At 40.6% G+C, this 218,251-nt stretch overlaps 2 protein-coding genes, 2 long non-coding RNA genes and 1 pseudogene across 8 annotated transcripts; 4 read left to right on the top strand and 1 right to left on the bottom strand.

The window, feature by feature from the left end:
• Nucleotides 1–6,570: 6,570 nt before the first annotated feature.
• On the bottom strand, nt 6,571–25,210 carry LOC308617924 (annotated as a pseudogene). The gene is made up of 5 exons: nt 25,120–25,210; nt 19,574–19,978; nt 17,884–18,172; nt 7,866–8,027; nt 6,571–6,862 (listed from the first exon to the last, which is right to left on the bottom strand). The product of its transcript is annotated as an uncharacterized misc_RNA (transcript).
• An 11,748-nt stretch (nt 25,211–36,958) lies between these two features.
• On the top strand, nt 36,959–59,637 carry LRRC58 (leucine rich repeat containing 58). Its single transcript, XM_081235248.1, has 4 exons — nt 36,959–37,541; nt 48,350–48,478; nt 50,073–50,350; nt 53,645–59,637. The coding sequence occupies exons 1-4, from the start codon at nt 37,042–37,044 to the stop codon at nt 53,851–53,853; spliced, it is 1,116 nt and encodes a 371-aa protein (XP_081091374.1). The 5' UTR covers nt 36,959–37,041; the 3' UTR covers nt 53,854–59,637.
• A 1,110-nt stretch (nt 59,638–60,747) lies between these two features.
• Nucleotides 60,748–74,027, top strand: LOC308618073. 2 transcript variants are annotated; one of them, XR_014015964.1, is made up of 4 exons: nt 60,748–62,083; nt 63,089–63,303; nt 69,165–69,402; nt 73,647–74,027. It is a non-coding gene; the product is annotated as an uncharacterized lncRNA (long non-coding RNA). The 2 variants fall into 2 exon arrangements; XR_014015963.1 differs by lacking the exon at nt 69,165–69,402.
• A 10,808-nt stretch (nt 74,028–84,835) lies between these two features.
• Nucleotides 84,836–178,065, top strand: GPR156 (G protein-coupled receptor 156). Of its 2 annotated transcripts, XM_081235246.1 has the most exons (10): nt 84,836–85,149; nt 118,338–118,815; nt 119,031–119,167; nt 154,867–155,002; nt 155,222–155,332; nt 160,167–160,292; nt 161,293–161,388; nt 164,730–164,966; nt 170,282–170,440; nt 175,034–178,065. In XM_081235246.1, the coding sequence occupies exons 2-10, from the start codon at nt 118,720–118,722 to the stop codon at nt 176,381–176,383; spliced, it is 2,448 nt and encodes an 815-aa protein (XP_081091372.1). In that variant the 5' UTR covers nt 84,836–85,149; nt 118,338–118,719; the 3' UTR covers nt 176,384–178,065. The 2 variants fall into 2 exon arrangements, with proteins under 2 accessions (XP_081091372.1, XP_081091373.1); XM_081235247.1 differs by lacking the exons at nt 84,836–85,149; nt 118,338–118,815; nt 119,031–119,167 and adding an exon at nt 138,741–138,887.
• A 9,777-nt stretch (nt 178,066–187,842) lies between these two features.
• LOC308617279 lies at nt 187,843–207,769 on the top strand. Of its 2 annotated transcripts, none has more exons than XR_014015851.1 (3): nt 187,843–187,981; nt 192,053–192,112; nt 207,658–207,769. It is a non-coding gene; the product is annotated as an uncharacterized lncRNA (long non-coding RNA). The 2 variants fall into 2 exon arrangements; XR_014015852.1 differs by lacking the exon at nt 207,658–207,769 and adding an exon at nt 196,258–196,388.
• Nucleotides 207,770–218,251: the final 10,482 nt, after the last annotated feature.

Genomic DNA, 218,251 nt, shown 5'->3' with positions numbered 1-218,251 from the left:
AGTTGCAAGAACGTTAACCATTTACCTCATAAAAGTAGATTTGAGTTTCAGGAGGCTTAAAAGAGGCCTGAAAAGTTTCTCCTAATTTTGGGACTAGAGCTGCAGGGGGAAAGGTTTACTCAAGGACTGATAGAACAAGTTTATTTAAAAGAATCACCAGGGCTTCCCTGGTGGTGCAGTGGTTGAGAGTCCGCCTGCCGATGCAGGGGACACGGGTTCGTGCCCTGGTCCGGGAAGATCCCACATGCCGCGGAGTGGCTGGGTCCGTGAGCCATGGCCGCTGAGCCTGCGCATCCGGAGCCTGTGCTCTGCAACGGGAGAGGCCACAACAGTGAGAGGCCCGCGTACCACAAAAAAAATTAAAAAAAAAAAAAAAAAAAGAATCACCAATGGTGGGTCTGGGTAGGAAGTAATGAGAAGTCAGGGAACAGTATTGGGTAGAGGTTAAACTAAATGACTCCTAAAACTGCCATGGATCTTATGAGACTGAATGGCATCGGGTGAGGCTGGCTGCAGGTAAACCTGTATGAGAAGCCAAACAAACCTGGGAAGGTGGCACAGGGAGCATGCGAAGATCTGGTAGGGTAATCGTAGTGGCTGTTTACCAGATACATGTGTATACCATAGGGATAAACATTTCCAAGTGGACTGAATGTTGGCTAGTTAAGACCCTCTGTTTTGCTCTATCTTGGAGACACATGACCAATACTAGTTCTCCATCTCCCTGTCCAAGTGATTCTTACAGATACCATGTACTCTCCACCAGCAATAATTAATTCTGTCTTCCAAGAGAGCTCATTACAGTTGGTTTAAGCCTTCTTAATTTTAGTCATAATGTGTAGAAGTCTTGCTTCTCTAAAATTATAGCCAGGTCACCTTGATTGGATTTGGAGTATTATTCAAATGCTAATCAGATATTAAAATGTCATCTCTGGTTGTGTTATTGCTACAAATTACTGATCTCATTAATCACCGTTTGATTCTTTAAACTTTCATTCTCAGAATTCTTAAACCCAATTTGAAGGGTACCTTGTCCACAACCACTTTTAAACGCTGGCTGGCCTCTCCCAACCTTCTACCATGCTCTGGGAGCACTTCTCCTGCTATTACAGTATGCGTGTGTTCAGGAAATGAAATGAATTAAAATAGCCTGAAAGAAGCATAATTTAGAAGGTAAGTTTCCTATAATCAAAATGTAACATTATGAGCTCTGTAAATTAGAACAAATTACTGTGATTAACTTTAGTTTTGGAGTGCCTGTGTCAAGTCCCCATCAGTCCTCTTAAATTACTTCTGAAATAAGGGGGAGGAGGGAGTAAAAAAAGTCCATTGAGCGAGTAGACCTAAGCAGATACCCTCAGAGCCCTGGAGTAAATGTAGCATAGGTCGAAGACATGAAGAAAGTAAACCCTGGGCTGCTGCTGCTGAAGGCTGATTCATGAAGTAACTAGGAAGTATCATGTTGCTGTCTGAATGAGAGATCTTCCTATCAATAGGAGTTCACTTTTAAAACTTATTTAACACACTTCTTATTGATAAACTAATACATGCACATGGTAAAAGAAAAAATTCAAATTGTATCAAAGAAAATACAGTGAAAAAAATTCATCCTCTTAGAGGGTGTGTACACTTATAAATTTGCTTATAATTGCCACTTGTCCTTCAAAGAGGTTGCATGCATTTACTTACAGTTGCACCAAAAATACATACACTGAGCATGTCTATTTTTCCAAATTTTTGCAAGCACTGTGTCTTCAAACTTTGGGGTTTCTAACAGAGGAAAAATGGTAACTCATTGCCTTATTTTTAATTAATTTATTTTATTATTCCTTATATGAGATTGAGCATCTTTTCATGAATTATTGGTCCTTGTTCTTTTCTTTCATTCCCTTTGTTCATTTTCTGTTGGTTGTTGGCCTTTTCTTACTGGTTTATAATAGTTCTTCATATATTATTATTAGCCCTTTGTCATGAGGGTGGCAAGATCTGGCAGTAGTGGACCAGATAGAAGGCTACTTCAGGAATGAGGTGAGAAATAATGGGGACTTGAATTTTAAGATAATGGCAGTGGGGATTAATAGAAGGTTAACAAGGTAACATTGACAAGAGCTGGCTAATGACTAGCTCTGGGAGTTAAGGAGGAGGTAATGGTCATAAATGACCCTAAGGTTCCAGCTTGGATGACTTGGTAGATAATGGTGCCATTTTCTAGGGTTGGTAAGAGAGCAGGAGAAACCAGTTGGCTGGGGAAAGGAGGAAGGAATGGGAGATGATGAATTCAGTTTTTCATAGGTTGAATCTGAGTTTGGAGATATCTTATGAGTAGTTGGATAGGAAGGTTTTGGAAGAGATCTGGGCTGGAGATAAAGATCTTGGAATAGACAGTATGGAGAGTGTTCCTTTGTGTAGACAAGATGGCCTATGGAGAATATATCAAGTGAGAAAAAAAAGAAAAGAAAATGTTGAGTTGGGAAGGTCCATAATAAAGACAGAGAACCCTTTTGAGGAAATCTGGGTATGTGTATCTCTCCTGCTTCCTTGTGGCATCGTTAACAAAAAGTGTACACAGTTAGAAAAATGGTACAATGGGTTGGATTCATAGATGAAAACATAGCATGTAGAGAGTTCAGATGGGAAATGGTACCATGGATTCTACAGAGAGGTCAAAACTGAGAAGGAAACACCATGAATGTATGGAATGGAGTAACACAAATTGCTGGAAAACTGGTTAAATGAATTTAGGAGAAAGGAACAGGAAATGCACCCTGATCATGATCACTGGAATGCACAGGTCTTAACTGACCTGATGTGGTCAGATAAGAAACTTAGGAAACATGACAGTGTTAGGGTCTGTAAAAATAATATATTGCCAGGAAAATAAGAGGCAAGATTGTTAATGGATAAGAATAAAATATTTAACCAGGAAACCTGTATAAAATTGTCAAGAGGATGATGAAAGGAAATTTCTGCCGCCAAAAGAGAAGGGACTTTATCCTTCTAGTGCCTTGCCTCATTTTAAATTATATAAGTTAGCAGAATTTGTCATTTTCCAAGGAGCAGTGACAACTCAAAACAAAATGCTTGCTCCAAAATCCTTCCACTAGACTCCATAGTTAAAGCTGGCAGCCAGTAATATTTATAACTTTATATATTCTTTGTCTTTCATAAATGCCATTCTTAGTTTCATGTCTCAACTTCTTTCTAATTTATCTGTATCATAACATTGTTCTTATTGTGACTGATAACTTACTGAGAGACGATATAATGTAATGTTTAACAACCAGGCTTCCTGAGTTTATATCCTGGTTCTGCTCCTGCCCTTTATATTCCAGGAGTTATTTAATCTCTCTGTGTCTCAGTTTCCTATTTATTTATTTATTTATTTATTTATTTATTATATTTTTTTAATTCTTTGGCTGCGTCGGGTCTTAGTTGCGGCACATGGGGTATTCGTTGAGGCATGCAGGATCTTTTGTTGCGGCACACAGGTTCTTAATTGCGGCACACACTCTTCTCTCGAGTTGTGGCGTGTGGGTTTTCTCTCTCGAGTTGTGGCATGCGGGTTTTCTCTCTCTAGTTGTGGCGTGCGGGTTTTCTCTCTCTAGTTGTGGCGTGCGGGCTTCAGAATGCGTGGGCTCTGTAGTTTGCGGCACGCGGGCTCTCTAGTTGAGGAGCGTGGGCTCAGTAGTTGTGGCGCACGGGCTTAGTTGCCCCGTGGCACGTGGGATCTTAGTTCCCTGACCAGGGATCAAACCCACCTCCCCTGCACTGGAAGGCAGATTCTTTACCACTGGACAACCAGGGAAGTCCCTCAGTTTCCTCTTTAAAGTGGCATAACAATAGTACCTACCTCATTTTGTTCTTTTTTCGAGGATTCAGTGAGCTAATGTATATAATTTTTTTCAAATAGTCTCTGGCACATAGAAAGTGCTGTGTAAATGTCAAATTACCACCAATTATTTTCTATTATACATTCTTATAATTCTCACAATGACTTTGTGAAAAAGATATTTTACAGATAAGGAACAGACAGTTTGTAAAGTTTAAGGAATTTATGTAATACCACACAATTTGCAAAAACAGAGTCAGGATTCAAACCCGGGTTCCTCTCATACTCATTCTACTTTGCCACCGTCTTTCCCTTTATTTTAAAAATTATTACATCCACATGAGCCATTAATTCCTCATTCGTGTTCTCTAATTATGTAACTGCTGAGCACGTATAAGCAATTAATAAGTTTTTTCATTTAGTTCTAATAACTGTCTGCACATCTTCTCACTCTTAAGTGAGTGTGGATCAGGCCGGGCCTCTGAAGTTCCCCGAGGCATGATCCACAATCCAACTTGGTTTCCCCAGAAACGATGCATCCAGGAGTCATGCCAGCCAGTGAGGGACCCCAGCAACCTCCAGCACACACCTCAGAGGTCTGGCCCAGTAAAGCTCTCTGAGGTGCCTTCTTTTTGTGACATTCTACGTGGACGTTTTAGAAGCAGATATATGTCTTATCTCCATCAAAATTATTTTATCACCTGAGTCCAGTAATTCAAAAAATTTGGGTTTTAAGCCAATTAAAATCTCTGGTTCTTGGATGATTTTCTGAATTCCCTTTTCTCTTACATGCCTTTTTCTCCTCTCTCCCATAACCTAAGCTTGATTCCTACAAGGCCTGGGACAGATATCACCCCCACCCCCTTCCAAAAGGAACAAAGGAGGAGATTCTGTACAGAGAGCATAGAGATAGGAGAGATTTGGAAGGTGAGTTTTAGGAATAATAAAGACTGAAACCGGTTGGGCAAATCAGAAACGTTCAAGAGTTAGTCTCACCTTCTTTGACTTTCCAAGATTTCCATAGCCTTTGCTCAGTTATGCTATGTAAAAGAAGGCTTTTACAGATATAGTGATTCCCATTCATAATCAGTTTTAGGAAGATGTCTCTCTCTCAACTTCGTATCAGCAAAGTGTCCATGTAATAATATCGATACCAAAACCCAAAAAATCTGGCTTAGAGAAATCCTGCTCTGCCCTGAAGTCTCCAACAAATCGTCTGTCACTGAAGCACCACATCAATGAAACATACACAGAGTAGAAAGTTTGTCAGGTTTTTGGTCATCTTTCATCTCACAGTAAAGATTTTAAAATTTTATTCAGAGAACTTGACATGTGAGAGGCATGAAGTCAAATAAAAGTAAATCTTATAGGGCTTCTCTGGTGGCGCAGTGGTTGAGAGTCCGCCTGCTGATGCAGGGGACGTGGGTTCGTGCCCCGGTCCGGGAAGATCCCACATGCTGCGGAGTGGCTGGGCCCGTGAGCCATGGCCGCTGAGCCTGCGTGTCCGGAGCCTGTGCTCCGCAACGGGAGAGGCCGCGACAGTGAGAGGCCCGCGTACCGCAAAAAAAAAAAAAAAAAAAGTAAATCTTATAAATAAGAGAATTAGAGATAAAGAAACAAGACTTTATAAATATACAGACCTAAGAGAGACAAAATAGGGGAGCTCCTGTAGTTTTAGTCAACATCCAGTACACTGGACCTGTTACCTCCTTATTTTTTAGGTTTATGACAGGTAGGTGCCTAAGACAAAGAATATAGTCCACAAGAGAAAACCAGGAGCTCCAGTGGCTAAAGGCAAGACAGTTTGGTCCTTGGGAAGATGTTATTCAAATCTCTTAATAGTAGTCATATGTACGGGGATACTTTCTTCCTGTAAAAAAAGCAAGCAAGCATGGAAGGCTGGAGATTTATATTAGAGGCAAACCCTGCATTCAGCTACAATGCATTCCTGAAAGTCACACAGGAAGGAACAGTCGTGAAAAATGAGTTCTCTCTGTTCCTCCTAAAAGCAGTAGCCGTCAAATAACTCATTCACCATTAGCAACTCTCCTTCATTTTTAAGGCAAAATCCTGTTTTACTCATTCATTAATTCAACACTATTGTTAGGGGAACAATGACAGAAGCAAACAGAGAAAAGGCAAGTGAATGGGATATTTCCCACCATCTTTCAGAGAGAGGGGGGATATAGAAGCAAAATAGGCCCAGGGCTTTGGAATATACTATACTACTGTGTCTGTTAGGTTTGTGGGACTGAGCTACATGTCACAGGAACTGATAGCATCAGCCACCAGATCCCACCGCATTCCAGAACACGCCAGAAAGAATACATCCCAGGCCAAGGAATGGCTGCAGAGTCTGCTTATTGGACCTGAGCCTGCAGGGGGAGGAGGGAGGAAGATGCTCCTGATGTGTCATGAGAAAAGGAACAACAGAGTTGTGCGTTTCCGTTTCAAGATTCAAGGTTATTTCGCATCTCTGGGGCCATGACGATGAGACTCAAAAACTAAGAGCTAACAACACCTATTCCAAGAGCCTACTATGTATCAGGAGCCAGAAAAGAGGGATAGAGGAACATGGCTCCTGCTTGTGAGGGATTCGCAGTCTTGGGACAAGATGAATAATAATGAGTTTCAGCAATGCAGTAAGTTTGCTCATACAATGTGTTTGAGGTGCTATGAAGAGCGTGTTCTTCCAGGGTGGTCACGCTGCCCTTCTCCAGGGGCGCCAGGCACATCAGAGTCTATGTCAGTGGAGCACTCTTGAGTTGTAACATGCACAACTTGAGCCACCTTTCTTCTCCTTCTCCAGCTTCCACATCATCACCCACAAGAATCAAAAGGGAGTCCCAGAGTGCCATGTGCTCCAGGTAAGGCTGCTCCATCCTGGCCTCCACACCTCTGTCGTGGAAAATGAAGAGGGACCTCAGAACTCTCTGTGCTCCTGACAATAACCACACCCTCTTCCCCGCCACGACATTCACAGTTTTGCCGTCAGAGTCTGCCTTGAGACCACCATATCCAATCTCATCAGGTCTGTTTCCCAATTCACGTTTACCACCACAAGAAGCCCAAGACCCTCAGTGCATCCTTCACCACATGGACTCTGAGCCCCATATGGCTCTGTACTCTCCCTTTATTGATCCCCTTTCCAACCTATTCCCAACTTCTGAAACCCTTCTACTGTGCCCTCTGGACTTGCTACCAGTCATCAGCAAACCCCTTCTATTCTCAAGTTCTTCTGTTAACATTTCCCTCACCTCCTGAAATTCGACTCTCCACTGAGGACATTTCTTCCCATATAGTCCTTTCAGGTGGTGCTGGTTTCTTTCCAACATTCGCCATACACTTGGGTAAGTGAATTCCTTTATTCTCATTATGGCTTCCACAGCATTCTCCTGTCCTCCTCTCAGCTTAAAGTCTCGTCCCCACCCTTCCTTGTTACAGTCTTCTATTGCTCCCCACCACCATTCCTTGATTTTAGCTTCTGCCTTTGTCAAGCTGCCAACATTACTTCTGTCATAATTCTTGGTGTCACCATCTCAGGTATGATAACTCCATTGACCTCCTGTGGACTGGAACCTCCTTTCCTCCAAGGACCCTTTTTTTCCATCTTATCTTAGCCACCCTCCCCATGGTTAGAACTTAGATTTTGTTACTAGCAATAACCAAAACCACTTCATTACCTCAGTTTCAAGCACTGAAACTCCCCAGCCACTGCCTCTGTGCTTCCAGCTCACTCACTATCTGTAGCACCCAACTCTAAAATTCTTTGGCAGCCATCAAGACCTAAAACCTAATTATCCTACCACATTTTCACTGTCCTTCCCATGCTTCACATTCTTCAGGCTCTAATCCAGCTTAGATCCCATAATTGATTTTTATCCTCATTTTCTAGCACTCATCTGTCTTCCTTTGTCATACTTGCATGGCCAAATCCCAACATCTGGTTAACCTGACTCTCCTCCCATTCTGCGTCCACACACAAGCAACTGAATGTGGCTGGAGAAAAATACACAACCATGCTGGGTGTTCTCACTTTAAACTTACAACCACAAACTTCAAAAGTGCTTTTAGTACTGCCCAGGAAGCCTGTTCTGTTTCTTCAGTTATTCTCTCCTGCTCTCCATTCTTTCTCCTTAAACCTTCAACACCACCACCTCCAGCCTCACACTCAGCTGATGATTTGGCCCCTGTTTCACTGAGAAAATTAGAAGAAAGCAGAAGATAAACAAGCTCCCACTACCTCTCCACTTACCTTTCAGCATCTTGCCCACATACTCTGTTTACCCTTTTACATGATCCTACCTAAGGCAAACCCTTCTACCTGTGCATTAGACCCCATCCCCGCTGCCTACTGAGAGGCATTATTCAGTAATTCTTCCCCCTCTCCTGCATCATCAACTTTACCCTCCCCATTTGTTCATTATCAACATATAAACACACTGTTACTTCTCTCATCTGAAAAAAGGAAAATGAGACCCTATAACTTTCTCAGTTAATACATTTCTCTGCTGCTCCCCTTTGAAGCAAACTGTCCTCCAGGTTACCTCTCCAGTGATCTATTCTCAGTCCCCCAAAGTTGCCCATGCTCCTTCTCTCAAACAATCTATTCTCAGTCCCCATCTTACTTGACCCATCAGCAGCTTTTTTTTTTTTTTTTTTTTTTTTTTTTTGCGGTACGCGGACCTCTCACTGCTGCGGCCTCTCCCATTGCGGAGCACAGGCTCTGGACGCTCAGGCTCAGCGGCCATGGCTCACGGGCCCAGCCGCTCCGCGGCATGTGGGATCTTCCCGGACCGGGCACGAACCCGTGTCCCCTGCATCGGCAGGCGGACTCTCAACCACTGCGCCACCAGAGAAGCCCCATCAGCAGCTGTTGATACAGGTGATCACTCCTTCCTCCCTGAAACATTTTCTTCATTTGGCTTCCAGGCCATGACACTTTTGTAGTTTCCCTTCTACTTTACTGTCCACTTTTTCTCATTTTCCTTTGTTGGTCTCTTTTCACCTTCCTGACCTATAAATGCTGGAGGGTCCCAGGATTCAGTCCCTGGACCTCTAGTCATCTCTGTGACTACTCTCTTGGTGAGACCATCTAATCTCATAATTTGAAATACCATCTATATGTTGACAGCTCCCAGGTTTATGTTTCAAGCCTGGACTTCTCTCCTAAATCCAAATTTCATATCTAATCACCTACACAACCTGGCACCTCAAATGTCTGAAATGGGCATCTCTAACTTAACACATCCCAAACCAAACTCCAGACTTCCTGATTATCATAAATGGCAACACCACTCTTTCAGTTGCTCAGGGCAAAAACCTTAGTCATCACTGACTCCCCTCTTTCCCTCACACCCATCGTCTAACCTGTCAACAAATCCTATCTGCTCTAACTTCAAAAATATATACTTAATTCACTCTCTTCTCACCACTTCCACTACTGTCACCTTGGACCAAGCCATCATCTTCCCTCACCTGGATTATTACAACAATCTCCCAAGTGGTCACCCTGCTCCCATGCTTGCCTCTCTTGGGTCTTTTCTCAAAAGCAGCCAGAAAGATACTTTTAAAATATGTCAGACCATTTCATTCCTCTGCTCAAAACCCTCCAATAGCTTTCCATCTAGTCCCATAGTATGAGCAAAAGCTAAAACCCTTACAATGGCCTATAAAGCACCACACAATCCAGCCTCCTGTTAACTTTCTGATATTATCTCTTACACTTTCCCTTGTATTCTCTCTATTCCAACCACTGGCCTCCTTGCTGCCCCTCAAATCCACCAGCCCTCACCCACCGCAAGGCCTGGCTCCCTCACCTCCTAAAATCTTTGTTAAAATTTAACCTGTCAGTGAGACTTTCTCTGGATTGCCTATTTTATTTTTTTATAAATTTATTTATTTATTTTTGGCTGCATTGGGTCTCCGTTTCTGTGCACGGGCTTTCTCTAGTTGCAGCAAGCGGGGGATACTCTTTGTTGTGGTGCACAGGCTGCTTATTGCAGTGGCTTCTCTTGTTGTGGAGCATGGGCTCTAGGTGCCCGGACTTCAGTAGTTGTGGCACACGGGCTCAGTAGTTGTGGCACATGGGCTCTAGAGCGCAGGCTCAGTAGTTGTGGCGCACGTGCTTAGTTGCTCCACAGCATGTGGGATCTTCCCAGACCGGGGTTCAAACCCGTGTCCCCTGCATTGGCTGGCAGATTCTTAACCACTGTGCCACCAGGGAAGCCCCTGGATTGCCTATTTTAAATTGCAACCTTCCTTCTCCACCTTCCTTCCCTCTTCCCAATCTTCCTTCCCTGCTTTATTTTTCTCTATATGACTCTTCACTGTCTGATATACTACACAAATATTTACTTTATATTGAAATATAATATGCACACAGAAAAGGGCATGTAAGCATCCAGCTCAATTAATTTTCACAAACTGAATACAATCATGTAACCAGCACCCAGATACAAGAAACAGAACATGACTAACACCTCCAGATTCTCCCATGCTCTCTTCTAGCTACCATCCCCCTTTCACACTCCAGCATAAAATCTATGCTGACTTCTAACAGCATAGAGTTTAATTTTGCTTGCTTTTGTATTTCATATAAATGGACTCATATAGCGACATACTACATATTTTAATGATCTGTTTATTTACTGCCTATTTTGCCCCACTACTAGCATGTAAGCTCCATGAGGGCAGGGATTTGTTTCCTTCATTGCTGCATCCCCAAAGCCTAAAAGAGTATCTGACACAGAGTTGTAGCCCAGCACATATTAGATAAATGAATGAAATATTGAACAAATGGAAATGGGAGTAGGAGAGTTAAGAAGGGCTTAAAGTCTGAACGAAGTCTTAAAGGATGAGCAGAGTCCATGAGACAGTCCAAGAAAGGCATTCCAAGCACAGGCAGAGTCTCTATAAAGGCTTGGAAGAATGAAAAAATAAACAAGTAGAAACCACAAGGAGTCAGTAAGCTGAGAGCAATGAGCAATAGCCATGTGTTGAAAAACTGAGACCTAGGAGACTGGAAAAATAGGCAGACACCAGATCTCAGAGGGCTGTATACAAATAAGTCCATGAAAGGAGATGAAGAAAAGTAAACTATAGGGGTCTCTAAGGCATTTCCAGGATTTTTTTTTTTTTTTTTTTTTTTTTTTGCGGTACGCAGGCCTCTCACTGTTGTGGCCTCTCCTGCTGTGGAGCACAGGCTCCGGACGCGCAGGCTCAGTGGCCGTGGCTCATGGGCCCAACCGCTCCGTGGCATGTGGGATCTTCCCGGACCGGGGCACGAACCCGTGTCCCCTGTAGCGGCAGGCAGACTCTCAACCACTGCGCCACAAGGGAAGCTCCTCCAGGACCATTTTTAAGTGTTGAAATTTAAGGGGATATAAAACAAGGATTTCCTTAAAGTCAGCTCATTAATAACATCCTAGTGTCTCAGAAGAGCATCTGTGGCCACTGTAATGATCAAAGACCTCTAACTACTGAACACGTGAGAAAGGCTTAATAGTCTGGGGAATAAGCAACTGCAGCTTTTCTTTCTTTTAAAGGAAAGGACAGCTCAAAACAGGACATTTAAATCACTGTATCTGTCTAGTTTGTCTTGTTTTACTGGAATGGGGCAAGGATCTGGGAGCCCTGGCTTTGAGGGGATGGCACCCCATCCTCACAGGAGAAGATAGGCCAGAGATGCTCTGGGCATCTTCACCTCCCCTAATGACCAATGCTCTACATCTGTGGTCCATGAGTGAGTTAAAATCACCTGGAGCCCTTATTAAAACACAAATTGTTAGGCCCCAGATCAGGAGGTCATGAGTGGGGCTTGAAAATTTGCATTTCCATCAAGCTCCCAGGTGGTGCCAATGTTGCTGGGTGTGGGGCGCTGCTTGGAGAACCACTACTCTACCCAACACTAGTCCCCTAAGCCAGGAGAGGAGGCCTTCTGCATGTCCCTGCTGCCCCCAATTCCCTCCATCACAACTCCCCTCACTCTGCAGTGTACACTCATTTAACCTGTGTCTTCTCCACTAACGTGTCCACTGCACGAGGGCAGGAGCTACATCGATCTTGTTTAGGCTCATGGTGCAGTTCCAATGTCTGGACCTGACTAAGCATTCTACCGATATTTGTTGAATTAATAGATGAATGACTCCAAATGGCTTCCCAAAGACAAAGAACAGTAGTAAAGATGGGGCCTCCAAAAACCATGGTTCCAGCCCCCTGTCTTCTACAGAGAAGCACGGAGAGCATGAAAGAATGGAAGTTCTGTAGTTTCTTCTTTCTGTTCTTCCAGTGAGGTTTGGATGCTCCCTTCCCACCATGTCTGAGTTTCAGCTTCCCCATCTATTAAACGTAGGGCTGCCAGATAAAATATAGGACACCCAGTTAAATTTGAATTTCAGGTAAATAATGAATCTCTTTCTGGCATATACGTGTGGCAATATTTATTGTTTATCTGAAATTCAAATTTAACTGGGCATCCTCTATTTTTATTTACTAAACCTGGCAAACCTACTTATATGTGGATAAAAATATTTATTACCTCATAGGATTCCCATGAGGATAAATAGGTAATTAAAATGGGAAAAAAAGCCGCCTGTAAAGCCTTAGAACAGCAACTGAGGACAAGAGCTCTATTTAAGTATTTGCTATTATTTTTATCGTACCCATACAACACAGACACATAGACACACACACACACAGACATACACACACACTTGGCTATACAGTAACACTCTTCTTCAGTTGCCTAGTTCAGTTTTGACAAACTTTTAAATGATATTCTGAAATCTTCATGTTTTAATTTATAACTTCCATTTTGTTGTCTCCACAAATCTCACAAACAGCAAATCAGCAGTTTTATAAAGGTCCTATAAATATTTAAGGCCAAAATAACAATCTCCTAATATTTTCTTCTTGAGATTAGGTTCTAGTTATTTGACCTTTTACTATATGAACCTGTTCCTCTTCTGTAAAGCCTGTCTAGTTCCTCCACATTTTATTTTTTCTTTAGTTAGAAAAATATATGTTTGTTGTAATAAACTTATAGGGAGGAAAAAGATTATTCTTTTCTCTTGCAATATTGTCTGAATGTTCCATAATCTGTACATATATAAAGTAAAATAAGCATCTGTTTTTTTTTAATTTGGAATTTCCTTTTCTTATTTTTGTCTTTTTATACTCAGACAATTATTCCTGGTCTGCTTATTTAAATGAATTTCATGATTTTTATTTTAAATTTTGCCCACTATTAGTCAGTGATTTTATGACTCAGAAGGAGTGCATAAAGGGCACAACCTATAATCCTATTCTCTTAAATACAAGCACTTTAAATAATAAATAATATTGAATAATATTATTTGATAAATAATAATATTGAAATAATAAAAATAATAACAAGAACATTCTTAATAACACCTAACATGTATTGTTAGTGTATGATGTTCCAGCAACTATGCTAGGAACTTTTAACTTCATTAAATCTTTTCATTCTCATAGTAATGCCATGAGAAAAATACTATCATTATCAATCCCCAATCTTTTCTGCTCTGGTGCTGAACAATTGCTCCACTGAGCAACTCTTGCTAAGGTCACAAAAGACCTGAAAGGCACTAAATGAAATAAACATTTTCTGTCTTTATCTAACTTGCCAGTGCATGTTGCATTCTCTCCCTCCCTCTATACCTTTGTCTCTCTCTCGCCTTCCCTCCTTTCCTTTTTCTCTCTTCCTCATTTATCCCCTTCTCTTTATTTTTTTGCAGTAGGATAGATTTGAGTCATTATACCCTTCAACAATGTAACAGTAGCAAAATTAATATTAAAGTTGATTTCACTTCTCTAGTGTGTCACAAACCAGTCTTTTTTCTCTCCAAATTCACTTAACCTCAGGGCTTCCACATTTTATTTTCTATTTTTAAAAAAGTATACCTTTAAATAAATGGAAAGATATCACATATTCATGGGTCAAAAGACAATATTGTTAAGATAACAATGCTATCCAAATTGATCTACAGATCCAACATTATCCCTATCAAAACCCCAGCTTTCTTTTTGTCAGAAGTTGACATGCTGATCATAAAATTTTAATGGAAATGCAAGGGATACAGGACAGCCAAAACAATTTTGAAAAAGAAGAATAAAGTTGGAGAACTCACACTTTACATTTTCAAAGCTTATTAAAATGGGATGAAATTAGAACACAGTAACAGAATTAAATTTAGGAAATAAAAAAATGTAGAAATTAAACAACACAATCCTAAATAACCAATGGGGTCAGAGAAGAAATCTCAAGGGAAATTAGAAAATACTTTGAGATGAATGAAAATAAAAACATAACATACCCAAACTTATGGGATGCAGCTAAATTAGTGCTCAGAGGGAAATTTACTGCTGTAAATGTCTATACTTGAAAAGAAGAAAGATCTCAAATCAATACTCTAACCTTCTGCCTTAAGTTACAAGAAAGAGAAAATCAGACTAAACCCAAAGCAAGCAGACGGAAGGAGATAATAAAGACTAAAGTGGAAGTAAATGAATTAGAGAATAGACAAAAAAATAGAGAAAATAAACAAAACTAAAAGTTGAAGAATTGGGCTTCCCTGGTAGTGCAGTGGTTGAGAGTCCGCCTGCCGATGCAGGGGACACAGGTTCGTGCCCCGGTCCGGGAAGATCCCACATGCCACGGAGCGGCTGGGCCCGTGGGCCATGTCCACTGAGCCTGCGCGTCCGGAGCCTGTGCTCCGCAATGGGAGAGGCCACAGCAGTGAGAGGCCCGCGTACCGCAAAAAGAAAAAAAAAAAAAGTTGAAGAATTAAGGAACAATTAACACCAATCCTTCACAAACCCTTCCAAAAAAACAGAAGATAAGGGAACACATTCAGCTAATTCTATGACACCAGTATTATCCTGATACCAAAATCAAAGAAATCATGAGAAGAGAAGACTACAGGCCAACATGTCTTAAGAATATAGATGCAAAAATCTTCAACAAAATACCTGTAAATGGTATCCAGCAACATATAAAAAGGATTAGATGCCATGACCAAGTGTGATATATCCCAGGAATACAAGGTCAGTTCAATACACAAAAGTTAATCAGTGTAATATACCATATTAATAGAATAAAGGACAAAGACCACAGGATCATCTCAACAGATACAGAAAAAACATTTGACAAAATCTTAAATTCATTCATGAGGAAAAGCATTCAGCAAATTAGCAATAGAAGACAACATTCTCAACCTGATAAAGTCCATGTATAGCAAACCCACAGCTAACACTATACTTAAAAATGAAAGATTGGGGACTTCCCTGGTGGCGCAGTGGTTGAGAATCCGCCTGCCGATGCAGGGGACACGGGTTCGTGCCCCGGTCTGGGAAGATCCCACATGCTGCGGAGCGGCTGGGTCCGTGAGCCATGGCCTCTGAGCCTGCGCGTCCGAAGCCTGTGCTCCACAACGGGAGAGGCCACAACAGTGAGAGGCCCGCATACCACACACACACAAAAAAAAAACCCACAGTGGTATATCACTCACACCCATTAGGAAGACTGAAATCAAAAAGACAGATAGTAATGAGTGCTGACAAGGATGCTGAGAAATTGGAACCCTCATAGACTGTTGGTGGGAATGTAAAATGGTGCAGCCACTTTGGGAAACAGTCTGGCAATTCCTCAAGGAGTTAAAAAACAGTTACCATATGATCCAGCAATTCCACTCCCAGTATGTATCAAGATAAATGAAAACATATATCCACACAAAAACTTGTACACAAATGTTCACAGCAGCATCAATCACTGTAACCAAAAAGTGGAAACAACCCAACTTCCGTCAACTGATGAATAAGTAAAATGTGGTATATCCATACAAAGGAATATCATTCAGCAATAAAAATAAATGAAGTGCTGAGACATGCTACAACACGTTGCACCTTGAAAACATTATCCTGAGTGAAAGAATCCAGTGACCACACATCGTATGATTCCATTTTTATGAAAGGTTCAAATAGGCAAACTATGTAATCAGAAAGTAGATTAATGTTTTCCTAGTTCTGGAGGACACAGCGGGAGGAATGAAGAGTGACTGCAAAGAGGTATGAGGTTTCTTTTCAGGGTAATAAAAATGTTCTAAAATTAGATAGTGGTGATAGTTGCACAACTCTGTGAATATACTAAAACAACTGAATTGTACACTTCAAATGGATGGATTTTATGGCATATGAATTATGTTTCACAAAGATGTTAAAAAAGATTTTTTAAAGTATAGCTTTTTTGGACTATAAAAATAATACATGTTCATTGTAGAATGTTGCATAAGACAGAGAAGTACAAAGAAGAAAACAAAAATCACCTATAACCCCATCATGCAGAGGTAACCAGTAATTGTTGTTAATAATAATTATTATTATTATACTTCCTATCTTTTTAATCTGTATACAGCTAAACAACTTGGGCTCATGCTTCACATGCAAGCTTACATCTTGCTTTTTAAAATTTAACAGTATACTGTGAACCCTTCTCCATGTCATTAAAATTTTTACTGAATAATTTTAACAGTTGTATAATAGTCACAGCTAGTTACTGATAGATCCAGGATTACAAGTGTCTTGAATGCTTTGATTAATTGCTAGACCCATACAGACTAGACCTGAAAGGTGACCGAGCAATCTTTCCATGAAGCCAGGTTCCCTTATTACTTCCTGTATAGAGGCTGTACACCCTTGGACAAGTACCCCAACTCTTTGGACTGCTGTTTCCTCACTCCCGCATGCTGTGGTTAGTAGAAGATGATGGCTAAAGTCCCTGGCAGATCTAACCCTCCAAAGAAGACTAAGTCAGAGACACAGGAAAGTAGAAAGAATTAGCTTACGTGCAAGTGTCCTCATCACCATAACCTTCCTTTTTAAAAGAGAGGCAGGTGGGGCCACACATGGTAGCACAGATCAATCACTCTGCTTGAGGCTCTGGATGTTATAACACAAAGAGCTTAATGCCCCTGAGCCAACCATGGTAGAGTGGGAAGTTCCTAGGCCTTGTTAATAGTTAAGCCTGTGTTCAAATCCTAGGTTCTAACACTTTCAGCTGTGTAGCCTTCAGTAATTTACCTTCTCTCAGCCTCAGTTTCCTCTTCTGCCAAATGGGGTAATATTAGTATCTACCTCAGAGGTCGCTATGGTATTAAATACGGTATGAGAGGGTACCTAGGTCCACCCTAACACACAGTACGTGTTTGATGAATACATGTTCCTTTTCTTATATGCATTTTCAAGTCCTTGAACACTTCCTTGAAGAAGGCAGGCACAGTTTAGAAGTAATAGAACCGACACACAAAAAACTATCCGTCAAATTTTCTCTCAAGAAGCTGCAGGGCTCTGCAGAGCATAGTTAAAGAGCAATGTTAAGACTTTCCAGGATTCATGAGTGGAGCAGCGACTTCATCTCTAGTCTCATTACTTATCGCACAGGGGCTCCCCTTCTCCAGACTTAGATGATTTAAATCTGTTCATGGAGTGTATAATCTTAGATACATAAATACTGGGTGGTGTAAGAAAATAAAGTATATGAGCTTTGGATTCAGAAAGACTGGATTTGAATTCTAACTCACGTGCTTATTAGCCTTGTCCTTGGTCAAATTCTTTGCCATCTTGCTTCCCTCACACAGGAGGGGGACAACAATAACAACTACCTTGCAGGGTTGAGGCAAGGACTTAAAATGACGTATGTAAAGTGCCAGGCACATGGTAAGAGACTGATAAAGGGCAGCTATGCTTATTCAGCCTGTCACATCATAAAGCTGATGCCCTTAGCAGAGGGAGAGAAGCCTTACCAATAGGAACAGACACAGATCGGGATGAAAGCTGTAAGTTCCTGAAGTGTGGTCTTTTTTCAAACACAGAGAGACTCCCACCTCCTCACCTTCTCTTGCCCCAAGCTACAACCTTCACTTCCTGAGTTTCTTTAAATCTCCAAAGTGCCCAGAAGTGCCTGATACATTTGGCATTTGGTAAATATTACTGAATAATGACTTCTTTGTGGGGAAATACACCCTGCTTTAACTCACTTACTTGGGTACTTGCAGATGATTCTGAAGGGCTGGTTGTTCACATCTGTCTCTGTTATGTGGAAGACATATTTCTCATTTAACTTGACTGGGTATTTCAGGACAGAGAACACCGGTAGAAGCCATTCATCTGCTCCTCCAGGACCTCCACAGTACCGTGGTTGCTCAGGTCCCTCTCTGCCCGGTCCAGCCAGGTCACACTGGGTGTGAGGTACCAGCCCCCTGGAGATGCAGGTGGCCACATCCTCATCATTAATCTTATCAAACCGCACCTGGGGCGTTTCAGAGTCTGGTTGGAAAAAATAACAAAACAATTAGTTCCTTTTTTAATTTCAGCCCCAAGAGGATCAGGCTAGCAGAAATCTTGCCCTGAGTTTTTGCATTAACCCTTATGTAGGCAACACATCTTGAGGTTCACCATAGTTAAAAGTTTTGATCCAGGCACAGCGAGAGAATATCAGGATAGACACATATGCCTGCCCTCCAGGTCTCATCTACCACTGCTGTCTTTATTTTTGGAACCTTCCTCTACATGAGGGGGTTCATTTCAGACTCTCTGCTGCACTCAGATAGCCCTGCTGAGGACCATAGAAGATAAATGACTCTCAGCACCACCCTGGCATCTCTTCCAACTCCTACCCAGAGGAATTCTGCCATGCCTCCCTCCACCTTTGTGAGATCTCTGATGAGGAAAAGACCACTCTCCATGTAATCCTGAAAAGGGTGAGGATCCTTGGGGCACTATGGAGATCCACTGGTCCAGTCCAATCTTACTTTTTTTTTTTTTTTTTGTGCAGTACGCGGGCCTCTTACTGTTGGGGCCTCTCCCGTTGCGGAGCGCAGGTTCAACGGCCATGACTCACGGGCCCAGCCGCTCCGCGGCATGTGGGATCTTCCTGGACCGGGACACGAACCCGTGTCCCCTGCATCGGCAGGCGGAGTCTCAACCACTGTGCCACCGGGCAAGCCCCCAATCTTACATTTTAATAATGAGAAAACGAAGCCTGGAAAATCTAAATGATTTGTCCAGAGTCACACAATTACATCCTGGGCCTCCTGACTCCCAGCACAGGGCTCTTCTCACCAAACCACACATCGTATCTCAGAGTTTTCATGTAGGAGTCTTTTGCAACATTTTGGTTTTTCAGTCTTATATTTGTTTAGTAAGTTTGGGATAGGACCAGGGTTTTGGGTTTTGGGTTTTTTTGTTTGTTTGTTTTGGGTTTTTTTTTTGCGGTATGCGGGCCTCTCACTGTTGTGGCCCCTCCCGTTGCGGAGCACAGGCTCCGGACGCACAGGCTCAGCGGCCATGGCTCACGGGCCCAGCCGCTCCGCGGCATGTGGGATCCTCCCGGACCGGGGCACGAACCCGCGTCCCCTGCATCGGCAGGCAGACTCTCAACCACTGCGCCACCAGGGAAGCCCTTGGGGTTTTTTTATGTTTTGTTTGCTTGTTTGAACGAATGAATGATGTAGTCAGGTACAGATTAACACCTTTGGTTCAGAGCAATATTTTTAGCTAAGATGAATTGACATTCCAAATACCTGACTCTCATAATGGGAATAAGAAGTACCTATAATGATTTGAGTAGAAGAGAAAAAGTGAGAACACTGGAAGAGAAAACTTGTAGTTTATCTTTGTGAACAGAAACAGAGCTTGAAAACAAGTTGATCCAATAAATTCCCTTACCTTCTTCTATTAGCTTAATTGTACTTTTGCCTCTTGCATTTGGTGTGATGGCTGAGCATTTGTAGATAGCTTCATCCATGAAATCCACATTTCTTAATAAGAGTGATAGAGTCCACTCAGAAATTTCCTCCCGATCCACGGAGACTTTTCCCTCATACAAGGAGTTTTGGTCCTCTAGTTGCTCTGTGTTACTGCTAAACTGGTAAACCAGCTTCGAGAAAACTTCCAAAAAATCATAGTACCTAAAAAATCAGTAATATTCTTTATCATCCTCTACCTCATATTCCTGTCTTATGTCTTCTCTCTTCCAAGAAAACTCAAGATTTTCTGTGCCCTCCACAAAGGAGAAATGACAGGAAAGGGTAGCATCAGTGAAAGGATGGGCCCGCAACTCTTCTATAGACACTGAGGATGTCAAAGAAGAAATGAAGTCAGCAAAGTATTTGTAAAGACCGGTGAACACTGCATCAGGTAGGGTTTAATAACAGATAAAATAAATCACTCTAGCTATGTCAAACAGAAAGAGGTTTAGTATAGGGAATTAGACATTTACAAAGTCATTGGAAGGCTAGAGGAATGAGCCCAAAGAAGGTCACGGAACGTAAGACACACAATGTCTTATGTGTTAAGTCCTTCCCTGAATTATGCTCAGAACAACAGGCTGAGCTGGTCTGCCAGTGGAACTGCTGCCTCTACCATATCAGGAAGCTGGTAAATCAGGAAGTTGTCACTGCAGGTATTGGCTCCAGAGTCAAACTGCACCTGCTAGATTCACACTGGGAACAGAAAGGATGCCTCATGCACTATCACCATTCTCCTCACTTAAATCAGTTGCTAACTTGGTCCTTTAGCAAATATATCTGATTGGCAGAGCCTACATTTCCAGAACCCAAAATACAAAGGAATCTTGGAAATATAGTTTTTTACTCTGTAGTCTCAGCAGTTCAGGAAGGCACGTTAAAAAGGCAAAAATAGGGCTTCCCTGGTGGCGCAGTGGTTGAGAGTCCGCCTGCCGATGCAGGGGACACGGGTTCGTGCCCCGGTCTGGGAAGATCCCACATGCCGCGGAGCGGCTGGGCCCGTGAGCCATGGCCGCTGAGTCTGCGCGTCCGGAGCCTGTGCTCCGCAACGGGAGAGGCCACAACAGTGAGAGGCCCACATACCGCAAAAAAAAAAAAAAAAAAAAAGGCAAAAATAGAATTTCAGTAAGTCAGTCTATTCTACCTGCCACACATATCTACTGGTCTGGGCAGAGTTATCAACAGAAGGGGCTGAAGGCTATGGGGAATATAGCCATGTACTATGTACCATTCATAGAATCACGACCTAGAATAGAATCCTGATATGTTAGAGCTGAAAGAAAGCTTAGAGGTTATCTGATTCAATCTTTCCAAACTATTTTCCCCAAAGCCCACCTCATTGACAGCCAGGTGAAAGACTAAATCAGTGAGATCTGCATTCCTTTATCACTTCAATCAGAAAAATCCCACTCTAATTTAATTTATAAATGGGGCTTCCAAGTAAGAATTTTTCCGTCAAGTGTCTCTGCTACTAAAAGACAAAATTGAAACCCAGGGAGCAAAGTTGCTTGGGGTCACAAAGTAAGATACTGTTAGCACAACAGAAAGAAACAATACATCTCAGAATTTAAAAAGAACCTTTTGGGTCATAGTTATCGAGCTTTTGAGCCTAAAAGACTTATTAAATTCCCAACTTGAGTAAGACAGAATAATGAAACTTCTGCATTATGAAAGTAGGGACTCCATTTTTTTTTCTCCTAGAGACACTACGCAAGTAAGAAGCATCATAAAGGAAGAACTTGTCATATAAGCCTAAGTAAGGATATTGTTTGATATAATGAAGTGAGATCAAATAGGAGAAAGAAATACGTGAGGCACCAAGGAAAACCCAAATGGTGAAAGTTAATAGGCAAGGAAGCTTCTAAGCCATCAGCCCAGCAAAGAGCAGCCAGAGAGACATCTGGTAGGGGACATTCCAGCTGAATAATAGATGCAATCTGCTCATTTCAGCAGTGGCAACCACATGGCTAATGATGGCGCTGGGTATAGACTGTACATAGAGCGCAGAGACCATATCTTAACCACCCTGTTTCACCAGTGCCTAGCACAGGACTTGACACAGTAAAAAAACATCAGGTGTAATGGTAAATTTTATGTCAACTTGACTGGGTCACAGGGTACCCAGATATTTGGTCAAACATTATTCTGGGCATGTCTGTGAGGGTGTTTTTAGATGAGATTAACATTTGAATCAGTAGACTGAGTAAAGTTGACTGTTCTCTCCAATGTGGGGGGCCCTCATCCAACCAGTTGAAGGTCTGCAAAGAACAAAAAGACCAGCCCTCCCTTGAGTAATAGGGAACTCTTCCTGCCCAGCTGTTTGAACTGAGACTTTTTGGTCCTTTCCTGCTCAGACTTGAACTGAAACATAGGCTCTTCTTGGGTCGTGAGCCTTCGGACTTGCACCGGAAATATACCATGGGCTTTGCTGGGTCTCCAGCTTGACCACTGTAGTTCTGGGGACTTCTCACCTCCATAATCACTTGATCTCTTTATATAGATTTTATTTGTTCTGTTTCTCTGGAGAACTCTAACTAATACATTGGGTAACATTTATTAAGTTTTTCAATGTCCTAGGCGTATTCAAAGAACTAATTCATTTAATCTGTATACTAACACCGAGGTAGGTACTGCTATTATTCTCAATGTACTATTGGGAAAACCAAGGCACAGTGAGTGAGGTGAAGTAAGTTGTTCAGGGACACATAGCTAGTGAGAAATAGGTCTATGATTCAAACCTAGGCAGTTTGGCTCCAGAGCCCTCCGTCTGAACTGGGTTCTGTCTTCTAAGAGTAAGCACTTGTTCTAAGTTTGATGAATGAAAAAATGACTGATGAAATAAATGACTGAATGAATATAAAGAAAGACAGATGACAATGGTAAAAAAGGAGGCAGGGAGAAACAACTTGTCTACCCTTTGGAAGGATGGATTTGCATACCAAAAAAACTAAGTGCTTTCCTGCTCAGATTGTTATTTGTCTGATGTGGTTATAATCAAGAAGCAGTGGATTACAGGTACAAAAAAATCTTGGTAGATTTGTAAATCCAAGTTCTAGTTTTAAGTTTTCTTTATTAGTCATTTGGAATTGGGCAAGTCACTTAATCTCTCTTATGTTACAGTTTCCTTATGTATAATTAGGGTAAGAACACCTGCCTCAGGGCTGTTATGAAATACCTTGGGATCTTAGGGATTGTTTTTATATGACATGGTTCAGTCATTTTCCAGAGGGACAGAAGGAGTGGACCAGATGGGTGGATACCTTAGTAAACTGCCCCTCTTCCCAAACTCTCATAAAAATATGAGAGGTCCTTGATTCTAGCTTTTCAGTTTATATCCAGGAGGTCTTGCTACAGCTGTATACTTTCTGTCCCAAAGGGAAAGGGTCTCAGACTCAGGAATCCAAAGGCTCTAGCCAATGAATCATGAAACAGGATCTGCCAATGATGTAATTGTTAATATAAAAGCCAGCTTCTGAGTGATGTGTCTGCAGATGGTCCTACTTGAATCTGAATAGCTCTTTTGTCTATTTCAATCTGTATTACTTCTAGGCCTTTGTACCTTTAGCTTCCCAAGGCCTAAGAAGCTGAGGCAAAAGCTCAGCAAAAAGTTAATACAGGAAAACATTTTGAAAACTGTAGAAAGATACTACATCTAAAGCACCTAATATAGTACCTAACACCTAGTATTAGATTGTCATTATTGCTATAAAATATAAGATATTATTAGAATTAACACAGCTTTCTCTTTCTCACTTACATATATACCCATTCCTTTAATCTGTTTGGTTGGGTTTTTCCTAAGAGTGGATTACCATCTCACTTTGCCTTACTGCTCCCTTCTACACACACACACACACACACACACACACACACACACACACACACAGAGGAACCAAGCATCAAAAGAAAAGAGCCAGTAAATATAATCTGGGTGGACCAGGCCTTGCACTAACTCCTAAGTAGATCTCTGGATGCATCTCCTGAGGATGCCTTCCAGCTTCTGCCAGCTTTAAGAGACTGGCAGAACTGCCATAGGTCCCTGAGACACTGCATATACCTAAAACCTATTAATGTGTTTGACCACTTTTTGAGTAGTTATATTGCAGGTTTGGGATATATTTTTTTTTTAAAGAAATTTTTCATATATATTTTTGGCTAGCTGAATTACGTTAACATTATCAACATCTATATACTATTCATCTCAACATTTTTGAAGAAATGAGTATAAAAATTATACATACTCTATGTTGACTGCCCATCCAGATTTTTCAGGACAGACCTGATCTCAAATATTCTGTGATGCTATACTCTGAACCAGCACTTATCAGGCACTTGAAGTGAGGAGGACTGTCTAGATTTTTTTTAATTGGGGGAGTTCAAATTATAGATGTGAATAGGTGTAGTTATCCAGATGTGGCCTCAAATGGGCAATTCAAATTGGCAGTAGGGGTGGGAAGGCTTTTCTCATTTAAAAACATGAAAATAGAATAAACAAGAATGCTTTACAATTTGGGTCTGTTATATTTGCCCATCTGTCTTCACCATTTCCTGTTAAACAAATATAACATTGTTACTCCCATCTAAAAAAAAATGAAAAGACTGAGGTTCAGAGAGATAAGTAATTTGCTTGTTTTTTTTTTAATCTCAAAATTACTATTTCCCTCACTATCCCCAAAGTTTTCTCAGAAATCCCCACAAAGATTTTTTGAAAAGTGACTCATCTACATTATGAATAAGTAGAAGTATGTTGACAGTCACCAAAAAGGAAGACATTCTGTAAGGAACAAAAAGAAAGGGAGAAAATTTGCTTCAGCTGAGAAACAGTGTGAACCAGCACAACCCTGCTGGGTCCAAGGAAGGCCCCCCCAACAAGCACCACCACCAGACTCCACGCCCACCAGATGCACTCTTAGCAGACAGAGGCTTCCAACACTTCAACATTCTGTGTGGGATTGTCCACTGAGTCAAGTTCACCCAGGCTGATTCTATGCAGATTTGTTTGACTTGCTATATGAACCTGGAGCTCTATTTCTGTAATATGCAAATCTATCTCTAGAGATGAGTCACATTTGAATTCATCTGGATCAGAGTTAGCCCTGAAATGATGTTTGAGGGATCAGTGACAGCTTCCCAAACAATTGTCATTGGTCTTTCTGGATGTTGCTTGGGGAAAGTCAGCAGTGGGGGAGATATAACTAGTAGATATACAGATGTATCTGGGAAGTTATGGAGTGATGCTTCCCCAAACAGAGAAAAATAACCAAGAGACAGTACTAAACACGTCTGCCCTGCCAGGGCTGCACATTAATGGGAATGGTACTAACAAGCCTGGGACATCTCTGGAGGCGGTGGGAGAAAGGTCTCGGGGAACACTCAGCCCCTTTAAGAAGCTCTGACATAAATGTACATCTACAGAAGGTAAAGGCAGTCTTACGGTCTGGATGCTGCCTCCCTCTCTGGTCTCACCTCTCACTACTCCCCCACACCTCAAGTTCCACCAGTGCCATCCCTGAGTCATGATGCTGTTCAAAGCCTCCTCGCCTGGCACATCCCCCATCACGACCGCCCTCATCTGCACTCCACTACTCATTTATCATTCAAAATTCTGCCTCTTCCTATAATCGGTTAAGGAGAAAAATAAAACTCCACAATCTCCCAGGTCTGTGATACATTATAATAATAGCTACTATATATCAAATGTTAACAAATGCCAAATTTAATCTTCAAAATAAGTCTATAAAATGGGCACTATTATTATCTCCATTTTTTCTCTTTTTTACTATCTCCATTTTATAAGTGAGGAAAATAAGGCATAGAGAGGGTAAATAATTCATCAGGGTCACACAGAACAAAGACGCTCATCTTTCAGGTTAGCCAAAGCCTGTCACGTCACCTAAATTCTGTCTTGACAAACCCCTGCACTGTTGCCACATACCATGGGAAGTCCCATCACCCAGGGTGTCCACCAAAAGAACAGAAAGCTCCTGGTCGATGAAGCAGTTGGCTTGTGGAATATTACAATAAGTCTCTTTCCTAGAGGCCTATTGGACCCTGGAGAATATGTGCTCTGTGGGTTGAATATTAACAGATACAGAGGTCTTCAGAAGAACAAGAGGATAAAGGAAGAGCCCGTGCCAGCAGATGTCCAAGTAAAGCATTTCTGGGGTCAGTGGGACAAGTGGAAAGATTCTTTGCCAAAAATATATACTCTGACTAGGAATATGACTAGTGATTGACAACAACTACTGATTTAGAAAATATCTCTCTGTGGTATATGTAGGAAAAAATTTTAAAGACATATCTAAAATAATAAAAAATATAAAAGATAATATGCCAGATAGCAGCTACTAGAGCTACAGATAGTCAATAGAGAGAGACTGTAGTCAAATGTCATAGAGATAAAAAGTTGTAGGAATATAAAATGCCTTTTCAACTCAATGAAATTTCATTATCTATTTCCAAGATTGAAAGTTTTGCATCATTATTAAAGACATAAATCCTAAAGCCTTCCCAATTCCCCCACCCCAGTGAGATATAATCTTTGCTCCTCCATAATTCCACCGTATTTTGTACTTTTATGCAGTACACTCACACATTTAATAGAGCATATTTTTTAATGATTCTAATATTAACACATATGCATTGTTTTAAAATGTTAGAAAAATGGAAAAGCATAAAGAAGAATATTACAACCACTTTTTTTTTTTTTTTAAATCAACTTTATTGAAGTATTATTTATGTACGATAAAATGCACCTACTTTGATCATCTAGTTTGATGAATTTTGGTAAATGCTGCCCCGTTGATTTTTTGTGTGTGTGTGGTACGCGGGCCTCTCACTGTTGTGGCCTCTCCCGTTGCGGAGCACAGGCTCCGGACGCGCAGGCTCAGCGCCCATGGCTCACGGGCCTAACCGCTCCGCGGCATGTGGGATCTTCCCAGACCGGGGCCCGAACTTGTGTCCCCTGCATCGGCAGGCGGACTCTCAACCACTGCGCCACCAGGGAAGCCCTACAACCACTTTTAAGTCCATCCAGACAACCACTGCTACCATTTTGGTAGTATGTACACATACTCAGTATATGTACTTTCTTTTTTTTTTGTTTGTTTGCGGTACGCGGGCCTCTCACTGTTGTGGCCTCTCCCGTTGTGGAGCACAGGCTCCGGATGCGCAGGCTCAGCGGCCATGGCTCTCGGGCCTAGCCGCTCCGCGGCATATGGGATCTTCCTGGACAGGGGCACGAGCCCGCGTCCCCTGCATCGGCAGGCGGACTCTCAACCACTGCACCATCAGGGAAGCCCAGTATGTGTACTTTTTAAGAGAACGAAATTTGTATACAGTTTAGTGTCCAGTTTAATTTTCTTCTTGACACTGTTTTGTGAGCATTTCTTCATCATTAAAAATATCCCTATAATCTGGTCTACTCTGTCTTATAGTTATGTGTGTGCATATCTTATCATGCCTACTAGACTGTAAGTTCCCTAAGGGCCTGCCTAGGTCCTCTTTGTCTTTCATATGTCCATCATTGTGTTCCATATGTCGTAGAGGCCCAATACGTATTTATTGCATTAACTAAATTAAATTTAATTTGGTGTAACATTCTTACAAATTTTCACTCTATAACAGAAAAATGAAAAAAAAAAGAAGAAAGAAATTCATACACTACTAAAGATGAGCATCAACTATGCCAAAGCAGAAAATTCCAGCAGTGCACCCCGGTATTGTCTCCAGGGCTTGTACCCTTTTCACCTCTCATCTACAGAAAAACTATGAGAAGACTATGAACTAGCTTGATATAGAGGCATATGTGTAAAGGGACCACATACAGTTGGAGTAGATACCTAAATACTTCAGTCACATTATCCATCATTTGACTCTCCAGTTCACAATCAAGGCCAACACTTTCTCCCAAATAAATAGTCTATTTATTGAAAGAGCTTACCTGTATCACAGCTGGTCCCTCTGATCAGCCAGATGAGAAGCAAGTGAGGTGGAGTCAGCATGTCTTTCAGAGGGATGGTTGTGTGGCAGTCCCCAGAGAGAAGGCTTGGTGATTCTGTTATTACCAAGCTGTTGCAGCAAAAGCTCAGCAAAGAACTTTGTGAGATTTAATATTTCTAATGGCTATATTTGTTGGCTAAAACGTGCTTGCAAGGCATTATGGCTGAAGAGCGGAACTAGTAGAACACCATAATGTCCAATATTGGAGAATCATTCTACACGCAGTTTTTTAATATCACATTTTTGAAGAATAATAACATGGAAAATGCTCACTATACAATTTTTAGTGAAAAAAATCAAAATACAAAACTTAATATATGTTTATACACATGCATAATTTCAACTTTGTAGGAAAAAATATGTGCATATAGAAAAGGGAGGAAATACACCAAAACGTCAGCAATGGCTACTTCTGAATGGTCAGATTATGTGTGATTTTAGTTGTTTTCATTACACAGCTCTGAATTTTCTGTAATGACCTTTTACATTTACATTACAATAAATACTTTATAACTGGAAAAATAATGAAATGGACAGACAGAACTTACACACATAATGTGGTTCAGAGCGTGAGGGTACAGGAAGGAGAGCAAATGAGATTTATTCTCTATTCTCTTCCTCTTAGGGATGAGTACGGCTTGTGTCTCCTGTTTAAAGCCTTTCTGATTAACCTTTAAACTCAAGTTCAGTGGTGGCCAGCTCTTTATTAGGGTGCCTTTCCCTCTCCCATCACCACAGCAAATGAATTACTGGGTCTGGGTCTCAACTGGATTGCCCTAGTTCTTACACTCAGCATGCAACCCAGGTGAACTACAGACAAGGGTTTGAGGGAACACTTGGCAAGTAAGATAAAGACATAAACAGGATGTCTCCTGCTGGGGATCAGTGCCAGAGGCATCTTTACCCCGGATCCCTGACCTCTTCTGACGGCTAATGAAGCAGTTAGTTCCTCCCTTTGCATCTCCAGAACCTCTCAGTTCTAATCATCTTTAGTTGAGTGAAGGCAACACCCATGAAATGTCAAAGTGGACTTAAACCTACACCCACAAACATGAACTGTTGAAGAATGTCGTGTTTTTTTTTTTGAAAGCTCCTACAACATCTAACATAGATTTTTTATGCAGTTGCTCAATAAAATAACTGTAGAATGGAACGTAATGGAATGAAATAATTGTTATCAGTTCATATCACTTCTCTAATTCCTGTTATGGGGCTTGAGGCTTGGCCTATTGGGTTGGCCAAAAAGTGCCTTTGGTTTTTAAGTAAAAATAAAAGACACATTTTTCATTTTCACCAAGAACTTTATTGAACAACATATTCACCATTTTGTTTCACTACCTTCTGCCATTTTTCAGGCAACTTCATAATTCCATCTCCCCAAAACTTTTTACCTTTTTGAGCAAAGAACTGTCCCAGGTGCCTTTTACAGTCTTCCAGGGAATTGAAAATTTTCCATTAACAAAATTTTGTAAAGACTGAAATAAATGGAAATCCGAAGGTGCAATGTCTGGTGAATACGGCAGATGAATCAGAACTTCCCAGCCAAGCTGTAACAGTTTTTGCCTGATCATCAAAGAAACATGCGGTCTTGTGTTATGCTGATGGAAGATTATGTGTTTTTTGTTGACTAATTGTGGGTGCTTTTTGTCGAGTGCTGCTTTCAGTTGGTCTAATTGGGAGCAGTACTTGTTGGAATTAATCATTTGGTTTTCTGGAAGGAGCTCATAATAGAGGACTCCCTTCCAATCCCACCACTTACACAACATCACCTTCTTTGGATGAAGAGTGGCCTTTGGTGTGGTTGGTAGTGGTTCATTTCGCTTGCCCCACGATCTCTTCTGTTGCACATTATTGTACAGTATCCACTTTTCATTGCCCATCACACATTTATTTTTAAAATGGAACGTTTTGGGCTTCCCTGGTGGCGCAGTGGTTGAGAGTCCGCCTGCCGATGCAGGGGACGCGGGTTCGTGCCCCGGTCCGGGAAGATCCCACATGCCGCGGAGTGGCTGGGCCCGTGAGCCATGGCCGCTGAGCCTGCGCGTCCGGAGCCTGTGCTCCGCAGCAGGAGAGGCCACAACAGTGAGAGGCCTGCGTACCGCAAAAAAATAAATAAATAAAATAAATAAAATGGAACGTTTTCTTTACATTTCAGTAGAGAATCTCCCTCGGAAGTACAATCAAGTAGGTTTTTTTCACTTAACTTATGTGGAACCCAAACATCAAAGCAATTAACATAATCAAGCTGGTGCAAATGATTTTCAGCGCTTGATTTGGATAGGATATTTTGAGTATGTCAGCTATCTCCCACATGGTATAACATTGATTGTTCTCAATGTCTTGATTTGATCACTATCAACTTCAACTGGTCTACCCTAAATCTCCAGCATGAAACTTCACAAACCACTTTTGACACATTCAATCAGTCACAGCACCTTCTCCATAAACTGCACAAATCTCTTTTTGCATTTTGGTTTCATTTTTACCTTTGTTGAAATAATAAAGCATGATATCCTGAAATTGTTGCTTTTTATCTTCCATTTTCAAAATGAAAATGGCTACACAAAAATTCACCAACTTTGATGTCTTTTTTTAAATGCACGCTGATATGACAGCTGTCACATACAATCTAACAAAATTGTTTTGAATGAAGTTAAAGACAACTAAGTGCTACTAGAGCCATCTTACGGAAAAAACTGAATGAACTTTTCGGCCAACCCAATACATTTGATTTCCCCTCTGAGGCAGAGGAGAAACATCCTGATGTTACTACAGTCTTGAGAAATGGGGAAGAATACTTTGTCTTCATATATAAAGCTCTTTCTACAGGTGCCACACTCCATAGACTCCCCCAAGCCTGGGAGTTTTTCATGCATGTCTACACAAGCTAATAAGGAAATGGGATTTCAAGCTTCCAGTAAGGAAAGAACTAGAGATGCTCTCTTCACCTGGTATTCATACCTCTCCCACCATGATCTAGACCAGCTTATCATTTCAAGCATTACCCTTCCTTTATACGAAATAATAACAGTACACCTTAGATTTGGGGGGCAAAGTTACAATTTAAAATATTTTCTCCCATTATTCTCCAAAGTGCACCAATACCAGGCTATTGTAACTACCAGCACCAAGCACATCAGCCATCAGACCCTTCACCGTTTCCCAGACATAAGCTTTCCTTCTTGTTTTTGCCATTCTTTCTCAAGAAATACCTTCTTCGTTTCTTTCTCTCCAATTTCGTATGCTTCATCCCATCTCTACCAAAACCCCACCACCCAATGAAGGCTTTCCTAAATGCAGGAGCCTGAAATGGTCTCTTTCCTCTGAATTTTCATAGTATTTGTTTATGCCTCTATTCGACAGTTACCAAATGCTACTTAATATTTTAATTGCTTTGGGTTTATAACAGCTTTATTGAGATAAAATACACATATCATACAATTCTAGTTAAAGTGTAGAATTCAATGGTTTTAGTATATTTACAGAGTTGTACAACCACCATCACAATCAACTTTAGAATATTTTTATCACCCCAGAAAGAAACTCTGTACCAGTCATTCCCCATTCCCCCCTCTCTCCAGCCCCTGACAACCATTCATCTATTTTTTGTTTCTATAGATTTGCTTATTTTGGACATTTCATTTAAATGGAATCATACATCATGTGGTCTTTTGTGACTGGTTTCTTCCACTTATGTGTTCTCTCATAATGTTTTCAAGATTTACCCACGTTGTAACACATATCAGTACTTCATGTTTATTGCTAAATAATATTCTATTTTATGGATAAACACGTTTTTTAATCCATTCATCAGTTGATAGAAATTTGGGTTGTTTCCACTTTTTGGCTATGATGAATAATGCTGCTATGAACATTTGTGCACAAGTTTTTGTTGGATATATTTTTTCAGTTCTCTTGGATACATACCTAAGAGTGGGATTGCTGGGTCATACAGTAATTCTATTTTCTTAACCTTTTGAGGAACTATCAGACTGTTTTCCAAAGTGGCTGCACCATTTTACATCCCCACCAGCAGTGTATGAGGGTTCCAATTTCTCCACATCCTTGTGAGCACTCATTATCTATCTTTTGGTTTTAGCCATCCTAATAACTGTGAGTGGTACTTCTTTGTAGTTTTGAAACAGTGCACCTCAGATTGGGACTTGAACCCATGTGCTGGGACTCGAACCCAGCCTAAACCCAGATTGGGACTTGAACCCATGCAGCCAGGACTTGAACCCGGCCAAAACCCACAGTCTTCCAATTGAGATCACACACCTGGTTTCAGGACTTAATGAAGCTCAGGCTCTTGATGTCTCATCGCAGAAAGAATTTGGTGAGAGACAAAGTGATAGGTAAGAAGTGGATTTATTTAGATAGAAACACACTCCACAGACAGAGTGTGGGCCACCTCAGAAGGCGAGAAAGGCACCGCGGTATGGGGTTGTCAGTTTTCATAGGGGTGGGTGATCTCATAGGCTAATGAGTGAGAAGAGTATTCCAGCTATTTTGGGAATAGGTGGGCATTTCCAGGAATTGGGCCACTACCCACTCTTTGATCAAGGTTGGTCTTGGAACTGTCATGGTGCCTGTGAGTGTGTCATTTAGTGTGCTGATGTGTTACAGTGAGGTATACTGAGGCTCAAGGTCTAGTGGAAGTTGACTTGTCTGCCATCTTGGACCCATCTGGTTCTAATCAGTTTATGTCATGTCCTTGGGCTGTGTCATTCTTTCAATGCCCTGCCCGCTTCCCTCCTGTTTCAGTTTTGATTTGCATTTGCTAATGATATTGAGCATCTTTTCATGTACTTACTGGCTATCTGCAGATCTTCTTTGGAGAAATATCTATAGATTTTTTTGCCCAATTTTAAATTGGATTATTTGGGATTTTATGGGTTCATGTTTACTCTGTTACTACACTATAAATCCCTTGAAGGCAGTGATTGTATTTCAACAAAATCATAAACTTTGGAGTCATATTCTACTATGCTGTTATCCAGCCCCTTCATAACTGTGACGTGGCAAGTTACTTAATTTTTCCACACCTCAGTTTTCTTGTCTGTAAAATGGGGATAATACCTTACAGAATGAGTATGAGAATTAACTAAAATAAAGACTACAAAGCCTCTGGGACAGTGCCTGGCACTGAGAAAACACTCAATAAATGTTAGCCATTATTTTTGGTTATACATCTTCAATGCATAGTTCAGCTTCTTACACACAAGACGTGCTCAATAAGTATTTACAAATGAATAAATTGGGGACTAGAAGTATTTTAGCTTCTGTATAGTTGTTGTTATGACTAGCTATCTATGAAAAGGTAAAACAACCCAATTATGGAACATAGGCTGAACAAGTGGATAAAATTTAAAAGATGTATATACACTACCAAATGTAAAATAGATAGCCAGTGGGAAGCAGCTGCATAGCACAGGGAGATCAGCTCGGTGCTTTGTGACCACCTAGAGGGGTGGGATAGGGAGGATGGGACGGAGACGCAAGAGAGAGGAGATATGGGGATATATGTATATGTATAGCTGATTCACTTTGTTATATAGCAGAAACTAACACACCATTGTAAAGCAATTATACTCCAATAAAGATGTTAAAAATAAATAAATAAAAGATGCATAGCTACTCAAATTCCCAAAACAATCACCAAGGAAAACACCTCAACTGGTGTGAGAAAACCCCTACATGAAGTGAATTCAATGGAAGTAGTCATGAGGATACTTGAGGAAGTAGTCATGAAAGACACCCAGATCCAAAAATGTCATGTCATTATTTGAATCTTCAAAATAAAGAGAGCCCATACTTCAGTAAAGACTCATTTGGGGAAAGGTATTGAGGAAAGCTTAATCTACCAATTAATATTGATCTATCAATTCTATAGCAAGAATACACTGAGGCAGAGGAAGGAACCTGCCAATAACCAAACTGTAGACCTTAAATTACAAAACTGTCTGCAGATTCACTCTAGGCTCCTGTAAACATAGAGGTGGACTCCTCCTCATGATGGATTGAAAGATTACAGCTCCCTCTGCCTTCAATGCTGCCTGGAACAGAGAGTAACTGTTGTTTGATATTTGGACTACAGCTGTTAGGAAGATGGCAGAACTTTAAACCATCCCAGGCCAGACTGGATAAGCCACTCTGAGAGTGACTCAGCAATGGAAATAATCCAAAACCCTGCATGCCAGGCTAAGCAATTGACCTTCATCTGATAATGAAGAGACATGGGGTTAGGAGAGGTAGGAGAAAGCTTGAAATAATAAAAGCAGTGCTTCATCAGAGGTAGCTGGAATGGAGGTAGGAGTCCAGTTTAGGAGGGATGAGGTCTTGATATAACTTGAAGATAGGGTAATAGGCATAAATCTTGGATGTCAAGACCAAGGGAAAGGAGAGTTCACACCAACCTCTCAAATTCTAATCCCCCAAACATTGCCTGGCCCAGAACAGAAAACCACGGTTTATGCAGTAAGTTGTGCCATCATAGTAAAGATTGTTCTCAACCTTGTTAATCTTTACCCTGATCATGATCTAAAAAGGGGGAGAGGGTAATAGTTATAACAATAACTTCTATTACTATTATTGCTAATAATAATTGTCAATACTTATGGATTATTTACTTCATGCTACATACATACTAAGCTAAACTCTTTAGATTTAACCCATATAATGACCCCACAAAACAGACAATAATCAGATAATGAGATCAAGGCTTAAAGAGATTAAGTAACAAGATCAAGATTAAATAAGAGAAATTTGATTTCTAGAGGTGGGATTTGAAACCTATATCTGATAAAAGCCAAAGCCCACACTTTATATACTTAGTGCACTGCCTCCTGGCTAGTATGGTTTATGAAAGGATTCTTCACTCAGCTTATTCTTGTTTCTTCTGCAGTCAATTGGGCAACAGTGGCCATCCTAGTCAGGTATACCAAAGCCTATTCATGCATTTATTTCCTTCACTTACTATTTACTGAGTGCCTACTATGCCTCAGGGGCGGTGCCAAGGTAAATAGACATAGTTCCTGCCCTCAGGAAACCTGGACAGGGTGGCTGAAGGAGGACCTGCTCTTCATTTGGTCTCCCTTTTTTTTCATTAACACTCTAGTCCGGAGACTTACCCTGAAACAGTCAATTTGACCCAAAAGTGACTCAATGGTGAAGTTTTGATAAGTGTGCAAGTATGCCATGTTTATTCCCAACTCCCTGTTATCCATCTCCCTTTCCCTAGATAACTCATTATGTCTCCTTTTCCCTTTACACTTTCTGGTGCCCCAACTGCATCCATCACTGTGAAGGTTCACAAGCCACCAAAGCTCCTTCACTTCCCAGGGAGTTTTCAAAACTCTCCAAGCTCACTGGACAGTTTCAAGGCCCACTGTAGTGTTGAGGGATGCTGCTTTATTTAGACCCACCTGGCTTCAACAAAGAGATGCACCCATGGTAGCTGAGATAGAGAGGGTTCTTATAATGAGCAATGGTGGGGGGGAGGAATTCTCCCATCACTCTCAACGTATCTCCAAAACTTTCTACCGGGTACCTTCATTCTCTAATACTGAGACTATTTCTATCTCTTCCCCCTTAATTTCACCAATTTGTGACCTTAACTCTATTTCTGAATCATATTTGAATTATGTTTTCTCATTTTACATTACATTCCCGTCAGTTTATTTTTATCACAGACATACACATTTTTAAAAGCATAAAACTGTATTACTTTACACATTTGCAATTTTCACATATTAGGTTCCTGGCAGAATGTAATCTTGATCCAAAATAAGTAAGGTCTCGGGCTTCCCTGGTGGCGCAGTGGTTGAGAGTCCGCCTGCTGGTGCAGGGAACGCGGGTTCGTGCCCCGATCCGGGAGGATGCCACATGCCGCGGAGCGGCTGGGCCCGTGAGCCATGGCCGCTGAGCCTGCGCGTCCGGAGCCTGTGCTCCGCAGCGGGAGAGGCCGCAACAGTGAGAGGCCCGCGTACCGAAAAAAAAAACCAAAACAAAGCAAAATAAGTAAGGTCTCATTTTTAAAAGGGCCCTTTCAAAACAGGCTTCAAATTCAGGACACTCCAGCGGTTTTAAAAACATTCCATCCCTGGTTTAAACTCACAATGTGTAACCTCCCACAGCTATAACTCAATCAGAAATTAGGTAAAGTTTGGCGGGGGGCGGGGGGGTAAGAAGCATAAGTTTCTCACACTAACTGGAAAGAAAAAAGTTACTTTATCCTCCTTTTTAGGAAGAAAGCAATTTAATGGCATCGGTTATACAAAATCTTTTAACGTTTTTGTGCATGACTTTGTAAAAAATACGCTGAATATTTTCATTTCTATTAATGACTTTTCAAAATTATAAAAAGTAATTTCAGAAAAGACTGAATTTAGGGCAAGGCAGAAAATATGTTAATTAGAAGTACTGAGTTAAAGCCAGAGTGTGGATTTTCCCAGTTAAATTGTAGTTTTAACCTGAACTAAAATCTCAATGCTTTCTGCGTTCTTAAACTGATCAATTAATCTGAGCTATCTCAAATTAACGAAAACTTCTCCATGGCTCCCAAATTCATTTCTAGCCACTAAAACTTAAACCAAAAAACCACAGAAGTGCTTCTACAGCTAAAATGGCGAAACGTCCTTATCTGACACACTCCTTTTAAAACGCTTTTTTTAAAAAAATGCTGTAGGACAAGCAGGGCAACGATTATCCATATTTTATGGATGGAGAAAGTGAAATCAAATCCCATATCAGAGGAAACAAGGCTATTTAACAGCTGAAGCCGAGGTAAGATCCAAGAGTTCTGATTTCTAGTCCAGCTGCCTTCGCACTTCAAAGTCGGCTTAGTTAATCCCGGGATTTGAAATTCCTGGGGCTTGCTGTCATGGGGCTGAATCACCACTAAATTCCTGTGTTCTTGCTTAATCCCGCAGACCAGGGGCCCCACTCCTAAACTGGAAACCAAGAGGGCGGGGCACCGTGACGCGCGAATCCTCAAAGCCAAATAACAAGACTGTCCTCGGGCTGTTTACGGAGGCGGTCCTGGACTCCGGGGACAGGTCACCAGACTCCAGGGACCATAAACAGCGGCTGCCCAAACCCAGCCGCGTTCAGAGGGTAACTGGGGGCCGCCGGGTCTCCGCCCCCGCCGGCACGCCCGGTCCGCGCCGCGGGCCGCGTGACGCGGAGCCCGGCCCCCGAGCGGCGCAGCCCGGCCCCCGAGCGGCGCGCGCACCCCGCCGCCTCGCGTCCCGAGACTCAGCGGGGGCGCGCGGGCTTGGCGCGCGCCCGCCCACCCGCGCCACTTCCGACGCAGCGCTTGGTTCAGGTTCCGGGGCGCCGCGGAGCTCCCGGCCTGTGGGTCGCGCGCGGCGCTCTGCGGCGGCCGGGATGGAGGAGGCCGGAGCGGTGGTGGCCACGGCCGGGGAGGCCGAACTGAACTTGTCCCGCCTCAGCGTGTCCCCCGAGACCCTGGAGTCGGAGCTGGAGGCGCGGGGCGAGGAGCGGCGCGGCGCGCGGGAGGCGCTGCTGCGGCTGCTGCTGCCTCACAACCGTCTGGTGTCGTTGCCGCGGGCGCTGGGCAGCGGCTTTCCGCACCTCCAGCTGTTGGACGTGAGCGGCAACGCGTTGACCGCGTTGGGGCCGGAGCTACTGGCGCTGCGCGGCCTGCGCACGCTGCTGGCCAAGAACAACCGGCTCGGCGGGCCCGGCGCGCTGCCCAAGGGCCTGGCCCAGTCGCCGCTCTGCCGCAGCCTCCAGGTGCTCAACCTTAGCGGGAACTGCTTCCAAGAGGTTCCAGCCTCGCTGCTGGACCTGCGCGCACTGCAGACCCTCAGCCTCGGCGGCAACCAGCTTCAAAACATCCCAGCCGAGATCGAGAACTTGAGGAGGTGAGCGGGTGTCTGCCTGAGAGTAGGGAGGCCCGGGGCGGTGTCCGGGAGCCCCGGGGCCCCGCGCCTGGTCTTGGGGCGTCGTTCGGTTGTCACGTACCTGTCTTAGTCTAGGCTCTTCTTCAACTCTTTGGCTGTGAGTATTGCCCTGCCAACTCAGTGAGTTGTAGTGAAGATCTAATAAGATCGTGGTCGTGACAGCATTTGGTTTGTTGTGTTTGCCCTGTGCAGATCTTCGAGGCAGTTTTCCTGTCGTCTTCTGGGGTCTGGGGGAGTGATCCAAAAAGAGTACATACTCAAACAAATGTAAATCTGAGGTTGCTCCTTGCAACGTTGCTCCGAAGGTTCCTTCCTTGCTCCGAAGTCTTGGGTGGTTTTCCATGCCTGTAGATCAAATTTATGTCTTGTAGCCTGACAGACAAGGTACTCCGATCTGATCCTTGCTTTGCACTACATTTCCTGCTCCATCTTCTCTGTAGCGATACCAGCAAAACTATTTGTGGAATTCACTGAGCTGTGCACTTTACCAGCACCTTGTAGGCACTGACTAAATATGTGTTGAATGGATACAATACCTCTGTGTTGCTGTTCCCTTTGTCTGGAATGTTGCTTGCATCTGGCAAACTCGTGTTGATCCTTCAAAACCTGTTTTGAGGGTCATTTCTTTGTTTCCTTTCTTTACTGCTTCTTGGACAACAGTTAATTATTGCCTAAACTGTACTTCTTCTGTACCTCATTCACCCTGCCATTGCACTTATTGATTATAATTCCTTGCCTACAGATCTGCCTCATCTACTAGATTGTTCGGTAAATATATGTTGAATTAAATGGAAGAAGGAAGCAGAGAAGCAGGGTAACAAAAGTCCCCTAAAGGTGCCCTGCAGGGGAATGAGAAATAAAGTAAGAGCAAGTGTATTGTCCAAAGTGAAAAAAAAGAATCTTCCATCTGTAAAATATTTTCACATCCTTTATTGAATTTTCTGAGATAACAGAATATTAGAGCTGAAAGGGACCTCAGAGTTAAGTGTAGTGAAAAGAACAGTGACCTGAGAATAAGAGCAAAGGAAACCATAAACAAGGTGAAAAGACAACCTTCAGAATGGGAGAAAATATTTGCAAATGAAGCAACTGACAAAGGATTAATCTCCAAAATTTACAAGCAGCTTATGCAGCTCAATATCAAAAAAAACAACTCAATCCAACAATGGGCAGAAGACCTTAATAGACATTTCTCCAAAGAAGATATGCAGATTGCCAATAAACACATGAAAGAATGCTCAGCATCATTAATCATTAGAGAAATGCAGATCAAAACTACAATGAGATATCATCTCACACCAGTCAGAATGGCCATCATCAAAAAATCTACAAACAATAAATGCTGGAGAGGGTGTGGAGAAAAGGGAACCCTCTGGCACTGTTGGTGGGAATGTAAATTGATACAGCCACTATGGAGAACAGTATGGAGGTTCCTTAAAAAACTAAAAATAGAACTACCATACGACCCAGCAATCCCACTACTGGGCATATACCCTGAGAAAACCATAATTCAAAAAGAGTCATGTACCAAAATGTTCATTGCAGCTCTATTTACAATAGCCAGGAGATGGAAGCAACCTAAGTGTCCATCAGCATATGAATGGATAAAGAAGATGTGGTACATATATACAATGGAATATTACTCAGCCATAAAAAGAAACGAAACTGAGTTATTTGTAATGAGGTGGATGGACCTAGAGTCTGTCATACAGAGTGAAGTAAGTCAGAAAGAGAAAAACAAATACTGTATGCTAACACATATAGATGGAATCAAAAAAAAAAAGATCTTGAAGAACCTAGGGGCAAGACGGGAATAAAGACACAGACCTACTAGAGAATGGACTTGAGGATATGGGGAGGGGGAAGGGTAAGCTGTGACAAAGTGAGAGAGCGGCATGGACATATATACACTACCAAACGTAAAATAGATAGCAAGTGGGAAGCAGCCGCATAGCACAGGGAGATCAGCTCGGTGCTTTGTGACCACCTAGAGGGGTGGGATAGGGAGGGTGGGAGGAAGGGAGACGCAAGAGGGAAGAGATATGGGAACATATGTATATGTATAACTGATTCACTTTGTTATAAAGCAGAAACTAACACACCACTGTAAAACAATTATACTCCAATAAAAATGTTAAAAAAAGTAATGAGCCTAAATCTATGCTTGACATGTAATAAGCACTAAATAAATGTTTATTATTGTTAAAAAAAAAAAAAAGAACTCTTGGTGTCCCAGCCTTATGCAAGTCACTTTAACATATCCTTACTACAGCTTCCTAATCAGCTAAATGAGGCATTTGGACAAGATGTCCCTTTGTTTACTCACCAACAGATTTTTATTGAGTACCTACCCAGTGTCAGGCACTGTCCTAGGTGCTGGGGATACAGTGGTGAACGGGATCCTGCCCTCATGGAGCATTCTAACAGAGGAGACATTAAACACCTGTTAACTTCATTATTTAATTACAGTTGTTGTAAGTTCTGTGAAGAAGTACAGAGTACCTTGAAACGAAGTAACTTAGTTTGGTCTTTGAGCAAGTAACATTTGAATTGAGCCTTTAAAAGAAGAGTAAGAATTAACCAGGAGAGGGTGGGATGGGATCAGTCCAGACTGAAGGAACAGCACGCATGAAAACCCAGAGACAAGAAAGACTGAAGGCCAAAATTTTGAAAGGAGGACGTTGTACTAGAGCATAGTGAGGAAGTGACCAAGAGGGAAAGTGGCAAATATAAATTTGGACCAGATCCCAGGCCATGTCATATCTTGAAGGCCATGGTAAAGCTTGAATTTTATTCTAAGTACACATGGAAGAGTTTTCAAAAAGCACATCTGTCTTGTTGCTGTGCAAGAATGGAAGGGGTAGCAGGTGGAGAGATGAGAAGACATTTTGAAGGCTGGATGGAAGGAGGCTATTCTAGTAGAATGAGAGATGATGGTAGCTTATACCAGGGTGATGCTGGGAGAGATAGTAAGAAATATTGATAGAAGGGTTGGAGAGAGATTTAGATGTAAAATTGTCAAGCCTTAGTTCCTTCTAATATTGATGTTAATTCCAACATTCTCATTTGAATTTTTTTAATATACTAAGAAAAACTTAGAGCAAATATTACCATCACATGGGGAGAAAGGTAGGGAAAAATCCCATTTGTTGAATCCTTACAATGCAGTAGGCCCTGTGGTAGGTCCTCTAAATATGCTTTTTAATTTTCACAATGACTCTGTGACATGAGAAGAAAAAACTGAGGCCCTGAGAAGTAAAGTCTTAAGATCACAAAGCCAGTGAGTGGTAGAACTGGATTTGACCTTTGGATCAAACTGGATCTCTGACATCAAACCCGTGAATTTTCCACAGTGACAGAGTAAGGGCTAGAACCTAATTCTTCTGACTGCTGTTCTGTTGAATATGTGATCAGGAGGATTGGCTAAAGCCATTTTCCTGATTGACCTGATTTTCTGGGCTGTTTACTGTGGATTTTGGTCATTGTACCTTTGTCTCCAATTGTATGTAGACTCTTTTATGTCACTGTTTTCATTCTTCAGTTGTCTGCTCTATTTCTCTTTCCTGGTAAGAATCAGTAAAGGTTTAGGTTATATGCTCCAAATATAAACTCTAGTTGAATGTAGGCTGAAAGGGTCATGTAGAAATATACTCTTAGAAGTAGAGACAGCCTAGGCAATTGGCCTGAGTCACCCCCTTCTTTTTACAGATGAAGAAACTGAGATTTAGTATCAGTGACTTGCTTGAGGCCAGATAGCGACAGGGAGATTCACGTGCTTCAACCCTCAAAGGCTGCTTACTACTTACTACTAAAATAATACATTAAAGCTTCAAAAATGTAGAGGTAGAGGTTCAGTTACCCAAACCCTAAGGTACCTGCCCAAGAACACCATCTTCTCTTAGAATACAAGTGGACTCCCTAGACCTCATTGGTAACACTGATGTGTATTGTTTACTATGCCATGTTGCTTTTAAAACCAAGTGAGGTGTTTCTGGGCATTTGGAATCTATCTACCCTCTTTAACGGCAGTTTAAAAAATAATGCAGAGTATATAATCCATATAGAGGTCCCCTTTCTCCCCACCCTCCATCCTTCCAGGAGGGAATAACAAATAAATACTCCTAGCTTAATTGGTGTATTTGATCCTCCAGATTTAGCAGGGTATTTTCATGTACATTTTCTGTATTCTGTTGATCCTTTTCCCTGGTGATAAAATTTTTGAAAAGTGGTTTTTGAAAGATGATTTTAAAGTATAACAAATAAATAGATGGTGAAAATCTTATTTTTATGATTAACTTCATTCCCCTGGAGTAAATTAGGCTCAGTGTGAATCATGAGGTTGTGGGTGTAGATTCTTTACATCAAAATATGAGGTTGTTCAACAAGTAGGTATAATAACTGGCTAGTAGATGGACAAACTTGGTTTTGTTCTTACGGTGTTGGAAAAGTAGGTGTAATTCATATTTTGACCTGTTTCTTTTTCTGAACTCTTAACTTTTATTCCTCTCAACTAGCTCAGACATTAACTGAGGAAGAGCTTAATAACTTATCACCCAACAGGTAATAGACTTTGTTAAAGAAAACAAAAGCTTCAGGCTTCTTTGGCATCCAGGATGCTAGACATTGGGAGAGTAGGTTTGAGCACAAGTGAGTTTCTTTGGTTCCATTCCCCACAATCTTTTCTTCTCAAGTAAGAAAAGATTTCCTTCCTTTTTCTGTTCATGACGCCTCTTTCACTGTCTGCCTGATGTGGTTTTAGAAATTAAAGATATGAGAATTGTGATGGAAATAAAAGCTAAATATTAGTGTCCTGGACTGTTTTGAGGCTAGTGTGCAATAGGTTGATAGCTTACAAAAGAGACGACTCAGCCGGATGATAAATAGAATGCAGCAGTAAAGTTTAAAAACTCTTTTCCCCATTTAGAGTCACATATTGCGTTTTTCTCTGGCTCTGAATTCTTCCTTCTGACTTCTTTCAATGCCTTAGTCTGGGGCAAGAACCAAGAGATGATCCCTCCATTTGTGCTTCTACTTTTGAATGTATAACAGACTTTAAAATCCTGTAGTGCGTATATTTGAAAATGATTTAGTATGGGGATGCTGTCTCAAGAAAACTACTTTCTTCATCCACAAATGTATGGTTCTTATCTTTCTGTGTTTCTCTTATTTTCTATTTTCTGCCTCTTTAGGTACAAACCTGTCTCACTTTAATTCCGTCTCCCTTTAACCAATCATAACATGGGACTAATGTATATTTTTGTTATATTTAATGTCATTTTTGTTTGGGTGGAGGAGCAAAACATTTCCTCCTTACACCTGTGGTTAAGTTGTTTGGCACTAAGTGGACCCTAGTGTATTTTTCCAGTGGGTCAGTGGCCCTTCCTATAGGAAAGGTACCCACTTCAGTATCCCTAAGGATTGGAGAGGTGAGATACTTTTCAGGAAACAAGTTGAAGGTTGATCTGTTAACCTTAAACAAAAAAGAAAGGAAGAATTCTTCTCTAAATTTTGTGAATGATTTTCATGTTTTTTGTAATTGTCAAACATCAAAAGAATAGAATTGTTTCACGGCTGATTAACAGAGGTGCAATTTTGACAAACACAAGAACTTTTAAACACTACAGTCTTGCTTTAAATTCAACAATAGTTTCATTTCTCCTTATAGAAAAGCATGTTTGGAAACAGTAGAGTGTGTTTTAGAAATTTAATTCCCACAAATCACTGAAAGGCTTTAAGTCCAAGAACTTTGGAAATTATTTGAGTTTCAAAGTGGCACATAAGCCTGAAAATGTAAATTTAATATGCTGGTTGTATACTCTGATTAATGATACCCATCAGCTGCAAAAGAGATTTATATGGTTTTGAAGTCATGAACTTGGTTATATTTTAGAACATCAGATCTTTCTCTGCCAAAGTCACAGTAACAACTAAGGTTTGGCATCCTTTCTGTCTGTTTACCTCCCCACCAACTCCAAAACACTGAGAGAAGACATTGAGTAGTGACTGACCACCAGACACTAGTTTCTCTTGGTTCCTGACTTAACCATATAGAAAGGGCAATATTTATATTTGCTCTCAGACTCACTCTTCCCTTTCATCACTTTCTTTTCTTTTCTCCTTCACTAGACTAAATTGCAAGTTGTTATGTAACTATTGAATCCTTTATAAAAGAACTTCCAAGTTTGCTAAAAATTTTTCCCAACTGTCTCATTAAAATTGTTCTTTTTCCAGAGAAGTTTCTGTTTTGGACTCCAAATATTCTTTTCTACTCTATTCTATTCTATTGTAGTAGCTCTCATCATTGAAAAATATAAATTTCTCAGTAACTGAGCAGTAACTTATACCATAATCTGTACGATCAAAAAATCCTGCCTAGGAACCTTTTTCACCAGTGTTTAAACACTTATATGTAGGGGAATTCAGTTTTGTATCCAGACCATTGATTTTTGCCACAAGGTAATCCTTAAAGGAGAAGAAAATAGCCTATCAGGGTTAAGTGTTCTGCTTACTTTTATTGAGCATTGTAAATCTAAAGAGAGAAATGCAGTCTTGAAAAGATTTACACAATAAGAATAGAAAGGAGAGTATCATTAATATATTTTTAGAATGACAAAACTTCAGATTCAAATTGGCTTTTTGAATCACCACACATCAAGGAAGGCTGAGATTATGAAATACAGATAAGAAAGTCAACAAATGGAAGAAATTGTATCTGAGAAAATATGTATAAAGGCCATCTGTAAAGGACTTCAAAATAAGTTTGTTTCCTAACTTCAGAGAGATAAAGGAGGGAACTTCATCAGTGAAACAAGAATAAGAAGTTTTAAAACTGACAACTATGAAAACCCCAATTGGAGTTTCTAGAAATAAAAATATATAATTAGGAACTCAGTGGGCTGAATGGTAGACTGGAGTCAGCTGATGCGTAGTGAATCAGTAAGCTAAAAGATCTTACTGTGGGCTTCCCTGGTGGTGCAGTGGTTGAGAGTCCGCCTGCCGATGCAGGGGACGCAGGTTCGTGCCCTGGTCCGGGAAGATCCCACATGCTGCAGAGCAGCTGGGCCCGTGAGCCATGGCCGCTGAGCCTGCGCATCCGGAGCCTGTGCTCCGCAACGGGAGAAGCCACAGCAGTGAGAGGCCCGCGTACTGCCAAAAAAAAAAAAAAAAAAAGATCTTACTGAGGCATTCTGGAATGCAGCACAAAAAAATAAAGAAATGGAACGTATGAAAGAAATGTTAAGAGAAATGGAAAATAGACCCTGAAGTTCAAAGTGCTGTTTGCTAGGAATTCCAGAAAGAGCATAGAGAGAATGTAGGAAAGGCAATGCCAGCTGAGAATTTCCCACGATTAAAGAAATAGAGCACTCTGAACTGGTATCTTGACACATCATAATAAAACCGTAGAACAAGAAGGAGAAAGAAAAAAGACCCTAAAAACTCCTAATAAGAAAAAAAGCAGATTACCTACAAAGGACTATGGGCTATAATAAGATAGTAGAACAGTATCTTCCTCCTGGTAAGGAAAAGTAACTGTCAACCTAGAATTTTATGCCCAGCCAAGCTATTATTCAGGTGTGAAGGGAAAAAATAAGAACATCAGAGACAAAGGACTCAAAGATTAACAACTGTGAGTCCTTACTGAAAGAACTTCCACAAGATGTACTCCAAGAAAAATGAACTTTAAAAGAAATAACAAGTGCCCAAAACAGTGGTGAACAGAGAAATTGGTAAAACATATTGATGACTGAGTAATTATTGATTGGGAATAAATAAATTTCAATTTATTTTCAAATCAAGGTAGAACTAATCCTAGATGATATGAAGATGACAGAGAAGTGAGCATGGTTGTGTATTTGGGAGTGAGAGGGAGAGCAAAGGAAATTGAAGGGGTAACTACTAGCCAAATAGATGTAGCATGTGCAGTTCAAAATAATGGAGTGGGACAAAAGGAAACTTGATGAATACAACAGAAGGCAGACAGAAGAGAAAATGATATTGAGATACACCATGGTAAAGAAAACACAAGTGCAAATATATCAACAATCAGGTTGTGCACTGCTTACAAGAGTTACAATTAAAATAGAAATACCCCAATATATTTAAGGTGTAGAAAAAGATGTACAAAGCAAATCTCTATCATTTCATATCTGGACTCAACTGCCTTAGGCTCCAGTCTGGTCTTCCTGTTTCCACTTCTCCCATTGCACTCGCCTGTCCCTGCCACTTCTCCTGCTGTTTTCCAAACAATAACCGAAGTGATCCTTCTAAAGTGTAAGTCAAGTTACACAACTGGCCTTTGTTCAGACCCCTTCTACCTAGGATAAATTCAGAATCCTTGCTAAGACCTGAAGGGCCCTCTGTGATCTGGCTTTCCCAGGCTACCTTTCTGACTTCTCTGACCACCACTCTCCCCACCTCTGTCACCCTGATGTACCCACACTGGCTGTGTTGCTCTTTCACCGCACACCAAGCTTTTTTCCACTGCAGGGATTTGTACTCGGTCATTCCATTCAGATCTCTGTTCAAGTGTCATCTCCTAAGAGAAACCTTTTCTGACCACCCTATCTACAGTATCACTTCCATCAACATCTGATTACCTCTCTTTTCCTTTGTAGCGCTTAAAGCTATCTGGCATAATATATATACATCCATTGATTTACTGTCTCTCTCACTAAAATGTAGGCTTCTTAAGGTCAAGAACTTGGTCTTATTTACATTATATTCCCTGGAATAGTGCCTGGCACATGGTCGGTGCCTAGTTCATATTTATTGACTATATGATATATAGTAATGTTATTCAATTTTAAAGAAGAGGAAACTGGGGCATAATGAGATTTAGTAACGGGCCCAAGTTCTCATACTGGTAAATGGTGGAACTAGGATTAAATAAATACTAACAAAAACAGGTGGGCAGTATTGATAATCAGAGGCAATAGATTTTACGGCAAAATGGATTAGAAGGAAGAATGAGAAATGCTTCATGTGAATAAGGAACGATGCAACAAGAAGTTTTAACCATCATGAACCTGAATGTATCTTCAATATAGCTTCCATATTTTGAGGAGAAAGAGAGCAAAAATTGACAGAACTATAAAGGGAAAACCATGGTTCTGGTAGGAAACTAACCACCAGAGTAAGAAGGTGAAATAATGAGATGCTATAAAAAATTTGAATTGCACAGCTAACAAGCTCAATCCTAATAACTGCACATTCTTTTTACACATATAAAATGTGAACAAAAATAGACCATGCTCTAGACCACAGAGGAACAAGGTTATGCAGAACATATGTTTAACAACAACAAAGCTCTCAACAAACTAAGAGAAAGCCATATAACCCATGAGAAAAATGGGTAAAGGAAAGAAACGCAATTCTCTAAAGATGTACAAATGGTCAAAACATAAAAAGATGCTAAACGTCACTAATAATTAGAGATTACTAGTACAGAATGGTATCATTTTTCACACCAGCTAAATAGTAAAAAGTAGAATAATAACGTTAAAGCAGGTGATGATATTAAGTGTTGGCAGGGCTGTAGGGTAAAGAGTGCTCTTAAATGCTAATTGTGGATTGTAATTGTAATAACTCTGCAGGGTAATTTGGCTTTTTCTTTTAACATTACAGCTTGTACCCTAAAATCTGCCACTTCTCAGGCCCTTCCCCTGGAACTCTGATTTACTGGATCTGAGCAGGGCCTAGATTTTGTAGCTTTAAAAGTATCCCAGTTAATTCTTATCCTGGAAGTTTGGGTAACAGTTTAGTAGGCTGTTTTTCCCTACATTTAAAGGTGTTTTAAAAGAATGATAATGTCTACTGAGCAGATTTAACAGGAAGACAAAAGTAACATAGTTATGGAAAAGATCTGTATGTATACATTTCATTGATATTTATATAGTAAGAACTGATTCTGCCACCCCCCCACCACCTGAAAAAATCTTTTGGAGAGAGCCTTTCTACAGTCATCACCACAAAGGGTAGCAGTACATTTTGGTGCAATATATGCTATGTCTAAAATGTTGTTAACTTATTATTAGAAAACAGGATAATTATCTAGAACTTTAATTTCATAATAGTGGTCAGTTTTACATAATTTATTTAGTTAGCCTCTGAAGACTGCATTTGCCATAATAAGAGCAAAGAAGAAACATAGACTTCAGCTGTGTTTTTCCACTCTTCAAAAAAAAGCTAGTGGTTTTCCCCTTTCCATTGCCTAGTAATGCATTGAATCCAAACCCACCAGCGCGAATACAGGGCTCCTGTAATTTGGCTGTATCTCTGGGTTCCTCAACATGAATTCTCTTCTTATGTGTTAAAAGGTATACTTATTATCCCATAAAAACCCTTCCGACCTGAAGGTCCTCTTTCCTCCTACCCTAAATGGGCTAAATTCATAGTCCAGCTGAAGTCACAACACTTTTGGGAGCCTTTCCAATCAGAACTAATGTCTTTTTTTAAATTTCTCTACTTTTTAAACTCCTATATCATTTATGGATTGTTTTGCTTATTTTGGTATTTTAATCATGTTATGCTTATTTGGGACCTTGTTTTGCATTTAATTATAATATTGTCTAACATTGGTGTATCTTGTCTGCTTACCTATAATATAAGCTCCCTGAAGATTGCATTATTCCTCCAGAGACTGTATAGCACATAGAAAGCCTGAGTAAAACATTTGCTGAATGAATAAACGATATGTGTTCATTGTAATAAAAGATAATGGGGTACTTGTTCAAATTTTGGTGTTTTTGTTTTTTCATTTATTTTTGCAGTTTAGAGTGTTTATATCTTGGAGGAAACTTCATCAAAGAAATCCCGCCAGAATTAGGAAATTTGCCTTCTCTAAATTACTTGGTATTATGTGACAACAAAATCCAAAGTGTGCCTCCTCAGCTTTCACAGTGAGTATTTTCAGGCAGTTTATGTACACACAGAGATACATGCTTAGGAATTATCATCCTGCATTAACCCACATGATTTGTATGTGGAAAAGAATTAAGTGTTCTCAAAGTAAATGATACATGAGAATGAAAGTTCTGAGGTGTGTTATGAATTGGGTGGCTTATTTTTAATTTTATTTTGAAATGCTCTGATATATTCCTCAAAATCGTTGAGCCTCTTTTCTTTTTTTTATTTATTATCTTTTAAAAATTTTATTGATGTATAGTTGATTTACAATGTTGTATTAATTTCTACTGTACAGTAAAGTGATTCAGTTATACATACATTTTTTTCATATTCTATTCTGTTATGGTTTATCACAGAATATTGAATATAGCTCCCTGTGCTATGCAGTATGACTTTATTGCTTATCCATCCTATATATAATAGTTTGCATTTGCTAATCCCAAACTCCCAATCCTTCCCTCCCTTACCCCTCCTTCCCCTTGGCAACCAGAAGTCTGTTCTCTGTCTGTGAGTCTGTTTCTGTTTTGTAGATAGGTTCATTTGTGTCGTATTTTAGATTCCACATATAAGTGATATCATAATGGTGTTTATCTTTCTGTTTGTTTTACTTCACTTTGTATGATAATCTCCAGGTCCATCCATGTTGCTGCAAATGGCATTATTTCATTCTTTTATATGGCTGAGTAGTATTCCATTGTGTATATATACCACATCTTCTTTATCCAGTCATCTGTTGATGGACATTTAGGTTGTTTCCATGTCTTGGCTATTGCAAATAGTGCTGCTATGAACATAGGGGTGCATGTATCTTTTTGAATCATAGTTTTGTCTGAATATATGTTCAGGAGTGTGATGGTTGGATCATGTGGCAACTCTATTTTTAGTTTTTTGAGGAACCTCCATACTGTTTTCCATAGTTGAGCCTCTTTTCTGTAATCAAAAATAGAGTATTACTTTGGCATAGATTCCCCAAGGTTTTATGGGATTTTACTGATTTATATTTGATATGAAGCATTCCTATCCTAATGAGATAATGTGAAAGATCTTGATTCATGTTGCATTTGAAATCTTTCCTTTTTTAGGTATCTGAATGATAAAGCATGCCAAAAAAACCACCTTTAAATCTAGCATTTATATCAGCTAACACATCAGAATACTCTCTATTTTAAGCTCTCTAAGATTCCATGGGCAAAAGTCCTTCATGACGTATGCAAGTATGGGCTCTAATTTGGTTTCAGTACCTTTTTTTTTTTTTTTTTTTGGCGGTACGCGGGCCTCTCACTGCTGTGGCCTCTCCCGTTGCGGAGCACAGGCTCCGGACACGCAGGCTCAGTGGCCATGGCTCACGGGCCCGGCGGCTCCGCAGCATGTGGGATCTTCCCAGACCGGGGCACGAACCTGCGTCCCCTGCATCAGCAGGTGGACTCTCAACCACTGCGCCACCAGGGAAGCCCGCACCTTTTAATTTTACTTCCATTGACCTTAATCTTAATTGCTCATTCTTACGGGGAAATTGAGTCTTTCCCTTAACTTTCTGAGTAGTTTTCTTGGTTATGGCGGTTGATTTTTGTTTTGCATTCATTCTAGGTTGCATTCACTTCGTTCCCTCAGTCTTCACAATAACTTGCTGACATACCTGCCTCGAGAGATCCTCAACCTTATTCATTTGGAAGAATTGAGTTTGCGAGGAAATCCATTGGTTGTTCGTTTTGTTAGAGATTTAACCTATGATCCTCCAACTCTCCTGGAGTTAGCTGCACGGACCATTAAAATTCGAAATATTTCCTATACTCCCTATGATCTTCCTGGGAATCTTCTTAGATACTTGAGTTTAGCCAGCAATTGCCCAAACCCAAAGTGTGGAGGTAAGTTAATTCATTGTCCTTGTTTCCCATTCATTTAGTTACTTTTAAATTAATGATCTAAATGTTGTTTTAATTAGCTGTCTTCTTTCAGAGAAAGGCAGTTTGTTTGTTTGCCTTATTCTTTCACCCTTTTACCAGAAAGCAAGATATTTCACCCTCTCTGGATTCCTTCCTTCCTCCCTTCCTTCCTTCCTCCCTCCCTCCCTCCTTCCTTCCTTCCTTCCCTCCCTCCTTTTCTTCCTTCTTTCCTTATTTCTTCTTTTCATGGTACTTAAGGATTCATACACAGGGAAAATACCCAGAAAGTCTCATCTTTCTTGGAACTGTCATAGGATAAGGTAAATTGGTAACATGAGAGGAAACAGAAAGCATAAACAGTTCTGATTGCTTTAGAAGAGTCTCTAAAATGTTTGGCCACCTTTCATATTTATTTGAAGGACATTTTCTTAGACTCACCATCCTGAGTATCAGGTACCTTTATAGAGTACAATTCAAGGTGTACGAGAATAGGCTGAATGTGTGCCAGTTTCAGAATGTACCCTGGAATTTTATATTCTTTTAAATCCATGCTTCAAAATTTCTTGAGTTTAGAGCATTTAGAGAGAACTAAACAAATAATATAATGTAAGACAGTGTAAAATAGGAATCCAAAATACTGTTGGAAATCAAAGGAGGGAGAGAGCACATTTATTAGATCTGGAAAAGATGAGACAATTCTTGAAGTATGAATTGAATTTTGATATGGTTTGATTGAGGATAGAAAGCTTTTCAGATGGAGAGAGTAAAATTGGAGACAAAACAATATGGGGCAGAATGTTGGATGAGTAATAATTTGGCTCAAATGTACAGTTAAGGGAGTAATGAGAGAAGAGTAAAAGATACATTGAGGCCAGATTATGAAGGGCCTGAAGTGCCAGAGTGTGTGGAGGGGAGTTGGTGAGTGAATGATATCATTTTATTTTGGCTCCCTCATAAAAGACTACTTTTTTAAAAATCCAATTTAATGGGGGTACAGAAAGGTTTTTATTATTGTAGGATAATTGTAGCTACCAGGGAAATGCTGCATAAATATGATCAGAGGCAGCTGAAGTTTTCCCCAGATGTCCCGTCAGGCCTTGAAAACTGTTATAATGTTAAACAGAGAGAAAGTGATTTAAGTTTCTCAAAGAATATTAAAAGGTAAAAAAGATACTACTAGTTTAAAAAAGAAAAATGACACTACTCTGAGCCATTTCTGGCCACTTACTTTTAGAAGTAGAGACTGCCGTGCCAAGTTAGAAGTACTTAGATTTTCTCTGTGACTCTCCTTCTGAAGTTGGCTTTAACAGTGGCAAGAGACAACTCTCACACCAGACCTTCAGGCTTCATAGTCTGTATCTGATTTCTTGGAATCTATCCTTTTCTAGAAACAGACCTCTACAAGAAGTCTCTTTTCTCTCTTAAATGGTTTCTTAATGAGTTCTTTAGTATACTGCTGTGTTATTTGTCTTAGGAACAAAAATACTTTCTAAATTATTAGCTTAAAATTTTGAGATAATATCTGAAGTGAACCATTGACATTTTCCCCCTCAGATTCCCTAGTTACTGAACTCTAAGTTAAACAAAAGTAATTTTCTATTTTGTGAGATATTGCCTTTGTATAGTCTGAGATCTTACAGATGACAAGATAGTATTATATTATTTTAGCTCTTGGTAACTATAATTATTTTATTACTTCCATTTGTTTCAGAAAGCCAACTCTTTTGGGGGGATTTATTGTTAATGATTGATCAGTTTACTGAATCTACTTTTCTGAATTGTTCAAAGTAACATACCATGAATTTCCCTTTTTAAACTATGAGTTATACGTACTACAGGATCAAAAAATTAGAAAGTTAATGGAGAAGTAACAGAAAAATAAATAAATAGGAGAAAAATTGTTTCTCCTTTGCTTGGACCACATCTTTTTATTTTGGTCCCTTATGTGATATACAGATAGTTGGTGCCAGAGGAATCCTAGGTAGAGTATAAAGGTTGAGATTCTTCTCCAGAGAGGTGATGGGACGCAGGGTTCTAAGGGTTCCTGTTATACTGCAACCATTGTGACAGCCTTCATGGGTTAGAGATGTGTAATATCTAGTAGGAGGAGCAGCTAGAAGCCCACGAAACAGCAACCTCTGCTTTCCTGTCATCTCTAGCTGTATTTTTACTTAGCTGAAGGGCCACAGTTCAGGAGCACTAAATTAGGACTCAAAAGAGCTGAATACTAGTTTCAGTTTACTTAGCAATATATAATTGCATGAAAGTCAAGTGAGATCAGTAGTGAAACAGCTTTGAAGCTGTAGATTTAGACCCTGTGGAAATAGGATGGCATTTTGTTACTTTTAATTTTTCCTTCCCAATACATAAGGACAGGGGTACTAAAAGTCGTCTCCTTTCTGCAAATTTTGGGTATAACAACTAATTCTTTAAGATCATTATCAAAGGAGTTTTTTTTTTTTGCGGTACGTGGGCCTCTCACTGTTGTGGCCTCTCCTGTTGCGGAGCACAGGCTCCGGACGCGCAGGCTCAGCGGCCATGGCTCACGGGCCCAGCCGCTCCGTGGCATGTGGGATCTTCCCGGTCCGGGGCACGAACCTGTGTCCCCTGCATCGGCAGGCGGACTCTCAACCACTGCGCCACCAGGGAAGCCCTTGGTTTTTTTTTTTTTAGGTTTCTTGACTATAGGGTAGTACCAAGGAGGGGCTTGGGGGATGGAGAAAGGGCACTTTAGGTATCCTGTAATCTCCATCAACCACTGTCCACCAAGTCACCCAGAGAAAACAAGCTAAGTAAATAGTGTCCTCTTTTTTTTTTTTTTTTTTTTTGCGGTACGTGGGCCTCTCACTGTTGTGGCCTCTCCCGTTGCGGAGCACAGGCTCCGGATGCGCAGGCTCAGCGGCCATGGCTCACGGGCCCAGCCGCTCCACGGCATGTGGGACCTTCCCAGACTGGGGCACGAACCAGTGTCCTCTGCATCGGCAGGCGGACTCTCAACCACTGTGCCTGCCACCAGGGAAGCCCAATAGTGTCCTTTTAACGCCAGCTCCCTTTAAGATAAATCTCCTGGCCTTCTCTTTGTAGTCAAATTGCCATCCCGAAGACCTTCCAGTATTTCTATAAACAATTATGGGAGCAGCCACTACCTCTGCTTAAGATTCTCTAAAGAGAAGACTGTAAGGCATTTCTTCAGAATGCTGGAGATAGGGTTGAAAAAGAAAATGTGGGTCTTTGCTTTGTAATGATTACTTTGTCCTTATTCCTTCTTCTCTCCAGGAGTCTACTTTGATTGCTGCGTCAGACAAATTAAATTTGTGGACTTCTGTGGGAAATACCGTCTCCCCCTGATGCACTACCTGTGTTCACCAGAATGCTCTTCCCCCTGCAGCTCTGCCTCTCACAGCTCCACATCCCAGAGTGAATCTGACTCAGAAGATGAAGCCAGTGTGGCTGCACACAGAATGCAGAAAGTTCTTCTTGGTTGAAAAGGGAAGCAGGGCGGTATGAAACACTAAAAGACTGAGCAGAGGTGGTTAGAAAAGAGAATAGACTTGGAGGTTCACTAGAAACCGTACCTTCATCTTTTTTTTTTTTTTTCCCATACCTTCATCTTAAATGTCCGCGACGGAGTTGGAGATGGTGTAAAAGATTTTGTGTTTCTAGCCATTCAGCAGGAATGAGTCCAGTTCCATGTTTGGATTCTTTTAATATAATTCACTCTGAATGGCAGTTTCAGATTTAGCTGATTGTTTTCAGTTTTCACTCAAGTTTTGCATGAATCACACAGCAGAATGGAACATCCTAAAGAGCAATGCTATAATAAACCATGAGTGGTGTAACTTGTGACAGTTGATATGAAGATAGAAATGATCAAAGATGTAATTTTTACCAGAGTTGTCCTTGAGTTTAGGTTGAACACTATACCGTAACAGGATTAGCCCTCTATTCTTGTATTGCCCATATGTCTAGATTACAGAGTTATTCAGATAGGCTCACAGATGGTTACATAGGACCTAAACGTTTCTCAGCTACTGACTGGTAAAGTAAGGGATATAACTTTCATGTGGGGTTTTAAAACTCTTCACTTCTGCTCCTTTGTTCTGTGATTGTTGTTACCCTTGTATAATCCAGCAATGACTGTAATAGTGCCTTAATCATAACAAGGATTTAGAAATTTATTCAAGAAATGATACCAGAGCAGCCTATAACCTGACATACTATGCAGAACACTTATGCTTTAACAGAACTAGGTAAACAGCTGTATATCTGACATCTGAGCTCATAGCCACCTTAACTTCATTTTTTGTTTAAACAAATCACTTTTGTAATTAATGGGAGGCCACGATCTTGATCAGTCTGTTCATCATAAGGCAGAATAATAGTTTTGTTTTGTTTTGTTTTTTTGCGGTATGCGGGCCTCTCACTGTTGTGGCCTCTCCTGTTGCGGAGCACAGGCTCCGGACGCGCAGGCTCAGCGGCCATGGCTCACGGGCCCAGCCGCTCCGTGGCATGTGGGATCTTCCCGGTCCGGGGCACGAACCCGTGTCCCCTGCATCAGCAGGTGGACTCTCAACCACTGCGCCACCAGGGAAGCCCAGAATAATAGTTTTTAATGGAAAAATCTGTCAGATTTCTTTTAACAGAAGAGAGATGTAAGATAGGAAACTTCTTTATGTCTTGCATTAAAGGAGTGGGAAAACGATTTTAAAGGTTTTAGCAGTCCAGTATGACTCCTTTGCCTGTGTGTACTGAACTGTAACTTCCTCTAATTTTAAAGAAAAACTAGAGAAACATTACAAGTGAAATAAAATTGGGCACAGCAGTCATTGTGTTTTTACACAATAGAACAGTTTCCTAAACAAGTTTAACCATGGAGTACTTTTTGAAAATAATATATTGATAAAATATTTTAAATGTATTAAATATACCCTTAAAGTACAGCAGAAAAATGGTTTCACAAATTGCCAGTAGAAATGACAAATTTTTATTAAGTAGTATGCAGTAAAAATTGAGTAATAGTACAACTGTAAGTTGACATTGTAAAATAAAATACATAGCACACATCAGCAATCGTTAGCTAACTAATCTGTAATAACATAATGATTTGTTGGTAAATACTACCTGTAGAGTAATACAAAGGTCAGAAACACATTGGAACATCAGATGATCTCCCTTCTGATTTCTGGCATTCATGACTGGGGCACACCATTTCCTAAAAGCAAGTTGTATAATAATGATATGTACATATGTTAGGTTTTTGTCACGTATTTTTTATTTTAGAAGAAAATATACTTTAGGATTGTTTGTTTGTTTATTATATGTTAATTCATGAAACATCATGAGAGTTTCATGACTGCAGTTGTGAAACGCTGCTATAGAGTGAATCCCTTCACTCTGTTGTGATAAGATTCTTTTTTCCTTTTGATCCAGGAATTTTCTGACTATGTCTGTAGAAGTAATGTAGTATCTTTCTACTGCCTAGCAAAGTAGTACATGGGTGATTATATCATAAAATGGAAGTAATAAGAAGTCTTCGTTTACTTCTCCATTTGAACCACAGCAGGCTGCATATTACAAAATTATAAAAGATAAAAGATGATTTAGGCAGTGCCTAAATGGCAAGCCCAAAGTGTTTTGTAAGTAAGTGATTTAGGTAAGATACATAAAATATTTTCATAGAAAATAAATAATGTATTCATAGTTAAATACTCAAAATGATAGGACCAAATTTTCTGGCTTAAATTCCTCGGTTTACTTCCTAATTAATTACCAGTTTGATCTAAGTAACAGCTTGGGTAATCTTCTAAGAGTTAGTCTTTGTGAAATAAACAGGTAGGTATGTAAATAGATGCTTAACCTTGCCAGAAGATACACTGATTGATCTTTTACAGATGTAAATAGGTCCAACCAGAAACAGTTTCTAGTCTTTGCTGTGTAATATAGATATATACATTGTATACAGCAAAATGTCATTCAACAAAATGTTTGTTACACTTCTCTCTATGTACATTTGAAAATCTCTGATCAGTATGCAGCTCTCTTTGGTGACTTTTACTGAAATCTACATTTTAGCTGTTAGTTTTATCTTTTTTTTATCTTTGACCTAACCTTTAATAAGAGCTGCTAATAATTTCTAAGCTTTTCCTGAGCTGCTAATAATTTCTAAGCTTTCCTTTGTTTCTTTTCTCTACCTTCCCTGTTTTCATAGCTGGTGACTGTAGAAATTAACCAGAAGTGAGTTACAGCTCCAGAGTCATATAGCTGACTATGTATTTAAATTGAAAGTCTCTCTAGTTGCTGAGTCACTTGTTTGTGTGTAAGTTTTTGATACTGCTCTACTTGGACAATTTTAGTGACCAAAACTTCGGTGGATAAAACTACTTAACCAAAGCATAAATGTGTTTAGAATGGAATTCTTCAGTGCTAATATTTGGAATTGAAATGGATACATTGAACATTCTTAGTAATCTTTATTCCTAGAATCCAATTCTCTCAGTGTCACCAAACTGAGTCCGTGAAATGGTCCTAGGATTTTAGGAAATAGGAAGATTAGCTACTATAACGTTTTGCTTCCATGGTGCCAGGGATTGGCTGACCTGAGAACAAGCTAGTCAGGGTTCTCAGCATTCTCTGTATTTGTGTAGTAGAGGTAGATCTGAGGGTTACTGTTCATATTTTACTTCTAAATGCTTCCTGGGGGAGTCTCTTACTCTAAAATTCTTGATATTTGGAACTTTAAGTTAACAAATTTAAAAGTAAAGACTTGTATTATAAACTGTATCTCAAACTTGAGAAATTATTGTACTAATGTAAAGTTAAAAGCAGTCCACACCAGTGCAGGGTAATACTGCAGACCAGTTCTACCAAACATTGTAAATACCAATTTAAACAAAAGAAGACAAGGGAAAGGCTGATTGCTGGAGTGTTAAATGAAAGAAATCTTTAAAAACCACAAAAGGCAGGGAAAGAGAAGTCACCAGACACCCAAGGAGATCCCTGAGCCAAGAAAGTTGTTTAAAGTAATACTGAATTGTTTTGAAATTAAGTGGCCCACTAACTACCATCTGAAAGCCTGTTTATCACTAAATTTCTTCAGTTTCTGGTAGTGGGAGATTGTCCACATCCCTTCGTAATGAAGGGCCAGCAAATAATTGGATTTTCTTACACCCAACCTTGCTCTTTCCAAAGGGAGAAAGTAATACCTCATTAACCTGGAATTTGTAGTAGACCTTTGGTTAATGTTTACCTTTTCACTATGTAAAAGAGAAAAAATACTAAGCAAATGATTACTGCAAATTAAGTTTGATCTTATAAAGCATTTTAGCAGTAGCTATTTATAAAAAAAAGTTATTCTAAATAAGATCTTTTGTGGGCAGAACTTTTTATCAGTTATAATATGTATATATAATATATAAAATTAGTTAAGCTGCATTTATTTAGAAATACCTAATTTTTACCTAAATGACTCCCTTTCTTCTCATCCAAAGTAGAGATTTTATTATGACAGTATAACTATCACTCCCCATTTAGTCCAAAATAGTCAGTTTTGAAGTTGTGTTGAGCATTTAACAACAGTAAAGGCTGCTGTATAGGTTTTAGGCAACGTGACCTGGAATTCATAGTTCTGATTCCCACTGTACAGAAAAGAAGTATTTGACCTTCACTGTTCCTCTATTAAGCACTATACTCTATAATATTAATCTGACGAATTTAATAGCATCCAATTTTGTATTTTATAGTCATGATCTTTTTAAAGGTAGCAGTGCCTTCAGTTGTGCTTTGAAAGTATGTGCCTTAAATCTTCCTTGCTGGAGCCAAAGTTTGGGGAACTATGTCATTTAATTAGTTGTGTGTGACAGCCTCATGACGCTTTGCTTTGAGTTGAAGGAGAATTACTGTGATCCTGAAGGACTCCTTCCACTAAAACTAGACCTAATGTCTCTGAGTCTAGGGCTTTTGGAGAAGGAATCCCAGTCATACATACTCATAGAAGGATTAGAGTCCCTGAAATACAGTCAGTGAAAAAGTATATTCTCTTTCATATAAAGAAAATATATCTGCTACCACTAAGGGATGACAAGTTCCTAACGAATTCATATTAATAGCATCATATAAAGATATTATTGCCATGAAGCCTAGCATGTTTTGTGCTTTCTTTGTAATACCAGCTTAAAAAGGGGGTATGGTTTAATATTTTTGCATGTAAATATCCCCATTTTTATGTCTCTACTTGGTTCATATATGCTAAGAATTGATGTAGAAAATAACAGTTCACTAACAACAAACATGACACATTATTGAACACTCACAGGGTAATATTGATATGGGTGCTACTAGACTTTTACCTAGCACTTGCTTGTCAGTCTCAGTTTATCGAAAGGGACAGTATTCAATCTAGTTAATATTAAAATTTGTTAGTATAAAGAAGGTTATTTATATACCATTATACTAGAAAGCCATGGTTGGAGAGACTTATCTGCATTCAACAGAAGTTACTTTCTTCCTTTTGCTGTGAATAAATTGGGTAAAACTCTTCTATTTTCAATTCCAGTTATGGGAAGAAACTGGGGATAAGCTTGACATGACTATTGGTACTACAAAAGCATTACTAAATTGGTTAATTCTTCTGTGTACAACTGGAATTTTAAGAGAATCCTTTCACTAACTTAAATGGTTGACAATGATGTGTTACTGAGAAGGATTATTAACCTCAACAATCACTTTACAACAATTATGGAGCAAACTGTGTGCCTACAATTGGTGTCTGTTGCATTTCTGAGCCCACTTTGTATTCATGAGAGACAAAAATATAATGGGAGAAATATTTTAAATAACCAGTATTTTAACTTTTTATAAAGTTTGGGACTTTAAAGTATCAACAAAGGATATCAAAAATATATGTACTTTTACTTTAGTCAAATTATTTTTTATTACCTGATTTAATTTTCTGTATTTGCATTCTTGTGACTTAAGAATATCTATATCTGTAGGTATATACATATTTAAAACAATGGTAACAATGTAATTCAGCAGTTTGACTCAATTACATTTTATTTTTGGGACAAGATATAGTTTATTGCATCAGATTTATGTATTACCTTGTAATGGTAAATGCTCTAAAAAGAGTATTTAAGCTACTTCAATTCTATACCTCCTTTTTTTCCCCCAGGACACACAAAAGAATGTGATCTAATATTAACCCTCTGTGTGAATTTTGCCTTATCAAACATTGTGCCTTATTTTATTAAAAGTGTTTTGTTGGAATCTAATTCTGTATTCTGGAAAAGCAAAAGTATTTTAGTTTTAGTTGACAAGCATTTACTGAAAATATCTAAAATCCTTATGCTGTTGGTTTTTGCCTGATTACTTGCTATACCATTTCTCATCTATTCACTGAATTTTTTCAGTACATGAATAATACATTAAGTGTGTATTAGTATTTATACTCTCTGTGCTAGATGCAAAGGTTGAAAGATGAACTAGACCAGATCCTTTCTACCAGAGTTCCTTCTGCTTCCACAGTCTTAACAGACTTACGATGCATACTCTTAAAACAAAATTGGTGAGGTCATGTTGCTACTGAAGGTCAGTTACTTCTTGCATTTAGTCCAGAATCATACAATCTTGATGCAAAGTAGTATACTATTAACTGAGCACATTGATATTGCAGTACTTATTTAGCGCCATTATTGTGGTGACCCTAGAACACCTGACATATTTCTAGATTCCAGAATTTGGAAGAATATCATGGTTGGTTATGAGTTGAGGTAAACAGAGTGGGTAGGGAAGACACACTCTGCAAAACAGCCGATGTTTCAGAATTGCTGAAATGGAAAAAGCTCAGCACTTCCCTGGTTGGTATATAGGAAGTCCTCTTGGTGAAGATGGGCTCAGAAATTTGAGGGCACAAGAGAAGCATTGGGTGTAACTGATCTTTCCTGAGGATAAAACTGCTCCCTAACATGCCCTGTTGTGGATGTTCTCCTTAGAACAAGTGTTGGAAGAAACTTCTTCTTTAATGGCTTGTCTAACTCTGTAGATACTGCATGGGAAGCCAGAACATTTCAGGGGCTATGTAAGACTTGGATGTGTCCCATTCATAACATCAGTCATTGCCAGCTTCGTGAGCAGTTCCATCAGCATGCCCTAGAATGTTAGAGCTTAAGGAAACCTCAAAGGCCTGAAGGTGACTCATGTTTGAGAGATGAAAAAATTTAAGCCCAGAGAGATGTGTTCAGGACTTCACATGGTGGACTAGAGGCGTGGGATAGGGAGGGTGGGAGGAAGACGTAAGAGGGAGGAGATATGGGGATATATGTATACGTATAACTGGTTCACTTTGTCACAGAGCAGAAATTAACACACCATTAGCAATTATACTCCAATAAAGATGTTAAAAAGAAAAGACTTCACATGGTGGAATCTTGAATCCAAGCCTCTGGATTCCCAGGTCGGTGCTGTCTCCACTACAGTATGCTGCTTTCTTTAATACTCTATTGTGTGACAGGAAATCAGTAACAGCATTGGTACTGCATTGTAATCTGCCAGCGGGCATCAAAGTGATGCTATCTGCACCATCTCTTCAGAACTTTACATCTAGTGGGAAACCTTAGATAAGAGTAAATACCTGGGTAGCTCGTTATGTTTACAAAGCATACTCAAGAGTCTACCTTATTTAATCGTCATGACACGGAGGTAGGAGTAGGTGAAATTTGTTGGTGTGGTTTTGTCACACCCTTTCCCCTCCTCTGAGTTTGAAGTCAATTAAGAAATTGACATAGATTTGAGAAAGGGATATAAATATCAGCTTTATCAAATCTGAATTGAACTTCTATGTAAATTGAGTATTACCAACCAAAATCAGACTCCCTCTACTCCCAGATAGCATTTCACAAGACTGACCCTAACACCACAGATCCAAAGGGAGGTCAAGTCAAATCTTAAGCCTTGTAGTGCTGCCCAGTTAGTATTTCTCCCACAGGCGGAAAAAGATCTAAAAAGATTTCTGGGCAGCTGTTCTCAACCCTGTTGCACTTTAGAATCACTATGGGAGCTTTCAAAATATACAAAAGTATGGGCCCATCCCCAGACCAATTGAAACCTGATCTCTAGAGGTGGAGTCTGGGCATCAATAATTATTGATGCCCACTGAGCTCTTCTCTGTGACTCAGTTACCCAGCAAGGATGATGATTCTTTTGTGAAAATCCCTTCATGATAACTTGAGGTCAGTGAAGTAGGATTTTTACAGATGAAGAAATGGGCCCAAAGTGATGAAGTGACTTGCCCGGGTTCTCTTAAAGTAAGTCGTGACAGAGCTGGAGCTAGAATCCATTCATATATTTAAAAAAAATTTTTTTTTAATTGAATGCCTACTTCAGACCAGGCGCTGATTACTAATCCAATGTTCTTTGCTTCTCCCTGTCAGTTACCTTTCTTGAACTGAAATGTAAGATGGATGTACATTTGCTGGACATAAGATGGTATATTCACGTGGAATACTGAATTGGCTGTATTGAAGCCAGCTTCAACTAAGTCGGAGTACCTGCCGAATCATGGAGCACAAAAGCAGCAAAACAGATCAACGTGACTAGAAACATTCGTAAAAGGATGGCTTGGTCAAATATTTCGGGATAAAGCCACAAGGCAGGAGACAGCCTTTCCATGGGCGAGGAAAACCTCATCAAGTCACTATACACTGCTTCTTTTGACCACAGGTAAACAAATGGCTAACATCCTAAGCAGCGGTGATGAACAAGTTGACATTACCACGAAAGATAACAAAATGTAGACATCTGTCTAGAAGAAAACACTATAGTTCATCCATAAACATAGATTCTCTTGCTAAGAAACAGTAAGAAAAGTTCAACTCAACTACACATTTTTATAAGCACTATGCATAATTTCTACCCCAGTTTCTTTTAGGTCTAGCTATAAGATTACATGATTATTTTATTGCTTAAATCTGAATAGTAATCTTAAGACCTCTGTAAATATGTGGAAGACTTAAATGGAAAAGTAAACTTGCTCATGATGACATGGAAACTCAAAGAAAAAATATTCTTAAAATGTTACTGTGGGTATTTTCTTTCTATGAATAAAGACAGGATTTAATGTTGCTTTGGGGTTTTTTTAAGCTGAATTAAATAAAGATTTGTGAAATAAGTTTAACTTCTTGGAAATTAAGCTTATGTAACAGCTAGAAAGCTTCTACAATTTTAGAATTTTATCATTATTTGTAATTTTAACCTGTGTGTAAACTCAACAATGATCTCTGAGTTTTTTCCTTAGTTTGAGTCTACAGTTATCTGTGTTCAAAACTCCTTTCCATTTTTGTAGCTCTCAAATATTTGTAAGTTCTTGCTTCACTCACCCTACCCTTTTTAATCACCTCTATTTGGGTCTTTTAATCTTTCCTCCTAAACCAGTGCACAAGCAGCCAGAGGCAGTGTTAGTGGAATAATGAGAACTTTGCCCCTGAATCTGCAATTAAAATTCTACCCTTTAAATTACTTCCAGGGGTTTGTTGTAGTGGATAAGTCAATAGGCAGCTTTGAAACAAACTATCTGTTTTTTATTTCTGCTGAGGGCAGCATCTCATAAAAGAAACACGTGTGTAAATGACCAATGGATAAAAACGAATCAGATGATTACTAGATCCCTATGACTTAAGCTTTGGCATGACTGTAATTACATTTTTAACCCTGGCTGAAATTGAACAGTACCGCCTGCAGAGGGAGAAGGAGTTCAAGGCCAGGGAAGCTGCAGCTCTGGGATCCCACGGCAGTTGCAGCACTGAAGTGGAGAAGGACACCCAGGAGAAGATGACCATCCTTCAGACCTACTTCCGGCCTAACAAGGATGAAGTCCTGGATAACCTCTTGGTCTTTGTCTGTGACATCCAGCCAGAAATCCAAGAGAATTACCGCATGAATGGGTAGGGGAACAACAAAAACGCTGTTCCGTGGATTGGCATTTTAGATGCCTTCATGGAATCTTTAGCAATATTGGGTTATATTCTTGTGAAAAGGCATTAAATTATTTCTGTATATTATATAATAGGTCCCTTAACTTTTTGCAGAATAGCAAACGTAACTTCTTTGTACAAACTTAGAGCCTATCCAAAGATTTTATCTTTTTACCTCATATTTCTTAGAAACTTAACGGGTATATGTTGTCTGTTTTCCTATCCCTTTCGCTCAAGTGGCATATTATGAACACTGACTTTTTCTTTCTTAGATATAGTTTTTAAAAAAAACAATTTTCTTAAGAAAGAAAGGGATTAAATTTTTTTTTCCCCTAAATCTTTCTTGAAGGTCAGGGGCTTTAGCTATGAAAAAGTAGCAAATAGTTATTTGTAACCTATGTGAACAGCCAGCCTTAAAATAGTCCTTTCCAGCTAAGAGTTAGAACAATGGGTACTAGTATTGGGCTGCTTTTGGTTTTTCTTATTCAAAATTACTAGATGATAGAATTTAAGAACTTGTTACATGTCACTACTTAGTATACTGATATTGTACTAATAACCATTTAAAAGTCCAAAATAAAAATATAAATAAATAAATAGAACATTTAGCACAGAAAAGCTTTAAATGTACTTAAAAACCTTGCATTGGAAAGACCCCAGGATTACGTGGGTTCATAGTTGAGCCTTAGTTGACCTTTAGTTAATTCTCATGTTATTTTAAATGGTCAAAGCCTAGAGCAAAAAGTGGGACTCTCTTCAGTTCATTTTAAGGTTTAATATCAAAGCTTGATATAGTTGATATATTTCATCTAATCTAAGATGCTGACGATGGCAAAATTCACATTATGTACTACGACAAAAATACTTTCTTAGCACTTGGAATTTTTATTTTAAGTTTACTCAGATTTAGGCGTATTTTAAAAGATTATCTTCTATCACTCTTGTGCATCATAAAAAAAGGTCTTCATACTCAGAGTCAAGCTCTTCTGAATCACTGTTCAATCCAAAGCTGCTGATGTCTGTGTTTTTCCACAAAATATTGTTCTCCACACCACCAAAGCATTGGTAATACTGCCTTTCCCAAAGGAAGGGTCCATTGCTGTCTCTGGATTGTTTTTTTATTTTTCTCAAACTGCTGACGTTGGCCAGTTTTGATGCCACATCTTTCTTACTCTTGCTGCAAGTGTCAATGGAAGGTTTCAGACAAGTTCACACAGGCACCAGCAACAACAGCTACTGCACAACTTAGGCCTGGCCTATGGCAGTTGTCAGTGGCACCTTGATTTCAGAGATACTAAAGCATGAAACAATATGCATCACAAAACTGGTGAAAAGTAATAGTGCAAAACCATAATCTCACATATGGAATACAGGTGCAAACATTCTAGGGTATCAGGCAACCAGAATCCTGCAATGCATCACAGGAATAATGACCAAACACCAGACATTCAAATCTGAGGAGCAGTTGGGTAATTAACAGGAAGAGAAATTGAGTGAAGACAGTCAAGCCATGACTAGAACAGTGCTGGTATCACTTTTTTAGAAAAACAGTACTTGACCAGGGGTCCAGAGACCCAAGTTATAATCTTAATTCAGTCACTGAGCTTCTGTGTGACTTGGACCAGGACATGTCACTCCCTGGTCTTAGTATCCTCAAGTAAAAGAAGGGTCTACCCGAGGCCCTTTCCAGCTCTGATATTCTGGGACCCCATGAGTCTAGGCCAGTGTCTCATCCATGAAGAATCCAGCCCAGGTTTTGTACAGAACTTTGTGTAAGTCAAACCCTTGGTTACTCAGGTAGAAAACTGGTCATGCTGCCCAGTAAATCCTCCTGCTCTTTAATTTCACACAACAGTGCAGAGTGTAACCACAGCTCCAGTGAAAATAAAAAATTACCAGGTTCCCTTCCCAGCTTATTCCAGACAAATATTCATGTCCTGACTCCTTTCTGAACCACCCCCGTAAAAGCCCCAGGAGGCCTCCTGTGCAATAGCCTTCAATGAGAGTCCAAGGCAAGGCACTGAACTTATTTTTATTGCCACCTCAGAGCTTTCTTACATACTCACTCTCTCTTCCTGCACCTCCTTATTATCCTCTTGATACTTCTTTTATTTAAAATGAATTTACACATATTTATTTACATTTTTATTGTGGAAAAATAGACATAACATAAAACGTACCATTTTAACCATTTTAAGTGTGCGGTTCATTAGCATTAAGTACATTCACATTGTTGTACAAACTTTATTTAATTTTTACATTAAAAAAACCCACATGTCCTTAGTAATAACTTCAAATAGCACCTGAAGGTATCAAATGAAAAATTAAAGTCTCTTAATCGTTTGTTCCAAAAGAAATCACTCTTACGTTTCTTGTGGATACTTCCAGAATTATTTTTAATTTATATATCAGTATATACAGTATGTACAGTACCTATTTTTAAAATATTTATATAAGCAGGTTTTTCTTATTTTTAAACATTTATACACATTGTGCTGCCTTTGCTTTTTCATTTAACAAAATATCTTGGAGCTGTTTCTGTGTCAACACATACACCTCTACCTGAATCCTTTTGTTGTTTTTAAATGTATGATTATAAGATAATTGATTTAACCAGTATCCAATTTTTAAAATTTTATTTATTTTTTTATACAGCAGGTCCTTATTAGTCATCAATTTTATACATATCAGTGTATACATGTCAATCCCAATCTCCCAATTCATCACACCACCCCCACACACCCCCGCCGCTTTCCCCCCTTGGTGTCCATACGTTTGTCCTCTACATGTATCTCCATTTCTGCACTGCAAACCGGTTCATCTGTACCATCTTTCTAGGTTCCACATATATGCGTTAATATATGATATTTGTTTTTCTTGTTCTGACTTACTTCACTCTGTATGACAGTCTCTACTCTGTATGACAGTCTCTAGATCCATCTATGTCTCTACAAATGACCCAATTTTGTTCCTTTTTATGGCTGAGTAACATTCCATTGTATATACGTACCACATCTTCTTTATCCATTTGGCTGTTGATGGGCATTTAGGTTGCTTCCATGACCTGGCTATTGCAAATAGTGCTGCAATGAACATTGGGGTGCATGTGTCTTTTTGAATTATGATTTTCTCTGGGTATATGCCCAGTAGTGGGATTGCTGGGTCATGGTAATTCTATTTTAGTTTTTTAAGGAACCTCCATACTGTTATCCATAGTGGCTGTATCAATTTACATTCCCACCAACAGTGTAAGAGGGTTCCCTTTTCTCCACACCCTCTCCAGCATTTGTGGTTTGTAGATTTTCTGATGATGCCCATTCTAACCGGTGTGAGGTGATACCTCATTGTAGTTTTGATTTGCATTTCTCTAATAATTAGTGATGTTGAACAGCTTTTCATGTGCTTTTTGGCCATCTGTATGTCCTCTTTGAGGAAATGTCTATTTAGGTATTCTGCCCATTTTTGGATTGAGTTGTTTGTTTTTTTAATATTGAGCTGCATGAGCTGTTTATATATTTTGAGATTAATCCTTTGTCTGTTGATTTGTTTGCAAATATTTTCTCCCATTCTGAGGGCTGTCTTTTCGTCTTGTTTATGGTTTCCTTTGCTTTGCAAAAGCTTTTAAGTTTCATTAGGTCCCATTTGTTTATTTTTGTTTTTATTTCTATTACTCTAGGAGGTGGATCAAAAAAGATCTTGCTGTGATTTATGTCAAAGAGTGTTCTTCCTATGTTTTCCTCTAAGAGTTTTATAGTGTCCTGTCTTACATTTAGGTCTCTCATCCATTTTGAGTTTATTTTTGTGTATGGTGTTAAGGAGTGTTTTAATTTCATTCTTTTACATGCAGCTGTCCAGTTTTCCCAGTACCACTTATTGAAGAGACTGTCTTTTCTCCATTGTATATCCTTGCCTCCTTTGTCATAGATTAGTTGACCATAGGTGCATGGGTTTATCTCTGGGCTTTCTATCCTGCTCCATTGATCTATAGTTATGTTTCTGTGCCAGTAACATATTGTCTTGATTACTGTAGCTTTGTAGAATAGTCTGAAGTCAGGGAGTCTGATTCCTCCAGCTCCGTTTTCTTCCCTCAAGACTGGTTTGGCTATTCGGGGTCTTTTGTGTCTCCATACAAATTTTAAGATTTTCTGTTCTAGGTCTGTAAAAAATGCCATTGGAAATTTAATAGGGATTGCATTGAATCTGTGGATTGCTTTGGGTACTATAGTCATTTCCACAGTATTGATTCTTCCAGCCCAAGAACTTGGTATATCTCTCCATCTGTTGGTATCATCTTTAATTTCTTTCCACAGTATCTTATAGTTTTCTGAATAGGTCTTTTGTCTCCCTAGGTAGGTTTATTCCTAGGTATTTTATTGTTTTTGTTGCAATGGTAAATGGGAGTGTTTCCTTAATTTCTCTTTCAGATTTTTCATCATTAGTGTATAGGAATGCAAGAGATTTCTGTGCATTAATTTTGTATCCTGCAGCATTACCAGATTCATTGATTAGCTCTAGTAGTTTTCTGGTGACATCTTTAGGATTCTCTATGTATAGTATCACGTCATCTGCAAACAGTGACAGTTTTACTTCCTCTTTTCCAATTTATATTCCTTTTATTTCTTTTTCTTCTCTGATTGCCGTGGCTAGGACTTCCAAAACTATGTTGAATAATAGTGGTGAGAGTGGACATCCTTGTCTTGTTCCTGATCTTAGAGGAAATGCTTTCAGTTTTTCACCATTGAGAATGATGTTTGCTGTGGGTTTGTCGTATATGACCTTTATTATGTTGAGGTAGGTTCCCTCTATGCCCACTTTCTGGAGAGTTTTTATCATAAACGGGTGTTGAATTTTGTCAAAAGCTTTTCCTACATCTGTTGAAATGATCATATGGTTTTTCTCCTTCAGTTTGTTAAAATGGTTTATCACATTGATTGATTTGCGTATATTGAAGAATCCTTGCATCGCTGGGATAAATCCCACTTGATCATGGTGTATGATCCTTTTAATGTGTTGTTGCATTCTGTTTGCTGGTATTTTGTTGAGGATTTTTGTATCTATATTCATCAGTGATATTGGTCTATAATTTTCTTTTTTTGTGATACATTTTTCTGGTTTTGGTATCAGGGTGATGGTGGCCTCATAGAATAAGTTTGGGAGTGTTCCTTCTGCAATTTTTTGGAAGAGTTTGAGAAGGATGGGTGTTAGCTCTTCTCTAAATGTTTGATAGAATTCACCTGTGAAGCCATCTGGTCCTGGACTATTGTTTGTTGGAAGATTTTAAATCATAGTTTCAATTTCATTACTTCTGATTGATCTGTTCATATTTTCTATTTCTTCCTGGTTCAGTCTTGGAAGGTTATACCTTTCTAAGAATTTTTCCATTTCTTCCAACTTGTCCATTTTATTGGCATAGAGTTGTTTGTAGTAGTCTCTTAGGATGCTTTGTATTTCTGCAGTGTCTGTTGTAACTTCTCCTTTTTCATTTCTAATTTTATTGATTTGAGTCCTCTCTCTCTTTTTCTTGATCAGTCTGGCTAATGGTTTATCAATTTTGTTATCTTCTCAAAGAACCAGCTTTTAGTTTTATTGATCTTTGCTACTGTTTTCTTTGTTTCTATTTCATTTATTTCTGCTCTGATCTTTATGATTTCTTTCCTTCTGCTAACTTTGGGTTTTGTTTGTTCTTCTTTCTCTAGTTCCTTTAGGTGTGAGGTTAGATTGTTTATTTGAGATTTTTCTTGTTTCTTGAGGTAAGCTTGTATAGCTATAAACTTCCCTCTTAGAACTGCTTTTGCTGCATCCCATAGGTTTTGTCTTTTTTTTTTTTGCAGAACGCAGGCCTGTCACTGTTGTGGCCTCTCCCGTTGTGGAGCACAGGCTCCAGACGTGTAGGCTCAGCGGCCATGGCTCACGGGCCCAGCCACTCCGCAGCATGTGGGATCTTCCCAGACCGGGGCACAAACCCATGTCCCCTGCATCGGCAGGCGGACTCTCAACCACTGCGCCACCAGGGAAGCCCCTATACCATAGGTTTTGGATCATCGTGTTTTCACTGTCATTTGTCTCCAGGTATTTTTTTATTTCCTCTTTGATTTCTTCATTGATCTCTTGTTTATTTACTAACGTATTGTTTAGCCTTCATGTGTTTGTGTTTTTTACGGTTTTTTTCCCTATAATTGATTTCTAATCTCATAGCATTGTGGTCAGAAAAGATGCTTGGTATGATTTCAATTTTGCTAACTTTACTGAGGCTTGATTTGTGACCCAAGATGTGATCTGTCCTGGAGAATGTTCCATGTGCACTTGAGAAGAAAGTGTAATCTGCTGTTTTGGGATGGAATGTCCTATAAATATCAATTAAATCTGTGTGGTGTGTTGTGTCATTTAAAGCTTGTGTTTCCTTATTTATTTTCTGCTTGGATGATATGTCCATTGGTGTAAGTGAGGTGTTAAAGTCCCCCAGTATTATTGTGTTACTGTTGATTTCCTCTATTATAGTTGTTAGCAGTTGCCTTATGTATTGAGGTGCTCGTACGTTGGATGCATATATATTTATAATTGTTATATCTTCTTCTTGGATTGATCCCTTGATCATTATGTAGTGTCCTTCCTTGTCTCTTGTAACATTCTTTACTTTAAAGTATATTTTATCTGATATGAGTATTGCTACTCCAGCTTTCTTTTGATTTCCATTTGCATGGAATATCTTTTTCCATCCCCTCACTTTCAGTCTGTATGTGTCCCTAGGTCTGAAGTGGGTCTCTTGTAGACAGCATATATATGGGTCTTGTTTTTGTATCCATTCACCAAGCCTGTGTGTTTTGGTTGGAGCATTTAATCCAGTCACGTTTAAGGTAATTATCGATATGTATGTTCCTGTGACCATTTTCTTAATTGTTATGGGTTTGTTTTTGTAGGTCCTTTTCTTCTCTAGTGTTTCCCACTTAGAGAAGGTCCTTTTAGCATTTGTTGTAGAGTTGGTTTGGTGGTGCTGAATTCTCTTAGCTTTTACTTGTTTGTAAAGCTTTTGATTTCTCCGTCATATCTGAGTGAGATCCTCGCTGGGTAGAGTAATCTTGGTTGTAGGTTCTTCCCTTTCATCACTTTAAGTATATCATGCCACTCCCTTCTGGCTTGTAGAGTTTCTCCTGGGAAATCAGCTGTTCACCTTATGGGAGTTCCCTTGTATGTTATTTGTCATTTTTCCCTTGCTGCTTTCAGTAATTTATCTTTGTCTTTAATTTTTGCCAATTTGATTACTATGTGTCTCGGTCTGTTTCTCCTTGTGTTTGTCCTGTATGGGAGTCTCTACACTCCGTGGACTTGGGTGGCTATTTCCTTTCCCATGTTAGGGAAGTTTTGACTATAATCTCTTCAAATATTTTCTCCAGTCCTTTCTCTCTCTCTTCTCCTTCTGGGACCCCTAAATGCGAATGTTGTTGCGTTTAATGTTGTCTCAGAGGTCTCTTAGGCTGTCTTCATTTCTTTTCATTCTTTTTTCTTTATTCCATTCTGCAGCAGTGAATTCCACCATTCTGTCTTCCAGGTCACTTATCTACTCTTCTGCCTCAGTTATTCTGCTATTGATTCCTTCTAGTCTATTTTTCATTTAAGTTATTGTGTTGTTTATCTCTGTTTGTTTGTTCTTTAATTCTTCTAGATCTTTGTTAAACATTTCTTGCAACTCCTCGACCTTTGCCTCCATTCTTTTTCCAATGTCCTGGATCATCTTCATTATCATTATTCTGAATTCTTTTTCCTGAAGGTTGCCTATCTCCACTTCAGTTAGTTGTTTTTCGGGGGTTTTATCTTGTTCCTTCATCTCGTACATAGCGCTCTGCCTTTTCATCTCGTCTGTCTTTCTGTGAATGTGGTTTTTGTTCCACAGGCTGCAGGATTGTAGTTCTTCTTGCTTCTGCTGTCTGTCCTCTGGTGGATGAGGCTATCTGAGAGGCTTATGCAAGTTTCCTGATGGGAGGGACTGTTGGTGGGTAGAGCTGGCTGTTGCTTTGGTGGGCAGTGCTCAGTAAAACTTTAATCTGCTTGTCTGCTGATGGGTGGGGCTCGGTTCCCTCCCTGTTGGTTGTTTGGCCTGAGGTGACCCAACACTGGAGCCTACCTAGGCTCCCTGTTGGGGCCAATGGTGGACTCTGGGAGGGCCCCCGCCAAGGAGTACCTCCCAGTACCTCTGCTGCCAGTGCCCTCATCCCCACAGTGAGACACAGCCACCCCCTGCCTCTGCAGGAGACCCTCCAACACCAGCAGGTAGGTCTGGTTCAGTCTCCTATGGGGTCACTGCTCCTTCCCCTGGGTCCTGATGCGCACACTATTTTGTGTGTCCCCTCCAAGAATGGAGTCTCTGTTTCCCCCAGTCCTGTCGAAGTCCTGCAGTCAAGTCCCGCTAGCCTTCAAAGTCTGATTCTGTAGGAATTCCTACTCCCACTGCCGGACCCTCAGATTGGGATGCCTGACGTGTGGCTCAGAACCTTCACTCCAGTGGGTGGACTTCTATGGTATAAATGTTCTCCAGTTTGTGAGTCACCCGCCCAGCAGTCATGGGATTTGATTTTATTGTGATTGCACCCCTCCTACCATCTCATTGTGGCTTCTCCTTTGTCTTTGGATGTGGGGTATCTTTTTTGGTGAATTCCAATGTCTTCCTGTCAATGATTGTTCAGCAGTTAGTTGTGATTCTGGTGTTCTCACAAAAAGGGGTGAGAGCACATCCTTCTACTCCGCCATCTTGAACCAATCTTGGTAGGGTTTTTTTTCACTAATTTATTATTTTAATGTCTGGATGTCAGAACGTGAGACAAGGTTGGCAGGGCTGGAATCTCCAGGGGAGAGTCCATTCCCTTGCCTTTTCCCACTTCTAGAGGTTGCCTGCATTCTTTGCCTTGTGATGCCACATCACTCTGACCTCTCCTTTCATCCTCACATTGTCTTCTCTCACCAGTATCCAATTGATAGCATCATATTGTTTCTAGTTTTTTGTTGCTATTGTTTTTTTTCTTTTTGTTACTGCTGTCTTTGCTATTACAAATAATGCTGCAGTGACCATCCTTGTATATATAATGTGTCATACATTAGCTACTATATCTTTAGTCTCAATTCCTAACTGTGGAATTCCAGAATCAAAGAGCATATGCATGTAACTGGCTTATTTAAAAGACTCTCTTCTTTGTAGAGTCTAAACATGAAATGGTTTTGTTCCTCAAACCATCATTTTCAACTGTGTTATTTTGAATACCCTTCAGCCTTTTAAGGGCATCTTGAGCAGATTCCATAACTTTCCAGTCCATTTAAAACTTCAGAGTTGATTCAAAGCTCTCCGTTTCCCTTGAGATACTTGGAAGGGCTCCTTCAATGATAGAAACAGAGGAGGAATGGTGGTGGGAAAAAAGCAAACACTTCTTGACTTAAATTTTATCTTGTTGGCTGTGCTGTTTCTCTGGCTGACCAGGCAGATAGTTGATGTTATTTGTATGGCAGGCATCAAGATTTTCGATCTTTGGAGGTGTCTTGTGAGGCCTCCTTCTCTGTTGCACAGTCCCCAGTGTGGGCGACATTACTCTAGCTCAGCTTCTTCCTGAGCTTCCACCACTGGACCACTAGGGCCCACTTCAGGGAGCTGTTGCTCCCTGAATGGGTAACCTTCTTGGATGCAGTACTGGCAAGATAATTCAAGCCCAGAAACCTTGTGTAGGGTCCTCTCCTCTCAATCCATAGAACAAGAAAGTCCCCTTGCCACCCTTGGGGTCCACACTTATTTGGATTCAGGGAGGGGAAAACATCCCTCCTTTCCTCTCACAAAGAAGGGAAAAGACTCTCACGGTGATTATGGTAGTCTTTTCTCACAAGACCACCACTCGTCATTAATCTCACTCTTTTCCAGCCTTCTTAACTTGACTCAGCATGGTTGTTGAGGTGTGTTGATGATAGTATTGCCAGTTTTGCTTCCTACCAGAAACCCTAGGGAGGTATTTGACCCCATCTTAAGGTGATCAGTTGATGGCTGTCTTGAAACAAAAAAAATATATATATATATATAGTTTTTCTTACTTAGTGTCTAATAGTGTAAGCTTTCGGTTTTAAATGCAATTTAGGAAGAGAAAAAGTCCCTCGCAATTTCTTGTTACATGCATTTAGCTAGTTACAAATTATTCTCCAAAAAGGCTATATTGGTGTACACTACCATCAACAGCAAATGGGAATGCCTGTTTACCAAACCCTCCCTAATACTCCCTTCAACATATTTGAAGACCAAAACTACTGGTAGAACCAAACTTCTCAGTTTACTTTGTCTTCTGCAGGAGCAGGAAGAAAAAGAAATCAGAGTGGGAATACACAGCCCCGATTCCCCTGCTATCATATGAGTATTTGCTGTGTAGATGTTGGACTATTTTATGTGGATATACTTGACCTCTAATAATTAGCTACAGAGTAATGTCTTGCCTCTGTCAGCCCTGAGAACAGGTACTACCAGAAAGCAGTGGATCTGTTGTGAATACTGAGCCTGGAGGGTAGAGGAGAAGCTAGCATACCTTGAGGCTAATGTTTCGGTGCCTTAGGGAGAGACCCCAAGGGGGTTGTATTTTAAAAATTTTAACTGGCCTTTTCCCCCAGGTCCTGGGAATCCACCTCCAAATCCTTGAAATTTTCAGAGTGATAAAAGTGTCTTTGTTATTTGTGGTTGGCTCCCCAGATCATACCTGATAGTTTATGCTAATGAACACCAACTTGCAGCTGGTGTTTGCAGTAAAGACAGTCTTATGGAGGACTGTGCCCTTAACCTGTGAAGTTTGCACTAACTCTAGGTAGTTGGTGTCAGAACTCCTTACACCGAGGGAGAATCTCTAGGCAAAACTAGAACTGTGAGGTCCAATAACCCTCACCTTTGCGGAGAATCTACTGCCATGACAGAAAGAGTTAAGAAAATTAATTTCTATTTATGTTCATTACTAAAGAGTCGAACAGCCCTGTGGCCTAGCAAAGAGATTATCCACCTAGAATGTCTTCTTTTATCTCTGCTCTAAACACTTGGCCCAGGGGGCTACTTCTACAGGCCAAGCAAAGAGAATAGTAGGTTCATCAGGGATCATAAGTTATTCAACTATGTGTCCCTCTCTGAGAACCTACAATGGTGCTTCCCTTTGATAGATACTTAAAATAATAATAGTGTTGGTAATAATCACAATAATAATTTAGTGAAACAGGAAGGTCCACCTCTGGTAGCCAAAATGCTTGAGAATCATCCATCTAATGGGTTAAAAAGAAATAGACCAGGGGCTTCCCTGGTGGTCCATTGGCTAGACTCCACACTTGTACTGCAGGTGGCACAGGTTCGATCCCTGGTCGGGGAACTAAGATCCCACATGCCACACAGCTTGGCCAAAAGATAAAAAATAAATTAAAAAAAAAAAAAGGAATAGACCAGGCCAAAACAATGAAGACTGAAAGGAGATGTGATAAAATGTTTATGAAATCATGAAGGGTGTGGATGAGATAACCAGACAATGCTTACTCTCCATTATAACCAGACAATGCTTACTCTCCATTACATTTCAAAGTTTTTAAATCTTGAAGCAGAAAAATTGAAAACATGAAGTATGCACAGTGGGAAATGGAATGAGAGAATCCACTACTCAGTGAAATAGTGCAAGCTAAAAATATCTATAAGGTTTAGAGGAAACTCAAGAGGGACAAACCAAAATAGATTATTTCTTTTATTTTTTATTTTTTAACTTAATTTTTATTTTATATTGGGGTATAGTTGATTTACAATGCTGTGTTAGTTTCAGGTGTACAGCAAAGTGATTCAGTTATACATATACATATATCCATTCTTTTTCAGATTCTTTTCCCATATTGGTTATTACAGAATACTGAATAGAGTTCCTCCCTATGCTATACAGTAGATACTTGTTGATTATCTATTTTATTTATTTTTTTTAAAACATCTTTATTGGAGTATAATTGTTCTACTATGGTGTGTTAGTTTCTGCTTTATAACAAAGTGAATCAGCTATACATATACATATATCCCCATATCTCCTCCTTCTTCCATCTCCCTCCAACCCTCCCTATCCCACCCCTCTAGGTGGTCACAAAGCACCGAGCTGATCTCCCTGTGCTATGTGGCTGCTTCCCACTAGCTATCTGTTTTACATTTGGTGGTGTATATATGTCAGTGCCACTCTCTCACTTCGTCCCAGCTTACCCTTCCCCCTCCCCGTGTCCTCAAGTCCATTCTGTACGTCTGCATCTTTATTCCTGTCCTGCCCCTACATTCTTCTTAAGAAAAAATAAAAATTTAGGAGATTTATCATAACTTTCTGAGGTCACGGAGCAGAGCCAAGCATTCACACAACATGTGCTTAGAATTCACTCCAAAGGAGAGCCCTCGGCTGAGTGGACAATGGAGATGACTCAGTCTCATCTCCCAAAAGGAGGGGACCCATTACATCAGATCCTGGTTCAGCCTGTTTAGGATTCTTGGGCTCATTCCATTGCCCAGTCGTGCTGGAACTCTTTGTCCTGCCCTCAGATGTCAGTTTATACACCCCAAAAGAAATCATTTCAGTCTTCTCTACTGGTTCCCTGACAAACTACCATTTCTACTGGCACTCTCGCATACTCTGGTGGGAAGGGATACTGGACAAGTTTCGGCAGTTTGTCATTATTTATTGAAGAGTCCAGTTCCAGGCCAAAATCATATGTGTGATAGTTTAGAACTGATCATTGAAAATTACAGGGCTTTGCCTGGCAGGCCTCACGGGGAGAAGCTGCCCTCTCCACACCAGACCTGATGCACTGCCAATCCATTGCAATTTTCTGGAGGGGTTGTGGTCAAGGACTCAGCCTTCCTTCTCCCTAATCCAACCAGCCATGCTCATACACATATCTACATTCCTAACCCAGATGTCTCCATTCAGAGTCCTCCTTGTTGGGGGCCTCGGCTGAAGCACCTTTCTCTACTTCGAGTCAGTACCTTTGCACTACTAGCCCTTCTCTCTCTCTCCTTCCCCCTGGCTCACAGATCCACAAAAAGGCAGGAACCTTTTGTTCATGGCTTCTTGACAGTGAGATGATTGCCCCTGTATGTACTGCATTCACCTGAAAAGTTTTCAAAATATGTACATTAAGAACCTAAATGCCCAGCAGTAAGGACTGTGCAAATACATTTTGGCCCATTTATAAGCTAGAATACTGTGCAGATGTTAAAAGTGATAATGGATATAAATGAAAGCATGCTTATCATAGGTAGTTCAAAGCAGCATATACTCTCTATTTGCATTTGTGTAAAGAAAAAGTATGCAGACAAAATAGTTACCAATGGTTACCTCCACATCGTTACCAATGGTTACCTCTGGGTGATGAGGTTATGCATGTTTGATTTACTTGCTTATGTATATTTTTCTAATCTAGAATGACTATGTATTATTTCTGTAATGTACATACTCCTTGAATGAGCAATTGTATACCTAGGGATTCATCTTAAGAGCATAATTTTAAGCTGCGTGCAAAGATTTAGCTAAAGTAATGTTTAAAGTAAAGTTTTTTTTTTTTTTTTTTTTTTTTTTTTGTGGTACGTGGGCCTCTCACTGTTGTGGCCTCTCCCGTTGCGGAGCACAGGCTCCGGACGCGCAGGCTCAGCAGCCATAGCCCACAGGCCCAGCTGCTTCGTGGCATGGGGGATCTTCCCGGACCGGGGCACGAACCCGTGTCCCCTGCATTGGCAGGAGGACTCTCAACCACTGCGCCACCAGGGAAGCCCCTAAAGCAAAGTTTTTTATAATCAAACAATCTAGTGAAGATCTAGAAATAACTCAATTTCTAATGTTAGGAGATTGGAAAAATAAAATTTAATAATCCATAAATTATATTGGGCAGCTAAATTAAATATTTAATGACCTGAAAAGAGGATCATAATATATTAATAGGTTTTTTTAAAAAACAGGTTACACAACACTGTATTTCCATAACCTTTGACTCAGAAATCCCACTTCCAGGAAACACTAGCACAAAGAAACAGTGTAAATATTTTGATGGTGTCATTTCAGTGAAAAAGTAGAAGCTACACAAATTTTTTCAATGGAGAATGCTAAAACAAATAATGGCACATTCATATAATGGACTACAGTACTGAGCAACTGTTAAAAACAATGAAATTCTTGTGAGCTAACATGAAAAAATGTCATGATATATTCTTAAGTGAAGATATATCTGTATGGAGGAATTATGAAATACATTCTAAATTTTTTATTTCCATACTGTTTCAGTAACCTTACCACAGGCACCTATCATCATTCTACTTCTGTCTCTATGAACTTGACTATGCTAGATCCTGCATATAAGTAAAATCACACAATATTTGTCATTTTGTAACTGGCTTATTTCCCTTAGCATAACATTTTCATCCATGTTGTAGCATGTATCAGACTTTTATAAGGCTGAATAATATTCTGTTGTATGTGTATACAATATTTTGTTTATCCATTCATCTGCTGATGGACATTTAGGTTGCTTCCACCTTTTGCCTCATGTGAATAATGCTACTATGAACATGAATATACAAATATCTGTTTGAGTTCCTGCTTTCAATTCATTTGGGCATATACACAGAATTGCAATTGCTGGACCATATAGTAATTCTACATTTCATTCTCATCATCTAGGGTTTCTTTCTGAGGTAATAAAATTATTCTAAAATTGACTGTGATGATGGTTGTACATATCTGTGGATATACTAAAAACTACTGAACTGTAAAGTTTGAATGGGTAAATTGTATGTTTTGTGAATTAATAAATTTGTCTTTTAAAAAATCAAAGAAGACATTTGCCTAAGAGCACTAAGGATGAGCCCTTCTCAACTTCTATCCCCAAGAAGTGCTGGACAATCAGAAAGCTTCTCAACCTCAAAGGACTGGCAGCTTGCGTCAACTGTGTTGGATTCTGGACATCTAGTTTCAAGCAGTCTTATGCTCATTAAAACTCTCCCTCTGGCTATGTGGGGCCACAGTGCATTAAACATTTGGTGACAAAAGTGGTTTGCAGAATGTCCATTTTATTAATTTAATTATTCTTAATATAGTGTTTACTTCTGTTTCCCACAGGTGTTCCTCTCTGTATCTTGTTCCTGCCTGTTCCACAGAACTTACTGTTTGACAAGTAAGGCCTAGGAGACAGGTTCCCTGCTAAGACTCATAATGGCAACCCTTTACAATGGCCTCCCATCATCCCAGCAAGCACCAACAAAAGATGTCTATTACCTTTTAAAGGCTTACTGGAGATTGAAAAGTTAACCTAAGGGGCATGACTATATTTAGGGGCATGACTATAACATGAAAAAAAAAACTAAAAATAATCTACTAATTACTGTGAATCAGTCCCTCTGATTCACACAAGACCAGTATCCACAAATGTAAGAACCAGAAATCTTCCCACTTGCTTTATAGGAAATTATTCAAGTTGTGTTCCTGAAACAGTTCTTACCTGTTGTGTTATTGGAATTCTGGAGAGCATCTGCCCTTCTTTTTCAATAATGATGCTGTTGCTGCTTTTATTTCTTGGGATAGATTTCTGACATTAGCATCATCTTTAAGTTTTTTAGGTATGAATATTTACTTCATCTCTCTGAGCTTCTTTATTCATTTTAAAAATGAGAATGTTGAACTAGCATATTTCTAAAGTCATTGCCAGTTTTGATATTCTATAACTGTGTACCAAGTAAATTGTAGAGGAAAGTATTTATTTGGGGGACATCTTCCTCCTCTTAAGACATTTAGCCTCTATTGGGAGCCTTTTTTTCTACCTGGAGCCACTGATACTTAACCATTAGGCTCTAATGCCTCTGATTAGGCCAGAAATCAAGAAACCACACAATCTAGTTCCAATTACCTGTCTAGTTATCTTCCATTGCTTTCCTCACAGATCCCTCCAGTTTTAACAAAAATGGACTGCTTGCCTTGATTCCTCCCTCTGAGTTCGTGCTCATGTTATTTCCTCTACCTGGCATATCTTCTCCCATCTCTGCCCTTTGAAATCTTATCCTTCTTAAATGAGGTCAAGTTCCCTTTTCTCTGTCAAGATTGCTCTGTGTGGTTTTTGAAAGCAGAAACCATAACATATCTGTATCCTTAGTACCTATCACAAAACCTTAAACCAGAAAATGATTCCAAAATATTTTATGATGATATTCTCATTTGAATTGTTATTATTTGTTTATGTCTTAGATCTACAGTACTACAAAACTACAAACTTCTTAAAGGGCAGGGACCAGGTACATAATCCTTTGAATTCCTCATAGCTCCTAGCAATATATTGTACAAAATGAACACCAATAATTGGAGTGCTAGAAGGAGAATCATATCCCTTTTGCCTCTGAGTTCTAAAAAATTGAAATATAAATCCAGGAACCAGACTATAATCCAAATATCAGCTTTTTTTTTTTTTTTTTTTTTGGCTGTGCTGTGCAGCTTGTGGGATCTTAGTTTCCCAAACAGAGATCGAACCCAGGCCCTCGGCAGTGAACATGTGGAACCCTAACCACTGGACCACCAGGAAATTCCCCAAATATCAGCTTTTTGTGGTTATGTTAGATTGGAGAACACAGCCTGGATTAGAAGTCAAAATGTGTTTCACACTCCTTCCTCCCAAACTGAACTGAACCACCTAAGCACAGGCAGAACTTGTACAAACACAGGCCATCTAAAGAAGCAGGGTCTGTTCTATTTAGTCTTCCATATGAAGAAGAACGTATACCTCCTGTGAGCAGGATCATTCCACAGAAAGTCAAAGAAGGACTTGGCTATGTAAGTGCAATGATCCTTTTTCTAAAATAACAATCACACAAATCATTGTATTTCTCATAAGAAAAAAGTGGGAGGTGAAAGAACAAAGGATTGACACTTTCTCCTTAACACTTCGGAGAAAGCAGAACTATGTTTTGGACCAAGGCAAGAAATTATGGAAAGGGAGAGGTTGTTATCTCCTACACTTGATAGGTAGTTGTTGAAAAAATAATAACAAAAGTATGCATGCCATTCTGATAATAGTCCATTTTTAGAATGTACCATTCACAAACCAGCCACAGCCCTCTACATGGTAGTGCAAATTGCAGCCAACCCTTGGAGGTCAATTTGAGGTCAGGCAGGGAGCATCTTAGGGAACTGAGCTGGATGCTGAGTCTTAATTCTTGATGCTACTAGTTGGTTAAAGTGTGGGAAGCCTGGAAATTCTGGTGGCTTTCCAGTCAATTTCAAGGTAAAAATTCTGGGACCTTATTTTAAATTCCTTGTGAAACAAAACTAAAAGGGAGTCAAGATGAGGAGCCGAGAAGGTGAATGAAGTATGGAGGGTATCTTTTTCTTAAGAAGGATTATCATGAACGACAGGAAGGGGGACCTTTAGGGGCTTAACTTGGTCAGAGTTCCAGTGCTAACTTTAATCCATTTTGGATTTACTAGACAAAGTTTTCAAGTCAGCTATTATAAATATGTTCAAAGAATTAAAAGAAATCACACATAAAGATTTTAAAAAAAAGAATGAGGATGATGTCTCACAAAATCTACAATATCAATAAGGAGACAGAAGTTATTAAAAGAACCAAGTTGAAATTCTGAAGTTGAAAATTGCAACTGAAATAACAGATTAGAGGGGCTTAACAGCAGATTTAATAGGTAGAAGAAAGAGTCAGCACACTTGAAGATAAGTCACTTGAGATAATGCAATCTGAAGAACAGAAAGAAGAAAAGAGAAAAATGAAGAAAGCCTCAAAGACTTGTGCGACACCATCAAGTGTACTAACATAAGCATAATGGGAGTCCCAGAAGGAGAGGAGAGGGAGAAAAAGGGCAAAAACAATATTTGAAGAAATGATGGCTTAAAACTTCCCAAATTTGATGAAAAGAATTAACCTACACATCCAAGAGGATCAACACACTGTAAGTACGATAAACACAAAGAGACCCATACCTGGACACATCATAGTCAAACTTTAGAAAACCAAAGATAGAATCTTTAAAGCAGAAGGAAAAATGGCTCTTCACATCCAAGGGATCCTCAATAAAAATTAACAGCTGACTTTTCATCAGAAACTATGGAGACCAGAAGGAAGTGGGAAAACATATTCAAAGTAATAAAAGGAAAAAACTGTCAACCAAAAATTCTATATGCAGCAAAACTGTCCTTAAAAGTGAAGGAGAAATTCAATCATTCCAAGAAAACAAAAACTGAAAGAATGTGTGGTTAGCAGACCTGCCCTCAACAAATGCTAAAGGAAGTCCTTCAAGCTATAATAAAAGGACACTAGACAGTAGCTCAAATCCACATGGAGAAATAAAGAGCACTGGTAAACATACTACACAAATAAATACAAAAGACAGTCTAAATATATTTTTGTTTGTAGCCCTCTTTTCCTATTTGATTTTTAAATAAACTGCATGAAAAAAGTAATTAATTTTAAAACTGTTGATGAGCTTATAGTACAAAAAGGATACAAATACTTGTGTGAAAATAATATCACAGAAGTGAGAATGGAGCTATACTGGAGCAAAACTTTGTATGCTATTGAAATTAAGTTGGTCTTACTCCAAATTCGATTATTTTAAGTACAGATGTTAACTACAATGCCAGGGCACCCACTAAGAAAATAACTGAATACATACAATCGAAAGAAACAAGGCAGATCTGAGGATTTTAGTGGCTGGGATTAAGGACAGTTACTTTAAGAGAGTGTCAATCTAAAATTCAAGATTCAAATTCCTGGGACATAGAGTCTATCTGTTCTAGTGTGGGTCATGCCCACTATTATGTTCAAAAGAGTGGGGTTGCAAGATTGCAGACCTCTAGAATTACATGGGAGGCATTTTCCCAAATAAGTAGATTTGGACAAAAATAAATAAGTGATGACCACTAAATGTGTTAACATTTTGTTAACCGGAATTTTAATGAATCAAAATGGTCTATTTAATGTGACTCTGCCAGATAATAATGTATAGCAAATTTATATTATACTATAAACAGAAGTATATTTGTGAATGGGGCAATGTGATTAATAGTGACTGAGTATGGGATTACAGAGTAGGATGGTATGTCAAATTTTTAAAATACTGAAATAGAAGATTGGTTTCCCAAGGAAGTTTGAAACTGCAAAATCTATTTTAGTTTCCTAAGTGCTATGTTGACTTGTTATAAGGCATGTGATATTAACTTGACACCAACTGGAATTAGTTGTAGTTGGTTTTTAAATTCCAAACAAAGTTAAAAGATAAATGAGAGATTGGGGAAAGTACAATACTTGCAAAACATACAACATATTAACATACAACATATATAGGATTACTATCTATAATATACAAGAAATTCTTACACTTTGAAAAGAAAAAGACCAGTAACTCAAAAAGAAAAATGAACTAAGTATATGATTAAGCAATTTACAGAACAGAAAATTCAAAAGGGGAAAGAAAGAGAAAACATGAACAGCTTCACTAGTAGTCAGTGAAATAAAAATTAAAGGAACAAGAAATTATCACTATTCACTTACCAGAATGGCTAAATTATGCAAAGTCCATTGTTACAGTCTTTAAGAAGGCAATCTATTAACATTTTAAATAGACCAATCTCATACCTGGGAATCAGTCCCTCAGAAATTAAAGTACCAGGGCATTTGAATATACACATAAGAATGTTTATTGAAATGTTGGTGGCAGTGACAATTTTTTTAAAAAGAATTTGCATGTTATGAATAGGGAAACTTGAATAAATTTTGGTACATCCATACTGTGGAACATTATGCAGCCTCTAAAATAAAAGAACAAATCAGAGCTATACCAGTTGAACTGGAAGGATTTATATAACATTGTTTAATGAGAAAAGCAAGAAGCAGAGAAATGTTTACACTATAATTACTCTGTAAAAAATATAGATAGATAGATATCAATATATATGGTTATATTAGCATGCTTAACTTTTTAAATAGTTGAGAATGAGGGAGAGTAGTGAGGGGAGGAAACTAAAACAGAGGGTGTCCTAAACAAAACATACATGAAATCATTCCATTTGTGCATATATGGTGGAGGGACATGTGCATAAAGATATTCATGAAAATACGATAATCAAAACATTAACAGTGGTTATTTTAGTGTGTTGCGGGTTAATATCCTTCCTTATACATTTAAGTATTTGAATTTTTACAATAAGCACAGTTTATATACAACCAAAGAATGGTTATTTATTTTAAAACTTGTGTGGCCAATCGCCATGGGGGATGAAGTTGAGTCAGAAACACCTTCTGCCTTGCAAGCTCTGACAGTGGGGAGACAAGACATGGCCAGCTGTAGCATACAGACCAACTTAGTGCTGTAACAGAAGCAGAGTGCTGGGAAAGGGACATTATTTGATCTCCCAGATCTGACTGGGAAGATCTGGAAGAACTTCGTTAAAGGAGAAGGCAGTTGGATCTTGAAGGCTTGGGAGCAATTCAACAGGTAAAGAAGGGGATAAAGAGAAATCCAGGATAAGGGAACAGAGTGACCAAAACACACAGGGGCACTAAACAACCAGGGTATATATTCAAAGAATGGCAGCTGGTGCAACTCAGTATAACTGGAACACAGGTGTTGAGTGGACCGAAGGTTGGAAAGGTAAGCTGGTTTTCAATTGGGAAAGTAGTTTGGACTGTATTCCAATTGCAGAGGGGGTTTACTGCAGGTCTGTGGCAGGGGAGGGGAGGTATGTTTTGCTTATTTTGTCAGGAGGGCAACATTTTTAGTTCTGTTTTGGGAGTGGGGAGAGACAGGAATCAAGGAAACTTAAAATGATTCGGGCCAAGGTAATCAAAGTCTAACAGGGGCAGCAATATGGGAATGCAGAGGAGGGGAAAGGTTCCAGAAACATTTCTGAGGTAAATAGGGCAGGCATGGTGGAAGATGGAAAACCTTCTGCGCCTGGCCAACTGAGGGGTTGGGAATACTTCAATTTGAGTAAAAGAACACTGGGACTGAAGGTGGGGACCACGTTGGGAGAAAAATTCCAATATCTTGCAGAATATGGTGAGAATAATGGGCTAAAAGCAAGGAGAAATTCTGAGGGAAAAAAAAAGCCTCACAGAGATGGGAAGGACAAATCCTCAATCTGAACCACAGAAGTGAAGCCTTGGTTCTGGTCTCTTAAGTCAGCTGTCCTAAGGAGAAGATAAACCCACGTGCCTTCTTAACTAAAGCAGCCCCCAAGGAGGAGGATCAAATTGGTTCCGCTCACTGTCTGCATGTTCCAAATGAAAGGGCCTGGCTGTATCGAATGAGAGATCTGGGAAGAGTCCTGGATAAAATCTCGGACATAATTGCTGCTCCTGGGAAATAGAGCCTGAGCGTCCTCCTCCCCGCTCCGCCTCGGAGTCCCCGGGGGAAGCCTCGCTCACGCGCTGCGGGGCGCGGCGCACGGGTCCGCGTGGCCCCGAGGCGTACGGGGCCATACGGGGTCGGACCGCCCTCCCTGCCAGAGCGCCGGGTCCGGCGAGGCGCGCGGGGCGGTGCCAGGGGAGGGGCAGGAGGTCCTGCCCCGCCCCAGACGGCCAGGGGCGGCCCGAAGGCGCTGCGCGCCCCGTGCAGATCTCGGAGACCCGCGCCGCCGTCCCGCTGCCTCCGCGCCCGCCTCCCGGCTCCTGGCTCGGAGATGGGCGCGGCGCCCTGCGGTGCTGCCCCCGCCCCTCCCCGTCCCTTCCGGCGCCGCGAACCCGCGAGAGACCCGGGCACCGCGGGCGTCCCGCCGCCGGCCGCGGGCTTGGCGCTCCTCGGCGGTCCGGGACCTGGTGAGGTGAGCAGCGCGCCATGGAGGATCCCAAATTCGGGAGTTTTCAGGACCTCTCTGTGGACACGATATATCCACAAAACATCAAACACTTAAATTCTAAAGTAAAAAGTGGAAAGGGGGGGAAGGGCGTTCTCTCCTCTCCAGAATTTGGGCAGCTTCTTTGGAAACGGTAGAGAAACTATCTTAGAAATTGGAGGAGAGCCAGGGTCCCTGACCAGGGATGTCCGTGGCAGCTTCCTGAGAAAAAGAGGGTTACTGGTATTTGTCGGGAAGAGGGGCTGCGGCTGTTCCGTTTTGTTAAACGAGCGACAGTCTGCTGAAACGGAGGGATCCGGGAACAGCGTGTAGACCTCCCAGAGCCTCCTCACCGAGCTTGTCCCCAAACCTGCCTGGTGGCGGAGGGCGGGGGCACGTGCACCCCAGGGTGCCGGGTGGCGGATAGGGTGGACTCCCTCACAGGCACTGTGAGGTCCTGAACAGAGAAAGTTTTATTGTACTGCGGTCTGTCGAACTGCCTTGTTCTGGGCAGAGGAGAGTCGCCCGGGAGCTGCCGCATCCTTGTAGCTCTCTTCGAAACTAGAGGCCACTTGTTAGAACTTGAATGGTGTATGTCTAGTTATTATACGTGCTACGCTGCGGAATATGAACCGTGAGGTTTTTCTTTAAAATTGAGATTTGTTGTTAACATTTTCGAATAGGAATCTGTGGGGGAGAGACGTCATTGCTTGCTCTCTTACTCTTCCCTTTGTTGGTTTCCTAGGTACATGTGTGCATGAATAATAGGCAAATTATGTCCTAGCCTATAATGAAATGTCTTTACTGGTGTAGTCCTTTAACCAGGATATGGAGGGCAACATTAAATTATTGCACCCCTAAGTGAAAGATTTTCAGGTGGGGATTAAAAGCTGGAAAATTTGTTGATATAATTGTATGAGGCAGCAAGGCCTGCAAAGGAAAACTAATTTTTCTCCACCAATGGCTAAATGCAGCATAGAAGGCCTCCCTGCAGGCTGGGTAGCAGCCAGCCTTGCAAAACAGTAGCTTCTTCCCCTGCAACAGTTGGAGCAAATGTGTAAATGGCTAAATAAATGGAGATAAATGGCTGAGGAAGTGGTTGTACATAGTGTAAGGCAGTTTGAGTCTGGAGAAGAAAATGCCTTGGCAGGCTTTGCTTGAGTTAGGGATCTCTTGGGAGGGGACTGGTGCCTCTCTGGTCCCCATTTTGCCAACCTAATTCCACTTCAGGGCCACCGCTGTCTCTGGAGTGCTCCCTGTATTTCCCTTTCTCTTCCCCCTCCAGCTTTTAGCTTTTCCCTGTTCCCCAGTAAAGTAGCATTGAGCTTGGCAGAGGCAGAGTTATGGTAACCTGGGGATAGAGAACTTCCAAGTCTAGTGAAAGCAGAGCTGTGGCCTAGGGGAGACTCGGGGTGGGTGGGGTAAGGCAACTTCCAGCTTAGACTTCCAGCCTAGAAGGCTCTCAAAAGAGTGGGAGGGTAATGATGGAGGGAAAGAGATTCTCTGGGGCGGACAGTAGGTGCTTAACAGTTTGTTTCCTGCTGAGGGTTTTACTATTTCCTTTTTTTGTTGTTTGACCATAAGGGCATTTCCAGATGGAGTTGGGGGAGTATAGAACTTCTCTGAAAAGTCCCTCCTTTTCCCAAATTTGTATTTCTTTCAACTCCCTTGTAGGTTTTCAGAGAGTAAGTGAGGGCAGGGGGAGAGAGAAGAAAGAAGCACTGAGGCTCTGCCTTTCCACAGAGACAATGGAACGTGGACTGACTTGGGCCTAGAAGGTGGATTTGAAAGTTGAAAAGAATGTTCCACATTTAGTTAAAAATCAGAGCCTTTATTTTGCAGAAGGGCATGAGAACCATAACATTTACCTTTAGTTACAGATGAGTTTTGCCTGATAAAGGATCCAAGTTCCTACCTCTCTTTTTTTTCTCCAGCATTTTATTGTGAAAAATTTCAGACGTACAGAACTCGAATCAGAAGGTGGTTAAGAAATAGATGAGTGAAAGATATTGACATTTCGGGGTGGGGGGAGGATCTTATTCTTCTGACTCTTCCCTAAGAATCCTAGGCACATCTCTTCATTGCTTCCTTTTTCCCATTCTTAAAACATCAGTTGGATGATCTCACTCCCCTGCTTAACACCCTCCAACGGAATAAAATCCCTCACACTTGGAATAAAATCCAACTCTCTACCAGGATTTAGCAAAGCCCTATGTGATCTGGCCTCTTTGCCCTTATATTCTGTCACTCTCCCCTCACTTTACTGTCTTCCTTGCTTTTCTTTGCCTGAACACTCTTCCCTCAAATACTGGGAGTGCTTCTTTCCTCAGTTCATTCAGGGCTCTTTTCAAATGTGACCTCCTCCATCAGGTCTTCCTTGACCACCTGATCCCAAACCGCACTTTGTCACTCCCTGTCCTCTGACCCTGCTTTAGCTTTCTTCGCTGTACTTACCATTACCCAGCATTAACTAGTATATCTGTTTCTTTATTAATCATCCATATATCCCCCACTCAAATGTAAGCTTCAGTAAGGACAAGAAATTTTTTGTTTTATTCATGGCTGTGTTCCTGTTTGGCATATTGTAGGCAATTAATAAATAATTGTTGAATTAATTAGATAATTGAATGACACAGACAAGACATTGCCTCCCATAAGGGTTACAGAACCCTTGGTAAAATACTGGAAGTCCTTGTAAGTAATTCAGGTTAATCAATATTTTATAGGTAAATGGTGATCCTAGAGATCAGTGGCCACTCTTATCTGCACAGTGCTTTGAAGCTGAATCCTGTGTTAGAAGCTGGGCTAGTTTTGACAAACCCTTACCCCAAACAAGATATAAAAAATTTCAATCCTAGAAATTTACCCCTTGCCCCTTTCTAGTTACTCCCAATCCCCAGAAGCAACTTTTGTTATGATTTCTGTTATCATAGATTAGTCTTGCTGGTTCCTGAACATATAAATGTATTCACACAGTATGTACTTTTGTGTCTGGCTTCTTTTTGCTTGGCACAATGTCTGTGAGATTCAGCCATGTGGTTGAGTATAAAAGTTGTTTCTTTCTTTTTACTTCAAGATAGTATTCCACAATATGAATATCTACCTTCTGTTTATCCATTCTCTTATTGATGGACACTTGGGTTGTTTCCAGTTTGGAGCTATTTTGAACAAAGCTGCCATGAACATTCTTATAGAGTCTGCCTCATTTTGGCTTCTATGTACTTCTTTGAAATTCTTTGTGCCACCAGTGCTGAGAGAAGTATGGCAAGGTTATGGTGGCTATGACCGATGTGGCAGCCTGCCTGCAGCCCAGCAGTGCCCTTCCTAGACAGCCCCACTGGGCGCTGACTTCCACTGCAGAGGGAAAGCACTTGGAAAAGGAGTGCGCAGGCAAACTGGGGAGCCCTCCGGTGCACTTTCAGTGTTTCTAGATCCTTAAAAGAGACTGTAGAATGCCTGCCGCCATTGCTGTTGTATTCACCTCCTCCTCTCAGCTCCGCATCCCAGTACAAGTTGATTCTAATTAGCCATCGAGCATTCTGTTCTCGAGGGGTTTAAATATTTATGAGTAAGAGTCTTGTTCAGAGCCTGATAAAATATTTATGTGTTTCCATGGGGCATTGGTTTCCATCTAGACTTCTCAAGGTGTTTTTTTGGAGACACTTGTCATAATCATGAGCTGCTCGGACAGAGATAGATGATACGGCCAGAGAACATTGGTAATACTGAACCCACCTTGCTTTCTAGGGATGGGGGAGAATGAGCCTTCAGAAGAATGAGCATTAATAGTATCTGGATCGGGAGAAAGACTGACAACAATGACTTGGGAAAAGCAGGGCCTGTTAATGGAGTGCCCCTGAGGGTGTGAGTCCAGAGGGGATGGTGGAAAAGAGCTTGTCAGCGTGAGGAGGGATTAATTAAGATGGAATGCATTCGTTCCAAATAGAAGAATAAAGAAATCAGCCTTTAAAGGACACAGTTCCTTTGACAGCAGTGTAGACAAGGCCTGTATAAGGCAGCTGTGCTGAGTGCTATAATTATCACACCTGCTATGAAAATATGGGAGAAGGAGTGGAGGCTAGCCAACGTTTCCAGGGCTGGGGGGGCCGGGGGAGAGAACTAGCTATTTCAGGAGGAATTGTTATTTTCATCCAAGGAAGAAGTGCCTTTTGAGTCAAGTTTTGAAGGAGGTGTGGCTCTCTGACTGGCAGCTGTGGTGTGGAAGGGCATTTCCAGACAGACAGAGTAACTTAAGCAGACATTTGATTCAGGGCCAAAGTGCTGGTGTGGCTTTGAGTGAGGTGAAGATGGGGGTCAGGGAGGGGTGGGGCAGGTTTGCAGTAAGAGGTAGAGCCGGAGAGCTAAAGGCCAATGGTAAAGGAAACAGGAGCCTGGACTTCAGTCTGTTTGTGGTAGGGAGCCATGTAACTTCTGATTGGGTCAGATTTTGAGCAATTTTTGGGCAGTGCCTCCAGCCCAAGCAAGGCCTTGAGGTCTGTTTATGTCCAAGGCACTTCCAGAATATTCTCCTGTGTCCAATCCAGTCTAGAGACTTTGTACAATCTACTCTAAGGGATGTAAACAAGAGGAGGTCAGATTCATTCAATACACTCCTGGGATTAACCAGAAACAGATCTCACCCAACACACAAATACTCAGAATACTCCAAGTCAAACTGAATTCATGGGCTGTATACTGCATCCTCTGATCTCTTTCATGGCCACTTTGCCTCAGTGGGAGGGAATTGAGAGGGTCTAAGTACCCCTTTATCACCTGAACCTAAATCTGGGTCAGTATACTTCAGGCTGGGTTGCCAAGCAACAGAGGACCAAGCGATGAGGCCGGCAGACCATCTCTGCAAGATTCAGGCCTGCTTCAACCCGGGTCCTGGGCTGTGACTAGAGAGGCAACTGGCAATAGAGGGTTGAGGCCATGCAGATTGACAAGCCATAGACAGGACTGCTCGGCCACCTTCCACATGTGTTCTCCCGTCAGATCACAGATTCCTATTCAAAAGTGCCTCAGGATGTTTATTTTTAATCCATAATAGAAATAAGGAGGTCAGGAGGGGTGTGAAACCTCTCGGTCATCTCCACTTTATGGTGTTTGTGATAAGGAAGAGAGAATTGTAGACGGTGATGGTATGGGGATAGTCAGTCTTCAGTGCTGTGGTGAGGAACTTTGCATGTGTATAGATTAGCTGGAGAGCTCTGGGGTTCTGATGGGGAGAAGCGATTTCTTGGTGTGAGGACAGAAAAAGGCATGGGAGGACCTCTTAGAGAAACTTCGTGATCCTGCCCAGGGCCTTGCTATTTGGAACTGCTCTCTTGCTGCTGTGGGTACCTGTTCTAGAGTGACATTGGGAACAGCCAAGGAAGAATCCTCTGGGCCTTCCCATTGCTGTCTGCCTTGCTGCCATGTCAGACTGTCAGTCAGCACTGTCAGCTCACCATCCTGATTTTCCAAGGGTAATTGGGGAGACCTTGGGAGAGGAGGCAGAAGCGGAAGTCTTAACTAGGGAAATGGCAAGACTCCGGACCAACAACGTCCTTCTTGGTTCTAATTTAAGAACTTCCTGATTTTTTGCATGAAGTGGAATCTTCCAAGGGCCACATTAGCTGTAGTATTTCCTCTGAACAGGTGAACAGTGTGCATCCTTAATTGAGTGCCTTTTCCAAATGGACATTTCAGTGATTCTGTGTTGTGCCCTGGCTGGTGATGGTTGCCTGCTTTTGGATGCTGTTTAGATAAACCCAGGAGATTGAAGAGGAAGCAGGAAAGATGATGGCAGGAGACAGGAAAGGGAAGAGAGTAGTGACCTGCTGGGGTCCTAGGTACCCAGTTATCTGCAAATGAAAGACTGGGATGAAAGAACATCAAATAACCACCCATGGGAATCTTTACGGGCAAATATTGCTGACTTCCAAGGCAGCTGTGAGGAGAAAAGAAGGGCGGAGACGTGAGGCTGCTGTCAGTCAGTTTGAGGAATATTACTACAGGCTTGACACACCAGAACACATAGCCACACCACAACCGTGCAGATCCCAGCAGTAATACACTGTCCAAACCCCCTTCGCGCTTCCATCACGTTCTCTCATATTCATTCATAATATTAGTTATGTATGTGAGACATTTCAGCTGTACTTGCAAAGATACACAAATGCAGACTGACTTTATAAAGTAAGTATAAAGATAAGAAGAAACTATTCTAAAATATTACCAGCAGTGGGATTATAAATGATTCCTTTTCTTTTTTTTAAACTTATCCCTATTTTCTGTGATTGCTATTATAAGTATGGATTTCTATGATAATCAGCAAAACATTAAGTAAAAAAATCTTTTAAGGGACTAAGTAGGGAGAAAGAAGAAGAGGCATAGATGGAGGACAGTAGGATTGTACAAGAGTAGAAGAAACATGTTGGAAGATGAATGAACAAAAAAGTTAATCCTTTTCAGGCTGCTAACTTCTGCATATTTTTTTGTTCATTATTGAATATCATATCTCCTGCCCCCCGCCCCAAGGATCTGGAAGCTTCTATTAGCATGAAACCAAATTGCAGATACCAAGCCAAGTTCGCACCTCCAAGACCTTAATGCAATCCTGTGGGTGACAGTTGGAAGTCCCACAACTGGCTTACTGATGTCAACCAAGGTGCTAACACAGAACACTTCAACCTGGGCGGCAGCATCTTTCCCACAGAGTTTAATATTTATTCTTGCAGTGGCCGGGCCAGCCTTGTGCATCTCATATCTGGAATATGGAACAGGGACCAACAAAAGCTGTCTGTGGTTGGAGTAGTGGGATTTTCCCAGACAAAAGCCTGTTCTATTCTCATCCATGCCTCTGCCTGCTGCTCACTGGCTCAGGCAACCCCTTGGGAAGCTCTGCGGCTGAGACTTTGGAGAGGTAGATGTAGTTTTCATTTCACAACCACTGGCCTTTTCTAGAGGCACTGTCGAGTCTGTGCTTTAATTGGCTTCTATGAGGGACACGTGGTGAGGCCTCTCTCCGGGAGCAGAAGTTGCTGTCTACCTTTACCCACCAGGATCAATTTAAAGCAAATGCCAGAGAACTATACACCTCACTGAACTCTGGGGTCTGGCATTACTTGTAATAATACAGTCTCAATAAATCCTTTTTATATTTTTAATTCATTACTTTTTTAAATTATAAAAGTAACACACACTCATTATAACAAGTCTAGTAAATAGCAGTATAGAAAGAAAATGTTACTAATCTCCACCTACTTTCCTTTCCATCGTCTTGACAAAACCACTTCTTTACCCCTTTTCTACTTTCAAACAAACGTAGGTAGAGTTATTTTCTATTTCATGTGTAAATGGGATCATATAATACAAGTTATTCTGTTTCATTTTATTATATTCCTTTGTTTATTTATTTATTTATTTATTTATTTTTTATAATATTCCTTTGCAGAAAAGTTCCGTAATTTTTCCCATTATTTTTGTATTGATAGATATTCTGCATTTTCCTCCAGTGTTTTTTTGTTTTGTTTTTTTTACACAACAAACTATGCCACAGTAAACATTCTACATATATCCTTACACTTTGGTTTTTATTTCCATAGGAAAATCCCCCAAATTGGCATTTCTGGGTCAAAGGGAACACACACAATTTCACTGCTCACTGTGGGTTTCCCCTACAGCAGTCGTTTCCCTCCCTCCTTTTGTCTTGCTCTCCCCTCTCCCACCGCCTTTCTCCGGGGGAGCCTGTGTATTTAGGCAGGAGAGCCCTGCAGTGAGAACTCATCCTTGCCAAGTGTGGATTATATCAGCTCAGTGGGGAGCAGGGTCTGCAGTGTCTTGGTTGCATTGTGTCTCTATTGCTTCTGGTTGGCCAGACTGTTTACAATTCCCCTTGCTCATTTATTCCATGCTGAGGAATTATACATGGTCTTCATCTGTGGCAGAAGCAGCATGATCAGTGGGGAGGGGGCCGCTTTCAGAGAGAATAAGCTGTTACAATGCTTTCTCACAACGCGGTATCTGCTAATGTTTTTGTTATGTCCTTCCCTTAATAGTTGGATTGAGAAAAGTTCTTTGATTCCATCCCGCTCTTCTCCCTCTATTTTGAGGGATTTGGGATTTGGGGATTTTTATGAGTATATTGTCAATCAACTACAATTGATTACTTGACATGAGGATTATTAGTTGAGAAGGTAGGGGTCTCGGAGCTTAAGGATCAGTGCCAAGCAACAGATGTGAACATTTTTAAACAAATGATTTTACTCAACCTGGTATTAGTAGTGAGCTTCCCAGGACTACTTGGCTTTCATTTTTATTTTTGCTCTTGTTTGCATGTAAAAATTCAGTCTGGCCCATAAGAATCGAGAGGGGTGGGATTCCTCACCACACCAGGGCTGGAGAAAATATCAGAGAAGCATTAAGGGAAGCTGGTGAGTATGAACAAGTGAAATATAAATGGTGAACTGACAAAGTAGCAAGAAGTTTATGAGATTTTTAAATCCTCAGCTGAAGGCTGCTGTGTGGGCCTGTGAGTTCATGGACAAGCTATGGAGATCTGTGATCTCTAATCTATGTTACAAACCCAGTTGTGATTCTGTGTTCAGAATGCAAACATAAGCTAAGTGGAGGGAACAAAATCATGAAGTCCTATGGCAGACATTTTGCTGTTGGCTTCTATAATGCATGCTGAAATTTTTGCTCAGTAGCTTTGAAATGGATTTTTATGTCCTAGATTGAAAACTAAAGAAAGAAATGAAAACCAGAATAGAAGTTATTGTGATTAATTTCTAAGGAGAAATTTTAACTTTAGGTTGGACGTATATAAACCTGAAGCATAAGCATCATCCTTTGTGTTAATACTTTTACATCAACTTTTATTTTCAAGTATGCACTGATGGAGTAATAATGATAGTTAAACCAATCCCTGTTATAGGTTTGTCTCTTATAACTTAGGGATTCTATAATATATCTTAATTGGTCTCACAGTTAATAGTAAGGATAGTTATGCCTTATACTGTTTGCGCTGTGATTTGCATCTGTAAAGATTATCTTTAAACAGTTTGGTCTTGACAGTAAAAAAAATTTAAGGTTAAACATATTACAAGACATTAAGCATCTGCTTCTGGCCGTAATGGTCTACCTGATAGTAGACCATTGCTCCCAGAGGGGACATCTAGAAAAGCTGGCTTTCAAAAATCTATTTGAAGGTGTAAAAGACCTACCAAGGCAGCCAGTGCTTGAGAGCTAAGACCTTAGAAAGAAGAGAAATTCATTGAGTGCCCTACATTGTAGGTTGCAGTTTTCCTTGAGACATTTACGATTTATTAAGTAGCATGTGAGGAGAAGCTAAGAACCCAAGCAAAAAGCAGCTGCTAAGACTCAGAGAAGCTGAGCAGAACATTCTGCAGCCTGATAGGGCTGGGGAGGGAAAAAAGGGGAATTCAAGGATACTAAGTGAGCCGGGACATAAGAGGCCATGCTCACGGAAAGAAAAGAGGCACAGAGGAATCAGCCCAATAAGTTTGAACCATTTTCCTTATAAGTCATTCACCAATGTATAAGTAGCACAGACCAAGAGGTAAGAAAGCCAAACAGAAAGCAGGTGCTAAAAAGCTAAGGTAACCAGAGCTATTACAGTATTATTGTGTTGGGGAGATTAAAATGGGAGTGTTAGGCCCACCAAAGTGGAAGGGCCTGAAAAACACTGCAACGGTTAATTTTATGTGTCTATTTGTGTCGGCCACAGGATGCCCAGATATCTGGTTAAACATTATTTTGGGGTGTATCTGTGGGGTGTTTCTAGAAGAGATTAGCATTTGAATTAGGGAACTAAGTAAAGCAGTTGGCCTTCCTCAGTGTGGGTGGACATCACCCAGTCTGTTGAAGGCCTGCATAGAACAAAAAGGCTGAGGAAGGTTGAAATTTCTCTGCCTGACTACTGAGCTGGGACATTGATCTTCTCTTGCCCTTGGCACTCCTGGTTTTCAGGCTTTCGGACACAGACTGGCACCTACACCATCAGCTCTCTGGCTCTCAGGCCTTTGAACTACACCACTGGCTTTCCTGTGTCTCCAGCTTGTGGATGACAGATCATGGGACTTCTCAGCCTTCATAATTAATTGTGTGAGCCAGAACCTTGTAATAAATCTTTTTAATTTATATATAAAATATTACTTCTGTTTCTCTGGAGGACCCTGACTAGTACAAATACCCTAAGCTTTTGGTTGGGACTCCTGAAGGACTGTGCCTGAGGAGTTAGCCCAGAAATAGACCTGATCTTATAAACAATTGAAATCCAGTCCCCAATCAGATTAGCCACTGACGGGATTAACATGATCAGTTTTGGCTCTGGCCAGAGCGAGAGAGGGAGCGGGAGTGGGCGCGGGAGGGTGGGGGCCACAGTGGGCAGCCCGGTGGCCTTCTCGCACAACCCCCGACCCCCTCGCCCAGCCCCTTGGCCAGAGCCCACCAGGAAACCTCTGTTTTTTGCTCTGAAGGCCTTTAACTGATTGGATGTGGCCCACCCACATTGTAGAAGGCTAACCCTGTCAAACCGTTTGTCCTTGCACTGCACTCATTTAATGACCTTGCCCTTTTTTTTTTTTAAATTTAATTTTTTTTTATTAGTTTCTGCTTTATAACAAAGTGAATCAGTCATACGTATACATCTGTTCCCACATCCCTTCCCTCATGCATGACCTTGCCCTTTGTTGCAGCATGCAGGATCTAGTTCCCGGACCAGGGATCGAACCCAGGCCCCCTGAATTGGGAGCACGGAGTCTTAACCACTGGACCACCCTATTCTTGTTTTTAAATACGGTCCCCTCCGTCTCTCAATGGAAGATAAGTTTGGAGCAAAGGTGTCCAGTACAAATGTTCTCAAAAGTCCTGGGCATGTTCTCAAAACACTTTTTTTTTTAACAGCTATTTAATTGCCACTGTACTGCCAAGGATTAAATCAGTTTTTTACCTTGCTTCTTCACAATGTTTTCCTTATAAAAAATTAAAGTAAGAAAATGACTGCCAGGTGGAGAAAACTGTCTGCTAAAGAATTGTATAAAGGCGTCATAATGGCAGTATAAAAGACTTGATCTTGGAATCAAGGCCTTGGGTTCATGTTATAGCATCTGCTACTTTCTAGCCATATGACAGTGATTTTATCTCTCTGGTTCTACAAAGTGGCCATACTTCATGTTACTTGTTGTATCAGCAAGAAAAATAGACCACAGGGTGGGAAGCGTTACAGTTAGTCCTCTTTTCTAAAGTTCTTAGAATGAGGAGGTAATATTCATGTAATACCACCAGCACTGTGCCTGCTTAATAGAAGACACTCAATTATTTCTTGAGTGGAGTTAGTTTCAGTTGATACTATACCCTTTAAATTTGAAAAAAGCCAACTTATTTTACCATATACACAATTGTTTACTGTTAAAAGTGTTTAAATTAATTGTACCCTTGGTTACCTGGTGAAAAACAGAACTGAAATGTTAAGTGGTGACCAAGTAATTATACTTCCATCATGCTAATGTTGTAGGGAAGAATAAACAAAAATCAAACAGCAAAGGCATACCCAATAATTAAGTTGCACAATTAAAGGTTAATATTTTCTCAACACAAAAATGCAGGTCTCTACTTCATCCTACTCTCTTACAGCTAACCTTTGATAACTCGAGACACACTGAAAATATTAAAGCCAACTAGGTCTTAACTGATTACATTTTCCTTAGTAAAGGTGGAAGTGTAGAGAATTAGTCTTAGTATACTGATACAAATAAAATTGGCTGGTTATTAGATGCCTTTCAGTGTAGTGGTTATGGTAAATGAAGTTCTCTTGCCTATAAAAGTTTTGTCCAAATCACTTCCTAGTTGCCTCAAAATCCCCCACTTGTTAAGTTCTCCTTTCCCTATTCTTACTGGTTTTCTACCTTCATACCTTTTTACGAAATAAACATTTTCTTCCAACTAAAAAACAAAAAGATAATCAGTTTTATTCTAACACCCTAACAGAAGCTAAAAAACATATCCTTTGGAAAAGAGAAAATGATCTAGAACTTCTGTATTCTTAACATATGGTCTCTGATATTCAGTGAAATAAAACAAAACAAAACAAAAGGGGGCATACCAAAATATTCTTTCCAGAATACAGTGCAGAAAGGGAGAATGTAGACTCTCTGAGTTGAGAAGACAGTTTCAAGTCTAGGGAGACCAAAGGCAGCTGGAGTTTGCGGAACGGAGTATTGAAGAGGAGAAAGCTGCTCAGAGAGAACTCCAGAGATTCTCACAGAGTATACCTCAAGTACAAAGCTGAGTACTTATGAGCACGTGAGTGTGAGGAAGCTACCTAGGGAGGGAAGAAGACCCACTCAAAAGGATTAGAGGAACCAGTACTTGCCAGTCACACAGGGCTGGGAATAGAGATTTCATCAGGAAAAAGTGCAAGCAAAAAGACAGTGGGGGCTTCCCTGGTGGCGCAGTGGTTGAGAGTCCTCCTGCCGATGCAGGGGACGCGGGTTTGTGCCCCGGTCCAGGAAGATCCCACATACCGCAGAGCGGCTGGGCCCGTGAGCCAGGGCTGCTGAGCCTGCGCGTCCGGAGCCTGTGCTCCACAACGGGAGAGGCCACAACAGTGAGAGGCCCGCGTACCGCAAAAAAAAAAAAAAAAAAAAAAAAAAAAAAGACAGTGGAACAACATCTTTAAAGTACTGGAAAGACAAAAAACAAAAAAAACCCTTCAACCTAGAATTCTATGCCCAGTGAAAATATCTTTCAAAACAAAGGCAAAAGACTTTTTCAGATATATAAAAGCTGAAAGAATTCTTTACTGGCAGATGTTCACTACAAGGAATGTTAAAGGAAGTGCTTCCAGCAGAAGGAAAATGATACCAGGAGGAAATATGGATATATACAAAAAAGCGAAGAGAACCAGACATGGTAACTACATGGGAAAATATATAAGATTTTTATTATTTAAACCTCTTTTAAGTAAAATTGACAGTTTAAAGGAAAATAAAAACAATGTATTGTGGGTTTTATAACATATTTAAAAGGAAATGTATGACAATGACTGTACAGTGGCTGTTAGTGGAAACACGGAAATATATTCTTGGTCACATTCTTATACTACATGTGAAGTCATGTGATATCACTTGAGGGTAGACTGCAATAGGTTAAAGATGTATCTATAAACACAAAAACAGTCACAAAAAAGAAGTATAACTAATAAGCCAAAAGAGAGATAAAATGGAATCATAAAAAATACTCAATTCACTTTAAAAAAAGTCAAAAAAGGAGGAAAAGGGAAAGAAGAATTAAAAACAATACACTATGGTACATTTAAACCTAAAAATACCAATATACCAATAACTACTGTAGATATAAAGGATCTCAACACCTCAACTAAAAGGTAGGAATTTCCAGATAGGATAAAAAAGCTAAGCCAGTTATATACTATGTATAAGAAACGGACTTTACATATCAAGACAAAAATAAATTAAAAGGGTGGAAACGTTTAACTGTGTTAACACTAATCAAAATATAGATGAGTAGCCATATTAGTATCAGATAAAGTAGATCGCAGAGCAAAGAATATTATACACCTAATAACAGAGCTCCAAAATACATGAAGTAGAGATGATATGACTTCAAGGAGAAATAGACAAATCCATAATTGCGGTCCATAATTTCATTAGCTTTCTTTAAGTAATGCATGTAGCAAGAAGACAAAATAATTAAGGACATAGAAGAAGGAAACAACATAATCAGCTTGACCTCATTGATCTAGATGTAGAGCTCTAGATATTGATATAGAGCATTTTACCTATTGACAGCAAAATATTCATTCCTTTCAAGTACACACGGAACATTTATCAAGAGAGACCATATTCTGGGCTGTAGGACAAGTCTTGATACAGTTAAAAGGATTCAAGTCATACAAAGTATGTTCTTGACCACAATAGAATTAATTAAGAAATCAATAATAAAAATCTTCAAATACTTGAAAACAGTAATGCATTTCAAAATAGCTCTTAAGGCAAAGAAAAAATCAAAAGGGAAATGAGAAATTAGTTTGGACTGAATGAAAATGAAAAGTTACATATAAAAAGCAGTATAGGTGTACCTCATTTTATTGCACTTGGCAGATATTGAGTTTTTTACAAATTGAAGGTTTGTGGCTACCCTGCATTGAGCAAGTCCATTGGTGCTATTTTTCCAATGGCATTTGCTCACTTAGTGTCTCTGTGTTACATTTTGGTAATTCTTGCAATATTTCAAACTTTTTCGTTATTAGTATATTTGTTATGGTGATCTGTGATCAGTGGTGTTTGATGTTACAGTTGCAAAAAGAATACATCTTGCTGAAGGTTCAGATGATGGTTAACATTTTTTAGCATTAAAGTATTTTTAAATTAAGGTATATATGTTGGTTTTTTAAGACATAATGCTATTACACACTCAGTCGACTATAGTATAATGTAAACATAACTTTTATATGTGCTGGGAAATCAAAAAATTCATTTGACTCACTTTGTTGTAATATTCACTTTATTGTCATAGTCTGGAACTGAACTCTCAGTATCTCTGAGGTATGCCTGTACTTAGGTGGAAATTTATAGTGCTGAGGACTTACAAGAAGAAAAGTCTCAATGTCCTCAACTTCCATCCCAAGCAAGTAGAACAAAAAAGAGTAAATGAGACCCAAAGTAAGCAGAAGAAAGGAAATAATAAATATCAGAACAGAAATCAATAAAATAGATACACAGGGGCTTCCTTGGTGGCGCAGTGGTTGAGAGTCCGCCTGCCGATGCAGGGGACGCGGGTTCGTGCCCCGGTCTGGGAAGATCCCACGTGCCGCGGAGCGGCTGGGCCCGTGAGCCATGGCCGCTGAGCCTGCGCGTCCGGAGCCTGTGCGCCGCAACAGGAGAGGCCACAACAGTGAGAGGCCCGCATACTGCAAAAAAATAAATAAATAAAATAAAATAGATACACAAAAAAGTAGAGAAAATCAAAGTGAGTGCTGATTTATTGAGAATATCAATAAAATCAGTAAGCCTCTAGTGAGCCTGATCAAGATAAAAAGAACGGACACAATTTACTAACGCCATGAATTAAAGAGGTGACAACACTACACATTCTATAGGTATTATAAACAGTTTTCTTATAATTCCATCAACTTAGAGGAAAAGAACAAATACCTTGAAAGACACAAACTACCAAAGTTTATTAAATATGTCTTAGAGTTCGTGAAAGCCCACGTCTATTAAAGAAAAAGTCTTAGCAAACTAGAAGAGAATTTCCTTAACCTGATAAAGGGAATCTATGGAAAACCTACATCTAACATCGTATTTAATAGTAAAAGACCTTGCTCCTAAGATCAAGAATGAGACAAAGATGTCCACTGTCACCAATTCTATTCAACACTGTTCTGGAGGTCCTAGCCAGTGCAATAAGGTAAGAAAAAGAAATGAAAGGCATCCGGTTTGGAAAGGAAGAAGTAAAACTGTCTTTATTTGCAAATGACCTGATCATCTATTTAGAATATTAAATGGAATCTACAGAAGAGCCACTAGAACTAATGAATGAGTTGAGCATAAAAATACAGTATCAATATACAAACATCGTTTGTGCATATATATACCAATGTTGAACAATCAAAATTGGAAGTTAAAAAAATTTATAATAGCATTAAAAATATGAAATACTCAGGGATAAATCTGATAAAAATTGTGCAAGACCTATATACTGAAAATTACAAAACCTTATTGAGAGAAATTTAAGAAGACCTAAATAAATGGAGAGATATACCTTGTTCATCGGTGCTATTGATTGAATGTTTATGTCCTCCCCAAAATTTATATGTTGAAATCTCATCCTCAGTGTGATGGTATTTGGAGACAGGGCCTTTGGGAGATGATTAGGTCATGAGGGGGAAGCCTTCATGAATGAGATTAGTGCCCTTATAAAAAGAGGCCAGAGAGCTAGGTAGCTCTCTTTCCATCATGTTAGGATATAACAAGAAGTCAGCCATTTGCAGACTGGAAGAGGACTGTCACCAGACCACGATCATGCTGGCACCATTGTCTTGAACTTCCAGTCTTCAGAACTGTGAGAAATAAATTTCTGTTGTTTATAAGCCACTTAGTCTATGGTATTTTGTTATAGCAGGTGAGCTGAAAGACAGTGGGTTAGAAGGTTCAATATTGTTAAGACATTAATTCTCTCCTAATTGATCTATAGATTCAATACAATCCCAATCAGAATCCCAGATGACCTTCTTGTAGAAATGATAACCTCACTTTAAAATTCATGGGAAAATGTGCAGTATCTAAAATAGCCAAAACAGCTTTCAAAAAAGGAACAAAGTTGGAGGATTATTGCTCTCTGTTCGTTATTTTGAGTGCAAGAGTGTTTTCAGAGGTATATGCATATGTCAAAACTTATCAAATTGACACTTTAAATGTGTGCAGTTTATGGTATATAATTTATACCTCAATAGAGTCATTTATTTAAAAGCCTAATAGGAAAATGGGGTAAAATACAAATACAAAATATTTTAAAATACCCAAAAACCCCCATAGGACAGATTAAGAAAGTAAAACAAATAGTAACGTAATAGATTTTAACTCATTTATGTCAGTAATTATCTTAAGCATAAATAGAATACTCCAGGACATATATACACTACCAAATATAAAATAGATAGCTAGTGGGAAACAGCCACATAGCACAGGGAGATCAGCTCGGTGCTTTGTGATCACCTAGAGGGGTGGGATAGGGAGGGTGGGAGGGAGACGCAAGACCATTGTAGAGCAATTATACTCCAATAAAGATGTTTAAAAAAAAGAATGAATAGAATACTCCAATTAAAAGACAAAGATTATTGTACTAAAGAACAGACATATTAAAAAGGATTATTAAAATGTTTTAATTGGTGACAGAGTTTTTCATAGCCTTCATCATTTTAATTCACCATGCTTTACTTGTGGGTAGCCACAAAGAAATGTTTGATTTATGAGACCAATATAAAGAGAAACCTTAATTTAAAAAAATTTTATCCCTAGCTTCACCTGAGTTGTGGTTTGAAATGAACCTCTTCGCCTGGCATGAGTGGGGTTTGTAGGAGGGGTTAATGGGTGGGCTATGATTCCCCCCTCCTGATTTTGTATATAAAGTATTACATATTTATATATGTTTTCAGGAGAGGATCAGTAGTTTTCATCAGTATTTCATGTCCAAAAAACTATTTAAGAATCATGGTTTGAAGAATGAATAAATTGAGTGCTGCTCTAGGTGTCTAATTTCTTTTCTTTTTTTTATACAGCAGGTTTTTATTGGTTATCTGTTTTATACACATTAGTGTATATATGTCAATCCCAATCTCCCAGTTTATTCCCCTGCCCCGCTTTCCCCCCTTGGTGTCCATATGTTTGTTCTCTATATCTGCCTCTATTTCTGCCTTGCAAACTGTTCATCTGTACCATTTTTCTAGATTCCACATATATGCATTAATATACAATATTTGTTTTTCTCTTTCTGACTCACTTCACTCTGTATGACAGTCTCTAGGTTCATCCATGTCTTTACAAATGACCCAATTTCGTTCCTTTTTATGGCTAATATTCCATTGTATGTATGTACCATATCTTCTTTATACATTCGTCTGTCAATGGACATTTAGGTTGCTTCCATGACCTGTCTACTGTAAATAGTGCTGCAATGAGCATTAGGGTGCATGTGTCTTTTTGAATTATGGTTTTCTCTGGGTATATGTATATGCCCAGTAGTGGGATTGCTGGGTCATATGGTAATTCTATTTTTAGTTTTTCAAGGAACCTCCATACTGTTACCCATAGTGGCTGTATCAATTTATATTCCCACCAACAGTGTAAGAGGGTTCCCTTTTCTCCACACCCTCTCCAGCATTTGTGGCTTGTAGATTTTCTGATGATGCTCATTCTAACTGGTGGGAGGTGATACCTCATTGTAGTTTTGATTTGCATTTCTCTAATAATTAGTGATGTTGAGCAGCTTTTCATGTGCTTCTTGGCCATCTGTATGTCTTCTTTGGAGAAATGTTTATTTAGGTCTTCTGCCCATTTTTTAATTGGGTTGTTTGTTTTTCTGATATTGCGCTGCATGCGCTGTTTATATATTTTGGAGATTAATCCTTTGTCCATTGATTCGTTTGCAAATAGTTTCTCCCATTTTGAGGGTTGTCTTAATGTCTTGTTTATAGTTTCCTTTGCTGTGCAAAAGCTTTTAAGTTTTATTTGGTCCCATTTGTTTATTTTTGTTTTTATTTCCATTTCTCTAGGAGGTGGATCAAAAAAGATCTTGCTGTGATTTATGTCAAAGAGCGTTCTTGCCATGTTTCCTCTAAGGGTTTTATTGTGTCTGATCTTACATTTAGGTCTTTAACCCATTTTGAGTTTATTTTTGTGTATGGTGTTAAGGAGTGTTCTAATTTCATTCTTTTACATGTAGCTGTCCAGTTTTCCTAGCGCCACTTATTGAAGAGACTGTCTTTCCTCCATTGTATATTCTAAGTGTCTGATTTCTTAGTACTTCTCTGAAATTAATTTCTAGTGAATGATTCAAGTGATTTGATCTGTATGTATGTACATGAGCCTCATCACAGTAGCTTGGAGTAGCAAGTTAAAGGTTATTCCAAGGATTGTGTGGTTCCACACAATCTGATGAAAGCCTTATGTTTCCTTAAGCTAGATTCAGGTTCTCATGAAATGATTCTCAGATCAACAGGTGCAGCATCACCTGGGAACTTACTAGAAATGCACATTCTCAGGGCTTACTGAATCAGAAACTGGCAGTAAAAGACCTGCAATCAGTATTTTTTAAGGCATTCTCCAGGTGATTTTGATGTGCACTAAAGTTTGGTAACCACTGGGTTAAACTGTTCTTAGAAAAGTCCATTGTGTACCCCCTGCTTTCAGGCCAAGTTTAGGACATTTTGATAAGGAAATGGCTGCAGAATGAACAGTCCAGTGTCAATAGCTTATATTTTCCATCTCTTTATCCTCAAAGAGCCTGAATCACTGTCACACAGTGCCTTGGGTTGCACAGCAACACTGAACAACAGTTCAGAGAAATCCAATGTCCAGATGAAACTGGAATTTGCAGACACAGCATGTGAGTTCACTCATAAAAATTCTAACCAGAAGGCTTTTCAGGAATGAGTCCCATTAATTCCAAGGGCCTTGGATCTCTGCTGCTTTTGAGGAGTAGAACATTGTTTCCTGAATAGACTGAACCTCAGGAACGAAGTGTTATTTACCTTTTTCTAGCTGTACGGCACCCTCACAAACATCCTTTAAAGAAGTACTCAGTATCACCATGGCTCCGTTGGCAAGGTAGATTAATGAATTCACTCAGCCTATGTTCTGGGTATCCAACAGGACTGAGGTCTCAGCTATAGCAGCATAAAACTTGAGCTGTCCAAAACCAGCCTCTGAAACCTTCAAATGATCATTCTCTCTGGTCCTTCTGTTGCCTGAAGCTTGATTTGTCGTGACACCTTACTGTTTCGCTGATGAGAAATAGCACAGAGCACTGCACAGCAGTTCTCATTAAAGGAGGGCAGCCAAGTGGAATTCATTCTTGGCTCTTAATAATTTTCAAGTGAGAATTTTACTGCATATTAATGAACACTAATTGACATTTGTGACTGGTTTTTATGGAAATCATGCATATATAATTTGCATGATAGTACCTAAGTGCAACTCTGAGAAGTTGGTGAGGGTTTTTGTATGTTGCTGGTTTTTTTTGTTTTTTGTGTGTTTAATTCCCAACTCCAGTCCCTGGCAGTAGTGTGGAATATTCACATGTCTCTCGGATCCGTCTATAAGGCAGTAGTGGCTCACAGCCCAGTTCATGTGGTTGTGCCAGTTTATACCTGAGAGTACAGAGAGTCACAAAACACATCAGGGCAGGTCTCTGAAAGTAGGAGATGCTCCCACAGTAGTCAGGGGGACTTTCCAGCCCTCCTTTATAAATCAAATCTCCTGTTTCTGCTGAGTTATAGGAGTATCTCACTGTCCTGAGGATTGTTCCCAGGAGTATAGGACTCCTATCCTATATAATGTTTTCTAAACATCTCTGGGTTCACTTCAACAAATATGTACTGATCACCAGACCCTGTGCTAGGTGGTAGAGCAAGACCACGTTGTCTTGTTCCCTGCTGCATCCCTAGGTCTTAGTGACCAGCCCATAATAGTTGGTCAGGCAACATTTATTGAATTAATGATCATGGTCTCTACCATCAGGGATCTATAATTCAGTATCCTTACAAAATCTGATTTTAAATACAATGTAAAGACCGTTACTCTTCATGTTAGAAGAAGCAATGATTTAGAACTTGGGATTCTGTTAGAAACTTTAGAGAAACAAGATAGATAACCTTGGCTATATGATCCAAGTCTTTTGTATAGATGACCCTTCTCTATTGTGGAAATGAAAAAAGCCAGTATTTATTGATGATCTAGTATATCAGTTCCATGTGCATGCATCCTGGACATCATATGATTTAATCATCAACAAAACCTATGAGGTGTAGATAGTATTATCCTCATTTCGCTGAGGAGGCAGCTAAGAATTGGAGAAGTTAAGTGACTAACCTAAGACACCACAGATACAAAATGATGGAGCTGAGAGTTAAATTCAGCCTGGGCTTTGTCCATTGCAGTATCACTCATTATACCCAATGGTCCTAGGATGTGTGAAATGAAGCCAAACTCCATGTACTGGGATGGAGGCTGAATTGACCCCGGGACCCTGAGGTGTGCCCTGCATTCAGTTGATCTACTGTTTACTGCTTACAGCACTGTTTTTCAGATCCTGTGGGGGAACCACTCCAATAGACAGTCTGATTCACTTTAATTCTACCAAGCAGCGAGAAATATTTAAACACTATAAGCAGAGGGAGAAGTCAGGTTTCATAGAAGAAAAGTTACAAGTAATATCAAATTAAAAGGTTGAGTATGGCCTTCTGTAATGTTGAACAAAAATGTCTTACACACCGCAGGAAAAAATCACTGACTGTGCGCTGGGAAGCTCTGGAGAGGAGAGGCTTTAGAACACAGGGATTAGGAAAGAATGGTGGGATAATCCAAGAATTCATACAGAGCCCAAGGATCCAAAAGGTTCATTTTCTCTAAGACTCACATTAAAGTGGTGAATCAAAAAAAAAAAGTGGTGAATCAAGTCCACTCTCCTTCACCCCACCCTGTCCTCTTCCCACCCCTGCCAAGGGGCACCCAGTGATTCCCTTCTGCTTCTAAACTCCCCTAAGAGGGATGTATTTGGAGCAGCTGTCTCTCCTCCCGTTGATCTTCCCTCCAGTGAATCAAGATTCCCTGGAGCCCTGCTCCAGGGTCCTGGGGATGATTATTCAGAAACCATGGAAGTATGTGGAAAACTTAACTGGAGGCACTTCAGAGGCTTTAAAAGAGAACTTTTTATCATTTCTCTTTCATAAGGCAAATCTGAGGTTCTGAGAAGCAGATTAATTCAGTACACTTTACATTGTTGGGGAGAAAATGTACAAGTTCCAAAACTTATACTCTCCCAAGAGAATATTCTTTCCCCTTCCACAGTGTTCCTTTTTTCTCTTGGACCTCCTCCACAAACTTCTAACTACAGCCTTAGAGCTGTTACCCCTATGGCCCTGCTCTCTCCAGTTACCTCCACTGGCCCTGCACACATTCTGTGTATTCACATCAAGCTTGCCTTCCTGCTGGTCACCATTCCCATCCGGCACTCCCCTGTACACACACACAGTCTCCATCTTCCCTTCCTCAAGCCCAGGCCTTTGCCCCAGATGTTTCAAGTGCGTGAAAAGCCAATCATAACTTCCTTTAAAGGACCTTTAAAGTTGTATAGAAAGAGCACAATTTGGGACACCAAGATTCTCTTCCTACACTCACCATGTGATCCCTGAACCTCCCAACCTCTGTGGGGCAGTTTTCTGACCCATAAGATGGAGACTGGACTTGATTGTATCTGAGGTTGCTTCCATCTCCAATATTCTGTGACTTCACTTACTTTCCCTGACTGAACTGTCTTGTTCATAGACATGCAGTACTTTTCCACCCTAATATCATGCTCATCCTCTCTTAGAAAGAATTTACAACTGTAAGCCATCTTCTGTGTTGAGAATCTCTGTGGTGGGCGGTCGTTAGGGGAGGCTTAATCCCCTCCGCCCTGTGTGTACTTGTCTGCTGCCTCCACAAAGAGCAGCGTATGCTTAGGCAATAGACATGAATTTTACTGTTAGTATAAGTGACCCATATGCAGCATGTTTGTAAACCTGCTACCAGAACATAACACAGTGCATTCAAAAACAATTAAAATGCACTTTACATTTCCTGCTGTTTATAATTATCTATATATCTGCTGCCTATATTAACATAGTTAATGTGGAGGTAATACTTGAGACAATATTAGTGCCAGAAGGAACGTTAGTAAGTATCTAGTCAATGCTATTGGTGGTGGTTTGAAAAGATACATTCTTTATTAATTTGCATGTGATTCTGACTTACCTCTTCTTCATGGATAACCTGAGGCTGAGATACTTCAAACAATGTATCTATTTGCTCACATTGGGTAGAAACATCCGTATTACTTCAGCTGCCCCTTCTGCTCTTAACATAAAGCATGTATTGGGTTGAAAAATGAAGGAATAAGGAAATCCAGACAAAAGGAAAATAGTCATAGGATAATAAAATGAGCCAGAAATACCTAACACTGCACAGTTGCTATAAGTGAACCACATATTTGATTCCAAGCTTCCCAGCAGCCAAAAGAGAAAGAAACGTACTACTCATGACATGAAAATGTTCCAGAAAAAGACAACTTGTCCTGGTATTTGAAAGGAAGAGAAATTTCCACCATCTGTCCTCATGGAGGAGCCACTAAGTCAGTGTTGTAGACCACACCTTCGACAATATTTTACTAATACCTACAATGCTAATTTTGTTCATTTATTCAATAATCATTTATTGCACGCCTACTATGTGCCATATATGCTTCAGTGCATTACAGCTATTGTTCTTTTTGATGCTCAAATTATCCTGTCATTGACCAGTGGAAGCCTGTTGACTCCTGCATCCCTTTGACATGATTCTGTACTCTCTGTAGTCTGATAATTTTTCATGCTCTAGTATGACAAAATGTCCCAGTTTCATCTCATATATTTCCAGCTCCATAACTTAAATTGACTATTTCACTAAAGAAACCTGATTCCTTTTAGTGAAAAATGGTTTTAGAGACTACAGTCTGGGCACTTGGAGTGCTTGTTGTTGCTATGTTGTACTTACTTCCAAACTTCAGTTAACAGATGAGGAAATATGAATATTTTAGAAAAAGAAAAATTTTGAGTCCATACTGGTATTTCCCATTTAAATAAAAGATTGGAGATTTTTAACTTATTTTATTTTATATACATATTTTTTTCTCTTTGAAATTCTTAGTTCCCATTGACATGAACATAATTACTTATTTGCTTTATCTAATAGGTAGATGTGTGTATGTGTACATGTATGTATATCCATCTATATAAAATAGGAACAATACCTACTTAATGCCATTTAAGATTTCTTTGTGGTTATTTTTTGTCTTTTGGGTGTATAATCAAATTACTTTTACTTAAAATAATTCTTCTCCATGTGGTTATGTCGTTAACTTGACGATAGTAATTTGTTTCAGCTTGCTTTCTAATTTTTAGATATTTATTTTCTTTTTGATTTAATTTTGTTTTTATTTTTTTTGAATTTTATTTTATTTATTTTTTATATAGCAGGTTCTTATTAGTTATCCATTTTATACATATTAGTATATACATGTCAATCCCAATCTCCCAATTCATCACACCACCACCACCACCCCTGCCATTTTCCCCCCTTGGTGTCCATACTTTGTTCTCTACATCTGTGTCTCTGTTTCTGCCCTGCAAACCGGTTCATCTGTACCATTTTTCTAGGTTCCACATATATGCGTTAATATACGATATTTGCTTTTCTCTTTCTGATTTACTTCACTCTGTATGACAGTCTCTAGATCCATCCACGTCTCTACAAATGACCCAATTTCGTTCCTTTTTATGGCTGAGTAACATTCCATTGTATATATGTACCACATATTCTTTATCCATTCGTCTGTCAGTGGACATTTAGGTTACTTCCATGACCTGGCTATTGTAAATAGTGCTGCAATGAACATTGGGGTGCATGTGTCTTTTTGAATTATGGTTTTCTCTGGGTATATGCCCAATAGTGGGATTGCTGGGTCATATGGTAATTCTATTTCTAGTTTTTTAAGGACCTTCCATACTGTTCTCCATAGTGGCTGTATCAATTTACATTCCCACCAACAGTGTAAGAGGGTTCCCTTTTCTCCACACCTTCTCCAGCATTTGTTGTTTGTAGACTTTCTGATGATGCCCATTCTAACTGGTGTGAGGTAATATCTCATTGTAGTTTTGATTTGCATTTCTCTAATAATTAGTGATGTTGAGCAGCTTTTCATGTGTGTCTTGGCCATCTGTATGTCTTCTTTGGAGAAATGTCTGTTTAGGTCTTCTGTCCATTTTTTGATTGGGTTGCTTGTTTTTTTAATATTGAGCTGTATGAGCTGTTTATATATTTTGGAGATTAATCCTTTGTCCATTGATTCGTTTGCAAATATTTTCTCCCATTCTGAGGGTTGTCTTTTCATCTTGTTTGTAGTTTCCTTTGCTTTGCAAAAGCTTTTAAGTTTCATTAGGTCCCATTTGTTTATTTTTGTTTTTATTTCCATTACTCTAGGAGGTGGATCAAAAAAGATCTTGCTGTGATTTATGTCAAAGAGTGTTCTTCCTATGTTTTCCTCTAAGAGTTTTACTGTGTCCACTCTTATATTTAGGTCTTTAATCCATTTTGAGTTTATTTTTGTGTGTGGTGTTAAGGAGTGTTCTAATTTCATTCTTTTACATGTAGCTGTCCAGTTTTCCTAGCACCACTTATAGAAGAGACTGTCTTTCCTCCATTATATATCCTTGCCTCCTTTGTCATAGATTAGTTGACCATAGGTGCATGGGTTTATCTCTGGGCTTTCTATCCTGTTCCATTGATCTATATTTCTGTTTTTGTGCCAGTACCATACTGTCTTGATTACTGTAGATTTGTAGAGTAGTCTGAAGTCAGGGAGCCTGATTCCTCCAGCTCTGTTTTTTTCCCTCAAGACTGCTTTGGCTATTTGGGGTCTTTTGTGTCTCCATACAAATTTTAAGATTTTTATTATAGTTCTGTAAAAAATGCCATTGGTAATTTGATAGGGATTGCATTGAATCTGTAGATTGCTTTGGGTAGTATAGTCATTTGCACAATATTGATTCTTCCAATCCAAGAACATGGTATATCTCTCCATCTGTTTGTATCATCTTTAATTTCTTTCATCAGTGTCTTATAGTTTTCTGCATACAGGTCTTTTGTGTCCCTAGGTAGGTTTATTCCTAGGTATTTTATTCTTTTTGTTGCAATGGTAAATGGGAGTGTTTCCTTAATTTCTCTTTCAAATTTTTCATCATTAGTGTATAGGAATGCAAGAGATTTCTGTGCATTAATTTTGTATCCTGCAGCTTTACCAAATTCATTGATTAGCTCTTGTAGTTTTCTGGTAGCATCTTTAGGATTCTCTATGTATAGCATCATGTCATCTGCAAACAGTGACAGTTTTACTTCTTCTTTTCCAATGTGTATTCCTTTTATTTCCTTTTCTTCTCTGATTGCCATGGCTAGGACTTCCAGAACTATGTTGAATAATAGTGGTGAGAGTGGACATCCTTGTCTTGTTCCTGATCTTAGAGGAAGTGCTTTCAGTTTTTCACCATTGAGAATGATGGTTGCTGTGGGTTTGTCATATATGGCCTTTATTATGTTGAGGTAGGTTCCCTTTGTGCCCACTTTCCAGAGAGTTTTTATCATAAATGGGTGTTGAATTTTGTCAAAAGCTTTTTCTGCATCTATTGATATGATCATATGGTTTTTATTCTTCAATTTGTTAGTATGGTGTATCACATTGATTGATTTGCATATATTAAATAATCCTTGCATCGCTGGGATAAATCCCACTTGATCATGGTGTATGACCCTTTTAATGTATTGTTGGATTCTGTTTGCTAGTATTTTGTTGAGGAATTTTGCATCTATATTCATCAGTGATATTGGTCTGTAATTTTCTTTTTTTGTAGTATCTTTGTCTGGTTTTGGTATCAGGGTGATGGTGGCCTCATAGAATGATTTTGGGTGTTCCTTCCTCTGCAAGTTTTGGAAGAGTTTGAGAAGGATGGGTGTTAGCTCTTCTCTATATGTTTGATAGAATTCACCTGTGAAGCCATCTGGTCCTGGACTTTTGTTTGTTGCACGATTTTTAATCACACTTTCAATTTCATTACTTGTGATTTGTCTGTTCATATTTTCTATTTATTCCTGATTCAGTCTTGGAAGGTTATACCTTTCTAAGAATTTGTCCACTTCTTCCAGGTTGTCCATTTTATTGGCATAGGTTTGCTTGTAGTACTCTCTTAGGATGTTTTGTATTTCTGCGGTGTCTGTTGTAACTTCTCATTTTTCATTTCTAATTTTATTGATTTGAGTCCTCTCCTCTTTTTCTTGATCAGTCTGGCTAATGGTTTATCAATTTTGTTTATCTTCTTCTCAAAGAACCAGCTTTTGGGTTTTTTGTTTGTTTGTTTTTCTGCGGTACGCGGGCCTCTCACTGTTGTGGCCTCTCCGGTTGCGGAGCACAGGCTCCGGACACACAGGCTCAGCGGCCATGGCTCGTGGGCCTAGCCACTCCACGGCATGTGGGATCTTCCCAGACGGGCACAAATCTGTGTCGCCTGCATCAGCAGGCAGACTGTCAACCACTGTGCCACCAGGGAAGCCCTGCTTTTGGTTTTATTGATCTTTGCTCTTTTCTTTGTTTCTATTTCATTTATTTCTACTCTGATCTTTATGATTTCTTTCCTTCTACTAACTTTGGGTTTTGTTTGTTCTTCTTTCTCTAGTTCCTTTAGGTGTAAAGTTAGATAGTTTATTTGAGATTTTTCTTGTTTGTTGAGGTAGGCTTGTGTAGCTATAAACTTCCCTCTTAGAACTGCTTTTGTTGCATCCCATAGGTTTTGGATTGTCGTGTTTTCATGGTAATTTGTCTCTAGGTATTTTTTGACTTCCTCTTTGATTTCTTCAGTGACCTCTTGGTTATTTACTAATGTATTGTTTAGCCTCCATGTGTTTGTGTTCTTTACGTTTTATCCCCTGTAATTGATTTCTAATCTCATAGTGTTGTGGTCAGAAAGATGCTTTATATGATTTCAATTTTCTGAAATTTACTGAGGCTTGATTTGTGACCCAAGATGTGGTCTATCCTGGAGAATGTTCCGTGTGCACTTGAGAAGAAAGTGTAATCTGCTGTTTTGGGATGGAATGTCCTATAAATATCAATTAAATCTGTGTGGTCTGTTGTGTCATTTAAAGCTTATGTTTCCATATTAATTTTCTGTTTGGATGATATGTCCATTGGTGTAAGTGAGGTGTTAAAGTCCCCCAGTATTATTGTGTTACTGTCGATTTCCTCTTTTATAGCTGTTAGCAGGTGCCTTATGTATTGAGGTGCTCGTACGTTGGATGCATATGTATTTATAATTGTTATATCTTCTTGGATTGATCCCTTGATCATTATGTAGTGTCCTTCCTTGTCTCTTGTAGCATTCTTTATGTTTAAGTATAGTTTATCTGATATGAGTATTGCTACTGCAGCATTCTTTTGATTTCCATTTGCATAGAATATCTTTTTCCATCCCCTCACTTTCAGTCTGTATGTGTCCCTAGGTCTGAAGTGGGTCTCTTGTAGACAGCATATATATGGGTCTTGTTTTTGTATCCATTCAGCAAGCCTGTGTCTTTTGGTTGGAGCATTTAATCCATTCACGTTTAAGGTAATTATCGATATGTATGTTCCTATTACCATTTTCTTAATTGTTATGGGTTCGTTTTTGTAGGTCCTTTTCTTCTCTTGTGTTTCCCACGTAGAAAAGTTCCTTTAGCATTTGTTGTAGAGCTGGTTTGGTGGTGCTGAATTCTCTTAGCTTTTGCTAGTGTGTAAAGCTTTTGATTTCTCTGTTGAATCTGAATGAGATTCTTGCTGGGTAGCGTAATCTTGGTTGTAGCTTCTTCCCTTTCGTCACTTTAAATATATCATACCACTCCCTTCTGGCTTGTAGAGTTTCTGCTGAGAAATCAGCTGTTAACGTTATGGGAGTTCCCTTATATGTTATTTGTTGATTTTCCCTTGCTGCTTTCAGTAATTTTTCTTTATCTTTAATTTTTGCCAATTTGATTACTATGCGTCTCAGTGTGTTTCTCCTTGGGTTTATCCTGCCTGAGACGATGTGCATTTCCTGGGCTTGGGTGGCTATTTCCTTTCCCATGTTAGGGAAGTTTTTGACTATAATCTCTTCAAATATTTTCTCAGGTCCTTTCTCTCTCTCTTCTCCTTCTGGGACCCCTATAATGCGAATGTTGTTGCATTTAATGTTGTCCCAGAGGTCTCTTAGGCTGTCTTCATTTCTTTTCATCCTTCTTTTCTTTATTCTGTTCCGTGGCTGTGAATTCCACCATTCTGTCTTCCAGGTCACTTATCTGTTTTTTTTTAAATTTTTTAAATCTGTTCTTCTGCCTCAGTTATTCTGCTATTGATTCCTTCTAGTATATTTTTCATTTCAGTTATTGTATTGTTCAAATCTGTCTGTTTGTTCTTTAATTCTTCTAGGTGTTTGTTTTTTAATTCTTCTAGGTCTTTGTAAAACATTTCTTGCATCTTCTCGATCTTTGCCTCCAGTCTTTTTCCGAGGTCCTGGATCATCATCACTGTCGTTATTCTGAATTCTTTTTCTGGAAGGTTGCCTATCTCCACTTCATTTAGGTGTTTTTCTGGGGCTTTATCTTGTTCCTTCATCTGGCATATAGCCCTCTGCCTTTTCATCTTGTCTGTCTTTCTGTGAATGTGGTTTTTGTTCCACAGGCTGCAGGATTGTAGTTCTTCTTGCTTCTGCTGTCTCCCGTCTGGTGAATCACCAATATTTTATTTTTGGAGTGTCTAATCTACTATATTTTAATTTTATGATTGCATTTCAATCTCTAGAATTCTGTTTGGGTTTTCTAAATACATTCTCCATTTCTCCTTTCCTTTTGTTTATGTTCTGTTTTATATCTTTCAGCATATTTATAATAGTTGTTTTAAAGTCCTCATGTGCCAGTTATATTATTTCTGTTATTTCTGTATTTTTTTACTATTTTTTGGCTGTGCTGCACAGGATGCCGAATCCTAATTCCCTGACCAGGGATCAAATCTGTGCCCCCTGCAGTGGAAGTGTGGTGTCCTAACCTCTGGACTGCCAGGGAAGTCCCTCTGTATGTTTTCATTGAATTTTTAAAGTGTATTGTTATAGGTCTTATTTCTTGCCTCTTTGCGTGCCTGGTAATTTTTTATTGATGATGGACATTTGAATTTTATGTTGTTGAGTGCTGGCTCTTGTTGTATTCCTTTAACGAACATTGTATTTTGTTCTGGAATGCAGTTAAGTTTTTTGTGGATCAATCTGATCCTTTTAAGGCTTACTTTTGAGCATTATTAGGGAAGGTCCAGAGTAGTTTCTAGTCTAGGGTTTGTTTAGTCCCATTTTTTTCTGAGAATTGTATCTAATGTCCTGTATATTATGAGGTCTCTCCACTCTGGCTGGTGGGAACACAAAGTATCCCCAACCCTGTGTGAACTCCGGGAAATGTTCAGCCACTGCCTACCAGTGGTTATTTCTTTCACTTCAAGTAGTTTCCTCTCACTCATGCCTAGATCAATACTCAGAAAAAGACTGAGAGGATCCCCTGCAGATTTCCAAAGCACTCTCTTTCTTGGTGTCTCCGTCTTCTTCATTACTCTGCCTCACAAATTTGTTTGCCTGATGTCCCTAAACTGCGATCTATTCTCCTTACCTTAGCAAGACTTCTAGGCTCTCTTTGGGTTTCCCTCCTTGTGCTGTGGCCTGGGAACTGCCTTCAGGCAGTAACTTCGGATCAATTATTGTCACTGAAAGGATGTATTTATTTATTTATATTTCACTTTATGTCTGTCAGTCAGTTGTAGGTTCACCTCATTTGTTTTCCAAAGTCCTGTGAAATCTGTTATCCAATATCTGGTAAGAGTTGTTTTGTATATTTTGTCTGGTTTTCGAGGTGTTTACTGCAGGACGGCATTTCCAATAGCAGTTAATTCTTCATGAACAGAAGCAGAAGTTGTACCAACTACAAAACAAATTTTTTAAAGACAGTAATTGTAGGACTAGTTTTTCAATAGCCAGAAATAATGTGTAGAAGAATAGGGTAGATTTTTGTGGAAAGATACGGGGGCTGTTGAGAGTTGTGAACCTGTGAAGGACCATCTTGCTCTTTGGAACAGTGAAGTTGATGCAGTATCTGTTTTGCTGATCCTAATCACTGGACAGGATTCTGTTAAATAAATTGTAAGCCCTACCATTTCATCTTCTTGGGCCTGCTACTGTCTGTGGACTAGACAGTTTACCTCTATAGACTTTGGTGGGGGTGGGAATTGCTCTTGGAGGAGCCTGGCAGACCTTTCTCTTTGTGCCTTGGATTCTGTATCTATCTTATGGTCAAATGCCTCACTATTATCCCCTCTGACACACTACTTCCCACCCACTTTCCCAATCACTCAATACTTTTTGAAATCATTCAACTCTGTCCTCTCAATGACTAAGCCATTCATTGTTTCACCACTTCTTCATGTGTGAATCTCTGTAAATGTGTGTTAATGTTATAATTGAATGCCTGCCCCGTGGAAGAGCCTAGTATCATGGTTTATAAAGTTCCTACACTGGATATCCATGGACTGGAGGGGTGCCTAGCATTCAAAGTTCCATGCCAGTGAGTTCAGTCTGTTCAAGGTGACCTTTAGAATGTACTCAGAAATTTATGTTCAGCTGGACAATCCTATCATGTTCACAGAATCTCCCAAAAATGATTTGGGCTTAAGGTTTTTAGCCCTCCTGAGATCCACAGTGTTGACCAGGGTTTCTCTACCTTAGCATTACTGACATTTGGGGCTGGATAAGTCTTTGTTATTTGGACCATTCTGTGAATTGTAGGATGTATAACAGCATCCCTGGCCTCTACCTACCACATGTCAGTAGCACCTTCCTCTCAGTTTTGACAACCACAATGTCTCCAGACACTGCCAGATGTCCTCTGGAGGTGCAAAATTGCCCCAGTTAAGGGTTACTGATATAGACATACTGTTGTGGGCCACACTCCAGAGAACCCATAGATGTGAAGCTCTGGGAACTAAACATGAAGAAACCTAACAGGCCATTGGTGTCTTCTTAGGGTGAGGTCAGTCCAGGGTGTCTGCCCCATGCGGGGTATTAACTGGGAGGACATTGACCTTGCAGTTAAACTCCTGGATTTGAGTCCTGCCTCTGCAGATTTGGAGCAAGATTCTCCACTTTTCTGCTCTTCAGTTTTCTTATGTGAAAATGAGGAGATGTCTTGTTTACCTCACATGACACAGTTGTGAGAACAAAATGAGGTTTTATATATATACACACACACATCTATATGATGTAAGGATACACAAACTGGGACTTAATAATGGTTTAAATATAAGTGTACTTATTTGCCAGTATGATTAAAAGGGCAATATAGGAAAAATATATTTTTCAATCCATCATATAGTCCTCCCTGTGGCTTCCAATATTGCTCCATGCTAGAAAGCACTTTAGAGGTTGTCTAACTTTTAAGAAAAAGATAAAAATTATCTTTTTAGCAATTAAATTTTCAACTAAATGAAGATGCAAATAGTCAGATTTTTGTATTTACTCCTTAATTTTGCATTCAGTAATCTGATCAGACTTCACAAGAATTTATCTTGACAGGAGGTAGTGGCTTTTAGTTCTCTTGGGATTTCATTGTAATGAGCCTGGTAAATAATTCAGGACGATATGAGAGGCCAATATATGGGCAGCACCTGGTGCTATATTGTTCATGTCTAAGCATGCAGAATCCAAAGATGGCATTCTACACCAGTCACTATTGTTCTGGCTTAAACACAAGTCCTGTATTCAGTGGCTATTGGAATAATAATTGATTTTTTTTCTCTTCCAAGTTTCCTCCACAATAAAATAAAACTGTGCTAAGCTGTTTCAGAAACACAAAGTAGAGGTGGCATCCTTTTTTAAATTCCCACTGGTAAAATTTCAAATCTGTTTCTCTGTTACAGGATAGATTGCTTCAAAGTATTGGGGACATGTCTGCCTTTTCTGCTGGAGTTAATTTAAGCCTCTCTACTTTTGAGCATTTCTACTTTTGTTCTGCAAGGTAGAGCTTTTTTTTAGATCACAGTATTCATATTGCAATCATCTTCTGAGAGAAATAACACCATCCTCTGGCCACTTGCTCACTCTGTGGGAATTCTTAGAACCCTCAGTTTCTCTCCCTATTACCTGAGTAGCCTATCCCACTTCTAGTAGTCTAACAGTTTAGAAATAAACAAACAGAAAACTCTTGGCAAAGGGCTTGTATATCCTTTTGAAATCCCAGCTGACTGGGCATAGAATGTTCCTCCCTTCACTGAGCTAACAGGAGTGAACAGGACCAACCAACAGGCAATGTATGCAGACAGTATGGGGCACCTGAGCCTACCACCACCCAGGATCAGACAGAGCTTAATCCCTAAGTTGCATAGAAAGATCTTTGAAGGGCAGGGGGGTTTCCACTAGGGAAAAAAGCAAGATGTGTTCACATATTGAAACTAAAATTTTTGTAGCGCTGGACCATAAAAGGGATCAGAAGAGGGACTGTAGAGCTGTATATCTATAAATTGTTAGGTGTGCTTTGTCTTTGTTTTTAAAGTATTGTTTATTAAAGAGGTTTTGAAATATATTTACTTAAATATATACTATATTTTAAACCTTTGTTATATATAATAATGTATATAACTACATATAATAAAAATATATAGTTAAAATGTGTAAAATATTTTTAAACTTCTGTAATAATCCATTTAGATATATGTGTGTATTTGTGTTTATTTGTGTGTGTTACATATAAATAACATTTGTTTGTTAACAGGTTTAATTGCTTTCTTCTCCTTTGTGACCTGTGTGAGAGTACTTGGAGCAGTGACTGCCATCTGGTGGCAAGCCAGAATCATCGCAGTGTGTGACTTAATGGTTACTAAGATGCCCACTCTTGACTCACATGGTCTGCACTGGCAGCAGGGGACCAGGAGAGCCTGGAGGGTGTCTGATGAAGGAGCTTAGTGAAATAACTCTCCGCTTCCACCTGAATGGATTGTTCATCCCAGATTCTGCACCAGGAGCCAGCTTCAAAATGGCACCTCTGAAGAAAAGGTTTGAGTTGCTCTTCTGTTTTACTCAAAGACCTTCTGGTTATCTACTGCTGGGTAACCAAGACTGTGAATAAGCACATACCAAGAGGGGCATACGATGACATGGAGCCTGAAATAAACTGCTCTGAATTGTGTGATGGTTTTCCTGGCCAGGAGCTGGAGCGGAGACCCCTTCATGATCTCTGCAGGACAACAATTGTAAGTGAGCAGCCATGGGGTGTCAGGGCTGCTTAGATGTACACGTTGTTGTTATTATTGTTGATGATGGTAGTGGTGGTGGAGGGGGGAGAAGTACGAGGAGGAAATGCTTATGCAGGACATTATGTCCCAGCTCTGGAGGTGATGGGGGCAGTTCATGTTTGATCTGTAGAAGAGCCTTCGTTCCTAACAGCTTCTCTTCATTCTGTCCTCAGACCTCTTCCCACCACAGCAGTAAGACCATTTCTTCATTATCTCCTGCCCTCTTGGGTGTTGTTTGGACTTTCCTCAGCTGTGGACTTCTGCTGATAGCCTTCTTTCTTGGCTTCACAATTCGCTGCAGGAAGAACAGGTAAGCAGCCCCATGCCTAGTTTCTCATATCTCGTTGCCTGAAACATGAAACCCAGAGTGTTAGTGTCATTTTGGCACCACGAGCTGCTGGCTGGTATCAGCAAAGCTTGTGTTCTACTGTGGCATTAAACCATGTGAGAAGCTGTCCCTGAAGGAGGCCTGGCCTTGCAGTACAATTCCCTCTTGAGAAGGAGAAAGGTCTGGCCCACTCTTGTGCTAACTACTACAAGAATATCCAAAGAAGAGAATGAAGAGTCTCTCCTCATAAAGGATGGTGAGATCTTTCCGAGAAGATGAGGTATTTATATTAAAAATAGAGAGCATGTAGAGAAATATTCCAAAGCAACATTAAAGTTTATGGCAGCACAATTGGAACCAGTCTGGGTAAGCTAAGGTTTCCGTAAAAACAGTGAAGCCCCACTACCTGGCTATTCTGCTAGACAGTTGTGACTGGTTGGAAAGTCACTGGCTCTTCCAGGTAAGGGCGTATGGCACCCAGGACTGACAAAAGAAACAAAGTGATGGCTTTTTTCTGAAGGGACTTGCAGAATCTTTCCTTCACTGGTATCCAGTCCTTCCCTCAAGGCCCACCCCATCTCTCCCACTCTGTGCCATCCTCCTGCCCCAGCTATCCCAGGCTCCCTCCTGAGAAGCCCTGCTCCAGCCTTCTCTCCCTGGTCTACAGGTGATTTCTGGATGGACCCCATGTCAGATTTCAACAGCCCCCTCAGAGATGCCAAACTCGCCTGTCCCCACAGCAGCCTGACACTTGGTGGCGATCAAGTGTATTACGCTCCGTTGCCTGGGTTTGGCACTCAGATGAGGGTCAGTCAGTTGGATTTTTCTGCAGGCATTTTGGGGTGCCACTGGCCATCTGAGGTTTGGAGGACATGGAACTGTTAGGCAGCAGTGGCTTGATCTGCTGGGTCAACCTCAGCATGGCAGTGAGGCGTGGCACTTGGCCCTGGGTGCACCCCTGAAGCTTCCCCAGCCACTTTTCATTCTGTTCCTCAAATACACTAAGCCCACTCCCATCCTAAGGCCTTTGATTTACTGTCACTTTACTGTTTCCACTGCCTGACAGTCTTCTGCAGATCATCCCATGACTAGTTCCTTCTCATCTGATAGGTCTTATCTCAAATGTCATCTCTTCAGGGAGGATTTCCCTGATCATCCTATCTAAGGTAGCCTCTCTACAGAATGGCCATCCAGCTCCCTACGTCTCATGCCATATCCCCTCACCCTGTTTTATTTTCTTCATAGCAAGTATCACTCTCTGATAGCACCATATTTATTGATTTACCTGTTTATTGTCTGCACCCCCCACCAGAATGTAAAGTCTGTGAACACAAGGACCTTGTCTGTCATGCTCACCACTGTTTCCAGCGTTTAGAACAGACTGGAATGTAGTAAGTGCTCAGTAAATATGTTTTCAGTGATCCTGGGAGTAAGGAGACTTAAATCCCAACAGTAGCTGCTGCCAAGAAAATGACTAGGAAAATCACACATTCCAAGGTTAGAAAACTATGGAGTATACTATTTTCAGTTACAACACATTTCTATAATGCAAGTTAGTACCCAATTGACAAATAAGAAAATAACATCATCGGTTCATATGTAATTTTTTCCCCAGCTAATCAATAGTTTAAAGCATCCAGGGACAAGCTTTCTTACAGTTAAAGAAGGAAGGCTTAAGCTAAGAATACTGCGATAGCAGTGCAAGCAGTAGCTGGTTTAATGGCTTCAAGAACTGGTATTCTACCTACAATGTGACGCTATCTGATGAAGTTGCAGGAGTAGATGAAGACATGAAGAAGACATTTCCCTGGTATTTAAAAACGATTGCTGAAGAAAACACAGATCCAAATTAGGTTTTGATGACAATGTTATCTATTGGAGGTGAATGCCCTTAAGGACCTATGTCTTGCAGATTTAAGGCTGTAAAAATCAACTGTGATCCTGCGTACAAGTGGTAGTGGACATTTACTGAGTACTAGTATTTTAATTGAGATAATTATTATTTTTTATTAGTATTCTGGTTACAAAGTTAAATGTGTTTCATATGTTATGGCCCCACATTATTTTTCCCATAACCCATTATTTTTATCCACAATTTTGTAGAATGCGAGGTTTTTTAAAAAGCATTTATATGTCTGAACACTTGTAAACAGTGTTATAGTAGAAGCACCTATATTTGTTTCATTCTACTAAAGATTTTGTTGCCTGTCTTGCTTGCAGCGGGAGCATGACTTGGCATAAAAAATAACATATTAAGAGGCACTGTGAATAAAAACACATTTTGCAGTTAAGTAGCTTACAAGGTCAGACAAGGAAACATAAAATAACCCAGTTTCAAAAGTGCTTTCTTAAATAGTAAAATTTGTTCAAAGGTGCAGCATCAAAGTTAGATGCCTCATTTCACTCCAGTTCTGTGGTCTCTAAATTTGTGACTGTGACTCTGTGTGTGCACACACATGCATGTGTGTGCCAGAGTAAGAAAAACATTTTAATAATATTAAAAAAATGTAGCAATGTTCAAGTTCAGTCACCAGTACTGCATTTTTTAAATAACATTTAAAAAATGTAGTCTACAAGAGAAAATCAGTAAAGATACAGAAGATTTGAACAACTCCATCAACCAACTTGACCTAATTGACGTTTGTATAATCCTACACCCAACAACAGCAGAATACACATTCTTTTCAAGTACACACAGAACATTTACCAAGATAGATCATCTTCTGGGCCATAAAGAAGATCTTATTAAATTTAAAAGGATTCAAATTATACAAAGTATGTTCTCTGACCAGAATGGAATTAAATTAGAAATCCATAACAGAGAGATCTCTGGAAAATTCTGAAATATTTGGAAACTAAATAGAACACTTTAAAGTAACCCATGGTCAAAGAAGAAATCAGAAGGGAAACTAGAAAGTATTTTCAACTGACTGAAGGTGAAAACACAATATATCAAAAATTTTTGGATGCCATTAAAGCAGTACTTCAGGGGAAATTAGAGCACTAAACTCCATATTATAAAGAAGAAAGATCCACCTTACAAAACAGAAAGCAAGAGCAGATGAGTCCCCAAATAAACAGAAGAAAGGAATAATAAAAATCAAAGTGGAAACTGATAAAATGAAAAACAGAAAAGCAACAGGAAAATAACAGCAAAACCAAAAACTCTCTGAAGATCAATAAGATTGACCAACTTCTAGACCAAGTGACCAGGAAAAAAAGAATATATAACTACCCAGGTAAGGGAGAGAGAGCTGTCATCACTAAAGATTCTATAAATATTAGAAGGAAAATAAGTTAATATCATGAACAACTTTGGTAGGCAGTCTCTAAAATGTTCTCCAATAAGTCCTACCTCCTGGTAGTCACAATATTGTGAAATCTCTTCTCCTTGAGTATGGGCTAGACTGACTGATTTGCTTATTAGTCACTTGGGATAAGGTTACAAAAAGACTATGGCTTCCAACTTGGATCCCTCTCACTCTTTCACTCACTCTGAGGGATGCCACCTTCCATTTTGTGAGCTGCCCTGCAGAGAGGCCCACATGGCCAGGAGCTGATGTTTCCAGTCTGTGGCCATCAAGGACCTGAGGCTTATTAACAGCCATGTCAGTGAGCTTCAATAGATCTTCTGAGTCCTGCTAAGAGCAGTGTGAATAAGCTTGGAAGCAGATTTTCCCCCAGTCGAGCCTTGGAGGACTGCAGCCATGGCTCACCAAGGGGTATACTTGTGAGAGACCCTGAGCCAGAGGCACCCTGCTAAACTGTGCCTGTATTGTAGAAATATTACTAGTTCTACACAAAGTCTTCTAAGAAACTGAAAATAAGGAAGCATTTCCTGACTTACTCTAATGAGTTAGGAAACACAGAATTTAGAAGAGAAAAAAACTATAGGCTTATGAACATAGATCCAAAATTTTAAACAAAATTTTAGCAAATTGAGTACAACCAATATCAAAAGGATAATTCATCATGACAAAGTGAAGTTTATTCCAGGAATGCAAAGTTGTTTTAACATCCATATGTCAATCAATGTAATACACCATGTTTACCAACTAAAAAAGAAAACCATATGATCACCTTAATAGGCATAGAAAGAGCATTTGACAGGGTTCAACATCCATTCCTGATAAAATCTCAACAAAGTAAAATAGAAAAGAACTCCCTCAACCTAACTCCCTACCATTTTTTTTAACATCTTTATTGGAGTGTAATTGCTTTACAATGGTGTGTTAGTTTCTGCTTTATAACAAAGTGAATCAGTTATACATATACATATGTTCCCATATCTCTTCCCTCTTGCATCTCCCTCCCTCCCACCCTCCCTATCCCACCCTCCCTATCCCACCCCTCTTGGTGGTCACAAACCACCGAGCTGATCTCCCTGTGCTATGCGGCTGCTTCCCACTAGCTATCTATTTTACGTTTGGTGTGTGTTGGTGGTGTAGTGGTGAGCATAGCTGCCTTCCCTACTTTTTTTTTTTTTTTTTTGCGGTACGCGGGCCTCTCACTGTTGTGGCCTCTCCTGTTTCAGAGCACAGTCTCTGGACGCGCAGGCTCAGTGGCCATGGCTCACGGGCCTAGCCGCTCCGTGGCATGTGGGATCTTCCCGGACCAGGGCACGAACCTGTATCCCCTGCATCGGCAGGCGGCCTCTCAACCACTGTGCCACCAGGGAAGCCCCTTCCCTACCATTTTTAATGGTAGAAGACTAAATGCTTTCCCATTGTGACCAGAAGCAAGATGTCTGCTCTCACCAGTTCTATTCAACAGTGAAGGTTTTAGCCAATGCAAAGAGAAATAAAAGTCACCTAACTTAGAAGGGAAGAACTAAAATGACTTACCTTCAGGTCACCTGATCATCTATATAGAAAATTCAATGGAACCTATTTTTTTAAAAAAACAATTAGAACTAATAAATTAGTTTAACAAGATTGCAGTGTACAAGATCAATGTACAAAACTCAACTGTATTTCTATGTAGTAAAAACAATTGAAAAGTGAAATTAAAAGTAATGCCATTTACAGTAGCATAAAAAATATGAAATATTTAGGGATAAATCTAACAAATGATTTGAAATACTTGTGCACTGAAAACTGGAAAACATTGCTGAGAGATATTAAAGAAATTCTAAATAAATGGAGACATATGGTGTTCATGGGTTAGAAGACTCAATATTGTTAATTCTCCCCTTATTGATCTATAGACTAAACCCAATCACACTCACAATTCAGCTGGCCTTTTTTTGTATAAATTGACAAGCTGGTTCTACAATTCACATGGAAATATGAAGCACCTAGAAGAGCCAGAACAACTTTAAAGAAGAATAAAGTTGGAGGACTAGGACCACCTGATTTCAAGATGTTACAAAGCTAGTTATGAAGACAGTTTGGTATTGGGTAAAGATAGACATATACATCAACAGAACAGATAGAATCCAGAAATAAACCTATGCATATATGGGAAACTGCTTTTCAACAGAGGTGCAAAGGCAATTCAGTGGAGAAGGGACAGTCAGTCTTTTCAACAAATGGTGCTGGAACAATTGGATACCCATATGCAGAAATGAACTTTGATCTACATCTTGTGCCATGTTTAGAAATTAACTGAAAATGGATCATACACCTATCTATTAAATCTAAAAAAATCTAAAACTGTGAAACTTCTCAAAGAAAGCATAGGATAACAATTTTGTGACCTTATAATAAGCAAAGATTTATTAGGTACAACAATAAAAGTAAAATCCATATAACAAAGCATTGATGAGTTGAACTTCATCAAAATTAGAAGCATCTTCTCCTCTAAAGAGAAACTTAAGAAAATGAAAAGAAAGCCACATACTGGAAGAAAATATCTGCAAGTCATGTATCTGATAAACAACTTGTATCCAGAATATATAAATAATACTAAAAATTGATAATAAGCAATCCAACAACAACAAAAAAATGAGTGAAAGATTTGAACAGACACTTCACCACAGAAGATATATGGATGGCAAATAAACATGTGAAAAGATAGTCAACACCATTCGTCATAGGGAAATGCATATTAAAACCACAATGAAATACCACTACACACCTATTAGAATGGTTGAAATTTTAAAAGACTGGCTAAATTGGCATATACTGCTGGTGGGAATGTAATATGGTACAACCACTTTGGAAAACAGCCTGAACGTTTCTTTAAAAGTTCAACATATGGCTACCATATGATCCAGTCATTCTACTCTCAGGTTTTTACCCAGAGAAATTAAGCTATATGTACACCATACTGTATACCATGTTCATAATAGCTTTATTTGTAATAGCCAAAAACTGCAAATAACAAATATGCATCAACAAGTGAATGGATAAACAAATTTTGGTATATCCATACAATGAAATACTACTCAACATTAAAATAATTATTAATATTTGGAACAGCATGGATGGATATCAAAATAATTATGCTGAGTGAAGGAAGACAGACAAAAAAATTGTATACTATATAATACCAATTATATAAATTCTAGAAAATTAATCTATTGTTAACTAATCTGTAGTGACAGAGATCAGTTGAATGGTTGCCTGCAGGCCGGGGGTAACACAGAAGAGCAGGAAGGAAGGATGACCAAGGGGTGTGTGGAAACTTTTGGGGGTGATGGTTCATTACCTTGATTGTGGCGAATATCTCACAGGTATATACATATATCAAAACTTAATAAATCATATAATCTTCAAAAATCATACAGTTTATTGTATGACAGTTACGCTCAATAAAGTTATTAAAAATGTAGTCCATAAATTTTCTATTTTTCTGAGAAGATTCTCATAAGTGAAAAAGTATACCATATTTGGTGCCCTTTTCCAAAGGACCCTGCTAGCTGACCTAAAACCCATCTGTGAAGTGTGCTAGGTATTAATGACTGATATGGGAGAATGCACTCTTTTTTCCTAGATTCCTCATGCAGTTTAATAAGGACCAAATTAACTCTTGGAGCAAAGTAGACCTTTCATGTCAAAAGGGAGACTCTCCTGGTGCCTCCTCTGAAATGCACAAAACAAGGGCAATGTCATAAGTTTTGCATGAAGATAAACTTGTTCAATTAAAGGACTATCTTTTATTCTAAGACCTTATCTCACTGTCATTTGTGACAATGATTTAAATGGTAGTTATTTACATATTGTTACTTCTCAGAATTGAAAGTAGCATTCCCACAATAATGCCCAGTAGCTGGGGTTTTACTACCTGGGAAATCAAAAAGTTTGAGTAATAAGAATTGTGTAGGACTTCCATGGTGGCGCAGTGGTTGAGAGTCCGCCTGCCGATGCAGGGGGCGCGGGTTTGTGCCCCGGTCTGGGAAGATCCCACATGCCGCAGAGCGGCTGGGCCCGTGAGCCATGGCCGCTGAGCCTGCGCATCCAGAGCATGTGCTCCACAACGGGAGAGGCCACAACAGTGAGAGGCCCGCGTACCACAAAAAAAAGAATTGTGTAGGGGGGCTTCCCTGGTGGCACGGTGGTTAAGAATCTGCCTGCCAATGCAGGGGACACGGGTTCGAGCCCTGGTCCGGGAAGATCCCACATGCCGCGGAGCAACTAAGCCCGTGCGCCACAACTACTGAGCCTGTGCTCTAGAGCCCATGAGCCACAACTGCCAAGCCCGCGTGCCACAACTACTGAAGCCTGCGCACCTAGAGCCTGTGCTCTGCAGCAAGAGAAGCCACCACAATGAGAAGCCTGCACACCGCCACGAAGAGTAGCCCCCATTCACCACCGCAGAGAAAGCCTGAACGCAGCAACGAAGACCCAATGCAGCCAAAAATAAATAAATAAATTAATTAATTAATTAATTAAGAAAATAAGAATTGTGTAGGGTATGAGATTTTACCCTACTTATAAGTTAACAAGTTAGCCTGTTACTGTTTCATGCTAGCAAAAGACACAAGACTCTTGGGTCAGAAACAAAGTACTTCATTACTCATGGTAGAAAGCAGTAGTCAGAGCTTCATGTTGGGTTTGTGTTGGTTCCCATGCCATCAGTCTCATGGGGATGATGCAGGGCCCATGATGGATGATACTTGCACACACACGGGGCTACCGTTAAAGGAAAGGAACCTAAGCCTGGGGAATTCATCACTTTTATAGTGAGTCATAACAAGCCTATTCTTTGGGGGGTGGGGTATGTTACCTCATCCCTCAAGGTTGCTCACTGCAAACAGCCCTGAGAAATGGTCTAGTTAAAGAGCAGTCAGGGCCTTGCCTGTGGCCATACCCAGCAAGAATGTATTTCTGTGGTGCCAGTTGTAACTTCTCATTTTTCATTTCTGCTTTTATTGTTTTGGGCCCTCCTTTTTTCTTGATGAGTCTGGCTGAAGTTTTATCAATTTTGTTTGTCTTTTCAAAGAACGAGCTGTTAGTTTCATTGATCTTTTCTATTGTTTTTCAGTCCGTATTTCATTTATTTCTGCTATGATCTTTATGATTTTTTTCCTTCTACTAACTTTGGGTTTTGTTTGTTCTTCTTTAGGTATGAGGTTAGGTTGTTTATTGAAGATTTTTTGTTGTTTCCTAAAGTAGCTTGCATCGCTATAAACTTCCCTCTTAGAACTGCTTTTTCTGCATCCCATAGTTTTTGGATTGTTGTGCTTTTATTTTCTTTTGTCTTCAGGTTCGTAAAAAATTTCTTCTTTTATTTCTTCAGTGATCCATTGGTTGTTTAGTAGCATATTGTTTAGATTCCACATGTTTATGTTTTTTGCAGTTATTTTCTTGTAATTTCTAGTCTTACAGTATTGTGGTCAGAAAAGATGCTTGATAAGATTTCAGTTTTCTTAAATGTCCCGAGACTTGTTTTGTGGCCTAGCAAATGATCTATCCTGGAGAATATTTCATGTGCACTTGAAAAGAATGTGTATTCTGCTGCTTTGGGATGGAATGTTTTATTATATATATAAATATAAAGTTTTTTATATGTGCTCCTATGTTGAGCACATATGTATTTATAATTGCTATATCTTCTTGGATCAATCCCTTGATTATTATGTAATGACCTCCTTTGTTTCTTGCTACAGTTGTTGCTTTAAAGTCTATTTTGTTTCATATAAGTATTGCTGCCCCAGCTTTTGTTTGATTTCCATTTGCATGGAGTATTCTTTTTTCCATCCCCTTGCTTTCAGTTTTGTGTGTCTTTAGATCCGAAGTGAGTCTCTTGTAGGCAGCATATATATGGGTGGTGTTTTTGTATCCATTCAGCTAGTCTATGTCTTTTGATTGGATCATTTTTTTAAACATCTTTATTGGAATATATCTGCTTTACAATGGTGTGTTAGTTTCTGCTTTATGACAAAGTGAATCAGCTACACATATACATATATCCCCATATCTCCTCCCTCTTGCATCTCCCTCCCACCCTCCCTATCCCACCCCTCTAGGTGGACACAAAGCACCAAGCTGATCTCCCTGTGCTGTGTGGCTTGATTGGATCATTTAGTCCATTTTCCTTTAAAGTATTGATAGGTATGTACTTATTGCCATTTTGTTAACTGTTTTGGGGTTTTTTTAGTTCTTTTTTGTTCCTTTTTTCTTTTGTTCTCTTCCCTTTTGATTTGAAGGCTATCTTTAGTGTTATGTTTGGATTTCTTTCCCTTTTTGAGAAGAAGACCATATATTTTATGATTCCATTTATTAAAATGCTTAGAATAGACAAATCTATATAGACAGAAAATAGGTTAGTGGTTACCTATGGCTGGGGAAAAGCAAATTAATACTATGAGATATACACCAAATGACTTAAATTTTTAAAGATAATGTTAAGATAAAGATGCAAAGCTGTGAAATTCTTGTCTGCTCATGGTGAGAGTGCAAATTGGTACAACCACTTTGGAAAGTGACTTGGTATATCCTCTTTTTTTTTCCTGTGAAAATTGTTTTTCTCCCAGGTTTATTGAGATATAATTGACATATAACACTGTATAAGTTGAAGGTGTACAACATTATGATTTGTTACATACATCATGAAATGATTATCACAATAAGTTTAGTGACCATGCATCATCTTGTATAGATACAAAATTAAAGAAATAGAAAAAAACTTTTTCCTTGTGATGAGAACTCTTAGGAGTCACTCTATTAACAACTTTCATATGTAACATACAGCAGTGTTAATTATATTTACCGTGTTGTACATTACACCCCTAGTACTTATTTTTCTTATATGGCATAGTTTCTAAAATTAACAATTCATATACCTTGTGATCCAGCAAATCCACTTCTAAATTACTCCCATGAGAAATGTATGCACAATTATACCAAAAGTTGTATAAAGAATATTCACACTAGCATTATTTGTAGTCACCCCGACTGTCCTTTAATAGTAAAAGGAATAAATAAGTTATGGTACATTCTTGCAATGAAATACTATTCAGCAATGGAAATGATCAAGTTATTAACACCCAGGAACATGGCCAAATCTCACAAACAAATTTTAAAAGCTAGCCACAAAAGAACATGTACTATATGCTTCCCCTTAAATACAGTTTAAAAGCAGGCATAACTAAAGTATAGTGTTAAAAGTCAAGCTAGTGAAAAAAAAAGAGTCAAGATAGTGGTGTACCTTTAGGGAGGAAGGAAAGGGTAATAATTATGAGTGGAGGTTTTGAGGTATTGAAATGTTCTTTTTCTTGACTTGGATGATAGTTACATAGATGTTTTCTTGGTGATAATTCACTGAGCTAAACATTTATAATTTGTGCACTTAAAAAATACCTTTCCTGGGGCTTCCCTGGTGGCACAGTGGTTGAGAGTCCGCCTGCCGATTCAGGGGACACGGGTTCGTGCCCCGGCCTGGGAAGATCCCACATGCCGCGGAGCAGCTGGGCCCGTGAGCCATGGCTGCTGAGCCTGTGCATCCGGAGCCTGTGCTCCACAACGGGAGAGGCCACAACAGTGAGAGGCCCGCGTACCACAAAAAAAAAAACCTTTCCTGGTCCAAGATTATTTTTTTAAAAAGTCAACCTGTCAGGTATCTATAAGTGTAGAAGTCATGAATAGGAAGTGGCAGTGTCTTCAGGAGACTGCTGAACATGAGGACAAAGAGTCAGCTTCTAATACCTTCCTTACATAATGCCAGATGTCCACGTGTTCAACTGCTTCACCATAATAGCCTTTCTTACTTTGATCAAATTCCTACATCAGGATTTGTTCTTAAATTTCCTGTTCCCTTGGCTTTCGTAAATGTAGCTGAGCATCAGATTTTCACTTAATTTGGATGTTAACAAGGTTAGACAGTAATCTGACATTAATCAGTTGCTGATCCTATTCTATTCCTTCTTCCATCTCTGTCCCACTAAAGAGCTTGCTTTCTGGGGGGAGGGAAGTTTTCAGACAGTAGACATATTTCAGGCATTTTGAACTTTGCCATGATCAATGGAGGAAGATGCTATTCCCGTGTGTATGCATGCGCGCGCACGTGTGTGTGTGTGTGTGTGTGTGTGTGTGTGTTAGGAGGAGGTGGTGATCAGGATGCTAATCTATGCACAGTGACCTTTGCTTCTATCTGACTGAGCAGATGTAGGAATTAATCATTGTCACTCCTGGATGCTGTGGCTGCAGTTGTCCCCCACTGCCTTTCTGTCCCTGATAGATTTATTAGTGCATTTTGTTTGCTGAAAAACATGCCTCAGCAGAGAAGAACTGGCAAATTAGAGAAGCTTATCTATGAATATAATTTTCTAGAAACATGTTTTTCCTGCACATCGTACTTATGTACTCTAAACTCTTTAAAAGAAGAAGAGAGAAAAGAAAAACAAACTGGTTATATTGTTTATGTAATATCTGAACAGTTATGTCTCATCCTGAGACATTTCACAGTGGACCAGTAACATTACTGTATAGCCTAGGATTGCAAAGAACTGATTGTCTTCTAACCTCTATACCCTTCTTCTTTTTGTATCTGCCCCCCCACCCATTAACTTTCAACTATCAGTTTGGTCCCACCCCTAGAATCTGGGCATAGTTTGGCTGTAGGCACAAGAAAATAAGTGGTGTAAATTAGTACTAAATTCATACTATAGCAGGCCCCACTAACACCTTTCAGACTATACCTAACACTCTCTGGACCTCAGACATCCCCGCTGTGTAGATATCCCTGCAGCCTCACCAAATCCAACCCATGCCAATATTGACACCAGTCTGGATGGAAATCAAAGTAGCCACACCGTTTTGGATGTTGAGAGTCAGCCAGAATGCAGTATAAATTTCCTAGACCTGGCCTATCTCTTTACTTTAAAAAAAATTTTTTATTGGGGTATAATTGATTTACAATGTTGTGTTAGTTTCAGGTTACAGCAAAGTGAATCTGTTATACAAATACATATATACACTCTTTTTTAGATTCTTTTCCCATATAGGCCATTACAGAGTATTGAGTAGAGTTCCTTGTGCTATACAGTAGGTCCTTATTAGTTATCTATTTTTTATATGGTAGTGCGTATGCGTCAATCCAAGTCTTCCAATTTATCCCTCCCCTTCCCACTCCCTGGTAACCATAAGTTTATTTTCTTTTTTTAAAAAATAAATTTATTTATTTTATTTTTGGCTGCGTTGGGTCTTCATTGTTGCTCACGGGCTTTCTCTAGTTGCAGCGAGCAGGGGCTACTCTTGTTGCAGTGCGCAGGCTTTTCATGGTGGTGGCTTCTCTTGTTGCGGAGCACGGGCTCTAGGCACGCGGGCTAGTTGTGGCACACGGGCTCAGTAGTTCTGGCTCGCAGGCTCTAGAGCACGGCTCAGTAGTTGTGGCGCGTGGGCTTAGTTGCTCCACGGCATGTGGGATCTTCCCAGACCAGGGCTTGAACCTGTGTCCCCTGCACTGGCAGGCGGATTCTTAACCACTGTGCCACCAGGGAAGCTCCCATAAGTTTATTTTCTATATCTGTAAATCTATTTCGGTTTTGTAGATAAGTTCATTTGTAGTCTTTTTTTAGATTCCACATATAAGTGCTACCATATATTTGTCTTTCTCTGTCGACTTACTTCACTCGGTATGAGAATCTCTGGGTCCATCCATGTTGCTGCAAATGGCATTATTTTTTCTTTTTTATGGCTGAGTAATATTCCATTGTGTATATGTACCACATCTTCTTTATCCATTCTTCTGTTGATGGACATTTAGGTTGCTTCCATGTCCTGGCCATTGTGAATAGCACTGCAGTGAACATTGGGGTGAGTGTATCTTTTTGAATTATGGCTTTCTCTGGATGGCCTATCTATTTTCATTTTCCCCCTCTCTCTTATCAAATCAACATGCCCTAGGGCAGAGGCCAGAGTGGAGCAGCCAGTGTCTATTTAGAGTCTGTTCATTCCTTTCCTGGTGGCATACTGCCTGCTAGAATCCTAGACCTCTCCCTTAGATACCTACACTAGCCTGTAGTATACCCTCCCTTTCTGGTACAACCCCTCACTCACTGGGTCCTCTGCTAATTTTCTGTACTTCCTGACCCTGCTTGGCAGACTTTGATTCTCACTCATACTTCACTATTTTGTTGACTCTTTCTTTTTTCTTTTTAATTTTTTTGAAGTCTTTATTGAATTTGTTACAATATTGCTTCTGTTTTATATTTTGGTTTTTTGTCCATGAGGCATGTGGGATCTTAGCTCCCTGACCAGGGATTGAACCCACACCCCCTGCAATGGAAGGCAAAGTCTTAACCACTGGACTGCCAGGGAAGTCCCTTGTTAACTCTTTCTTCTGTATTTCTCTTCCTCAAAGTGATGTCCTGGTTTTACTTTTTAAAAAAAATTTTTAATTGAAATATAGTTGATTCACAATGTTGTACCAAGATCTCCTGGTTTTAGACATCTTTGCATGTTCAATCCCTAAATTACCACTGCTTCTTCTTCCTTTCATGCTCCCAGTATCTGGTTTGTGTGTCTTAATCCTATGAGTCTGCCTAGACTCCTGAATTCTGGTCTAACCTCTTTGGCCACCATTTGAGCCCCAATTCTTACCATCTTTCTGTCTCTGATAGTGATACCAAGTACCTTATTAGGAGAAGACAGGTTAATCCTCTGGATATCAACTTTAGTATTTGGTCCCATCTTACCCCCTGCCCCCAAAAAACAAACTATCCAAGTGTCCATTGACAGATGAATGGATATACAAAATGTGAGATATACATGCAATGGAATATTATTCAGCCTTAAAAGGGAAGGAAATTGACATATGTTACAACACAGATGTATCTTGAGGACATTAAGTGAAATAAGTCACTCACAAAAAGACAAATACTGTATGCATCTACTTATATGAGATATCAAGGGTAGTCAAACTCATAGAAATAGAAAATAAAATGGTTGTTGCTAGGGGCTGAGGGGAGGGAGGGAGAAATGGGAAATTATTGTTAAATGGGTATAGAGTTTCAGTTTTGCAAGTTGAAAAAGTTCTGGAGATTGGTTACACAACAATGTCAATATAATTAATACTACTGAACTGTACACTTAAACAGGGTTAAGATGGTAAATTTTATGTTGTTTTATTGTATGTAATTTTATTTTTATTTTACCATAATTAAAATCGTTTTAAATTTTAAAGAGAGAAATTAAAACTCCTTTTAGTAGTAACTTATTTTGGTAAAATAATCTACTATAGGGCCATTTCCTTAAAACTGTATTTTATTGCCTGTACTATCTTTCAGGGGAATAATGATAATGATCATCCTTAGATCATTACCTGTTTTGTGAAGTTGTTACTTTATTTTTCATGTCCTAACTTTACATTTCTGAACCTTTAAATGTTATCGTCTCTTTCAAGTATTCCAGGATTTCCTTCTAGTATACACAAGATCTCTTTGTGATTTAATAGGTTTCTATGACATCCCCATTGGTCTTCTCCTTTCCAGGCTGCACAGTGGTCTGTCCTCATTCTTTAGAGACCCTGCCACTCAGCTTTTCTTCTCCAGAATTTATTTATTTTCCTCATATCCTTCTTTAGTAAAGGTGACAAAAGACAGATGTTTCTTTCTGGCACATTGTGATACTTCACCCTGGGCTTTAGATTCTTACCAGAAAGGGAAGGAGGTGGCTTAGTTTTGTGTGAGATATACAGCAAACAGTAGTAAAATAGAAATGTTGTTGGCAAGGAGAGTCTTTCTCAAATCTCCATGGGTAAGAATTCCTCAGACACATAAGATAACAATAAGAATATACTTATTCTTTTGAGATATAATTCACACACCATGAAATTCATCTTTAAAAAAAAATTAATTAATTAATTAATTTTTGGCTGCATTGGGTGTTCGTTGCTGCTTGCGGGCTTTCTCTAGTTGTGGCGAACGGGGACTACTCTTCGTTGCCGTGCACGGGCTTCTCATTGCGGTGGCTTCTTTTGCTGTGGACCATGGGATCTAGGCATGCAGACTTCAGTGGTTGTGGTACATGGGCTCAGTAGTTGTGGCTCATGGACTCTAGAGCGCAGGCTCAGTAGTTGTGGTTCATGGGCTTAGTTGCTCTGAGGCATGTGGGATCTTCCTGGACCAGGGCTTGAACCCGTGTCCCCTGCATTGGCAGGCGGATTCTTAACCACTGCGCCACCAGGGAAGCCAGAAATTCATCTTTTTAAAGTGTACAATTCAGAAGGTTGGACAATTATCATCACTATCTAATTCCAGAATAATTTCATTACTCTGAAAAGAAACCTCGTACCTGTTAGCAGTCCCTCCCTATTTCTTCCCTCCCCCAGCCTCTAGCAACTACTAGTCTACCTTCTATCTCTATAAATTTGCCTTATCTGGACAATACATATAAATGGAGTCATACAACATGTGGCCCTTTGTATCTGGCTTCTTTCACTTAGCATAATCTTAGCATAATGATTACAAGGTTCATCCATGTTGTAGTATGAAGCAGCACTTCCTTCCTTTTTATGGCTGAATAACGTTCTGTTGCATGAATATTCCACATTTTGTTTATCCAATTATCAGCTGATAGATATTTGGTTATTTCCCCTTTTTTGTCTATTATGAATAATATGCTGATGTGAACATTCATGTGTAAGTTTTTGTGTGGACATTATGTTTTCCTTTATCTTGGGTGTATGTCTAGGAGTGGAATTTCTGCGTCATGTGGTGGCTCTGTGTTTACATAAATGCTGAGCTCTTTTCCAAAGTAGCTCTAGCATTTTACAGTCTCACTAGCAACGTTTGAGGGTTCCAGTTCCCTCCACATCATTGCCGACACTTGTTATTATCTGTCTTCTTTATTCTAGCCATCCTAGTGTGTATAAAGTGGTTTTGTGGTTTTGATTTGCACTTCTCTGATGGCTAATAATGTTGAGCATTTTTTTTCACGTACTTATGGATCATTTGTGCATCTTCCTTGGAGAAATGTCTATTCAAATCCTTTCACAATTTTAAAAATTAGATTATTTATCTTAGGAATATAAACCAGTGATATCTCAAACTTGGTTTATATTAGAACATCCTAGGGAGCTTTTAAAAATCCTGATATCCAGGATTCACCCTAGACCAGTTAAATCAGAATGTCTGGGAGTGGGACAATAGCAGCAGATTTTTCCAACTTTCCAGGTGATTCTAGTGTTTGAGAACCAGTGCCTTAGACTAGATGACCAAGGTGATGATACCAATATAGAAATGTTAAAGATTTAGAAACTTAGAAATTATGCCAGGTATTAAAAATTGAACTAGGGCTTCTTTGGTGGCGCAGTGGCTGAGAGTCCGCCTGCCGATGCAGGGGACATGGGTTTGTGCCCCGGTCCGGGAAGATCCCACGTGCCGCAGAGCGGCTGGGCCCGTGAGCCGTGGCCGCTGGGCCTGCGCGTCCGGAGCCTGTGCTCCGCAACGGGAGAGGCCACAGCAGTGAGAGGCCCGCGTACCGCAAAAAAAAAAAAAAAAAATCTCTGTTAGAAAGCTCGCCTCTAGCTCTTGACCTGATTAGACTTTTTACAATTCACATTTAGTTCAATTTTTTTTTTTTTTTTTTTTTGCGGTACGCGGGCCTCTCACTGCTGTGGCCTCTCCCGTTGCGGAGCACAGGCTCCGGACGCGCAGGCCCAGCGGCCACGGCTCACGGGCCCAGCCGCTCCGCGGCACGTGGGATCTCTCCAGATTGGGACACGAACCCGTGTCCCCTGCATCGGCAGGTGGACTCCCAACCACTGTGCCACCAGGGAAGCCCCAACAGAGACTTTTGATAGAATGAACTTTCCTATAACAGGAGGTTTCAAACCACCTAAAATTAGAAAAATGTCCTGGCTGTGGTTCTTGCCTTGTGACTAGGCATTAGTCTTAGGAGATAACCATGGGTGAGCCAATTAAGGTGAGTTATCATGACACATTCAATCCATAAGCCCAGAAAATTTATCTCAATCATTCAGTGTTCAAAGGGAAACTTTGACAAAATATGAGTATTAGCTAGGAGAAAATTGAAACGTAGGCTTTGAAAGTCATAAGAAGATTGGAGACTCTTTTAAGAGATTTTATTGGAAGTGTAGGGAAAGAGTAACTGAGAATTAAAAAAAAAAAAAAGAACAAAATCCAAGCACTTAAAAATGTGATAGTCACAATGGTTAATTGTGGAGGGAAAAAGACATCTCTCAAAGACTGTAAAAAGCTACCCAGAAGAGATCAGGGAGCCCACAGAGTATGTCAGATTAGGTACAAAATAGGAAAAAAGACTTTGAGAAGCACCTTTGAAGAGAGTCCAAAACACATAATGGGATTATTTAAATCTATTAAAAGGAAGAAGCTTAGAATAACAGTGGGATCTTTTGCTGTTAATAATGGGGCACAGGGAGTGCTCAGAGACTAAAAGGCAATACGTCTAAACTAATTATGTGCCTCTGAATTTATTGAGAAAGATACCAGAGTGATTACCACATTCAAATTGCCTCCTATGAATGAATCAGTAGTAGTTGATCAAATAGTTTTCTCTGTTTTGCATATTTCAAGTCAGGTAGACAAATAAATATTGATTAGCCACTGGAAACTGTTGACATTCGTCTTGAGACTTTTGAAGGCCTCCAGAAGAAATTTTTCTCTTGGTCATGCCTCTCTCTGAAGCTATTGCCCTAGCCCTCTCCTTCCTATTACTACCAAGCTTCTTAGAAGAGTGGTATTCAGCCACCTCCACTTCCTCATCTCCAGCTCATTCTTCAACCCATGCCCTGATTCCAGTGAAAAGGCCTTTGACAACATCATTAAATCAACTCATCTCTTTTTAGATGCCATCCTGTTTAGCCTCAAGCCATGTTAACATTTAACCATCTCCTCTGTTCCTCCTTTCTGAAAACTTCTCTGTTCTTAACTTTACCATACATGATTGTCCTGGTTTTAGCTCTTTGCTTCTTACTAGCTGCTTTCACTGGCTCCTGTATTCCACCTACCCATTTAATGTTGATATCATCTTCGGTTCCAGTCTTAATTCACTTCATAGACTATACCCATCACCTGGTCTTAATCCCTCCTGTGACATATCCCCAAGCCCTGCCTTTTTCAAATCCCACATTCTAACTTCATAGTTGATATTGTTAGATGATGTTCCTCAGTCAGTTCAGATTTGGTGACCGAAAACCAGACTCATACCTTACCACTAATCTTTCTCTACCTCCGTGTGTTTCCTGTCTCCATTAATAGCACTACCATCCACATTTCTCATTCTGGATTTCCTTGTCTCCCTACACATCCAGTTAGTCACCAAGTCTTAGACATTTAATCTCTGAAATGCCTCTAAAATTGTTCTCCTATTATCCACCTCTGTTGCCCAAGTGTAATCCTGATCTACTTTTCATCTGAATTCTTACAGGAGCCCCCTAACTGGTCTTGTCCATTTCCAGTTCAGCTTCTGCCCTCTTGCCAGCACTTTTTCTTCAAACATAGACTTCTATTACCTACCCAACTCCTAAGGTAAGCACTTAAGATCTTTTGTAGTCTGGCCATAATCTACAATTTCTGTTTATTCCCTTTAAATTAAGTTGTACTTTCATCATACAAAATAATGGCCATTCCTAGAGCATACCATGCACTTTCATCACCCAGTCTTTGCTCATGCTCTTCCTTGTTTCATGACTCTTCTCATTTTTCACCTGATAAACTCCTATTCATCCTTTAAGACAAACTCTTGTCCATCAGAATGTGGGCCCTGGAACAGCAGCATCAGTAGCATCTGGGAACTTGTTATAAATACAAATTCTTGGTGCCCTACGGTAGACCCTACTGCATCTGACACTTTGGAGGATGATGACCGGATCTGTACTTTAACAAGCTCTTCAGGTGATTCTTACCAGTTCTAAAATTTAAGAACCACTGTTCTAAGGCACAATTCCTTTATCAATGTCCACAGCACTTTGCATATACCCATAGTACTTGCTACATTGTTTCATAATCATATTTACCCATCCACTTATCTATTTCCTCTGCCTCATATGGAGTCTTCAAATTCAAATACAATATTTTTGTTTATTTCCTAGCACCTGCCAGTGTCTGGCATACAGGAGACGCTTGATAAGAATTCAGGACCTTAAGCACACTCTACTCCCCTCCAGGATTCGGTCCAGTCAGAGTGCATACAAACACACAGCGCTGATAATCAGAAGGTGTCCAAGGTTTCTACTCTTAAAGGCTGGCATGTGCCACACTAGCCAAAAGCACACATACTGACAAGACCAAGTGTCAGCAAGGATGCAAAGAAACTGGATCTCTCATACATTGCTGGTGGGTAAAATGGCACCACTACTCTGGAAAACAGTTTGGCAGATTTGTACAAAGTCAAACATACACTCACTGTGTAATTCAGCAATCACACTCCTGGGTATTTACCCTAGAGAAATCGAAACTTATCTTCACCAAAAAAAAAAACTGTACACAGATGTTTATAGAAGCTTTATTTGTAATAATCAAAACCTAGAAACAACCCAAACATCCTTCAACGGGTGAATGGATAAACAAACTGTGGTACATCTATATAGTGGAACACTACCCAGCCATAAAAGGGAACAAGCTGTAACACATGCAACAACGTGGATGAACCTCAAGGGCGTTATGCCGAGGGAAGAAAGCCAGTCTCAAGAGGTTACATACTGTATGATTCTATTTATATGGCATTCTCAAGAGATGAATTTATAGTGATGAAGAACAGATCAGAGATTGCCAGGGGTTATGGTTGGAGGGAAGGGTGTGACTTGGAGCGGGTAGTTGGAGGGAGGTTTTGTTTTGTTTGCATAATGGAAGAGTTTCGTATCCTGATTATGGTGGTAGTTATCGATACATTAATCTATACATGAGGTAAATTTCATATATCTACACACACACATGAAGAGTGCATGTAAAAACTGGTGAGATTCGAATAGGGTCTATAGTTTAGTTGATAGTATTGCACCAGTGTTCATTTCCTGGTTTTGATAATGTACTCTAGTTATGTAATATGTTATCTTTGGAGAAAGCTGGGCAAAGGGTACACAGAAACTCTCTGTTCTGTTTTGCAGTTCCCTGTGAGTCAAATAATTTCAAAAGAAAAAGTCTTTTGAGAAAAAGAAAGCACAGGGATTTCTGGTGAAAGCTAAATTAGAAAGCGCTGCTTGACACAACTCTAAAATGGGACCCAGGAAGGGAGATGAGTTCGTTGCCCAGTGGAGATGGGAAAGGAGGGAAGTGGAGTGGAAATTCCTGCCTTGGAGACTGTTTGGTAGGACGTGGCCCAGGCCTGTTACCTCTCTCCAGTGTGACTGCGGACTCCTGCTCGCTCGGGGGAAGAGTGAGTACTGGGGTGGAGAGGGCGGTGAAAGCTTCCTCCTCAGCAGTTTCCCACATGGGGAGAGTGGGAGGAAAACCTTTCCTCAATAGGCCTAGGTGGGAAAATGGAAAGAGGGGTTAAGAAATGTTGACATCCTGGACTTCCCTGGTGGTCCAGTGGTAAAGACATTCTGCTTCCACTGCAGGGGACATGGGTTCCAACCCTGGTCAGGGAAGTTCTGCATGCCGCGCGTCCGGCCAAAAAAAAAAAAAAAAGTTAACATCCCTTAACAAGGTTAAAGGTGTGCCCAGTGAAAGATTAAATGGCATAAGAACTCAAGCTCTGGAATCAAACTCCACCTCAGATCCCAGCTCCATCATTTATTAGGCATGTAACTTGATCACTTTAATGAACTTTGCTAAATCCCACTTCTCTATTTAAAAATAAGAGAATGGGACTTCGCTGGCAGTCGAGTGGTTAAGACTTTGCACTTCCACTACAGGGGACATGGGTTCGATCCCTCACTGGGGAACTAAGATCCCGCATGCCGGGTAATGCAGCCAAAAAAATAAAAATAAAAATAAGTAAAAAGAAATTTTTTTTGAATAGGAGTAATGATACTGTGTATCTCAGAAAGCTGTGAAAATTGTATTAGGTAGTTTATGTAGAGCACAGCCTAGCACATATTAAATATATAATTGATGTTGCCTACTCTTTTTAATATTATTCTGTATAATTATCAATATTCTAAGTAGTAGAGAAAATATGTATTCATATGATTCTGATTATAATGTAATTTTTGATGATCCAGAGGTACTTCAGGATCCTTCACTACTTCAAACATGATGAAATGAGCACTTAGTCCCTGTATGTGTATACACAGACAATTTAACTTAAAGGTACTAGTTGTTACTTTCTATCACAGGCTTCTTATCTGCTTTTTACTTTAGGTACATTATCTCTAACCCATATAGCACTCAGGAGGATAAACTGAGATGAAGAAACCACCTTGGCATCGTTAGACAGATCACCCATCACACACAGCTAGTCAATCTAGTCAGTCCGATTTCAAAGCCACGCCTTTTCCACAACTTTATGTTACCTCAGTATTAACCTCAGTGTTAATCCATGAAAGCTGCTTAAACATACACACAGACTAACACTTGTTCCTTTCACATCAGATTACAGGACAGAATATGCAACTCCTGTCACAGCCTAGGGCAGATACTTCCAGGCCATTGCTGGGGCCAAGACTTGAGCACTAGACAATGATGGAAACCAAGAGCCCAAAGCCAGCTGTAGTAAGAATTCAGTCTGGGGTTCCAGCCAGTAGGTCGAGCCAGGAGTTGTAGGGAACCCTGCCAAGGTCTGAAGTCCAGGCTGGCAATCAGAATTGGAAGAGGCAGGCAATGCCCAGCAGAAGGCACTCCAGGGAACTCAGACTTCCTCTCTGTCTCCTCTTGATGGTAAATTCCAGCTAAAGGTGAGAAGGCAGAGGTGAAAACCCTGAGCCTGGGATTTCCCTGGTGATCCAGTGGTTAAGACTCTGCGCTCCCAATGCAGGGGGCCCGGGTTCGATTCCTGGTCAGGGAACTAGATCCTGCATGTGCCAATGAAGAGCCCACATGCCGCAACTAAGACTCAGCGCAGCCAAATAAATAAACAAATAAATATTTAAAAAAAAGAAAGAAAGAAAGAAAAGAAAACCCTGGGCCTGCCAGAGCTACTGCAGGACGTTAGAAACCAGGGTCAGGAAGGCCCTAGCAGAAGTTCGTTGATCAGTAGGATGGACACAGGTCCCAGGTGGCTGGGGTAGACTTGGGGGAAGTGAGAGAACACCAGAAGGAACCAGGAGTCAGGACATCTAGATTAGCTGTCCCCACGTGGTCCCTATCTGGCTGTAAAACTGCATACAGGTCCCTTCATCTTAAAATAAGGGAATCAGGTTCACTCAGTGGTTTAAGCCATGTTCCTTAGAACCCTAAGAATCAAAGCCTGTCCTAGGCAACTTGTGGGGGGCAGAGTTGTGGGGAGCAAGCAGGTCCTGCCTTTCTAGAAGTCTCCCTTTTTCTCTTTGGAGTACCCTTCCAAGACTCCTGATTTATCCAGGATAAGAGACATTTAATAGGTTTCCACCAGATTCAGGTCCCTGTAGATGGTGCTGATAGAGACAAAGCTGAGTAAAACCCAGTCCCAACATCATGAATTCCCAGATTGTGGCCCAGTGGGGAATGATTCCAGCAGTTGTAGCTGTTTGGGATTTCACTCAGATTCACTAAGGCCCAAAGTTCTAATACCACAAACCTGAGGATGAGAAAGAAGGGAAAGAGGGAAAGGAAACCTCCCCAAGATGGCAGGCCAGTCTTTCGTGCCTCAGAAAGATCAATTTACATGTCACCTGGTAAATGATAATATTCTGGTTCACAGCAGATGCCCTGTGATTGGGTGTTTCATGTGGCCAATTGTGCTTGTGCTTTATGCTCTACTTAAAATCAGGGCATCTGCTCTGTCCTTTGGGAAGTGCTACAAGTCTCCTGCTAGGAATTGCTCAAGTCTTTCCCACAGCTAAGGGAAGAAAGGAAATTGAAATCACTGCTTCATAAATTACAGCACATGCCTACCCTCTAGAGTCTGAGGTTATATGACAGAAGAGGATTTTCTGTGTTTCTAGTGTTTCCCCCTCACCAGCATTTAAAAACACATTTAAAATATATTACAAGTGCATGAGACATAGAAACTAATTTTTAAAAAATCTATGTGGAATGTGGCCATAATACTCCTGATTAAAATCATACAAGCTCCTTTCTAGTAAGGGTACCCTTTTTTCCCTCTCATCACCAGCTTATCTTGAATCTATCAGTATGCTTTTTCACCTGTCCTAAACTTGAGCTGGTATAATGAAGTAATTAATGGGCATTGGGTCTTATATCTAAATATTCACATTTCAGCTTTAAAAATACTTGCAAGGCTGCATTTCAAAATTGATCCTTAGGCCTGTTTATAGTCCATGAGAACTATGCATTCTGAAATTTGTATACTGGAAATTTATATTCATAGTCACATAAAAATATCCATATTAAACATACATTCATATACATAGATTTTGTTAAATTCTCAGTGTATACTGAGAAAATAACTGGTAATATTAAATTAAATTTTTATTCTATTTTAAAAGGTGACAGAATAAGAAAATTGTCTTTGCCATGAAAACATTAGAAACCAGAGAGGTGGAATCCTAATGAGCTGAGGACAGAAATTATACCTCATTTGCTTTCCTGTCTCCAGTTCTTCTTAATACCTTGACAAGTAGATATTTAAGAATTGTTGAATTAATGTCTGATGCAGAAAGTTTATTAAAAAGATAATGAATAAAACATGGAGACACGAAGATCATCTGTTAAAGGGAAATTTAGGGGCAGGATGTATACCAAGTTTTCTTTTGTGCTTAATAGCTAAATATTTTGATGGATTGATTGAGACATAAATTCTAATGCATCTCTGGTAACCAGGTCAGCCTATTGTTCCTGCTTAAGTTAGAGAAGCAGAAATGCAAAGGGTCCAAGGCGGGGCAAGCAGGGGGTGGTGGTGGGATGAAATGGGAGACTGGGATTGACATATATACACTAATATGTATAAAGTAGACAACTAATAAGAACCTGCTGTACAGCACAGGGAACTCCACTGCACAGTAGAAACTAACACAACATTGTAAAACAACCATACAACCCCCCCAAAAAAATCTTTTGGAAAGAAGAAAAAAAGAAATGCAAAGTGTGACTGGCTTATTAATAAGCCAGAGCAGGGAAAAGAAATTTGCTTCTGGAATAAGTTGAGAAGGGAAGAGCTGGAAGGGGCCCTAGATTTCATCAAGTCAAACTACTGCTAACCATTTGGCTCTTCTGCAGGCAGAATGTCCCTATTTATCTAGTTCCTCCCCAGCTTCAGTGCTATAGGCCTGAATTGACAGAATAGTTGGTAGGGACCTCTGTCTTTCTGTGTAAAACAAGACTCTGCAAGCACTTAACGGCTACGGGAAAGCAGGCAAATTTAGAGAGGCCAGGCCCACTCAGGACAAGAAGCAGGGCTGAGTGTTTTAGTTCATGACAAAACATCATTTACTGCCTGCAAGGATGTAAAGAGAAGGCATGCACTGCAGCCTGGCTGCAAGCAGCAAATCAAGATCAGCAGATTTTCTGAAGTCAGAATGGGATGCATGTTGTTAACCTCTGAGCAGATGTCACCTGAGACCCTGTAGCCTATGTGGTCATGAGGATGAGGTTTCATCCATTAATTGCTCAACAACAATCCTATCACTGGGCCTACATGGCCCTCGACACATGATGTAAGAGACATATTCGACAAAGGCATTTCCTGGGGGGATTCTCCAAGATGAATTCAGCCAATGGAAAGGAATCTTTCAAGTGGCCTGATTTCACTGGAGACGAGTGAACACATATGCATGTGTGCCTGTGTGAGTATACACATCCCCAAGATGCTGCACTTTCCTAGAAACAAAGAATGGGAGAGCAAAAAGCTTCACGAGCATCCCATTAGGATCCTTTCTCTCATTTATTTTTAGACTCCCTTGGCACCATGTTGAGAGAGGAAGCAGAGGAGGGGCTCACCCAGATGACGCGGCTTTTCAGTGAGGGTTTGGGGGCTGGGGATTTGCCAAGTGGTTAAAACCCTGTGTCTGTGGAAGTCCACGGCACCTAAAATATCTTGGCCCTTTTGTGTTCAGTAATGCCAGGGAGTTTCCAGCCATTCTAGGAGGGACCAAGGGGATCCTCCTAAAGCTCCTACCATTACTCCTCTTGTCTTAGCACACATTGAACCGGCTCTTGACTCTCCCTCTGACCGTCAAGGATCTCTGCCACTTTATGGCCATTTGGCACACTTTGGGAAGGATGAGAGCCTCCTTCCTCCACCTAACAGAGGAGAGCGTTGCCAGGGAAAAATGAGATTAGGGAAGACAACAAAGAAAGGAAGAAGCAATGGGCCTTCCATGTCCATTAATGAATTCATTCATTCATTCATTCACCTAACAAATGGTTATGGAACACTTGCCATTTTCCAAAGCCTGTGCTAGGGGCTGAAATACAGACAAATAAGGAACAGCCTGGCTTTTGAGGAGTAGAAATCGTCTAGTGGGACAACAAAATCAATACAATTGTGTAATATAACACAACAATTGTATTGATGCACATATACCCTGGGGTAATATAAGGACGTGGAGGAGGACACCAAGCCTAGACTGAGGGCATCATCCAGACAGACACGTGCTCTTATTTCTTTGAATCCAATGAAGTGAGTCACTCACAAAGGAAATATGAAGAAATAACTCATAGAACAAATAAAAAGATTGACTGGTAGTACAGTAAGCTTGGCTGATTGATTTTGGTGGCAACGGTCTACAAGGTTTTACAATTTCCCCCACCCCCAGCAGTCAGCGGCCTGGATGTAAAAGCAGACAGTGAACTGTAATTTTTTTTTTTATTTAACTATAGTTGATTTACAGTTTGTGTTAGTTTCCGGTGTACAGCTTCAGGTTCTTCTGCATTACCGGTTATTACAAGATACTGAATACAGTTCCCTATGCTGTACAGTAAATCCTTGTTTATCTGTTTTGTATACAGTGGTGTGTATCTGTTAATCCCATACTCCTAATTTATCCCTCCCCCGCTTCCCCTTTAATAACCGTAAGTTTTCTGTCTGTGAGTCTGTTTCTGTTTTGTAAATATGTTGATTTGTATTATTTTTTTAGATTCCACATATAAGTGATATCACATGACATTTGTCTTTCTCTGTCTGACTTACTTCACTTAGTATGATAATCTCTAGGTCCACCCACGTTGCTGCAAATGGCAATATTTCATTCTTTTTATGGCTGAGTAACATCAATGGATTGAACTTTTGATGCGAGTTTTGTCGAGCAGGTGCAACAAAAGGGCCTGTTTGGAAAGGGAATTGGGTGTTGCTGAGAGAACAGTTCCGATAACCAACCAGAGGTTTGAAATTGAGTAGAGGAAGGAAGAGAGACTGTGAGAAAGCTAAAGAACCAAGGAACTGGAGGTCTGGAGGTTGTCAGTGTATTAGATGTAAGCCTATGAGAGTAGAGGGCTGAGGATAGGAGACTCATTCATTCATTCATTCATCAAGTATTTATTGGGTGATTTTTTAAATTAATTTTTATTGGAGTATAGTTGCTTTACAGTGTTGTGTTAGTTTCTGCTGTACAGCAAAATTTATTGAGTGATTTTAATATGTGAGGTAGTGTTATAGTGCTGGGAGTACATCATGAACAATTCTAATTGGCAGGAGAAGACAATAAACAACAAGAATAATAAATATGTAAATTATGTAACCTGTCAGAAGGTAATAAGTACTATGGTGGGACGGGGATGGAGAGAATAGTGTGGGGTAATAAGGATTTAGTATCTAGTGGAAGAGTGTGATTTTAAGTGGGATTGTCATCATAGCCCTGGTTGAGAGGGTAACATTTGAATAAAGATATGAAGGGAGAGAGGGAATGAACCATGCACATATGTGAATTAAAATATTCCAGGCAGGGAGCACAGCCACTTTAAAGCCTTGAAGTGTGAGAGCATCTGGTGTTTTCATGAAATAGCAAGGAGGTGTGTGGAGTGGAGTGGGCAAGGGGAAGAAGTAGGAAATGGGGTAGAGAGATAACGGGGACCAAATGTGTAAGCACTGCAGACCCTGGTAAAGACTTTGGCTTTTCCTTCGAGTGAGATAGAAAGCCATTGCATGGTTCTGAGCAGAGAAGTGACATGATCACTGTGGCTGCTATGTTGAAAATAGAAGTCGGGAGGGTCCAGAGTAGAAGCAGGGAGACCAGTTAGGAGGCTAGTATAATAATCCAAATAAGAAATGCAAAGTCAGACTTTGATCAGGGTGATGGCAGCAGAGGTGGTGCGAAGTATTTGGATTCTGGATGTGTTTTAAGGATAGAGCCAATAGGATTTCATGACAGATTGGATGTGGGAGGTGAGCTAGAGTCAAGTATGACTCCACGATTTTTGGTCCAAGCAAATATAAAGATGAAGTTGCCATTATCTGAACTGAGGAAGGATGTAAGAACAGGTTGAGGGGGGAGACTAGGAGTTAAAGTTTGGATGCATTGAAATCAGAGATATTGGTGTTTAAATTTTCTTAAGTGGAACCATTCTGAATGATCATAAGACCCAGGGTGTGACCCAGGGTGTCTGAAAGTGGAATAAAGTGAAGTTGTTATGATTAAAGAATTTAAACTCTGGAAGTTGAAAGGTTAATGAAATCTCCTAGGACGGTCTCCTAGGATGGTGGCCCAGGCAGGAGAGGAAGAAGCAGCGCCAGGCTGCTCTCACCCTTAAAATACAAAGTTTGAATATAAATAGCTACAGGTCACACAAATATTAGTTTGAGGTGTTCAGAATTTGAATTGAACTTAATACATTAGAAGTAAGCAAAATGATTACATTTGCTGAAACACACCAGACAAAATTATGATAAAACTGTTCGGAACATATCCAGATGAGTTAGATCTATAATCCCATTGTAGTGTGGATCAAAAACAGTGGACTGAAAAAGAAATTCAATAAATTTCACAATTTAATCTTAATTGTTTTATTAAAAAGCTTTTTGGATATGTTTAAAGCTCAATGATACTATTTATATCGACTCATGTAGCATTTTAGAAAGCATGGCCCTGTGACATTTTAGGAAAGTTTGCTAATAGTAACAGCAAGCCAAGAAGTACCCTCAGCACCATTCACAGGCTATGTTTCCAAACTCTGTCCTTAGCATCATTAAGAAGAAACAACAGGATACCAGTGTCTCTATAACTCCAAGTATAATGAAAGACCAAGTTCAGAAACTGATACTTGATAAAGATTTTTAAAACATCATACTGGTAGATGTAATTTATGCATCTGAATTCATTAAAGACTTTGAAATGATAATACAGGTTTATACAGGTTCTGCAGATACAGATGGATATTTATCTCTATGTACTGAAACGTTACTTGAGAAGAGAGAAATCAAGAAAACTCTTGCCTTATATTGCCAATCAGTAAATGAAGAAAAAAAGATAATGAGGTAGCTATAAAATCCTTTTTTAAAAAAAATGCCACCTTGTTTCTGACTGTCAGTAACCCAGTCTGGGCGTTTTATCTCTTCATAGATGAAACACAAGTAATCTAGATGGGCCTGGCTATTTATAAGTAGATAATATTAAAATCTTCTTCCCTTGTAGAAATTATGTTTGTGGTTATTAAAATATTCAGCATATGCAGTCTTCATCTTTTAGTTCAATAGAAAAGTATAAATGATATAGGTGGTTGAATTCCTATCAAAGTAGCAAAGACATTCTCCAGACTTACATAATTCACCTGCTGAATTGGAGATGATTCACCTTTCAGTGACTTCACAGGTGTTAACTTGGCCAAACACAATTGGTAAATCATCTTCTATTCATTTTCTTTTCTGAGGCAAGTTTTCAGTATCATTGTTTAGGAAAAATAGCAAAACATACATATTATAAGTCCATAACATGTCCATTTGAAAATTAATTTGCATCAACTTCTGAGATGTGAAGACTATGTAATGTATATTTTGTTTTTTAAAAAAACTAAATTGAGTTCCTCCTAACTAAATCAGGAGGGGGAGGAATTCTAAATCAGGATTCATGCAGTACTGAATTACACAAAGGAGACCTGATTGTACAGTGGTATTCAAATAAAATGGTCCAGAGAGGAGTTGAGGAAGAAACCTACCCATCAGTGATCTAGACAACACAGACATGTGGCTGTGAAACCTGGGCATTTGCTTGGTGAGAACCTCATCATCAGATATTCATGGCTGATGCATAGGAGCTTGTGAGAGGCCATGGGGAAGAACAGCCTCCGTTCTTGGTCCTGCAGGATCCCACCCAGTGGTTTGTTTTTGTTTTTTGTTTTTTGTTTTTTTGCGGTACACGGGCCTCTCACTGTTGTGGCCTCTCCCGTTGCGGAGCACAGGCTCCGGACGCGCAGGCTCAGCGGCCATGGTTCACGGGCCCAGCCGCTCTGCGGCATGTGGGATCTTCCTGGACTGGGGCATGAACCCGTGTCCCCTGTATCAGCAGGCGGACTCTCAACCACTGCGCCAACAGGGAAGCCCCCACCCAGTGGTTTTACCACCGCCCAAGCTTCTGGCTGCACTGAGTGGCCAGTCCCGGTCAGCGGTGCCCTCTTTTCTAAATCAGTGTCAGCACTGGTCTCTCTAATGTATACTTTTCTTAACAAATGCTTTGCGAAGCTGCTGATAATCATTGTTATTTCGGTAGTCAATATTCAGCACATATTCCCCCTTCTTATGGGAAGAGACAAAGAAACTAGGGAAGATTACTCTAAGCCCACAGTTTGAAGACATGATGACTGAGGAAGCAAGCCTGAAGGAAGAAGTGGGTAGGTAGGAGAGGGCTAAATCTTAAATGGGGGTACAGGAGACTTAAGGTAAACAATAGAAAATTGTTCTTTATACATGTAGCTCTCTTGCTAAGTGATGAAGGTGGTATTTTAAGAAAATAAGTGTGAAAGTAATGCGCAAGATGTATTAGGACAGGGAAAAACTGGTGTTACAGAGAGCTGAAGCTTACACCAAAAAATCTAAAGATTAACATTTTTGCATCGCCTTAGAGTATGCAAAGAGTTTTCGCACACACCTCATTTGATCCTCACAGTACCCTGTGGGTGGATACAAAAGAAGATATCATCTTCATTTCACAAATGAGGAAGCAGGAACCTAGACTAGTTAAATGAGGCGATGAAAGTCACACAGCTGTGATTGGCTGAGCCAGGATTCCCATCTCATACCAGACTCCAGTTCCATTTCTCCTAACATGACTGTATCCTGGATAAATGTGGTAGCAGGAATGGAGAGCGAGGGATAGCTCAGAGAGATTTTGAAATAACAAGTGAAAGAAATTGGCAGTTGATTGGGTAGAGGTGATAAAGAAAGAGGTGGAGAAGGAAAAGAGAGAGGAATAGGTGATTCCCAGGTTTCTAAAGCCTGGAAGATGATGAAGTTAACCGTATCATCAGCTATGTTGGCAACATGCTTACTACTTGCTGGGCCCTGTGCCACACACTTGGCTACATTGCCTCTTTGAATCCTCACAACTCTTTGGTTTGGGCAGGAGGGGAACGTGTATTATTATTATCCCCATTTTACAAGGCAGTTGTTCTCACTTTTAGAGGAAGAGAAAAAAATCAAGATTTTTGCTCCAAGACTAGGTAAGGCTCAGCTGGACTCATTGGCTTACGGTGACCGTACTTGGGGCCTGAGTCACAGGCAGAGGTTTGGTGTTCTTGTATGTGTGGATGTAATTATGTTGCCAGCTATGAAGTAATCAAGCTGGGCTGATGGTGGTTGTGATGGTTCTAAGTACAGCACTGCCAAACTGTTTGTTTAATGCCTCCTAGGTACATTGCCTGTCTTTAAAGTAGGCTGTACTAAGTAGCTGGGTTTGCCTTCACTCTGGCCTTTAAGGTGGTCAGCCAGGTAATCCAGGTACATAGATAAGAATGCTTTCCCCCTTGTTACTATTTTAAAATAAACATATAGGGAACATCCCTGGTGGAGCAGTGGTTAAGAATCCGCCTGCAGTGCAGGGGACACGGGTTCGAGCCCTGGTCCAGGAAGATCCCACATCATCCCTTAGATCCTGTGGAGCAACTAAGCTCGCGCGCCATAACTACTGAGCCTGCGCTGTAGAACCCGCGAGCCACAACTACTGAGCTCGTGTGCCACAACTACTGAAGCCCGCACGCCTAGAGCCCGTGCTCCACAACAAGAGAAGCCAACACGATGAGAAGCCCATACACTGCAACGAAGAGTAGCCCCCGCTTGCTGCAGCTAGAGAAAGCCCGCGTGTAGCAACAAAGACCCAATGTAGCCATAATTAATTAATTAATTAATTAATTAATAAAAGAAAATTTAGGTGAGTTTAAGAAAAAAATAAACATATAAGTATAATTACCAAATGACCAGTTGTATAAATATTGCACTTATGCAGAATACACTATTTAGACTAAAACTCTTAAGTACAGTTACATTACTTCTTAACTGTTACTAGTTATTTTTATTTCTTAATTGTTATCAGTCACAGTCCAATGTAAACCTGCTTTTCCCCTTAGGTTAACCAATTCACACATTTCTACCTGGTCCCAAGCCTCTACTGGTGCCCAGGATTTGTGTCAGACCGTGATTGTCCACATTTCCCCATAACCTTCAAAGTGCTCTATAACTTCATTTAAAAATCACTCAAGAAACAACCCTTCCCAAATTTCCTGCTTTCAATCCCTGCTTTCTCTTCCTCTCTTGGTCAAACAGAGAGAGGAAAACAATTTACATGTCAAATAAAGTAAATAGTGGATGAAAACTTCCCCAAACTTTTGTCAAAAAGTAGTTTACCTTACAGCTCATTTTATTTTATTTTTTAACTTTATTTTTTTATTGAAGTATAGTTGACTTACAATGTTGTGTTAGTTTCAGGTGTACAGCAAAGTGATTCAGTTATACATACATGTATATTATCAATATATGTATTATATATATTCTTTTTCAGATTCTTTTCCCTTATAGGTTATCACAGAATATTGAGTATAGATCTCTATGCTATACAGTAGGTCCTTGTTGGTTATCTGTTTTATATATAATAGTGTGTATATGCTAATCCCAAACTCCTAATTCATCCCTCCCCACCTTTCCCTTTTGGTAACTATAAATTTGTTTTCTATGTCTGTGGTTCTATTTCTGTTTTGTGTGTAAGTACATTTGCATCATTTTTAATTGGATTGCATATATAAGTGATATCATATGATATTTGTCTTTCTCTGTCTGGTTTATTTCACTTAGTATGATAATCTAGGTCCAGCCATGTTGCTGCAAATGGCATTATTTCATTCTTTTTTATGGCTGACTAACATTCCATCGTATATACATACCACATCTTCTTTATCCATTCACCTGCCAATGGAAATTTAGGTTGCTTCCATGTCCTGGCTATTGTAAATAGTGCTGCAGTGAGCACTGGGGCGCATGTATCTTTTCAAATTATGGTTTTCTGCAGGTATATGCCCAGGAGTGGTATTGCAGGATCATATGGTAGCTCTATTTTTAGTTTTTTAAGGAACCTCCATACTGTTCTCCATAGTGGCTGTATCAATTTACATTCTCACCAACTGTAGGAGGGTTCCTTTTTCTCCATACCCTCTCCAGCATTTATTATTTGTAGACTTTTTGATGATGGCCATTCTGACTGGTGTGAGGTGATAACCTCATTGTAGTTTTGATTTGCATTTCTCTAATAATTAGCGATGGTGAGCATCTTTTCATGTGCCTTTTGGCCATCTGTATGTCTTCTCTGGAGAAATGTCTATTCAGATCTTCTGCCCTTTTGTTTTTGTTTTTGTTTTTTTTTGCGGTGTGTGGGCCTCACTGTTGTGGCCTCTCCCGTTGCGGAGCACGGGCTCCGGACGCGCAGGCTCAGTGGCCATGGCTCACTGGCCCAGCCACTCCGTGGCATGTGGGATCTTCCCAGACTGGGGCACGAGCCCGTGTCCCTGCATCAGCAGGTGGACTCTCAACCACTGCACCACCAGGGAAGCCCTTCTGCCCATTTTTTGACTGTGTTGTTTGGTTTTTGTTGTTGCTGTTGTTATTGATCTGTATGAGGTATTTGTATAGTTTGGAGATTAATCCCTTGTTGGTCACATCATTTGCAAATATTTCCTCCCATTCTGTAGGTTGTCTTTTTGGTTTTGTTTATGGTTTCCTTTGTTGTGAAAAACCATGTAAGTTTAATTTGATCCCATTTGTTTATTTTTCTTTTTATTTCCATTACTCTAGGAGATGGATGCAAAAAGATATTGCTGTGATTTAAGTCAAAGAGTGTTCTATGTTTTCCTTGAGTAGTTTCATGGTATTCGGTTTTACATTTAGGTCTTTAATCCATTTTGAGTTTATTTTTGTGTATAGTGTTAGAGAATGTTCTAATTTCATTCTTTTACATGTAGCTGTCCAGTTTTCCTAGCATCACCCATTGAAGAGGGTGTATATCCATTGTATATTCTTGCCTCCTCTGTCATGTCATTAATTGACCATATGTGTTGGGTTTATTTCTGAGCTTTCTATCCTGTCCCATTGATCTATATTTCTGTTTTTGTGCCAGTATCATACTGTTTTGAGGACCATAGCTTTGTAGTATGGTCTAAAGTCAGGGAGCCTGATTCCTGCAGCTCCATTTTTCTTTCTCGAGATTGCTTTGGCTATTCAGGGTCTTTCATTTTTCCATACAAATTAAAAAAATGTTTTTTCTATTTCTGTGAAAAATGCCATTGGTGATTTGTTAGGGATTGCATTAAATCTGTAGATTGCCTTGGGTAGTGTAGTCATTTTGACAATATTGATTCTGCCAGTCCAAGAACACAGTACATCTTTCTATCTGTTTGTGTCATCTTTGATTTCTTTCATCAGTGTCTTATAGTTTTTGGAGTACATGTCTTTTGCCTCCTTAGGTAGGCTTATTCCTAGATATTTTATTCTTTTTGATGCAATGGTAAATGGAATCGTTTCCTTACTTTTTCTTTCTTATCTTTCATTGTTAGTGTATAGAAGTGTAATAGATTTCTGTGTATTAATTCTGTATCCTGCAACTTTACCAAAATCATTGATGAGCTCTAGTAGTTTTCTGGTAGTATCTTGAGGATTTTCTATATAGAGTAACATGTCATCTGCAAACAGTGACAGTTTTATTCCTTCTTTTCCAACTTGGATTCCTTTTATTTGTTTTTCTTCTCTGATTGCTGTGGCTAGGACTTCCAAAAGTATGTTGAATAAAAGTGGTGAAAGTGGCCATCCTTGTCTGATCTTAGAGGAAATGCTTTCAGCTTTTCACCCTTGAGTATGATGTTAGCTGTGGGTTTGTCAATTATGGCCTTTATTATGTTGAGGTAGGTTCCCTCTATGCCCACTTTCTGGAGAGTTTTTTTTATCATAAATGGCTGTTGAATTTTATCGAAAGCTTTTTCTGCATCTATTAAGATGATCGTATGCTTTTTTTTTTTTTTTTTTTTGCGTTACATGGGCCTCTCACTGTTGTGGCCTCTCCCATTGCGGAGCACCGGCTCCGGACGCACAGGCTCAACAGCCATGGCTCACGGGCCCAGCCGCTCCGCGGCACGTGGGATCTTCCCAGACCGGGGCACGAACCCGTGTCCCCTGCATCGGCAGGCGGACTCTCAACCACTGCGCCACCAGGGAAGCCCGATCGTATGCTTTTTATTCTTTAGTTTGTTGGTGTGGTGTATCACACTGATGGATTTGCGGATATTGAAAAATCCTTGCATCCCTGGGATAAATCCCCCTTGATCATGGTGTATGATCCTTTTAAAGTATTGATGGATTCGACTTGCTAATGTTTTGTTGAGGATTTTTGTGTTTATGTTTATTAGTGATATTGGCCTGTAATTTTCTTTTTTTGTGGTATCTTTGTCTGGTTTTTTCAAATAGTAGTTTACCTTACAGCTCATTTTTAAAGGCTCCAAACTGTATCTCTTTAGGTATCTACCTGCTAGTTATTTATTTACTAGGCTGCATAGAGCAGTCTCTTAGCAACCATAAACTCATGGAAAAATCCTAACTCTTCTCTGATACCACCTGTTTTTAGGAAGTGACCTTCTTTTAAAAGACTTGGAGTTATACAAGCAAGAAATACCAGAATTTAGTTCTTTTTGAAAATAAATTTAAATAAGTCATATTTATTTAATTTTTAAAAATTTTTATTTAAATTTTTCACAGATTTGTAAAGTTGTTTCTTCCCTATGGCCTTCTACTCTGAGGCTGCATTGGAGATTATTCTGGCCCACTCCCAGGGCAAATGTCATGACTGTAGGTGTCTTTCTTCCTGGTTTCCTATAGGATTGTGAAGATGTCCAGTCCCAATCTGAACATTGTGACCTTATTGGGCAGTTGTCTGACTTACAGTAGCGCTTACCTCTTTGGGATTCACCATCAAGGTGCTTTAGCAGGAAGCTCAATGGAAACTCTCATTCAGGTAGGTGAAGTCTTCAGTTTTGTTTTGAATATGATGCGGGTGTTGGTTATATTTATCTTTGCTGTGGGCACTTTCAGAGGCAATCCCTGGAACGCTGAGTCAGTGAGGTCCACTTTCTGCCCCAGGTCCTCTGTGGACTGAGCCATTACAAATCAGAATGTGTGGAGAACCACAAAGGTTTCTCTTATGCCTCTTGCTTCTGTCCCTTTCCGCCTGTAGGTAAGACTGTCCATGTTGTGCATTGGGACCTCCCTTGTGTTTGGCCCCATTCTGGGAAAGAGCTGGCGACTCTACAAGGTGTTTACCCAGAGGGTTCCAGACAAGAGAGTGGTGAGTAGGCAACAAGTACACAGTGCTTGATCACAGACAGCAGCTCTACTACTGATTAAAAGCTAGAGAAACTTGTGCCAGATTACTGGGTCTGGCCCTTTTATGATGATCTGAAGCTCCTGCTCCTTACTTCAAACCTTGGAGTCACATGGCCGGTGTCAGTGCTATTGGGATATAGGTCTTTAAACAAAGGTTCTGCTTCATATGCACCCCAGGCCCTGGTACTCCTCTGGGGGATGTGTGAGCTGGCCCATATCTGGCATCAGTTTGAGGGAGAGCAAGATGCCCAGAGAGGCTGTTGCTTGGCACAGGTGTGGGCTGAAAGTGGACAGAGGGAGAGTGATTACAGAGAAGCTATAGCAGATAAGCAGTTATTTCCCTTTTTGGAGCCCAATTCTTTTCCATTTAAGAAGGGCATTCTCTGCACTAAGAAGGATGAGCCTGGAGCAGTGAGCAAGGAAGAGCATACCCATTTCAGCAGACAGAATCAACCCTAGAAGCTATGTGGCAGCCAGACCACCTACCTGTGCCTGACATCAGGTGTCATCCTAACCACATTCCCCCATTTTATCAGGTTTCCTGATAGAGCTGCCCACACCTCAAAGCCTGATCATCAAACCCTTTGTCTATGTAAGCCCTGCCCAGACCCAACATATTACTCAGTTGGAGTTTACTTCTCTGGACTGACAAGACTTTTTTTTTAGCAAACATTATTAAATTGTGGTGAATATTTATCAAAAGCTCCACTGTGAGTAACCATACATATGAAAAAGTTTGCCTAAAAGACAGTAAGTTCATTCATTCCTCTAGAACACTAATTCCTTTTTTAAAAAATAGCTTTATTGAGGTATAATTGACATCCAGTGAACTGCACATATTTACTGTTTGATATGTTTTGACATATGTATACACTGTGAAACGTGGGATATAATCTACAAGTTTCCTCATGCACCCTTGTCATCTCCCTCTCCTGTCTAATTCTTACATCCCCTGTCCCTGTCCGCAGGCAACCACTGACCTGCTTTCTGTTACTATAGATTAGTTTGTATTTTCCAGAATTTTATATAAATGTAATTATATAGTATGTATTTTTTTATCTTTCTTTTACTTGGCATAATTATTTTGAGATTTATCTATGTTGTTACTTGCATCAATGGTTCTTTTCTTTTTATTGCTAAGTAATTTTCCAATGTGTAGATGTAACTACAGTTGGTTCATACATTCACCTATTGATGGATGTTTGGGTTTGTTTCCAGTTTAGGGCTATTAAAAATAAAACTGCTATGAATGTTTGTGTACGAGTCTTTGTGTAGACATATGCTTTCATTTCTCTTGTTTAAAAACCTAAGCGTAGAATGATTGGATCATATGGTAGGTGTATGTTTACCTTTTAAAGAAATTGCATGACTTTTCCAAAGTGTTTGTACCATTTTACATTCCCACCAACAGTGTATGAGTCCCTTTCCTCCACATCCTTCCCAACATTAGACTCAGTTGGTCGTTTTCACGTTGGTCATTCTAATAGGTAAGTATGGTAGATTCTCATTGTGTTTTAATTTGCATTTCCCTGATGCAGTGTTGAGCATCTTTTTATATGCTTATTTGCCATCCATATACCTTCTTTGGTGAAGTATCTGCTCAGATCTCTCACCTATTTTTTTAAGTTAGTTGTTTGTTTTCTTATTATTGCGTTTTGAGGGTTCTTTTTATATTCCAGATACAGTCCTTTATCAAATAAAGATTTTCTTCCAGTTTGTGACTTTTCATTCCCTTAAGAATGTCTTTCAAAAAGAAGATGTTTCTAATTCTGATGAAGTCCAATTTACTACTTTGTTCTTTAATGGATCATGTTTTTAGTATCAGATCTAAGAAACTTTTGCCTAACCCAAGGCCCCAAAAGTTTTTCTCCTATGTTTACTTCTAGATGTTTTAAGAGTTTTTGTTTCTACATTTAGGTCTATGATTTATTTTGAGTTAATTTTGAAATATGATGTGATCTGTGGATTGAAGTTCATTTTTTATATGTGGATATCCAATTGTTCTGGCACCATTGTTGAAAAGAGTGTCCTTTCTTCACTGAATTACCTTTGCACCTTTGTTGAATCTGTTTCATTGATGTCATTGTTTATTTTGACACCAATACCATATTACTGTAGCTTTATGTTAAATCTTTTTTTTTTAAATTTATTTTTGGCTGTGTTGGGTCTTCATTGCTGTGCACAGGCTTTCTGTAGTTGTGGAGAGCAGGGGCTACTCTTCATTGTGGTGCGTGAGCTTCTCATTGCAGTGGCTTCTCTTGTTGCAGAGCATGGGCTCTAGGTGCATGGGCTTCAGTAGTTGTGGCACGCGGGCTCAGTAGTTGTGGCGTACGGGCTTAGTTACTCTGTGGCATGTAGGATCTTCCTAGACCAGGGCTCAAACCTGTGTCCCCTGCGTTGGCAGGAGGATTCTTAACCACTGTGCCACCAGGGAAGTCCTATGTTAAATCTTGAGTCAAGGAGTATTAGTTCTTCTCTTTCAGGTTGTTTTGGCTAATCTAGATCCTTTGAATTTCCATATGAATTTTTTAATCAGTTTGCCAATTTCTGCGAATTTTTTGCTGAGATTTTGATTGAGGTTGTATTGAATCTGTAGATCAAATTGTGGAGAACTGTTTTCTTAACAATGTTGTGTCTTTTAACCCATGAACACAGTATACTTCTTCATATATTTAGGTCTTTTCTAATTTCTCTCAGCAATTTTTTTGTAGTTTTCAGTGGAGGTCTTTCATATCTTTTATCAAATCTATTCCTGAGTATTTTATTTTTTATGCTATTATACATGTTACTGTTTTTTATTTCACTTTCCAATTTTTTGTTGCTAATATATACAAATACAATTGATTTTTGGAAGCTGATCTTGCATGCTGCAATCTTGCAAAACTACTTATTAGTTCTAGTAACTTTTGTGCAGATTCCATCAGATTTTCTATATAGATTCATATCTTCTGTAAAAGAAATTTTCTTTTCAATCTTGTATGATGGCACTGGCTAGAAACACCAGTACAGTGTTCAATAGAAGTGCTGAGAGCAGACATCCTTGAGTTGTTCTTGATCATATGGGGAAAACATCCTATCTTAGTCAAAACTAAGAATGATGTTAGCTGTAGTTTTATCATAGATGCCCTTTATCTAATTGGAGAAGTTCCCTTCTATTCCTATTTTACTGAGTTTCTATAAAGAATTAATGTTGGGTTTTGTCAAATGTGTTTTCTGTATCTGTTAATCGTATGATTTTTCATTTTTAGCTTGCTCATATGGTGAATTACATTAATTGATTTTAGGATCTCAAACCAACCTTGTATTCCTGAAACAAACTCCACTTGGTCATTATGTATTACCCTCTTATATTGTTGGATTCATTTTCATAAAATTCTGTTTATAATCTTCGTGTTCATATTCCTAAGGTATGTTGCTCTGCAGCTTTCTTTTCTTATAAAATCTTTTTCTGGTTTTGTAACAGGGTAATGGCAGCCTTGTAGAATGAATTGGGAAGTATTCCCTCCAATTCAATTTCTGGAAGAGTTTGTGTATAATTATATAATTGGCATTTACTTATGGCATAAGTATTTCATTTACAATAGTGTGCTTCCAGTTCCCTACTCTCCAATCTTTGTGTTGTTTTTACTTCTACATATGTTACAAGCCCCACACAATTGTTACTAATTTTTGTTTAAGCAATCAGTTATGTTTTAAAGATATTTAAATAGTAAATATCAATCATATATTTTTCTATGAAGTTAACATTTCCAGAGCTCTTAATTTCCTCGTATAGATCCGTATATTCATCTGGTATTATTTTCCTTTTACTTCAAGGATATCTAACATTCTCATGCAAGTGTGCTAATGTTGAATTCTTTTGGCTTTTGTTTATCTGAAAAAGTCCTTATTTCACCTTTATTTTTGAAAGATATTTTTTCTGGATATAAGATTCTAGGTTCATATTTTATTTTCTTTAGTTGAAGATTTCCCTCTACTGTTTTCTCACTTGTCCTTGTATCTCATAAGAAATCTGATGTCTTCCTTATCTTTGTTCCTCTATACATGCTTTGTCATTTTTTGCTGGTTGATTTGAAGATTTTCTCCTTATCACTGGTTTGGAGCATTTTGGTTCAGCAACTGATTTGTTTTTATCTTACAAACACCATGAATCATGTAACTAGTTGTGCTTCCTTCTTTTCATTGGTTGTCAAAAATGCAGACCCATGTTTCTGCCCCAATTCTTGAATGGTATGTGCTCTCCTCACCTGAGCATTCATCATAATTCTCCTTATTGTCTTTCCTTAATATTTTTCATCCTGTTGCTGCATACATTTTTTAAATTTTATTTTTGTAACCACAAAAATAACACATTCTCTTTGTATTAAGTCAAATGCTTCACATATGTTTAAAGAAAATGCTAGTAATCTCTCCTCCACCACCATCATCTCTCAGTCTGACCCTCCAGGTTAATGGTTGTTAATAGTTTTAGGCAAAAATTTCCACATCTCTCTGTGTGCTATATAAACATATAGAAATAATAGTGTATTTATTTTATAACATCCCTTGAATCCTTTGTGGGAAAAGGCAGGATATGGAAAGGACAAACAAATGAAAAGGTTTAATGGTGCTAATGATGATATGCACATAGAAATCACTGCATGTGTTTAGTGTCTGTTTCATCTTTGATGGCTGGATTTGAAGCCCTTTTGGAAAGTTAACCCTGGAGCCTTTATCTCAGAGCACATAGGACACTCTAGCCCCTGTGTTGTATAGCCAGTGAGCAAAGGAAAGTTATGACCTTGACTCTTTTGCAGATAATCAAAGACCTGCAGCTCCTGGGGTTGGTGGCAGCCCTGGTGATAGCAGATGTGATCCTGCTCATGACGTGGGTGCTGACTGATCCCATCCAGTGCCTCCAGATTCTCAGTGTCAGTATGACGGTGAGGGGCCCAATCCCTGGAGAATCTAGTTCCTGAACTGGAGGGACTGGCTTCTGTGGGTACAGGGGGGTCATTCTCCCAGTAGCATTCACTGTGCGGACATCCTCCCAACGAGGAGATAAATGACCCAAAGAGGCTGGCGAGTCAGGAGCTGTGGCCACCATGAACACCTGCCCCTTGTCTGCAGGGTCTGCTCTGCTCCCACTGCTCCTCCCGCCCCAAGTGTTTTCCAGCAGCAACCACTGAGAGGTCAGCAAACGGTGATCTTCCTGGCAGTTATCTCTGCTTCCACCTTATCAGTAATGAGAGTTTTCAGTTACAGAGAGCTTCTTTACCCTAATTGTTGAAAGGTAAAGGTAGTATTTTGAGGTGTTCTTTGGAGTCAGTCAACCCCAATTCAAATCCCAACTCTACCACTTACCAGCCTTGGGAAAGTTATTTAACCTGTCTAAGTCTCTATTTCCTCATAGGTAAAATGGAGATAATAATACTACCTATTTCATAGGGCTGTGGTGAAGATTAAGGGAAACAGTGCAGGTAAAGGACTCAACTGTGCCCAGTATATAGTGTTCAATTAATAGGAAGCATTATATCTCCAGCCTAACAAAGGAGCTGAGGAATACAACGGAATCTTGACAGTGCAGATTCAATATTGAAGGTTTCAACTGTTAACAAATAGCAGAAAGGATGTGAAATAATTTGTAATTTTGCTGATGCACTAATTTGAATCACTGTGGTAGCAAAGCACATAATAGGGGTAAGCCCTGCTGGCACCAAGAGTCCACATGTCAGCCCAACTCTGTCGTCTTTTCCTCCAACTCATGGTTACTCTCATTTAGATTCTAATGGAGTCACCTAAATGTTATAGTTTTTACATATTAAGGGAGAAATTATATGCTACAGAGGATTTCACAATCTAGGATGTTTACAAAGATCTGCTGTGTATGTGTGTTCCTGGTAACTGTGGGTGCCCTCAGTCCTGACTCTGTGTCCCTTCTAGGTGACAGGGAGAGACGTGTCCTGCTCTCTGACTAGCACACACTTCTGTGCTTCCCGGTACTCTGATGTCTGGATTGCTCTCGTTTTGGGATGCAAGGTTGGTAACTTCATCTCCTGGGGATACTATCTCTCTGTTACCAGCAAAATGGATATAAAGAGGAATTATAGGAATTAATGAGGTGATTTCTTCAAAGAGTATTGAAATCAGAAGAGACCTCTATTGATGCATACATCTCAAAGCCATGACCCTTATTATTTCTGTACTCTACTTGTTTTGAGGGTCACGTTTCCAAATCTTTGGACTCCCTCATTGAGTCCTCCCCCAAATCATGTGGAATTCACCCACTCTTTCTCCCATTTCTTGGTCTGTTTTTTTCATTGATTTGTCAATACCGGTTTCCTCCCCAACTACCTGCAAGGGGAATTATAAGGAGACATTCTAGCCAGCTTAACCTATTCTCTTAAGTGCCCTTATTACTCCTCTTGGGTCTTTCTTCAAGATTTGTGTCAAGGTAACCTGCTACCATCCACTTGCCTAACTTTCTTGCTCTGATTGGAAGCATGGCTGGCCCTAAGACAGATGGCAGCATCCATGGTGTCCTTTGAGTGGTTCCAGCTGCCTCAAAGTGTCTCCTATACTGCCCTGAATCTCCCATCATTTGACTCATTTATCTCTGTTAGATGGCAAAAGGAGGATATTACTTCCAGAGGGTACAGGATACTATACAGGGCACTAAAGGAGAACCAACTATCCTGTTAGCTGGTTTTCAGCTTGGAGGGACAGAGAATCTGGCTTGGGGAGGGTGGGGGAGTGGCATAGGGCAGGTCTGTTTCAATGAACAGGCGAGCCCTGCATGGCAGGAGGCTGCCTGTTGAGTATTAGGAGAGAGGGCCCTGGTTGATTGATTGCTGGCAGAGGAAAAGGAGGTCTTGTAGAAATAGATGGCCTCTAAAGGTAAACTTTACTCACTTCACCACTAGGAAAGTGTTCAAGTGGTTGCTTCTGAGAAATAGGCCTGAGGATGGGCAGGGCTGGGACAGGGAAATGTTGCTTTTTAACCATGTGCATGTATTACTTTGATAGAAATAGTTTTAAGAGAAATTGGTAGGAAGTGAATAGCTTTTGATCTCTAGTTTCTTACTAGTGGTTAAGAAAATGAGTTTCAAAATAGGACAGAACAGGGTTTGAACAATGACTCAGCCCCTTCCTAGCTGACCCTGAACCTCATTTGACCTCCCTGAGCTTCGATTCCCTCATACGTGAAATGGGGATGATGATAACATCCTCTCAGAAAGGTTCTGAGTTTTGAAAGGATTAATGCATGTTGAGTTTTCATTCACTCCTGGCCCATAGTAAGAGCTAAATATATGTTAGATGCTTTTATTATTAATCTTCCACTGCCCACCCCTGCCCCCAGACAGTTCTGAAAGCACAGTGCCTTTCCCATTCTTCGAGCTCCTGTAGAAGAGCACGTCCTTCCCGGCACAGAAGCTCAGCACTTCCCCTATAGCAACTCCCTCTGCAAGTCAACTTGATTTATTTTCTCCATTGCCTTTAAATAATCCCATTTCCATTTGATTTCACTGCAATATCTTTCTATAGGACAAAGAAAGAAAAAGGGGAAAGAGTGCTGAGCATCAGGAAGGTGACTGAGCCAGGCCCCATGGGCTCCCTGTTCGAGACGGGCAGCTCCTGAGGAGGACCCCAAATCTGCACATTAAGTCCCCGGACCGCCACCCCACGCTTCTTAGCAGTGAGGGCGAATGACACACAAATATCAGATGTGACTCACTCAGACACGAATCATGCATGTATAGATGCTTTATTCATACCTGATTTCCTTTTGGAAAGAATTTTAATGGAATTAAAGCATTTTAATAGAATCAGATTTGAACATTTCAGAATCATAGAATTAATTTTATTCGCCTTTGATTAAATTACTAATGATCTAACTCTGCCAAATGCTACCTGATGCCGTCAGTTATCCAAAAGTCAGGCCCCACTGGCCTGCTGACTTGTATGTCCTCTAATCATTGAAGATCTCAGGGCAGCCACATTTGGCCCCCTTTGGGACACTGAGCATTCGGGGCACCCAGACAACATCTCTGCTGTGCTTACTCCTTCACTGTAGGCACAGCCAGTCCTCCAAACAGTTGTCTTAAGGGCCATCCCTGCAGATGGAGTTGGTCAGATCGTGTGATTTCAGGGTCACTGGCAGGTACCCTGCTGATACCTGACCTTACTTTTATTATTAGTTCTCCCTCTGAGTCCCTGTAGTTCCCACCCCACCTCATCCCCCGTGGCAACTTCATATTGTGTCATAAAACATTGATATTTGTGTGCTTGCCTTAAATCTTCCAACCAGATTGAGCTTCTTAAAAGCCAGAACCATGACTTCCACTTGGCAACACTGCTTCCTGCCCTACACCTACCCCAGCACAGAGCTTTGCCCCGAATCAAGCGAACATACGTTGAATCTATATATTATGTATTATTGATTAAAGCTTTGATTTCTGTTTAAATGTAGCTCCTTCTAGGAGAGGCAGCACTTTAAGAAGCTGTGAGCCATTTTCTGTGTAGTACAAATGAGAAATCTGAGAGCGGGTTTACATTCATGACAAAGAGGAAAGAATAGGGCCCTGGGTTCTGGGGGGCGGGGCAGGGAATGTCACAAAGAGGGTGAAGGGAATAGATGAGGCCTTTGCTGCCTGTGCCTGTCCCACGGTCCTGTCCAGGTCCTGGCCTGCCTTTGTTCTCTTCTTTTTTCACTCTTCATCTCCCATAAACACCCACTGGCACAGAGCTGCTGCTAGCCTATAGAGATCCTTTGTGTGAATTAGAAAAAGGCATCCCTTCTGGGCAGATGCAGTCTTGCAGGTGCAGGGCTTGGCAAGCAGATGGTGCCTTTGGGAACATTAGAAAAAAGAGCCCCTTCCTCCAGTGCTTCCCCTGCCGTGGCACATGGCTTGACAAGGGGACCACAGGGCTATTTCAGCTTCTGCATGCCCCTCAGCTCCATGCAGTACAGAAGCACACAGTGGATGCGGAAGCCCTCACCACCAGCAGCATGGTGCGCCCCTTGCCCTCCCAGTGCCTGGCAGTCCTTTCTGTAGGGCTCCTACCTGCATGTATCATCCTATCCTTTGCCTCATCCTGGCAGAGTACTCTCTGATGGCTGACTTGCTGACCTCTGATAAAGTAATTCTCAGAGGAGAGGAAAATGAAATTTATTACGCATACATGAGGTGTAAGGGGACCACCCTAAGGGTAGTCCCAAGTGCTATCTTAGTAAATCCTCCTCATAGCAACCCTTTAAGGTAGGTATTATTAACCCTATTTTACAGGTGAGGAAATTGGTCCCAACCCTACTGCTCTTTGACCCCAAGCCTGATATTTCACTTCTCTGAGCCTCTGATTCTTTTCCTCTTTGTCTCCAGGGCCTGCTGCTGCTCTATGGGGCCTACCTGGCTGGCTTGACTGACCATGTCAGCTCTCCTCCTGTGAATCAGTCTTTAACCATCATGGTTGGGGTCAACCTCGTGGTGCTGGCCGCTGGGCTTCTTTTTGTGGTCACCAGATACTTGCATTCCTGGCCCAACCTGGTCTTTGGACTCACGTCTGGAGGTATCTTTGTTTGCACAACCACAATCAACTGCTTCATCTTCATTCCCCAGGTATGCTCTAGGGAGAACTTGGAGGGCCAATCCACCCCATCATTCCAGAGACTTTGCTGGGCATGATAAATTGTTCACTTTGTTTCCTACTGAGACTTTTGGGTGCCACTGATTAGAGAGTCAGAGGAAGGTGGGGTTCCTAGTGAGCTGGCTCCCTCTGTTCTTCCCTCCTCGCTGTCCTGAAGGAGCCATTCTGCTCCCGGTCGGCAAGGAGGGCTGACCAGAGTAGCCAATTAGTGGCACTGCTTCTGCCCAGGTGGCTGCCTCACAGACCTGCTTTCTACCCACCCTCCAGTCCGCTGCATGCATCCCCAGTTCCCCCTTCATCCTGATAATGTCATTTCTTGTACTAGCCTGGCAGTGAGGAACCTTTCCTTCTTTCCTGTTTGCAATTGCACATTCAGAGAAAAGTGCATTTGGGTCTTTATGAAATTTAAAATGCCTTTTCTTTCTTTTTAATAGAAAGAGGAAAATAGAGAACATTCCTTTTCTTTTTACAATAAGGAAAAAGTAAAAACTAAATTTAAAATGTATTTCTTAACCATAATTCAAAAAGAGTCATGTACCACAATGTTCATTGCAGCGCTATCTACAGTAGCCAGGACATGGAAGCAACCTAAGTGTCCATTGACAAATGACTGGATAAAGAAAATGTGGCACATATATACAATGGGATAGTACTCAGCCATAAAAAGAAACGAAATTGAGTTATTTGTAGTGAGGTGGATAGAGTCTTTCATACAGAGTGAAGTAAGTCAGAAAGAGAAAAACAAATACCGTATGCTAACACATATATATGAAATCTAAAAAAAAAAGGTTCTGAAGAATCTAGAGGCAGGACAGGAATAAAGACACCGACGACGTAGAGAATGGACTTGAGGATACGGGAAGGGGGAAGGGTAAGCTGAGATGAAGTGAGAGAGTGGCATGGACATACATACACTACCAAACGTAAAATAGATAGCTAGTGGGAAGGAGTTGCATAGCACAGGGAGATCAGCTCTGTGCTTCGTGACCACCTAGAGGGGTGGGATAGGAAGGGTGGGAGGGAGACTCAAGAAGGAGGGGATGTGGGGATATATGTATACATATAGCTGGTTCACTTTGTAATAAAGCAGAAACTAACACAACAATGTAAAGCAATTATACTCCAATAAATATGTTAAAAAATAAAATAAAATAAAATGTATTTCTTATTATGAGGATTAAGAAAAAATCAAACAAGGGAGGAAGATAGAAGGCGAAATATCCAGACAGCAAACAGAAAGAAAGGGAGTCAGAGAGAAAGGTGAAGGACTCCATAAGCTCTGAAAGGAAAGTGATGTTAAATTATTCACGTTATGCCCCAGGGTACCACTGAGCCACATACATCCAAGTTAATGAGCTTGGCATTAAGCACTTGTTTTGTGTCCCTTCTAGTTCTCTTTTTCTTCCTCCCGAGGCTTCCCTCATCCCATGACACCCTCACTACCCTATCCTTATTCCCAGTGCAGTTACCAGTTGACCATGTATGACTTCTCCATGAGGGAGCTAACCGGTAATTAAAGTGTTGCCTGATGGAGGGTGGCAGTGTATTTATAAAAGTGAAGAGTGCACTTTGGGGCACGATAGTATGACACAGGCAGAGGCCCTTTACTCTTTTTCCCTTTCATAAATTCCCATTAAAATACTCAAGAGGGGGCTTCCCTGGTGGCGCAGTGGTTGAGAGTCCGCCTGCCGATGCAGGGGACACGGGTTTGTGCCCCGGTCTGGGAAGATCCCCCATGCCGCGGAGCAGCTGGGCCCGTGGGCCATGGGCGCTGAGCCTGCGCATCCGGAGCCTGTGTGCCGCAATGGGAGAGGCCACAACAGTGAGAGGCCCACATACCGCAAAAAAAAAAAAAAAAAAAAAATACTCAAGAGGATGAACAAATATGGAAAAATCTGTAGCAGCAGCACTAAAAATCAAGGATGGGCATTGCCTCTGGGCCAGAAACTAGAGGAATTTTTGCTGAATCTTAATGTTATAAGAACTGCATTGAAGGAAGCCTTTGAGAGCTGAGTCTTATTTGTCTGGGATGTAGCAAAAAAGGGCTATGAAATGCCAGGGCTGTTCTTCCCTGGAAGATGGGTAAAAGAGAGTGGAGAGGAGACTTTTGGGAAGCCCACTCCTTAGGCCCTGGGGCCAACATTGTTGATTGGTAACCCATCCACCCATTGCCAAACCCTTTGTTTCTTGATTCATCTCTACTATATAGTCTGAAAGAGCTAAACACTTGCTTTGCCAGCCTCCCTTATAGCTAGGTGTACCCATGTAACACAGTTTTGAACACCAAGGGTTTTCTGGGAGGCTTCTGAGAAAGCTTTTGCTTTCCTAAAAAAAGCTATGGGGGTGGCTGGCATTGCCTCTTCTACTTTCTTCCTACCTTGAATGTTTTTGATGCTTAAAGTTATGGCAGCCATCTTGTGATGATGAGGGAAAAGCCAAGAGAATGTATTTACTATGTACCAGGAAACTATAGCTTTTCCCACATAAGACTATAAATTCAGGGGGAAAGGATCTATGAGGAAATTCTGCAGTTCACAATAAAAGGACCACAAATTTCTGAAGATTTAGAGAAGCTACCTTCCTCTGAAATAAAATAGAAGGTTTTTAGAAGGTATCTGATTAGTCTTATCAATAGGATTCAAAGGTTATTGCCCCTCTTTGACTAAAGCAAACCATTATGAAAACGACATAATCTTAGATCATGAAATATTGAATAAGGATGAAAAAGATTGTGTTAAATTTAAAACGCCAATAGAAGCATTGAATAGGCAGCTGGACATGACAAAATACTGAATTAGTGGGTTAATTTAAGGAAACAGAAAACAAGGACCCAGGAAAAAAATGAGAGACTCGAAAATATGGAGAGCAGGTCTAGGGATATGATTTAAAGCTAATAGGAGTCTCTGAAAGAGAACAAGATAATTTAGAGCAGAAGTAATCACCAAGGAACTATTAGAAGAAAGCTTTCCTGATCTAACCCAAGACCTCCATCTGAAAATTGAGTGAATCAGTAAACTCCCTAATATGGCCCTTACTTAGGTTTCCTCTCTCCACACTCACCTCTGTCCCTCTTGTATCCTAAGCCTCAGACACAAGATTTCCACTTTCCTCCGTGTTTAAATCCTCAGGACCTGGGACCATAGTGATATTTAGGTGCACTTCCATCTTATACACAGACATAAAAATGCAAGATGAAGTTCATCTTGGAATCTGTCTTCTGGGTTTGAACTAAGAAGAGGCACTTGGTTTGTTGAAGTGGGAGTGGAAATGGAATTATTGGGGCTGGGGCACCGGAACTGGGCAGATGGACTGTGTTGGCCTTTCTCTTTCCTTCTCTCTATCTCAGTCCTCCTAGCTGTCTTGAGCTTCCTTTCTCATACTGTATCTTTTCTATTTTCTCTCTCATGCTTTTCCTCCTCTTGAACTGACCATGATCTGAAACAAAAAAAAATATTTTATAGTCAGTTGTATTTTAGGTGTAGGAGGTAAATTGTTTTTCAAAATATAAAAGTAACTGAGGTTTTTCAGGTTTTCTGTGTGCCCTTGAATTGATTTTCCCCTCTGACTCTGTGGCCTTTGGTTGAAGATTCTCCCTGTGAGACCAGAGACTGGATATTCCCAGGACAGTAGGACAGCTGAGCAAATTTGGAGAAGTGTGTGGGGGGAGCCACAAGGAGGGGGAAGGGAGCAGGGAGGCAGGCTTTCTTCTTGCTACTGAGCCTTCAGACTGGACTGTGATGGGAGGGATTTATGAAAGCAAAGGCACAGACACCTCAAGGGCAGGTGGGCGGTGCCAGAAAGCTGGGTGAAATGGACCGATGTGACTGAAGAGCTAAGTGGACTAAGTAGCATTCTCCACAGGCCCTCAGGAAATGCCTAAGTGTTTACGCCAAACGCTGAGGTCATCACCAGTAGTGAGCCAGCCTCTGCTTTTGTGACTTAGATGTGACCCATCCTCCCACACACCCCCTCCCCTCCCTCCACCTCTGAGAGGCAGGTGGGTCCTGAGGTAGGACATTCTTTTATCCTCTAAACCCACAAAGTGTTTCATCTGCTCCTCCAGGAAGGTACTCACGACTTTCTACTCTGCCTTATAGTCCTCTGTAAATGTCTCAGCACCCTTACCAGACAGATGAGCTTTTTAAAGGAAAGCTTCCTTCATTTGTCCGTGTATCTGTCCATCCAAATATTAACTGTTGGGTACAGGCAGTTAAACACACAGCCTCACTCTAGGTCTAGTTGGGAACTGACGTGAAAGGATTTATAACCCTTGTGTTAAGTGTTTGAGGATGTTACACGATGTCAAGGAAGGGGTACCCCAGCCTGTCTGGGAACTTGGTGACACCGATACTGAGAACCAGTATCTCCTGAAAAACGTTCCCTAGGACCCACACAGTTGACAGTCTCTCTCAGCTGTGTTGAGGACGTGCAGTGTGGCACAGTGCCCTCGTTACAGCTGTGACTCTGCTGCTAAGTAGCCATGTGGACCTAGACAAATCATCCTCCTTCTGAGTCTTTCCTCATTTGTCAAGGAAAAAAGACAGATTGCAGACCTGATGTTCTATTATTTTTATTGATTTTTATTGACATTTGTGGTTTTCTGTTTCTCTGAGCCTTGATCACTGACTTGGGTTAGAAGTCCTCTAGAAGGAAGAAACATATGGACACCAAGCAAGGAAGGCAGGGGTGGGGGTGGGATGAACTGGGAGATTGGGATTGACATGTATACACTAATTTCTATAAAATAGATAACTAATCATAGGACCCTGCTGTATAAAAAAATAAATTAAATTAAATTTTTTTAAGAAGTCCTCTAGAAGGAACTGGGTTTTCAATAGCAATAAGCACACCATGGCTCAACACATGAGAATAATTAAGAACAGCTGCATACAACTAAAACCAGCTTCATTTGAAATACAGTGTTTAGATTGCTTAACCCTGTTATAGCTCCTAAACTCTGGCTTGAGAATGTGGCTCTAGAAGCCCACCTCAGTTCTGGTTTTCTTTGACTAGTCCAGCAGTGGGTTGGTAGATGGGTCCAGCCGATTGTTCTGTTTCATCAACCTGTCATCCTCTTCCTTTGGCATTTTTAAAATGATATAACCTTTACATTCTCTAAACCTTCTGTCATTGCTGACTGTGAACTTTCCAGAGTAAAGTACATTTTGAGGAGAGAATATGCATTTATCTATGATACTGTCATTCCTTGGTGTTTTTGAGAAAGAGTGAGAGAATGTGTTTCTGGGTGTGTAATTAAATAAATAACATGTGTTCTTTTATCCAACAGCTGAAGCAATGGAAGGCATTTGAAGAGGAAAACCAAACAATCAGACGCATGGCCAAATATTTCAGCACTCCCAGCAAAAGCTTGCACACCCAGTATGGTGAGGAACAGAGTTGCCACGTTAGAGGAGAGAAAAACTCCATGGAGAGACTCCTCACAGAAGTAAGCGAGACCCTGCCTGCTGGATTCTCTATAAAGAACTCGAGTCATGCATTGGTGGGCCCCATATGCCTCATTGCTAACATTCTTTCTCCTCCTCCCATTTCCCCAATTCCTAGCCATTCTGGTCTCCCTTAGCAGCAAGCAAAACCTCAATGTTTCCCCAGTGCCCCTCCCATTGCTGACCCTCACTCACTTCATCCATTCATTGGACAGATGTGTGCCAGGCATTGTGCTAAGTGCTGCTGAGCAAAACAAACAGAGTCCCTACCTTCATGGAGCTCACAGTGTAGTGGAGGAAATAGATACTGATCAAGTAGCCATATAGTTATAAATGGTGATAAGAATTATGAAAGGAAAAATCAGAGTGGGAAGAAAGAGTGGTGAGGACAAGGGAACCTAATTTAGAGTGGTCGGAAAAGACTCTCTGAGCTGAGAGCTGAAGGTTAACTACAAATTAGCCAGGCAAAGAGTGCAGGGAAAAGCATTCCAAGTGCGGGGAACAGCACTGTAAAGGCCCTGAGGAGTGGTGGATGCTAGCTTCTGCTGTGTGATACATCCTTTCTTTACATAGAGTAGTACCCTTGTTTCCAAGATCCTATGGGGCTCCTTACTGTCTTTTCCAGGTGCTAACTAGAAATCTCAATCATCCTACCAACCCAGAAAATTAAGAGGTGCCTAAAGATGGGGAGGGAGGATGAATAGAGCCTCTGAATATCACAGTAGCGCCAAGGCAGAGACAAGGGAGCCCCCAGTCCTCTTTCTTCCGTTCTGCAGCCAGATTTGGCACCTCTCCCAGAACTGGGCAGAGCGATGTGGGCTTGAAGAAAGCACATGGGAAAGCTTGAGGCTGCACTGCCTCAAAGAGGAGGCATGGGACCCAGAGGAATTAGCCAGTTTTTTCACACTAACTAAATTATATTCCATATTTTTGTTTTAGTAGAGAACATACCTGAGTAGGTGCTATATGGGAAATTATGCTTTTTCGTATTGGACTGACACTGGGTACCAATAGTCCCTATGCGAAAGGATGGTGTGATGGGGACCTAAGGAATGTGACCAATGAAGGGATTCAGCTCCCCAGGCACCCTCAGTCCCTCGTACCATTCCCTTGGTTCTGGACCTTTTTTATCCATCAGAGTAATACTTGTCCATTTCCTTACTATTTATCAAGCATTCAGGACCTTTTTTCGGAGCCAGATTTCTTCCCACCTGGCAAGGGAGTAGCATTGCCATTGATACTCTCTGAAGTCTTCAAAGAAACATTTTTTTTTCAGCTGAACAGAAGGCCAGAAACTTGGCGAGAACACCCAGGATGGTTTTCATTCACAATCAGCTAATGTTGGAACAGCCAAGTGGCCTGACTCTTTAGCCTTATGGTAATTTGTGACGTTCTTTTTGTACTCCTGCCATGCTACCCTGTTTCCCATGCAGTGACTGAATCCGCTCTACCGAAAAGATGCCTTGAGTCTGCAGAGGCAGGGCCCTAATAGGGAGCAGATGCTTAGGTAGTAAAATGCCGGACTCCTGTCCCCGACACCCCACACCTGAAACACCTTTCCCAGAGCAGGCCTGAGAACCAGCAGCCCATCCCAGAGCCCTGCGGCAGGCCTAGAGAGTTTCCGGTATTTGAATCCCCAGCTCCAGCACTGCCCAGTAGATGAACACAAGAATCTCTCCTGCCTCCGTAACCCCAGCTTCTCGGCTGCATTTCCCTCCTCTGCAGCCCCTCTGCTGCCCCCGTGTCCTCCTCCTACTTTCGCACCATCTGGGCAGTCCATCTTCTCATTCTTGCCTCCCTTTCCCCGTGGCAATGGTCCCCAAAGGCTGTTTGGGGCAGCATCCATCCCTGACATCCCAGGCTGTGTGGAGGCCAGCAGGTAGAACCTTCCCAGAGCTTGAAGAACCTCCCTTCTACGCTCTGCATCAGAGGAAACTCACCTTTACTTTTCTTCCTTGAAACACAGAAAGAAGGGGAGATTCCATTTCTCCCTGTGGCCTGCACCTTATGAAACATGCCTGTGGATGTTTTGCTTCCCTGGGTGTGCCAAAAGTGATCATGAATAAGCTCGTTTCAATGCAGCTGCCCTGGTCAGTCAGATTTTGGTCTCACAGTGGCAAACCACGCTTCCGATTAGTATGCAGCCATGGTGAAAACAGAGTCCCACTTCCTTTTTTGTAAGAAGGGAGATTTACTGATTAGGCTGATGTTTCTAAATCTGTCACCAGCCAGCTTCAGATGTTTGGTTTGCTAGAGAAGAGTATTATTCCCAACTCAAGGTTTATGCTGTTTTCCTATACTCTAAGGAATTTGTGGATAAGGCACAAAAAGGCAGCCCTCGGAGTTCACTTGCTGGGGTAGCTGTCATCAGCTGATGGCTCCCTCCCAACTCTGTGCGGCAGTAGGGCCTCCTGAAGCCAGCATGAGAATGTGCCGGGTGGGCTTCACGAGGAAGGGCTGGTGAGGAGGAAGAGCGTTGGGGTCCCTCCAGCGCAGCCAGCGCAGTCACCGCCGTGAGATGCTCAAAGAGATACCTGGCACCACCCAGATAGCAGGAAGAGCCTGAGTGAATGTCTTCCTGTTACTCACCTGCTGTGCTCCTGGCGAGTCCTTGAGTCACCTGCACTTCCGCGACGACGCCCAGCCCTTACCGCTCCGTGGCTGAGGAAAGGGGAGAATGAGCAGGCAGGTGCTCAGCTGCAAGTTCTTCCGCTTATTCACCGGTTGCTCACTGGTTCGGAACTCTCTCCTGAGGATAAGAGAAGTCTAAACCAGGATGAAGCTGGGAGTACCAATAATCAGAAAAATCACCTTCCTGCTTATAACTAGGGAGCCGTAGATTTGCCTTGGAGTTGCTGCCAGAAGACTCTTGCTGGACTAGTTTACTTAATTTACTGTTCCCTCAAAGGTTCACTTCTGGGCAACTCTTCCATATCTACTTGAGAAGAAACCACAAATTCAATTCATAGGCAAGTTGTGTCAGGAATCCTAAAGAAGGGAAACATCCTTTTACTTCTAGGGCATAATAAATGGACGTCCAAATGCTCATCCTCAGCTTCTAAAGAGGATGACAGCAGAGAGGCAGCATTTTGGTATTTGGACAAGCACTTCTTATCATCTTCTCCAAACTCTCGACCCCGTGTCATCTGCCCCAAGACCCATCAGTTCCCCACGATGATCCCTCTCCTGCTCCACTGCCTTTGAACATCAAAAATTTCAGGGCTTCCCTGGTGGCGCAGTGGTTAAGAATCCACCTGCCAGTGCAGTGGACACGGGTTCGAGCCCTGGTCCGGGAAGATCCCACATGCCGCAGAGCAACTAAGTCCGTGCGCCACAACTACTGAGCCTGCGTGCTGCCACTACTGAAGCCCACGCTCCGCGGGCTTGTGCTCCGCAACAAGAGAAGCCACCTCAATGAGAAGCCCGCGCACCACGTCAAAGACTAGCCCCCCTCGCAGCAACTAGAGAAAGCCTGCAAGCAGCAATGAAGACCCAACGCAGCCAAAAATAAATAAATAATTAATTAATTTAAAAAAAAATTTCAGTAGGTGGACATCAGGTCTGAACCAGACGATCAGCTGCCGTAGCACCAAAGGATGCTCAGGGCACACCCACTGCTGTTACTCTTCCTCCTACTTCATGCCCCATGGTCCTGCAGTTAGAACAGGCACATCTCTGCAGCTGCCACCCGCCAGCATCCCGGGCACAGCCTGTTTATCAGCTAACAGCCATGCAGCGGGTAGGCAGCTCACTAGCAGAACTGCCCAACTTCATTTATCTTCTGGGCTCCCTTCTAGTTCTACTGAATCAAGTTGTCAGGGACTTAGGCCCAATAATCCTTTTTTTTTTTTTTTTTTTTTGAGCTTCTCCAGTAATTCTGATGCCTGCACTCCTTTGGGAGATACCGACAGCTGATAGTGCCACATCGTAGCTTTGGCCTCCTACCCGCAAGTTCCAGCTGAGGAAGGTGATAACACCAACCTGAGATTCTCATTCCCTCCTAAACCCCCACCCCCACCCCTGGCTCCAGTCTTGTCACTTTGGCCCAGGAATCTCCATCCTTCTTGTTCTTCCCATTTTCTAGACTGTTTAGCAAGTGGCAAAATTCTTGTTTCTCTATTCCTTCATCCCCGTCAGAGATGCCTCAAGGTCATCTGTATTTTGCAGAAGTATGATATACCCAGAGTTGGGCCATCCCAAACACTGTCCTGCAGAGTGACCTGACCCCCTGTGTTCTGAGCAAAGTTGAGAGGGTGCTGCAGCAGCCAGCAGGCAGCTAGACTGTGCCTCCCCTGACCGCCCTTCTCGCAGACAGTGCCACAGTCTGGGGATGTACGGGGAGACTGAGATCATACAATAAATCATAGTAAACCGTTATTGAGCACACATGGCAGTTATTGTGCTAAATGCTTTGTACGCATCATCTCATTTCGCCTCAAGGAGGGACCTCCTCAGAGCCTAAGATCACCAGCTAACACGTGGAGAAACTGGGATTTAAACCAATGTCTTCTCATGCCACCCTTTCTCCACCATGGGAGACAGTGTGAAAGCCCTCAGCAGCATCTTTTGTTGATGGTTTTGCTTTTGTTTTACAGAAAAATGCTGTGATTGAAAGCCTGCAAGAACAAGTAAACAACGCCAAAGAGAAGCTGGTGAGGCTGATGTCAGCTGAGTGCATCTATGACTCCCCCGAGGGGGCTGTCCCGCCTGCCTCTTCCCACAGCAAGGACATCCTGGCTGCAGCCCCTCCCCATAGCCTAGCAGCTCAAGGGTCTTTGAAATGTCTCCCTGACTCTCTGAGTGATACCAGCCCGGCCACCCAGGACTCCCAGAGTACCTCAGCACCCGCCTCAAGTGCACAAGGCCTCAAGGGGCCTGTGAAGGACACCAGCCCCTCCCCGGGGCAGAAGGAGGAAATTGCTGCCTCTCAAGACTTTTCTGACCATTTAAATTTGGGCCGCAGCCAGAAGCCGCGGGCCGAGCAAAGCCGGGGTGCAGAGAGAAGAGACCAGGTACCCGTGGCCCTCCAGCAGGGTCTCCTGCCAGGTGGAGAGGGCTCTGTTCCCCAGAGACAGGGGCAGCTGGAGAACTCAGAGGGGCCCCAAGCGCGACCATCAAGGGTGAATTCAGTGATCAGGGAGAAGCTTCAGGAAGTCCTCCAAGATCTGGGCCTGGGCTCTGAGGCTCCCGTCCCCTGTCCCCCGTCCTGTCCCCAGCAGCCCTGGAAGAGCAGTGCCTGCCGCAGCCCCCAGAAGATGCCCCTCTCCAAGGAGCTGGGCTTCAGCCCGTACATGGTGAGGAGAAGGGGCGCGGCACAGCGGGCTCGCTTGCACGTGCCCGGTTCTCTGCCCTCCTCTGTGGGGCGTCAGGTAAACAGGGCTGATTCTGGGGCACGCACTGGGCAAAATGTGCAGGACAGGGACAGCCCCTGCCTGGACCCCCAAACTGCGGATTGCAGGGTAGCAAGACCCTCTTCCGGGAAGCCTTTACTACTCCCAGCTCCTCAAGGCAAGCCAGACTCCCCGGAGGGCAGCAAACAGTGCCAGACAGAGCCCCAGGGAGCCGAAGGGAGCCACGCAGCCCTTTCTCACCAGCCTTCTGGTCCTGGCCGGGCGCTGTGCCCCGCTGCCCCACGCCTCGCCAGAGCCTCGCCAGACCTGCCTGAGCAGCGGCTGCAGCGGTCCCCAGCGCCCCCAGGCTGCCCTTCCCTGTCTCCTCCACGCAGCTACCTCGACACAGAGTCCAGCAGCTCGGATGAGTTCTTCTGCCGCTGCCACAGGCCCTACTGTGAAATCTGCTTCCAGAGCTCCTTTGATTCCAGTGACAGTGGCTCGTCAGACAGCGACCCTGAGCCTGCTGGGAGGCTGGCTTCCTGGGAAAAGCTGTGGGCCCGCTCGAAGCCTATTGTGAGCTTCAAAGATGACTTGAAACCCACACTGGTGTGAGCAGCAGAGCAAGTCTGGACATAGAGCTCTGTCCGGGACAAGCCATACCATGGCCTGTTGTGGCCTCCGGGGAATAGACCAGTGCCCTGCATTGGACCAGCCCTTACCGTGTTTCAGCTATGCTCACTTGAGCACTGTGGTACCTGGAGCACTTCTCGATCTATACGAAGAGGGGTATTGCCTGTCTTGTTCCTACCTCACCGCATTCCTGTAAAAGACTCCAGCCGAGTGCCCATAAAGGATACCCTTGGATAAAAGGTGCTAAATGAGCACAGAGGGTCTTCTGTCCTGGTCAGCCTATAATGTACAGAACTCTTCATATATACCAGATGGATGGCTGGGTGGACAGACGGAGAAATGGAAGGAAAATTTCTGCAGAACCAGAGTTGTGAACTGTGATCCATCAAACTGGCTTTTCGGTGGCAGACCTGCGAGGAAGACATCTCCTGCGTCCTTGGGTGGCCCACTCATGGCAGGGGGTGGTTTTGTTTCTGCTCAGCTTTGAGAACAGCACCACGCCTGGGTCCCAGCTTCTAGCCAGACTCATACCATTGTGGCACCTCAGCAGCATCCCTGAGACAGTCAGGTGTCCATGGGGCCACAGGTGACCCAGATCTCTCTCCTGGGCTCACATGGCACCAGAGGCCCACCGCATTGACTTTGCCAGTGGTGCAGTTTTGCAATAGCAGGAAGCACACACTGGCAATCTCTGTTGAGGTTGGGGAGGCCCTATTGGTCAAGAGGATGCCAACTAGGGCTACATGACCACTGATGGCTACATAAACCTAAAAACAGAAAATGGGAAAATAGAAAGGAAGAAATGGGGGAGAAGGTAGGAAAGAAAACAGGTTTTGAACATTTACCTTGAGTCAAGCACGGTACTTGGAAATATCAAATATCGGTAATTCCTTATGATAACCCCATGAAGTAGATACTCTCGTTCCCACTTTTACAGATGGAAATGATGAGGCTTAGAGAACTGAGGTAGCTTCCCCAGCGTCACATTGCTGGAGAGGGGCCCATGTGAGACTTGGCCACAGCTCACAGGACTCCAAGTGGGTAGACTTCCCTGGGGCACATGTCTTCACTTGTTCTTCTGGGAGTGGCGGCCAGAGCGTGGCAGGCCAGACAGCAAAGCAGGGGTAGTGTAGGAAGCTGCAGTGCACTCACCCTGCAGTCCAGGATGACAAAACTGGGCCCCTCACCTCGGGAAGCAGCCCTCCACTGCCTCAGGGGCCCACTCACACCTCCCACGGCAGCCAGGGAGTTGGTGAAAGATAAGTGCCAGGATCTCATCTGCTGCCAGAGCCACACGGAGAACACAGCTGGGTCCACTTCACTTGTTGCTGAGCTAGTTGTTGTTTACAGGCTGTTCCCTGCCCCCACTTCTGTGTGCATCTGTGTGTGTACTTATGCTTGTGTGCAGGAGTTTGGGCCTTATTAGATATGTCTGGAGGGGAGCATGTGGCTTTAAATGTCTCACAGAAGATGTATCACAGACTCTTGGTGGCTGCTGACACCTTGTGAATCTCCAGACACTGGACCAGGAGGCCATCCTGGTAACACAGCTTCTTCTGTTGTCTACTTTTAAATACAAATATCATAATTTATTCTGCGTGTGGGCTTGTAGTTTCTGCTTGTGCTGTTTGTATGCTGTCCAAGTGAGACCTTAATAAAAGAAATGGCTCTCAAGGCAAGTCTCTTCAGAAATTGTAGTTTGGTGCTGGGGAGGAGGGGCACAGACGAGACTGAACCACCCAAAGGAGTGGAAATGCAGCAGCCATTAGAGTTGCTGCTGGCTTACCCTGGGTTCTAGGTGTATCTTCTACCACACTTCCATTTGTAACAGATTCTTCTGTGGTCTCCCCGTGCAGCTTCCTATCCCAGAAACACCTGCCCCAGTGGGTAGAGGAAACTCTGGAGACCCTCAATTCTTCCCACCCACTGGGGATCCTGTGGTTGGGCTTCACCTCCTTCAGCTCCTTTCCTCCCAGTGTGCCACCGCTAGCAGCCTACTCTTCAGTAGTGTGGAATATGCAGGCTCTAAACCTGGCAGTGCTTCTCTCACTCTCTGCTCCTACACCCTCAGTTCCCTCATCCCAGCCCTTCCACATCTCCATCTCTCTTCTATCTAGAATTTCTTTCCCTTCTTTGTGCATCTTGTGAATGACTCATCCCTCAAGGCTCAGGTAGAGCATTCCCAGGTAAAAATGACATCCCCTAGTTAAATGAAGAAAGATGTTTTGGGGGCCATGCTTCACACTTAGTTGTATAGAAGCTTCTAGCATCCATTTTTCCTAGAATGACTTTGTAACACTTGCTAGACTTTGTTGAAAAGATGGAGAATCTACCCTATATTTTCCTTATTTATCATTTGGTTTGAAAACTGTATGCCAAGCACCACAACTTCCTGCCCCAGAATACTGTCTCCAAATCTATTGCTTACTGTGTACTACCTCCACACCCACTCCTCACCAGCTTCTTCCCTAGATTTTTTACTCAAGACCAGCTAATCCAGTGATGAAATTCTTGGAAGGATGAGTATGCCATGACTTCTGGCCCGCTCTTGATTGTTATGCTCTTGAAGAAAGGGCAGAAACTTGGTGCAAAGAAATCCTAGAGAAGTAAACATTGCCTCTGCTGTCGTCATCGGGGCTATGCCTGTCTCTGTTGGTTGTAAGGTCTGGCATGAAGCCCAGCCTGCTTCTTACCCAAGTATATGTTGCTTTGCTGATTGAAATCTTAGGGTTGGAGGTGTCCATCCTGATCCCAAAGTCTGCCCCTGTCTCTGGCCCGGGTCAAACTCTTTCCTTAAAGGATCAACTTGGCCTCCCCGGAGCTCAGGAGAAAAGAGCATCAGATGTAGGAGGCATGTTTTTAACAAACCATTTCACTTTGAAAATGGTAAAGAGAAAAGTCAATGCACGTTCCACAAAAATCTCTTCTGTGTCTATATTTATTTTATTATATTTAGATGTGTCTCCTTCACAGATTGCAAGTTCCTGAAAGCACTGAGTGTGTCTTCTGCATCTTTGTATCCTCAAGACTAGCCATCAGAGAGCTTTGCACAGAGTATGAGCCCAGTAAATGTTTGATGGATGGATTTCTGGGCAGATAAGTGGGTGAAACAGAGGAAAACAAAGGAAGGCAGAGAACCTGTAATGCAGCAAAAAGGGAGGCAGAGCCATCTGGCTTCACTGCCTTTCAATGAGGTAAGAGCAAGAAACAACATCACTGAAGAACCCAGAAGTAACTGAACTCTGAAAAAGACAGTACTTCAAGTCTCTTAGAAGGAGGTGAGGTAGAGTGACAGAGTTAATGGAAGAGAAGCAAAGTTACTGTGTTCTCTTAAAGGTGCTTTCCTCACAGGCTTGTAACTAAGTAGCCAGCAGGACTAGCAGGGAGACAGTCTGTTCATCTTTCTCACCATCATCTTCCTGAGTCCCCTTTCCCAGAGCCCCAAACAAAGCAGTTGTCTCTGTTTCCTCTGGCTGCTGCACTTCTCCCAGTGACAGCCTCTGGGCTTTGTTAAGGGAGGTCTAATGCAGAGATGGCAGCTTTGGGACTGAAAGCAGGAGAGAGGTTACTTGTCCTCAAACTTTGCTCTTCCTCACCTCTGGTACCCACGCTGATCTCTTTCTCCGTGAATTGTTTCTGATGTTAGCATCCCCAGCCAAACTGCATTTGAATAAGGGAACATCTTGGAATGTTCAGTTCACTATCAAGGTCACAAAGAGAAAAGAAATGCCAGTGTCATGAGGCAAAATAACCTGTTACGAGTTTGACAAGATCTGGGTCAATGCTTCCCAACCCTTTTCATTCTTTGACTTACCTTTGGATGTCTAGATATACTAGCAAGACACATAGGTTCAGAGAATAAGTGCTTGGGAAGGACCCTGGAAAGTTCTGTGGGTGACTAAGAGAAAAGCAAGAGGGCAGGGAAAAAGAAGGGAAGGAGGACAAGAAGTGCAGAAAACAGATGAGGGAGATGTGGTGGAGGAGGAAGGCAGAGAACCAAAGGCACCCTGCTTAGCTTTCTCCGGAGACATTGCCTCTCTTGTAAATGAATGTGCTGGCTCCGGTCTGAGCTGAGAGAAAGTGGGGCTCACTTCTATGAAGAAGGGCAGGGAAACCCTTGCAGAGCCCTTTCTTTAGTTATACGTAACCATTGGTTCATTTCTCTACTTTGCCGCTAGACTGTGAGCTGCTTGAGCCTGCAACTTGTTATAATTATTTGGGTGTCCCCAGCACCCAGCACTGTGCCTGGTGCATGGGTTGATGCTCAGCAGATGTTTGTCAAAAGAAATCAAGAAAAGAGTGGCCTCGCCAGAACTGTCTCAAGGGGGACCCCAGGGAGGCCACTCATAAGAGCTCAGGTCACCTGGGAAGCAGGGCTTAGATGTCTCATCGCGGACTGAACTACAGCGCTGTTGATTCACTGAAGTTTAAATGCTTTGTGATAGTGCCCAGACCCTTTCTCAAAAGAAGGCATTTTAGATGGGCTCCCTTCTCCACTAATTTTTGTACAGTAATTTTCCCCATGAACTGCCAGGGCTTAGAGTCACCCATGTGACTGTGTGACTTTCAGCAAGTTGCATAATCTCTTTGTGGCTCAGTCTCCCCAACTGTAAACTGGGATAATAACACCTACCTCATACAGATATGAGGGTTAAATAAGTTAATATTAATTATTGATTTGAACTCTGCCTGGCACATAGTAAACATTATATAGTGTTTGTCTTAGAAAGTTGTTTGGGAAACACAGCTTTATATTTTAAAAGCCTCTTTATGTTTTCTTGCGTTATACCAAAATTCCCATTCCTGTGTTCAATTTGTTCCTGATGGAAGGGTCTTCTAAACAGATCTGGTAACGTGAGGATGGCCCACTTCTAGGACAGCAGAAATTTCTCCCCGAACCCCTCCTAGGTCAGGTTCACTTACTGTGGGGTGAACATCCACCTGACCTGCAGGACTCAAATATTAGGGCAGGCCTAGGGAAAAGTACAGTTGAGAGTCAGGAAATCGGATTTTTTACGGTGGAGCCAAAGACAACTATTTTCCTTTACAGAAATATTATGCACTTTATAATAGACAAAAATATATAGGGTACCTACTATGTGCTACTTAATACTTGTCTTATTCAAGACTTAAAACAACCCCACAAAGTAGTTATTTCTGTTTTACAGATGAGGAAACTGTAACTGGGAGAGGTTGGGTAACTTGCCCAAAGTCACACAACTCGTTAGAGGCAGAGCCAAAGTTTAACTGAAATCTGACTTGATTCCAAAGCCCTTTTAGGACACCCCAACGCTGGTTCCAGAGCATGTGCTACAGGCGTGCTACCAGAAGACAGAAGGAATTTCAACCTGGCAGGGCAGGGACCCAGACTGAGGTTTTCTCAGGACACCAAGGCTTCCTTAGGAAAAGCAAGCTGGTCTGGTTCTGTAAGCCTATTGCAAAACCCTCCATTGCTGAGTCATTGAACAGCATATTCACGGCAGGAAGGGAGCTTTCTTTTTTTTGAACATCTTTATTGGAGTAAAATTGCTTTACAATGGTATGTTAGTTTCTGCTTTATAACAAAGCCAATCAGCTATACGTATACATATATCTCCATATCTCCTCCCTCTTGCATCTCCCTCCCACCTTCCCTATCCCACCCCTGTAGGTTGTCACAAAGCACCGAGCTGATCTCCCTGTGCTATGCGGCTGCTTTCCACTAGCTATCTATTTTACATTTGGTGTGTATATATGTCCATGCCACTCTCTCACTTCATCCCAGCTTACCCTTCCCCCTCCCCATGTCCTCAAGTCCATTCTATACGTCTGTGTCTTTATTCCTGTCCTGCCGCTGCGTTCTTCAGAACCTTTTTTTTTTTTTTTTTTTTACATTCCATATATATGTGTTAGCATATGGTATTTGTTTTTCTCTTTCTGACTTACTTCACTCTGTATGACAGATTCTGGGTCCATCCACCTCACTACAAATAACTCAATTTCGTTTCTTTTTATGGCTGAGTAATATTCCATTGTATATATGTGCCACATCTTCTTTATCCATTCATCTGTTGATGGACACTCAGGTTGCTTCCATGTCCTGGCTATTGTAAATAGTGCTGCAATGACCATTGTGGTACATGACTCTTTTTAAATTATGGTTTTCTCAAGGTATATGCCCAGTAGTGGGATTGCTGGCTCATATGGTAGTTCTATTTTTAGTTTTTTAAGGAACCTCCATACTGTTCTCCATAGTGGCTGTATCAATTTACATTCCCACCAACAGTGCAAAAGGGCTCTCTTTTCTCTACACCCTCTCCAGCATTTATTGTCTGTAGATTTTTTGATATGGCCATTCTGACTGGTGTGAGGTGATACCTCATTGTAATTTTGATTTGCATTTCTCTAATGATCAGTGATGTTGAGAATCCTTTCATGTGTTTGTTGGCAATCTGTATATCTTCTTTGGAGAAATGTCTATTTAGGTCTTCTGCCTATTTTTGGATTGGGTTGTTTGTTTCTTTGATATAGAGCTGCATGAGCTGCTTGTAAATTTTGGACATTAATCCTTTGTCAGTTGCTTCATTTGCAAATATTTTCTCCCATTCAGAGGGTTGTCTTTTCGTCTTATGGTTCCCTTTGCTGTGCAGAAGCTTTTAAGTTTCATTAGGTGCCATTTGTTTATTTTTGTTTTTATTTCCATTCTCTAGGAGGTGGGTCAAAAAGGATCTTGTTGTGATTTATGTCATGGAGTGTTCTGCTTATGTTTTCCTCTAAGAGTTTTATAGTGTCTGGCCTTACCTTTAGGTCTTTAACCCATTTTGAGTTTATTTTTGTGCATGGTGTTAGGGAGTGTTCTAATTTCATTCTTTTACATGTACCTGTCCAGTTTTCCCAGCACCACTTCTTGAAGAGGCTGTCTTTTCTCCATTGTATATTCTTGCCTCCTTTATCAAAAATAAGGTGACCATAGGTGCATGGGTTTACCTCTGGGCTTTCTATCCTGTTCCACTGATCTATATTTCTGTTTTTGTGCCAGTACCATACTGTCTTGATTACTGTAGCTTTGTAATATAATCTGAAGTCCGGGAGTCTGATTCCTCCAACTCCGTTTTTCTTTCTCAAGATTGCTTTGGCTATTCAGCGTCTTTTGTGTTTCCATACAAATTGTGAAATTTTTTGTTCTAATTCTGTGAAAAATGCCATCGGTAGTTTGATAGGGATTGCACTGAATCTGTAGATCATTTTGGGTAGTATAGTCATTTTCACAATGTTGATTCTTCCAATGCAAGAACATGATATATCTCTTTATCTGTTTATATCATCTTTAATTTCTTTCATCAGTGTCTTATAGTTTTCTGCATATAGGTCTTTTGTCTCCTTAGGTAGGTTTATTCCTAGGTATTTTATTCTTTTCGTTGCAGTGGTAAATGGGAGTGTTTCCTTAATTTTTCTTTCAGATTTTTCATCATTAGTGTATAGGAATGCAAGAGATTTCTATGCATTAATTTTGTATCCTGCTACTTTATGAAATTCATTTATTAGCTCTAGTAGTTTTCTGGTAGCATCTTTAGGATTCTCTACGTATAGCATCATGTCATCTGCAAACAGTGACAGCTTTACTTCTTCTTTTCCGATTTGGATTCCTTTTTCTTCTCTGATTGCTGTGGCTAAAACTTCCAAAATATGTTGAATAATTGTAGTTAGAGTGGACAACCTTGTCTTGTTCCTGATCTTAGAGGAAATGGTTTCAGTTTTTCACCATTGAGAACGATATTGGCTGTGGGTTTGTCATATATGGCCTTTATTATGTTGAGGTAAGTTCCCTCTATGCCTACTTTCTGCAGGGTTTTTATCATAAATGGGTGTTGAATTTTGTCAGAAGCTTTTTCTTCATCTATTGAGATGATCATATGGTTTTTCTCCTTCAATTTGTTAAAATGGTGTATCACATTGATTGATTTGCATATACTGAAGAATCCTTGCATTCCTGGGATAAACCCCATTTAATCATGGTGTATGATCCTTTTAATGTGCTGTTGGATTCTGTTTGCTAGTATTTTGTTGAGGATTTTTGTATCTATGTTCATCAGTGATACTGGCCTGCAGTTTTTTGGGGTTTTTTTTTGTGTGTGGTACGCGGGCCTCTCACTGTTGTGGCCTCTCCCATTGTGGAGCACAGGCTCTGGACGCGCAGGCTCAGCAGCCATGGCTCACGGGCCCAGCCACTCCACGGCATGTGGGATCTTCCCGGACCGGGGCACAAACCTGTGTCTTCTGCATCGGCAGGCAGACTCTCAACCACTGCACCACCAGGGAAGCCCTGACCTGCAGTTCTCTTTCTTTGTGACATCTTTGTCTGGTTTTGGTATCAGGGTGATGGTGGCCTCGTAGAATGAGTTTGGGAGTGTTCTTCCCTCTGCTATATTTTGGAAGAGTTTGAGAAGGATAGGTATTAGCTCTTCTCTAAATTTTGATAGAATTCTCCTGTGAAGCCATCTGGTCCTGGGCTTTTGTTTGTTGGAAGATTTATTTTTAATTACAGTCTCAATTTCAGTGCTTGTGATTGGTCTGTTTCTATTTTCTAGTTCTTCCTGGTTCAGTCTTGGAAGGTTGTGCTTTTTAAAGAATTTGTCCATTTCTTCCAGATTGTCCATTTTATTGGCATATAGTTGCTTGTAGTAATCTCTCATGATCCTTTTTATTTCTGCAGTGTCAGTTGTTACTTCTCCTTTTTCATTTCTAATTCTATTGATTTGAGTCTTCTCACTTTTTTTCTTGATGAGTCTGGCTAGTGGTTTATCAGTTTTGTTTATCTTCTCAAAGAACCAGCTTTTAGTTTTATTGATCTTTGCTATTGTTTCCTTCATTTCTTTTTCATTTATTTCTGATCTAATGTTTATGATTTCTCTCCTTCTGCTAACTTTGGGGTTTTTTTGTTCTTCTTTCTCTAATTGCTTTAGGTGCAAGCTTAGGTTGTTTATTTGAGATGTTTCGTGTTTCTTGAGGTAGGATGGTATTGCTATAAACTTCCCTCTTAGAACTGCTTTTGCTGCATCCCATAGGTTTTGGGTTGTCGTGTTTTCATTGTCATTTGTTTCTAGGTATTTTTGATTTCCTCAGTGGTCTCTTGGTTATTTAGTACTGTATTGTTTAGCCTCCATGTGTTTGTATTTTTTACAGATTTTTTTCCTGTAATTGATATCTAGTCTCATAGCGTTGTGGTCAGAAAAGATACTTTATATGATTTCAATTTTCTTAAATTTACCAAGGCTTGATTTGTGACCCAAGATGTTATCTATCCTGGAGAATGTTCCATGTGCAGTTGAGAAGAAAGTGTATTCTGCCACTTTTGGGTGGAATGTTCTATAAATATCAATTAGATCTATATGGTCTATTGTGTCATTTAAAGCTTGTGTTATCCTTATTTATTTTCTGTTTGGATGATCTGTCCATGGCTATAAGTGGGGTGTTAAAGTCCCCTACTATTATTGTGTTGCTGTTGATTTCTCCTTTCATGGTTGTTAGCATTTGCCTTATGTATTGAGGTGCTCCTATGTTGGGTGCATAAACATTCATAATTGTTATATCTTCTTCTTTGATTGATCCTTTGATCATTATGTAGTGTCCCTCCTTATCTCTTGTAACAGTCTTTATTTTAAAATCTATTTTATCTGATATGAGAATGGCTACTCCAGCTTTCTTTTGATTTCCATTTGCATGGAATCTTTTTCCATCCCCTCACTTTCAGTCTGTATGTGTCCCTAGGTCTGAAGTGGGTCTCTTGTAGATAGCATATATATGGGTCTTGTTTTTGTATCCATTCAGCCAGTCTATGTCTTTTGATTGGAGCATTTAATCCATTTACATTTAAGTTATTTATCGATATGTATGTTCCTATTACCATTTCTTAATTGTTTTGGGTTTGTTACTGTAGTTCTTTTCCTTTTCTTGTGTTTCCTGCCTAGAGAAGTTCCTTTAGCATTTGTTGTAAAGCTGATTTGGTGGTGCTGAATTCTCTTAGCTTTTGCTTGTCTGTAAAGATTTTAATTTCTCTGTCGAATCTGAATGTGATCCTTGCTGGGTAGAGTAATCTTGGTTGTAGGTTTTTCCCTTGCATCACTTTAAATACGTCCTGCCACTCCCTGGAAGGGAGCTTTCTAAAGCTACCCGGTCACTCCCGCCCCCTTCAGGAAGTTAATGCCAAACACACGGGATATTGAAAACAAGCAAGTCCCTTGTTTAAAAAGACCAAACCCAGTCCTCCAAGCTGAAAGTGTTTTCTCAAGTGTCATGCCCTTTAAGTGGGAGAAAAAGATGATGCTAGGCAAGGGTCCCAGAAGACCCCATGATGACTAGAAGTGATGCAGACCACAGGGCTTCTGCAGAGACTGGGGGAGGGCCACAGAATCTCTTCCACCCAAGCCTCTACATTGCTGAAAAACTTTCATTGTTCCCACTTCCTGCAGGATGAACTGTCACCTTGGTTTGGGATTCGAGGTCCTCCCTTTTGGAGCTCAACCCTCCCCCTTTCTCAACTTGCCTAAAACTCCCCTCCTGGCTCCTGCCAAATGGGTTTACAGCACGTTAAGCAGAGCATGCCGGCACCCACCTCAGGCTCTCACTTTTGTTCACATGAGCCCCTCCCTCCTTCTAACCACCCCAGCCTAAAGTGACCTTGCGTTCCCCTGGCCAGTTCCAACTGGTCTCGGAATTTACTATCTTGAGCTGTTATATAAGTCCTTCATTGTTAACTTTTCACATGTTCATTTCTTGCCTCTCCTACTAGATTATTAGGGACTGGAGGTCAAAAGCCATGTCCAATTTATCATTGCACGTCCACAATATCTTGCGCAGTGCTTGATGCCTCATAGATCTCAATCAACATTTGTAGGTTTATTTTGAAGACTGACCAACTCTCTCTTTGTTCCCACCTTTCTGTTTGTACCACGTTGGTCTTGAGCAAACAAACAGGAGTTTGCAGTGTTTTTCTCTCAGACTGTACTTGAAGTATAGCATTTCAGAGGATCTCTGCTGTCTCATTTGTTGAGAGTCCATTACATGCCGAGCATTATGATAGAGGCTTGCAGATAATGCCAGAAGAAATCAAGCTAACAGGACCCAAGTAGTAAGATCCCTAAAACTCTGGACCCAATTTCCCCAACATCCTCAAAACAAACAAATAAAAATCAGCAGTGAAAGCCACTCCTCTGGATTGTTCCCATCTATGGACACCTACAGAAAGCTGAAGGATCCTTAAAAAAAGGGACACCAGGTTGTTTCTGCTGTTGTTGCTACTGCTCCCACCATAATATATAATGGAGAGTCAGAAACAGGATACAGATCTGTCAACACATTCTTCTGATGTCACAAGCAGGCACTTTTACACTCAGGAAAAGGAGGCCGGGCTGTACCAGTGGAATGCAGCCAGACGTCTTATTTCCAACAGTTATCCCTGTCACTCTGGAACTACAGGAGTCTCACGACTGGCCCAGAGGGCCTGGGTCTTGCATACAGAAGCCACTGCTCTCAAGCCACATGCTAAAAGAATTTCTTCCATCTGAAGTCCTGCCTATAATTTCCAGGACATCCCAGATCAAGGTAGGGTCTTGACATTAGTATTTTAAGTTCCCAAGGTGATTTTCATGTGCAGCCAGAGTTGAGAGCCCCTGGGCTTTGGCTCTGATCTCCTGGGACACCAGAATGAAGCTTCTGGGTCCTGCCACCATCTCCATCTCTACGCTTTGCCCAACTCCTGGCCTGGAGCAATCCTACTCCTTCCTAAGCATAGACCGCAGGGGTTAAGAAGGTAGATGGACTATAAACATTCTATTCTCCCCTTACTCTCTCCACTTCTCTCCCTTCATCTCAGGTGTAGGTCCCTCCTCCTCCGTGACCCTTTCCCACACACCTCAGCCTACTTCGCCCTCCCTCTGCAACAGCAGTGATCCAACAGCTGCCCAGCACACACTCACCCATGTGCGGTGTGCAGCCCCTCGCATGGATATTCATCTCTCCCGAAATCACAAACTCTTCGGAGACAAGAGCCATTCTTTTTTTTTTTTAGTGGTTTGAGAGATGGCAATGTTTTTAAATTAATTAATTAATTTATTTTTGGCTGCTTTGGGTCCTCGTTGCTGCACGCGGGCTTTCCCTAGTTGCGGTGAGCGGGGGATACTCTTCATTGCAGTGCACGGGCTTCTCATTGCAGTGGCTTCTCTTGTTGCAGAGCACGGGCTCTAGGCGCGAGGGCTTCAGTAGTTGTGGCATGCAGGCTCAGTAACTGTGGCTCTCGGGCTCAGTAGTTGTGGTGCACGGGCTTAGTTGCTCCGTGGCATGTGGGATCTTCCCCGACCAGGGATCAAAACTGTGTCCCCTGCATTGGCAGGCAAATTCTTAACCACTGTGCCACCAGGGAAGTCCAAGAGCCATTCTTTGAATGTCTTTATGCTCTGACAGGGATGAGCATGGAATGCTGTGTACACAGTAGACATAAGAGGTGCTTAAATTTAATAGAGAGAGGGAAGGGAATGAGAGAGGATAAATTCTTATTCAACAAATATTTATTGCACCTCTATCATAAAGCAGGTGGAGAAACAGTGAACAAGTAAACAAAAAGATAAAATTTCCCAGATAGTGGTAAGTGTAATAAAAAATAGTTAAACCAGGGTAAAGAGATAGGAAATGGATAAATAAATAAATAAATGAGTGAACTTATCAAATGTCTAGTAAATGCAAACTCCACAAACATTTAATTTACATCCACCCAGGGTTTTCCTCACCAGCTTGTACACAAGCAGAAGGGGGCCACTGAGTGTCTATATTATTTTGCTGGGGCTGTGGTAACAAAGTACCACATACTGGGTGACTTAAACAACAGAAATTTATTGTCTCAGTTCTAGATACTAGAAGTCTAAATCAAGATGTCAGCAAGGGGCTTCCCTGGTGGTGCAGTGGTTGAGAGTCTGCCTGCCGATGCAGGGGACACAGGTTCGTGCCCCGGTCTGGGAAGATCCCACATGCCGCGGAGTGGCTGGGCCCGTGGGCCATGGCCGCTGAGCCTGCACGTCCGGAGCCTGTGCTCCGCAATGGGAGAGGCCACAACAGTGAGAGGCCCACGTACCGCAAAAAAAAAAAAAAAAAAAAAAGTCAGCAAGATTGATTCCTTCTGAGAGCTGTGAGGGATCTGTTCCAGGCCTCTCTCCCTAGTGTGTACCCTAATGACCTCCCTGTAACTTAATTCCCTCTATAAAGACCCTATCTCCAGATAGGGTCACATTTGAGGTACGGGGGTTAGGACTTCAACATATAAATTTTGGAGGAACACAATTCAACCCATTATGGTGTCCAAACAAAGTTTTCACCTTTCTATCAGGATCCACAGAGTTTACCACTTAAAGATTATTTTGTTCAGTTGTAAGCTCCTTGAGGGCAGGAACTCTGTTGTTCATACCTATCTCTCAGGTCACTAGGACCATTCCTGGCACATGCAAGATATTTCACAAATGTCAGATTGAATTCACTTTTATTCAAGAAAACCCAGAGTGAAGGCAAAGCCATTTAACTCAGGAAATCAAGAAAGGGTGATAGCCTACAGCAATTCCTGGAATTCTCTGAGTCAATGGAAATTATGTTTCCATGACACAGAATCTGTCTAGATTTCTTAATTAGGGAATATTTGCATGATGAGAGGGGACTTGTTTCTGAATAGTCGTTACTTTCTTCCTCTCACATCCATGGCCTCTGCTTCTGACATCAGAATTATCTGTACAGCAACTACATGAGTCACAGAGAGAAGGTCTGGCTCTCAGTAGGGGAATGAACAGCAGGAAAGAGAGAGAGCATCTTAAGATAGAGACCCCTTACCAAGATGTACAGGAGAAAAGGAGGACCCACAGCTCAGCCTCTCAGGTACCAAATGCAATAGAAACAGCAATTAGCTTTAACCAAATGTTTCCCACCTTCAGAATATGCTGCTACTTCCCTTCCAGCTGCTCAGTAAAGGTCTCCAAAGCTCCACACCAGCTGAGCCCCCCGCCCTCAGTCCTTGGACCAACTGTGAAAAGCTCAACATCCAACAACCCAGAAACAAGACACATGGGTGTGAGAGGTGTGAGCCGTTACCTCCATCCTGCCTGACGCTCACTGAGGTCTATTATGCACTTACATTGTTCCCTACAGACTTCAGATACAGCATCTCAGTCCAACCACCTCAGATTCTCTGAATGGGGGTATTTCAGACCTGAAGACATGCTTCCCATGTCTTCTTTTTTTTTTTTTTTCCATGTCTTCTTTCACCACTAAAAATGTTGAATGAAGATCTTAGCAAGGCTTTATCAAAGTGGGGAGGCATTCTTAAGATCTATTTGTTCAGATAATCATAAAAAAGAAGTCAGGTGGTTAAGCAGGAAAGAGTTCCCATGCTTTCTCTTCCACCTATAGCAGATGTTCAGTCCTCTAGGTTGGACACCAAGCAAAACCCTAAGAGAAACTTTTGGAAGATGATCCAGAAAGCTAAGGCATATCAATCCAAATTCCAGCCAATAATAAAGGAGAGAACATTTTCACTGCTGTGAAGAGGCTGCTGAAGAGCCACAGTGCCAGTGAAAACGGTTAAAAGCAATGAGGGGCTGTTAGTAGTGTCTCTGAGGGAATGAGACCAAATCCTTGGACTATACAGCTTCCCCCGGGAGCTCTGGAGAGAGGACTCTGGCAGCAAATGCACACAGCTTATAATTACAGGACTTTCGACCTTCACTCCGGGAAGTTGGACTGGATCCTGTAAAGGCCGGAAGGAATTTGTTGTCCCCTGTGGCCTAAGGCTTGAATTAGTGTTTCTCAAATGGTGAAGATATTTTCAAGATCTCTTTGAGATTTTTTTGAAATTTGGCTTTTATTTTAGTGATAATATAAAAGCAAATTTTAGCTTGTTCTGAATCATCTGGATGACTTTTAGAATGTTCCATGAAACTTCAGTACCAAAAGTTGTGCTTGTGAATGTTTTCATAATAACTGAAGCTCAAATGATATCAGGGCTTGCTGTATAAGCGAGGATTTTGAAATGGTTTGATTGTAAAAAAACTAGTGGGAGAACTGAATCATCACATGGCAGGTAGTAAATGTGGACGATTGTATTGTCCAAAAATGGGCTCAGCGATATTCCTGGTCTAAATGCTCTTCCAGAATCTTGTCACTATCCCCTTAAGAGGTAGAGTCTATATTTCCTCCCCTTTAACCTCAGTGGGCCTTTGTGACTGCTTCAACAATAGAACGTGGTCGAAGTGATGTTGCATAGCTTCTCAGGCTAGGTCATGAAAAAGATAGAGCTTCCTCCTGGCTCTTTCTCTCTGAACACTTGCCCTTGGAACACAGCTCAGGCCCTATGGAGAGGCCACACATGGGTATTCTGTCTGGAAGACCCAGATAAGGGTCAGAAGCCAGCGTCAACTTCCAGGCACATGAGTGAACAAGCTTTTAGATCAGGGGTTAGCAGATTTTTACCTGTAGGCCAAATCTGACTTATTGCCTGTTTTTATAAGTTTTACTGGAATACAACCACACCCATTTATTTGTCTATGGCTTCTTTTGTGCTTTAATGCAGAGTTTAGTAGTTACAACAGAAACTATATGGTCTGCAAAGGCAAAAATAATTTACTATCTCATCTTTTACAGAAAAAGTTTACCAACCTCTGCATTAGATGATTCCAGCCCCCGGTCTTCAAGCCACCCCAGGTAAGTCCTAGGGTGCAGACACAAGCTGTCGCCACCAAGCCTCAACCCAAATCAAAGATTTCTGAGCAAAATAAATGTTGCTGTCTTAAGCCACTAATTTTGGGACGGCTTATTTCATAGCAATAGATGATTCAAACAGTTTTATAAGCATGCTGGATTCAAGAAGACCTTGCCATAGCAGATGATTTCATATTCAGATTCTACTGCTTAGAGTTTATCTTTGTATGTTCATTAGCAGCAAGTATAGTAAGTAATTACAATAAAGGATTTTTTTCATTCCCAACTCTATAATAAGAGTTAGATTAGATGCCTCCTTTAATTCAGATTTCAATAACATCACAATGCTAATCTTATCTGTAAGAAAAGATAATTTTACATTATTATCTAGTAAAACTTCTTTAAAATTGGTCTTCAAGACTTGCTTGCTGGCATCATTATGGTTAAGTGTGTGGTCTGATTATTCTGAACTATCAAACCAAGCTTTGATGATACTAGTGACATTCCCTATAACATATTTTTTTTTTTTTTTTTTTTTCTTTTTGCGGTATGCGGGCCTCTCACTGTTGTGGCCTCTCCCGTTGCGGAGCACAGGCTCCGGATGCGCAGGCCCATCGGCCATGGCTCACGGGCCCAGCCGCTCCGCGGCATATGGGATCCTCCCAGACCGGGGCACGAACCCGTATCCCCTGCATCGGCAGGCGGACTCTCAACCACTGCGCCACCAGGGAGGCCCCCCTATAACATATTTATGCAAACAGTTATTCTCTGCGTTAAAATAAAGTCAAAATGCAGACAAAAACTAAACATGGACCCAGAACGAAAACTTTTTCTATTTTTAAACAACTCTGGGTCTAAAACTTTTGTTTTGCTAAAACAAAATATCATCTCTCACATTAAATTTAATGATATAGAATTTTGTGGATTTTTAGGTTCAGCTTGATGATTTGGTTTTCTAATTGCCTAACCTGTAAACAGAGCTGTACACATAGGATTCTATACCTACTTTTACACATACATATGTGTATGTGTGCGTGTGTGTGTGCAACGTCAGAATAGGCGACCGAGTATATCTGTAATGTGTAATTTTTCCTTTAAAAGAGGCGTGAACATATATAAAAGGACAAATATTTTATAATTCTACTTATGTGAGGTACCTAGAATAGTCAAATTTATAGAGACAGAAAGTAGAATAGTGTTACTAGGGGTCGTGGGGAAAGGGGAATTGGGAGTTATTATTTAATGGGTGTGGAATTTCAGTTTGGGATGATGAAAGATTTCTGGAGAGAGATGTGATGATGGTTACCCAACAATATGAATGCACTTACTGCCACTGAATTTAACACTTAAAATGGTTAAAATGGTAGATTTTATGTGATTTCTATTTTACCAAATTAAAAAGAGAGAGAGGCCTCTACCTTACTTAAATATGAGAAATCCCAGCCCAAACTAAAAGCAGCTGAGGATCTCTCGGGGATCTTCCCCTCAAGCCTAGATGCTTAACCTAGACCTCCGAGGTTTTAACGCTCAGAAGGTGAAAAGAGCCCCTTTGGAAAGGGCACCAAAGAATCAGTGCCCCAGGAAAGAGCATCTCTCGCTCAGACTGAGGCACCCACCCCTTTTGGTAAGGGGCCCCTGACAGCCCCAGAGTCTGGGAGGGAGGAAGTGATTCCAAAGCGGAGCCGGACATTCTGAAAGGAGAAGGCCCCGCCCCCTGGCGGCGCGCCAAAATCTCAGCTGTAGCACATCCTTTTGTTTAGCACCAAATGAGAACTCCTAGAAGGCGGGGATCTTGGCTCAACACTGGAGACTGAGGTACCCCTCCAACAAGTAGTAAAGAGAAGCAGCGGAGGAAATGCGATTATAAGGGAGATTTGAAGGTAGGCATTGAAAGGAATGATGGAGCACCTACTAGGTGCCAGACTCTGTGCTTTACTTTCTTCTTCTCCTTTAAATCTTCACAATAACACTAATTGTTTGTGTGTGTGTGTGTGTGTGTGGTACGCGGGCCTCTCACTGTAGTGGCCTCTCCCGTTGCGGAGCACAGGCTCCGGACGCGCAGAGCTCAGCGGCCATGGCTCACGGGCCAGCCGCTCCGCGGCATAAGGGATCTTCCCGGACCGGGGCACGAACCCGTGTTCCCTGCATCAGCAGGCGGACTCTCTACCACTGTGCCACCAGGGAAGCCCACACGAATTGTTTTTAACCTACATTTTGTAGAAGACGAAACTAAGGCCGGCCGGGGAGATGAGCTAACTTGCCTAAATGGAGGCGCAGGTCCTAAGAAGCCAGGATGTCTGGCTGTCAAATCTCTGGTCCCTGCCCCTTCTGCTTCCTTGTCGTAGCCTCCCTGGCCTCTCTCTCTCCTGCTCTGTAACGGCTCTACCTCGCTATAGCCTCCTCATCCGAAATTACCTTCTTCGGAGGCTAAAAGGAGCCCTTGGGCTCTCTCTGAGTAATGTAAGGATTTGGCAAACAGTAAGGGACCCTGGAGAAGTGGAGTCTGGGGGAAACAGTAAATCAGACCACCCCCTGCTGGCACCAGAAGAAGGCCATGCCAGGGCCCCTCGCGGTGCCAGAGGAGACACCCCACATCATTCGGGGGCACTAATATGAATTCTTTCTTCAGAGTGTTTAACATTGCTGGTGCACCTGGGGACAAAGCCCTTCTGGAAGAAAATTAGGCATGCTAAACATTCTTCATAGCCAAACAGCACAGCAACCCTTTCTAGCTACACTGTTTGAAAATAGCTCTAAAAATAATATCATGAGTAGCTTCTATTTGCCCCTTCCCAGGAGAAGGTAAACAAGTAAAATCAAAGGCAGCTGCTGCTCCAGCAGCCTCTTCCTGTATTTGTTTCTTCTCTCAGGGAGGACCCATCCCCCCCACCACCCCACCGCTTTTCCTACCCTCCACGGTTTGGCCATCAAATTTGGCCATCTCCTCCATCAAATTAGGCATGGGCACAGCATCCGCCACTTGACATTTTTTCAGTAATTCTTTACACTTTAGTATGAATTAATTTCTTGTGTATACTGCCCGTTTGATATTTTCATAGTTGAATCAATATTCTCCAGTAACCAAACTAAGGGGCTAGGCCCTGGAAGAGGATAGAGGAAGTTATGCTAAATGACTTGTAGAGGCCATAATGATTCCACACCTGAAGAGACTACAGATGCCTCGAATGGAGCTCACACTTGTGGGTTTGGGCCACTGGATGGCAATTACACCCATCTCCACTGTTGCAGCCAGCCCTGGACAACAGGCCTGTCCCTGGAGCACTGCAGTCTGACTGCATGTCTTTCTCGGACAAAGATCTTTGAGAAGCTCATAAACACCCTTTCATTACAGCAATCACCTCTTTCTTATCTACCTTTAACTTTACTAGAAATACTTCTAAAATCAGAGAAACATTAAAAATGAAAAGAGAAAACCCTTATACCTCAGTAGGAGATAAGTAAGCAAGAGCCTTCCTTATGTTGTGTGCTTTGGAAAACCTTGGTCCCAGGGACTCCTCTTTGGAGTTGCCCTCTCTTCCCAGCCTTCCTCTCAAGGAGCCCTGTCAGGATACTCCGGTTAGGCTACCCTCCCGTGCCTCCTTCTCCACCTGGAAAGGTCCTAGCTCCCATGCCCCTCTTCTGTGAAGCCTTTTCTACATCCTTTCCCAAACCTTAGCCCCACCCTCTCACCAGATATGTTCAAAACAGTGACTTGTCATAAGACTTATAAAGCGTTAACTCATCATTCCATCATTACTTGCCCACGTGTCTTCCTTACTGGATGGCAAGTGTCTAGAGAGCAGGGACAAGGTTTTATTCATTTCTGATTTTCATAGTGCCCAGCCCAGCGAGCTGCCAACCACCACCTGGACAGCAGGTGGAGACTGAAGAGAAGAGAACGCTGTTACCTTCTCTGAAAATCCCAGCTGTCAGAACTAAGCATTATCCAGTCACTGGGCAATTTCACATTATCTCTTCTGCCCTGTCCTAGGGCCTAAAGAGCTGAATCACTAGGTGGGTGGGTGAGGAATGGGGTGTGTTTAGGTGAGGATTTGAGGCGGTATATGCGCTGTGGTGTGGAAATGCTGACATATGGCTGGGTTCCTTTTGGACGCTAATCAGTTCCCTTATCTCTGCTTGCTCACAAGGAAATGTCATCTGTCTGGGAGAAGTGGCCAAGTGGATGAAGGCCATTTCCGTCTGTCTCAAAGCTGACTTCCTTTCTAGCTGCAAGAAAATTGTCCATAGAAGGACACAATTTGGAATTATGTCCTAGAACATCTTCCACCCACTCTGCTTCCTTCAGAGTCTTGTTACTCAAAGTATGGTCCTCAGAGCAGCAGTATTAATATCACCTGGAAACTTGCTAGAAATGCAGAATCTCAGCCCCCACCCAGTTCTGCTGGATCAGAATCTACATTTCTGCAAAAATCCCCAGGTGATTTACATGCACAATAAAGTCTAAGAAGACTGATCTACAGCACACCTTGAGGCCACAGTATTTCATAGTGGGCGTGGTGTCTCTGTCTCGTTGCAAAAAGTCAGGGTCACAGTGGGATTAGTCAAATTCTGCCCGCTTTAGGTGTTTAACAGAAAGCCCATTATCTGGCAATGTTCGGACATTAAACAGCCGGGACAATTCTTTAGTTTATTAGGAGTTAACTATAAAGCCCCAACTGGTGGCAACCTGTACTCCAGACCATGGTCTCTGTCAGGCTTTCAGAATATTCTTCAACATTAACCAGGCCATGATACCTGTGATCACCTGGCATAGCATATAGACTAGGTAAAGACAAAATGAAAGTTTTCTCATAGGCATTGAAGAACCACTGCAGTCCAGGTGAGGTTTTCTCAGTAACTGCATCAGACAAGTCTGAGAATTAGCAGGCCACTTGGGGTGGGAGTGAGGGAATCATGGGACCTGTGGAGAGTTACAGCCTGGGCTTACTTGAGTGATATTCACGAAGTCTGAAGAGGCCCCTAACTAAACCGTCGTCAACCCCAGGAATCCTCCACAGGGCAGTAGTCCCAGCAAGGATGGCCTGGGGCTGACCTCAACCACACTTTGCTTTCTGTAATTGGGGCAACACACTGTTCCCAGGCCTTCTGGAGGTCAGATGAGTAAGGGGTCAGAGCAGAACATGTTCTCAGGGATGATAGGAATTGAGTCCACCTGGGAAAGGAGGCCATGCCATTCATGAAAGTATACAGATTGCCAGGGTGCATCCCTGGTAAAGGAACATCTGTAGGGCAAGACAGCATGTGGCAGCCTGGGGGTTAGGCAGCCAGTGTGTTCATGGCCAGCTTAATGTGAGGACTCTCCTGAGGGCCTGCAAGGCATTGTGCAGACTTGACAATAAAGCCCGAACTGGCCTCAGGAGACAGGCAGAGAATGAGCTGTTGTGCTAAGCAAGTTCTAAGAAACAGAACTAAGTGAGGCAAAGAAAGGAAGCATACTTTCATAAGTTTTAATAAAGATACAAGGTAGAAGTGGAAGAAAATGAGATCCAAGGAGATAAAAATAGAATGGGATTGGAACTGAAGACCTATTCTGTTTACAACCCAATTTCACCCTGAGCTGACCTTGAGTGTAGAGAGCTTGTATTGTTTCCTTTCTCCTATTTACCTTTCTCTTGGTATGCAGGAAGTGACTCCTTGCCCCTTTTCTCCCACTCAGGTCCTAATAGAACCCTTTCTTCCTCTGTCTCCAACCCCATTGGCTTTCCTGACAGAATCTGCCAACAGTCCCTCGTGTGGAAGCCGTCACTGACCCATGAAGTGTCCTGTCAGAAACTGTTCCCAGACCAATGTGAACAATGTGTATACATTTTACATACATACATATATATGAATATGTATATTTTATATGTAAAATTTTATGGTAACAGTTTAATAACATTTTAATTTTTAATATTTATTTTGTGGTAACAGCTTAATAATAACTATATATAGTTGTTATTAAACTTTTTATTCTTTATTTAAACTTTGTTGTAAAACCACAAATATTACCCATAACCCCTTCACCTAAATACAGGTATTTTATCTCTCTATCATTCCTGTGTGCCTTAAAATGACAAACATATCTGAATATAACCCATGTTGCCCCAGGCCACAGCTGTCTGAAATAAAATAGAGTCACAGTAATGGTAAAAGTGGCATTTCTCAGGCTTTGCTGTCACCTTCAATTTTGAGAAATCTGACCACTCTCAAAGTCCACCCACCTCTTTCTGGGAGTCCCTAGGCTAAGATGGGGGTGGAGGTGGTCTCTTGTATTTTCCCAAACAAGGTTTTTTCTGTTACAGAGTGATCTTTCCCATCCATCCTTCTACCCCTCTCTGTTCTGAAAGTTTTGGTGTTACCTCCTGCATGTCTCTACATCCAAACTGTAACTCCTTCCCCGGTATCTCCACCCCATAGGTAACTATGCCCGTTATAGATTTAGAGTCATCTCAAAGTCCCCCCCGCCATCCCTTTATCTCTGCATGGGGCTCTCAATGTCTTACAAGCCTCTGGACCTCCAACATGATCTCTGAGTACTAGGTGAAAAGGCAGGCTGAGTGAATGATGGGATACCGCACTTGGAATCATACAGTGAGACACACTCCTGGGCAGACCCATGGTTATGTGTAATCACCAGTGCTGCAAAGGTAGCTCCCCGTCTAGAAAGCCTATTGGGACTCAAGTGATGGAGGGTGGTGTTAATGTGGGAGAGAATCTTAAAATTGCTTCAGTTAATTATTTTAAAATTTACAATCTCCTGCTTTGATGCTTAGTGGTAACAAATGGCGATACACCTCACAACCTGACATCACCATTAAGAACTGGAAAGCTGGGACTTCCCGGGTGGCGCAGTGGTTAAGAATCTGCCTGCCAATGCACAGGACACAGGTTTGAGCCCTGGTCCGGGAAGATCCCACATGCCACGGCGCAACTAAGCCTGTGCGCCACAACTACTGAGCCTGTGCTCTAGAGCCCATGAGCCACAGCTACTGAAGCCCACACACCTAGAGCCTGTGCTCTGCAACAGGAGAAGCCACTGCAATGAGAAGCCTGTGCACCGCAACAATGAGTAGCCCCCACTCGCTGCAACTAGAGAAAGCCTGAGTGCAGCAATTAAGACCCAATGCAGCCATAAATTAATTAATTAATTATTTTAAAAAACTGGAAAGTTGGATGGTTTTTGCTATAGGAATTCAAAGTATTGATTCAACTAAGCTGAGAGTAAGAGAAGTCTCCGCACAGAACATGAGGTATGAGCCCGGTTTTTAGAGATAAGTAAAATTGATATGGGTAGGAAGAGCTGGTGAAAGCTTATTGTGTGGAGGAGACCATATGAACAGAGCCTGGAGGCAGGAAAGCACAAGCCTTGTTCACTGGCTCGTTTGGCTTTAACTATGGGAGTGGGAGATGCAGCTGGAAAGATAGATTGCCACATTGAAGAGAAGTCTTAATGCCAGCTCAGGAGTCTGGATTTTTCCTAAAGGCACAGACAGATATTGAAAGATTTTGTGCACATGAATGACATGATGAAATTGGCATTTTAAAGAAAATTGTTCTGGTGTTTGTATTCAGAAAATATAGGAGAGAAAATCTGAAGGAGATAAAGACAAATATACTTATTGTACCTAGGTCTTTGGATTTCTTTGAATCTTGATTTAAGGTGCTTGTTTAAATATAGTTATAGCTAATTTTAGTGAATATTGAATACATATTTTTTAAAAGATTTTTTTGATGTGGACCATTTTTAAAATCTTTATTTTATTTGCTACAATATTGCGTCTGTTTTACGTTTTGGTGTTTTGGCGGTGAGGCGTGTGGGATCTTAGCTTCCCGACCAGGGATGGAACCTGTACCCCCTGCATTGGAAGGCAAAGTCTTAACCATAGGACCACCAGCGAAGTCCCCTGTAATGTTCTTGATAAATTTTAAAATGCTACCTATTAAAGTATAGCTGATTTACAATATTGTATTAGTTTCAAGTGTACAGCATAGTGATTCAGTATTTTTACAGATTATATTCCATTAAAAGTTACTGTAAGATAATGGCTATAGTTCCCTGTGCTATACAATATATCCTGGTTACTAACCTATTTTACACAGAGTAGTCTGTATCTCTTGATCCCACACCCCTAATTTGCCCCTCCCCCTTCTCTCTCCCCTTTGGTAACCACTGGTTTGTTTTCTATATCTGTGAGGCTGTTTCTGTTTTGTTATTTATGTTTGTTTATTTTATTTTCTAGATTCCACGTATAAGTGACATTGTATGATATTTGTCTTTCTTTGTCTTATTTCACTAAGCATAATATTCTCTAGATCCATCGATGTTGCTGCAAATGGCAGAATTTCATTCTTTTTTATGGCTAACATTACAGTGTGTGTGTGTGTGTGTGTGTGTGTGTATACACACATCTTCTTTATCCATTCAGTCTGTTGATGGGCATTTAGGTTGCTTCCATATCTTGGCTACTATAATTAGTGCTGCTATGAAGATTAGGGTGCATGTATCTTTTTGAAATAGTGTTTTCATTTTTTTCTAGGTATCTACTCACAATTGGAATTGCTAGATCATAGAGTAATTCAATTTTTAGTTTTTTTTAACTTTTTCTTTTTTTTTTTGGTTGCACCACATGACTTGCAGGATCTTAGTTCCCCAACCAGCAATTAAACCCAGGCCCTGGCAGTGAAAGCGCCGAGTCCTAACCACTAGACCATCAGGGAATTCCCCTTAACTTTCTCTTTCTGATAGTTCATTATTAGTGTATAGAAATGTGACAGATTTCTCTATATTAATCTTGTATTCTGAAACTTTACTGAATTTGTTTATTAGTTCTAATAGTTTGGGGGTGGAGACTTTAGGGTTTTCTATATAAAGTATCAGGTCATCTACAAATAGTGACAGTTAGTTCTTTGCTTCCAATTTGTACACTTTTTATTTCTTTTTCTTGTCTGATTGCTGTGGCTAAGACTTCTAATCCTATGTTAAATACAAGTGGTAAGAGTGGGCATCCTTGTCTCATTACTGAATTTAGAGGAAAGGCTTTCAGCTTTTTACCACTGAGTGTGATGTTGGCTGTGGGTTTGTTATAAATGGCCTTATTATGTTCCCTCTATACACACTTTGATGAGAGTTTTTATCATGAATGGATGTTGAGTTTTGTCAGATGCTTTTTCTGCATCTATAGAATTGATTGTGTTAATTTTATCCTTCCTTTTGTTAATGTGGTGTGGCACACTGATTGTTTGTGAATGTTAAACCACCCTTGCATCCCTGGAATAAATCCAACTTGATTTATTTGAATCTTGTTCTAAATTGCTTGTTTAAATATAGTTATTGCTAATTCTAGTGAATGTACCAAGTACATATTTTCTTGACAATTTAAAAATTTATATTTTTGATGGCAAAAAAAAATACTGAGTGATGGACCTAGAGTCTGTCATACAGAGTGAAGTAAGTCAGAAAGAGAAAAACAAATACCATATGCTAACACACATATATGGAATCTAAAAAAAAAAAATTCTGAAGAGCCTAGGTGCAGGACAGGAATAAAGACACAGACGTAGAGAATGGACTTGAGGACATGGGGAGGGAGAAGGGTAAGCCTGGACGAAGTGAGAGAGTGGCATGGACATATATACACTACCAAATGTAAAACAGATAGCTAGTGGGAAGCATCCACATAGCACAGGGAGATCAGCTCGGTGCTTTGTGACCACCTAGAGGGGTGAGATAGGGAGGGTGGGAGGGAGACGCAAGAGGGAGGAGTATATATGTATTTGTATATATGTATATATATATGTATATGTATATGTATAGCTGATTCACTTTGTTATAAGGCAGAAACTAACACACCATTGTAAAGAAATTATACTCCAATAAAGATGTTAAAAAAAATACTGAGTAGAGAAGCACTCTTCGTGATTCCCTTAACCATGCTTATAGGAAGCTCAGCTACTTAAAACATCAGACTAGGGCTTCCCTGGTGGCGCAGTGGTTGAGAGTCCGCCTGCCGATGCAGGGGACACGGGTTCGTGCCCTGGTCCGGGAAGATCCCACATGCCGCGGAGCGGCTGGGCCCGTGAGCCATGGCCGCTGAGCCTGTGCATCCAGAGCCTGTGCTCCGCAACGGGAGAGGCCACAACAGTGAGAGGCCCGCGTACCGCAAAAAAAGAAAACAAAACAAAACAAAAAAAACAAAAAAAAACCATCAGACTATATATAATTTACCTATCGGTACATTAGAATAAATAGCTTCTAGTAACAATAAATTCATCAGAGAGATTGTAAAAACGGCAGGTATTCTGAATTGAACTTTTGTTTAGCAAACCAGAAAATGTGAGATAAATGTGTTTCAAATATGAAAGGTACATAAATTCAGATGACTTCATAAATTTTTTTCCTCAAATGTGTAAACTACGTTGTGCATCTATTTTTCCTGTTTACAAAAATAGTGGTATTTCTTAAAGTGCTTACATTGATGTTAGACTTTTATTTTGGTTTGGTTTGATTTGGTTTGGTATGGGTTGGGTTTTTTGCTTTGTTTTGCTTTATTACTTTTTGCCTTTCTATATTTTCCCTACCTGTGAGTCTTGATGGGAGCAAATCTTGCCTTCCACTATAGAAAGTGGAAGTGCAGATTCTCACCTTCCAGCTTCTTTGACCTTGAGCATGGGAGCGTGCTCTAAGATCAGTCAAACAAATGTGAACTCCCTGGACTTTGAAGCAGGGGTTATTGTCACAAAGAGGCATGTGTCCATTTTGGTGGCAGGTGAAGGCGGAAGAGCTTCTAGTCAGCAGCAGTGGTATCCAGCACTTAAAGCTGGGCAGCACTGTGAGGTTTGGTGGCCAGGAGTTAGTGACAGCAACAGCAGTGTCCTTACCAGAATGGTTCCAGGTGCAGTTTGGGGTCCCTGGTTATTGCCTTCCTCCTAAACTTGGTTTTACAGACTGCCAGGTGGTTCTGTGAGTTCTCAGTATGCTTTAAATAAGTTCCTTTTCCATTTACATTAGAGTCGGTCAGCCTCTATTGTTTGTAGGAACCTTGGCTGATATATATAAGTTCATTGTTTAAAAAGATTAAAAAGAAAAAGAAAAGAGAGAGAGAAAAGGCAAAAACTAAAATCACTCATAATCTCCTTTATGATAACATCCTTTAACATTTTATCTCTAAAGCCATTCAGAATTTGTTTCATACATCTATATACATTAAAATTCACATATGCACATGTGTGCACACACACGATTAGTTAAGGTGCTTTTAGATGCAAGTAACAGAAACTTCAACTCAAATTGTCTGTAACAGCTGCTATTCTTGGCTTCCTGACCTTCAACCTCACCTAGGCCTCAAAGACTGAAGAATACAGACTGACCTTCTAGCCACCCTTAATGATCCAGGCTGGCCTGATCCTATTATAAATCTACCAATATCATTTCATAGAGCCAGGAGATCCTGGACTCCACTAACCACAGTGACTGCCTCCTGACTGAATGTAGCACCAGCAAGCTGTCTACCAAGGCCCAAGCTTTGTGGACCAGCAGAGGCTCACCCATAGGGGAAACCTGAGGGCCTCTAGTAGAGCTCTGCTGTGACAACAGCTTCCTGCCACATCATCTGGATCTGTAACACCCACTCTGGTTCTCCTCCCTAGTCTCTTTGCAACTCTTCCTGCTCAGATCTAAGAGTTTCAAGTGGATCTTGATTCCCATGCTTGTCCTTTCTTGGGCCTGGCATCTTCTATGGTTGTCTTGAATTCTGGCCCTGGACCACCTTTAATTTCACTCTTTCTTCATAGACTTTCTACCTTCAATTATTCTGTTGCCTTACCTTAGCTAGCTCCTGACTTGTGATTTGGTGTTTTGGGTCCCATTGACAGATCCTGGTCAGGGTTCTTGGTCAAAGTGTCATTTATCCTTGTACCAATGAGTACCCTATAATTCCAGCAAGCTTGGAACAGGAAAGTAGCAGAAAAATCATCAAAATCTGGGTATTATATCAACAGAGGCAATCTGGGAAATTTATGCGCCAATTTTTGTTTTCCTCTTTGCAGTTGTCTATACTAAAATTTCATATATTTTTAAACAGTGTTATAACTATGACCACATCCAATCCATTGACAACTAAATAGGGTTTGTCCATATTATTAGCATAATGACTTTTAAAGTATATTTTAAACCCAACTGACCATTTTTTCCCCTTTTATGGGGTGGCATGAATTGTTCTAATTGATATAAGAATAGAAAGAAAGAAATATTGAGAGGTCAAAACTCTACCAGTTATTGGGTGCTGTTAAGGGCCACTCTCTTTTAGCTTTTAGGGAGCTTTAATGAGACCAAGCAAACACCAACATCTCCCCCACCCACAGACTGAAGTTCCGTGAGTTTTAGTTGGGGAGCCAAAAGGTAGAGGAAGAAGGGATGTAGGATGTCTGCAGTGGACTCTACTGCATACTCAAATGTCTCATGTGAGATTTGGGAGGTGGGGAAGAGAAGGAGAGAGAGAGAGAGAGAGAGAGAGAGAGAGAGCAAGAGAAGTGAGCTCCATATTGGGTCAGACAGAACAACACAGGGAAGAAAGAGCTGCCAAAGGGGAGATGAAAACAACTGGAAACGAGAACTGAAGCCGTGAGCATGACAATATGAGCTTCCTGCCCCTGCTACCTGAGGATGGCAGAGTGCCGTGCGGCCTCCTCAGAATGCAGGCAGGAAGTGGAGTAAGGGACCGGCCCTTTCTTAAATCTTGAGGGACATAATCATCTCTGCTGACATCTGGGTTTAGGTGTTGAATATTTTCATCTCCTACAATCTACTTTCAGGAACTTGTCATCTATCGCTATCTGTATTTTGCTGCCGTAAAAGGAGTTACCTACCCAACAGAGAAAAGCACAATTAAATAAATTTACTTCTCATGAGAACTGACTTTTGAGCACTTTTCAATTGTCTTCAGGGGCCCACTGACACTAAAGTCAAATAATGCTGCCTGAGAAATCTGCATATTTAAGTTGGGCAAGTACCTTATACCTGCCCATCTGCCCATAACGTCCAGAGAGACTGAGAAAATATGAAAGTGTGCACATCTGACAGTGCAAAAGTGAATGAAAGCAAAGTGTGTCCTACATTATAAATGAATGAATGGGTAGGTGAGTGAGTGAATGAGTAAACTTACCCGTCAGAAAATTCTTTCCAAGAATAGAACATGTTTCTTTCCTTCTTTTCCTAATTGAGGAAAATCTGCTGATCTGATCTGCTCTTCCAATCCTGATCATATCAATTTGCATTTAAATTGTTTACCCAGTATGGTCACCTCACAGGTCCTGAGTCAAATGCCCAGGAGAGGAGTTATTTTCCCAGCTTTAATGTAGAGGTCAAGGAATCTTTCTTATTATTTCCTATGAGTCCCTGCCTGCCCTGTCACTCTCAGTTCAAGGCCTGGATGCCCCTAATATATATGCTGAGGGTCACCCTGTTCCTGAGCTGATCTTGATCAAGGCAGGAGCCTAGCTCCATCAGCTGGTGGGTCCTAGACAGAATCTTGTCATTTGTTGTGAGTTTCAAGTGGGCCTTAGCAGCCCACGTGTAACTATGCTACCGCATACCCCAACATGCCATGCTTAGTCGTCTGTACTTGACCTCCTCCCGTTTGCCCAGATTTCTGCCCTGGATTCTGATCCCTTTGGCTAGAGTCTCAACTCTTTACCTGGATCCCAGCAGCGCATTCCCATACCGCACCCCACCCCTGCACTCCCAGACTCAGGCTGGGCAGGGATTTGAATAAAGTGAACTTGGAAAGTTATGATCCTGTCCCTTCCTGACTTTAAGTGCTAGCATTGCCTGGAAAGAATTCCCATCTGACAGAGTGACCTCCCTTAAGTATCAATATGGAAGTGAGCAAACAGTCTTAATATGATATCCCTGTTTATCTAGGCAGATGGGGTGTGAGTGGGGCTAATACCAATCTGGTAGGTAAGATATGGCAGCAAACAGTGACATTCCAAGTCAGATGGTTGCCATCTGTAGCAGTGGTTTAGTTTGACACCATCTGTTCATTCTTGGCAGGTATAGTAGCTGGGTCTCAACTCTTGGAAAAAGATGGATAAGAGCTAGACCTTACTTAATTGGGCTGAGGAACATGGTAGGTCACCAGTTTTAACAGGCTACCAGCTTGCCAGACAGGGAAACTCAAATGGGTGCCTGCTTCTATAGATTAGTTCATCCCAGGGTGGTGGAGAAGAGGGCAGAGTTTTTCAAACTGTGGGTTTCAATGAACTAGTGATTTGATATCAATTTAGAGGGTCTCTACAAGCATTTTTTAATGAAATGAAATGCGTAGAATAGAATAGAACAGAAGGTATCAAAGTATACGGAATGTAGTAAAGGGTATGTTTTATGAAACTTTTGCTTCCGTTACATAAGCTTTATATGCACTAACTATCTCTGAGATATGTAAGTAAAGGGGCAGTGGGAGATGGAGAGAGAGATGTATTTTCATTTTCAGTTTGAAGTTTTAACACATTCAGAAAGTGAAAGTATAAGCAATAAACAAATATTTGCAATAAATATAATGGACAAACCTCAATACTCAAAATAAATTTTAAGTCCTATAAGAAAACCACAATTACATGAAGATAGATATGCTGTTACATGTTATTGTTGCTAACAGCAACAAATTGGAAATGATTTAAATGTCTATTAATGAAAAAATAAATAAACTAGGGTTCATACCACTTTGGAGAATTATATAGTAGTTAAAAAGAATGAGGGAGATCTATATGTACCAATATGAAAATATATCTAAGATGTATCCTTCAATGAGAAAGTAAGTTCCAGAATATGTACGTTCTATCAATTTTGTATGAGTGACAATTTATTTATTCAGCAAATATTTATTGAGCAGCTACTAAGTGCTGAACACTATTTTAACTATTGGAGATCTAGTGAAGAATGAAACTGACAAAACTCCTGATTCTATGGGTCTTAAGTTCTAATGGTGGAGACTGAAGCAAAATAAATGTTTCCTAGTATAGAAGTGAAATGTACAATGGAGAAAAATAAATCAGGGAAGGAGAGTAGAGAGTCTTGGGCAATGAAGTTTGCAATTTGAAATAGGAGAGAGACTGAAAGAGGAGAGGGAACAGGCCATGTGATTACTGGGAGAAGAGCTTTCCAGGCAGAGGGAACAGCGAATCAATTGCTCTGAGGAAGGAGAATGGGTTGTTAAAGGAAAAGCAAAGACCAGTGTGGCTGTAACAGAATAAACATTGCTTTCATATATCGAAAAATATTGATATACACATATGTAATAAATACTTAGACTCCATGGGCAAGTAGACAATGGCTATGACAAACTCATGTGAGAAGAAATAGAACCTCAAACCAACATTTAGAACATTTATGTAGCTTCTCTAATACAAAAATCAAATATTCGAGTCAGGTATTCTTCCCAACATGTTCCCTTGCCATATGTCTGCCATACAGATTGGAATTGCCTGTATCTTCAACTAGTCTCTGAGCTTTGTGAGTGCAGAAACTGTTTCTGTGTCTGTTGTATTTACAGTTTTATCTCTGGAGTCTAGCACTGTTCCTGGCACTCATGGGCACTCATAATGGCCTCTGTTACATGCTGTTTACCACATGCCAAGAAGAGTTCTAAGGGCTTAACTCATTTTATCCTCACAATATACTTTTGAGGTAAGTACCATTATTGTTGCCATTTTAAACATAGGGTACTGAGGCAGAAAGAAAGTACGTAACTTAATGAAAGTCCTATATCTGAGCAAGAATTTGAACCCTGGCAGTCTGTTGCCAGAGTCAACATAAACCATTATAATGCCTTTTAATAAATATGTTTAAGAAATTCATCAGGAATGAGATTAAACAATATTTATCAGATTAAAATAAAAGCAATAAAACCCCTTGCTGGAGAGGCAACAGGGTAACAGGCACACTGTCCATTCCTCAGAACACAGTGACTTAGAATCTTTCTGCAGAGCAGCCTATACAGGTAAAAGTATTAAAACTGTTTGTCTTTTGATGTACAACTTCTTTTAGTAATGCTTGAGGAAATAATTTAAACCAAAAAAGTTGTTTGAATAATGCTATTTATATCTGCACCATTAACAACAGGAAAAAACTGGGCACAATGCGAATGTCCTGATTTGACGACTGGTTTTGCAAAATATGAAGTAAAATAATGTAAGCATATAACTATTAAAATGATAACTTGGTGATCTATATTTGTGTATCTGACTGTACATATGAAATAAACCTAAGTGGAAAAAGAACCAAACTAATATGTACACAGACATTAAAACTATATATTATACTTTTGCTATGACAAATAAGGACCAAGAGATTTATATAAATAGTTAGCTCTGTTAGCACAATAAAATCTTTGTGCTTTACTTCCATAAAATTTTTAAAAATGTGTAATAACAGGGACAGTGATGTGTATCATCCCTTAATAAGGCTGAATTCATGAAGCAAGGTCTATAAAGATCATTTCCTCTAAGAACCAATTCTAGAGTGTTGGTACCTGCCAATATGTATTTACACATCCAAGCTTGGGGTTAGGATTGTAGAGAGGTTCTTTCAACCCTGCTCCTAGGTGTAGAAAACTTAATTCAGTCTTTCTAAATCAGAATTGCCACGAAAGTGACCCAAGCCTCATCTGTATTTTGAGAAAAAACTCTAAGGAAATTCTGATAAACAGCTATGTTTGAGAATAATTGCAATGATACCTTGATATATATATATATATATATATATATATATATATATATATATATATATATATGCCTGTTTTCCATAACCCCTAAAATAAAATCTTTTATTTTAGCTAATTTGTTAAGTATGAAGTGTTATTTCCTAGCTGATGTGTTTACTGAGCATATTCATGAAAAGGCATCATTAAGGTGCATACTTTTTAAAAAGCAGCAGAAAATGCTAGCAAAAGCCTAGAAGCAATCTAAATATTCATCATTTTCAGACTGGTCAAATAAATAATTGTCCTTTCACACAATGGAAAACTATGCTGCTGTTTAAAAAAATGAAGCAGAACTCTATGTACATATAGAAAATGTTTCAAAGATATATTGTTAAAAGATAAATGTGAGATACAGAACAGTGTGTCCGTTGTGTTAGGGTTATGCCTCCCCCATTTCCCCAGTTTGTATGTTCATAGATTACCTGTGGAAGGAGACACCACGAACTGGTAACAGAAGTTGCCTCTGGGTACCAGACTTGGTTGATTGAGGTTACAGTGATTAGGTAAAAGAGTAGATTGACTTTGCTTTACACACGCTTGCATTTATTAATTCTTAAATAATAAAATAGGACTAATTAGGTTCAAATGGAGTCCCAATCTACCTAAATTTCATGCATTGTTAATTGTTGCCAAATTTTCTGGGGTGTCAACCCAGATCTAAGTTTGGCACTCAACTACAGATCTTTTGCAGGCCTCTTTCACGTCACTGCTTTGGTTTCTAGGGCTGTTCTGTTGGTCTTTCTTCCCGTGTTCAGCTCTTAATTAGTTGTTTGTCCTGTTTTCTCTCTGGGAATATATCTATTCCTGTATTTTGAAGCATTCTCATTTCAACTACCTGGGGCTTCCTGGTGGTGTAATCAGCAAGAGAAGAGGCCTTTGTTCTCTTTCCACTGACCTAATGAGGTCAGAGAGGCACCCATCAAAGCAAACAAACAAACACACCTCAGAGTCCAGTACCATCAGAACACTCAGCACCATCTTTTCTTATGGTCTCATCCAATCAGGAATTTCTTTTGACAACCAGAATTTCTTCTAGCAAGCTTCATGAATCCTACCAGGTACAAATACTTCTGTGCAATGGAAAAATGCAACTTCTTTATTGAGCCATGAACTGACTTCTGAAGATTCCCTGCAAGAGATTTCAAGAGGGCATTTAAAACATAATTTGAACATAACATATATCTGTGAAAAATGGTATATCCAAGCTCACAGAAGGTACAGCAAACGTCAAGAGTAAACCCTAATGTAAACTATGGACCTTGGTTATTATGATGTGTCAGTGTAGGTTCATCAATTGTAACAAATGTACAACTCTTGTAGGGGATGTTGATAATGTGGAGGCAATGCCTGTGGGGGGTAGGGAGTACATGGGAAATCTCTGTACCTTCCTCTCAATTTTGCTGTGAACCTAAAACTACTCTTAAAAAAAAAAAAGATAGAATCTAGTTAATAAGTTGAGAAACAAAACTACAGAAAATTTTGGGTTTAATAAACTGTAAAAAAGCTTGGAAAAATAGTGATATATTGGATTGCCTGTATGTAACACTATGCATAAGCATTTAAATACGTAGTTTGCTTATAATTTCCCTTTTTTGAAGAAACATCTCACAGCCTCAGATTATCACAGAATCATCACAGCCATAAGAAAACTGAAGAGGTCAACTAGTTTCTTCTTCAGTGAAGGATTAAAATCACTGCCACACTATTCATAGCATGGGGTCCTCTGGAACTTCTAGACAGATACGTTCTCTCCCAGGCAACCATTTCTGTTTCTTAATGGTTCTCACTATTAGAAAGTGGGTTTTGTTTTTTGTTTTGCTTTGTTTTTTTAATGTCAAGTCACTTTCTGTCTTCTGTAATTTCTACCCTGTGATTCTTACTTACCTTCTACCTAGAGAAAAAAAAATTGATATGATCTTGATAGGAAATAGATGGTATGTTCAAAATAGATGACTAAAGAGAGTTTGATAAAAGGACCATTTACAAAGATGCCTTTTTCCTTTAGGATCAGGAATGAGACAAGGATGTCCATTCTGTATTCAACATTGTATTAGCACTTCTAGCCAGTGCAATACGACAAGAAAAATAAATAAAAGCATTTGGATTGGAAAGGTAGAAATAAAAATTTCCTTATTTCATACAATGAATGTGTGCTGATGATGAATTCTTTCAACTTTCAGCTTTTATGTTTGAAAAATTCTTTATTCCATCTTTGTTTTTGAAAGATGTTTTCCCTGATATAGAATTCTAGGTTGACAGTTATTTATTCCCTTTCAGTATCTTAAAGATATTGTTATACTGTCCTTTCACTTATATTGTTTCCAACAGAAATTTCCTGTCATTCTTATCTTTGTTTCTCTCTTTAAAACATGTCTGACTTCTTTTAAGCTTTTATCCTTACCACTAGTTTTGAACAACTTATTATGTGTCTTCATGTCATTTTCTTCTTGTGCTTAGGGTTTGCCACACTTTTTGGAGCAGTGGTTTATGGTTTTCATCAAAATATTGGCCATTGTTTTTTCAAATACTTTTCTGTCCACCCTCCTCTCCTTCAGGAAGTCCAATGACTGCTTAAGTTGTCTTACAGCTCACTGATTCTCCATCATATTTATTTTTCAATTCACTTTTCTCTTTTTATTTTGGGTAGCATCAATTGCTGTCTTTAAGTTTACTTATCTTTTCTTTTGCAATGTCTAATCAGTTGTTAATCACATCCATGGTAGTTTTCATCTCAGACATTGTACTTCTGATATTTAAAAGTTTGACTTAATCTTTTTAAAATGACTTTCATGTCTCAATTTAAGTGTTGAACCTACTGAATACCATTTTAATGTCTTTATCCAGTAATTCTAAAATATATGTCAATCCTGGGTTGGTTTTGATTGTTTGATATATCTTTTCACAATAGGTTAAAATAGCCTGCTTTTTTTCATGCCTGGTAATTTTTATTGGATTCCAGACACTGATAATAATAATGATGTGAAAACACACTACATCCCCCCCCCCACACACACCCCTATGTAATTTCTCCATACAATGGGAAACATTTCTTAATTATTACTGTTCATCAGCTCATTCTCTGGGATACTAGAATATTCTGTAATTTAGGGTTCTTTTGTGGTTTACATGTTGAGTTTCTAAATCATACATTACTATTGGGAGTTCTTTTTTCCAGTAATGCTGAAAGAACTGAGTTATGGTTGATGGAATCAAGTGCCTTTTTAAAAAATCAATAAAGAGTAGTGGGTGGAATGAGATTCCAGATTCTCTTCTGTTTTCTGTTGATGAATGGCATCAACTGTTTATCCATTAGTGAAAACTGCTGGTTCATTTTACTGATTCTTTAAATGATTTCCTGGGATTTTCTTGAAGTATTTACTTGCTTGTAGTAGGAAGTTGACAAATGGATGACTTTTTTCATCCTTCTGTATGGTCGTCTGGAATTAGTATAGTTTAAAGAACAATTTTCAGTAGCCTTAACCTTTCTTTTTTTTCCATTTTATATGTTTATTTATTTATTTATTTAATAGATACATATTGGAGTATAATTGCTTCACAATACCATGTTAGTTTCTGTTGCACAACAAAGCGAATCAGCCATATGCATACACGTGTCCCCATATTTCTTCCTTCTTGAGCCTCCCTTCCCTCCTCCCTATCCCACCCCTCTAGGTATCGCAAAGCACCGAGCCAATCTCCCTGTGCTATGCTGCTGCTTCCCACCAGCCAACTGTTTTACATTCGGAAGTGTATGTATGTTGATGCTACTCTCACCTTGCCCCAGCTTCGCCTTCCCACCCCATGTCCTCAAGTCCATTTTCTATGTCTATCTCTTTATTTCTGCCCTGCAACTAGGTTCATCAGTACCAGTTTTTTTGTTTATTTTTTGCATTCCATATATATGTGTTAGCATACGGTATTTGTTTTTCTCTTTCTGATTTACTTCACTCTGTATGACAGACTCTGGGTCCATCCACCTCACTACAAATAACTCAATTTCGTTTCTTTTTATGGCTGAGTAATATTCTACTGTATATATGTGCCACATCTTCTTTATCCATTCATCTGTCATTGGACATTTAGGTTGGTTCCATGTCCTGGCTATTGCAAATAGTACTGCAGTGAACATTGTCATATGTCTCTCTCTCTTTTTAAAAATAAATTTATTTATTTATTTTTGGCTGCACTGGGTCTTTGTTGCTGTGCACCGGCTTTCTCTAGTTGCAGAAAGTGGGGGCTACTCTTCGTTATGGTGCGCAGGCTTCTCATTGCAGTGGATTCTCTTGTTGCAGCGCATAGGCTCTATGTGTGTGGGCTTCAGTAGTTGTGGCATGTCGGCTGAGTAGTAGTGGCTCACAGGCTCTAGAGCGCAGGCTCAGTAGCTGTGGTGCATGGGCTTAGTTGCTCCGCAGCATATGGGATCTTCCCGGACCAGGGCTTGAACCCATGTCCTCTTCATTGGCAGGCAGATTCTTAACCACTGCACCACCAGGGAGGCCCCCATGTCTCTTTTTTTTTTTTTACATCTTTATTGGAGTATAATTGCTTTACAATGGTGTGTTAGTTGGTGCTTTATAACAAAGTGAATCAGTTATGCATATACATATGTACCCATATCTCTTCCCTCTTGCATCTCCCTCCCTCCCACCCTCCCCATCCCACCCCTCTAGGTGGTCACAAAACACTGAGCTGATCTCCCTGTGCTATGCGGCTGCTTCCCACTAGCTATCTATTTTATGTTTGGTAGTGTATACATGTCCATGCCACTCTCTCACCCCGTCACAGCTCACCCCTCCCCCTCCCAATATCCCCAAGTCCATTCTCTAGTAGGTCTGTGTCTTTATTCCTGTCTTACCCCTAGGCTCTTCATGACATTTTTTTCCTTAGATTCCATATATATGTGTTAGCATACAGGATTTGTCTTTCTCTTTCTGACCTACTTCACTCTGTATGACAGACTCTAGGTCCATCCACCTCACTACAAATAACTCAATTTCATTTCTTTTTATGGCTGAGTAATATTCCATTGTATATATGTGCCACATCTTCTTTATCCATTCATCCGATGATGGACACTTAGGTTGCTTACATCTCCTGGCTATTGTAAATAGAGCTGCAATAAACATTTTGGTACATGACTCTTTGTGAATTATGGTTTTCTCAGGGTATATGCCCAGTAGTGGGATTGCTGGGTCATATGGTAGTTCTATTTGTAGTTTTTTTTTTTTTTTTTTGCGGTACGTGGGCCTCTCACTGTTGTGGCCTCTCCTGTTGTGGAACACAGGCTCCGGACGCGCAGGCTCAGCGGCCATGGTTCACGGGCCCAGCCGCTCCGTGGCATGTGGGATCTTCCTGGACCGGGGCACAAACCCGTGTCCCCTGCATTGGCAGGTGGACTCTCAACCACTGCGCTACCAGGGAAGCCCTATTTGTTGTTTTTTAAGGAACCTCCATACTGTTCTCCATAGTGGCTGTACCAATTCACATTCCCACCAGCAGTGCAAGAGTGTTCCCCTTTCTCCACACCTCTCCAGCATTTATTGTTTCTAGATTTTTTGCTGATGGCCATTCTGACCGGTGTGAGATGATATCTCATTGTAGTTTTGATTTACGTTTCTCTAATGATTAATGATGTTGAGCATTCTTTCATGTGTTTGTTGGCAATCTGTATATCTTCTTTGGAAAAATGTCTATTTAGGTCTTCTGCCCATTTCATGTCTCTTTTTGAATTATGGTTTTCTCAGGATATATGCCCAGTAGTGAGATTGCTGGGTCACATGGTAGTTCTATTTTTAGTTTTTTAAGGAAACTCCTTACTGTTTTCCATAGTGGTCGTATCAATTTACATTCCCACTAACAGTGCAGGAGGGTTCCCTTTTCACCAAACCCTTTCCAGCATTTATTGTTTCTAGATTTTTTGATAATGGCCATTCTGACTGGCATGAGGTGATACCTCATTGTAGTTTTGATTTGCATTTCTCTAATAATTAGTGAAGTTGAGCATCTTTTCATGTGCTTCTTGGCCATCTGTATGTCTTCCTTGGTGAAATGTCTGTTTAGTTCTTCTGCCCATTTTTTAACTGGATTGTTTGTTTTTTAGATATTGAGCTCCATGAGCTGTTTGTATATTTTGTAGATTAATCCTTTGTCTGTTGTTTCATTTACAAATATTTTCTCCCATTCTGAGGGTTGTCTTTTTGTCTTGTTTATGGTTTCCTTTGCTGTGCAAAAGCTTTTAAGTTTAATTAAGTCCCATTTGTTTTTTTGTTTTTTTGTTTTTAATTTCCATTACTCTAGGAGTCAAAAAACATCTTGCTGTGGTTTATGTCAAAGAGTGTTTTTCTTTGTTTTCCTCTAGGAGTTTTATAGTGTCTGGTCTTACATTTAAGTCTTTAATCCATTTGGAGTTTATTTTTGTGTATGGTGTTAAGATAGTGTTCTAATTTCATTCTTTTACATGTAGCTGTCCAGTTTTCCCAACACCACTTATTAAGAGGCTGTCTCTTCTCCATTGTATGTTCTTGACTCCCTTGTCGTAAATTAGGTACCCATATGTGCATGGATTTATCTCTGGGCATTCTATCTTGTACCATTGATCTATATTTCTGTTTTTGTGCCAGTACCATACTCTCTTTATTACTGTAGCTGTGTGGCATAGTTTGAAGTCAGGGAGCCTGATTCCTCCAACTCCGTTTTTCTTTCTCAAGATTGTTTAGCTATTTGGGGTCTTTTGTGCTTCCATACGAATTGTAAAATTTTTTCTTCTAATTCTGTGAAGAATGCCATTGGTAGTTTATAGGGATTGCACTGAATCTGTAGATTGCTTTGGGTAGTATAGTCATTTTCACAATATTGATTCTTCCAATCCAAGAACATGGTATATTTCTCCATCTGTTTATGTCATCTTTGATTTCTTTCATCAGTGTTTTATAGTTTTCTGAGTACAAGTCTTTCACCTCCTTTGGCAGGTTTATTCCTAGCTATTTTATCCTTTTTGTTGCAATGGTAAATGGGAGTGTATCCTTAATTTCTCTTTCTGATTTTTTGTTGTTGGTGTATAGAAATGCCAGAGATTTCTGCGCATTAATTTTGTATCCTGCAACCTTACCAAATTCACTGATTAGTGCTACCGGTTTTCTGGTGGCGTCTTTAGGATTTTCTATGTATAGTATACTTCATCAGCAAACAGTGACAGTTTTACTTCTTCTTTTCCAATTTCTATTGCTTTTATTTCTTTTTCTTCTCTGATTGCTGTGGCTAGGACTTCCAAAACTATGTTGAACAAGAGTTGCGAGAGTGGACATCCTTGTCTTGTTCCTGATCTTAGTGGAAATGCTTTCAGTTTTTCATCATTGAGTATGATGCTTGCTGTGGGTTTGTCATATATGGCCTTTATTATGTTGAGGTAGGTTCCCTCTATACCCATTTTCTGGAGAGTTTTTATCATAAATTGGTGTTGAATTTTGCCAAAAGCTTTTTCTCCATGTATTGAGATGATCATATGGTTTTATTCCTTAATTTGTTAATGTGGTGCATCACATTGATTGATTTGTGTATGTTGAAGAATCCTTGCATCCCTGGGATAAAGTCCACTTGATCGTGGTGTATGATCCTTTTAATGTGCTGTTGGATTCTGTATGCTAGTATTTTGTTCAGGATTTTTGCATCTATGTTGATCAGTGATATTGGTCTATAATTTTCTTTTTTTTGTGATATATTTTTCTGGTTTTGGTACCAGGGTGATGGTGGCTTCGTAGAATGAATTTGGGAGTGTTCCTCCATCTGCAGTTTTTTGGAAGAGTTTGAGAAGGACTGGTGATAGCTGTTCTCTAAATGTTTGATAGAATTCGCCTGTGAAGCCATCTGGTCTTGGACTTTTGTTTGTTGGAAGATTTTTAATAACAGTTTCAATTTCCTTACTTGTGATAGGTCTGTTTATATTTTCTAATTCTTCCTGGTTCAGTCTTGGAAAATTGTACCTTTCCAAGAATTCATCCCTTCCTTCATGGTTGTCCATTTTATTGGCATGTAGTTGTTGTAGTAGTCTCTTATAATCCTTTATATTTCTGCAGTGTCAGTTGTGATTTCTCCTTTTTCATTTCTAATTTTATTGATTTGAATCCTCTCCCTTTCTTTCTTGATGAGTCTGGCTAAGGGTTTATCAATTTTGTTTATCTTCTCAAAGAACCAGCTTTTAGTTTTATTGATCTTTGCTATTGTTTTCTTCGTTTCTATTTCATTTATTTCTGCTCTGATCTTTATGATTTCTTTCCTTCTACTGACTTTAGGTTTTCTTTGTTCTTCTTTCTCTAGTTGTTTTAAGTGTAGGGTTAGATTATTTATTTGAGATTTTTCTTGTTCCTTGAGGTAAGATTGTATTGCTATAAACTTCCCTCTTAGAACTGCTTTTGCCGTATCCCGTAGGTTTTGGGTCATCATGTTTTCATTGTCATTTGTTTCTATGTATTTTTTTATTTCTTCTTTGACTTCGTCACTGATCTCTTGGTTATTTAGTAGTGCACTGTTTAAGCTCCATGTATTTGCGTTTTTTACAGTTTTTTTCCTGTAGTTGATTTCCATTCTCATAACGTTGTGGTCAGAAAAGATGCTTGATATGATTTCAATTTTCTTAAATTATCTGAGGCTTGATTTGTGACCCAAGATGTGATCTATCCTGGAGAATGTTCCATGTGCAGTAGAGAAGAAAGTGTATTCTGCCACTTTTGGGTGGAATGTTCTATATATATCAATTAGATCTATATGGTCTATTGTGTCATTTAAAGCTTGCGTTTCCTTATTTATTTTCTGTTTGGATGACCTGTTCGTGGGTGTAATTGGGGTATTAAAGTCCCCTACTATTATTGTGTTACTGTCAATTTCTCCTTTCATGGTTGTTAGCATTTGCCTTATATATTGAGGTACTCCTATGTTGGGTGCATAAACATTCATAATTGTTATATCTTCTTGGATTGATCGTTTGATCATTATGTAGTGTCCCTCCTTATCTCTTGTAACAGTCTTTATTTTAAAGTCTACTTTATATGAAACGAGTATTGCTACTCCAGCTTTCTTTTTTTTTTTTTTTTGTCCAGTATGCGGGCCTCTCATTGTTGTGGCCTGTCCTGTTGTGGAGCACAGGCTCCGGACACGCAGGCTCAGTGGCCATGGCTCATGGGCCTAGCCGCTCGGCGGCATGTGGGATCTTCCCAGACCGGGGCACAAACCCATGTCCCCTGCATCAGCAGGTGGACTCTCAACCACTGCGCCACCAGGGAAGCCACTCCAGCTTTCTTTTGATCTCCATTTGCATGAAATATCTTTTTCCGTCCCCTTACTTTCAGTTTGTACGTGTCTCTAGGTTTGAAGTGGGTCTCTTGTAGACAGC

This window comes from Mesoplodon bidens (assembly GCF_964165515.1).
Source record: "Mesoplodon bidens genome assembly, chromosome: 5".
NCBI lineage: Eukaryota > Metazoa > Chordata > Mammalia > Artiodactyla > Ziphiidae > Mesoplodon > Mesoplodon bidens.
The sequence above is the reverse complement of the archived record's forward strand: the minus strand, read 5'-3'. Positions and strand labels throughout refer to the sequence as shown.

What these genes read in the sequence shown, in the direction of transcription:
- LRRC58 (XM_081235248.1), top strand. Translation starts at nt 37,042, where the DNA reads ATGGAGGAGGCCGGAGCGGTGGTGGCCACGGCCGGGGAGGCCGAACTG. An exon ending in GTGCCTCCTCAGCTTTCACA is followed by an intron (nt 48,479 to 50,072) that starts GTGAGTATTTTC and finishes CATTCATTCTAG; the next exon opens with GTTGCATTCACTTCGTTCCC. An exon ending in CCCAAACCCAAAGTGTGGAG is followed by an intron (nt 50,351 to 53,644) that starts GTAAGTTAATTC and finishes TCTTCTCTCCAG; the next exon opens with GAGTCTACTTTGATTGCTGC.
- GPR156 (XM_081235246.1), top strand. Translation starts at nt 118,720, where the DNA reads ATGGAGCCTGAAATAAACTGCTCTGAATTGTGTGATGGTTTTCCTGGC. An exon ending in TTCTCAGTGTCAGTATGACG is followed by an intron (nt 160,293 to 161,292) that starts GTGAGGGGCCCA and finishes TGTCCCTTCTAG; the next exon opens with GTGACAGGGAGAGACGTGTC. An exon ending in CTCTCGTTTTGGGATGCAAG is followed by an intron (nt 161,389 to 164,729) that starts GTTGGTAACTTC and finishes CTTTGTCTCCAG; the next exon opens with GGCCTGCTGCTGCTCTATGG.